A 219,915-nucleotide genomic window follows, 5' to 3' on the forward strand; every position below is an offset into this window, starting at 1 on the left:
AACAAGGACAGCGGATGATTGTTCCATAGTGTGTGTGGCTGACAAAAAATATGTGATGCTAATAATTTTTTAAAAAATGCACTTCCTGTACTATCTAGCACAGCAGCTACAGAATGTTAAATGTTAAGGGAAGGCTGTGGTTATGGATAAAATGTGATTTTGGTATGGTACAAAAATTAGGTTTTGTAGAATTATAGTTCTTCTTGTCTGGCAGTCGATAAGTGCTAATTGTATTGACGAAAACTAAACTCACTACGACAGAAATTGTTCATCAACAACTTTTTTTCTGTGACAAAGTTATCATGTTTAAAATATATCTTGATAATAAAAACGACAAAATCTATGTTTCATTTTTTTTTCACGAGACAAGATAAAATTGTCAGTGGACTATCGGACATTAGAATGTGAAGAGATCAGAACAGAACTGCCAACAGCGACGTTGCGTGAAGTTATTTTCTAACTCCATATGAGTGATACAAGACTGGAGTCCCAACTGGCTAGCCGCTTATTAGCTGCTGAACTGCAGTAGAGCAAGCACTCACTGGTCACCCACCGCCGGTCTTCACTTCTGTTCCTATAGGACTCCACTCAGATCTCAACTGTCCACAGAAGGTTTATAGTTTGATGCTCCCACAGACGAGCCTCCTCATTCTCGTTCTCATTTTAAATTCTCCCTTTTCGCTATCTTGTGCCTCAGTTAATCCATGGCTGACACTGCAACAAGTCACAAACAGAGGGATGTGTGTGCGTTTTGTGTGTGTCACTGTGTGCGGCCTGATTGACAGCTCAGGAGTGATGAAAGCAGGGTGTGTGTGTGTGTGTCACATGACTTGGTCAGTGCTTCAGCAAGGTGCATGGGCTTTAGAGCAAAAAAAAAAATAGTGCATGGAGCCTGGCAAGACCCAAACCCTAATTATGTTTTTCAAAACATAGCAAAACCCGTCCCTAGACTGAGGTCGGGCTTTGGATGAATTCTGCTGAAAAACTGCAAGTTTCTGAGTTTGTAGAAATTATTTGTATTTGTATAAAAAAATACATCTAATTTAAACTTTCATACAACCTGTCACCTTGATTCTAATTTCTGGGAACAGTATTAGCCTAACTGAATTGGTTTGAAAACAATAAACATTTTAACTCCAAGTAATTAATACAGTCTGTCAAACATGTCATTAAATTTGTTGACCAAAACTAAACTAAAATTATAAAGGATAAAAATGAATAAATTGTAACTAAAACTAATAAGCATTTCCATCTAAAGACTAAGACTACATCTAAGATAGCCAAAATGAACACTGTTGGGAATTCCCTGCTCCGTGTGCAACCTTCAGACCCCCACTGGAGCTGCAGCAGGTGTTCCAACCCCGGAAAGAACCCAGCGCCCTGCTTGTGCTTGGTCCTTTAACAGTCGATTTGTCTGATATTTATAGTTTTTTAATGCCAGCAGGGGGATCAGAAGAAAGACATAAATCTTTCAGATCTGCTAAAGAGGCCACCAGAATCTGACTGTAAACCAAAGGAAAACACTGACCTGATGCCAGAATCATCACTCAAGCCTCGAGAGAGAGAGAGAACATTTGACCTGACAGCACGTCATGCTTTCACTCTGCTGGTGCATGTTAAAGATTTAGAATGCCGTAAGGACATCAACCATCCACCAAGTTACACTTAGGACCTCGACTTGGGGACTCTCTCAGATGGCTTTCCCGTGTGCTGCAGGGACCTGTTTTGGTGAAAAGGTGGGTCACGCTAACTGAAAGTGCGCCGAGTAAAAACAGCTCTTGTTGATACAGCCATCCGAGCCAACTGGATAACATATTAGGCAGCGGCTCGGCTAGCTGGGGCTTCACTGGGGACCTGCTCTGCACATGGCCTTGCAGAAACCACAGCACAATAACAACAGAAGCTAACACTAATAGATATCACACTGGCTCAGTGGAAGTGATTTACCTGAATAAAGCATTAACGTATTCATTATCCAGTCAGATCAGTTTAAGCTGATCAGCACTGTGCTGCTGGCTCCGTGCTGCTGGCTCCAGGCTGCAGGCTGGTGTTTAGTTGCAGCTGCTGGGTTATGACATAATGTAGCCATGAAAAGGTGTATGAATGTATGCTCACCTGTGTTTTTCTTAAATACAAGAGGACTATTCTATGGGAACGTCTGGCCAGACATATTCGGGTCAAAGGTTAGATTTCGGCTGGTTTCTATATCAGTCCCCTGTTGACTTCTCACTCACCTGCCCCTCCATCTGGCTATCTATCTTTCTCAAACTCTCCTCTTCCACCCATCCTTCTCTCATTCACATTTAGGGTTTGTTCACGTGAGTTACAATACTAACATGTTGTCATTTAACCTCCTAACTGCTGTTGATTTGTGTTTTTTTTTTGTCTAGGTAATGAGATGTGGACCTTTGAGATTGCTGCCCGTTCTCCCTTCGAACTCGTCAAATAGCAACGCTCTGTCAGTGGTTTCGGCATACAAGCGTGACACCAAAAGCCGTAACACGGCTGGACGGGTTCAGATGAGAAAACGCTTAGATAGAACCATAGGCGTTGTTATTACACTCTGGTGGACTGCCGGACAGCACAGGGCACATCCAGAATGATGAACAGTGAGGCCAGCCAATACAACGACCTCTGTGGGAATTTTTTTTGTTCTTTGTTTTTGTCCTTTTTGTCCGTGTGTTTTCACCGTATGACAGTCTTTCTTTTCCAACAGCTGATTTTAGTGCAATGCATCATGGATCTCTAAGAAAGGATATGTTACGACTAGTGTTTGTGTGTGTGTATGAGCAGCATCACTTAAAAATGCCACTGAACGTAATAATGCTGGGAGTAACCACATAATGTCAGAAGCCTGTATACACTGATAAGGTGGGCAAGTGGTGCGGGAGTCCAGAGTTTGCTTCTTGTGTTGATATGTGTGTTTTTTTCTACACCTTACCATGTGCCTCTTTTGTCTGAATCTAATCGTCTGTGACTTTGTTTTCTAATCCTAAAATTGTGGCAGTTGCGTTCATTGCTACGTACTGTTGTGTAAACATAAGTACGTCATCCCACTATGTGCATTTGTTGACATCACGATAATGGCATCCACAGAGTGTAAACAGCAGACACAGAAGGATACCTAAAACATCATACGTAGAGTGGAATGGTCACTGACAGAGTGACACCATGTGGCGAGCTAGGATGAGAACATGTTAGAGATTCCTTCCATCATCTCTTACTGTCCTAGGTGAAGGGAATTTTGTTTTGGTGCTCACAGCACTGAAAAATGAAATGTAAGAAATTCAACAGCAATATGTCTTTTCGGAAACAATGTCCTCTTGATTATGCTAAGACCAACCTGGACATCAACAAAAGCAAATGGTTAGATTTATATAATAACATATCATGGTTTGGCTCTGCTTTCACACAGGAAGTGAACAGGGTGGACAGCTCCTGGGAGAAAATCCAGGGTTTGTTGGACGCATCCACTATGCCTCTCACCACTCTCTCTTCAGCCCCTTATATTATGCTGTTACCATAAACTATACACAAAGATGGACTATGCATCCCCACTTATCACCGCTATGCTTAAATGAGGCCAAAATATCCCAGAGATGATCCCCCCGATGCTATCTCGAGTCAGAGCCTGCATAGTTGCAAAGTCTCTGATGGTGGGGTTCCCGCCAAAACATCACTTCAACCAAGCAGCGCTATTGAACACAGGTGCACAGACATAAATAAGGACATAAGTTAACATTAGATATAAACTCTCAGGCATAAATAAGGACATAAGTTAACATTAGATATAAACTCTCAGACATAAATAAGGACATAAATAGACATAAGACATAGACATAAACCTATAGACATAAATAAATCAGAAGTCGACTTCACTGATAAAGTGGCTATATTTGACGACTTAAATAAATAAATAGAGACACACTCTCTGGAAAGACTAAATACTGTACATTACTTTTGAAGACCCACATGATTAGTCAATATGAAAACAGTTGATTTTAGATGAGCTCTTTCTATTAGGTTGGTTAAATTCGTTATTTTGTGTGGCTGTGGGTATTTGACAAACTGATCAACTGCAAAAAGAAAAACTTGAAAAAACCTTCTCAGTGCTGCACTGATCACTGTTTTTTATTTTGATTTTCTAATTTTTAACGTGAAAGTTTATCAGTGAGTGAGTGATGATGTTACACCATTGCCCGGAGTGTTGATGTATCACTGCTGGCTGTTGCTCTTTTGAAATGATTAGGTGCTGACAGAGCCATGACAAGTTAACGCCAGTTAATGCAGAATCTCTTGTTTATGTTTGTAAATCATGAACAATTTTTCTCAATGGAAAGAGAATTTTTATTTACTTTCATTTCACAAAGAAGACACCACAAATCATAAAGACAATAAGGTCCATAAAATAGCTTTGAAAAGAGGAAAAGACTGCTGGCTGCTAGGCTGATTTATGCAGTGTAAAACATCCTGTATTGAGTTAAATGGAATGAGAAGCAGCTTGATCAATGCGTACCATTAGACCTTCAGACAAAGCAGTTTCCTTCTGCTGTGTGACTGTGTCTCAGTGTATTATTATTTATTTTGACATGTATTGATGTTAATTTCCAGACCTGGAACATCAGCTTTGAACAAAAGTCTGTGACTGAGTGAATGCTGCCACTTCCTGTTTCAAATTAAAAGCAATAGTTTCAAAATAAAATCCTTCTAGTGTTTCATACATTGTCCAGCCATGGGTTTAACCTAGTCCTGTTACATTAATTATAGATGAAATGACTTTGTGTTAAGTGAAAGAAGTTGCTTGCAGTGATAAATCAACAGAGAATTCCCTCGATCTCTGCAGCTCCCCTCAGCTCAACACAGCTTTTTGGCTCTTTGTTTTTGGCATTTTCACCACATTTTTAGTGACTTGGTTAGCATCTGGAGTGATGGATGAGTCAGGTCACATTCTACTGATGGTAGGGATATTGTTTTGTTTGATTTAATTCCAAATATTCCGGAAAGGATGCTTTTTTAAAAAATCTGAAGTTAGGGAATACGAATGTAGATTGATGGTCTTCATGTTATGCTGTCATCTTATCATGATGGTTATTCCATTATTGTTATTGTTCCATTTTTTCCTTATTAAGGGGTTTTGGTTTTGGGACTTTTCCTTATCTGTAGGCTAATTAGAGTCTAAGAACAAAGGGTGTCGTTTTAATTTGTAGATGTTCATGGAAGTGATCCTTTCCAATGCTGTTCCTGTGGACCAGGTGGGATAATGACACTGATGTGTTATTACTGGAGATATCATTATATGTGTTATGCTCTTTTGGATTCATGAATGAAAGATTAATGTCTTTGAGTTAACCCTTGCATTATGTTCACTTTTTTGAAGCTTGGGCCAAATTGACCCGGGACATAATTGGGGGTTTAAAAGTGTCATTTGTTTATTGTGATAAAGTTATGGTTTGTGTAACAAATATACAGTAATGAAAACTTTGGTGGCATACATCTAGAGGAAATTAAAATGAAACTATGGTTCACTTCAATAATGAAAGATTTTTTTGTGTGTGATTTCATTTAATTTTCATCAGGTTCAAGTTGACCAAAACAACAACCTAATAATATGACAGTGAGCAAAAGATACCCACTATTGTTGCAGTTAAAATAATTATTATTAATAGAAAGTTTAAAACAAAACAAAACAAAATGCAGTAACACAATGAGACTATTTGCTTTACTTGTATGTGTGGTGTATATGCATCACTACTGATGAACCCCATCACAGCTTTATATTTTCACACGTGGCAGAAACCCTGATGCCACCTTGTGATCCTGAAACATCCCATGTTCCCTCAGCATAGCCTCTTTAAAATGCTCTATTTACCACACAATCTGTTTTGTCTGCCCCTGCCTGTGGCCTAATAGGCCTGTTGCAGGCTGTCTCGCACCAGCTGTGTTGTGTGTTGGGAAGTGAGGGGTGAAACAAGAGTGTACACTTAGCACGCATACCTTTGCTTCAACACTTGCTATCTGAAGGGGCAACCGGTTTATCTAGATATTGCTTCTCTCAACTCCTTCTCCCTATCTCCCCCTCATCGGCATCCACTCAGGGTGTCAGGCTGCCATTATTTGAGCATAGCGTTAGTTCCAGCAGGCCATGGTGTCAAGCGCTGCTACAGTTGATATCAGCTGATATCATGCAAGCCTCATCAGCTAATGACCAGCTGATTCGCCTCTAAGCATCTGATTTGCTTAAATCACTTGTGCCGCCTTATTTAAGCTGCTCTAGCCTGCCTGCTCTTCCCTTTCCCTCTGCATGCCGCTTTTGCACCCTCTTGTCCCCGCCTCCTCCTTTATGCCATTCTGACTTGATCTATGACATTGTGTCATTGATGACTGCTCTGTGGGGTTTTTGTTCTTTTCTTTTTGCTGCTGCTGCTGCTCTCCCTACCTCAGGAATGTGTACTGTTTCTGTTTAACGCTTTCCACATAAGCACATGGAAGGGCAGGAGGTCCCCAGAACACAGCCATACCACCAAATAATAATAACTGCAATAAGCTAAATCTAAAAGTTGCTAAGAAGTGTTTTTCTTGACTAAGTGGTCCTGACTGAGCTGCTGTCATAATGTCCGTCAGCTGATGTGGTGGTTTGGCTCTTCTCTTCGCTTTTACATGGACGTTGGTGCAGGTCTCAAGGCTCGCTTGACTGTATGAAATGCATGTCATGAGGTGAGCTCCTAAACCCCACATGTCATAAAAGAGCAAAAGTAAGTAAATGTATATATTATATAAATTTATTTACATACAGTATAAACCAACTTAATATCAAATAAGAAAGTTAAAAGACCTGCTCCTGCTCTCAAAACACATTTTGACAACTCTTGCTTCAGCAACCTGTCTTGTATTGTGACCCCTTTAAAGGGTATCTTAAGTATTTTTTAACCTGGAACCTATTTTCCCTGTTTTTGTGTGTCTAATGGAGACAACATTTTTTTTAAAAAATGGTAAAGAAACAGGCTGCAATGTAAACACTCAAGGTAGACCTTTTTGTAAAATCCTTTTAGTTTAACCAGAAACAACCTACAAACTACCAGAATCCACTTAAATAAAGTCATTTTGGTGTGCACAGAGCCAGCATCTTTTCCATATCTAACTGGTGAATTAAGGGTTAGTTTTCAACCAAACCAGAGATGGTGATATTTGGAACAGTGGGAAGACAAACCGAGACTGCTTTGTGAGTTTTGTTTTGTTTATGTTAACGTAATGCAGTGTGTTTTATGATGTTAAAATTACTATTCATTTAAATGCAGTCTCACAGTTGTCAAATACCAACAATTTGTCAGAAATTTCTGCATTAGATATCGATGGCGAAAGCCACCTTTTGCTGTGTTTTGATATGCTGCTGGACAGTGTCAGGTTGAAACACTAAAGATAACGATGTAATGTAAGGAGCACAAAGATCACTATAGGCTGGTGGGGGAGGGGTGGTGGATGGATCCAACAAACACTGGACTTTCACCCCAGCGTATGATTACAGCTTGAATATAGAGCCAAACCATGATGCTTTTTCCTAAACCAAGCCACATGCATCAGTTGCCTAAATCTAACCACCCATTCCTTTGTAGCCTTATCCTAAACATGTGATTGCTGACATCCCAACATTGGTTGTGGCACCCCTGAATGTCACCCGTAGATGCAGGTCTACATATTACTCAGAACATAACATGTAGTGTTGGAAGTTTTGGTTTGGCACTACTGATTTTCAGGGCTGTTTCTGATTTACCTGTTTAACAAAAAGGTTTATCTCTTTAGATATATTTTCCATAATGTTGTCAGACACTTAGAATAATCTGAGCCTGTCCAGTAAAAACAAACACTTTTAGTGGACATAAACTAATGGAACCCAAATCCCACAATACTGGACTTAGACATATAAACATGACAAAATACCAAAGTTCCCCTTAAATAATTTTCATAGTCTCTCTACAGTTTGCTCCATAAAAGCCTTTGAACTGTTTCTGCACATACTTAGGATGTCAAAACTGTGCTTTTTGTTACATATCAACTCTGTGATAACAGGTGAGAATGCTTGTTCTTGTTCACCTCAGCAGCACAATCAAAGCCAAACAGACACTGATTCTATCTGCAGAAAAAAGCATGCTTGAACTCAGCCGAGCAGGAACAAACAGGACCTATTCTCTGAGCCACTCAAGTCTCTGTGCCACGGCATGTCTGACACGCAGAAAAAGCAGTCAACAGTGGGTTAGGATTGTAGGCCTGTGATGGAGACGATAAAGCATATATCATTTTAGGATCATGTTACAAACATCCACAGCAGAGCCTCTCAGCTGCTGACATTACTCTGTAAAGTTATTAAAGATATATCCAAGAAATACTCAGAAGATGTAGCTTTCAGAACAATGCCTTGTTTTGTGTGCAAGTTGTTGTTGAACTCAAATATTTGTTAGACATGAATTGTTAGCAAACAACTTGTTTGTGCCCCGTCAGGCCCGTAAAACCAGGACCCAGCTGCTAATTTGTTGTGAAGCTTTGTGCTGTTGTTTTTCCTAATCGCTCTACACTTGGGGCGCCAACTGCTCATTATTACTTTTAACACCCACCAGATATTTCATTTGGAGCGGATCTGCTGATAGGTCAAAAGATCACATAGCCTTCAGCTAGGGAGATCAGCTGACTCACTAGATTGGTGTAAGGGGGTCTAAGTTGTTTCCAGATGGTCTGCGTCACTGGATGTGTTTCTGGATGAGATGGTGTCTTGGAGAAAAGAAGCTGAGACTTAAGACTAAACAGTGTTAGGGCCGAGTCCGTCTCCTGACTGAGATACATGTGGATTCCTTAAATTTTACAAGATAACATCCTGATGTTGAGTGCAGCAGAAGGGCTTTACTGCCCACAAACATCCCACTGCTTAGAATGCTTCGTTGTTGGATCATGTGACAACATTTGCAACTCTCTCCAACAGCAGAATCAGTGGCCTGCATCCAGCATTTTTTGTAACTTTCTGAAATAAACAGATCTCTTTTTCCTTTTCCACACATCGACTTCAGTCACTTTCACATGTACAACTGAATACAGCGCCATGAATGCATTTAATGGAGATTTTTAGAAAGACTTTGCTTATTGTGCAAGTTTGTTTCAAGCTAGTCTGACTCACTATATGGCTATAAGCCTGCCATTGGCTGTTTTTTTTGGCAAGCAAACCCCTCTCCTCTGTGTGTTACCATCTTTCAAATCCCCTTTGCTATAGGAAACAACAACAACCTCAGAGCTAACAACCTGCACGCTGTTAACAGGACATTTTGATGAAGATTTGGATCTTGCAATAAGACATGCCTGATTGACATTTTTGATGATTAATTATAAAGATCTACAAAGACTTGTGAAAGCACCTTCAGAAAAGCCCAGATTCAGTCTCCTCTCATACCTGGTGCTCAGTTTTCTGACACAGCTAGTCATATTTGATTTTCCACCTCTTTCTAAATGTCTCCAGTCTGATCCCAGACCATCCACACTCCCCAGCGGATCAGCAAACTTTCTGTTGCTGCTGTCAGTGGAGCTGCTCTCTTCCTAATGAGTCTACCGCCCTATTATCCTAACCCTTACCCGAACCCTAACCAATCCTGCTCCTCTTGATTAAACCTAACCGATCCAACCAATGAAGGGGTGATTACTTTTCTATCTTATTCTATCCAAGGATTCGCAAATTTGCCTTCCGCTTAGTAGGCTACGTGTGAACGCAGCAGCAATGCTAACACCCAACTCTGAGCCACTAAACATCCTTAGCAAACTCACACATATACCAAAACAGCTGGATTCTTTTGTTAAACATACTGATAACCTTCATGTAACTTTAGCCATGTGATGCTTACAGTAAGCTCTGCCAATATGTTGATTCCAGACCTTTTTCATGTGCTGACACAGTGCTGTGGAGATAGGTCTGGCTATGCAAGACTAGTTTCAAGCACACTGAACCTTTTAAGTGCTTTCCTAAACTGAATAGTTGGTTTTAACTGTTAGATTGCAGATGGTTTAGTTTTGATCAATCTGAAAATCTTCAAATGGAGGAGTTTGATCAGAGCAATAAACAGGAAGGGCATTCACTGACCTAGAAGATAAGTTCATGAGACAAATTCTAGGAACATAAACATTGGTGAGAAAATTTATCAGATCTCATACAAGTTTCTACCAGTCTCAAACTCGTACATTCCTGGAGAGACTGTTAATGGGCAGGTGGGTATTTTCTGACCAACCTCCCTGGACTTTTTTTTGTTAAAAATAATTCATCTCAACATAGCTGACATTCCATCTCTATCCACTGATCAAAGCTTATCTCCACTGAGTGACAAGGAACTGTTCTGCAGCCATGTAGGCCCCACCTGCCCCACTGTCAACTTTCTTTGGAATGTCTGACACAATAATAGAGCTCGGGTGAGTGCCACAGATCATGTGGGTAATCTATAATCTCCATGTCAACACTGCAGCACAGAGTCTTCGTTACACTTGGGGTCATTCCACTGTATTGGTTGAAACTTCAGGAGTACATGGAAATGTTGACAAACTCAAGCAAACACGTCCAAGAGTTACAGCTTTTACACTGGCAGGAAGTTCTTTGTATGAATGAAAATGCTGCTGCTGTTCATACTTGGCACAGAAAGCTGAAGAACCCAAAACAGAAGGAAGGCTGCTGCTAGTGATTAAACACAGATAGCATTAAAGTCAAACTCAACTTTGAATACTCCTCACATTTTGTGTATGGACATATATGTTGTATGTTGTCATTTTTAAAAGAGTGCAAACAAATCATTTTTGACATATTTGTGGAAATGTAAGCTTTAAGTCACAAAAAATATACCAAAGATGATTTTGTTTGCTTAAAAAAGTATGTGGTGGTCAGCTTCCAACTTCATTCAACATCTTAAGTTGCATGAAGAACACTAAGTTTAGGCTTAAATTAACATTCAGAAGCTAATACTTTGTTAGCTATACAACTACGCAACTTTTTAAAGAACTTGTTTTGACAAAAAAAAAAAAATGCTAATATAAGAAAACTTTTTTTCTTATTTTTTTTATTTCATAAATGATTACTCTGTTGTTAAAACGGCATAACACTTGGTAAACAGTACATTATGACTTGTTTAAGACTCAAAACTCAAAGTCTACATATCATGCTCTAGGTCTTCTTCTGCATCTACTATTTACATTCCAGAATGCTGCTGCCGTGGTGTCAACACAAGCAAACGGTGGGCTTACGCTGCACATGGTTATGTTTAGACAACAACAGCACATGGCGACCAACGCCAGACGTCAACAAACACACATGTTGGCACGGATAGTTAGGATTAGGAGAAGGAGGCACATGTTAGGGTTTGGTAAAAAGTCAAGAAAAGATCTGCACACTGTACTAAAAGCTCTCAATAATTTTTAATTTTGCAATATTTTGATCGCCGAAAACAATCACATTCAAACAAGAAGCAAACCCCAGACTCAAACATGAAAGTTTGGGGTTTGTTAGACCCATCCACAACCCCTTCCGTCCGCCCTTTAGGCACCCTTGTTTTCATGCAGAGTAAGTATCATAGGTTTTACCTAATGTCAGCTCCAAAGCTGGAATTAAGGTGATTTTACAAGCTTTTTTAATGCATCATAGGCAAACATTTTCCAGAAATTCCCTAGAAACCCTGTAGAACTGAAAAAGTCTTTGAAGTTTTTGTTGTACCATTTCAATAACCTAAGACAGATTAACATAGCATTGAAGACATTCCTTCTAAACAGTTATGTCTGGAATTTAATTAGACTGTTCATAAGCAATTTGGGTATCCCCCACCACCAACCCTACTAAATTCTTTCCAACAATAAAGCAGATACTGCGCAGGGCAGCTATCAAGTACTGTATGTAGCAAGAAACCAAAGCATGACTTTTAAGAGTGTCTTGCCAATGTGTGTGGAGCGTGGGTGGAGGGTGGGGGTTTGGCAGCAGCCTGTGTGGGCACTTTCCTGCTGTTTTATGCAACCATCCAAAAAAACAAAGGATTTCTTGGAAACAGGGGATCTGGCATCAGTTGGGTCTGTGTGCCTCAGGGATTTTAATTCTTGATGGCACACAAATACAAAACGTGAGCCAAGCTCTTCATATTCTGTGCCACTGCATTGTAATGCTGGGCTGTAGCAATGAATGACTTAGGATGAGATCATGCTGCTCCTTAAGGATGTCAGAAAGCTTGAGGTCACATCTTGGAGGGGGTGGAATTGTTTCTGAGTGATATCCTCCCCTGTGATACCATGACTAAGGAATTGCACCTCTCCTCCAATGCTCTGGTCTCATTGTATGAATTGGATTTAACTCAATGACTGTCAAAGCAAAGTAGGAGGAACTGAATCTGGTTGGTCCAAACTGTCAACTGTGTTTTTCAATCAGAAAATGTATTAATGTCTCAGTACCAAAGGGTTGCTGGGTGTGTGGTGCATGCAAACATGCAGAACCTTCAAGGTTACAGCATATGAGGGTCTTTGAGAGGTACACTGCACAGGCCCCCGGACACCTCCTGCCCAATTCACTGGCTCACAGCAGGCCTCTTTATAGCAGCCTCCTACCAATATGGGCAGTTATTGAGCAGCACTAGGTAAAGGTTGCTACTGCATCACCTGTGAGTCAACAAACACACTGGATGACATAAAGTATTTCTGAGCCTTTTTCATGCACCTGAGGCCTGTTCATACTAGGTATTAGGCAATGTTTATGTTTAAAGATTTTTCAATATTTGTACACAATAGTGTACACACACTGAAAATTTGTAACCTTCTGAGGGCTTTTCGGGGGCAGTCTACCTATTGATGGACCTCAAAATCTAAAAACCATGGCAACAACAAGCATATCCCAGTTAGTCTTCCTTGAAAACAGTTTCTGTTGTGTTTCGTGCTAGGCTACTTGCGGCAGATTTCTCCATATGGTTATGTTTTCTGTATTTGCAGCACTGTTTGCATTTGAGTGTGTTTTTGTACTGCAGTACGTTTCTGCATTAAGTTGTGCTTTCAGTATTGGTAGCTCGCTTTTGAATTTGATTATGTTTTCAGAATTTGCAGCACACTTCTGTATTTGATTGTTTTCATTATTAGCAGTGCAATTCTGCATTATGTGTATTTTCTGTAGTTTCAACACATTTCTGCATTTGGTTGTGCTTTCATTATAAGCTGCGCATTTTTGTATTTGATTATGTTTCAGTATCTGTAGTGTGGTTCTGCAGCCCGTTCTCACTCTGAACTCGTTAAATACATCCACGCGTTTGGACGGCATCAGATGAGAAGAACTTGGACAGAACTAGTGGCATAGCTGGCGGATGGCCAGATGACAACAGTTGCATCCACATGTAACTCGCACATGTCGGCAAACAGATGTGGTCATGTGTGCATGAAAGCTGAAGGACAGCATCAGGTAATAACACTGCTGATAGCGACGTAGGGTCCCACAAACAACAAACTTTAGTCTGGAAGTCCAGAGTTTATTTCCTGTGTGGATGTGCGTGGTTTTTTTTTTTTTCACTCTTTATCATGTGCCTATTTTGCCCAAACCTGACCATGTGTGACTTTGTTATCTGATCCTAATCATCATGGCAGTCTGTGCTGATTACCATGTGCTGTTGTGTAAACATAAGAACCATGCTGTGTCATCCCACCATATGCTACAATGAAAACAGGTCCAATCTGTTGACAGACAGTAGTCAAGAGGTTCCAGGTGAGTAATGCTGTCCTGCACACTTGATCTGTTCCCCCCAAGTGTTGGAAAAATTACCTACAAAAAAGGCCTCTACTTGGTAAATATGACTGTGTGTACAAAAATTTCAGGAAGTAAAAGTAGTAGTTTTTAGTATGATCTTTTCCTCACGACATGTGGTAGATATGTATATAGACTGACACATATTTGAACTAAAATATTTTTTTAAATGAGCTCTTTTAAGCATGTTAAATGTCACAGCGCTGGGCCACAGCTGCCATTGAGAAAATATAATGTATTTTTTTCTTAAACTTTGGCAGCTATTGGAAATTCTCCCAACAAGGGAAGGCTGATCAGAATATGTTTGGACTCATGTGGATTTGCATTGTATTACCCCTGTATACAGCTGAACAAAAATTGTTGCAAAGGGAAAGTTGAGAGGGGTGTGTTGTGCTGGTCTTGGTCTGAACTCTGCATTTCTAAAATCCTGGCTACTTTTCACCCAAGAAGTGACAGTGCACTCTCAACACGTTCTCATCACAAGTTCCTAAAAAACTACTACTAACTGTTATCCAGCAGCTTGATTTTTCTTTTTCTTTTTTTTTCACTTTATTTAAACAGGGACTGCAATGTAACATAATCATGCGGAGGAACACAGATAATAAAACCAGTGTTCGGCTATTTATAAATGTTTTTGATAGCAGAATTGCTGTTTTTTTAATAAATCAGTGTGACTTTCATTGTACACCTACCATACATCGACAGATGTGTGCAGCGTTACCAACGTCTAAACCCCGGAGGTAGAGCTTTTCGAGCCGCTCTTGAACGCATCATATTTTAGATTAGTGCTGTGCGCTGCAGAGCAGAGGACGTCCACATGGACCTGCCTCCTAACACAGACAGCAGTGTATGTCTTGTCTCCTCAGTGTGCTGTGTGCTTGGGAGGGAGGACCGCTGTGAGACAGGATGGAGGACAGCTGCTGTGGACTCTCTGCACCAGCTGCTTCACTGACTATGTTTTCTGGAAGTTCTGCGCATCTTTTGACAAAAACTGGACAGTCGGGGGACTGACAGACAAACCTCCGGGTGGTTTCATGCACATTTACGTCTGAAACGTGTGAAAGTTTACAGCATGAAGAGAGTGCTGTACAACTCCACCAGCAGCTGATCGGGAGCTGGATTCGGTTTGACGTGGATTGAACGCCAGAATTGATTATTTTTCCACAAACCGCGGATTGTCAGTGGGCTGTATGGTTGAAGAAACGGACTGAACACGATGCGAACCCGATTTCCAAGCGCTGCTGTTCCCCCTGAACATGTTCCCGCTCGCACACACCGACCCACCGACCGACGCTAACCGCACCTGGAGCTCTGAGTCCGCCTTAAACATGTTCATCCTGTGGGTTCCGCTGAGTTTGTTCCTCAGTTTCATCATATCTCAGACGTGGAGCGTTCAGATGTCGTGGGAAAACTGGAACGCAGAATTGCGCAACCGGGGGAATGAGTTCGATAAAACAAGCTCTCCACCGCACATCGTTTTCATCCTGGTGGATGATCAGGGCTTCCGGGATGTCGGGTACCACGGCTCCGAGATCAAGACCCCGACTCTGGACCGGCTGGCTGCGCAGGGAGTCAAACTGGAGAATTACTATGTGCAGCCGCTGTGCAGCCCGTCCAGGAGCCAGCTCATGACCGGCAGGTAGGGCCCCACCTCCAGAACTCTGCTCCTTCTACAGCAACTGGAGAGTTCACTGGAGAAATATGTGATAAATAAAGTCCAGGCAGTCAATTTTGAAAAAACTTCCATGTATTGGAAAAAAGTTTTTATGCTTGCATGAGGTGGTATTAGGCGATTTGATAAAGCCATATTTCACAAAAATGCAATGGAAATCTTTTTTGGCATTTTAGGTCACATGATGCTATGGCCATGTGCTTGTCAGTAGGAACTTGCTACCTTGGGCATGATGCAGCAGGTGCTAAAAGAGGTGTTATAGCATCACATAACTCAGCAAAAATTGAGCGGATCATCCTGAGGTTTTGAATCCACATTTCCTCAGTGAAATCGTGGACTATTACCTCCCAGAAATACTCAATACGTGGCCACGTATAAGGGATTTGCCTTTCCATTATCGCTCACATAATATGCCGCTACGTCACCTTGGATTGGAAATAATGACGGCTAGTGCGGTGGCTGCAATAGAAATAAAGCTGCTAAGGTTTTGAACATCCATCACCATGCTTCCTTTGATGTCATCGCGAGAGGAAAGTTGCAAAATGTTGCGAGAGAAGGCACAAAACATCACTCAAGGGAAACGATTTACAATTTATGTTTTATCGACATTTCTAAAATATTGCATAAGTTTTGCGTAAATCTGTAATTTAAACCCACTTACTTTTATAACAAAATGAACAGAGAGCATGAGGTACAAGTCAGTGGCACAAAGATAAGGTCAACTGGTCATCAACAGGTGCAGTTGATTCACCAAAAGTATTTACTTAGCAGTAAAACTACGTATTAGAAATAAGTCATTTGATAATCAAATAATTAGATAATAGAATAACATCAGCAGGGATAAGCAGCCATAGAAATAGTGAATGGATGTTTCCTTAGAGTTTTTTCTTATTTCATTAGCACATTTGGTGCCCTAGGTGAGCCTCCTCCCAGGGGGGGCGAAGTTTCAGTACTGCAACCTCACTGCTGCCTGCCACTAAATCCTACACACTCGACCTTTAACTTCTAATTACAAGAGGCTTCAGGGCTCAAAATTTATGCTCATCAGGGGCAAGTAAACTTTGTGTTCTGGTAAGTGTATTGCCTTCTCCTATCGGGCAGTTGATATCCAAATATGATGTCTATTGTAACGCTACCTGAAGAGATTTCGGCCATTTTTTTCTCCCTATTATAATTTTTTTTTGGGGTGGGGGGGTTTCCTTAGTCGATGTGAGGGTCCACGGACAGAGGGATGATGTGTGTTGTAAAGCCCTCTGACTCAAATTGTGTGATTTGTGATAATGGGGTTTATAAATAAATTGACTTGAATATAAACTGTGTGCTTCTGGGAAATAATCTAAGCCAAGGAATTAAAGTTCCCAACTTAATTTTCGCCACTCACCAGTTTGTAACCTGTGGACTTCTCTCTTGGTGACTGCTGCCCTGGCCGCTGTCCTGTGCAACTGCTTTATGATGCAGCTGCATTGTTGGAATATGCACCGCCATTTTCTATAACTTCAGACCTCTGTCCCTTTGACTCGCATACATAAACCCATCAGCAGTGGACGGCTCCAGGTGCAGCTAGGCTTAAACGTTTGAGTAAATTACCCTGTCACATTCATTCAAGGTAGAGCAGCCAACCATTCCATGGTCTGCAGCATAGATCACCCTCCGAGGGGGAAATGTTTACTGGGGATGGTTTCAACGCAGCTTCTGCTGTGTTCTTGTTCATAGCACAAACCTCTGTCTAGACTGAAGGTCTCACAATCAATTTCCAGGGACTGATCTGAAACCCCTAGGTACCATTCTGGCTCTTGCCACCCAAATCATAAGAATTGGTGTCCCCTCTAACATCCACCTGTCACAGTTAGGCCATCGACTAGGCTTAGACAGTATCGAGGTATTATGGTATATCAGGGTATTTAGACAGCAAGGTAGAGTTTATAGCAAAATTATAAATATGGGCACTCCTCCTTCTATAAAACTTGTTGTATGCCGTACACAGCATGTACCACCAGAGCTCAGTCTTCGCTCTCTAATGGTGGAACAGGCAGCTGAACTGAAAGACATAGTGACACCTAGTGGTGGTGGGAGAAGTTACAGGACTGTAACCAGTCGGCGGCTGGCAGGCAGAGAGAGACCCATGGGAAATAATAATTTTTTTTTACCACAAACTTGGTTAATATATTGTAACCAAACCAGAGCTGGTGATTGTTGGAACAGTGGACTTACTAATTAGATTACTAGCAAGAGTGAGTTTGGGTGAGTTTTATATTGTTTCTGTTGAGTTTGTATGAAGTGTGTTTTATGATGTGTTAATGCAACAATTTAGCCTCCTCAGTCTTTTGTGACCGAGGGACTGTTGAATTCAAAAGGTGTACAGTTGTATATCTCTGTTTAAACAGGAAAATAGGGGTGAAAATATTACTTTTCTTAACAATTTCTTGGTTTCTATAGCGGGCTAGTGTTGCATGCTCAGACTGCCAGATACCGTATACCTCGGTGAAATTTCAGAAAGGTATGAAAAATTAGATACCACCCCGGCCTTCCCTTGATCCTCATCATAAAACCACAGCATTTTGTGGGATTCACTTTTAGGCCTGTCAAATCATAAAAGCCTTGGAGGATGGCTGGGCCATTAATGGGCCATTAATTACCATAGCAACGGGGCAGCTGTGGCTCAGAGGTAGAGTGGGTCGTCCTCTGATCGGAAGGTCAGCGGTTCGATCCCCAGCTCCTCTGGACAACATGTCGAAGTATCCTTGGGCAAGATACTGAACCCCAAATTGCTCCTGATGCTGCGTCATCAGAGTGTGAGTGTGTGTGAATGATTACTGAATAGCAGGTGGCACCTTGTATGGTAGCCTCGGCCACCAGTGTGTGTATGTGTGTGTGAATGGGTGAATGTGACATGTAGTGTTAAAGCGCTTTGAGTGGTCAATAAGACTAGAAAAGTGCTATACAAGTACAGTCCATTTACCATTTACCATTTACTTACACACACACACACACACACAGTGTGCCATCCTGGTGTGTGCGTAACCTTTCCAATACAAAGATGCCATTTAGTGATGCCTGGTACACTTGTCCACTAGTAATTAATGGTTAACTGACTCTTTATATTGCCATCATTGGCCCTTGTGGCCCTTAATTGGCCCTTGCAGCCAATTAAAGATGCTAGTAAGTAATTAATGGCCATTAATTGGCCCTTGTGCCTTGTGGCCCTGTCTGTAAGTGTGGCCACCCTGTCCTCACATAAATTAGGTGCCCCTCAGTGGCAGGCACCCTTCAAAATCTCTGCCGAAATTTTCTAGTTTTAAATACTGTTCCACAGCAGTACATTGCTGAGCTTCTGTAGCATCATACCTACCTGCTTCTCCAAACTGGGTCTTGCCGACCACCATCTACTGTAGTAATAAACTATGGATAAGTACAGACCGCCTTCAAAAAAATCCCTTTAACAAGGCAATTGAATTGTTGGCTGGCTTAGTAGTTTGCTTACAGTATGTTTTACATCAGCAGTTTCCCTCTAAGTACATGCAGCTCTGCAGGGTTTCTCCTCCACTACCTCCACCATCTGTTCCACTCCTTAGCAAAAAGGAGAAGGCTTACTGGACACCACTGTTTCTTGGCAGGGGTCCAAGAAAATAATGAGAAAAGTGCAGCCACTTCCATGTTTTCTGCTCTCTGTGAGCTGCTCCAATCTCTGACTGCAGCAACACTTGGCTAACATGTGGACATATCACTGTAGATACATGTTTCAAGGCTTGTATTCCTGAACGCATGGTTGCAGAGGAGTGTGTGTGTGGTTGAGTTTGAGTGAAGGAACACAATGCGTCCGTGTGTTAACATTAAAACATCAGCTGTCTGTGTCAGCTGGACTCTCATTCTGAAGTTCTGAGAACAAAGTTACTACTCAAAGTCTTTTTTGGCACACTTGCAAAGACTTGTCAAGGCAAATATCAGACTGAGTAAAGAATTGGATCCAAAGCATAAGTACTTCATAAGACCCGGATTAAGTTTTTACAGGCTGTTTAAAAAAGTTACCATGGCAACTACCTGTATCTGAACCCAGCTGTGCTCACCAAATAGAATCAGATTCTATATGATGATTTTATTTCTTGTTCTGTTCTTGCTGAAAATCTTTGCTGTGGAGCACTCCTTCTGTGGTTTTCTCAACTGTCCCCCAGATGGACAGATTGACTTGCTTCATAAATTACTGAATATACCCAAGGGACTGCACAGTCCAAATAAACATTCTGAGACCAAATGATATGACTCGCACATTATCATTTCAGCTGTATCGCATGAAAACTACAGTTTCCACAGAGGGAAACATATTGAAACCCAAGAAAACCTGTGTTCCCTGTGAATGGGCCAGCATAAAGTTTTTTAGTCTGACACTACTCAGCTCTTGTATGACAGATCAAACACTGGATACTATAGTGGCTACATAGTGTTTACAACAGGTTTAAATATAAACCCATAGTCACGACTGGGGGTCGATAGATATGTTTTCTTTCAGGGCTTCCACTCATACATGTCTTTACACCTTTGACCAGGACGATAATTGTTCAACTCTTAGTCATTACACTCTTATTTTCACAGACTGAGGCCAGTCCATTTAGCTATAGATTGCACTCTTCACGATCAATATATTTGAAAGTGGGAGAGTAGAGAAAAGGTGGTAGCACAAACAAGTACACCAAATAAAAGAGATTTTCAAATATGACATCAGATCTTTAACCACGAATCACAAATTTGAAAATAACTTTACAGCAATCTGTTAATCCAGTAAGGAGGAGGGACAGCCTTGCTTTGTTAAAAGAATCCATATATTCTGTGCACCTTTTACATTGTTTTTCCCATTCAGCGTCACAGGGTTTTGATCTGTACATTCTGGAAGAAATCTAAGAGTGTAGTGGGAACTGGTTTGGGACATATAACCCTTTTTTTTAATGAAGAATCTGTTTCACTTTTGGAGTAAAGTCATGTAAATGCTTTTGAAACTCATGTACAGTATAAACCAGATATCTGACATTCTGCAAATTTTCAACTAAATGCTTATCGGATGTAAATGTGCCAATGCAGGAGCATGTTTACTAAAGACAGGGTTCATTATTTGAGACATGCAACATTTAAAGTTAAATAATAACTAGTACACAATTGCTTTTTTAAATCTTTACTGATAATAGTAACAATATATATTAAATTATATATTATATAGTATAATATAGTAGCACAATATTGGATTTTTTTGCTGATAGCTGATATGCTGATATAAAAACAACTCATTTGGCCAATAACCAATGTTGATATATTCATTATGAGATATGTGATATGATATGTGATATTTGATATTGTGTGATTTTGAATACATGTAAAATCCAATTATTGCGCAAAATAATAAAAACACAATTTAGGTTTGATGTTTTGTAAATGTTAACTTTGCCAATAATTTTAAAAATATATACTTGTTTTTTTTTTTTTTTTTTTTTTTAAAGCAAGCATCTGATAATAGCGATGACAGACCGATACGGGAGTTTTGAGACCGATACCAATACCGATTTTATAGTGGAAAAATTCGCTGATTACCAATATGGTGAACTTTTGAACTGGAATGAAAATAGATCATTTCTATGTGAATTATGCACTGATATTGCACCAATATGACTTTGCAAAAGTACTCAGAAGTCTGCTTTCTTAAACAACTTTTATTTAAAAATTTACTTATTGAACATTACGCACAAACAAAAATGAAGAATAAATAAAAAATAGAATAAACATCTGTACTGTTCAGTATCAGTCAATTGCTTCCTATTTCATTACTGCCAGTCACTAAGGGGCAGGTTGTAAAACAAGAAGCAGCTTCTCAGCATTTACACCTGCCAGGGAGCTCCTCTTGTCCTCATAAATTTTCCCAGTTGTGCTAAAAACCCTCTCAGTGGGGACAGAGGAAGGTGGAGGAGTATTCTGTCTGAGCTATAGTGAAACTATACAGTGGAACATTCCCCAAAATGTCAGGAAGCACCACCGCTACAGAGCAGTCCCTAAGTAGGCCTAACGGCTTTTTTGTGATCTGCCGCTTACAGTGGTGTTCCATGGTTACTGAGAGCAGTGTGCATTAGAATACATTTCGGTATATTTCCTCCTTGTTCCTTGATGATCAAAATAAGCTGCTAAATGTGTCTCTTGTTGCTCTTTAAATATAATACCACCGAGAGCGTCCGAAAAAACGCTAAATAGCGATAACGTCGCCACATTAGTAGTCCTCTCCTCCCATCACCCTGGGACCTTAAAACTAGTTTTTAACATTGTGTAGATGACTTCTGGGGGTTCACTTGCTGTGACTCCACATCGTGAGAAGCAGCAGCAGAACATAGTGTACCGTAAGCAGTCCTTAGTAAGTTGATGAGATTTTGGTCAGAAGTAAACCATTTAAGAAAATAGGCCCATGTGAAAAATGGCTGGAATTCCTTTGGTTTCTGAAAACTTGCTACAATATGATATCTGTGAACTGCTTAGACAGAGCTGGCTGATTAATAGAAGCTGTTGTGTACAGCTGCTGTTGGAACCATAGCATAGCACTTTAACTTTCCAGTAACAGGGTCTTGAGAAAAGATTTCCACTCTGTCTGCCCCCTGGGAAACTCTCAGCATCAGAAAAATTTCAACCTGGCTGTTTTTCTCTGAGCTGCACTGATGAGATTAGAGGCTTAAGTCAGAGTAGTTCTTCAAGTCCAGAGTTGTTTATGCTCTTCAACCCCATCACGCTTCCACTGATCTTTACTGATCAGGAGAGGTGGATAGCCAGAGGCGAGGGCAGAGGGCAGCCCCTAATATTGAAAAAATGTAAAATATGCTGGAGGAATGTACATGATATTGGGAACCAATATTTCTGAAGCCTTTCCACTTATTCGAGGACCCCTGTAATTAAGTGAACTTGGTTCTGAAGTGTCAAACATGAACGTTCCAAGCTTGAAAGCCATGTCAACATACATGTCCAGACAAATCCAGCATGTGGACTTTCAGCACGTTCCATCCATCATAAATACACCATTAAGCTCTTCAGATGAATCTCTAACCCTTTGCACTGATTGTCTTGACTTTTGGTCAGTTACACTGTAAGTAAGATCGGGGGCTGTAGTTGACTGAAATTCTATCTACCTGACATCAACATGCATCTTGAGTGATCTGATCACAACTGGACAGCGCTAAATACAGATGTAAACAGCCCCCATTTTCGATCCGATCCCTAAAACCACTTGCTGAGTTGTTCTGGGATGCTTTCGAACACGTCTTTTGTGGTGTTAACGCTAATGCCACCTGCATGTGTCTCTGACAAGATCCACATAATCAGTGCAGGACATGGTGGTTGTTTTGGTGACTGTGTGCTAAAGCTCTGCCACTTACCTATTTCATGTTGTGTTGAATGACCATCCCTCGTTCTGCCTCATGGAAAGAGACTTGTTGATTTCTGCAATACAGCAATACCTCCAACTGTATCAACACAAGTGATGACATGAGTAGCAAGCAGCTACAGAACAGCTAGCAAGAGTGTGGACATGATAACTGTGCACTGAGCAATAACGAAATCTGACTACAAGTGGTCAGCTGGAGACACATAAGTATGGATGGTGTAAACAGTAATGTGTCTCGGCTGTGCCTTTGTGTTCAGATCACCGAAACACATGCTAAAAATAGGTCTAAACAGACTCTAAATCACTACAGTCCACTACAGCGTTGTGTGTCCATCAAACTGCGAATTGTAACACGTTTCCAGCTGAGCTGTGTGCATGAGTCTCTCATCTCTAAGCATTGAACAGTACTGATGAGAAAAATCTGACATAGTGGACACAATAGAATTTAACTCTGGGATTGACAATGTCATATACAACATAACATTACTCATGTTAAATCCAGCATGTGGATTTAACAAATGTGCTGTTCTGCACATCACGGCTTTGGCTGCTTGCATCACTGAGAACTCCTCACACCCCCTTCACCACTCATCTCAGCTGCTTCCTTCAGAAAGCCATTTCAGAGAACCTCCAAATTTACAAGAACCCTTTCATTCCCATTGCAGTATGTATTTTAAGCAAGGCTAAACAGATGATACTTCTCAATATAGCTTTGGCTGTGAATGTTTTCTCATGCATGTTTGAGTCCCTAACCAGGGGTAATTTTCTGTCACAATGTGATAGACAATAAAGTTTTTTGAATCTTAAATCTGTAATTAATAATAATTTTATTAATTCTGTAATACTACATGTGAGAGAGAGGTACTGCTTTAAACCCAAAAGCCATCCTGCCATGTCAACGAGACCTCCGGTGTGATCGCATCCCTTTCAGAAGCTTCGTAATCCTAACTAAACTGCAGTTGGAAGGACACACTCCACACAGCACTTACAGTGCTCTTACATTATACTATTGTTTATCCGCTCAAAGCCACTCTTTTCACTCTGCTCTTCATCTGCTACAACTCCATGTCCTTATTCACATACTTCTCATCTGTCCACACATATCTCAAACTTGTCTAGGCCTCTCACTCACCCATTTCTTGTTGTTTCAGTGAGATCCACTGTTTCATTTCCTTACTCATCTGTTCTAGAACACTGGGTCAAGAGTCACAAAGATGACCTGAGCAAGTGAATATTTGATGTGAGGAATAAGGAAGGATTCTAAAGATGTCGGGGTTAGGATATGTTGAAAAGGAAGTCCTTGAAAGAAATAACCCTCATTTGCAGTCAGAGTCTTGAAAATAGAGAAAGTAAGACCAAGGCAGGAGCTTAACTGAAGAGATATTTAGAGATAGCAGAAAAATAAATAGAGAGCGTGCTCAAAGGAAGAGCTAAGACGAACTTCTGCGGGGCTGACTTTGATTAAAGGCAGAGCGCCGAGTTGAGGCTGCTTATTTAAACCATATGTGAGGAGGACGTGGAGCGAGAATAGAAGACGAGGCTTGGACAGCAGGTCAGCTCGGGAACCTCCAACACCTCAGTGGCTGCAGCAGTGGCCAATGCACTTGTCTTGTGGGACTTGAGCGATTGCCGGCATTGGGTGATTTAAATTTAATGGCCTGTGTGATTTGTTGGCCTCATGGCTCGGCGCTTGTGTAAATAAACCAAAGAGATAGCCTGATTATAGCAGCGTTACAAACGCTAACTTTTCTTTTTACTCAAAGAATGCAGCAGCACCTTTTGGCATGATAAGATTGGGAATGGAGCCGCTCTCTGCTAGAAATAGGCTGTTTCCTGCCCGTAAGAGGCTTGAATCCATGCTGGATAAAAACGCAGAGATGCATGCCCTGCTTTGTTATAAAGAACACATAAATCCATCATATTGAACATGTGGAAGGACTGCTGAGCAGGGGGGAGATCTCCAGAGGGCAGTCGTTACTGCTGTCATTATTTTAAGGCCTCATAAATACTAAAGACCTAGAACTGTCCTTCAGGTGCCCCAAAACCTCCAAAGTTAAGACCATGTTCCCCTGTGAACTCCCCACGTATGTCAAAGAGAAACAACCCAGGGATACTTTGAAAGTCTTTGCACTCCACTTTATACCTTTCCTCATCAAGACCTCGACCTGGTTTGGCTGATTTGTGGATGAATCGCAGGCTGCACTTAGCATGACATTCTTATTACACGGCTGTAACCTTTTGGTATGGAAACGCCAAACCTGCAGGAGCTGCAAACACAGGGGTTGGGGCTCTTAAGGGGTTGAATCTTAAACACACACATACATGTCTTAATAAATTTGCACATGAATGTGGTCTCCATTCTTTTTACTTTCTGGCTCATATCATCCATTCTTTTCACTTTATGTTCAGCAGAGTCTTTTTTCTCAGTCCCATTGCTGTCTTGGCAATGATGCAAATGTGCTTGACAAATAAAAATAAACGAAGTGAAGGGCAGGAGTAGAAAAACAGTCCTTGCATAAATGGAATGAATACAAATAGAGATTGGAGATAATGGAGCATGTTACTTCCAATAGTCATTTTCTAGACATTTATGGGCTAGTAACAAGACCCAAGTTCAATGTGTACTATACTTGTGGAAAGTCCGGAGGGATTATGGAGCACAAGGTTTTACAAGTACTCACTCTTTATTGAGTTAATTATATATTATGTGGATTTTTTTTTCTCAACAAAACAGTGGAGTAAACAAGTTCTTTATGTCTTTTTTCTATAAAAACACATTCCCATGCCAGGCTTGGTTGACTTTGTGTTGTTGTCATACCCACAAACACATGCCCTTCTTTTCTTCCTGTCATTCCCATCCTTTTCTTAGATCATTACATTCAAATCTTGTCGCCTAATGACAGACCAACAATGCCTCCTCTATCCCCCAGTGTGCTCATCTGTAGTTGGGTTTCAGAGCCCCCCCTGCCCAGACCACCAAGTGACAAGAAATTCTTCCCATTGCCATATGAAACCTACACTTGCTCCCAAAAGGCCCAGTGTGGTCTCATTTTGAATTCACCAACCTAACCTCAAAGACTTGAGATGAATAGAGGTATCAAATTCAGAATTGTGCCATATTATTATCCTGCATAAAATATTTTAAAGGTCCTGGGAACAAGCATTGAAACTGTGGGAATTATTGTGGCCGAGTTGTAAACATTGTCAACAGTGTGCTAACTTCATAACCAAAAGATTTGGAGGCATCCAGCCCAGATGGCATTTTGTTGTAACAAAGTACAGCGCATAACAGACTGTAACGTACTGCCCACAGAACACACTGCTCTGTCACCAGGTTTGTCTCAGCCAGCTGCAGCTGTAGGTGAAACACAGCAGTGAAGAGGGCAGGTCAATAGTCAGGGTTTCCCCAAAGACACAGTTTAGTGGGGGTTGTGAGGATTAAGCTGTGAGACACTGGCACACAGAGACACACATAACACAGTTCATTGCTACCTACCAACACTTAACATATGTAGTGTCAGCACATCAGCTGCAGATTAACTTATTGTGCTAAATGCAGCTACGGCCTGCCATTATTTCCTGTGACCATTAAGTGTGGTTATGGCTACTCATTACATCCAAAGTCTATCAATTTATCACACAAGTGCACAGCCATTGTTAGTGATAGCTCATTTATCATCAGCATCATCAGCATCATCAAGGGATGCACCAATAGTAACATTATGGGTAGATACCAGTGTTTTAGTTGTTTCTTTTCTTTTTGTTGTTTTTTATTCCCTTCTTTTTGTGCTAGGGAAACAAAATAATATTCATTATCAAAAAAATAATGAACCTTTTTAAAGTCATTCAGTCCTTCATTACACTACCTTTGAATGAGCATAAATTCATTTACACAAAAACTTCAATTAAAGTTTTTCACATTTTTTAAAAAAATAAACAGCTTCAAAAGCCTGTTTACCAAATATATCATAATTCATTCTCTAATATCTATTTGATATTGCTGTGATAATGTAACAAACTTCTCCTATAAACAGCTGCATGTATTGAAGTTTCGCACCAAAACTAAATTTTACAAGATTATATTTGAATGCATGATAAGAATGTTGTAATTTACCTTTGACCAATATTAATTTTTACTGAATAGATTTCAATGTTTAGATGGCGATAATAAAGCCAGGGGGGCTGCAGTGAATTCTTACTGGTATGAAAAAAATGTGAAGAACTACATTTCTATTGCAGATGATTTAGGCTGATAAAAGCATTATTATCTTATTTCTGGTGACAGCTCGACTGCACATCCTTAAGGGTGAAGATGTGAAGAGGCATCTAGTCATGTCAGTCCTGGGTGTCTTGCTCTTACTAAAAGCAGGCATAGGAGAGTAATCAAATCAAATACTAATTAAAGAGTAATTAAGTCAAGATAAATCAACATACTAAGTTAATAATTAATTCCATTGTATTTGATCTTCTATCTGCATCCTTTGCAACAGCAAGCATTTTATGAAGAACATCTCCGTTTTTTACAAAAGCCAAGATGGGTCCAGATCTTGGACCGCAAACAAGGACTAGAAATCTCTCAATTCCTGGTGCTTTTCTGTCAGATTATCTGTACTGACGCTGCTGAGTAGTGACGCTATACATATGCCCAGAATGTCTGAGAATGAAGGCCATACTGCTGAAGCATACACATGATATCTGCTAATGCACTGGCCAGAACAATATATTGGTTGGACTACTTTTATTCTGGGAATGTAAGCATGTTTTAACTCTTTTTTCCCATTTAACAGAATATAGCTTCACTGCTCAAGGCATCATTGTTAAATAAATGATAATTAAAAGATAGAAATGGTTCTATTAGATCTAAGAGTATCAAATCAGTGCTGCCTAAAAATCTTACAAAGCATTTAGATCTCATTCATTTTAGTTGATACACAAAAAGCATTGATTTTCAATACCGTACAGTACTACATCAGTTTAATTTTGTTAAGGAAGCATTAGTTTATAAACTGCCCTCATTTGAGTAGAATTAAATAAACCTCAGAGAAAATACTTTACATATCACTTTTATAACAGCATTGTTTTTTATTTGCCTCTGTCAGGTTTATAAAGGGAGCTTTCACGTCACTCTGGAAATTAGTGACATTTGCAATCATTGAGCAACTGATAATGGAGTGCTGTGGGAATGGGAGAGTCTTGAAACTGAAATGGGAGGAGAATGTTTGTTTTAAGTTTGACTTCATCAGTAATTCTACTAAAAGCCTGCAGATATAGTGTTATGTAGTCATTTTGTGCTATTAACAAGGGGGAATTAGACCAGAATTTCCCCAAATTTTAGGCCGACTTGATCCTTCCTTTCCTGCCAGAAGCATTTGTGAGTTTACAGTTACAGTGAAAGGCGTTGGAAAGGACTTAATATTAAAATTCCTCAATACATGTTCTTTACTCATCAATAATAATAATAATAAATTTATTTATATAGCACCTTTAAAAACACAGTTTTTAGTGCTTTGACAAACAAGGCAAAACCAAGGCTGTAAGCCCCAGAAATTGAAACAATTTAAGTAATGCAATAATGCTGAGAAAGGGCAGACAAGAGTGAGGGCAAAATTAAGTAGGTAAGTAAGTAGGTGTGGTAGGTAATGTCTTGTCTTCATATGGTCTGTGAGGAGTCCTTTGTTGGGTGGGTCGTGGTGCTGGAGGTGGTCTAGCTTAGTTTTACAAACTTACATTGGCAGCATTTGCAGTGTTTACATTATTTTAAAGAAATGTCTAACAGTAGCATGTGAACAAAATTTAAATAAACTCATGCCGCAGGGCCTATTATGTAATATGGACCAATTTGTGAGGTAATTGTACTACTCTTAACAGTTTGAGCAAAGAATATGGAGCAGGGACAATCAACTTGCTTTGCATGGAACCACTTTTGCAAAATGAAATTTTGACATTTCTAGTACTTAAAAATGTTTCCAGGATTTTTCGGCCATTTTTGGGACCTTAGGATGTTTCTAAGATTTTGGGACATTTTTAGGATTTTTTGATATTTCTAAAATGTTAAGACGTTTTTAGGATTTTAGGATGTTTCCAGGATTTTGGTACAGTTCAAGGATTTTAGGGCATTTTGAGAATTTTAAGACGTTACAAATATAATAGGACATTTCTAGGATATCTATAATGTTTCCAGAATTTAACAATGTTTCTAGGATTTTTTGACATTTCTAGGATTTTAGGACATTTTTAAGATTTTAGAATATTTCTAGGATTTTAGGACATTGTTCAGATTTCAAGATGTTTCATGGATATTTGTTGGATTTTAGGATGTTTCTGGGATATGGGGATCCTCCACTGGCGCCTTTTTGATAAACAAGCTCTATTTTGATCCCAGTGTGAAAAACTTGATTTTTGTTGTGAATTTAAAAATGATTTGAGGGTCACATGGCAACCTTTTAGGGACCAGATTTGGCCTACGGTTGGGGAGTTGAGTATCATTGATACAGAGGAAGGCTTTTCTGGCATAGTCAGCCATAATGTTATGGACGACTGAATCATCACAGCTTGGTACTTCACAGCAGATTCATCTATTGTGCAATAGTGAGTTGCATATTTCTTTGATACTTTAATGTCTCTAATGTGCTGATATGTTTTTGTGTTGTTTTTTTTTGTAGGTATCAGATCCACACAGGCCTTCAACACTCCATCATCCGAGCTACTCAGCCCAACTGCCTGCCCTTGGAAAATGTCACTCTGCCCCAGAAGCTCAAACAAGCAGGCTACTCCACTCACATGGTGGGCAAGTGGCACCTGGGCTTCTACAAGCGTGGCTGCCTGCCCACGCAGCGTGGCTTTGACACTTTCTTTGGCTCCCTGCTGGGAAGCGGGGACTACTATAGTCATTATAAATGTGAGGGGCCCGGTATGTGTGGCTATGATTTGTATGAAGGGGAGGAGGCCGCTTGGGAACAGGACCGCGGCCTGTACTCAACTGTGATGTTTACTCGAAAGGCTATCAGCATCTTAGCCAATCACAACCCTCGCAGACAGCCCTTGTTTCTCTACTTGGCCTATCAGGCAGTTCATTCCCCACTGCAGGTTCCTGCACGATACCTCGAGCGCTACAAGGCCATTCCAAACTTGCATCGTCGTAAATATGCTGCCATGGTGTCCTGCCTGGACGAAGCTATCCACAACCTCACGGTAGCACTAAAACGCTACGGGTATTATGACAACACAGTTATAGTGTACTCCTCAGATAACGGAGGCCAGCCGTTAGCAGGTGGAAGCAACTGGCCCTTGAGGGGGAGTAAAGCCACCTACTGGGAAGGAGGAATTCGGGCAGTAGGCTTTGTTCACAGTCCCTTGTTGGTAAACAAAGGGACGAAATGTCGGACTTTGGTCCACATCACTGACTGGTTCCCTACGCTGGTGACCCTGGGTGAAGGGACTTTGGATGAAGATCTAAATCTGGACGGGTACGACGTCTGGGAGGCTATCAGTGAAGGCCGTCCATCTCCTCGCCAGGACATCCTTCACAACATTGACCCAATCTACATCAAAGCCAAGAACGGTTCATGGAAGGCCGGGTATGGCCTATGGAACACGGCCATCCGGGCTGCGCTCCGGGTGGGCCACTGGAAGCTCCTGACAGGTGTCCCCGGCTACAGCGACTGGGTGCCCCCGCAGACCTTCTCCAATCAGCGGCTAACCAATCGCTGGCATAATGAGCGTGTCCGTTGGGACCGGGGTAAGTCCATCTGGCTGTTCAACATCACAGCCGACCCTTACGAGAGAGTGGACTTGTCCCAGCGCTACCCACACATAGTGAAGAAGATGTTAATACGGTTAGCGCAGTACAACAGGACTGCAGTGCCAGTACGCTACCCAGCTAAAGACCTGCGCTCGAACCCTCAGTACAATGGGGGCGTGTGGGGACCCTGGTACAAAGACGAGAGGAAGGAGCAGGAGGAGGATGAGAGATACAATAACTTGTTCACCAACCATCTTGGAAAAAGAAGGTGGAATAAGAAATCAAAGAACAGAAAGTTGAAAAGGAAGGTAGAGGAGTAGCTTCCCACATTTGTGAAAGACTTGAGTTGCCTTTTCTCAGGGATTGACACTTCCTGTTTCAGGATTGTCCTCTTCAGCCATTCTAACTTGACTCCACTACATACTGTAATGTTTGAAAAGCCTCAAGAGAATAAGAAAAAGATGCTCTCATTCAAACACTACTGTCATGCCCAGACACAATGAAGACCTCATGTTAATGTTAGGGGCATTTAAAGAATGTTTCTTTCTCTAGATTATGTTGCATGCGTGAACTGTTGTCACCTTTGGAGTGTTCTGTAGATAAATGTTTCACTTAAGAGTAGAAAATAAATCTTCTTAGACAGTTGCCATAAATTTTGGTGACAGAGAAATAAAGTAAGACAAAGTTCTATGATGTTATTGATTGCAATGATACAGTATTGTGGAAACGGACGTAGGACTAATGTGATGTGTGAGTTGACGTATGTTGGTTTTATAAGCACAGTCTGTCTAACATAATAGATTTTGTTTCCCCTTTAGATGATGTCTGGTCTGGCACCAGGCCAACCCGAATGTAAGACAAACTAACAAAATAAAAGCTCCAGACATAAAGCTCTTTGTCTCCAGCAATCTTTCAGGGTCTGTATGGTTTGCATTTTATTACAGCCACATTTCCTTTATTGTGATTACAATAAATACTCTAGTAAGTGGAAAGGTTTAACGTCGCTTCCATATTAAGAAGCTGACATGCGGCCGCTAAGTACATTTATTCATGGAAAATACAGTAAAGTGGGATCTGACTGGTGATAAAGATCTAATTGCTTTCTTACAGTCCTCGAAACTGGCTGCCTCATCACTCATACTGTACTGTACAAGATGGGATCAAGGATAAAAAAGAAATGGAACTATTCAGATGAAGTGAACATAACTTACAAACTGTAAAACTCTGTCTCTGGTATGCGTCTGTTGCTTGGTACCAATTGTAAGTCCCCAGACTGCTGAGCTCAAAATGTTGATGTCTGACTGAAAGAAGTATTTCAGCGACATCAAGAGGGTTTTCACGCAATACTAGGTTTTCTCTGCAGTAGACAGACAAGGTACAAGGTACGAGGTAGATTTATTGGTCTTCTTTTTTAATCATAGAAAAATTAATTAAAATTAGTCCCTAAATCCTGCTACATGTTTTGGCCAAGACGCAAAAACTTTTGAAATTGGTGCTACATGACCAGAGAAAGAGGGCACCATTGAACAAGAAATAGCAAACCTACATCTACCAGAATACACTGCACTTCACTAGACCAATAAACAATCCCGCTAATGGGTGACATAATGTGAACTTGTCCAGTGGCCAGCTGGTAACAAACAATCTCATATCCGAGCTATGGATAAGCTGAAACATGTTTCTGAAAACATTTCAGGTGAGAAATAGGCAACTTAGTAACAGTGTCTTGTTTTATATTTGATCAGCACTGCTTTGCTTTACTGTTTGATCTCAGTTTTTACAGTCTCAATTTTTTATTGTGCAGGAAGCAGTTGGCGCCCTCTTCTGTCCACCATCTCTCCCTGTTCAGTTAAACAGGGCAATAATATGTATTTTTTAACTACCAGAATGCGCTATATTGTACAAGACCAATAAACGCTTCAGTTGGTGAGTGATGTAATCATGGCTCTATTATAAATCTGGATACAGCCGTAGAGGCGGGGCCTCGTTCATTCCTATGAGAGCTGCTCAATGGTGCATTCAGCAGAGAAAGCTCTTTTGCCGGGTTTAGAAATGTGGAAAATATCCGGGTCTACTGGCCCATAGAGCATGTGTAGTAGAGATTAACAGCAGCCGAATGCTGCCAAGCGCTGCAGAGTGCTGCCGAGCGGTTAACCCCCGCCAGTGGAGTGACCGACTTCCGAATTAGCGCCTCGGCTAGTTTGAAATGTAATCTTGCCGCTCTTTTAGACTTTCTAAATGTTAATGAACCGGATGCTTTACATTCAGACAGGGATAGAGGACATTTCTTTCCCCATGTTAGCAAATGGGGAAAAGTCTTTCTGGGCCAGTGTGCATCACGTGACCGACTCAAATGGTGTAATTCCACTTTCAGCCACTTTGTAATTTTTGCATCAACGCATGCTGCACTTCCTGGGGGCTTAGATGTAATGCCAACTTGTACATTTTGAGACAGCAAACAAAATGGCCGCCAGCTGGTAACAAACAGCCTGTCTTACAGCTAATGGAGCAAATGTGTTTTCTGAAAATCAGTAGAGAAGAGAAATATGCAACTCAGTAAAAGAATCTTGGTTTATATTATCAGCGCTACTTAGTTTTACTGTTTGATTAAATTTTTTCTGCCTCTGTTTCCACTGTGCACAGGGCACTAAAATGCATTTCTGTATATGAAAATGTGACATTACAGCCTGTAGTTGTAGCTATAGCAAAAGCGTGAGAGCCAGTGAAACTCCGCCAAATGACAAGTTTTGCGCCCTCTGGTAGAGTTTTGCTATGGGAGAACTGGGCACTGGTTAGATGAAAATAGGTTTACCACAGTTTATTTATACATACTACCCACATCGTTGTGATACAAAACTGGTTGAAACTTGGTGAAGTACCCTTTAAATTGTCAATGAGTGTAAGCTCCATTCTTTTCTGTTTGTATTTACTTCCCGAGCTTCTCTATTTGTCTTTTTAATGAGCTAACCACACAGCAAGAACAATACAAATGTGTAGCTCTGCTATGATCTGAGAGCTTGACATTATTTTGAGCACATGAAACAACAGGAGCTCCAGAGAGAGGGGCTTTCCCGTGGCTGATCTGCACATCCCTCCCATCCAAGCTCACTTGGATCCCCCTGCCTCTGCACTGCACTAGAGCCAAGCTATGACCTCAGCCCATTCAGGCTCTGACTCAACTTTCACAGCAGCATTTGTGTTAACAGTTTAAAAGCTTCTTTACGCTGATTTATGTCTACAGGCAAGATTGTTCCCATGGCACCCAAAATTTACCTGGTTAATTTCGTCTTCACTCGACCCTAAGGCACAAGGGATGTCCTCCATATTATGAGCGACAGCTGAGAATTATAGAAGATCAGATTCTTCTTTCGTTGCGTTGTGCTGAATTTCCTCTCCCATGGGCCATAGGAACAGTTAAACCCTGGATTCTCTGGGAATTCACATTTGCTTTCAGTTATGGGCATCCCTCTTGTGGGAAAAGGCGAGGGTATTTTTTCCCTTTAACTGAGCTGGAAGGCAATACATCAACCTCCCTGATCCTGCTGCCTCATATTAAGAGTGCCCATTAGTGCTCATTGGGAGTGATATGAGAAAATAAAGCTGATGGATGGCAGAGTAAGAACGCTTTGATCAAAGTGGAGTGCCGTAGTACCATTTTGCCGGATTGTGCTGGTTTTCTTTCAGCTGTGGCACCGTGTGAAATGTATAGTTTAGGTTCTCGCATGATCAAGGTGCAAATTAGCCAAATTATGTGCAGCCAACTGGAAAGAGCTAACCTCCTCAGTGCCAAGAGCTACAAGCGAAACACCAGCTCGTCCAGGGCTCCAAAGTTTCTCTACCAAAGTTGAATAATGAAAAACAAGACAAATATCAAGCAGCTGTTGTCCAAAGGAATCAGAATTAATACAGACCCCATGAAACATCTTGTGAACACCACCCAAAATGCCAAAACACATTTAACGCCTGCAGAGCATGCACCAAGAGGGAAACATACTGCAGGGCTGTGCTCTCCAGCTACTTGGCAAAAGTGTTACATTCCAATCGTAAGAGGTAGCAGAGTGGTTGTACAAGCTGCTCTCATGTTTGACAGTGACGTCAGAGGAAGTCCTGCCTGGGAAGTGGCCTAAAAAGTCTGTTAAATGTGCCAAAATGATAAAGATGATACTGTACATCCTCTTTCCTGTAGGAAGCATATACACTGTAAAATCTGAGAAGTACTTAGAAAAATTTAACCAATTGTCTTGAAAAATGTGAGATCATATAATTATTAGTCTTAAGTTATGTTTACTTTATATCTAATTGTTGGGTTTACTGAAAATTTAGTTTAATTTTCTTAATTTTGTGAAGTTGTAGCTTAAAAGTGGCAAGTGAATTAAACTTGTTCTTTAAAAAATCTGACCTAACTGAACAGTTTTGTTTACTCAGTGTCATTTAGGGAACTGACTGCCCTCGATAAAATAATCCAACTAATTCCATCAAACTATACATATGCTTATAACTACGGTTGAGCTATGAACTCAGATGAAAACAGTAGCATTTTTAAATTTTGACAGTTTTTATCCTTGATAATCCCAGACTGTTTTATTTTATTGTTTTTATTTATTGTTTCTGCTGGTTTTAGATTTAAGTGTCCTAATTTATTGTTTCTTTACGGAGACCTCAGTATTTAGTTCTCTTCCCTCTCATAAGCTTCATGTTTTAGAAAGACACAAAACCTTCTTGAATCTTGAATTTCTCTACCACCGTGGAAGAAAAGTCCTCATTTGGGTAGTCAAGTCAATTTTATTTATGAAGACCATTAACACAATTTGCCTCAGAGGGCTTTAAAGCATCCGACATCCCTCTGTCCTTCCACCCTCACAGCGGATAAGGAAAAGCTCCCAAAAAAACCTTAATGGGGCCAGCTGTGTTTAATCTAGTCTTGTGATTAGATCTGAAGCTCAATCCTGAGATTTTGTGAATAATTTTCAAATCAATAATACAGATACAAATAATTTAGTTGGTTTAACAGATACAGATACAGATACAGATAATGCTGTACTCGCTCATCCCCAGTTTGAACAATAATAAACAAAACAGTCTATATCTGTATTCTGCTGCTTGCAAAGTCACATTTGTATTATCTTAAAGATGTCAACATATCAAAGCTTGCAGGTGCAAAATCCTCTTTGTCATGACACAAAGGACATATCGGACATATCTTACATGCATCCAACATTATACTGAGTAAACACAACTGTTCAGCTGAGCCAAGACTAACTTTGTTTACATAGGTTGCTAACACTTAGAAAGACCAAGGCAATGTCACTTTTCACTTTCCTAGTTGAAACAACTTCACATAGTTAAGTCAATAATACTAACTTTGTATGAAAACTTGAAAATTAGACATAAAGTAAACATACGACTAAAAGCTATATTTAGTTTTATTCTTATCCTCCATTATTATTTTATTATTCTATATTAGGGGGTTTTTTTAAAGTAAGATCAACTTGTCAGATTTTATAGAGCAGTTTAGAGAGTTCAAATGGACATGGTGCGAGCTGTGCTCAGTGGAATCTACACACTGATACCCCTCCATGAGTTGTAGCTGCTCTGACATTTATTGGAGTCCATGAGAAGATTTTAAGTGTTGGACGGAAGACCGAACCATGAATTCGCATGATGGACACTCTTGCCTGGTAGACTCTCTCTCGGCACAAAGGATTCCTGTAGTGAGCAACTTCACCCATGCAGAACTGTAACTTCTCTTGGCCTTCAGCAGAGGTCCACTCCCACTTTATCTAGTTTATGGCCCAATTTTCCTCGGAACCACTGCCCTATTACTTTTATATTTCTTCTTCTTCCTTTCATTAATCTTGTTGGTTAATTTGCTCTTCTCCTCTTCCTTTCAGCCACTCATTTTTCCTTTTGTTTGATCCCTGTCATTATTCTTGTGATGTTCTTTAGTTCCTCTCTTCATCCTCTGTCTGTCTGCTTTGCTCAGCCAATGTTCTGCAGAGGTTTTGCTCAAGTTCAGACCTGTGGATTGTTTCGTTGGCAAGCCAACTGTGTTGTAAGAAAGGCCTGGATCTTACACATAAACACAGTGTAGTCCATCTCTCAGTGGTATTTAGCCCCCAGGCCTATTGTCCTTTTGCCACCTCCTCTACCTCCGAAAACTCTTCAGTCTCCCGTCACTCTTTCCTAATTTCTCCTGCAAAGCAAGACAAGACAATACTCCCCTTCACTCCCACTCAGAGTCAGTCTGCTGCAGAGGATAACCTGTACTGCACTCCAGCCTAAACGTGCTGCTATGCCACTTGTCAACACATCCAAATCCAACAAGTTCAAATCAGGAGTGTGAACTTTCTCCAAAGCCACTTTCCCACTGTACAAAAAACCTGCCAACAGCTGATAACATCTGGCTTTTTATTTTAATGGGAAAGGCAACAATTGGCATTCACAACTGGGTTACATGACTCTGCAGTAGGGTATTTATTGGCTTTGATCGGCTTTGATGGACACACAACACCCGGTTAAACTTGTTAATTTAAGTCCCTTAAGCAGAGAGCTGCAATGACATGCAGCCACTCAATAGAATCTGTTTCTGTCCATGCAGCGCTCCAACATCGACCCAAATTAGTCTGCACAATGTTTGAAATGGAGACTGAATAAGTAGGAGATAAAGAGAAGTAACCACTGTAAAGTTTTCACAGACCTCCATCCATGCTGCTTTTGACTGTTTACAAACCTGTTTCCTGTGATGTTAAATGTGACACACCTAAAAAAGACTTCCCCACACACACAGAAAGGTTTTCTCATCTGCTGCACAGCCATGTACACAGCTCTGCTCTAGTGGCAATGGGAAACATATTTAGCGTTTGTCACCTGCATTTAAAAAAAACCTGTGTACATGCACTAGTTTTGGTGGAAAAGGGGTACAAGTTGCAACACTTCAATGTGTCACTGTTAAAGTAATTTGAACTCGTCAGTATAATTATAAAATAGAAGCTGCTGAAGACAGATGGCAGCCTTTTTCTACAGCTGTGATACTATCAGTGCCTCAAAATAAAAAACATATATTGGCCATAAGTCATAATGCTTGTATTTAACATATAATATATCAAAAAGCAATCTGCAGATTGCAGATAAATGCAACATATATGAGGTTACATGTGTACATTGGGTCAGTCAGTCCATTTATGATGATGACCACAGAGGTATAATGAAAGACATAGTGTAAACCGTGTGCTAACAGATTAAAGTTTTTTTTTTTTTTTTCATTTTAGTGCAGCAGAACATGCACAACATCCTGATAATGAGACAATGGGCCCCTGGGCCCAGATATGCAGAAGGCCCCAGAACCTCTCCTTTATGGGAGCAAGACTCCCAGGGCGCTATTTAGACGATCTGTAGCACATGGTCTAAAGCGCATGGAGCAAATGTGTTTAAGGTGTGCCAAAGTAATGGTAAATGGACTGTACTTGTATAGCGCTTTTCTACTCTTATTGACCACTCAAAGTGCTTTCATACTATATTGTCACATTCACCCATTCACACACACATTCACACACTGGTGGCAGAGGCTACTGTACAAGGTGCCAGTAATCATTTACACATCAGGAGCGATTTGGGGTTCAGTATCTTGCCCAAGGATGCTTTGACATGTTTCCCGGAGGAGCCAGGAATCGAACCTCTGACCTTCTGATTAGAGGACGACCCGCTCTACCTCTGAGCCACAGCTGCCCTAGACCCAGCCAGCCCAGTCCATTTTGCCCCAAAGTCCATTTTGCTTGTTAAACGGCGGGTAATGTGGGTGCCAGGTGCAGCACATGGCGTAGAGTGGTTGTATTTAGACTCTGAATTAGTCATGGGTGTGTCTTGGGAAGAACATGAATGAACCAATCTGTGCATCAGCTCCCATTCCCTTTAAAAGCCAGGTGCGCCAGGAATTGGCTGATTGCGATCTCAATGAAGGATTTGGCACATTACAGATGTGAGAGGTGTTCTGTTGAAGAAACCGATCTGCTTGTGCGCAAGGTGAAGGCACGCGAGCAGATAATTTGCAGAAACAGTAGGTATCCACAAAAGCAGCAGAGGTAAAGCAGGCATGAAAAGACATGGCGGTGCAGGTTCAATCATTTTTCTGGGAACCTCCAGAATGGCCTTACAATGCAGTGTACAGTGATGTAAGGAGAGTTAAACAAAGCTCACCACTCAGCATAAAAATCAAGCAGAAACTGGAGGAGCCAGCTGATCTCTCAGTACATGTGTTGCTGCTGGCAGATTTGGGTTAACTGGCATCAAAACGAAGTTCAGCCTCACGAACTTACTACGTCCTGTAGTGTGCCTTCATCTATGTCCAAGAGACATCCATGACACATATCAATGTTGTGCAACACACAACATGCCACAAAAAATGCTTCGACTTTGAGGGCTGTTTCGTGATATTCCACCTGACTTATCTAAACATCTGAGCCGCATGCAGGCACATCTTACGATCTGAATAATCCGCCTTTTAAATAGCTCATAGCAGACTGCGCTGCTGACTTCAGACCAGCTTTTATTTGGTCAGTGGGGCATTCGCTCTCTGTTGTGTCAAAATAACAATCCACCAACAGTGCGCCCGACCACACCTCACCTCAAGACTGACATGCCCAGGGGCACACAGATGGGCGCTTTTGGTATTTAAAGGACATGGGCACCAGGTGTGAAAATGACAACTGTGCCAGTCTGACACTTGCAATGACACTTGCGCCATGCACCGCCTTGTGCCGAGCATAAGATAGAGCCCACAGACTTTGTGATGGTTTTGCATCTCTTTGTAGTCCTGATGCATCTTTTTGTGGTTTTGTGTCTATTTGTAGTCATTTTGTGTTTCACCCTGTGGTTGTTCAGTGTCTCTTTGTAGTCATTTTTTGTCTGTTTTTTTGGTCATTTGTTAGTCAAGTCAAGTCAAGTCAGTTTTATTTATAGAGCCCATTATCACAAAACAGGTCTAAGGGCAGAGGGCTTTACAGTGTACGAAATACAAAAATGGCAAAAAAGGAAAGAGATAGAGAGAGGGGGAGAGAGGCACGGCAATAATAGAAACAGATGCATGTCATATTACAATAACGGTAGTTGTGGAATTATTAATTGCACTCTATGATGATGTTGAGGGTGATGATAACAGTCTCATGCATATGTTGATAGGGAGGTGTCCAAAGGCAAGATCACAACATCGCCGCAACCAGGACCAGACCACAATCAGGGCGAGCGGGGGGTACAGTATCAGTACAGCCACAGCACAAGCACAACCAAAGGCAGGGTCACAGCATCAGCACAGCTATCACCACGGTCAGGCACAGTCAAGGTTACGGCCAGGATCCAGGAAAACTAGGAAACAAGGAGCAGGAATGCTCCCGAGAGGCAACAGGATTAGCGTAGTGCAATTCAACAGACCCAGGCTCTGTAATCGCGAGCCCCAGGTAGTGACAGTACCACATGGCTATCACAGATCTAAGGCTAAGCTAAACTACTGAGGCTAAGCTAAGCTTGCAAATGGCAATGCAGTTAACAGACATGCATGATTTTCCGATGGTGGCATTGAGAGAAGGAAAAGGAGCTCAGCGTATCAGAGGAAGTCCCCCGGTAGGTTAAACCTATGTCAGCCTAACTATGGGTTGTTCCAGGCAGCCTGAGCCAGCCCTAATTATAAGTTTTATCAAAGAGGAAGGTCTTAAGTCTACCCTTAAAAGTTGAAACGGTGTCTGCCTCCCTGACCGAAACTGGAAGATGGTTCCATAGGAGAGGAGCGTGGTAGCTGAAGGTTCTGGTTCCTATCCTACTTTTGGAAACTTTGGGAACCACAAGTAACCCTGCATTTTCAGAGCGCAGTGATCTTGAGGGATGGTAAGGAACTATGAGCTGTGACAGATAGGATGGAGCCTGACCATTTAGAGCTTTGTAAGTAAGGAGGAGGGTTTTAAATTCAATCCTGGATTTCACAGGGAGCCAGTGCAAAGAAGCTAAAACAGGAGAAATATGATCCCTTTTCTTTCTTCCCGTTAAAACACGAGCAGCAGCATTCTGCACCAGTTGGAGAGACCTAAGAGATTTGTTGGGGCAACCAAATAATAGGGAGTTACAGTAATCCAGCCTAGAGGTGACAAATGCATGTACTAATTTTTCAGCATCTGTTTGGGAGAGGATATGTCTAATTTTTGCAATGTTACGCAAGTGAAAGAAAGCCGTCCTTGATGTTTTTATATGGGAGACAAAAGATAAATCTTGATCAAATAAAACTCCGAGGTTCCATACAGTTGTGCTAGAAGCCAAGGTAATGCCATCTCGAGAAATTAAATTGTTGGAAAAGGAGCTTCTGAGGTGTTTGGGCCAAGAACAATAACTTCAGTTATGTCTGAATACAACATCAGGAAATTATGGCTCATCCAGGCTTTTACATCCTTAAGACATGTTTGAAGTCTAGATAGCTGATCAGTTTCGTTTGGTTTCATCGATGGATATAATTGCGTATCGTCAGCATAACAATGGAAATTTATATAGAGTGTTTTCTAATTATGTTGCCTAGAGGAAGCATATATGAAGTAAAAAGGATTGGTCCAAGCATCGAACCTTGTGGCACTCCAAAGCAGACCTTAGTATGTGCGGAGGGTTGATCATTGATGTGAACAAAATGGGAACGATCTGATAAGTATGACTTAAACCAGGCTAGTGCTGTTCCCTTAAGGCCAATTAAGTTTTCCAGTCTGTGCAGTAAGATTTGATGGTCAATGGTGTCAAATGCGGCACTGAGATCTAATAGGATTAAAACAGAGACCAGACCCGTGTCAGAAGCGATAAATAAGTTGTAATTTTTACTAGTGCCGTCTCTGTACTATGATGAACTCTGAAGCCTGACTGAAAGTCCTCGAATAAACTGTTGTCTTGGAGAAAGTCACAGAGTTGATGAGCAACCACTCTCAAGGATTTTAGAAATAAAGGGGAGATTAGATATCGGTCTATAGTCTAAAATCTCAGGATCGAGAGTGGGCTTCTTTAGAAGAGGTTTAATGACAGCTACTTTAAAAGACTGAGGTACACAACTAAAAACACATTCAGAAAACCCATTGACCCATTGGGAACCAGAGGTGCTGAAATTCTGACTCATTTCAAGGTTTTAGGACTTATTTCTGGGGCACTCTGCTAGTTTGCTCAGATTTACATAGACAGGGGAGATGGGGGGGACAACATGCAGCAAAGGGTCACTAAGGTCAGAAGTGAACTCACAGGGCTGCCAAGGCCTACATGAGGCGTATGGTGAACTATTGGGGCACCCACAACAAAAAAACCTATGCTACTCTTAAAACGCTGTCCTCCAGTTTAACTGATGTCAGCTTGTCACAAACACCATATTAGATTCACAGCCTTCATTACTGAAAGATAGAACTCTGTTCCTTCATTACCCCAGGCATTCCAGACTCGAGACACTTACGCTGCCACCATTGTTTGGGTTTCTGTAACTTGTCTCTTGACTGAAGGAATGCCTGCGCAGGTAGTCAGAGGTGCTCTGACAACTGGATAGTGTTTTCAAGTCAAGTCAATTTTATTTATAAAACCCATTATCACAAAACACAGTTTGCCTTTACAGCACATGACATCCCTCTGCCCTTAGACCCTCACATCATCTAATCTTTTCCCCCACTTTATTCCTTTCTGAATATGCAGTCGTATTTACATTTTGCTAATTAATCTTTAAACTCTCTCCTTGGTCATTTCCAGAACCCTCGCCTGCCTCCATTCATCTCAACAAGTTGTTGGCCTGTGTGGTCATCAGACCCTCCCTGTCTGATGCCAGTTGTGACTGTCACATTTTCCACTAAAAGACCATTGAGACTTAAGCTCTCTGTTTGTTAAGCAGTTGCTAATTTTGGGTTTACACTTTTTCTACCTTAACTGCCATCCCAAGAACTTCAGTGTCCTCCTTTGGAATTTTTTTGGGGGGCACATCTGGGTGATGTCGGCAGCAAGAGCATGTTCTTATCCCAAGTCATCATATGTTGCCCTTTTGCAGTGGACTTCTGCATCTACATATTATGCTCTGGGTATCCTTCTGTGTCTGCTCTTTACATGCCAGGATGCTGCGACCGTGATGTAAACACAAGCACAGCATGTGGTTATGTTTAGGCAACAAAAGCACATGGCAACCAATGGCGGCACAACAACAAACGCAGATGCTGGACTGGTTAGGATTGGACAAACGAAGTAGGGTGTTGAAAAAAACATTACATTCAGACAGAGAGCAAACACCACACTCCTGCTTGAAAGTCAGGATTCTGTTGGATCCATCCAGCGCCCCTCCTGTCCGCCCTATAGGGCCCTCCGTGCTCCTTATATTAAGTAGTTACCGGCAGCATTTTAACCTGACACCGTCCAGCAGCATATCATGTAAAAGTGACAGGTTCCGTCCAGCTGTGTTCTCAAATGACACCGCCTGTCTGCATATTATGGTGCTGCGGCAGTTGCTGTGCTGACTAGCATAACATCGCAAGTGGTTCTGTCCAATCATGCAGCATATCATACAGCCATGACAGCCGTTGGGATCTTACGCCAAAAGCATGGCAAAAGCGGCGGTATTTGATTAGTTCGCTATGAGAACAGGCTGGGCCTTCAGACCTCCCTGTCTGTTCCCAGTGATGCCTCTCACATTTCCCAGTAAAAGACATTTGGGATCTCCCCTCTCTGTCTGTCATCTGTTAGGCAATTGTTGATTCTGGGCTTTTTTGTCATATTTTTCACCCCTGATGAATTTGTATTTGGTGACCCGCACTATAGCTGGAGCCACTGCAATGTTTCATACACCATCTGACATCTTTTCAGTGATGCCACCATCGAAATTATAGTCAGAACTGCAGAGATAAGACCCAAGATGAAATCAACTGAAAAAATTGTTGACAAGGAAAAACGTACTCGTCTGCCAGGTCTGCAGGGCAACAGGGGTAAGTAAGGAACAAACTGCTTACTCCTTCCCCTCCCCGCCCTCAGTGTGTCTGCCCTGGGGATACAGGGAGGCCTGCGTGTCAGATCCAGTTGAAGTTGACGTACCACAGCTGGACCTTCACCTCCTCTTCAGTCTGGTGTAAACCGTGGGTCACGTCACAAGAGCGTGATTGATTGATACGTAAACTGAGGTGCCCTTGCAACACGCTCTACAATTAAAGAAACACACAGAGAGGAGCACACAGCTCCAGGCAGACGTGCAGGAAAAAGAACAATATACAGTAGACTCAGACATGCAGTTCAATGGCAGTTATAATCAGGTTTATTTATGCAGTATACTTATCTAAAATCTGAGTTTTTCAAGAGCTTAACAAGGCATGCCAAAAGGTTTACGCATAAAGCTGTAGAATACAGAGAAAAATATATTAGGACAAAAACTAAAAAGATCCAATCCACACATGTTTTTTTTTTTTTTTTTTTTTTCATTTATTGCAAGACAAACAATACAAACAAAGACCAAGACACATGACAACACAGGGTAGATGACATATAAGCTGGAGGTTTTTACAGTTAAACAAAACAAAAAAATTGGGGGGGGGCTGTTTTCTGTGTGTATGAGATATGTGTGTAGGTGTGTGTGTGTTTGTATGTGTGAGTGTGTCTGTACATGTAAAATTTTCTTTGTGAGAAGGACACTGAGTATTCAGAGTTGTTATAGAAGGACAGGCAAAAGATGTAGGAAGATCAAGAAAAGAAGGTTGTTGCTGTTAGAATGTTTTTGTAGATATTGGAAATGGCTGGCTACCAGGGTGGTGCTGGTGGTGCCCTGACCCAAGCACCACCACCCCCCACCAAACCAGAACAGATGACCCAGGCAGGGCCCCCGGCACATAGTAATAGTGATTATGATGGAAAAATGATATTACTAATCATAATAACAACTATAATAATAATAGTAATAATAATAGTAATAATAATAATTATTATTATTATTATTATAATTTTGTGTTATCAAAAAGCAGTTGAGTATATAAAAAAAGAAGAAAGTTGAAAAGAGGAAAAGGGAGAAAAGAGAGAGAAGAATATTCAAAGAGTGATTGTGTCCGAGGTTTATGTGTACTGCATTTAAAGGATGAATGGATTTTAAATAATTAAAAGTTGTAACTGAAGAAAGAGAAAGAAAAGTAAATAAATAAATAAACAGAAGATGATAGTAACAGTAATAATGATAAGAATAATATTGTAAATTACTTTAGTAACAGTAATGTAATAACATATAATATAACAGAAAATAACGATGATAATGATAATAACAACAACAACAGAAATAATTACCCGGCTAGTGATTACCGGTGTTGATAAGCATGTGTCTAATGCTTAATGGTTGTCAGGCAACAAAGGGGAGAAAAGAAAGAGATGAAAAAAATAAATTAAAAGTGGGAATAAAGTTGTCAAAATACTAAAGTGTTTGTTTTGACAATAGTTTGTTGTAGGTCCTGTCTGTAAAAAGGTGATGAATGTTTGCCAGATAGGGTTGTGATTATTGTCAGAGGAGTTTGTATTTTCTGAGGAGATGTAGTCAGTGATCAGGTTTTTCCAGTGTGTGATGTGTATGGAGCTCTGTGATTTCCAGTTCATGAGGATCGTTTTCCTGGCGATAGTTAGCGCCATGAGAAGTAAACGGCTGTGTGTGTTTTCCAGTTTTAATGAAGATTTTTTAATTTCTTTAGAGACTTTAAGAGTTAGGTCTCCTAACAAACACAGGGTGGGGGAGAGTGGGATGTGGCGGTTAATGATTTGGTATAAAATGTCTAATGTTTTTCTAGAAGTGTTGGACAGGCGTGCAGTGCCAGGTTGTATGAATGTAACTATCTATAGTTAGATGAGTTCTATGGATGTTTTTGTACTGTATAAGTTGCAAGTTGGCGTTATTTGTCATGAAGTAAATGTTTTGGCAGATTTGGGACCAGAAGTCGGCATCGGGAGCAATAGAGAGATCTGTTTCCCATTTTTTTGAGGGTATGGAGAATGTTTGCTGGCCTGTAATATCAATTTGTAAATTTTTGAAAGAAGTTTTTTTGCGGAGGAGATGTTTATGTGTAGAAGCTGAAGGGGGAAGGTCTAAGTTTATATTCTTGATTTTCAGTTTAGAATGAATTAATTTGAAACCTGCAAATACTGTAGAAACTGATGGCTCCCGATGCCAAAATTCTGGACCAGGACAGGAAGTAGAACCAGTGTGTTATTGTGAATGATGTGTTTAAGGTGAATGATCAGGAAGTCAGGATTGTGCCAGATCGGGGTGAAGAGAGAGTGTGCCAAAGTGGAATTAGTGGAATTGTTGTAGAATTTCCACCAGGCTGTCAGAGTAGATGATATTGTTGGGCTTTGGAAACAGGGGTGTTTTTAACAGTATGACTAAGAAATGGCAAATCTGAGATATGGGTGTCTTTACTGATTGCCTGTTCTATGTCTAACCATGTGTTATCTGAGTGAGTGGGATGGGTCCATTTATAGATGTATTGAAGTTGATTTGCCAGTGAATAATGGTGGAAATTTGGTGCATTAATATTTTTGTTTCCTGAAGTGTGGCCAGTTTGATTCTTGGGGGTTTATTTTTCCAGTAATATTTGTTGATGGATGAATGGAGAGAGTTAAACCAGGTGAGAGGTGGATGACTGGGGACCTTTGAGAGGAGGTAATTGATTCTGGGGAGGACTGTCATCTTAACTGTTGCTATTCTGCCTAAAATGGATAGTGGGAGGTTCATCCATTGTTGAAGATCATTGTTTATGGTTTTGAGGAGTGGAGTGAAGTTAGGATTGATCAACTCTGACAACCTGGAATAAATGTGGATGCCTAAATAAGTGATGTGACTTGTACAGAAGGGGATTGGTGTTGTAAGGGCTGTCACATCCACACTGTTCATGTTTAGTTGGAGTATGGAAGATTTGTTCCAGTTTATTGAGTAGTCTGAGATATGGGAATATGAGTTGATGACTTTAATTACCTCTTGAAGTGATGGTTGTGGATTCTGAATAAGGAGCAATATGTCAACTGCATAGAGACTGATTTTATGGTGCATGTTGGGGGTTTGGATTCCAGTTATGAGTATGTTCTGGCGGACACGAACACAGGACTCCCACATGAAAGTCAGGGGTTTGTTGGATCCATCCACTGCCCCAACGCCAGTAGGCACCTTTCAGTTCCACACAATACACAACTACGGCGTTACCTAGAACGTGGCCTAACAGAACCAGTCATGATGTCATTTTACACTGTCGGACGGCCAGACGCCAAAGGGTATGATCCCAACGCCGAAAGGCATCTGATGATACGCAGCTGGATGGTGCCAGGTTAAAACGCTGCTGGTAAAGACATAATATGAAAAGCCCAATGTTTTTTGCTACACCTTACCATGTGCCTCCTTCACCTAACCTTAACCATTCTTTACCTTATTATTTTGATGCCTACACATAACACGTGCAGCTCCATCCCACCATATGCTTTTGTTGACATCACAGCAGTGGCATCCCAGAATGTAAAGAGCAGACAAAGAGGGATACCTAGGGTGCAATATAGATCCAGAAATCAACTGCAAAGCAGTAACATGTGATGACTTGGGATGAGAACATGTTGGTTATACATGTCTTGTAGGGTTGCCTGTATGTAGCCTGAAAGATAAAACCCAGTTCATTAAAAAGAGCACAAAGCACTTGCTACAGCAATTATATTTATAACTTTCACTAAATTACAATGAATGGACATGATGGCCAAGTTGCAAATAAAAAAATGTGGCAACCCATATTATGTCACAGAGACATTCACCAGACTGCGGCTCCTTTAAGAAGCAGAGTTCAGAGTAAAAAGAAGGGGGGTTCTGGGAAATGGAGTTTGGAATTATTGTGGTTACATGGGTTAGCTTTGCCAATAGGTGAGCTAGTCCTAAATTTGACTGTAGTTGTGTGAAGTGAGAGTAAAGGATTCAACTTGATTCAGACCGTTTGTCTTTCCTGGGCTCTCATAAGAAAAACATAATGTTCCAACGACAAAATAATGCTCATTTTGGCTCAGACTAAGGGGAGGATGAGATGGGAAATGTAAAAAAGAAAAAAAGGCAGCAGAATAGAAGAAAGAAAGTAAAAATGAAGTAAGGGGAAATGAGGAGGGGGCATGACATGGCAGCCCTCCAGAGATCCTGACTGTAAGTACAGGCAGGGGAAGGGAAAAGAAATAGCCTCCTCCTGATTCCTCCCGCATGGCGTCACAGCAGACCACTCAGCTGTTCACTGTCCTGGCAGAGACCCAGTCCTCCACATCTCCTCCTTCTTTCCTCTGCCAATAATGGAGAAAAAAGACTGGATCTGTTTCAGCTGTGAGACTTTAAAGCTCTCCACCTGTCACATGCCAGGCTGTGTGAGGGAAATCACAGGCAATGGAAGGTTGGACAGCACTGGACTGCACTTTAAGGATGTCATGACTTCAGCCTCAGGATCACCTTTCCATTGATTCCAGCAGGAGGAATGTAGGAGGTGTGTCAGTGAGTGTGGAACACCGAGGCTGCTGCACTGAGCAGTGTGTGTCATATGACTCACAATATGATGCAATGTGACTAATTTTAAATGCTATGCATAGTAATTAGTTGTTGAGTTGATCAAACAGAGTTTTTTTCTTTTTTTAGTGTAACATTTTTACCAAACTTGAGTAAGGAAAAAGTTGACGTATATTTCTTCAAACTTTTGCGTGTTTCATATGTATCACATCAACAATTCAAAAGTGACCTGGTATATGAGCTGACTTTGTCAAGGTGGAGGAGATGGAGGATGGCTTTATACCAAGATAAGACGGATGCCAAGATGCATACCATCGTTTGAAACCAAGTAACAACAAAATCAGCTGGGATAGTGATTCTCAACTTTTGCCCCCCGCTAAATCTGGCCACAGATAGAGTGCCAGGTGGTAAGCCAATCATTTTCTAATTCATAATAAAAAATTTGGTGATTCACACTGTGAATTGTTTTTGTACTTGTATTGTTTTTGTATACACAAGGTGCCAGAGTGCAAAAAAGCAGCATCAAAATATTAAATATTTATCAATGAAGTACCAGTGGAGAATCTTTCCCAATCCTAGCTAAGACCCTAAAAATCATATAGCCCTTTCCTTGGCCATCATCATCCAATAGAGATGTAATTCATAGGCTGAGCTGGTCTTAATTTACCATGAACATTGTTACATTTTATTATATAATCAAACTAATGGAATGACAGGGGATGTTGTTTCTAATTTTTGGTGGATATGGGGGATTTGTCACCAAATGGTGATATAAGCCTTTCCAGTGATGGTAATAAAATGCAGTGAATGCTTTTTCATCTGGAAAATGTTTTGTTCTGGGAAATTTTGGGATTTTTTTTCAGCATGAACATGAACACCTTTTGATTTATAGAATGACTGAGTCAACTGCTGAGATCTGGGAAAAGCAGCGTCACCACGGCAACATGAGAACTCTAGATAATCTAACTAAACTGTTGGCTTTTCATAGTACAATTAGTAAAACCGTTTTAAAATAGTATAAAAATAAAACCTGAGTCAAGTGATCCAGAATTGTTCTTTAACCCTTTGAAACCTGGGGCCACATCACTTTCTTGTGCTGTTTTTAGACGCCTTTCACAAGTATTTAAACCACTGAACCCTGAACAAATTGGTGTGATTTATTTATTTATTTAAACATGAGAACATGGCAACAAGCACTTTGGTAAGAAATTTTCCACACATTACAAAAAAAGTAGATTTAGAAAAAAGAAAGGGGAAAATTATATTTATAATTATCATTTAATCCGTACAAGTAGGTGCTTTTCCTGCTAAACTCTAGGCTTCCCACACCTGCAACTTGCATTCTTAAAGAGTAGCTCGCTCCCCAAGTTTTGTTTCACCTTTTCAGCCAGAAGTTCGCCTTCTCTGCCTCTTCAGATATTTCCCTGGTGACCTTGTACAGTCTGGCACCCTGTGGCCCCAGGTCCTGGAGCAGATATGTTGATGAGTCTCCCACAAAACCTCTAGCACCAACCTCAGAGCCTCTCGCTCCATCCACTTTCCCTGCACTCTGCGACCAGGTCAGCATATTTTTCTCTTTTCTTTTGGTGGGCTGCCTGCAGCCCCTCTTCCCATGGCTCTGTGAGTCCCACTAGCACTGCTCATTTTCAGGCTGTGTCCACAGGACCATGTCTGGCAGCAGAAAATGGAGCTGTCTTCCCAGGTCAACCCTCCAAGTCCCACTTAAGCCTGGTTCCAGGACCTCTGATGCTTGTCTCCTGTTGGTATTGGGTGTAGATTCCCCCTGCCTGAGAAACTGGATCCCCTATTGGCTCCCTGCTGGACTCTTCTTGTTAGTCTCTTGCCTTATTTTCTCCACCATCTCTGCCAGCTTCCTGAACACTTGGTCATGCCACCATCTGACCTGACCCTGTGTCAGTGCGATGTTACACCCTGCCAGAATGTGCTGGAAGGCAGTGATGGTCCAGTAGAGGTCACAGGTTTGCTGTGTTCCAAACCATTGCTGGAGATTGTTTAAACTGGGTCGGGTCTGTGGCAGTTTCCTGAAGTCTGCCCAATAGACTGCTAGACTCACAACTCCCTCCTGCATCGTCCAATACTACCCCTTGGTGTTGCAGTCTGCTCATCACCTTCTGGATTTCTTCATCAGCCCTCCATTCCCTTCCAGTCGGCCTGTGGGCATGCATGTCCTTCACTGCCTTGTCAGAGGAGTCCCTTAAATCCATCACCGTCATAATTAATTAATTAATTTTTAACCCTTTCAAACCTAGACCTTGTGCTGCTTTCAGACACATTTCACAAGTTTTTAAACCTTTGAACCCTGAGCACACTGGTGTGATTTCTTTCAAAAACATGGGGAAAAAGGCAATGAGCAACTTGGCAAGAAATGTTCCACAAAATGTGAGAAATGATTGAAAAAAGCTAGAGAAAAATGTCTGGGGTAAAAGAAAAAAATCTAGTGAACAAACCATATTTGTAGCTAATTATCATAATAACATATTTAAAACTGTGCTACATAATAATTATATTATTATTATTTTTTTTAAAATTACAGGTAATTTCCTTTTTTTCTTTTTTTCTGACTAATTTTAAGGTAATTTTCTTGTGCATTTTTAATTAATTTCGTACTTATTTTTGTGTCATTTCTTCTGTTTATTTCCTTCTTCCCATGTTTTTTGAAAGAAATCAAGACAATTTGCTCAGGTTTCAAAGGGTTAGAATTATGTTACAGAATTATTCTAATTTTTAAGCTTCTTTTCTGACTCTTGTTTGCCTTGTTGATTTTTTTTTTTCTTTTTCCTTTTTTTAAATTTCAGGTAATTTTCTTGTACTTTTTACTAATTTCTTGCTATTTTGCAGGGTAATTTCTTCTTTTGTCCACGGTTTCACAGGGTTAATATAATTTCAAATAATGTTAATAATCTACAGATAACCATATCTGTAAAATAACTTTTTCTTCTGCTTATATCATACATGGGGCAAAAAAGAGCATTCGAGGGAAGGACTGAATAGAAATAAAGCGCATCAGAGCAGCAGCAGCTTTATCACAAAGGTATTTTTCTTTAGACACTAATATTAGGTTTCAGAGTGCGTAAACAAAACATGCTGTTACAATAAAAACTATCAAGATTGCTTTTGTTATGGGCCTTTAAAAGCCCATATGTGTCCAAACTCTAGCTGTGTGTTATATAACTCAGTGTGTGAGAAGAGTTTTACTGCAGCAGTAAAAACTGCCTCTCCTCCCAGGTCTCCACACTGACCTCTTCTCCTGCCTCTCCCTCGTCCAGATGGGAAGCTTGGATCATCTCAGCTCCACATGCTGTCTGCAGCTCGTGCCAACTCTGAGAGAGGAAAAATGTCATGCTGTATGTGACCATATAAACTCTGATTCTGCTGTGTATTTAATGAAACTAAATAATGGGAGGTGTCCTGTGAGCTGGAGGGGGGCTGAAGGAGGTGACGTTTATGTTGCCAAAGTGTCCTTCATCCTGCCATTATTCTTTTGGATGGATATAATGCGGTAAATATGTCTTTAAAATGTCTCATGTCCCCGTTTAAGGGTATCTGGGGGGAGTTTTTCCTTAGTCAATGTGGGGGTCTAAGGAGAGTGGGATGTCGTATGCTGTAAAGCCCTCTGGGGCAAATTGTGATTTGTGATTATGGGCTTTATAAATAAGATTGACTTCACTTGATTTAAGCCATTTGTTTGGACTACTGTCCTTGTCCCAGTATACAAGCACCGGGGGAGAATCCATTTGGAGATATGCCCCCTTTCAGCTTGGTGCTGTTGGACCTTCTTCCGGTTGACCTATTACGTCACATATCAAACAAGTTATCAAGCAACAAACAAGTTGCATGTCAAATAGTGAAAACATGGATACATTTAAGCTGTCCAACTTCCAGGTGAATGGGAGTGCGGGGAATATGAAGCATGTGCAGAACACCTAGGCCAGTTCAGGTCCGGTTAAGGGGTATACAAGTAAATAAAATCAACCTCCAATCGCATTATCTATCTGTGTTCGTCCAACTTCAAAACATTTGACTTAGTACAGTTTTATGGGACTAAAATGTTTGCATGTATTTTACAAGGGCAATTTTAGTTGGACTAACACAATAATTTGTCTTTTTTACAGCATCATGCCACTATATTGAATATTGCATAGAAAATCTTTGAAAATAAATTATTTTCTTAAAGAGACATGAATATTTCAAGCTTTTCCAGTGCAAAATAAATGAATAAATAAATAAAAAATGTAAAAAATGAAATATAAATCTGCTAATTTCTTATAATATATCCAGGACATTTATTTGTTTATTGGGTTGTTGTTTTTGTTGTGTTTTGCTTGTTTTGCAACTTTTTTTATGTTTTCAAAATATAATCATGTGAATAATAATAATAATAATAATAATGCATTTTATTTATAGGCGCCTTTCTTGGCACTCAAGGTCACCTTACATCATCAACACAAAAGCAGACACAATACATATATAATACATATATTTGATCGTCATATGCCTACCCACACCAAATTCCCCAGGGCAGCTGTTTAGGACCTCTCTTATACACTATATTTACAAATGATCTACCTTATGTGTTGAATAAAGCAGGCATCGATCCATGTATATGCAGAGAAAAAGCCAAGATCTCAACAAAAGCCTTCAGGAAAAATTCATGCTGGTTTCTGAATGGATTTTGGAAAATAGGCTTAAGTTGAATATCTCAATAACAAAGACTATGATATTGGGTTCAAGTCACGCTCTGAAGACAGATCAACAGCTGTGCATCCCTTTGCAAGGAGAACTCATTGAGCTGGTTAAAGTGGCCAAACTCTTGTGTGTAACTATTGATGAAAAACTCAAATTAATAATATAGTTGCAAAAATGAGCAGAGGCATTTCTATCATCAGAAAGAGTGCTTATTTTCTAACAGATAATACAATAAAACAAGTTATACAGTCTTTGGTCTTATCCCATCTAGATTACTGTCCAGCTGTTTGGTTTAATTCTTTGAAAAAAGACCTTGATAACATCCAGCTCACCCAGAACAGAGCAGCTCGACTGGCTCTGCACTGCTCAATGAGGCACAGTTTGAAGGGGATGCATGCAAGACTGTCATGGTTAAAGGCTGAAGAGAGACTCAAACCTACTATTCTCCCAGCTAACATGCACAAATAACAGACATAGTTATGACACAAGACAAACTTTCTTTGGGCATTTTACCTTACCACTGCCAAAATCCAATGCTTTAAAGAGAACTCTCATGTACAGGGCAATGATGAACTGGAATAAACTACCTCTGTACTTGATCCAGATCACCAATAACATGAGTTTTAAAAAGAAATTGAGGAATGCAGTAATTAGGAAAGAATTAATTTCCTTCTACATGTAACATTTTGTATGTGTGTGACTGATGATTAATTGACTAAAGCAGAAAATGTCAAGGTAGATTGCTTTAAGTAAACTATTTTAAACTATCTTTGTACTCATACACTATGAATTATTTTAGCTCCTGATAGTTGTGATTACATTTCTTATCCATGTTTTTTATTACTAATGTATATTTGATTGATCTTGTATGTCTTGTCTTGCTTGTGTGGACCCCAGGAAGAATAGTTTCTGCTAAGGTAAATAAATAAATAAATAAATAAATACTTGTGAAAAGCATCTAAAAGCAGCACAAGAGAAGTGATGTCACTCCAGGTTTTAAAGGGTTAACAGTGTTCAATTTCCAGGTTCAGGTGACACTGTGCTGACTGACACTGGATGGCATCACATCACTGCTGCTCAGTCAGAGTGTAAGATCAAGATTTCGTCCTTCCCCTGATATGTTTGTCTCTACTCAATAAGGTCGACATGATTTACTTTTTTTTAATTCTACACCAGTTTACTCTCTCCTTTCTTATCTGCCAGCCACAACAAAACTGCACCCTCACCTGCACTGGAAAAGCAGCGCCTCCTGCTGCTGCTGCTGGGCTCCACAAAGCTGTTTTCTTACTCAGTCTGATGGCACACAGAATGCATGGCACTGACTTCTACTGTTCTTGGCAACTGTTTCATTGATTTAAAATTGATGGCAGTTAATCCTTTGAAATCTGAGCCCATTGGCTTAATCTCTTTCAAAAATGTGTGAGGAGGGCAGTGAGCAACTTCATAAGAAATTACCCAAAATCAGCAAGGTATTAGTAAAAAGTTACAAGAAAAATACCTGAAAGGCAACTGGCTTTTAAAACTGGTAAAAATGTAAATGTAATGAACACATAGTAAAAAAAAGTTACCCTCTCGCCCTATACATATATATATATATATATATATATATATATATATAGACACACACTATACACTGTATATAAAACGGAGGCCCTTCTGTGCGGAGTTTGCATGTTCTCCCCGTGTCTGCGTGGGTTCTCTCCGGGGTCTCCGGCTTCCTCCCACAGTCCAAAGACATGCAGCTCAGGTTGATTGGTGACTCTAAATTGCCCTTAGGTGTGACTGTGAGCATGAATGGTTGTTTGTCTATATGTGTCGGCCGTGCGATAGTCTGGCGACCTGTCCAGGGTGTACCCCGCCTTCCGCCCGATGACAGCTGGCATTGGCTCCAGCCCCCGCGACCCTAACGAGGACAAGTGGTTACAGAAAATGACTGACTGACTGTATGTAAAATCCTGCCCAGAAGAGGGCAGCAATCCTGAGCCATGAAGAAGGAAATACCAAGGCCTGAATGTGGAAGGCAAGGCAGTGTTGGTACCAGTGGTTGGCAGCGCACTTGGGGCAGTAACCCCCAAACTGAAATAGTGACTCCAGCATATACCAGGAACAACATCTGAGATCTCAGTCCACAATGAAATTGTACATGTGCGCTGTACAAAATCGCTGCTGAGAAGTTTCTGCAAGCTTTAATGAGCACGGTGTCAGGAGTTTATTGGAAACCCTGTTTAATTTCATTTTTTAAATTTATTTTTGAGAGTGAGACTGGAGGACTGATTTGTTGTTGATGTGCCTGTTTGGGGATTAAAAGTACACTGGAACGGCCACGAAGGCTCCGACTCAGAAAGTCGAGGAAAAAAATCTAGCCTGACTTCACCGAGAATCACTCATCTGACGTCACACAACAATGGCAGCATCCACTGAAAAGCCACACGTGAAGACTATATACTACTATATATATAGCCAAATATCAGCTATATATATACTAGTGGTATATAGCTATATATAGTACTAGTAGAAGGCAATTTGTTTGAGAATACAAATACAACTTAAAATTATATATATAAAGGCGTTTTACCTTACACGTTGTTTCCTCTCATCTTCTTCATTTAAATATGCCAGAAGGCTGACGTTATCACCGTTTAATTTTCTTGCCCCTTTTCACTGCCATTTTTATGATACCTTTGGTACTTCCGACAAGGTACGTCTGGAATGCTCTGAATGCCTATATGCAGTGTTTCATGTGTGTTTGTCTCAGCCGGAACAAGTATTTCATTACAAGTAGAAAATAAATTTAGGTTTCTGACATTTTAGTGAGAAATCATTTATTGTGGCTGTTGTTCTTGGAAGATGAACATTGAATGTAAGATTTAATGCATTTAAATTCATATTATGATGAATTACAAATGTTTTTCAGTGTTGTATTTAGGTAATAGTTAATTAATGTTATACATTTGTTGAATTGTACAGCTTATTCTAATCCAGATATGTTACATACTGTGTCATGTTATTTTGTCTTAAGTGTCTTAGTCATATTATTAATGTAATTATTTCTATTCTGTATTATTCATGTTTTTGCATGTTGCATTTGTACAATGTTTAACCCCTTAAAACCTGACCAAATTTTCAACAACATGGGGAGAAGGTCATGAGCAGCAAAAGAAAGATATTACCCAAAAATAAGCAAGAACATAGAAAAACATTACAAGAAAACTGCCTGAAAAAAATAAAATAAAATAAGACAGAAAAAACAAACAAAAAAAGTAAATGATGTAGAAAAAATGCTTAAAATTGTGTAATAATTCTATTACACAATTCAAACATAATTTTAAATATGTAATAATAATAATAATTATAAATAAAGTTTTTCCACAGCTTTTTAAAAATTACTTCCTAAATTTACTTTTGGGAAGGAATCGCACCAACTGGCTCATGGTTCACAGGTTTAAATGAATGAACCAAAAATACAAGCAAAGTCCTTGTAAGTGAAAACCTACTTGACAATAAATTCTGATTCTGACTCAGAAAGCAGAAGTGAAGGAGCCGAGAAAATCTGTTGTGTCACGAGAGGGCAGAGAATCCATGCCTGGACACCCTTCTTGCTGTCTCATCATCATGGTAATAGTGCTCATAATGCAGACAGATATACATATCTTAGTTAGTTTTGCTTCTGACAGCATGCAGCTTGTCAGTCCTCATTGAAATACCACAATGATCAGAGCAGAGGACTGCTTACAGCTGCTGAGAGGATCATCTCCGTCTCTAACTGAGAACCAATGGTGGTCACTCAAACACACACACACACACACACACACACACACACACACACACACACACACACACACACACACACACAAACACAAACACACAGTCCATGGCCCTCTCCTGACAGGAAGCATGGTGTGCTTCACAACACCACCTCCTCACTGCTGGATTACATCAGATTATAGGCTAAAAGGAATTATTAGAAATCCAATTAACACTAGGTGTGCAGAGTGAACCTGATCAGGATCTGATGGCATTCTTAAAGTGCCTCTATAATGGAAAATTTTGAATCTCTCAAGGGTTTCTCAAGGGCCTACACACACACACACACACACACACACACACACACACACACACACACACACAACATATATATATATATATATATAGGCCTCCCTGGTTCAGCCACGGATCTATTACAAATCTGGATTCAGCCATGGGAGCAGGGCCTCGTTCATTCCTATGAGAGCTGCTCAATGGCGCATGAAGCCATGGATCTATTACAAATTGGGCCCCCAGGAAGAGCGCCACCCTCTGAAGCAAAATTTACATAGTGGCTGAAAGTGGAACTACAGCATCACATGATGCACACTGGCCCAGAAAGACTTTTCCCCATTTCCTTAACACTGGGAAAGAGATCTCCTTAAATCAATGGATAATTTTTTTTGAGACATGTCGACTTTTCAGAACGCATTTTTTAATAGCCTTTATTAAAAACATTAAATCCTTAAGATGTAAAATACGCAATTTTTTGTGGGCACAACACACATTGATTCTGTTAATTTAATTTCTCCGGTCGTGATTACGATACGATTCCCTGATAAGTTGTATGTGTATGTGTGTGTGTGTTACACCTTTAAGAATGACGTTACAGCCGATCCTTGGTGTAGCACATTAAATTTTATTCCTGTAGGAACAATAACCAAAAACACATCAATATCAGTCCTTGGCGTCTGTGTTGTTTCTGCATGACTCTATGGCCTGACGTCTTACTCGGCTTGTGACTGACTTATTTCAGAACACGCATTAAAGTTACAATTTAACTTACAAAAAAAAATTACAATTACAGTCAAATGTTCATGTAATGATTCATCATGTAAACATCTTTTTAACTAAGAGCACCTATCTCTAATGAACTTTGTTTTAACTCCATTCATCCTCAAAATGAACTGTTTTACCCTTGTAACTTCACTTCTAGCTATTTATTAATCATTACTATTTATTCTTGTCTTTGTAACCTCCTTGTTCACGAAAAACAACAATTATTTAAATACAGAAATCACGTTTCTCATATAAACTCTCATTTCTAACTGTCAAAACAAAACCCATGTTCAATGTGTCATTTACGCTCTTATTCTGAAACTCACAGGAAACTGCCTACTGCACGACGGTCAGAGCCGCCATGTGCGCGAGCTTCATTATGGCTAACACCGGCGCCATCGGCCGTTGCTCATTCACACACAAAATAAAGCTTTTCTTATCAACTGTTTTTACATCGTCCATTAGCACGAATTAAGTTCACCGTTGCACCGTTCGCACTTTAGAAGACAGTTTCACAGTTTGTTTTCAACATCCCTGGCATTGCCCGCCATATTGGACTACTATTCATTCATTCTACAAGCTAACTCGTCTTCATTCAAAGTTATGTTCAAACTCACTACATGTCACCGTCACAGTCTAAGGCTTTTACACGTTATATTGTCATCATATTTCATTCTGGTTTATGATTTCTGAACCTCTTACCTGTAGGAACAATAACCAAAAACACATCAATATCAGTCCTTGGCGTCTGTGCTGTTTCTGCATGACTCTACGGCCTGACGTCATACGGTGCGTACCCACCAAACGCAATTAAAAATGATCGCGCCTCAAGATTACATACAAAGTCAATGCAAAGACGCGATTTGACGCCTCATTTTGCCGGGCGACGCAATGGACGCAAAATTCGCGTCGCGTCCAACGCCTCGCGTCCAACGCCCGAGTTGAAATAATTGAACTTTTGCGGCATCGTCGCGTGAAGACGCGCCGCGACAGCCTATCAGCGTTGAGATCGTCATCGACGTGCTGACGTATGGACGTCCTGGTGTTCCCTCGCAAAATCTAATCAAACCGCCAGAAACAATGGAGGAGCAGCTTATCGTCGCCGTCACCGCTCACCCAGAGCTGTACGACAGTTCCTGTCCCTTGTTGCAGGAGACGGTGGAACTCGCCGAGCTCACGCCGCCTCCGTAGGGTAGCATGCACCCAGAACTGACGTCGGCGCCTAGCCCGCAGACGACGCTGGGAACTTCTCCAGAGCAGGTGCAGTGCAGCAATCGTGGTTATCTCATGGTCAACGAGAGAATGAAATGGCGGAAAAAATGTTGTTGTTTGGGCGGGCTCGACGCGCGGCGCGATTTCGTCGCGCGTCGAGTCCCATTTTGGGGTTTTTGTACGAGCATCAAAACTGGAGCGTCCAGCGCGACGCGATTTAATTTGAGGCGCGATGAAATAATTTTCATCGCGTTTGGTGGGTACGCACTGTTACTTGGCTTGAGGGCTGGCGCCAGCCATAGACACCTCGTGCGCACAGCGCCCTCTGCTGACTCAATATTTCAACCATGTAAACATAACCAGAACTGCTATTAAATGAATGAAATCACACAGGAAATCCCATTACAATCCCTTTCTAACGTTTTAAACTCCTTAGCTGTTTTAATGAGTTTAAATTTTAAATGGGGGCAAGATATTTGAATCAAAATATTTGAATCAAGTCTTTAAATCAAGTCTTTAGTGTGAATGTCTCTGAAAACACTTTCTGAAAACACACAGTGCCACGTGTGTGTGTGTGTGTGTGTGTAGAGAGAGAGAGATAAATATACCATAATCTGATTTTCACGTAAATATTAAAACCGACAGCACCGCTGTCATTATACCACCGATTAGCTGCTGTTGCTAATAAGCTTAGCTACTAAGAGAGGAATGCTCGTGAATGAGCGCTGTTCGCTTCGAGCACTCGACTCGGGTAACTTGTGTGAGCGAGCCAGTGAGTGGGAGTCAATGCTCTGGTAGACTCAGCCGTGTTGGCTGCCATTAATCACTTCTATGCGTGCTCTATGGGCCAGTAGATCTGGGTATTTACACTTTTCTAAACCCGGAAAAAGAGTTTTTCTCTGCTTCATGTGCCACTGAGCAGTTCTCATAGGAATGAATGAGGCCCACACAACTGTACCCAGATTTATTATAGATCAATGAGTAGCGCATGAAGCAGAGAAAGCTCTTTTTCTGGGTTTAGAAAAGTGTAAACTACCCAGATCTACTGGCCCATAGAGCATGCGTAGAAGTGATTAACGACAGCCGAACGCGGCCGAGTGCACCCGAACACTGACTCCGACTCACTGGCTCACTCAGACAGATGACCAGAGTGCTTGAAGTGAACAGCACCGGAGCACGAGCAACGAGCATTCCTCTCGCAGTAGCTTAGCTTATTAGCAACAGCAGCTAATCGCCGGTAAAACGACAGTGGTGCTGTCGGTTTTATTATTTACATGATTATCAGATAATAGTATATCTATCTCTCTTTACACACACACACACACACACACACACACACACACACATATACATACAACTCATCAGGGAATCATATCTTAATCTTGACCAGAGAAATCAAATTAACAGAATCAGAATGTGTTGTGCCCATAAAAAGGTAATTAAAGGTGGTGCCTGTAATATTGCCCCGTGTTTTATTACATAGCTCAACTTGATGGAAGTTTATGTTCTATTTATTATCATAGTATTTGTTAACTCCAATATGTGCAGACAATGTGTACCTAAATGATATTACTGCCTCTAGTGGAAACCTAACCCCTTTCAAACCTGAGCAAGTTGGTTTGATTACTTTCAAAAACATGGATAGAAGGCATTAGCACCTTAAGAAGATATAGCCCAAAAAATTGGAAACAAATTAAAGAAAATTGCCTGAAAATGAGAAAAAAGAGAGAAAGAAGAAAAAAAGAAAAGAAATGTATAAAACACACAAGAAAATGAGCCAACAGATGTATGCATACTTTTTTTTCTGTAACAGTTATCACATTTTCAAAATATTTTCTTGCTTTCTTAGTTTATTAGTCAACCTCATTTTCAGGTAATTTTCATGTTCCCTTTTACAAATATCTTGAAATTTGCTAGACATTTCTTGTCAAGTTGCTCATTGCTCTTCCCCTGTGTTTTCAAGAAGTCAAACAAATTTGCTCAGGTTTCAAAGGGTTAAGTGACAGAACAAAATTAAAAAAAAAAAAATACAAACCTCAGTGAATCTGCTATAGTATGTATGATATACATAAACACCACAAAATGAAATGAAGCACTCAAACAGGGCGGAGACCTTGCTATTGTAGAGGAATTTAAATACCTTGATGCTATTTTAGACACCACTGTATCTTTTAAAAATCATGTGAAAAAAAGTTTCAAATGCAGTTAAATTCAATCTGAGTAACTCAAACTGGTCTCTCACTGGTGCAACAATGATCAAACCAATAGGATGACTATTGAAAAGTATTTGACAGAAAACCTTCCTCTTATCATCAATGCAACGTCCTTGAAAAAATAAATTTGCATGGTCCATGTTTAAAATTTTGCATGGACTTGCACTTTTGCCCTCTGTATGAATTGTTGTATTGTTTTGTTTTGTTTTTATACTGATGTTTATTAATATCCTTCTACCTTAAAATTAATGATTTCATGGTAATAATTTCAAGAAAACAATAAAGACTAACGTGTCTTTGTTAATTAGACACGTTTTACTTCATGATATGGATAAATAAAAGCACAAATGGCAGTGTGTGTTAGGCGCTTGTGTTAAAGGGTTAGGAGGTTGGTTAAATGCTTTACACGGTCTTATTTCCATTGCAGAGAGATGGTAGTAGATCAACCCTGCTACCTCTAGATGGAGCCCCTGTGTAACGTTTTCAACAAGGAAACGTTGAGACACAATTCAGCTTAATCAAGATGGACACTGCATACCAAAAACAAAACGGAAGTTATGTTATTATACCTCCAAAATAATGTATGAAATGAACGTTTGCTACATTAAACATAACGTGCTATGAAATTCAGCGACCAGGTTAATAACGTGATTACACATAAAAATTCATAAAATGCAAATATTTAGAGATACATTGTGCTGTATGAGTTCAAGGCACCCTTTCAAAAGATAAAACAAAAAAGAGGATCTCACAGTTTTACTACACTTTCATCCCTCTTGATTATGATCTACATAATAAAATATTTTTCTTTTGTCTTTTGTAATGCTTTTAAATATTTTCCACCCCGACAGGTGTGGGAGGGGGGTAAGAAATATGTAATGCATGCATTTTCTTGAATACTTTTTAACTTTAAATTAAAGATCTATTTCTGTGTTAAAGATTAACTTCTGTGTACAATGTTTGCAATAGCAGTTTGTAATAATAGTTGTAATAATACTTGAAGACCTAAGACTCATGATGATACAACTACAGTAAAGAACTACAAACATGTATATTCCACCCAGTGGTGTAATGTAAGTTCTCAAGTACTGTACTTTAATACACATTTGAGGTACTTGTACTCTATTTGAATCTGTTGTTTTCATTTCACTTTCTATTTCTACCCCAACACATGCGAAAGTGAAATATTTTACTTTTATTTTACTATTGCATTTATCTGAAAGCTTTAGTTACTTAAAAAGCATAAGAAAAGTTTAGAAAATATGATGTTTTGTTATGTGTCAAGCCACCCAACATTTAAGACATGTTCTAATCAAATTTTATGTTATTTTTAATTTTTAGATTTTTCTGGATTAGATATTTTTATTTTTAATACTTTGAGCATATGTTCCTTACTCACATAACATTTTCAATGCAAGAACTTTACTTGTATTTTTTACACATGTCAAAGAAAAAAAAAGCACAGGGGTATGTAATATATAACATTAATAATAGCTGCATTCCACTTGGTGGCCCAGGTATGCATTTTGGTTCACAGGAACAGCTTAGTGGAACATTTAATAGAACTGAGCCATTGTTAGTGTTATCATGTTTCAACTGCACTCACTCTAAGACATGTGAAGATGTCTGCTGTGAAAACGGTCTATTGTGTCAACAATATTCTCGACACTTTAAAGCTTTTACACCTGGACTGACATCAGTTTTCTGGTGCATTCAGATGCCTTTTCACTAGCATTTAAGCCTCTGACACCTGTGGAAATTTATTTGATTTATTTCCAAAGCCAGCATGTATGTATATATATATATATATATGTATATACTTTTTTGTATCAATTCCTTTTTGTTTTCTCTTCTTTTAATCCTTTTCAGGCAATTTTAATTTTCTTATAACTTTGTGCCCAAAATCTAACTTTTTGGGCACATTGCTTGTTCAGTTGCTCGTCGCCCTCTTCCCATGTTTTTGAAAGAAATTAAACCAAAGTGTTCAGGTTTCAAAGGGTTAAAATAAGTGTTAATGAGGATTTTATGTTGAAAGTACCCCACCGGATGAGTGATGTTGTATATGAAGCGCGTCTTGAGTGCGGTCAACTGATCCAAGTGGGAGTGTTGAGACAAACACAACAGCAGGTCGCGACGTCCCTGTCAACTCCAGGAGGAGCCAGAATCTGCGGACAAGAGCGGGAGGAGCGGGACCGAGCCTCACCGCCTTCACGAGACATTACTGAATCATTCCGACGGTTGCGCTGATTTTCTCCACCGAAAGGCTTCAAGTGTTAGTGTGGGAGCCGGAGGAGAAAGGGATTTGTGGAGAGCATTATAGCGACTGAGGCTTTCAGTTTCCCAAGTTGGTGCGAACTCACCTTGACATGGCTTCAACGACCTGCACCAGGTTCACTGATGAATACCAGCTATACGAGGAGCTGGGGAAGTAAGTTCCCTTAATTTCACTAATGTTTTATTCCAAAGTTAAAGTGAAGCACAGTTGCCTTGTGTTTTGACTCTCGATGTTTAGTTCACCGAAACCTCCGCGGGAGACCTCCGCCTACCTGCTCCTACCGTGATTATGTTTAGTTAGCGCGTGCTCGCAGGGCGTCGCGCGAACTCCAATTCAAATTTCTTTTGATTTTGGTTATGAACACAGCGGAAGTGTGACAAATTAATAGGGCTGCGTATTGAACCACGAGGCGTTAATAATTTCTACTCTCTCATGTTAATCTCAACTTTTTTGAATCGGTGGTCCCTGCCCGTATACGCCCAGCAGCATGTGTTTTGGAGGAAGAATGACTTATTAATGGCTGGCGTACCAATCAAAAAAGTTGAATTTTACCAAGGAAACACTGCTGAGTGCCTTGAAACGCATGCCGAATAGAAAAGTGCCACATCGCATTTTGTCTCTAATCTTAAACCATGCTCCACCAGGCACGCATCTCTGGCGACGTGCCAGGCAAGTCAAAACATGCAGAAATTTGGATGGAATTTGGTGTTGGTGTCCTTAGCAGCGCGGGTGAGCCCTCTCAGGAAACCTGTCATCTGGTGTCTGTCTCTCAGTCCGCTGTGGTGAAACAAAATCTCTTTTAACAAGACTATAATGGCAGCCTAATTTATAAATCTAATGTTCTAAGAAATTGAATGTGTTATTCAGTAATTTGCACAAGTTTCTGTCCTGTTCCTAAATGCTAAGGCTTGAAATTCCTCAGTGGTGCCTGTGGTACCACTCACACAATTGCTCTGCCAGCTATTTTGTTTCTCCTACAATAACATGGTTTGTGCAAAACACAGCTAAAACATCTCAAATACCTCGGCTATATGTCCACAGGTAAACATGCTTTATAGTAAGTCTGGGGAAAGTGCGGTTCTCCTTTTTGACCTGCCTTCTCAAGTGAATGTAGACCTAAAAATAAATGACAGGGACTACTCTTAACTGACACAGTAACCTATCAACATTAATAATTTAACACATTTACAGCCTTATATATACATATATACATATAGAGGTAGTTATCAAGTACTAACATGTCATATACTAGACTTCTTGTGAGGAATGAGGCATGTATTTGTGTTGCTAAATTTACTGGCACTGGTCCAGCTCAGGTATCCATGGTCAAACATAACTTGTAGGTACTAATACTTTGCCATATATGGATAGGTATTTCCTTGAGGTACACTTAGAGTCTTGAACTAACTATGGAGGATGCATAATCATAAAAATACATACTAACAATGCATATATGTTTGTTTGTGTGTGTATATATATGTGTGTATAGGGCTGGGCAATAAAACGATTACAATACGGGATCACGATAAAAAGTGCGTTGATGATGATGATAAATCGTGGTCATTTTTACTCGATATGGATAGACATAGATAGATTCAAACAGCTTGCCCGTCGTGCTGTGTCATACAGCAGAATTTGTCAGACATCTGTCAGTCAGCAGCGGGGGGAGGGTACGCGTCACAGTACACGCCTATTTTTTACCTGCACGTTTAGTTTGTGCCAAGGTGAGGAGAAATTCAAAACAGCGTGTAATAGGCTCCCTGCCAGGCCAAGCATTGCTTCTTTTTATTTTCTTTTGTTTAAACTCTTTCCCCGTCAATTGGTCTTTTCATTGCAGTGTAGGGGACAATGTTTCGGATGTTGTGCAACAAAACAACATTTCCACGTCCAAAAACAAACAAACAAGATCATGTAAGGTCCCAGGGTGACGGGAGAAGAGGACTACTAATGTTCAGATTATATATCTATTTAGTGGTTTTTTGGATGCAGGAGAAAAACAGGAGAAACAGGAGCAAAAAATAGCAACTTATTTAGATCATCAGGTAACAAGGAGGAAATATATTATTTTTGGCATTATTTCTGTACAATTCAAACTGAAAGGAAAATAGGAGGGGAAAAAAAACAGAAAAATTTAAAAATGGAATTGATTTTGCTCGTGAAAATGACTTTCTCTTACAAAAATGCAGTATTCCAAGCTTTTTTACTGACATGTCGTTTTTGTGATGAAAAACAAATTGTGCTGATGTTGTGTTGATAAAAAAGGAGTGGAAGAAGCATTTGATACATTCTTCATTCACATATCTTCTTATTTATAAAATGAACATGTTTCTATGGTAACAGTTTCCCTAGAGCAAACAAAAAAATCCCCCAAAAGTCCTCTGATATAATAAATTCTCCAAGGCTGGGCTGTATGATTATTTCATTCCTCAAAAAATTGTATTATATATTTATTTCTGAAAGAGTCATCTTTCCATTAACTATACGAGCTTCTCCTTTAGAGGATTTCAGGAGCTGGGGCTTTTATGAATCTAACATGATGTCAGAGACTGTATTTTATGAAGAGTACACACAACATCCCACCAGAGATTTTTATGGACCTGCTAATGGGGGGGGGGGGGGGGCGATATGGCAAATATATCATATCATGATTTTTTTTAAGGCGGGATCACCATCACGATTTTATCAAGATTCTTTTTCATTTTGGATCTTAAGACTATTGTGCATGTTAGTGAACAATACAGTTGAGCTAATTTCCCAATTTCAAAAATATGGCCCTAAAATAAAAAAGAATAAGAGAACATTTAGGCCAAAGTACCTTTTTTTAACAGATTTTAATCTTTGTGTGCAATTTTGTTTTCCACTGTTTAGATGGGAACCAAAATCTTTTGTCAGGTAAAATATTATCAATTTTAGTCTATCTCTCTTTAACCGCGATGCGCTGCGGACCATCAGCTGTTTGATAATGAAACGCTGCTTGGTTGTAAAAAAAATTGCTGTATTCTACAGTCAGTTGTTCACTGCATTACATGATTGTTCAACACTTCTTCTGTCGCAGTGTTTTGGTGTGAGATTTGCTTTGGTGTCTTGAGAGCATGAGACTGATGGTGAAAATGTGTGTCACATGCCAGGAACGTGAGAGTTGGCAACCTTGAAATATGTTAAAATGCAGAACAATTGATTTAAAAGTTAGATGCAGTCACACAGCAGAGGGTAGCTGCTTTCTCTGGAGCTCTACCGCTTATCATTAACACATCCTCCTTCTGCAGCTCCGCTTGGACCTGGGGGTGAATGTCCCGTGTGACCAGCGAAGACTGGTCCAGAGCTGAGCGCAATCTGTGGTCCAGCCAAAAAGTTTTTATGCGTCGCATGTATGAGCATAGAACTACAACAGATAGAATGTGCACTGTAGCACAGTACAACGATCTCTCCATGATGGCGGATTGTGGACACATTCTAATTCTTCATGATCTAATGTCATCATATCTCACACCCCTCCCAGCTATGACCTCTAGGCCCTGCTGGGTCAAAGCCACTTGCTCTGTGCTTCCTGCTCTGACAATGACCAAAAACTGCATTAGGTGTTTTTGACTTGCAGGCTGTTCCTCAGTACTTCATCAAGTAGTATACAGGTGCATCTAAAAAAAGAACAACAAAGAAAAAGGTCAATATTTTCCATCAGGAAAGTGAACATTTAATATATTCTAGACTAATTACATGTAAACTGAAATTATTCTAGCATTTTTCCATTTTAATTTTGATAACTATGGCCTATAGCAAAAAAAATGTAAAAAACCCCCAACATATTTCAAAATATTAGAATATTTAATTCCATGTTTGAGTGAATCATTACTAGGGGTGTAAATCACTGGTTCATCACAATATGATATTATATCGATACTTTTGACAACGATATGATATGTGCCGATATTACAAAGTTTACCGCGATACGATTTCGATAGATTTGATTTAGGGGCCTGAGATTGATATGAGCCGATATTATATGCTCATTTAAAAAAGTGGCTTACAGGAGAGGCCTCCACCCCTTTCTTTGTTTTTGGCCAGAAAAGATAATAACAACATATACATAATTGGAAATAATTACAACTAGTTCGTTCTGTTGACAAACACTTAATGGAAAAAATGTTTTCATTTTAATTCAAACCATGAGCTTTTTTCCTAAAACTTCAGAGCTGTCTGAGTATAAAACTCAATAATAATTATCAAGGGTCATAGACAAAACAACTGTCTTTTGTAGGTCACATTTCCCCCACATATACAAAATGCTAATGTCTGTAGCATAAGCCTATGGCATTTTACATTGCAGAAATTAGCTTAGCGGCTAGCCTACTTTTCCTCTACTCATTACTTAACCAACTTACTATTATTCAAACTTTATCTTAATCACTGCTGGTTTAAGTACCTGCATCTCCCGACAGAATAGTACGGATGACTTTCAGTCTACATGCACATTTGTTTCAGTCAACATTGTTGAGCAGAGCAGCTAATGTGATGTTAGCAAGATGTCAGTGAAATGGCCTGGCAGGTATGTCGTGTTTCCTTGGTACGGCTTTTGTTTACATATGACGTGAGTTGTGTGTTGACTCACAGTTTCTCCGAGAACATTTCCACACTGATGATTTATTCCCAAGTAAATAATAGTAATATATCATCATCATCTTTCTCTCGGCTGCTCGCCATCATCTGCCGGACGATGTTTGACGTGACACAGACTTTCAAAATAAGGGCGCGCCTGCAAGAGGATGATATGAAATGTTGTTTACACTTTGCATCGATGTTACGTGATTGTTGCTCATTCAGTCGATATATTAATGCAGATCGGTGGATCGTTACACCCCTAATTATTACTCAAACAGAATAACTACTGCATATCTCTGTATACACAACCACAGTCACTGGGAAGACAGCTGACTTGACAGTTGTCCAGGATACAATCATCGACACCCTTCACTAGGAGGGTAAGTCACAGAAGGTCATTGCTGAAAAAAGGCTGGCTGTTTACAGAGTGCTGTATCGAAGCATATTAATGGCAAATGAATGGAAGGGAAAAGTGTGGTAGGAAAATTTGCACAAGCAACAGGGATGACTGCAGCCTTGAGAGGAAAAGTTGATCCGAGAACTTGGGGGAGCTTCATAAGAGGTAGACTGAGGCAGGTGTTGGTGCATCAAGAGCCACCACACACAGTTGTCTTCGGGAAAGGGGCTATAACTGTCGCATTCCAAATATCAAGTCACTTCAGAGCCAGAGATGACGTCAAAGGTGTCTTACCTGGGCTAAAGAGAAGAACTGGACTGTAGCTCAGTGCACCAAAGTCTTCTTTTCAGATAAAAGTAAAGTCCAAGATGTTTGATGTCCAGCATGGAGTTCCTGCAGTCGGTGATGATTTGGGGTGCCATGTCTCTGCTGATGTTGGTTCACTGTGTTTTTCCAAGTCCAAAGTCAATGTAGTGTGTACCAGGAGATTTTAGCGCACTTCATGCTGCCATCTGCAGACAGGCTTTATGGAGATGCTGATTTCCTTTTTCACCTAGACTTAGCATCTGCCCACAGTGCCAAAACTTCTTCCAAATGGTTTGCTGACCACAATATTTATTACTGTGCTTGATTGGCAGCCAACTGACCGAACCTGAACCCCATACAGACCAGCTGAAGGCTGCTATCAAAGCAACCTGGGCTTCGATAACACCTCAGCAGTGCCACAGGTTGATCTCCTCCATTTCACGCTGCATTGATGCAGAAATTTGTAGTAAAGGAGCCCCAACCCAGTATTGAGTGTATAAATCAGGGGTATTCAACTAAAATTCAAAGGGGTCCAGTTGCTAAAATTTCCTCCCAGCAAAGGTCTGAACCTCATACCTAAAATCAGAATCACGATTAATTGTACATTTTTACCTCGATTAAGATTAATGAATGATTATTTTGCGTTTGCTTTTTTTTTAGGTTTGTTTATTGCCCTCATAGTTCACTGACACAGTTTCATTTGACCATGGTGTGTTGGAGTATAATAAACATGATTTATTATTATTTATTAGACTTTCCAGAATTATATTTTTAAAAAATGTCAATTTTAAACAAACTTCAGGTAAATTTAAGCACATTGTGCTGATAATAGGCCAACCTCTCCTGACTGCAGGATTCTGACTTCAACTTCTGTGAAGCTTCTGTGCTATTAATCATTTTACTCAGGAATTAAAAACTTTTGAGTAGGCCTACTTCTCCTATAGCTGCCAACAGCCTGCCAACATTCCCAGTGGGAGAAAGGATACAAAATTAGGTCATCTGTTTGTGGCCCCAGGCCCCCAAAACATACATCTGCCCCTGGTGATAATAATGAGAGCTGAACTGATTGAGACACGGAGCGATGCGTCCTGGTGTTTCTAAATAAGTGGAGTGGGCTGTTGCACATGTCCGCGCTGAAGTGGGCTGTTGGACATTTGCGCACACTGGAGCGGACTGTCGGACATGTCCACCTCTACCCTTGCTGTGTTCGGGCATGAGATTTTCCTCGGTGTCATGAAAGCATGAGACAGAGCCCAAAAGTCTGAGACGCATGGCAGATGTGTGGGAGTTGGCAGCCCCGGTGGGGAAAGGGTCAACAGAATTTTTAAATGATCGGAATACCCAACATGTGTAAGATTATGTCAGTTAGAGGTTCTGAATGTTGGTTTTGATTATTTTTAGATTAATTTGCCAGCACTACTCCTTAAAAAATATTGTTCTCATTCTTACATTTCATTCATTACAACTTGGCCACGGGTCCGGATAGGACGAAGTTTTGGTCTGGATCCGGACCGCGGTCTGCCAGTTGGTGATGCCTGGTATAAATTAACATACTTTTCAGAAGTCGGACATTTTCTTACTGTAAATCCTTTTTTGAATGATCTAGGAAATAGTAATTTCCTAGATCTAATAATTTTAGATACTTGGTGTCTGATTTTTTATGAGCTACAAACCATAATCATCAAAATTAATACAAAGAAGGCTTGAAATATGTCAGTTTACATGTAATGAATACATGATTTATGAAAGTTTACCTTTTTGAATAAAATTACGAAGAAAAAACTTTTTCATAATCTCCTGAGGTGAACCGCTTCTGGGACACTCCTGCGACTCTCTGAGGTGTGCCCGATGGAATCGCGAGCATTATCTAGAATGTCTGTGATCGGCTCCAGAGATCATGCCGTGGCCTTAATGCGCCATTGTCGGGCTCAGTGGAATTGCCGTCACTCCCTATACAACAACTTCTCCTCTCATTTGTTGGTCTGACCAGCTCTGACAGGATTAACTGATCAATTACCCACACCACAACTCAAAAACTGTTGCTGAGGATAAGAAGAACTCTTGGAGAGCTCCGCCTGCACTGGTTTCACAGATCTGCAAAGACCTCAGAAATTAGACAGGGGACACAGAATGGTACAAAGGGACACACATATTTAAAAAGGATTAAAAAAGATGAGAGTTTGCTGTAATATTATTCTGGTGGAGAAAATAAGGTAGTTCATTTAAGTCTGTACTTGTATGTTATGGTGAATCTTTTCATATAGTGACTGATGTCTAACTCTCCTCGTAGGGGTGCTTTCTCTGTGGTGAGACGCTGCATGAAGATTTCCACGGGGCAGGAGTACGCTGCCAAAATAATTAATACCAAGAAGTTGTCTGCCAGGGGTGAGTACATTTCCTGTGAAGTGGCTTTAATGTTGAGCTGCCAAACAATATGTTGCTGTGTTTACTCCGTCAGGGCTGTAACAGCAGCCTCATCTGGGACAGATTCTGTGTTTCAAACTGTTCCTTTTTGGCAATGACACCCCTAAAACAGACTTCCTCATTCTTTTGACTGTATGCTTTCTCACGCTGTAACCATTTTTCACCTTGCTGTGTCTGTAGTAGCTGCTGGTGGTATATGGTAGCAGCTATGCTAACCACATCTGTCTTCTGCAGCTTTATATTCACTTTTGCTTTCACACTTTCTTTTGCTTTTCACTTTTGTAACTCCACTCATCAAAGTGACACAACATGAAGGAGGCCAGCAGCTCCTTTTGTGACTCATTCTCTGATATTAACCACAACCTCTCATTTCTGATGAGCTGTACATGACTCACAGTACTGTCTTTCACATTTAAACAGAGGCCAGTGAAGGCAGCATGGTGGCAGGATTGAGAAAAAACTCTTTTCTTGTTCTCTCCTCCCAATGACCTTTTCTGAAATGAAGTGCATGTCCAGGATGCAGAGGCAGAAATTCTCTTCCTTTCCTCTCCTCGCCTTTTTTATTCTCCATGTCATTATCTATGCAGTATGGGCAAGAACCCTGCTGTCTGGATGCTGCACTGCTGATTGATCCCCAGGCAGGACCCTAATGGGCTGGTGGGAAAGTATAAAACACACAGATGCACACACAAAAAGGATATGAAAAGGTACACTATGATGGTGAGCGAGTGCACAGCGGCAGCAGATGGAGCATCTCATTGTACAATTACAATGAGATGCTTTTCATTGGGAAAGAAGGGGTTTTCCTCACAGCTGCATGAAGGAAAGCCAAGTGGGGGAGAAATATTACATATAAACAGAGAACATAACTTTTTCATTCCAGCGATAGTCAGGAATATAGGCATTATGTTTTTGGGTTGTCTGTCAGTCCCATTCTTGTAAATGCGATATCTCAAGAGTGCCTTAACGGGATTTCTTCAAATTTGACAAGAATGTCTCTTGGACTTATACTTAGACTCAGAAATGTAGCAATTAGAGTTTGGTAGTCATAGATGTAAGGTCAAGGTCACTGCAACCTTGGATTTGTCTAATCTCACAAGCTCAATATCTCAAAAACACTTTGAGGAAATGTCTTCAAATTTGAAAAAAATGTCTTATTTTAGTTGAGGATGAACTGATTTCAGTTTGGTGGCCAAAAGTCACTGGGACCCTGTGTGTTGCATTCTCAGGAGCACAATATCTCAAGAATGCCTTGAGGGAATTTCTTCAAATTTGGGAAAAAATGTTTCTTGGACTCAAAAATTAAGTAATTACATTTTGGTGGTCACAATTTTACATTTGGTCATATGTCTAAGGTCAAGGTCAATGCAACCTTGGATATGTCCTACTCTCATGAATATTATATCTCAAGACCACTTCGAGGGAGTTTCTTCAAATTTGTCACAAATGGGTCACTTTGGGTCAAGGATGATCTGATTAGAATTTGGTGTTTATAGGTCAAGGTCACAGGGACACCCTGTATGTGGCATTCTCAGGAGTGCAATACCTTAACAACGCATTGAGGATATTTCTTCAAATTTGGCACAAATATCCACCTGGCCTTAAGAAAGGAAATAATTTGAATTTGATGGTTATAGAGTTAAGGTCAAGGTCACTGCAACCTTGGATTTGTCTTATTCTCATGAACACTATATCTCAACAACACTCTGAGGGAGTTTCTTCAAATTTGGCACAAATGTCCACTTTGGGTCAAGGATGAACTGATTAGAATTTAGTGGTCATAGGTCAAGGTCGAGGTCACTGGGACCCTCCTCATCACATTCTCTGGCATACGTTATCTCATAAAAAGCCTTAAAGGAATTTCTACAAATTCGCCACAACTGTCCACTGGGACTTAAGGAAGAATTGATTAGAATTTGATGGTAGAAGGTCAAGGTCACTCTGACCTTACAAAATATGTTTCATAGCCATAAATCACGAATGCCTATGCTAATTATGACAAAATTTCACATAAATGTCAAATCAGATAAAAAAGATGAAGTCATGACATTTTATATCCAAAAGGTCACTGGTCAGCTTCACTTTGACATCATAATGCTGTGCATATACTCTTTTCTGGCCATTGTGTGTAAAGTTCATGTTTTCACAGACATGTATATGAACTGCATGTGCATGTGTCTGATGTGTGGAAGCATACAATGGTGAGGTGGTATTTCCAGTTTCTTCATGGTTCAGATCTCCAATCATTCATAGCCAATTTTGTAAAAAATTGGAAGCTTGAATGAGGGCACTTGTGGTTCCCGGTCTAATTATTGGTGCTGTGGTGCAAGAGGTGAGTGGAGAGCATGAGTGATGAAAGGGAGGAGAGCAGTAAGAGGAGGGCAAATGTTTGTAGAAAGGGAGTCCATGATTGATTCCATGCTTAGATTGCCTTGGCCAAATGCCTTTGTTGAGCCCGAGCTGCTCTCACCTGAAGAGGAAAATGAGAGTGAAATGGAAAGAGCAGAGGAGACGAAGCTGGTGTGAGTGTGTGTGAGTGTGTGAGTGTGTGAGTGTGTGAGTGTGTGAGTGTGTGAGTGGCTAGGAGAATGGTCGTCAACATTGTTGCTCTGGTGTTTGTACCAGAGGGTTCATGTTATTGGGTACCTATTTTTTTTAATTTATTGAATTTTGAGAGGGAGGGAAGGAGAATCTGTTGAAATCTCATATTTAGATCTTAGGTCATGACCAGAGTAAAAAATTCCTTTTGAGAATATATAGAGCTAACACCATGTCCCAACAGCAAAGCACCATTGTACGCTATTCTCACTAGAAATATCACGAACAACGTAGCCAACAGCAAAAAAGGTTGTTATTTAAGATCGTCATTTACGAGAAACCTTTGGCTCCCTGGTGATCTCCCTCCAGCCAGCTGAAACCTCATTTAGGTTTTTGTGTTGAAATGAGGAGATATCATATAGATAATGCTTCATTTTAGCTTCAAGATTCAGTGTTGCTTCACTGTCATAAGGAATGTAAATGGAAACACACCAGACATCAACTCACATTCAGAAGTCACTGGCATCACAGGTTTGCTGATCACTGGGTCGAGGACAAAACAAACTGAGGCCCAACTCCTTATTACTGCTGCTTTCAAGGAGCCTTTAGACACAACAACAGATCCTGTTAAAGCCATTGTTGAAGCAACTGGAAATTACACTGGCATTTAAGGTAGGGGTCGACAGATTATCGGTCTGGCCGATTATTGGGGCAGAAATTTGTATTTTGCCAATTATCATTATCAACCTTTTATGTTAATGTTTGCAGATAAAATTGATCAATTGAAGAGTGCAAAGAAAGTGTCAGCATGGGAATTTTTTTTTACTTTGTCAAACCCCAGGGAGCCATTTTTATTAATTATTTTTATTTAGATTTTCACTTGACTTAAAGTAAAACAAAAAGTTTTGCTTTTTTATATCTATTTAAATTAATTTATTATATCTGTTTAAAGTAAAATAAAATTGCGTTATTTATAGCGCAGTTGCGGCAGAAAGGTGCAGCTGACTGTCAGACGCATTAAAAGTGCAAATACCGTCTTTCAACCATCAATCTGATCAGCTGTGAATGAATCAGCAGATCAATTATCCACCCCATGAGTGACATTCAGCTGCGAAGGAGATAAAAAAAGAACTCTGTCTACTGTACTGCGTTCACGGACCCGCAAAAATATATTATTACAGTGACAACATACAATGCGTGTACAGTTACAACCCTGCTCAATAATGAACTCGTTGGGTTAGGGCTGTTGTAAAAAACCATTTGAGTTAAGTCTGAGATGAGTACAAATCTCAGCAGTTTGGAGATTGAGTCTAAGTTGGCTTTGACCACAGTGAGCTGAATGTTTGTTTTAGACTGTACAACAAATAACAAGACGTGAAGATATGATTGTGGGCTCTGGGAAACTGTGATGGGATGAAGCACTTATTTGAGCAAATGATCCACAATTAAATGATAATGAGAATAATCATTTGTTGCAGGCATAATGAGCTTTGATATAATGTCAGTACAGAGTGATGGTCAGGTAAAGTAATGGTCTGTGGGTTTAGAAAATGAAGAGATGTGATGCAATCTGCCTAAAGTTACACACTAGCTAAAATTGTAACTATGACTCTGAGAACATGATAAAAAATAGATTGATATGAAATTTTTTTTTTTCACCATTTGTTTTAAACTATTAAAGTAACATATCATTCCAAACATTTGTGCATCAAACTACACACCTTAAATGTGGATGCTTGGTTGTTTCATGGCCAGGACACAGTATGCAAAGTAAGCCTTATTCCCACTTTCAAATGACATACTAGCGTTAAATAAACGGGGAAGTGACAGCTGACTCCTAGCAGCCTCTCCGGACTGCTGCACCACTGAAGACTGAATAGGCACTGAAACTCTGAAAAAATAAACAAACCTTATAAAACGGACATTTTGCTGAGACTGGACTTCAGAAACATTCTGTGACTACTCAAACAGAGCTCCTAAATTAGCCTAAAAAATCATTAATGAGTCCTAGCTTAGCTTGATTTAGGAAAGTTGTGAGAGGAACCTCTTAGTGAGGAAGGGACAAAAACTTTGACCTTGGTGAGAAGGTGTGGTAGGCCCTGTTGCTAGGTATATGTGTAAATGGGTGAATGTGACATGTGTGAAAGTGGTCGGACAACTAGAAAAGTGCTTTACCAGTGCAGTCCATTTACCATTTGATTGGAAAACATTTCCTCAACCTTTTTGGGTTACTGCCATTTTGTCCTCTGCTCAAGAACCTCTTCCCTACTCCTAACAGTTTTTCACCTTTGGGGCTATGGTGCTTTGAGAATAACTTTTATCTTCAACAGGATCTAGTCTTAACTTTAAGGTGAAATTCTTACAAAATGTAATAATTTAAAGAATTTTCTTAGAACTTTGTCAGTAGCAGAGACTTTTTGTACAAGGAAGCTTTGTGAATATGGTCCTACAGCCCTGTGATGATTCAGTAGTTTTATAATTGTAAGAAATGATGGTCAGAACTATAAAATAAGAACAGAATCAGGTTTGAAGTCACTACTTCTTTCTATATTTTTACTACTTTACATTATTGTTATTACTGTCATGACCTGCTCTGTGGCCACTACCTTCAATCTGATAACCACACAGCCACAACCCAGCTCACCGCTGAGTATAATGACAAACCACAATATGGTCGCTAGTGAAATACAAAATTCAGGCAAATCATGGGTCACAGACAGATAAAATACAATATTTACCACATGATTTATTTAATGTAAAATATATTCCACATTGCAGCCTCGGAGTGAGAGATATGGCAAAAAAAAATGTATCACTATTTTTTTTAAGACAGAATCACGATCACGATTTTATCACAATTCTTTTTTCATTTTGGATGTTAAGACTATTGTGTATGTAGAAAACATAGCCCTAAAATTAAAAAAAAAAGAATAACAGAACATTTGGGTCAAATAAACTTTTTGAACAGATTTTATGTGCAATTTTGTTTTCCATTGTTTTGATGGGAACCAAATCTTTTGTCCGGTAAAATAATATCAATGTTGAATTTTTGGGGGGGACAAACTCTTCGGTGTTTTCATTTTCATCCATGACCTCCTACTTGTGAAATAAAGAGGGAGGGGAAAGAAAGCCAAGACTCGATGGTTTGCTATGATTTGTTTATCTGTGTATCCATAGGGAAGACATAAAACGGACTAGCAAATACTGTGCTTCGGCTGAGGAAAAAACAAGACTAGGTTAAAACCTAGTGTATGGCTGGACCGTGTACAGTGGTTCCCAACCTTTTGCCTTCAGGAACGTTTTTACTATCACTGAGTACACTGAAGACATATTTTAGGGATATGTCATGTGAAATTAAGAGAAAGGTTGAAAATAAGGTAATGTGCCTTAATAAGCCCCCCAAAATCACTACTTCTGCCCCCCAAATCACTATTTCTGTCCCTTGTAATAATAATGAGAGCTCAGCGCTAGCGGCTGGATGAGACATGGATCGATGAGCTCTAAATCATTCCATCCAAAGTCTGACTAAACCTGAAACTAACACAAAATTGTCTTTAGAAGTCTAAAGAAGTCCCTTTCCAACCCTGAATATCTGACTTGTCCATTCAGACACTTTGGTGCTGTGAGGAGAAGCTCCGCTTTGTCTGTCTCTCTCCAACCGTGCTGCGCTGCGGACCATCAGCTGTTTTATGCGGGATAATGAAATGATGCTCAGTTGTCAAATAATCAGCTGTATTCTACAGTCAGTCCTTCACTGCATTACATGATTGTTCAACACTTCTGCTGTTGCAGTGATTTGTCTGTCAAGTCAATTTTATTTATAAAGAAAAAATTATCACAAAACACAGTTTACCTCAGAGGGCTTTACAGCATACAACATCCCTCTGTCCTTAGACCCTCACATTGCCTAAGGAAAAATACCCCCCAAAAAAACCCTGTATTGGGGGAAAAAATTGAAGAAACCTCAGGAAGAGAGGGGAGAGATCCCTCCTCCAGGATGGACAGAGACATGCAATAGATGTCGTAAATAACAATTCAATTACAATGATGACAAAAAAGAAAGAGAAAAAGAGAGGGGAAGAGAGAGGGAGAAAGGGGGAGAGATGCACAGCAATAACGGTACCAATAGCATGTCATATTACAAAAGTGATAGGTGTAAAATTACTAAGTGCACTCTATGATAGCATGTGATGTTACGTGCAAATTTTGTGTGTATTGTTAAGAGTCCCATGTGTATATTGATAGTGGAGGCATGACGCATAATAACGGCAGTAGAAGGTTGCGTCAAGCAGGATCATGGCATCGGTGCAACCAGAACCTGCAACACAGAACCTGCAACACAGGCGCAGGACCACAGCAATGGCAAAACCAAGACCACGATCAAGGCAAGCTGGAGGGACAGGACTTGAGCAGCCACAGCAAGAGCACGACCAAAGGCAGGATCACAGCATCAGCACAGCCATCACCACGATCAGGCGCAGCCAAGATTGCAGCCAGGGTCCAGGAAAACTAGGAAAAAAGGGAGCACAAATGCTCCAGAGAGGCAATGGAGTTAGCATAATGCAATAAACAGACATAAGTGTTTGCAGATGGAGGGCTGGTCTAAACAACCTGAGCCAGCCGTAATTATACGTTTTATCAAAGAGGAAGGTCTTAAGACTACCCTTAAAAGTGGAAACTTTGTCTGCCTCCCAGACAGAAACTGGGTGATGGTTCCGTAAAAGAGGAGTGTGGTAACTGAAGACTCTGGCTCCCATCTTACTGTTGGAGACTTTGGGAACCACAAGTAACCCTGCGTTTTCAGAGCGCAGTGATCTTGAGGGTTGGTAGATAAGATAGAACCTGACCATTTAGAGCTTTTTAAGGAGAAGGATTTTAAATTCAATTTTAGATTTTACATTGAGTCAATGCAGAGAAGCTATAACAGGAGAAATATTATCCCTTTTTTTGGTTCCCGTTAGAACACATGCAGCAGCATTCTGCACTAGTTGGAGACACTTCAAATTTGTTTGAGCAACCGGATAATAGGGAGTTACAGTAATCCTAGCAAGCCTAGAAATAACAAATGCGTGTACTAATTTTTTGGCGTCTGTTTGAGACGGGATATGTCTAGTTTTTGCAATGTTACGCAATTGAAAGAAAGCAGTCCATGAAGTTTGTTTTATATAGGAGGCAAAAGATAGATCTTGATCATATATAATTCAGAGGCTCCTTGCAGTTGTGCTAGAGGCCAAGGTTTTGCCATCTAAAGAAATTCTATCCTGAGAAAAGGAATTTCTGAGGTGTTTGGGCCAAAAACAATAACTTCATTTTTGTCTGAATTTAACATCAAGAAATTGCGACTCATCCAGGCTTTTTTATCCTTAAGACATGCTTGTAGTCCAGATAACTTATCAGTTTCATCTGCTATCATAGATAGATACAGTTACCTATCATCAGCATAACAATGGAAATTTAGTTTGAAAGTTTGGATGTGTCGCATGTATGAGCATAGAACTACAACCGATAACATGTGCACTGTTGCAGGATACTACTAACCTTCTATGATTGCAGATCATGGACACATTCTAATTCTTCACTATCTAATATTGTAGTATTACACACCCCTCCCTATTGCAGCCTCAAATCATGAAACCACCATAATGTGTCTTTATGGGTTTGACATGGCAGCAGTGGTGTTCAGAGGAGATGACAGACAGGCACATTGTGGCTCCAGGCAGAAAGACAGGCATATGCACTGTTTGACCGGCTGACAGATATTGCTGCAGGCAGGCTGAGCTGAAGGTCACGTTCACTGAGGGAAACCCCAGACTCACTGCCAACTTTGCTGGTGTGTGATGAAAAAAACCTCTACAGGAAGCGCCATCTAATTGGAGAGGCTTTGTGTGGCTGTAAAACCTGGCTTCACACCAAAGGCAGTGCTCTCTAGTGCAGTGCACTTCCAAGAAACAGCTACAGTATGACATCAGGAAGACTTTCTGACAGAATCTATTTATTCATTGTTTATACAACCATGAGGGTCCACTGAGAAACAAGATCCCTTTTTCATGGAGTCCTGGTTATTCCTGACAAAAGTACACACGGTCATAATTACGTCCTCATCTGTGTGTGGGCACCTGTAGTGCAAGTTCATCTGCTTTTACAGTGAGAGCACAAAGTTGCCGGATATCTTAGCATTGGAATTGATCTGTATTTTCACATTTATGTCTTCAGGTTTTATAAAGGAGCTCTTGAATTATTGTGTCCTTTGAGAATGTTTTGAAGTCTACTGTCAGAATATTTTATAGGAAACGCACAGTACAAGGTCAGCCCTCCCCCCGGAGGAATCGGGAAGTGGGATGTTGATATGTAGATTGGACACAGATTGGTTTGAGAGCAGCATTATGTCAGTCAGTCATTTTCTGTAACCGCTTGTCCTCGTAAAGGGGGCTAGAGCCAATCCCAGCTGTCATCGGGTGGAAGGCGGGGTACACCCTGGACAGGTTGCCAGACTATCACAGGGCTGACACATATAGACAAACAACCATACACGCTCACAATCACACCTAAGGGAAAATTTAGAGTCACCAATCAACCTAACCCGCATGTCTTTGGACTGTGGGAGGAAGCCGGAGAACCCGGAGAGAACCCACGCAGACACAGGGAGAACATGCAAACTCCGCACAGAAGTGCCCCCGCTCGCGGACCGAACCCTGTTCCAACTGGGTTTTGAACCAGGGACCCTCTTGCTGTGAGGCAACAGTGCTAACCACAACCCCAGCATTATGTCAATTCAAGTAAATTTTATTTATGAAGCCCATTTTCACTAGTGTCTGTTAAGGGTAAAACTTTCTTAAGTAACCTAGTTGGGATGGGATCTAACAGGCATATTGATGGCTTGGATGCGGAAATCAAATTAGAGACTTGGTGAAGGTCAATGGGGGAAAAAACGGCTCAAATAAATTCCAGGCATTGTTGCCTTATCCAAGCTACCTGTGTCCGAGGTAAGGTCAGTTAAGGGCAAGAGGTGATGGATTTTATCTCGAATAGAGCTCTATAGAGCTTAGACTCTGAATCAGCCTAGCCAAGGTGTTGACTCTTTAAAGAAAAAATATAAATTTTTCCCATTACCCCAACCTTGAAGTGCTATTTGTCATTCTAGATTGTTTGGTAGTACTATTATTAAGAGGGAAAATGTGTATTTTGGGTGAACTATCCCTTCAACTGCAGACTCCACTCTTTACTGTAAAACATGCCAGATTCTCAAGAAAAAAAGTAGTGTTCAATAGTTCCTTATGTGTCATTTAGTTAACGATTACATGTTTGAAGGCAAGGTAGCTTTATTTGTATAGCACATTTCATACAACAGGGCAATTCAAAGTGCATTACAGAGCAATAAAATATAAAATCAATAAAGGATACAGATGTACAATAAAGAGTAAAGAGATAAAATATAAAAGGTAAAAGGAATTACTAAATAATTTTTAAAAAATTAAAATAAAAATCACTCTTAAAAATAGCAAAAGTAAAGACGAGGTGCAAAGACAAAAAGATAATTTAAAATGATTTAAAATCAAGTTTGGGGAAGTTGGAGTAAGCCGCCTTTGTATTTCCTCATCTCTGTGCCAGAGGACTTTCAAACTGCAGTAAAAAGTGGTATAGAGTCAATTTAACAATCAAAACACCATCTTCACTTCCTGCTGACAAACGTGCGCATGACGCTTAAAAAAAACGGCGAGTCATCGTTTCTCTAGATGTGCTACAGCTGAGACGCACCTGAGAAGCGCTGCTCAGGCGGGCGGTGTGCATGCCCTCGTTTGATAACATGGTTGCTGAAACAAAAACAACACGCTCAGGGCTGCTCACGCTCTCATGACGCGCACTGTGTGAAACAGGCCTATGGACTATTTTGATGCAGAAAGAATTTACTAGTTATAATTATTTCTGTTAGAGAAAAGTTATAGTGTTATTCAAATTGCACCAATTTTACTTTAAGATGTTTTGTTGGACTGCTAGATTTGAGGTTTGTTACTGTAACAAAGAGTAACTGTTTTGTTACTCCACCTAAAAGTGACTTGAAGTTTACATTGTTTTATTTATTTTGCTGTTGGATTGCTAAATATAGATTCCACTACATTCCTTTTACTTGAATAGAACAAGCCCTTGCATTGATTTTATTTTGGAGAGACTTTATATCAGACTGTAAAACACAGATTACCAGTTATGACTGGGCTATTTTTAGTTGGGGAATAATGCCCTGCAGTGTATGCTCTGTCATGAATGAAGATGATTGAATAAAATATTTAGTTTTAAAATGTTATTTTCGGTAAATTCGTTGTTATATTAATCAAGTAATAAAAAAAAATAGATTAATAAAAATAAGATAGATACATGAATGATTAATCGAAAAAATAATCAATAGATTAATCGATAAAAAAATAATCGTTAGGTGCAGCCCTAATGAAAATTATAAGATGGACTGAGTGGCAAAGTACTAGTTCTGTATCTAAAGCCTGAGGGTTAAGGCAAAGTTTAGGTTAATAAACAGCTTTTTAGGTTACCATTTGGCTAGCTTATTCAAAAAGTTCTGATTACTTCATACATTATTATTTACACCACCTGTTGACACATATTAGCAGCTCTGCAAAACCAAGCAGGCGAGCTACTCATTTGTGCCTTTAAGTGTCCAAATATTCAAAATAATGAAACAACACTCAGCCCTAACCACTGTCAAATTGCACTTGTATTTGCTGTAAACCACTGAGCTGTGAATAAAGTTATTGTCACCGTCTTTTTAATATCTAACTTAAAAAAAGATCATGGCTAAAGTTTGAAGTGAACTAGTAATATATTTTGTAACAAGTTTATGCGTGTTACTTATCCTAAACCCATCCCTCCAAAATAAAAGCCCTGATAGTAAGACAAGCACATGACAAGCATGTAACTAAAACATGATCCAGATGTAGTGAGCTGGAAGCCTGTCTTCACTGAGAGCACAGGCCTGTATGAAGGGAAAACTAGGGCAGTGGTTAAACGCAGACCTAGTGATGCTTGGACTCAGCCGAGTGGAAATTATCACTTGACAAACCCACCAGGCTGTGGAAAAGTCAGCTATGGTTCAGGAGCCAGCCATTCTGTTGTTCTGCTTCTGGAAACTACCCGAGGCCCCATTCGCTCACCGTGAACTCTTCATTCCCATGGAAACAAAAGAGATGGCATGCTAAATATAGTCTGTGGGGTAATATAGGCGTTGAAGTATATTACAGTCTTTGTGCTGTTAATTATGCAAGTGCATGAAGCTGTCAGTGTTGTGTGAATCACTTGGCTCAGACACCTTTAGCTGAACAATAAACAATAATATAATTTACTGATTTTGAAATAGGCCAAATAGGTCAAAACATGGAAAGAAGGCAATGACCAGCGAAAGACGAATGACCGAAAAATGTGCAAGAAATTTGTTAAAAGCACAAGAAAATGGCCTGAAAATTTATAAAAAGGAAAAAAAGAAAATGACCTGGAATATGTCCTTAAAATTATAATAATTATGTAATACAATTTTAAATATGTAATTGCTAGTTTTCCCTAGCTATTTTCATTTTTCTTTTGCATATAGTTTTCTCTAGCTTTTTTCTCTTTTTTTGCATATGCAAACAATTTTCCCTAGCTTTTTTCTTTTTTCCATATGCATTTTCCCTAGCTTTTTTCTTTTTTCTATATACGGTTTTCCCGTTTTTGTCTTTTTTCTTATTTCTATATACAGCCTTCCATAGCTTTTTAAAAATAATTTTCTAAACTTATTTCTTGCAATTTGTAGAACATTTCTTACCAAGTTGCCCATTGCCTTTTTCCCATGTTTTTGAAAGATATTACACCAATGTACTCAGGTTTCAAAGGTTAAAATACATGTGAAAGGCATTTGAAGGCAGCAAAAGGAAAGTGATGTATCTCCAGGTTTCAAAGGTTTCACAGTGATGACCCCTGTAAATTCATCCTAATTAATGTTCACACACGCACACACACACACGCGAACACACACACACACACACACACACACACACACATATATACAGACTAGCTACCTAAATCTTTCCTTCCTCACTCCCCTGTACACGCATGCATGCACGCACACTCGTGGGAGTATCTAAATAAAGAGCTCCATTAGAGCACACGCTGCTGCTTGGTGTATATGCAGTGCCAGCGGTTGGCTTTTCAGCTAATGTCAGGAGCTCAGCATGCTATTTACACAGTCTCCTGCTAAGACCAGACATGAAAGAGATGGATCAAGGAAAATATATAGTGTGTGTTATAAAGGGAAAAAGAGAGCTGTACAATTCAAATGGTATTTGAGAGTCTTGTCATTGTATCCATGGCTCACCCCTCAGGTTCTGGCTGACCCATATGGCCTCTGACTTGGATGACCAGCGAGCTGTTCATTCAGCCCTGTTAATAAAAGCTTAAGTGATGACTCAGAAAGCTCTGAGAGAATGTCCTTGTGTCTCCATCACCATTTAAATAGTCTGTCTCTCTTGCCTAAAGTGTGTCTTCTGACCCTAATTGCTTCCATCACAGAGTATAAACTGATTGCACTTAATATTTTACACCATTTTAGCATCATTCATTCATTAAGAAATCCCACCATGCTATTGTCTGCTGTGAATGTAGATCACTCAGTTGTAATACATCAGATTTTGTGGGTTTGTGTTTCCAAACACTGTGTGTGTGGTGGGCAGTGGAGATTGTAACATCAATAGTTTCACATTTTGGGAAATACCTTTACTTGCTGTCTTGCCAAGAGTTAGCTGAAGAGGCCAAAACTACTCTCATAGTCAGAAAAGCTGTAACCCTGTTTTCAGTCTTTATGTTGGGGTGGCTGTGGCTCAGGAGGTACAGTGGAGCGTCTGTTAATCTGAAGGTTGGATGTTTGATCCGACGCTACTCCAGTCTGCATGTTGGAGTATTCATGGGCAAGACAGTAAACCCCAAATTGCTCTGAGTGTGTGTGAATGTTTAAAAACACTGAGCAGTATGAGGCACCTTGTACGGCAGCCTCAGACATCAGTGTGTGAATGTGTGTATGAATGGGTGAAAGTGCTTTGACTGGTCTAAAGACAAGAAAAGCGCCATACAAGTGCAGGACCATATGAAGCTAAACTAATCAGCTATGGGCTATAGCTTCATATTGACGATTTATCACTCTGTATCCCCTCTTTAAATGTCGAAGTTTTTGTGGGTCTGTAAACATAGTACAGGTGGAACTCCCCATGAGTAATCATTTTTCCTGTTTGATTCGCTGGTTGGAGAATTCATCAGTTGATCAGGTCAGAGCTGATCAGATCAGTGGATGAGAGGAGAAGCTACAGCAGAGATGGCTGAATGCAAACTTTTAGACCCATCCCAGTTGCCGGTTAAGTTTTATTTTAAACCTTGTGGCGGGTCACCACAAATAAATTAATGTGTGGGAAACCCTGCGTGTTCATCAAGTTCTGTTAAGAACTGAAATATAAATGATAAAATCAAGTGTTAAAGTTCTCTGGGTCTGCTTGCCATTCTTTTGAATATATTTTGGACTACATTCAGTATAATTCATCAAGTAGAACTCATTCCATTAAATTTTAGTCTCAATAAATGGTTCACCTCTCCTTAATGTTTCATTAAGATAAGTCTTAGTTGTCCTTCCCAGGGTAAAATTGTTTGAAAATGTCAGTCCCTTCAAGCAGTCACACAAAAATGACATATTACTCACAGTTTGCAACAAATTGAACTTTATACATTCATCTGTAACGCCTTGTCTAGTGTACTGTATAGTGTGTAAGAGTGTCAAAAAGCCCCAGTGTACCCCTTTGCTTTGTCTTGACTGTGATCATTTAAAAAAAAACAACGTTCAATCAACGTTCAATCACCAGTCAATGTTGAGAACAAGCCACCAACAGAATTACACATTTAGTGCTTTTCCACAGTGCATCCAACAGTCCTTTCTTGGTATGGACCAAATATTGTAACTATGCTTGGGCGGTATTTAATATTTAATACCCTCATACCTGCCTGAAATTTCAGCAGGGTATGCAGTATATGATGATATAATTGTGTGGTGCTAACCTTTCGGCTTTTCAGACTAGTAGATACACTACAGAAACCCACAAAATGTTAAGAAAAGTAATATTCTCAAATCTGTTTTCCTTAAACAGAGAAATACAACTGTACACCTTTTGAATTCAACTTTCTCTCTGTCACAGAAGACTGATGAGGCTTAATCCCCTTGTTAACTCATCATACACACTTCATTCCAACAGAAAACAAAATAAAACTCTCCTAAACTGTCTTGGTTACTTTTGTTTGTAATCTGGTTTGTAAGTCCACTGTTCCAACAATCACCAGCTCCTGTTTGGTCCAAATACATCCATCCTTCACCAAGTTAGATGTAAAAAACATGCTGTTATTCCCCAGTGTCTCTCTCTGATTGCCGGCCGTTTTTACAGTCCCGTAACAGTCCTGTAACTTCTCCCTCCACCACAAGGTGTGGCTATGTCTTTTAGCTTAGCTAGTGTCAGTAGAGCACAGAGAATTAGCTCTGGTGGTGCCAGCTGTGCACTACAGACAATGAGTTTAATGGAAAGAGGAGCACCTGTATTTATGATTGTTTTGAAAAACATACCTGTAGGATTTCTAAATACCCTGGTATACTGTGATACTATGTCACCGCCCAAGCCTAATCGTAACCAACAAAAATTGAAATCCTAATTTTAGAAATTGAAGGCAAATTTTTATTCAGGTAAAGTTGTAGTGTTTATATTGGAAAAAGTTATTCTGGTATCATTACAGAAACTATCGTACTGGCACTGGTTTTGAAAAATTTGAAACCCAGCCTCTTACCATGACTGCATAGATGTCAGCAGTTAAGTTCACTGAAAATTCAAATGCTGCTAAAAACCTCTTTGTTTTTGAGAGAGAGTTTCAGCAAGGGAAACAGATCGAGTTTTTGTTTTATGTCCTTTTAAACTCTGATTGATTCAGCTGAGACAAATGTCTCTGTACTGTCATTTATTTTCTACTTTGAACTGCATTTTGAGTCCATATTCAACCTATTCAACAAACGAAACGGTGGGAAAGTTTTGGAGTTGAAATCAAACAGCGAAAACAACAGTTACGCAGTGATAGAAGCGTGCGTATATTTGTAATAATTCAGCCCAGACTCCCTCTTCTTTTAACTGATGCACAGCTGCTCACGGCAGGCTAAAAATATCACATTAGAACGACGCGAGGGAGCATGAAAAACAGAAATCAGGCTGCCATGTTATAGAGCAACTGTCAGCGGGAGTGGAGGACTCCCTGGTCCTCTGCAAAAGGTATTTTCATCTCTGCCTGCCTAATTTCCCCATCAATCACCTGGCAGGAGAGGGGGTGATCATTTCACTCTTTCTGTTTTTTTGTAGCAGTAATTATTATATAGTAATTATTGTTCATTCCACTTCTGCTCCAGTGGTCAAGCTGAAGAGGTGATTAATAAGTGAAGAATGAATGATGGGGGGGTCAACAGCGTGAAATATGTATGATAAGATAGACACATGATGTAGAATTGCATCCATCAAAAAACTGCCTTGAGGAAATGGGACCTCTTCATAATTTAACTATTCAATCAGTTAGTGACATTTTGCCACGTGTTAGTCTCTGTATTGTTGATGTATGTTGGGGTTGGATCCTTAAGAGTTGTTTTTGGCTGCTCAGTTAGCAGCAGCAGAAGGAGGGTATTGACTACGTGATGATGAAATGCACTGGCGGCTGCTAGGCTTATTGTCTGCTATCAGCCACTCAATCAGAGTCCACAGGAGGCACCTCATCAATACTGATAAGCTGCATTGTCTCTTCTCTTGTGGAGTATAAACTGAGGATGGATTTCTGTGGATTAGTGTCTGAGTCCCTGTGTAGTCCAGCCTTTGTGTGGTGAATCAACCTGGAGAAGAAAAGGAAGAAAAGGGCCAATTTGTTCTTTGTATGGGCTTTCTTTCAGATAAAATCAGCTTTACAACAAGTATATGTTTGAAGGTTGATCTGATATTATATTGAAAAATGGAAAGCATGTGTTAAATAGGGCTAGGGAAAAAAACTTAAAAAACCTATTTTTTAAAATTGTCTTTTTTAAAAAAAACAAAAAAAACAAACCCATTTTTAATAGTAAAAAAAAGAAAAGAAAATTAATATGAGGCGGTCAGTGTTTAGACTGTTGCACCACAAAAACATCAGTGTGTGGGAAACACTGTACTAGCTTAATGAGCAAGTGAGCTAAATGTAGCAAAGTTTACTTTAAGAATTAAAAGGCTTTTATTCATTCTATTGCACAAATACACTCTAGTAAGGAAGCAAGGAAGTTGAGGTAAAACAAACATCTTTTTATTTCCTCATCTCTGTGACAGAGAGAGACTTTAAACTACGGTATAAAGTGGTACAGAGTCAACAAACGCGAGCGGCACGCATAAAAAAATGGTGAGCCACCGTTTCTCTAGATGTGCTGTAGCTGACACGTATCTCAGACGCGCCAGACGAGCGCAATGTGTGTGATGGTGCGACTCGTTGATGCACGTTATGTGAATTGACGTATTCGTGTAAACTATTACGTCGACCCTAGCCCTAATGCCTTTACGTGTTTGCATGGATGTGTCTACAGACTGAATCATACAAGGGTGGCGGGGTGGGTGGGGTTGATGCTGTACAGTTTAGTTAATTTAGTTTTTTTTTTTTTTTAAATTTAATTATGCGCAAGACAAACAAAACACAAAAGAGACCACATCACTCCATATTTACAAAACAAACATGAGCAAACAAACATACAAAAACAAAAAAACAAACAAACAAAAATCCAACACAAAAAAAACATCCCGTACAATTTAGTGTTTTTTTTCTTTTTCATCTCTGATCATGATTTTTGATTTAACTTTATTATTGTGTCATGCATAAACAATATGCCCAGCCCAAAGGGGCTTACAAGACACCATCTTGTAAGCCCCTCTGATCCATTTGTGACTTTATACACATATTTTTGTACCTCTAAATGTCTCTTAAGTTATTGTTTCCTCTTTTTGGTATGTTCGTTTGATTTGTGGTTTCTGTCTATATTTTGTTATGTTTTCCCTCTTTTCTCCTTTTTTTAAAAAAGAAAAAAAAAATGAATTCAATTTATTTTATGTTTTTTTAAAATTATTATTACTATTCTATAGGTACATTTGTCTATCTTTTTTCCTTTCAAAGCATTTTCTTAAAAATTACTGCTATTATTTTTGTTTTCTTTCAAATGCACAAATGGACAGTAATGTATCTTTGGAACTGGAATTGTACTATAATGTGAGCATCAGTTAATCACAACTAGTGCACTAGAACAAACAGTAATGACAATGGAAGTTCATTGATTTACAATATACACAGAGGGCATCGTATGTAGTTTCATTGTTATATATTTTTTAAAGTAATACATGCTTGTATTTGAAGATTAATGTTAACAGCTAGGGTAAGATTAGACTGATCTATCAACTGAAATCTACACACACACACACACACACACAGATACACATATGTATATATGTATATATGTATATATACATATCTTTCATATACATATACAGACACACACACACACACACACACACACACACACACACACACACACACGAGTGATGTGGATATGACATATATGGTTATGCTAACATATTTTAGACTTACCTTACCATGGTAAAGGAGCAGGTTGGTGTTTATTGCTTTAATATATATATACGTGTATTTTATTTGTCTTTGTCTTTCTACTGACTTACTCTTGCTGACTGCTATCAAGCACCATGTTACCTTTAACAAAGCTGACATTTAACTCACTGAGCTGTAAACTAAACCCCACAAGCATTTTCTCCCTTTTAACTCCTTAATGTTAGATGAAATTATTAATGAGCAGGACATTTTATGTTAACAGGCTGTTAGTGGCTAATGATATGTGTACAGTATATACAGTACAGTGTCCTAACTTTAGCTTACCCTGTTAGCATGTCTGTTATTGCTTCGGAAATCTACTAATTTAGCAGTAGATAATCCAATATCATGCTTTAATGCACATGTTTATTTAGCTAAGATGTGCTGATAATATAAAAAATGATTCTTTAGACATCTTACCCTGTTAAAGCCCATCACAAATGGCCTTCTCTGCTGCAACTCCACTGCGCCGCTAGCAGTTATTGCTAATTTGGGGAACTATTGAGATGCTCCACGTTCCACCATTGCTGTGAAAAAACGGTCCATTGGAGCAAACGGAGATGACGTGACTCCCTCTAAAGGGCTCTGATCAAAACAAATCATTGCAAAAAAAAAACAAAAAACAAAAGTAATCTCTGTCAGGGGGGCGTCCCCTGGCAGGGGTGTCCTTCCATGGCACTTTTCAGGTAGTCAAGCTCTATTTAATGCTTTTTATGCACTCTGGAACCCTATTTACTTTCTAAAACAAATCTGTCCCTTTGTTAATTAATTAAAATTTTATAAATAAAATAAATGTAGATTAGAAAATAAGTCGGTGGGCCACCTGGCACCCTATTACAGGCCAGATTTTAAACATGGGCTGCAAGTTTAGTATCACTGATGTATACAAGTAATGCTGAAATATGCCATGTAGTGCTGAAACAGATAAGTGACTGACCAAACATATTTGTCAAAAGCTTTAATAATTATATTTATCATATATCAAAAAAAAAAAAAGTCAGCCCTGTGATAGTCTGGCAAGCTGTTCTGGGTGATTCCCTCCTCTGACCCAATGTCAGCTGGGATAGGCTCCAGCCCCCTCCCAGCCCCTGTGCCTGGATAACTGGTTTCAGATAATGGATCAATAATTTATTAAAAAATGACAAACATTCTTGTCAGAAAAAGTGCTTTACAGTTTGCCTCTCATTAGCCCATTCATACACCAGCTGTGGCAGAGCTGCCGTTTAAGACACATTAAGGTGGGTTGAGGAAGGAATTGGAGCTCTTAGATATCATATTTATAATCCTTGCAATGAATATATATGTATTAAATAGTGGATCACTTTGCCTGTGAGGAAGAGTTGGTGCCCAATGTAAAGGAGTTCAAGTATCATAGGATGTTGCTCATGGGTGATTGTACTTTATGTATATATACATTAGTGGCTCTGTTGTTTAGTCTGTTTGCCTTTTGTGTTATTTGTCATAGCTACAGTAAGTAAGCCTGAGGCCCCTCGCAGCTTGTCTTTGATTGGTGACATCAACTCAGGTGCTGCCTCTTCCAATCTCTTTGAAACACAGCGATAAACTGGAGTATTCCCTCTGGGCTTTATTCTGAATCCTCATTTAGCCAAGTAGGGCAGCCACTTGAGGGACATGCTGCCTGCTTTAATTAGGGCTCCTTTGTCCGTCAGACAGAGGCCAGGTGCTCCGATCTAGAGACAGCATCTTCCAGCGGTGCTCTTCTCAGCCTTAAGAAACCATTCTGCTGACTCTGTGAGAGCACAAGGTCTGTCCCTCTGAAGCTTTGTGGCTCTTTGGAAATGCAGCCCTTTCCCTCATTCTCTGTCCATTTGTCTGTCCTCTGCACCTCTGTGAATGGGAAGAGGGAGCCATTATTGTTGTTATTGTTATTGTTATTGTGTTCATCATTTGTTCTCTGTAGAGAATGTGTCGATGACCTGTGGGAGATGTGGTCCCAGAACTCTTCACATGCTCTCCAAAACACCCTTCCTGATTTTTGTCATGTATTAATGTGATGCCTCAGTCCACAAGAGTGGAGATGATGGGAGTTTCCTCCTGCTGCAGGATTCTACCATGAAATACAAAAAATATCTTCTTTTTAATAGGTCAATCCTCCCAGTTCCTTGAGCAGGAAAAGACATTAAGACGTATATACAGTATGGTTTGCTTGTGCCAAATATGTAAGTCTGTTTACATCCACAGCTACATTGTGTGAATGACCACGTATTTTTCTACATTTGGAACTAAAATCATCACCTTAGTATTATGAGGTTCTCTCTGCGTTCTGAGTGGTGTTGAGCTAGAGATAGAGAAAAAATAAAAAATGCATATAACCTAACCCTTTGAAACCAGAGCAAAATTGGCTTGATTTTTTTTAAAAACATGGGAAGAAGGGAATGTGCAATAAAAGAAGAAATGAACCAGAAATTAGGAAAACGTGTGTGAGAAGTACAAGAAAATGCCCTGAAAGTAAAAGTAATTGGTAGGGCCCGACCGATATGGATTTTTGGGGGCCGATGTCAATTCCGATATTAGGGAATAAAAAATTGTGATAACCGATATATCGGCTGATTACATTTTTACATTTTTCAATTTTAAAAAAGGCAAAAATATGGCGTGTACACTTATGGCCACTTCATTAGACTAAACCTATTACTTTTAAAATGTTGTTGACTTTAAGAAAGCTGATAATTCTTCTTTATGGTTATTATTGAGGTGGTAGTGGGTGTTGGTGTGGGAAGCATCATATTGAGGTGTCTGATATTTTGTCAACCCCTGCCTGTTAGACTGTCTCCTAAATTTACCCTGGTCTCATTAATATTATTATTATTATAGGGGCTAAGAGCGTTTATTCTAATACACAGGGCGCTACCAATAACACAGAGCGATAGATACAGTAGGATTAGGCGAATCACAGTGCAGCTTGCTTCAGATGACGTATGGTAATGTAAGCGGATATACAGAGTCGCACGGTCTTCTGATTGGACGAAAAGACCAAAACAAACCTCTGACCTCTCTTAAAAGGAACCATGGTAAACCAATATGGCGTTTAGCATCGATGCTAATATACTTTTAACACCGAAATATGAATAAAATATGGCCGAGAGACACCCAATATGGGATCTATCATCACGGATTTATTGAACAAGGTCCCGTAAAAACACCAGATTTCCAGGGCTGAATAGAGAAGCTTCTGAAAGAGCTACAATGCAGCGGAGACATCCCTGTGAACGGCACAGCCGGCAGCTTTACACTGCCAAAGAAAGTAAACAGTCTCAGAGTTAGGACACTTTACATAAAGCGGAACACATTTTAGTCACCGGCAACTACGTTGGGCTCAGAGGGTTAAGAAGCTAGGTTATCCTAACTTTAGCCACTTCACTCTGCTGTGGGGTGACTGTGGAGCGTGACATGAAAGGGGTCGGAGCATCCTCTACTGGATACGTAACACAATGACATAATTTCTTAAAAAAACCCACCATATTCCCTGCATTTTATTAGTGAAAAATAAGTGTTAACATCAGCATCAATCGAGCCGATTGACGATTATTCCCTAATGGCTGTAATCAGCCGATTAAATCGGCCAGCCGATGAATCGGTCATGCCCGAGTAATTAGTAAAATATTATTTTAATAATTATTATATTAATGTTGTAACATAATTTAAATATGTAATCATGATCATTATAAATAGTTTTTTTCTTGGCTGTTTTCTGTGTGTCCCTTGACATATGGACATATGGATGTTTGATTAAATGGACTTAATGTGCAAAATATGTGGTCCAAAAAATGAATATTAAGATTTTTAAAAATAAAATAGGTGCCTCCAGCATTCACACCTAATACTGTCCAAAGAGTTTTTCTCTCTGGGAACCCTCAGAGTTGTTGTTAAAGTGCTGCTGTGGGGTTTCTCCTGTAGTAATTAATGGCACTATAACAATAACACTAATGCAGTTTGCTGAAGCTGCCTCATGTCTCAGAGGGACATTATTAGGACTGTATTAGTAATACAGTTTTCCTAATGCTTGGACAGTCCACTCATATTGTGCACCAACATCAGAGGGGAAAATCTACCACAACCATGACAAAGGCGTTGATCCCTCTTGGGACACTCTTGGCAAAGCTCTTTTGTCTCATCTCTCTGCGTCCTTGCCTTCCCTCCCCTCGGTATGTTTTCTCTTTCTGTTCAGTGGATGAAGTCAGGGATTGCATCATTCACTGGTGCTGATTTAAGTCATGTTTTTAAGGATGGCCACAGCAAGTGGTTTTTTTTATTTCTGGCTCAAAAAGAGGCTTAGGTTATGCATCAGGGCAGACAGTGTAGATCTGTTATTCTGGACAAAGTGGAACGTAAATCAACTAGGCATTCCTCTGAGGTTTATATCTAGGAGAAATTCAGTATGGGATGATGGTGTTAACACACAGGTCTGACTTCTCATTAAAACCTTGAAGTCCAGCAAAGCACCAGAGCTTGACTCTAACCATGGGAGGTGCTGCTGGAGAATCATCAGTCAGTACGTTTCCATTCACAGTTAAGTGGAGCTACGGTTAGAGCTCAGTTAGTCCATCTAATTGGACTACTGTCCTTGTCCCAGTATGCAAACGCCGGGGGAAAATCGTTTTATTGACAGCTGAATGTCCGACTCCACCTCGGCAGGGGGAGATATGCCCCCTTTCAGCTAGTTGCTATTGGACGTTCTTCTGGTTGACCTATTACATCACATACCAAACAAGTTAACAAACAACAAACAGGTTGCATTTAGAACGGTGACAACAACTTTTTGGCACTGTACATTTCATACATACTCTAGCCTTTACTTTTTACCTTTGTCTTATTCTGTTTTTGTCCCTTCCTCTTCTTCTTTAGTCTTTCTCGGCTTTCTGCTGTTTGACTTCCAGCTCATGGCATGCAGCATGTGTGGAACGCCTAGGCCAGTTCAGGTCCAGTTGAGGGGTTCATATGAAAGAGTAAATTGACCTCAAACTGCACTATGTATTTGTGTTAGTCTGACTTCAAAAAATTCAGCTTAGTATGATTTTAGTTGGACTAAAGTGTTAACATTTATTTTAAAAGTCCAGTTTAGGACAGGTTAACACAATGACTTTTCTAACATCACGTAAACAAACTGTGTGAAATTAAAATTTTCATGTCCTCAGTTTTTGAAGGTTAACATTCAGGTTGATAATTGGTGAAGTGATGTGTTTTTTTTCTCAGCATGATCTAGTTATCACAGCCCTTTTAAGACTGTTTATTTCCAAATATTAAAGAGAGGAAGGAAAAAGATCTTCGATCTTCGTTCCTACCCTCACCTATGGTCACGAGCTTTGGGTAGTGACCGAAAGAACAAGATCGCGGGTACAAGCGGCCGAAATGAGCTTCCTCCATAGGGTGGCTGGGCTCTCCCTTAGAGATAGGGTAAGAAGCTCGGTCATCCGGGAGGAGCTCGGAGTAGAGCCGCTGCTCCTCCGCGTTGAGAAGAGCCAGATGAGGTGGCTCGGGCATCTAATTAGGATGCCTCCAGGACGCCTCCCTGGTGAGGTGTTCAGGGCACGTCCCACCGGTAGGAGACCCCGGGGAAGACCCAGGACACGCTGGAGAGACTATGTCTCACAGCTGGCCTGGGAACGCCTCGGGGTCCCCCGGGAAGAGCTGGATGAAGTGGCCGGGGAGAGGGAAGTCTGGGCTTCCCTGCTTAGGCTGCTGCCCCTGCGACCTGACCCCGGATAAGCGGAAGAAAAATGGATGGATGGATGGATGGAAGGAAAAAGAGTAGGTTGAAAGCAAGTTTGATGAGTGGTGAACACTCAGGATAAACAGTCAGAGAATAGATCAGGTGGATTAAATGTCCTCTGAAAAGTCTGTGATCCAATTAGAGAGGGGTCAAAATCTGTTTCTGTCCTCGGCACTCAGGTGCTATGATTCGATCTAAACAAGGTCTCCTTTGACAGGAGTGAATTTAAAGTGCTCATTGAGCACAATGTGGAGAGAGGAAAGAAACATTAAAAAGTGAAAAAGAATCACATGGGCAGAGGTTAATGATGTTTTTTTGTGTGTGAGTGCATGGTTTTATTGAGTGTGATATACTAAAGAGGTGATGGGTTAAAAGGGACAAAGAAGTAGAGGAAAGAGATAGGTTAGAGTTTGAAATTGCACAGAGCAGAGAAAAGCAGTGTTGTCAGCCATGGAAAAATGATCATGAAAGTGTGGGTGGGCGTTAATGGAAGTTAAATTCTGCTCACTGTGTTGTACAGCAGGGACTCTTTACAAAGGAGAGTATGTCTGGTCCAGTAAAAGTACTTATTACATAGTTATTTTATAGTACATTAATTATCATAATGGTTTTAACCATTTTTACCCACCTGAGCACCTTGTCTCTAGGGATGACACAACTACCACTTTGTTTCACTCTTCTAACTTGGTGAATTTAGGATTTAGTGGTTAGCACTGCACACTTATCCTCTTTATATTCAGCTGTTAGTTCTGACCAAGCAATTTGATTGGTAGAGAGGCATTCCATGAGTGTTGATATGCAGTACAACATTACTGGGACTTTTAACTATGCAAGTATTACTCTGCTTTGCAGGTGTTCTATACCACTGATAAGGCAGACATAAACAGTTGGCAGTTATCTGACGTTACCATAGATTATGTCAATGTTTGAAGAGTGAGGAAATCCCCTCTGACCAATAGTGTCGCTCAAAAAATAGCTGAGCAAAACTCCACAGGATGCAAAAGTCACAACTGATAGTAAACCAGATGTTACAGATGTTTCTTTGGTGCTCGACCTGTGGCCTTGTGCCATGACTGAATCACAGCTGTGATAATATACCGCACAACACTCCCTCTTGTGTGATATTGCTTAGATATACGGCATGAAGGTATGAAATGTAAGATACCGCCTTAAGCCTATTTTAGACTAAATATCTCATCAAATATTAATGTATGACCATGACACTTTGAACAGTCATTCGTGGATCACAAGAGATTAATCCAGCTGACTTTGATGATTTTTTTTATCTATCTCATCAAGTCATGTTTACAGTGTGTCCAACACTTGGTTATTGGTGACTTTTGGTTTATGAACATAAAGAGTGCTGCAGAGATGATGTATTTATAAGCCATCATAAAAGTTACTGTTACCCCTGTTGCCTTTTCAAAAAGCCTCTGGGATTTTTCTGTTAAATTTTGGATTCTTGCAGAAAATAAGCTCTGTGAAAAACAAATGTTTGTGATTCTTACACATTTGGTCAGAGAGAAAAAAAACACAACAGAATTAATAGTTAAAAATGAGGCTATAGACGTACTAAACTACGGTCACATGACCGGCGTTGCCATCACAACAAGGCTGTAATGGCTAGAATGGGGTTGATTTCAAGTTTTGCCAGTCCGGTCTGGTGCACAACCATAAACCGGTTTAAACGCAAACTCTCTCAGTTTAACCCAATAAGGCTTTATTGGCATGGCCATTGATTCTCAGTATCAGACTTACATTTTATAAGGTCGTATGATCAGAAACACAAATAGTTTCTATGACACAAACAATAAGAATGTTAACATTGTAGTGCAAAAATGACAATCATGTCAACATTTACTAATGCAAAGAGCAGGAACAGGAAGATGAACATAACTGATGAATATCCGCAACGATATGAAAATGATAATAGTACACACTGTGTGTGTGGGTGTTGTAATATGATGTGCTTTGTAACAGTGTATAGGTGTGTCTGTGTGTGGTGGAGGTTCTTCAAAAACATACTCAGGTGCTAGACTGCAGTATGTGCTTTCCCAACAGGATGAGTATTTTCTTCATATGGGTAATGTCTGGGGCTGTACCTGACTCAGAATTTTGTCAGTGTAATGAGATTGGGCTGTTCAAAATGAATATTCAGTGATTTGTCTTGTTTTCTTTACTAACTTTTAAAGTTTGAACAGTCTCTGCAGGACTTTCAGTGTACCAGTGGCATTCATGTAATGTAGTAAACAAGCTAATGGCACTAACCAAGGATCACAAATGTGTACCATTTTTTGCCAACACTAGATATCAACAAAAGCCAGAGAGTGTATCGTATGAACCTGCTGTGAACTATAAATTCACCAATTATTCACCTTATGGTGCAGTCTCTCTACCTCTCTGTACTGCTGCCTGTATGTCAGCCGCTGCAAAGAGCAGTGTGAAAGTCAAGAGCACACTCCGCAGAAAATCTTGGGACTAAAACATCCTCTGTATACTGCACAGAAAAAAATGACGGCTCGACTTAAAGCCATCTCAGTCGACTGAGGGTCTTCAACTGGTGACTCGAGCCTCCGACTTTAAAGGGGCAACCTTAGAAATGTTAAAGTGAAGATGTTTGTATTGGAATTGGGGAAAATATTTTCTTCACCGAAAAAAAACAAATGTTATCTATTTTTTCAAAAGGATATTGAAATGCAGTTTAACACTATAGAACATAAAAAACAGTTGGTCACCTTGTGTTTATACATGAAATTGCAGTGATGAATATACAGGTTGGTTCATATGTAAAATATTCACTGATCATCCTGTGAGGTCACATACACAATCCATCTTTCCTAGTACCACGCTATCAGTCCATAAATATAATATAAAAGTTATTCTTTCCATCTCTTGAATAGTAGTAACAACATGTATCCAGTCAGTCTTTGATGGAGGTTCAGCCTGTAACCATTTTCATGTTACAGCTTTCTTGCTGGCAGCTAACAATGTCTTTAGAAGGTATTTCTCTGGCCAAAAGATGAGCTGCAATAATTTTGTGCATTTTGTTGGTAAGTGATGCTCTGTGTTCACTTTGTTTCTTGCACAGCTGGCATAACTAGTCCTCTCTTAGGAAATCCATAATTTTTTATATCCGCCTCCATGGTCAGGTTGTGCTAGGGCTGGGTGATAAATCGATTTTATTGATTAATTTGAATTTGTGGTTCAGGAATATTTTTAAAAATACAAATCTCAGTTTTCTCCTCCGCTGCTCCCTTTGGCCTTCCGTAGTCACAGTGGCCTGCGCTCTCCCCCCAAGGCTTACCACACAGAGACACACAAGACAACATGACAGCAAGTACCAATGACAATGAAGGGTACGTTCCCAAAAAAGGCAACTTTGTTTAAAAGGCTGTTGCAACTAAAGGCAGCAGCATGACCACTTTGTTTCAACATCTCAAACAGTGGCAGCAGATGAGCGGGAGGAATGTGTCTCATTCCGAGTTGTACGAGACCGCATTAGCCCACAAACAGCCGGTAAAAAGCAGCCCACATTAGTGGAAGCATTTTCCCGCTGCGTGCTGTATGACAGGACAGCGACCCGCTGCAAATTTGCAGTGTTTGCCTACAATGTTAATGAGACGTGAGACCCCCCACTAGGCCTAAACGCCAGTGAGGTTTGCATAGGACGATGAAGTACACTGTATTTTTTTTCCCCTTAGAGGGTACAAGCAAACTTTCAGCCCTCACGGTTTTCCTGGAAACACCTGTTTTTCCCCTGCCCTCCCCCGGTGTCCTCCTGGCATCACATCTCTCCCGATTTAGAGCCTTCGACCATGTGCATATTGCTAAAGATACATAAATGAATTCATGTAAATATGTTTTGTGAAATAACTGCACCCTTCAGTGCAAATGTAAAAAAGTCCCGCTCCCCTTAAACCACACAGTGCACACAAACAAGTTTGCTGCTTGCATTTTAACACCGAAAGGAAAATTTAGTTAAGTTTATTAACAGAAGGGAAATTCAGTTTGCCTCTAATTTTTATTGCTAAAATCAAAGCAAAACTTGTTTTGAGTAATTTCTTTGTCATTTGTAATTTGTTTTAAAGAAGAAGAAAAAAAAAAAAGATTGACATCTCAAATTGAGTTTTGATGTGAAAAAATCAGATTTTATTTTTAGGCCATGTCACCCAGCCCAAGGTTGTGCTTAGTCAGTCTGTGCTTTGTCAGGCAGTATCAGATGTTATCAGTGGATGCATCCTCAAACTATGCGCTGACAAACTAGCCCCGGTGTTCACAATATTCAACTTATCCCAGTCTGTCATACCCACATGCTTCAAAAAGTCCACCATCATTCCTTTGGCCAGGAAAGCTTTATCAGCTGGTGACTACCGCCCAGTAGCAAACCTCTGTGCAAAGTGCTTTGAATGGCTGGTTGCAGATTACATCTGCTCCTCACTAACTAGCACACTGGACCCAGTACAGCTTTTGTCCCATCCCAAGATCTACAGGGTCACAGGACTTCTGTTAACAGGTTGGGGTAGGTCTGATCTGGATATTATTGCCGTGACCAGGTAGGTTCCTGTGCTGATCTTCATGGCTGTGGACAGATGTGGGTTTGCTAGAGCAGGACTCTGCTGCCTGGTGTGGAAACAGCACTGACCAGGACCACAAAGAGTGGTTTGTTTAGCTGAACTTACTATAGGCACTGGTACTGCTTTAACCTGCCTAAAGGATGTTTACCCCAGGCAGAAGAATGCCAGTAGTACTGGATAACCGCCTTTTCACCCTGCTGAGGTCGAGGAGAAGGTTCCACATCTACCAGCAGCACTAAGAGGCTCAGGAAGAACTTGTACCCTCAGGCCAGTTTATGTTAAGTGTTGGCTCTAGAACATTCTTGGCTTTTTTTCTCAGTCTAATACATATTGTAGGAGGACTGTGCTCAGAGAGCAGCGAAAATCTCCCCAAGCACATGGTCAGTTTGCTCGCTTGTGCTATACTGGGCACAGAAAGAGCAAGCTCACGCATTCATTCCACTTTCATTCAGAGATTCTACTGACAGTCCTGCTGTGGGAGCACATGACCTTACAGTGAAAACCAAAACATAAACACCATTTAAGTACATGTGGCAATTAGAGGGATGGGCTGCATGTTGCTGTGTCTATGGGAGATTATTGTTACTAACATTGATTGACTTGATACAGTCTGATGGTCCAATGTGTCCAAAATTAACTTTTTGACTCACGAGCCAATTTTGCTGGTATAAAAAATCTCCCTGCTAAGCATATATTTTACCTGCCAAAATCACATATACATTTGTTTCAGTAAATGTGTGTGTGTGTGTGTGTGTGTGTGCGCGTGCGTGCGTGCGTGCGTGCCTGCGTGCGTGCGTGCGTGCGTGCGTGCCTGCGTGCGTGCGTGCGTGTAGTAGACACAGAGAAAGCACAGAAGCACAGAGCAGCAGAGCCTGAATAAGACTCTCAGCACAGTTAAAAACATGACTAATTTGGCACAAACATGTATGTTGGTATGGCGGGTAAAGGATTTACTCGCATGCATTAATTTCAGATCCTGCAGAGAGTTTTTACCGTGACTCAAATCGTGGCCACCACATATGGTTATCAAGATAATTAAAACTTGAATGATACTTACTAACCTACAGGGAATTTTACAGCGATTATTGTGAAAACCGGTAATTGTTACATCTGTAGTTCAGTTTACAGAAAATGACAGAAACTAGAGATACAAAGAGCGACATACTATGTCACCCAAGCAGTTCATTTAATGATATACCTATATCATTGGTCATGTTGTTGTGCAAAATACATAGTTTCTTTGCATTAGATTTCCTTCAGATTTGATCTGGTTATGATCACAGCAGCTGCAGTGAGCGATAACAGAGGTTGTGACACAGCGCTGTCGACATTAAACGCCTCCACTTGAGGGTGACTCACTTCTATTAATTGACTCAATGAGCTGCAGTAGGAGAAAAAATATGCATGTGTGTGTCCATGTTCTCTGGTGTCATGTTATTGCGTGAGTGATTTTGGTTTTGTGTGTCAGAGGATTTTTTTCACAGCTCTGATTGTCTTTTCTCTTTTCTAAGTTTGAGTCCAAGTTGCTGTTCATCAAATAGAAATTGGTGCCACATATAAACACCCTGTTAAACAAATGAAACAAAGAAAAGCTATTACAGAGGCACTTGCAGGCAGTGAATTAAACCCATTAAAACCTACTCGTCACTGACAGTACACAAGTATGACAAGTTCTGTTCTGAAATGAAAATTCCACCTGCTTTACAAAGTCTGGAACAACCAAATTAAAGCAAAAAGCTTCTTGAATAAAATTCCTGCTATTCAAGCACATCCATTGCTAAAAATATGTGATTTACAATATTTGATGTTGTTCCATGTAATTGGCTTGCTATTATCACTTAAATGATGGTAGTAGTCGCCCACCTACTTCCTCTCACATTAGACAAACCTTGATATGAAATCACTCTTTTCCCTTCTTTTCTAATAATAATATATAGGATTGGCCCACATACCATTTTTTGGGAATTTAGCCAGACATTTCTCCGTTCTTGGCTGGGATGGAGGGCACAGTGCTGCAACACGTGTCTTTTGGTTTAGATAAACACACCTATTTTTAAGGAATTTGTCTCTACTGCTTTTTCTGTTTTTTGCTCTCCAAACCTTATGGAGAAGAAAAAACCTTTTCCACAAGGTTTGCTGTGTTTATGCATGTTTGTAATCCTGAAGGGTTGGGTTGAAAGAGGTCCTATTTATGCACCTTTTGATGATCACCTTCAGCTCTGCCTTTTGCAAATTTTCCATTTCATCTTTTGGGGGATATCACTGTCAGCATGGCTCTGCCATTTGTGGTCAACATTGAAGTTTGAAGGCAAAAACAATCTAAGGGTGTGGAGTTAGAAAGAAGTTTGCTTAGCAGACCTCTGTAGCTCTTAATGCCTTCTGCTTTAAGATACATTGGCTCCAACTTTTGGGCGTTTTAGTGGGTCTATGAACAGTGCACGCGGAACTCCTAGTGAATTATTTTTCTTCAGCAACACTTTGTAGAATTTGATTAGTGGGATTGATGACTAATCAGTCACTGGGATCAGAGCTGATAAGATCAATAGACGACAGGAACAGCTGCTGCAGAAGAAAGGGATTGCAAACTTGTAGACCCAGTGCAATTAACCCTGAAAAAAATGATCTCCCTCTGGCAGCAACATGAATGATGAACTAAATAATGCACATATTTCAAATAACTTATGCAGTGTTCAATTTTTTAAAATTTTTTTGGATCTTGGATCTTAATTTGGATCAGTATGTTTTTGTACATTTTGTAAAATCTGATTAAAAAAAAAAACATTTTAAAATTTTTTTTATGACACAATTTAAGTACTTTAATCAATTATTCCCTTGTTTATTTACTTGCATAATCTTTTAGGTTAGTCTGAACAGATTATAGGGATATGAAGCATTTAAACATAATCCAAAAACTGACATCATGATAAGTTTAAAATACCAATGTGGGCACTGGCAGACCATTTCTATTGCAGAGTTCAATGACTTCAAAACTTTCACTTTGACTGTGCCTAGCATACTGCTGTTCTATCTGTGCTCGGAGTACACTCTGCATTCCAAGAAACAAATCCAAAAAACATGGATTAAAGAAGTATATTTCTTTAGATAAAAACATGTTGTGAAGTTTGGAAAAGATCACATCTACTTTTTTTTTCTTCTTTTAGTTTTTAAATAAACTTTTGACTTTTGGGCTTTTGGGAGCAGGGATGTCACAATCACATGTTTATTAGGGCCCGAGCACCAAACAGTGCGAGAACCCTCTTGGAATGCAAGGAATTATTATTATTTTTCTCTCCAATGAATCGTATTTTTGGAGGCCTGAACGTGCTCAAAAACTCATGAAAGTTGGTATACTTGTCCGGCCTGGCAAAAAAATTTCATATTTTTGTGGTTTTGCAAATGGGCGTGGCAAAATGGCTCCACAGCGCCCATTAATGTGTAGCCCCAATGGGTGGTTTCATCTACAATTACCAAAATTTGGCACATGTATGTATCATGCCCAGAAGCACAAAAAAGCTACTTGGACCCACCCCTCAAACCCAACATGAAGTCGGGCATTTTGAATTTTGTGCTGAATGTTGTGCTGAATTTTGGCGATTTCGGGCCTTGTACTTTTGCGATCTTTTCCTACAGGATTCATCCAATAGACTTCAGAATTGTTGTGTCCATTCTCAACCCCTTGGTGAAAAGTTATTACAGGTCAGCACAAAACTTTTATGGTTTTCCTGTTATGTGGTGTAAAATTTTGATGTCTTGCCATACAACAGGAAATTGTTGTGACTTTGATTTACATTGTCCGATTTGCCTGAAACTTCATAGGTATGATAAGGGTCCCAACCTGAACACATCTGTATAACAATATTCACTAGTCATGATAGCACCACCTAGTGGCCACAGGAAATAACTTCTTTTTAAACTTTTATCAACTTGGCCTACACAATTAATGGGATCCATTTGAAATTCTGTTTGTATGATCTTAAGACCTTCCCGAAAGTTATCAATGGTCTGTGCAAAACTTTCAAGGTTTTCCCTTTTTTTCTGGCGTACAATTTTAATGTTTCGCAAGAAAACAGGACATTGTTGTTACTTTGGTGTACATTGTCCGATTTGCCTGAAACCTCATAGGTTTTACTAGGGTCCCACCCTGAACACATCTGTATGACAATATTTACTAGTCATAATAGCGCCACCTACTGGCAACAGGAAGTAAGCCTTGTGGGACAATTATCATTGGATTTACATGATATTTAGATGATTTGGTCAACAAATGATGTACACAAAGACGACATGGAATTTGTCTCTCCACAGCTGTCACCTAGTGGCCGCTGGAAGTACTACACCATGTGAAATAGCTCACTCTAGGGTCCAAACTCTTTGTGTATTATCCATCTTTCACAGAAATGAATGAGTGCATTAGCTGGAGTCCCACCAGAACCCTTACATATGTGGGGGTATGAGGGCCCATTCATTGCTGCTTGCAGCTTTAATTTTTAAAAATCTTTTTTGTGGATTAATACATTATGCTGGCATTTTGCTCGGAGGGCTCTTTTTGCACTTGCAGTGGGGTGTCGAGCTGTGCACTGCTTTCCTCTCCTCCTCTCTCCTGTGAGCAGGGCGCAGGAACACCCTGCAATATAGTTGAAGGGAAAACTGATATGAAACAAGTGCTCATAAATTTGGGAAATAACATAAATAAATAGTCTCATACTGCGTTTTTGTTAATGTTTTTTTTTTTTTTTTTTTTTGTGGGTGGGATGCAGCCGCTACTCTTTCACAAGTTTATCAGAGGGGACAGATAGAGACAGCTAGGTGGAAGAGAGTTGACGAAGGTTGCGCTCGGTGTTGCTTTGTATTGAATTAGAAACACCTGTGTGACAGCTGACATAAAACAAAGCATTGTCTATAAGGTAAATATAACCAATCCCGATCAGCCACAATGCCTTAATCGGACCCGAGTCTGACATTTGAGATAGGACCAGGACATTCCTACTTGGGAATGTTTGAATCACACAAGTGGAATCTAATATACAAAGAGTATAACAGTAATATTGACAGCCTAATCTTGATTTGCAACTGTGCAGAAATACTGTGTGAAACTGAATTTAAACTGAATGAATGGACATGCAAAAGCAATTGCACAGCCTTGAAGTGTTTTAGAATTCAGTTACCAACACTATGAATGAAGATTGGAACTAAGCCCTACCAGATGGCTGTATAGTATTTTATTTTATTGCCCAGCCCTGGCTGTCATCATGGGTGACATTATGATATAAAATGATAACATGTTGAGCCTCTGCATGCAGGATGTTTTAGGGCAAATTGGGTGAAAGCAGGACTCAGTCCAAATCCTACAGTGGATTTGTGTTTTGTGTGCTTGCGTGTGTAATTCAGGGTTTATAATCCCAGTCTCGTGCAGCCGTCACTGCATCGCAGCCAGAGACTCACACACCTCCTCTGTGCTCCCGGCCACTCTGGATTATGTCCTCTCCTGCCGTTGTTTTCTCTCACAGTCATACATCTGTCAAAAAGCCCTCCAGGGCAAGAGTGGCTTTGGACAAATGACAGCTGGGAGTTGGGAGGAGGAAGTGGTCAACTCTCTCTGAGTGTTTAGATCACATTTCAAACCATCATGTGCCATCATTAAAGGTCCTTTACAGGCCTTCATATTTTTCCATTCATGTAGAGCGGATAAGATGGATGGACATAATCATTGCTCTGGCCAGGTCCCAGATATATTTTTCACATGAGGAATAGAATTTCAGCTGAATGTAAATGCAAGAATAAAGATAAATCTGGAGGTTCTTGTGAGTGCCAGATTGAGTGTGCAGAGCGCAGAGTGCACTGAGTAAACATAACAGCACGGTCCCAGTTCAGCTGCATGCCCTCCCTGCACATATGCTCCTGACTAATCATTTCTCCTGCCCACAGTCACAGAAAATACAAGACATTTCTGGGATTTTCCACCACACAGATGTCTGTGACACACATACACACTTTCCCTAACGCTGATAGTGTGATCACTTTCCTCTTTAATCCCCTAGACTGAATCAGATTAGAGTGCTCTAATGTCAATTTGGCATCAGACCATGTTTCCTACTCTGTATGTGTGCTCAAACATGAAAACACACGAAGGACAGTGCCTTAAATCAGTCTCTTGATTCTATGTGCCTCAATAATCAAGTTAGATGTAAAAAAAAAAACCATGCTGTTATTCCACATGCTCTTTCTCTGCATGCTGGCTGCCGTCTGTTTACAGACCTGTAACTTCTCCTTCCACCACTTGATGTCACTGTGTCTTTCAGCTCTGCTGCCTGTTCTACCAGAGACTGAACTCTGGTGGTGCGTGCTGTGCACTGCATACAATACATAGAAAGAGGAGAGCCTGTATTTATGACAGCACTGAAAAACATACCTTCAGGATTTCTACATACCCTGGTAAACCGTGCTACCATGATACTGCTCAAGCCTTTCTTTTACAACCTCCCTTAAAAAACCTGAACTATCCTTTAACTTACTGGTTTGTTGAAAGCTAGTGCAAATATTGCAAGGATTTATTTAATATCCCCACAAATCCCTACAAGAGTTGTTTTTTTGCATTATGTAAGAAAATTGTACAATAAACATAGCTTAGGACCTTGAATGCTCAGTGGTGACTTGAAGGCCTCGGACAATTAGGGCAGGTTGGACAGAGGTTAACTTTAATGGAAATTTGTAACAGAGTCCCCATTCTATGCAGAAGCAGATAGCACAAGCCAACAAGCTGACTCATTAAACAAACTTTTTCCCCGCAGCCTGTGACTCACACAGCACCTCTGTAGCCGATGAGAGAGATGGTGGAAAAATGTGGCAGGTCATACTCGACTGAGGACGCTCAGTTTGGGGTGAGAGATTTAGTGTGACCCTCTGAACCTGCTGCCCTCAAGCCTCATTTATTAAAGTTGGAGTAGAAAAGTTATAGATCTGCATGCAATGAGCAACTATGTGACTTTGTTGCATTAAACTCCCCATGAATCACCAGACTCATTTACAGATACAAAAGACCCCTCACATGCTACATACATTATTGTAAACCCTTTGAAACCTTTACTTATGCTGCTTCCAGACAGCTTTAACAAGTATTTAAACCTTTGAACCCAGAGCACATTGGTGTGATTTCTTTCAACAAAAAAAAAGAAAAAAGGGAGAAAAAAAGGAAAAAGAAAAAAGAAAAAAGTTATTTAAAAAAAAAATGCCGGGGAAAATGTCTAATGAAAAAAGCTAGGAAATAAAAACTGCCTATAACATATTATAATTATATTTAAAATTATGTTACAGAATTATTCAATTTTTTTACGAACTAACTTATTTCTTTCTCTTTTTTGTTCCTTTTTTCCCTTTTCCCCATGTATTTAAAAAAAAAAATCAAGCCACTTTCATGGGTTTCAGAGGGTTAACTTTAACTAAACCAAATGTTTTATTTGGCTATCCCACCAGGGGCTCATCTAAGAAAAAAATGATGAGGCAGGGAGCAGGTGACAAATGCTGTGGCAGGGATAAAGACATATTGGTTTGAATTGTGGGAAAAAGAGAGTGCTCACAGAGAAAATGAACCCCAGGGAGAGGGGCAGCCATGACATGACAAAAGAGCTGCAAGTAGTAAAGGAGCATGTGAAAGACATCGTCACTGGTGGTGACTAAGAGCCATTCAAGGCCATGTAGGCGTGTTATGGAGCCATAAAGGAAAGGCAAACTCCTTATACGGGGGATTGGCCACGCATGAGGTAGCCAGTAACAAACGCATAGCCATAGCATCATGTAACCTAGAAAAGCCAAAAAAGCATTTCCATTACAGTTTTGCCGAATATTGTCAAATTGCCCGAAATACGACTTCATGTGAGCATTGAAATTTTATTTTGATTTGAGTATTTCAGAATTGATGTCTTTCCATTAGACGTATTTTGTATTCACAGTTTCAATTTGCACAATTTGAGGGTTAATAGAAACCCACCTAGTGCCAATGATGGTAACAGAGCTAACAGTGGTAACATAACAATGCTCAGAGGGTTTTATGTCTCAAAATGAAGAACACAAACAGAAAGACAGCATTAAAAAGGCACAGAACAGAATGGCTTTGGATAAGAAACATGGCTAAGAAACATGGCTGAGCACAGCTGACTAAAATGAGGAAATGCCATCATAGAGGGCTGTTTGGACCAGAAGCTGATCAAAGCTCACAGAAACATTGCTACAGAAATCACCCCGCCCCAGACGGACCCGGGAGTCCACGGCAAAACCATGAAGCTGTGGACAGGACCCCTCCATCCAGCCGAGACAGGGCGACCCCCACAACGATGCCACAGCCAGAGCTCTAAAAAACTGTGGATGTGGATATGACATATATGGTTATGCTGACATATTTTAGACTTACCATGGTAAAGGAGCAGGTTGCTCTTTATTGCTTATATATATATAAATGTGTATTTTATTTATCTTTGTCTTTCTACTGACTTACTTACTGCAATTAATTAATTTAATTAATATCTAATAAACTCAGAAACATAGATAGCACATCAAGCAGTTGGTATTTGTCCTTCTTTTGTGGTGTCCTCTCAGATAGTCTCCATCATACTGTGCTGTGCTGCATGGGGACAATCCAGGCGTGTAGAGAAATACATGCTGATGACGCAGATGAGGAAAATGTTGTTGAGTAATGCCAGCAGAAGTAGTCTTAAACTCATCATCGATTACAACTACAAAAAATATGTGAAGTTATCATTTTCAAAGACTGCATTAGAACATTTTACCCAAACAAAGAGCAAACCATTGGGAAGCCCTGTGTATGGTGTAATAAAAATAAGGAACAGGGAAAGGCTTGCAGAAGACAGGGAGCTGACACTCAAGATGAGGGTGCTTACTTAGTGCAGAGAGTCTCCAGGCTCCATTGAATCCAGTGTAACTCTTAAGCTGAAAGAGAGAGGGAGAAAAGGACAGGAGAGAGGGTTTGTCTCAAATATGCACTCTTAATCCATATCAATACTTATGTATCATAAAATAACGCTCTGCTTTCAAGCACCATGTTATCTTTAACAAAGCTGACATGTAACTCACTCTGAGTTGTAAAATACAACACAAGACTTTTCTCACCTTTAATTTCCCAATCCTAGATGAAACTATTCAAGAGCAGGACATTTTAAAATTAACAGGCTGTTAGTGGCTAACGATATGTGTGCAGTATATAGAGTACAGTGTCCTAACGTTAGCTTACTATGTTAGCATATCTGTTATTGCTTCGTAAATCTACTAATTTCGCGGCAGATAATCCAATTTCATGCTTTAATGCACATATTTATTTAGCTAAGATATGCTGATCTCTGAAAAACGATTCTTTAGACGTCTTACCCTGTTAAAGCCCATCATAAATGGCCTTCTCTGCTGCAACTCCACTGCGCCACTAGCAATTATTGCTACTTCCAGGAAATATTGAGATGCTCCACGTTCCACTATTGCTGTGAAAAAACGGTCCATTGGAGCAAACAGAGATGGCGCAACTCTCTCTTGAAGGGCTCTGGTCTGAGCCAACATTGGAAGGATATGAACTTAATGTCACTGTTTCCCCCTCCAGCATTCTGCCAAATCACAGATGGAAGTATGTTTGGCTTACTTTTTCCAAAGTGCTTGTTAAACATCCTCTTTACAGTCCTCAGTCCTTAACTGCTACTGTGTGTCCTCATAGTCATGATCCTGGATCAGATTCGCATGTTTTTACCAGCTTCTGCTAAATGTCAAATTGTTTAAACACTGCAGAATGCCAGTGGAACTGGCTGTTTCTCAGTGATGTCGAATCCATAATCACAACAGTTAATCATTTAATAAGTATTAAATGGGTAATGTTAAAAAGAGATTGGAACATTCCACTGGAGAACAAAATCACCAATGTCCACAAGTATTTTGCTGGAATACATGTGATGCATCTCTGACCTCTGAGTTTCCATCATTGGCTGGTCCAGAGAGGATGTGAGACGTGGGAGGATTCCACAATCTGGCACAGCTGCTGCACACACTGATGGCTCTAGAGCTCCAGAAGTATTATTATAAGACAATGCAAATTAGAATTATTTTTAATTCACAAAAACTACATTAACAGTACCATTGAAGTGCATACATGATTCATTAAATTTCATCAGTTTAGCAGTGAGAATGGTTTCTTCTCACTGCTGTATAACAGAAACATCGTTGTCATCAAATGCTCAACATGTTGCTGTAGAGCTTAACAGTCATATTGCATTGCAGTTGAAATTGAAAGACACTTTGGGACGCTCTGATGCCCCAGTGGGTCAGACCCATGTAACTGCTTTGTCTCTGCTTTGATTTTAGCTGCATGTCATTTCCCTCCCATATCCCACATCTCCTGTCTGTATTGATATTGATACCTATCTAAATATGGGGGGAAAATGGGAAAAAAAAATAAGACATAGAATTTAATCTGTCTTCAAATAAAGTTTGTTTGCAGTGAGCTCCTGTCATGGCTAGATTATGGTTAAATTGGGAACTTCATTGTGAATTAAAGCTGCACAAATATTTTTTTATGTCAGCAGTGGATCAGATGACTGCATTATATGGAACTTGTTGCCGATAGTGACAAAGCTAAAGCAAATTATCACCTACTCAGTGCAGTGTCTCTCAGCTGGTTGTTCTTAGGTCAGTTATTTGTCTGATGTTTTTCCAGCAGTTTTTTCGGCTCCAGAAGTGGGTGTTTTGTAGCGACCTGTTGCTGTATTTCCAGCCGCATTTTAGACACAAAAACAATACGTTTTTTGCCAAAACACTGCTTTTTTCCTATGGGGATAGTTAGACAAAAAGAGGTTCTTTGGAGAGACATCTGTGTGGATCCATTATTTCTGGATCTTGATGCATCCCAGAGACTAATCGAATAAAGTGTCTGATTTCAGTGATGAAGTTAATGTGCCACTGACATAGATTACATGATATCAGGTAGAGAACTAAGAAGACACCACAGGTTCATTTTGGAGGCACTGATTCATTAGAAGCAGCTCATACATTTGACTTTGCAAACCTTCCACAATTTAACAAGATCAAATTTTCCCAGTGACCGCTCTGACTGAGCCTAGAGGCTTCATCGCCCTGCTCTGGAAATCATAAGTATCATCATGCCTTCTAGTCGGTATGGAAATATACACTATTTCTTGGTGCATTAGAAAACAGAGGAAGAATATATGAAATGAAATGGTGCATGTAATTGCTACTACTTGCCTTTTGTTGTGCTAGCACTGTGTATATTTTTGTATATATATGGATTTTTTTTGTTCAAGGTTTATGCACAGGGGTCTGTTTTGATTCTGTTGTAGTCTTTCATAAAGACTTGGGCATATATCAACTAGTCTAGAGTGGTATGTAATATTTTACCTTGTCATAAAGACCTCTGGGATTTCTAAATACCCTTGGCATACTGTAATACTGTGATACTGCCCAAGCCTAAAATCAACCCATGTCACACTGTCGAGAGGACAGGATTGAAGAAAAATGATACAAAATGCAACACATTCACATTCACATTCGCACTTTAAAGGATGCTCCTATAATATGTAGCATTCTGCTACCTGTTGGATATATTGGAGGTGACATTATTCTCTGTTTTTAGATGATATCCATGAGGTGATGAACAGAGAGAGAAGGAGATAACATAAAAAAAGGCGATGAAAGCTCAAAATGATGAAAGCAGAAAAAAAGCATCAACATGGAGTGAGGAGATGAAAGTGGGAGATGTGAGAGTGTATGGGTGGCGGTAAATAAAGGTCGCCGGCGGGGGATGTTCTCCGAGCCATATGTGCCTGGGGTTTGACTGACAGGTCATGTGCTGCCATGTGTTTGCCCTGCACACCCAGTACACTTCACACTGAGAGAAGCAAAGCTAATACAGCTCTGTTAGTATACAAAAACTGGTTCTTTCCAGTTTGTGGTTACCCTAATTTCTTAAAGCATGGATCATTAAAAGATTTAAAGTCTTATCCCCAGTTATTCTGGTGTGCATGCATGCATACATTTTTTTTCTGTTTTGTAAGAGCTCCTGAAGCAATACATTGAATGTGGCGTCATGCCCAGATGTGTGTGTTTTTGGGGCCGTTATTTCTACTGCTGTTGTTGAAGCAGGGTCAGACTTGCAGAGAATCAAAGATAATTCAGGAATGTGTGTTATTCATGGATGTATTGGCATAAGTTCAATACAGATCTTTTGGAGAGATTGCTATAGTGTAAAAACATCTTTCAGTAGCTGTACTTCAATGGGAAAAAATAAGTGCCATACATTCCTGACAGGCTTATTGCGTTTCTATGGAAACCAATAATGAGTTTATGGTGACATGTGCATGATGTTCTTGTTCATACATCAGATGCAGCTGTCTATGATTGCAACGAAGAATTATCTTCATTATCGAGTCATCTGCTTGTACCGTTTGGTCTGAAAAGCAAGTATTGAAAAAGGTCACAACACAATTCAAGAAAGTTTAGTCTGACCATCCATCCAAAATCGGACATATTCCATTCACAAAAAGCGATTAATTGTTGATTAAAATAGCTGATGATTATTCTGCAGCTTAATGGTCACAGTGATGGTGACATTGAGTTAATTGATGCACCGCACTGTTTCACTGTGGCTTTTTCAGCCTCACCCTGATTGTCGCTGCTGTCTGGTGTTCCAAGTGTTCAGACCAAAAATAGACCTGCTTTATAGAGTCACAGTGCTGTGTGGGCATGCTGCTACAGGTACAAGTGATAAGATGAATCAAGAACTGTGAAGTTCAATTTGAGTAACACATCCATGGGTTTGAGATGACTCAAAATACTTCAGAGTTTTGTGGCAGGATTTTACAGCTGTGGATTATCATCACGGCATTAGCCTTTTTTCCCCTCAGTCACTGTGAATGTCGGTCAAATTAAAATTAATATGATGTACAATGTATATGGAAGAAGTTGTTCTACCTTGAATGTGGGCTTGTAAAGTAGGGTTGGATGCTGGGAAATGAGTACCTGGTCAATGTTAATGCTTCTCAAACTTCTAAAACAACAAACCAAACTTGCTGCATGGAATGAATTTTCCTTCTCTAACACACACTCTACATCTTTGGCAAAATCATGTTATTGTGATTATGATCAGATGCTCTCCTAACCGCTCATACATATTACAGCTGGTATTGAGGAGGTAGGCTCGGGCAGTACATAATATTTGAGACCTTCCTGAAGTTGGGCTGAGGTGGACTGCTTTATGATGGTATAAGTGTGTACACCTTCTGCATCCATCTTTCTCTCAGTCACACAAGACTGACAAGGCTTAACTGCCTCATAAACCCATCATGAAACACACTTTATTCAAACTCAATAGAAACAAAATGAAACTCACCTTGGTTACTCTTGCAAGTAAACTTGTTCACTGTTCCAACAATCACCAGCTCTGGTTTGGTCCAAATTAATCAATCCATAACCAAGTTAGATGTAAAAAACAGGCTGTTATTCCCCATAGTCTATCTCTGCCTGCTGGTCGCCGGCTGTTTACAGTCCTGGAACTTCTCCTCCACCACTAGGTGTCACTGTGTCTTTCAGCTCAGCTGCCTGTTCCACCAGTCAAGACCGGAGACTGAGCTCTGGTGAGTTTAATAGAAAGAGGAGCACTTGTGTTTATGATGGTATTGAAAAACATACTTTCGGGATTTCTAGATAGTTTATTGAACTGCAGTTCTGCCAACATGTATTTTAACACTAGAACCGTAAACAGGAAAAATTTACTGCTGTTAATGCTGTTAATGTTGATGTTAATGTTCATGTAACTTTGGATTCAGTAAATAATTCAGTTCCCCTGTCTATGACTTTTCCTGAAAGGATTTTACACAGGACCCTCTATTATAAAAAGTCAGGAAGCCAGATGTTAAAAAAAAAACATGAAATGACAATGAATTAATGTTTGCAGCTTGTTTATTAAATAGACATCCAGTGTTGCTATAGCAACAGCTTCTTAATCATGACTGCGTGTAATGAAGCAGCAGCATAAGTCATGTCAACCTTCACCACGGAGAAGAGAAAGCGATAAATGGATGTCAATCAGGCCTTAGACTTTTTCAATGCAAGTTTATGATTATATTGTTGCCATTTTGTTGGTAGCATAATGAGACTACAGCTATCAGCTTTCAGTAAACAATCCTCTGTGGTAAAATGATAAATATATCAACCTTGAAACCTACAGGCATCCTACAAGGTCTTGTGCCCTTTTGAAAATCAATGCATTCTTATAGCAGGCATTCACTCTGTGGTTTTAGACATACATCGACACCTGCTGGTTCTAATGTGTAAAGAATATGAAAGAATAAACTACAAAGTTTTAATAAATCTTATGTTATTTTCTGCAGTTTTGCATTTGAAACCAAACCTCATTCATGGCAGTTAAACCCGCAAATAATCCATAGAATTATATAGTCTCTCTGTCTGTGTAAATGCATCCTCACATGTAGTCATCTTATCTTTTCGTAAGTTATCAAGTTTTGGAAGCATAGTCAATACATTTAAAGTCAGTAATATTCTTTTCAGTTGTTTTATTTGTGCAGCATTTGAAATGGTTTAGTTTTGGCTTAGTTTTTTAAAAGACCTCTGTGGATAATGTGTCCGTGCTGTTCCCATTACTTGCTTGACACTTGTCACTGCAAAGCTAAGTTCTACTCTGTGGTGTTAGGAAAGGAACCCGAGTTCTCCTCTTATCCGTTTTATCTCAGAGCCAGGACACTCCAGCCTCAGATTAGAGGAAGGACCAGGGATAGAAGGGTTGGTCCTTAAGCCTGAAAGGAAGGAGAAAGGGATTTTCCAAACCCTCTCAATTTTTACACAAAATCCATGACTGGGTACGTATCTATTTCTTGGGGGAAGAAAGGTCAGCCCAGTGCTGCTTTAACTTGATGGGAAACCATAAAGCTCAATATCTAAATGACACCGCAGGCTGAGCCAGCTCCATAGTCTCAGCCATCACCTGATGAGATTTATGTTCAGGGACAAACCTGACAACAATCGTCCTGCTGCCAACGCTGTGTGTTCAGAAGGCTCACATTTTATGTTTTGCATCTGCTAAGGCACAGCCATAGATAATGGACATATCTACAGTGAAGTCATGGAGTGTTATTTGGACTCCTGTTTTAAAGCCTCGAGTCTCGAGAGGCTGTGGAGGAGCCAGGGCTGGATCTGACTCACAGACGGTAGTGATGACTGGCAAAGAGCCTGTCAATCAAGTTTCCCTACCCTTAAATCTGTGAAACTTTGGGCCTTTATTAAATGTAAACAGGCAAGGTATAAAAAACTCTACCCCCTGTACAGCTGGCATGAATGTAGAAATTAGTTCTTAGAGACCATAAACAATGTAAATTTCTGCTGTAAAGTTTGGGCGTTTGAGCATGAGGGTCTGTGGGGATTGACTCACTCTTGGAGCCAGCCTCAACTGATGAACTACAGTTTTTGGCACTAATGCATTGGATTTATTTTTGAGCCTTAGAGGTTGCAACGTGGGCAATTATTTCTAGAGCTGTAACAATAAGATGATTAATCAATCGTTGCCAGGTAAATAATCGGCCATTGCGCATTTTAAAAATCAGTAATTCTTTGAGCCTTGTTTCAGCTTCTCAAATGTAAAAAAAAACTTTCTTAGTAGAGCAAAACAAGAAATCTCATGACATGACTTTTGACTCTGACAGTATTGCCGTTCTATAGACCAAATAATTAATTTCTTAGTGGAGAAAATAATGTGGATATTAATCATTCTCAAGGTATACCAAAGAGAGTTTTGCACCACACCAAAAGTTCTTTCATCAGTGGCTCAGAAAATACATGTACTGTAACAGCCCGATTTTAAATCATCAACCAGCTTAATGAAAATCAGTGCTCTAAACAATGTAGACAAAATGTATTAAATGTGTCCAAATTGGTATGCAAAATCAGTATTTGGAATACTTTCAAATTAGGCACGTTTTTTCATGTGAGAGGCGTTTTGCTCTTGATGGTAAAAGCTGAAGCAGCAGGGAGAGAGGATGGACCACCGGTCTGTGTGGATTCATGAGAGGAAACATAGTGTAGGCTGTGTACTTTATATGAACAGATTTCTCCTCTGTTGTTGTTGTTATTTAGCACATGTTCATGTGGAATGTGATTGTTTGTCGTTACGGAAGTTTTTATTCCCAAACATGAAGATGTTTCAAACCTTGGTGCTCTGGAAAAAAACAAAACAAAATAAAAAACACCCAACCAGTGGCGTTCAGCACAGTGTTCATGCTCAGTGCCTTGTCTCGTTTTTGCATTTGTAGTGTGGCGTAAATGTGTGGCGCTCCCATTGAAAACCATTGATGAAGTACGCCAGTCTCAGAAAAACTGCTTTGGTGGACATAGCTCCCTAAGCTGTACTGCAGACTATATTTCCTTTTAATTTCCCCCTTTCCCTTGTTGCTGTATTATTTAGAGAACATTTATATCATAATTAAAGTTAGTGATTTAATGTTAAGTTTTAACAAGGAAAACTGAGATATAGATGAAGGCAAAGAAATCTCTATCATGACATCCCAGGACACATTTGAAACATTGCAGTATGAGCTGACTGCTCCCAACTGCCGGGGTGTTGGTGTCCATGTAAATACACTCAAGATGCTTTTCTGAGGCCAGTGTGTGTTGCAGACTCAGCCTGGTGGGTTGTCATGCAGACAGATGTGGTTGGCAGTCAGGCAGAACAGATAGAGATATCTGTTCTGTACAGACAGAGATATCTGTACCACAGACAGACGGACAGGAAACACAGACAGCTTTGTATCGCTCTGCTGGTTTTTAGCTGGCCCCGCCTCTCCATCTTCACTCCCCTGAGAGCAGAAAGCAGAGAAGTGTAACGAGAGTGCAGCTCTGAATGGGGGGTTGTTGAGTTGCAACAAAGTGGAAAGATTTTCTATAAATATTTAGGAAGTGTGCTGTAAACAGTTAGAGATGGATAGATAGGATGTGTTTGGCCTTGAAGGTCAGCACGCTTCCTCCCATCCATCTCTTTTATTTATTGATTTTTATTTTTTATTTTTTTGGCATTTTTGCCTTTAGGAAAGGCAAAAATGGAGGAAATATACTGGCATTTATTCCCATGCGCACTGCTCCCAGTAACCGCGGAACACCACTGCAAGCGGTCGACATGCCACCATCTTTCCCCTTTCTGTCCTCCTGTGCCAGGCGTGTGTGTGAAGGTGACAGGCGGACAAGAGGACACGCTGTAGTGAGTTTCCAGCTTGGTTATGTTGAAAGAATTAACTGATATCTGATGTTTGATTCCTTCCAACTCCCAACAAGCAGAGCAACATGTAAATATTCAGATCACAACAAAGACGTTACTTAGGGACTGTTTTGTAGCTGTGGTGCTTCCTGGCATTTTGGGGAATGTTCCACTCTATAGTTCCACTATAACTCTGTCCCTACTGAGAGGGTTTTTAGCACAATAGGGAACATTTATGAGAACAAGAGGAGTGCCCTGGCAGGTGTAAATGCTGAGAAGCTGCTTCTTGATTTCCAAGCTGCCCCTGACTGGCAGTATTAAAATAGTCAGCAATTGTACTGAACAGTACTGATGTTTATTTAGCTATATATTTTATAGTATTTATTGTTTATTTAAATGGTCAGCAAATCCCATACAGTACTGATGTGTATCTTATTTTTATATTTTTCATTTGAATTGTCAGTGAAGACTGATGCTGAACACATACAGTACTGATTGTGTTATATTTATTTCTTCTTCTTTTTTTTGTTTGTGTGTAATTTCCAATGAGTAAATTGTTAAACAAATGTTGTTTGTTCAATTAATCAGCGTTCTAAGTACTATTGCATAGTCATATCAATGCAAAATCAGTGTGAATTTTTCCACCATAAAATCAGTATCGGTATTGGTATCAGTATTCGTATCGGTCCCATAAATCCCAAATTGGTCAGGCATTAGTTTTAATTTAATGGATAACAGCACAGAGCACAACCTTCTTCCACTATCTTCCACTTAGCTGTCTCTGCCTCTTTCCTCTTCTGAGCTCCTAAGTATGTGTGATCAGGAGCTGCGCCCCGCCAGCCGCAAAACACCACAAACCATAAATATATGCAACATGACACTGTTTAATGACGTATTTACCAAAGTTATGAACAGTTGTTTAATTTCAGTTTAGTGTGAGAGCCTCACATTTTGTCTTCAGCTATAGCGCATGTTATTACTCCACCCTGCTCGAAGGAGAGAGGAATACAGGAGAGCAGTGCATAACGACATACAACCACATTCACATACAACTGAAGCTGCACAAGCAAAAAGCCAACATGGCTTATGCATTAACGAAGCAGAATCTGCAAAAGAAAAATGTGAAGACAACAAAAATAAATACTCAAGCGACAGTTTACAGTTCATTCAGACACATACTGCATGAGGCAACAAACAATGGAGAGTGCTCTTCTAAAGGGACAGAGCATTCACTCGAGACAACGACGAGCCAAAAAGATTGAAGAGAGGGTTTTTCATTTCATACTTTATTTTGTAAAATAAATAAGTAAATAAAAAAATAATAGGTTAATGCATTGCAGGGCTATTAATTTATTCATATTGTCAACCATACATACATTGCGTTGATTGTAGTAACTTTAGGGGCCTATTCAAAGTGTGCAGCTTTATTTATTAAAGTATCTGTTACAAAAATCATAAAAATGCATAGTATATGAAAGTATATCTCAAAATATCAAAAAACATTATAGTCCAGTATGTCGTCCAGAAAATCACAAAAATATCATACTATAGCATGTTGTCCAAAAAATTAATATAAAAATGTCATAGTTAAGTATGTTGCTCAAAATATAAAAATGTCATACTATCTTATGTCAGTCAAAATATAATAAAAAACCTCATAGTATAGTATGTCATCCAAAAAATCATAAAAATGCCACATAATTGTACGTCGCCCAAAATATCTGAAATACTTTATTTTATAGTATACCGTTAAAAAAACAAAAAAACAAATTTAAAACATGACAGTATAGTACAGTGGTTGGCAACGTCTGGCCTGTGTGCCAGCAATAATATCTGGCACGCCAGATTATTTTGATAATCTAAGTTTTAGTTTTCATTTTTTTACAATATTGGACTGACAGTCCCACAAATAGGCTGTAATGTCCAAGTAGAGAATCCACCCCAGTCTGAAGAATGCTGATTATACTTTTATCCATGTTGAAGTTGAATGACAGAGACAGACATGGCGGGCTGCACTGTAGTGAACAGTGCCTGATGCTGAAATAGCGACACGCAATATGTGGTATGAAAAAAATAGCAGCAGTTCAGTAAGTCATTCAATCGTTATTTTACTTATGTGACTGTGGGCCACGGTGCCACACGTGTGAACAGGAGCAAAGGAAATTTAGTTTAATTTGAATGAAAAATACGGACACCAAAATCAGCGCAAAAAAAAGCAGAATCTGCTGAAAATGACACAGTGATGCAACTATCTGACAAATAGTTCATTACTGTTAAAATACAAACTACATGGACATTGATAACAACTCAATGCTCAGCATTCGACAGCGCGTCTATGCAGCGAGTAGCGGACGTCGCAGAAAGGGGCACCTGTTTCATGGAGGCAATGATACCATCCATTGACTTGCCGTCTAATATTATATTCTTTGCACGTAGCGACAGCTGCACTGCAGATAAGACACACCGGCTTTGCATCCATGAAACCAGGTAGGATGAACACATACTTGTCTCTCCATTCTTCAATAAATGCCATATTTTCACGTCAGCTTTCCCCTTTTTAGACTTTTTGATAGTGACATTTTCTCTTGCCAACTAGCAGGTTAAATGTTTAGCTAACTTCACTCTGCACACAATGTAATATCGTACCTCCAGCACGCAAACAATTAAAAAAAATAAATAAATGCTATGTTGTACATAAGGAATGGGGTCACCGATACCAAGAAGTAATTCTGAGAGTAAAAGTATATCAGATAATTATTAGATAAATTAGGCTCTGCTACATGGTCAGTCCAAGTGGTGATGTTTTGTGTGTAAAAAAGGAGCAGTCATTTTCAAAATTAAAATGATAGGCTGCTACATATATATCATCATCAATATGAAAAGGGGAAATAAAACCAAGCTCATTAAGAGCATTCCATGACTCAATTCTATCTATGAAATTCAAATTAATTTCATAATAAGTCTATCAATGTCCTCTATTATTTCCTGAGTTATTTTTATCCATTCTCTGTATATCCCACAGATGTGTGAAATATAAGGCAGTCTGTCGCAAATTCAGTTGCATTTTTTTAATTTATTCAATCAATTTCTTAAATAAGCCTTTGATTACCTTCTGGCTCACCATCTTATTGCTTAGAAAAAAAATGGCCTGAGGCCAAACTTACTTGCTGACCTCTGGTATAGTATGTTGTCCAAAAAATTCTAAAAACATCAGTATAAAATGTTGTTCAAAAAGTCCTAAAAACGTCACAATAATTGCAGACAGGAAGGTTCCACAGCAGCTGAATTTCTGACTCAGCGCTCCTTAACTTTCATGATATGGAAGTTTGAGTTTGGAGATATTAAAATCTTTGTGCTGTGGCACTGGAATAGTTCATATAAGAGCTCAGAACACAACTGTGATACTTCTTAACCAAAAGCACAGCTTTTCTGACCTGGTCTTGTGGAGTCTGTGGGAAGGCCATGCTGACTTTGCACTTGAGTCATCTCAAAGTGTTTGCCAGAAAGAACTCCAGAGAGACGGAGAGGCCCTCAACCGGGGGGGAGGATGTACAAACAAAAGGAAAGCCGTGCAGGATGCTGTGTCCTGAAAGATATTTCAGGAAGCAGTGACTTCTTCAGATATGAAACAATCATCTTTATGATCTGTAGCACTTTTCAAAATAAAGTTCCAATATGTACTCATTAAAACTAAAAATGAGGATTTATTAAACAATACAGTAAAGGAAGAGATATAGTTGAAATCGTATTGTAATTGCTCTCAGGTTGTAAATGAACACTTATAAATATAGACATTATTTCAATACACCCCATAATATCCACACCATAGCCCACAGTAGATACCACCTAATGCAGGTTTGATTAATGGTCTAGGCTTGATTTGCTGCAGGCTGAAACAATGAATGAATGAGTGTAGTGCATATGAATGTGCAGTGTGTTACATTGCAACAAAAAATAAATTTTAGTTCAATACATGCATCAGACCTGCAGTATGTGGATTCAAAGTATTCAAAATATCTTCGCTCAGTCTCAAAAACGAAAGCGAAATACACTTACTCCTTGAGCGTATAGCTCACTTGAGAGGGGTTGAAAAAAGTTTTCTCTGTGTGTCCTCATGTCACACAGGTGTGTCTGTTTCAAATGATGACCCACTCGCTGTTATTGCATTATTAAAAACCCAAACTGCAATAGATTGTAGTTCTTAAACTCTTTTAAACCTGGAGTGACATCACTTTTTATGTGAGCAAATTAGAATTTCTTTCAAAAACATTGGAAAAAGGCACGGAGCTCCTTGGTGAGAAAAGTTTCAAACTAGCATGTTTGGTCTGATTTTAAGGTGACACGCACATCTTAATTTGCACTGATGATGATTTCATTATAATGTCTTTATACCAAGCTTTTTAGGACAAGGATTTTGCCACGTTATTATATCAATTTATTATTGTTTATCAATGATAGTGTGACTTTATGATCCATGGATGCATTGCTGCTTGTTTTTAATTGTGTTTTGTAAGGTGTCCAGCTTTGAAGTGCTTTGAAAGGTACCTATGAATGAAATGTATTATTGTTAAATTAGGAGACTTAGAGAATAAAAAAAATTAGTGAAAAATAGCTAATTTCTTGCAAATCTTTGGTTTATTTATTCTCTTGTTGGTCATTGCCTTCTTCGCATGTGGTTGCTCAGGTTTCAAAGGGTTAACTAAACACACACAAAAAAACAGCTCCTACACATAAAATGATACAGGTAAAAACTAAAATGCTGTCATGGTTTTGATTATGTCCAATCACAGTTAAAGCACGAAGGCCACATGGAGCCATATGAGTCCAGTTCAAGTCTGACTGAGGTGTTTACATAGTTCGACCAATTAAATTATCTAGGTGTGTTAGCCCAGTTACTAAAAATTCAGTTTAGTCAGATATCAGTCAGACTAACATGTTTACATGTATTTTAAAAGTCCAGTCGGACTTATGCAATAATTTGACTTTTTCTAACTTCATGTAAATGTACTGAGTGTTGTCAGCACTCCTCTTCCTTCATCAACACATTGATGCACTTGATCAAGTGTCAACTCCTCTGTGTGTTTCTGTGGCAAATGTAGTCAGAGAGCAGTGTGTGGTTTGAGGGACAATTTGCCCATTTTTCATTTCAAGTCAGATATGCATATGTATAATTTAATTTGACACAGTGAATGTATACATCAAGACTAAATACAAATAATTTGCTTAAAACACTTTCGGGCATCAGAGCAAACAGGCCTTCACTTCCTAACACAGCAACATGTGGCCCATCAGAGGGTCGCTGAGTGTGAAGCTCTGAGCTCCTCTGCGCAGGGCTGACTGAGATGAGCTGTGAACTACCAGTAGGTGAGAGACAGCTGAAGAGCTGTTAAAACAGTTTGACACTTCACCTCAGTCAGCCAGCCCCAGAAACTGCTGCATAGCACGGCTGCAGCCTGTGCATCTGCACTCCACACCGAAAGAAAGAAAACACCATCACGCTACACAGCATAGAGCGCACAACTCTACTTATCAACTTAGAACTCAACAAGTGACTGACAGACTGTGAAGTTATAGATTTTCTCCAGTTTGTTCACCCAGTTGGTATGAAGGATCACTTAAAAATTTTAGGCCCAGCAGAATGAAGGTTTTTTTTTTTTTTTTCTTTCAATACACCTGATGTGCTGCTGCTTGTCTCTGCCTCTAAAAATCTAACTGTGGCGGCGGATGAATTAGTTATGGTGGGCGGCATCCATCTTATTCTGTTGAATGCAAGATATCAAAAATGCTGCCAGGGAATTTATCAAAATTTGACTTAGACTTTACAATGAACTGATTAAAATTGGGTGATCAAAGGCCAAGGTCATGGTCACCTCAAAAAATAGTTTTTGGCAATAACTCAAGAATTTATATGCTTAAATTTCACATAAATGACATTTTATATCCAAGCGGTCAAAGGTCAACTGTAATATGATAATGTTCTGTAAAAAAACTTTTCTGCCTAGGCAGAGGCATACAACTGCATGAGGGTATTTCTGTTTTTTTTCATATATTCAGTCGTTTGTAGCAGCACTGCCTAACATGCCTGGTACACTGTGATACTGCCCAAACCTGATGAGAAACAGACCTTTCAGTCTTTCCTATTTTATCTAACTAATTTAAGACATTAGATATTCTTTAGAGGTTGTATAGAGGTTTGTAAGATCATTTTTATTCTCATTCCACACCCCCACTTAGTTTGACTTTTCTACCTTGTAGCTCATTCATTGTAGCTCTTCAGCCTCAGCATACGCTAAATAAAGTGACAATCATGCTTTCTCCTAATTCACTCACATATTCAGTAGTGCTTCCCAACACATAGAAACACACTGATGTGTAAAGTTGGCACAGTTCCCTTTTAATGCAGGAAATATGAAGTCAAAATAGTCAACATTGGCCAGTATGTACACACAGGAAGTTTCTTACCCAAGGACATGCAAGGAGGAAAACAAAACATTTGTGCAGTTACTGAAGTCAACTTCAGACTTCAGTTTTCATTTCTAAATGAAAAGTCAGTTGGACTAATTTTACTAATAAATTGTCTAAATACCAAAACAAGAGTTCATAATATTACTACAGTATGTAAACAGCACATATGTGGCAATGAAATCTGAAAATTAAAAAATAATAATAATAATAATAAATAAATAAATAATTGCACTAAAGCAAAAATGTCTGGTAGCAACTTTATTAGAGATACAGCACATAATGATGTTATATCACACCAAGTCAATTTAAGATTATCTGCATCAGCATGAAATATTTATACTCAGAGGGCACCTTGTTCTGTGTGCGGAGGCTTGGGTGGGCGATATATATTGAATACACTCGATGTATCACTTCTCGTTCCATGTGCGATGTATTAACATGACTTTATCGCCAACATCAAGTATAAATTGTAAAATTGTCATTTTATAAGCTCCCAACATTTTGGCTCTCTTGTTCTCTCCTGCAGCTCTCTCTCTCACAGACACACAAACAGAAAGCAGAGCTAACATCCAACTGTTGACCAGAAACTTCAAGTCCACAGCATCAAAACATCAATACTGCTGTCCTGAGACAGCAGTGTTGATATATAGCCATAAATTATTGTGATAATATTTTAAAGCCATATTTCCCAGCCCCAGATGGATGGAGGTTAACCAGTTAACTCTCATCACGGCTAGGTTTGGTGGTGTTCGGTACATTTCAGGGAATGACAAATACCTATGATAACACTAGAAACTTTGACATTGTATTTGAACACAAAGTGTTTGTTGACAAAGAGTAACATTATAAAGAGTAAATTCACCAACTTGGCTAAATCTAAAGTTAGCTGTGTGAGTATGTTAACTGGCCATCAGACACAGTGAACAGGGGCTTCACTTCATATCACAACATCTGGTGTGAAAGGCGATCACCAAGGCCTTCTCTGAAATACATGCAAATACAAACGTACATCTGGCACAAAACGGACTTCCTCTTTGATATTTAAGCCACACAAACAGTGCCACTGCAACTGTTGTTGTCTAGATGATGTAACCCTGCGCTGGGCTTTGCCTCTGCATGCTCTGTGCCCTACCTCATGAAAAGCAAATTTTTTATCATGTGAAGGCAGCTTAACAGCTGGAGTGGCCCACTTCCTGTTTACACTACATCAGCTTCATCACATGGACAGTGCACGCCATCAGCACATATGTTGTAACTGCAGTCTGGCTCAAAGTATTCATGGTACTCTGTCTGAAATTAAAAAAAAACAAAACAGCAAAGTTCCAGGATATATTTTATTGTATTCACTATGAAACCCATGCATTTCAGAAATCCTGATCAAAATGTGTCCATTCATCACTACTCCTCCTCTGTTCAGCTCACACATACTGCCATAGTTTCTGTACTCAGTCATTCATTTAGTCATTACTCATCCAGTTCATCAGAAGTGAGACTTGAGTGTAAGGAGAGACTGAGTGTGTGTGACATGTCAGAGACTGTCAGAGAAGTGGGATTATGATGGATGTCGCACTGACTGCTCATGGCGGTGTCTGAATGTCTGGCTGCTGCTGACGCAGGCGGCACGCTGACAGCAGTTTCCCATGGCGGTGCCACCTGCCTGCCCACACGCCGACTGTCATGTCACCTCCTGACACAGCCTGAGGTGCCAGGTGGAAGGTATGCCTGTTGTGCAAAAATGGTCTCTTGTCAAACAGAATCTTTGTAAATGACATTGTAATTAAATTTGTTTGTGTTTTTTCCTTCAGTACAGTTAATTATTCGCATTCAAACAATGATAAATCTATCACTTCATTATTTTTAGGTGTTGTTGCTGTGTTCATCTGCAGCTCAGCCACTTTTGTCACTCTTCTCTGATTCTTTCATTCTTTCACCTTTTTAAATTTCCCTCTGCACCTCTCAGTCTAAGCACACATGTTGTGAATGTTCTTCACACCTGCTCTTTGCTCTGGCCTCTGGCAGCATCAGTCCGTCCATCCAAATTTTTCTTTGTGTGCTGTGTATATTTTTAACCTCTTAAATATCAGGCACACATGTTTTTTTTTTTTCTTTTTTTTTTGCTCTAGTGACAAAGTCTACACAAAGTGCTCTTAGGTAACTTACGTCTAACAGGCAGGCACACACGGTAGGAAAATGTGAAAGAAAGCCGTGGTTTTAGACGTTATGTTTTTGCATTGTCCATCTGTCCATCCCAGAAGGGGAGACATTTGATAAGATATTAACTTGGTGACACTAATCTTGAAACTGTGCTGAGTGTAGAGATCTTCTGACGATGTGCATGAAGCATCCATGTTTTTGTAGCGTTTGTGAAGCACTGTCAGCTGTCATGGCTATATGTGACTCTGGACAGACATGGGTGTAAGTTGTAACTGCAACTTGACTGGTTCACACACAACTGCAAGCTAATTCTTTTCTCAGATAATGAGTTTACATGTTTTATAACATGACTCAGCGGAGTCATGAGCACAGCGGCTGTGTGACCCCTGTGCTCATAGTTTGGTGTGTGGGTTGTACTTGTTTGTGTGCTCTCTGAGCGGATGCTAAGTCCAGGCCCTGGCTGGAATATCTTCTGTGGCTTAAAGTGGGCCAGAGAGATTGAACTACAACTGAGCTGTAGTTGCTGTGTGTGTGAGGAAGTGTGTGTGAGGTTTTTGCTGTACAGCAGGATTTGGCTGGGGAAGCCCAGACTGAGATGGTGGAGCAGAATATGATCTGAATTGTAAGCAGGACAGAGACAGCATGAGGACAGACAGGAGCTCTGGTGGACAGTAACTAGTGTCACTGCAGCACATCTCAGTAACATTTCTGCCAGAGTTGAGAGCTGGAGGTAAAGCTGGCATGTCATTTAAACAGTTTTAGCTTGAAATCTGCATTATTCCGCCAGGCTTCCTACTAGGGATGTCAGCTTTGGTTATTTTGCATCCCGACAGCCTGGAACTGATGGACCAGTAACTAATTCTTAAGCCAAAAATCCAAACATGACATGAAAAAGAAGGGTGCTAGGGCTTGCCCGGGGCAAAAAACTAAGTATCCTGGCAAGTAGAATGCCTCATGCAGTTGTCTGATTGGACTAATGAAATATAAGTAATAACAATAATCATAATAACAATAATTATTATAATTATATCTTCTCATTATTAATTCAATTTAACATTTTACATTAGTTAAAAACAATCACTAACATACCCTATACATATATAACACAACAAAATTAGAAGTGATGTCTAATCCTGTGTTATAAAATATAAACAAAAAATATCGAGATATATCATGTATTGGGATATAGCCTTAAAATGTTTCCATTTTGAAACATTTATTTTTGTTGTTAGCTGTCCACCAGCCGTTATTGATGCCTGGGTTGAGACTGACCAATCAGAGGCTGTGTGTCTGACTGTGACTGTCTATGATCTGTGGCTGTTGGTCAGGTAAAGGACAAGTAGTGACTGGGATGTGCTGGTATGTGGTACCCCTCTCCTTGGTCTTGTAGCACTAAGGGTTGCAGTGGATCTCTCTTAAGCCATTAAAAGCGTGTGTGTGTGTGTGTGTGTGTGTGTGTGTGTGTGTGTGTGTGTGTGTGTGTGTGTGTGTGCGTGCGTGCAAATTAGCTTATAGACCCACATCTATAACTGGTCGAAAATATTCTCATTAGTTATCCTGTTAACAGTTAACTATTCCCATCCATACAGTCTTCACATGATACCATCATGAGTTATGTTGGAGGCAAAGACATTTGTAAAGCACAAACTGTTCCAACAATCACCAGCTCCAGTTTGGTCAATATACAAACCACAATTCCAATGAAGTTGGGACATTGTGTAAAACATAAATAAAAACAGAATACAATGATTTTCGAATCCTTTTCAACCTATATTCAATTGAATACACTATAGGGACAAGATATTTAATGTCCATGTTGATAAACGTTATTGTTTTCTTGCAAATATCCACTCATTTTGAATTTGATGCCTGCAACATGTTCCAAAGAAGCCGGGGCAGAGGCAACAAAAGACTGGGAAAGTTGAGGAATACTCAAAAAACACCTGTTTGGAACATTCCACCCCTGAACAGGTTATTTGGAAACAGGTGAGTGTCATGATTGGGTCTAAGAGGAGCTTCCCCGAAAGGCTCAGTCGTTCACAAGCAAGGATAGGGTGAGGTTCACCACTTTGTGAACAACTGCGTGAGCAAAATAGTCTAACAGTTTAAGAACAACGTTTCTCACCGTACAATTGCAAGAAATTTAGGGATTTCATAATCTGCCGTCCATAGTACCATCAAAAGATTCAGAGAATCTCGAGAAATCTCTGCACGTAAGCGGCAAGACCGAAAACCAGCATTGAATGCCCATGACCTTCGATCCCTCAGGCAGCAATAAAAGCTGACATTGTTCTGTAAAGGATATTACCACGTGGGCTCAGAAACCACCAATCTACCATGCAAAGCAAAAGCCATATATCATATAACACCCAGAAATGCCGCCGGCTTCTCTGGGCCCAAGCTCATCTGAGATGGACTGAGGTAAAGTGGAAAAGTTTGCTGTGGTCTGATGAGTCCACATTTCAAATTGTCTTTGGAAATCATGGACATCGTGTCCTCCAGACCTATCTCCCATTGAAAATGTGTGGCGCATTATGTAGCGCAAAATACGACAACGGAGACCCCGGACTGTTGAGCAACTGAAGTCGTACATCAAGCAAGAATGGGAAAGAATTCCACCCACAAAGCTTTAACAATTAGTGTCCTCAGTTCCCAAACACTTAGAGTGGTCTTAAAAGGAAAGGTGATGTAACACAGTGGTAAACATGCCCCTGTCCCAGCTTTTTTGGAATGTGTTGCAGGCATCCAATTCAAAATGATTGAATATTTGCATAAAAACGATAAAGTTTATCAGTTGAACATTAAATATCTTGTCTTTGTAGTGCATTCAATTAAATAAAGGTTGAAAAGGATTTGCAAATATTGTTTTTATTTACGTGTTACACAACGTCCCAACTTCATTGGAATTGGGGTTTGGAAATCCTTAATTCACCAAGTAATATGTTAAAAACATGCCACGGACTCTCTGCCCGCTGGTCACTGGCTGTTTAAAGTCCTGTAACTTCTCCTCCACCACTAGGTGTCACTTTGTCTTTCAGCTCAGCTGCCTGTTCCACCAGTAGAGATCAGAGACTGAGCTCTGGTGGTGCGTGCTGCGCACGACATACAATAGAGAAAAGCATGCCTGTATTTATGACAGTGTTAAAAAAACAGACCTTCTGGTACCCTTAATACCCTTATTTACAGTAATCCCTTGATACCGCCCAGGTCTAACGTGTGAGGAACACTGATCAGCGTAGCACTGACTCATTGTGCCTCCAGCTTAATGCAGGACACGCGTGTGTCACAGACATTCTCCATGTTCTGAACATACAGTTGAGGCATCTTCTAAGTGTGTTCTCTCCTGTTGACCTCAGCTTGTCTCCCTCTCTCCCACTCTCCATCAGTGCGACACACACAGCACACACATGAAGGTACTTGTTCGCATGAAGGATGTTTCAGAGCTGCAGCTAATTGCATTGTGACAAGGCCACCAGAGTATCCAGTGCAACTGCAGCTCCGGCAGAGAATAAAGCCATGCTGATTATGCTTGCTAATGATCATTGTCAGCTTGAGCATCAGATTAGAACTGCGATACAGACTCACTACCCCTGAGTGGGATTGCACAATGAGAATTGGCACATTGTCAGTGAAACGCCTGTTTGCATCCCTCGAGTTATTATTTTATTCATGAGCTGCTCAGGTTCGTCTAAGCATGTGTGTTAGGGTTCCCTGTCAATCTCATGGGAACAATGATCAGCAGAGCACTTGCTGTATCTGATGAGTACAGGTCTAGTTTTGCCACTCAAGGATAACAATAGATACTGTTTATAGAAATGTGCTTTTTGGGTTCACCACCACCAAGAGCCATTATTATATTGCCAAGTCTTTGTTCTTTATTTTCCTGTAAGAAAGTCATTTTTATCTTTCCCTGCTCATGTCCCAGCACTGCTGCTCAGAGGTGGACATTAAGGAACCTGTAGGTGTGGATTACAGGCTCTTTGCTGCTTCTTTTAAACTTGATCAAATGTGAACATATTTTTTCTGTTTTGTTCTGAAATCCCGGGCAGAAAGCTGGATCAACCATCCGTTTGTTCAATACACATGATGCATTGCTCTTTGGTTGCCCCTAAAACCCTGTGTTGCACAAATGGACCATTTAAATGACACTCCCACATCGTTACAAAACTCTGCAACTAAATGCAACAACAGCTGATTGGGTGTGAACTCAGCCTCAGCAGCTGTAAGATCATTTGTTAATCTTTTCTGGAGTATAGAGGCCACTTTTGTAAAAGCCCTGCCACCCTTATCCAAAGTTCTTGCCAGTCATCATACAAAGCTCGATAAGGAACCTGAAGAATGTTGAACTGTTTTGACAACAGGGGCCGGTTGCGCCAACAGGACTTTTGCCTGGTCTTAATCTAAATCGGTCGTAACTTGGCATATTGGATCCAACCTCATGGTTGTGCTAAGAGTCAGTTGAGTCAGTTGCAGGCATAAAGTCAAAATCTTACCTGTTTTTGTATATCAACAGCCTGATACACAGAACAAGAGCCACAAAAGTTAAACGCCAATGTATGTTTTCCTACTCTCCTCCTCTCCTAAGTCTCCTTTTAAATCTAGCTAACATACAAACACAAACACGTGTTGTTCACCGAAGACGTCCATTATCAGGCAAGACCGCTCAGTAGCTGGTCTGCTGCAGCGTGTTTAAGAAGCAGCAACATTTAAAATTAACAGCAAATGTCACCTTGGTCTGTTAAGATTCTCGTGTGTTCCTTTGTTTTTTTCAACACCACAGTTAACAGCAAATTGTCCATCTGTCAGTTGTAAGCCTGTTTACTTTTTCAGTCCTTTCATGTTATCAGTGGAGTGCCACAAGAGTGCCACATAGACATCTCTCCTGTACAATTCTATTAATCTTTGTATCTTAATGTCTGTAAAAAAATTTTTTTTTGTTCTCTGATCCTCCAATAATAATAATAATAATAATAATAATAATAATAATAATGATAACAATAATAATAACGCAATACCGCAAATTACAAATGATTAGCTGCACAATAGCAAGACAGCGGGAAAATATTAATGTATCTTAGCAACACATGCCTTACTCGACAACAGCTGTAGTCACTGGGCATACACGTGAACCCGCATCGCTAAGATTGGGCATAGTTAAGACTAGGCTTAAGTTTGGTTGGCGCAAGTTCTAAAAACGGGTCTTAACCATAGACTGTATCCAAAGATGGACAACATGACAGTCCCACAAAGTGTAACCTTTCAGTCTAGATTGCCCCCTGGTGTCTGACTACAGATTAGGTATTAAATCCCACCCCTCCATGTTCGTGAATGGGAAATAGGCCAAACTAAAAACTCAAAATACATGCAAAATATTTTTTTCCCAAAGATGGTTTCTGTCATAAAGAAGTGATAGCTTGCTTGGATTAGATTAAAAGAAAGGTGATACACAGCTGTGTGTCGTCTGCATTAAAATGGTATGAAGTATTGTTACTAACACCAGATCATATTTAATTGTACAGTCCGATTATCAGAGTAGTAACATTACTTGTTCGTTGAATGCTTCATTATTGAAGCGCTTACACTTGCAGTGCCGACAGATGATGTGGCTAAAAGCCTTACGTGTAAACATGTAATAATATATGTAACAGGGTCATTTATACAGCAATAATATGTGTAAAGAAGCCAGATGTACAGTTGTAATATTAAGTATTATAATTACACAAAATTTGTTTCTGTTGTTATTACCTGACATGCTTAGACCTCCATAGTCATTATGTTTAATACTCAGTTTCTGTTCCCCTACGTTCACCTTTGGGGGTACCCCTCCTATAGAGGGGTGTCTCCCACCTTAACTCTCCCCTTTTGCTGTTGTACTCCACGGGAGAGGTAAGCATCATTGCTCTTGCTGTAACGTTGGTGTTTTAGCGCTGTTAAGCTATGTTTATAAGTTCATTTTTCAGCCTAAACTTGTTGTACAATATTCTAACATATTCCTGTGTCGCTTTATTTGTGTAGGGGCTCGAGCTGTAGTAACTTAATTGACAGAGGATTTTGTTTTTTACCTCTTGCTGTCAGGTATGTTTTCTGTGTTTTACTGCACTACATTGAATATGGCAGGCCCTTTGCTGCTGTACTTCATGGGAGAGGGGCTCAAGCTGTGGTAACGTAATTGACAGAGAATTTTGTGTTTTACCTCTTGCTGTCAGAAATCAACGGAGACCGCCTCCAAAGATATCCATGGTTTGGGCTTTTTTCATCACAACACAACGCAGACAACACTAGAGTCCACCGGTTACATATAGAACCAGAGACTGAGCCTTGGGGTACTCTAAACATCACTGGGTGAAAAGAAGAGCAATATTTAAATGTCCAGTTAGAGATGTTATGGACCACAGGTGTTAAAAACACACTTGAATCTAGCAGTAAAAACACTCAGCACTTGCCGGAACCCTTTTTCACATTCTGTTTTCACCCTATCCTTATCTTGTTTTTTCTGCATTCCTGTTGACTCTTTGCTGTGTGTGCTGGCATCACCTGAGAAGGATTGGCTCAGTGTGCTGGAGTGAACATTTAAAGGTGAGAGCCAGGAACTGAGAGGGAGATGTTGCCAGGGGGAATTAGGAAAGAACAAGAATTAGAATGTGTGTGCAAGGTGGTGTGTGTGGTGTGGTGCACCAAGAGTATTTTCTCTTCCCCTGTTTTTCTTCTTTTTCTGTATCACTTTCACTCTGTCTGTCTCCTGGCACCAAACTCCATTACTCACCTATTACTTTAATAACATCAGGTGAAAATGGTGTGTTCAAAGGTCTTAGTGTTCAAAGGTCAGGAGCTTGATAGAAGGGGCCTTTTTATAAATGAGGTAATGTTAGAATAGCCTAATAATTTGTTTGTTCTGGAATGAGTAATGTATGTGTGGGCACATTTAGGGATTATTTTTTGAGTAATTGAACCTGCAGGAACTGGAAGTGGACCCAGATGTGCTGCTTCACAGCCCTTTGGAGGCAGCTCATTTGATCAGTTGACTGCATTGAAAATAGCTGCTGTCCTCGTTTTCGTTGTCCTGATGGCGATGTTGTGGAGCTCATGTGGGTTTTATAAATGGGCCAGCTCCAGTGTGAATCACACCAAGGACTTGGATTGATGATTGACAAACATCAGGGGGGTTTGAAAGGAGCATCAAGCGACGTCTTTGCTTTTTGTGCTGTGGTGAATTGGAGTGGTGTGGGGGTAGAAACTGAGGTTGAGCCTATAGCTTAGTTTTTGCCTGATGTTTGAGGACAGAATATTGGTAAAGAAATGTGTACCTGTGTGCAAATGAGAATTGAATGCTTAACAACTGCCTTCAGGTTGTATTTACATGGTCTGTCTACAACCTGAAATACTGAAGGCAAAGGGAATAGGCTGATCAGTTCATAAAATCTGAGCCATTACAACTAATAATTTAGTTAGTTTGCAGTACAAGAGGAACTACATTAAGTGAAGAAAAAGAACAAGACAAGGCTGAGTCGAATAAGTACTTAAACTGAAACAAATCCAAGTTTCAGCCTCAGAACTCTTGAAAATGAGTCCTTAATAAGTTGGTATCATTAGGCCTCATGCAAAAAACAACATATGAGCAAATGTTCTCTTATTTTTTGCTCATATGCACAATTAATTCTTATTTTGTTAGAACCCATTGATTTTTGGGATTCACCAATGTTTTCTTTTTCTCCTCTCAGGTAAGAGAGTGGTTGACAGTGCTCTTACCGAGAACAGAGAAAAACATCTCACAGTCCAGAGATTGTTGCCCAGCACAAGGAAAATAATTTTACATTTGAGGAACTTTTTAAAAATGCATGGATATCGTTTAATCAAATTTAGATAATGCTTCAGAGTAATTAAAAGGACTGGTTTAATACATATGCAGGCTGAAGAAATACTACCATACTTTGTGCATTGATCCCAATTACTGTTATTTCAGTCACCGTGAGTCTCTGCTGACCAGTAACTAAGTACTGTACTGAAAAACAATTCTTAGGAACATTTACATTACTAGAATATTTTAATCTCATGCCACTTTCCACTTCTACTTCACTACACTTCAGAGGGAAATATTTCACTTTTTGCTCCACTACTATTATTAGACAACTAATTAGTCAATTTATTATAAAATTAATTGGCAACTGTTTTTATAATCCTTTAAGTTATTATTCATGCAAAAACATTTCAGAGTTCTAACTTCTCTTAGGCTGTATTCACACCTGTGGCCCGTTTGCTTTGTTCTGATTCAGAAGCTAAATTGATACAATTGTTGCATATTTCATTTGGGTCGTTTGTGTTCACAAGACAACAGTCTGTAGTGGTACAAAGTTGGAAACAAACGCCACGTGCTTTCTCTCATTGGTCAGAAATCCCGAAAGGAAAAGTGCTGGTAAAAAACAGAAATCATGGAGCACCAACAGTGTGTGTAGCTAATTTGTTTTTGCACATTTCTGTGGTTACTATACAAATGTTACACAACTAAGGAAAATATCCAAATATCTGCCGTGTTACTCACCACTTCCACCCACCAATTCAGCACAGTTGGATTCAGTATCAGCAGAAGTGCTAGTGCTGGGTGAAGTAGCAGTATCAGAAGAGCCAGTGCTATATGATGTAACATCACTGGAGTCGATGATATCCACCGGTTCGACAGCTGGTTTAGTCCCTAAAATATTATCCAGCTCGTCAAACCAGGGGAATTTGTCCTTCTCATCCCTGGAGCTCCCACTTCTGGTAAGCTGGTCTCGCACCTTGATATACTGCTGTCGCTGTTTGTTAGCTTTAGCGCAACACTGCTCAACAGAGCGTTTGAAGCCCCTCTCACTCATTCACTGACTCACAAGTTTGTAAACGTCTGTGTTCTTGTGAGTAGTGTCCAGCATTTGGCAAATCTGCTCATCTGCCCAGATTTCGATGAGGCATCTAACCTCCTCACTACTCCAGGTCAACCCACGGCTCATTTCAGCCAAACTCCAGGTTTTTTCTTCTTCTTCTTCTTCTTCTTCTTCTTCTTCTTCTTCTTCTTCTTCTTCTTCTTCTTCTTCTTCTTCTTCTTCTGTTTTGGTTGACGGTTGGCAGCCAAGTGCATCACTGTGCCCTTCTATTGGAGGCTGGACCACAGTTATGAGTCAGTTGTGTTGGTTGCTGTGTCGGTTTTGTTCTCACTGCAAACGAACCGCTCCAGGTGTCGAATGGAAGCGAGCCGAGACCACCTCTTCTAGGCTATCTCGGGCTGCCTGTTTTGTTCTGCTACCGAGTGCGATTGCTGCGTTCACATATGACGAACTGATCTTAGGAGAAAAGGCTCCCTGTTCCGGAACAAACAGACAGGTGTGAATACGCCCTTATATACTGTATGTATGAGGACTTGCAACTTTTCCTTTAAAATATATTATTTATTTTGATTTGTGGAATTTATTTAAAAGTTTTACTTTACTTCAGTTCATTTCCCTGAAATCACATTTACTTTAAGTTTATTTCATAGTAAACCTGTGGTATTTCACCACTACAGAAGTCTTCTTTCAGCCTTTTTTGGTGTCTCCAGTCAGCCATGTGCCACACTGTCAAACATTTCACTGAAAATTTACAATAATTCACTGTAAGCGGCTTCGCCAGCAAAGTACTGTATTTGTTACAGTTTCCTTACTGTATTTTAGAATAACAGTATATTACTGATTATAATAATAATCAGAATCATAATAATCATAATAATCATAACCATAGTGAATAAATATGATACCATATTCATTATTCATTTTCAAATATTTATTCACATAAAAACATGTCACCAGTGCAACAGTCAGTCAGTGAGTGACTCAGTGAGTAAGTTGGTGAATAATGTGTGTGTCAGTGAGCTTTTTGTTGAGTGTGGAGATGTGGATTCACTGACATTGCCTTCTTTTTGACCATCCTGCCACTCGTCTTGCTTTGCAATGGGATGACTTGTTTTTATGCCCCTCTCAGGATTGATGTCAATTCAGATTCTGGAAAAAGTACAACAAAATATTCTTCTTTTAGGTGACATTACTCTATGAAAAAGACATAAGTCAAAAGTCTTGAATAGCTCTTTTTGTCAATGTGGAAAAAAGTTACTTCCTACCTACCACATTATACAGGTAAAATTTATTCCAGCAAAAGCAAGTGTTTTAATATTAATGTAGGCTCCTGAAACAAAATACCCAAGTGCTAATTTAAGCTAACTAGTATATTGCAAAAAATTCCGCTCTTTTTGCCAGTGTGGAGAACAAAACACAGTAGGTTACTCTCAATATCATATTGTCAGTGTATTATTCAGTATAGTTGAATTATCTCTCAGTAAAAGAAAGTGTTGTTTTAATTTTAATGTGAACTAAGGCAAAATGTTGACATGCACTTATTAGCCAATGTTAGCTTAAGTTAGCTACAGTTCGATCATTGAAAATATGAAGTGTTTCAACAGCTTTGTACACTTTTATAAATGGCAGATAATTCAAATCGAAAAAAGCCTCACATATATATATTTAATATTTATAATGCTATTTCCTAGCAGAATAAAAATGCTGAAAATGACTTTCGTTGCTCAATGAGGGTTGCTGCTTTATCAAACATCAGTGATGAAAGGCTGTGCAGGCTGTAGTGTGGTTGTGTAGCAGCAGAGACTTGCTGGCAGATGTGCTCCATAGTTGAAATCCCCATAAATAAAATGCAAGCTGGAAACTCTTCTAATGAAAAGAAATATCTCCTCAGGTAGAAATCCGTTGTTGTGCGACTCCCTTAGCCATAAGATGCGCCCGAAACTTCAGACTTCAGTAAATCAGTAAATTACTAAATTTCAGTTCCATCCTTTTTTCTTTCACCTTCCCATGATGCTTAGCTGTTGACCGTATTTTTACAGTACATTACTGTAAACAATGGCAGCCTCTTAAGCTGCGGTAGTTCCAGAGTTTTTTCTCCCAGATTGCACTGCGGTTTACAGTATAATACTGTATGACATTATTACAGTAAAATACTGCTCAGATTTTACTGTAAATTTACATCAAGTTTTACAGTGCAGATTTTTTGCACATGGCACAAAACCTGCCTTTATATAGTGTATAGGGGGTGTTACCTTTGCTAACAGGTGACTTATGACCAAGTGGATTCATTATTTAGCACACCTGGTCAGTGCAGCAACTTAGTTCATTCTGCTTGAATGAAACTTAGAGGTTAAAATGCATTTAAATTTGAAGTATTGAACCGCTGACATAATTCAGGCTTATCCCTTTGACATAGAAAATGACATGGCTGCTAACAAACGGAGAAATAAAATATGTTCCTGAGAACATTTGAACACTTGTACCTTGTACCTTCTACCTTGTACATCCAGGTTTCGGTGTGAACGCAAACAAGTGAGCCCCCTGCAGCTTAGCCTGAGTTGAGATCTGTCCCGCAGCACAGAGCAGGTGATCATTTCAGATGCACAACAAAATTTAATAGGCTAATTTAGGACACTGGACACAGATTATTATACTAATAACTGTGGGAGATTTTTTTTTTTTACTTTACAAACTATTAAGTGTCAAAACCACTGTAAACAGTGGGATGAACACCGGGCACTCTCTTACCTAACACTGAAGCTCCATGGTGCATGGTGTCTCTCTCACCTAATGCACTGAAACTGTCAGGGTCAAGATCCCATCTCTCCCTCGTCCTCCCTCATCTGTGAGGCACATCATCTCTCCCCATGTGACAGTGAAGCTGTAAAATGCGGTCTCTCCCTAAGTCACTTGACGGTGTAGCCCTTGGCGACTAAAGGTCCCATTATTCGCTGTTGATTAATGGTGAACCTCAAGAACCCAGAAAATGTTATTCGGGACAGGCCAACTTATATATGACAACTCATTTGGTTTATAACCATTGCCATATTGGCAACAATATTTTATTTGGATATTGAAAATCCACTTTCCCCCCCTAATGTTAGTGATAATCAAATCTTTTCTGCAGTGGAATTGACATCATATTATGCAGACTGTTATGTTGATGGCCCACTAGCAGAAGGTGACAGGAAACATCATCAGAAATCAGCATGTTGATCGATTTCATTTCAAACCCGATATCTGCTGATATCGCTGATATGCCGATGTTATTGTGCACCCCTGCATATTACTTGTTCTACAACTAATGGGACACTTCTTACAGCAAAAAATAAATTGAATTCTCTGTCAAAGTAGCTTCAAATTCTACAAACACACACAGCTGACTGGCAATGAGGACAGCGAAGCAAGGGAAGGAAATGAAAGGTAGCGTGGTGAAGAAATGACCAGCTTCCTGTGGTCTCAGTGAGGCTGGAGATGGTTAGTGAGCGCCACTCATGCTGTAAATCCTGTTATGTCACAGATTAGCAGCATGCCATGCAGCGGAGGGAGAGAATGCTGTGGAGAAAGGCAGAGAAGTTCACCCAGTGACCAGCAGGATTACAGCCCCTGTAAAAGCACATCCCATTGGTCCGATTAGGATTAGCGACGTGGTTAGGGAGGCTGTATTGGAGATGGGGGGATCACATCTGGTTGGAACCAAGGTGGGATTACAAAGGGGGTTGAAGACTGTCCTATTGGTGCTTGTTGAGATTAAACTCATTGCTTATTGGAGAACTAAACATTACATTTAGAATGCAGCGTTTTGATTGGTTTGTAGAGTCCACTTTAGGATTTGTCAGGTCAGTTGCAGATTATGCACTAATATGAACATGTAATTCCTTTTACAGTTTACTGAGCATGACAATCTTATTGTAATTCAGAAATAACAGATGATATTTCACAGTGGAGAACTTTGCAAAGGCATCAGGAGCAACAAATATTTTAATAGATACACTTTCAAACAGGAAAAACCAAAAGGAAACATAAGCAGTGAAGGGATGATTATTTGTGGAAGTAACCTCTTTCTCTTCCCAACTCCTCATGTACACATCAAAACACTGTCTTTCTGCCTCTTCCTTCCCTCCCTTCTCTTTCTTTTTCAGTCTGTTTTAGCCATCATTTGCACAGCTCCCCCTGGTTGATATATGGCAGCACTACACACCTGTCTGAAACTCAATGGGCTCTGACATACTGTGTTATAATGACAAATTTTAGCACATTTTTTACAGGGAGGGAATACAGAGTAAACTAAAGAAGCAAAGGCAAGCAACAAAATCAATTAGATGAAACATTGGATAGATAATTTTCTATTCCAACAAACACTAACAGAAACTCAAGAACATGTGCATAATTTCTAAAACAAAATACAAGCACACAATAAATATCAACCGACACCACAGCAACACTTTGTCTGTGATACTCTGGCAGGACTATTGGACAGAACAGAACACAGAGGCTGCTGATGGCTGAAACAAGTTACACTGCCCACTCTTAATCAAGTCCAGCTAGAAATTAAATAGAGTTAAATAGAAGATATTTTTTTTTTCCATTTGATTCAGTGCAGAGTATTTTGAAGATCATTCCAATAGCATGAAGCAGTTGATTGTAGGGGTGTGCTATGTCATATTGTTCGTAATATAAATAAATGCCTGTTACGACTTCAGTCATTTGACCCGGATGTGAACCTTTCCCATTACACTGAAAAGCCAAATGTTAGCCAGTTTAGCATTTTTTTTGTGCAGTGGAAATGAGGCTTAAGTTTCACTTTTAACATTCTTGACATTCTTTTGCTTCATCTGTGGTAAGATTGCGCTCTGCACTTTGAGAGTGCGGTAAATGAATAATGGTAGGCTTGGGCGGTTTCACAGTTTGACGTATACCATGGTATTTCAAAATCCTGAAGTTATGTTTTTCAATAATGACTTAAATGAAGGTACTCCTCTTTCTGTTAAACTGATTGTATGCAGTGCACAGCACGCACCACCAGAGCTCAGTGTCTGGTCTCTGCTGGTGGAACAAGCAGCTGAAATCATGATGAATCTGTCAGCCCTAGAAAACTATCAGACTTTGGATAGTCATTTTTTCCATTAATATAGGTATGCTGGTCTCGTGCACCATGAGATCCTTTAAGCTGCTGGCTAACTAGTTATGATTTCGTCCACCTTTAGGACTTATTTTCCAGGTTGGTTTGAAACTTAGCATGACAGTGCAGTTATGACCTTGAAAGTGCCAGAAAATGTTCATAAGTAGACCTTGAGTTGAGATGGTTTAGTAAAACTGCTGTTCTAAAGGTGAAGAGAGAACTTTATAGCTAAGGGTGTTGCTGCCGTTAATTCAGAGCAATTAAAAAATCCAGTGTGGCACTGAGCACTTCAGCAAAGTATCAGAAGGATATTAACTCAAGCAGAAGGGACAGCATTGATGTCATAAACATAATGGGGGAAGCAACGCTTATGGTCTTGTAGCTGGTATTTTATGTTTTGAAGTAATTAAACCTGGAGAATCTGTTAATTTGCTGCATTGTTCTTTTCTAATTTCACTGATTTGGATTTTTGCCCATATGTGCCCATATGTGTGACAAAATGTTGCAGGTATTGACACTCCAGACTGAAAGTTAACCTTTTGTCTAATCCTCCCCTCCCACCCCGGCTGGCTTAGAATGATCTGTAATGTCTAAATTACAGAATTAAAAAAAAAAAAAAAAATCGATAAATAAACTGTATTCTTAATGCTGAGCTCTGACCTGCTGTTCCTTTGTCACTATCTTATCTTTGTTTGACCCTTTGAAACCTGGAAAGACATCACTTTTCCTCTTGCTGCCTTTGAGGCGCCTTTCACAAGTATTTAAACCTCTGAGCCCTGAGCAAATTGGTGTGATGTCTTTCAAATATATTAGGGCCAAATACAATACGAAATGTTCCGCAAATTGCAAGAAATTACTAGGTTTAAATGCTTATCATGTAAAGGGAAAATGCCTAGGTAAAAAAGAAAAACGCTAGGGACTAACTATGCTTATTGCTTATTGCCTTCTTCCCATGTTTTGAAAAAAGCTAAAATGATAAAAAGAAATAATAACAGCTACATATTAAAAATATGTCACAGAATTATCTTAATTTTTTAAACACCCTTTTCAGTCATTTCTGTGGGCTTTTTGTTGTTGTTGTTGTTGTTGTTTTGTTTTTTTTTTTAAACTAATTATCAGGTAATTTTCTTGTATTTTTTACAACTTGTTCTTTTTGGGTCATTCTTCTGTCATTGCTTACTGCCTCCTCCCCATGCTTTTGAAAGAAACCAAGCCAGTTTTTTTAGGTTTCAAAGGGTTAATTGAATATATGCTGCTTTGTAGATATGTCTCTGACTTAATGCTCTGAACACTTTTAACATAAAGCAGAAACTTATGTTCTCTGACACATCTATGACTTTATATAAAAGAGTCTAAAAGCTGTGGAGGAACAGGAAATTGTCTTATATTGCAGCCTCACAAAGGTTTGACCTGCTAACACATTCTGTATAGGCCGTAATCACTGGAGACGTGTCAGGGTTTCTCTTCAATTCATCTCTTGGCTACAGTATGCAGTTCTGACTGTTCTACTGCACATTTGTTCCCAGGGACACAGTGGAGGAAGACGTGAGCGCTGTGTATTATGTGGGATCTCTTTAGAGAGGTTTGATAAGACAGATGTGACTGATGTGTGTTCTCTTTGTCCCCACAGATCACCAGAAGTTGGAGCGAGAGGCCAGGATCTGCCGCCTGCTTAAGCATCCCAACATCGGTAACTACTCCCATTACATTTCCTCTGACTCTCTGTCTTCCATCCCGTAATGTCACAACAAGAGTGATGTTAAGTATTCATGAGTGTGTTTCAAAACATACAAAGGTTAGCCCTGAAGATGTTTTTGTATGTGTAGAACATGCATTACTTTTTTATGCTTTATGCTGGATTCACATGTTCCTCTAAGTGCTCTTGACAACAAACTTTATCTGCAAAACAGGTCAGAGTAGGTTTTCCTCAGTCCATTTCTTTTTCTGTATAACAGCCATTTGATCATCAACCATATTTAGAAAAACACACACACACACACACACACACACACACACAAACAAACACACGTCTCCCTCTCCTTGTCATGGGGGCCACAGAGGCCAGCAAACTGTAATTAGCATCTCCATGGGGGACTTTGCCACATAGTGAAAACTGGCATTTATTTGTAGTTTGGGAAGGGGAGGGGGGCAGACGAATGGAAGATAGATGGACTCTTGGCTTAGCCACTGTATTGTCCCGGTGTCAGATATGGACTAAGTGACATGTCACAAAGGAGGGCTTAGCTAAGAGAGGGTTATTTTCCAGAGGAAAATCAGCAGGAACCATTTGCAGCTTTACTTCACTGGAACATGGTAATTTCATTTTTGACAGCAGCCTTAATAAGAGGTTAGTTAAAACCCACCACAAAAGAGCTCTTTAAATAGATATTAGCAGTGTGTGACAGGCAGTCCACCTACTGGATATGGCCATTTTCTGCCATTTTCTGTGTCTGCCATCAGCTGGCAGACACATCCAGGTGATGTTGGGTTTTGAAGCCAACACTGATACTTGAGAGTGATAAAGGTTAGTGATAAAGACATGTTTCATTTGAGATATTTAATCGTTGAACATTCATCTTAATCGTCAGAGATTACAGTAATGATGATTAAGATTTTTTTTTGTCCAGTTTTTAGTCTGGGAAAACATACATTTCTTAACTTTTATTTTGAACTATTAACATTTGAAGACACAGTAAAGACTGAGAAAACCTTTCCCTTTCTAAAACTGGAGATTTGAACGTCTGCTGTTGAGACGAGCTTATAAAATGGGCAGTGCATCACGCTCTCATGTTCAAAATGAATGTAGCTCAGCCAGCAGCAGATCTCTCTCTCTTCCTGCAATCAGCTTAACCCTTTGAAACCTGGATTGTCAACACTTCTCTTGTGCTGCATTTCGATACCATTTACAAGTATTAAGCAAAGCAAGTATGATGTCAATTAAATGTATATAAATACATAATGAAGCAATTTGGTTGGGTGTCTTTCAAAAACATTGGAAAAAAGGCTTTCAGCAACTTAAAAAGAATGTCACACAATGTACAGGAAATTAGTAGTAGTTTTTCTTCTTCTCCCTCTGCTTCGTCTACTTTCAGGGATTTTTGTTGTTGTTTGTTCAGGGGTGTATGTTTTTTATGGTTTGGGTTTTGTTTGTTTTGTTTTTGCTCATTTTCAGGTCATTTTCTTGTACTTTTTACTAATTTCTTGCTACTTTTTCAGTCATTTCTTAACTTGTTCATGACTTGCCAGGTTTCAAAGTGTTATTTTAAAGTGGCATTTCCTGAAATAGAATTAAATGTCAGTGTTCTAAATGAATGGATGTATTTTTCTATGCAATCCTGAGCAAAAAACTAAACATGACAGATAGAATACTATGTTTCACTTTTGTACCTTTTGAGGGATACACCACTCCTAATAAAACTGTTACAGTTAAATTAATTTGGAGTCACTTTGGCCCTGAAAATGTTTAAAAAAAAAAAACAGAAAATGAACACTATCAATTAGAAATTGCAATGCAAATAGTATTATCGAAATAAGCAACTTTGCCAAATTTACATATCCACAATGTAAAAAAGCTTTTAATAAGAAGCTCTATGAGTGAATATGGAGTGATTCCAGCACTGAATCTGTCACTGGTCATCCTCATTAGCGACCGGCTCACACACGAACACGTACTTCCCCTCCCTACGAGCCCGGCTGCCTCCTGTCAGAGAGGACTGTCTAGTAGCAGGAAGCCCCACTCTCATTGTTATTCCATTCACACAGCGTCCAGCCCCGGGAAAGCCCTCATCTCTTTGAGGTCGTTGTGGTGATAGATCTATCAGATGTCAATCAGGAAACGAGCCAGCGGAGACGTCAGAGAATCCCTACAGGGGGATCTTTCCCTTTGTTAATCCTTTCATCCATCTTCTCATGCTCTGGCCTGTTTGTATTGAACCTTTCTTGAGCACTGAAATTGTAACAAGCTGTTTCAGAAGCAGCAGACTTCACATTCACAGTCTCACACCTCCACGGCACAATCACTCTCTCCCTATTAAATCACCAAGAAGTCTTTTTGATTCAGGGAAATGCTGAATCTAGCAGCTGATATATTCTGTGCTGATGTGATAAGAAACCAAACTCAAATTGTGTGTGTTATCAGAAAATAGAGGTGAAATCAGTGGTAGCTTTCCATTGTGCCTGTTAAAGCTGCATTATGGAGGCTCCAAATAGTAATTGATTATCTTTACTGACCTGACTCGTCTGGCATTGGGTTTCAGTAGCATTTTATTAAAGATTAAACCAGTATCCAATCCAGACATCACATCTAAATCCTTCCAAATCCCTCAACAAATTCAGCATGTGCTAGTGAGAACAGGTAGACTTCAGAGAGGAGCTCCTTTCAGCTGAATGTTACAGGAGGCAAGATGTGGAGCACAAGATTTAACATGTTGATTAAATCGTTTTGTTTCTTATTTTCCATGAGTTCCAAATACTGGAGATCCTGATTCAGGATTATTTATCTGAAAAATGATTCATATTTTTCACAGGTTTTAGCTGGAGATTCTGATGGGATATGACTGCTTCAGTTGAAATGATCTTGTTGAACTGCTGGTACATAGAGTTACTATGGGATGTTAAAGTGCAGTCAGAATGTGGTGCTTCCTTCTTCGGTCAGCCACAGAATCTGGCTTGCAGAGAGCACTTTTTCTCTACAACAAGTTTTGTTGTTAGGAACATAGTTAATGTTCAGCAGCTACAGCTGATATTATTATTGTGTCTGTCATGTCGGCTGGCAGGAAATGTACTTATAATAATATGATAATCGTTAATATTATAATCATTAATAACTTTTTAAAAAATATTTATTTATTTATTAAACATTTTCAGTTTGTTTGTTTTCCACCTTTTTTTTTTTGTTGCTAAATTTCAGATAATTTTGGGGTAACATAACTTAATGTACAGTTCATGTTCATTTTGTACAGAAGTTGTTCCTTCTGTTCAGCAATACAAAATGCTCCAAATGTCTCCATTCATGAATACAGATGATGGTTAAACAGCAGGTTTTAACACCAGAGTGTCTCACTACTTCACATCCCTGACGTGTGTGATCATTCACTGTAATTTGCTTTGCATCGAAAATGGACCAAAAATGTGTGTGATTATGTCAAAGAGTTCTTTATCCAGAGAAGGCTGCATTCGGCTGTGTTGATATTTCACAGTGAGCTTCTGCTGCTGTGTGGCAGGCTGGAGGACTTTTTTAACATAATGTAGTGACTCTCTCTCCTCTCCCCCCTCTCTCCTGTCCCCCCTGTCTCCTCTCACAGTGCGCCTCCATGACAGCATATCAGAGGAGGGATTCCACTATCTGGTCTTTGACTTGTAAGTTCAGAAGTTTTATTTGGCATATCACATTTCTGCACATTTTGAATACAAATAGTACACTTCATTACATGCTGGACATAAAGGAACGTGCGCGCACACACACACACACACACACACACACACGCACACACACACACACACACACACATTTGATTCCATCATATAGGATCTTTTAGGCCTACACAGCATTCACCTTCAAATCTCTCCTTTTTATGATTGTTTTAATTTATGTAAAAAGTATCTAAAATGAAATCTATACTACTACTACTACTACTACTACTAATAATAATAATAATAATAATAATAATAATAATAATAATAATAAAAATAGCTGGTAGGTATAACTCAGGGTTTCTGCAGGTAACAAAAATACTTTCCGTCTGTCTCGCGCTATCCCTTTGGCCTGGGAGCCTGAGGGTCCTGCCCAGTATCTTAGCTGTTCCTAGGACAGCACACTTCAGGACTGAGAACTCAGATATTGTTCCTGGTATCTGCTTGAGCCACTGTCTCAGTTTGGGGGTTACTGCCCTGAGTGCACAACCACTGGTACCACCACTGCCTTCGCCTTCCACGCCTGCTCTAGCTCTCCTTTCAGCCCTTGGTATTTCTCGTGTTCCTTCTTCCTGATGTTGCAAGCGTTTGAGATTGCTACATCTATCACTACTACTGCCTTCTCTGCTGTTTAATCGACCACTACCATGTCTGGTTGGTTAGCCATTACCAGTTTGTCAGTCTGGAAGTCCCACAGGATTTTGGCCCTGTCATTATAATGGATAATGATGGGGCCAAGACATGAGTAGATATAAAAATGTATATATATTTTAACATGTGAAGAAAACTGTATTTGTAATCATAATTTCATTTTGTGCTCATTGCCTTTGTACCATGTTTTTTTAATATTCTATATTAGAATATTCAACAGCATTATTATAATTTTTCTATTTGCAACTTTATTTATGTTTTCCAAATATAACCATATGACATGTGAATGCATGTATATATTTGATTGTCATTTATAGAGTTATTTTCATTTTTCAAGCACTTATTCATTTCATTTTCTTAATTTTTTCTGACACAATTATGTTTCCATGCTAATTTTCAGATCATGTTCTTACATTTTTGGGTAATTTCGTTCATTTTGTGCTCATTGCCTTTTTACCATGTTTTTTAATGAAAATCAATTACAATTTGCCCAAGTTTCAAAGGGTTAAGCAATTGCACTACTTTAGGTATCATTAGTGCAAGCACACAAAAGATTACCATGAACCTGTAGTGTTTTACTGCTGTAAAATCTTTTAATGCCTTAAATTTTTTCCTTATTAAAGGAAACCTTCTAAGGGATTCCGTGTAACACACTTATAAGTTAGTCCCTTATCTTAAGAGACATTAAGCCTCAAAAGTCATTTTTAAAGAGAAAATGTAAAGGTGTTTTGTTTACCCATCTCCTGGGCTTCTTCTGTCACTTCCTTCTGTCCTTAAAATCTCTTGCTCCTTCCCGTCACCCTCCATAACTGACCATGTCCTTCATCACTCCTCCTCCTCACTCCTGTGTGTCCTCAGCTGCTGTTTGCAGTCTGACCTGGCAGGCAGGAAGGAAACTGCCTCCACTGTATTTTAAATGCTTTGTTTCATCTGACTAAAGGCAATAAAAATGAACAGAGGGTGTTATTTTCTTGGACAAAAGACAACACATAAAAAAGAATTCCTTCATTTTTCTGAAAGAGAAAACCTTCAGGCAAGATGAGGACGCAGATCAGCACTGCAGCGGGGTGATGCAGTGACCATGAATGGAGGAGGGAGCTAACATATTCTGTTTCCCTGGGTTTCCAGATCTTGATTTTGAACCTCATGTGATAAAGTGAACGCTTTGTCACCAACTGGGAGAGCATGTTGGATCAGAAAAACCCACAACATGAATGAGTCACTTCCTGGCTGCTGAATGGAGGCCAACCATAACTTTGAGGCTCGCTTGAGGCAGACCTCTTTTACAACTGTATTTGTCACGACGGCAAAGTCATTAAAAGTTGCATGAAACTTTAATGTGGAAAGCCCCAAGGACTCACTGTGGTAATGTTTTCCACAAGTCACGGTGGAAGAGGTTTGGCCTTCAAATATCACTCAAGTCATTCTCCATGTTTTGAGCAAAATGACCCACTGGCCCACTTTCAGAGTGTTTCTACATTTTACAGGAGGAGTCCACTGATGTCCCACATTTAAAATATAAGAGTAGAAAAGAACAACATATTATGAGATATCTTGGCCTTCCTGATCAGTGCCCATATTTTGTAGACTTTCTCATTAAAACTTGAGAAAACCTACTGATGACATCATTAGGTATATTCTCTAAGACATGACATGACAAGACAACCCAAGAGGCACAGAAAACATTATTCAAACTTTTTCACAAACTGAGCCGATCTAACCAACACTGTCCTCCCTCAAAAATCAACACCAAGCAGCAACCTCCAGAGCTGAAAAACTGGGCCAACGCAAAGGTGCCCAAAGCTGTAGCTACTCTCATGGCAACATGAGGCTCTAAAACAGAGTCAATCCCCACAGACCGTCATGTTAAAATAACCAACTTAACAGCAGAAATAAACATGCTAACAGCCTGGAAGAAGAAATGTTTTTGCCTTTTAGGTTATTTTCCCCTTGTTGACGACAGTTAATTTTATATAACTCATATAAAATGGATGTCCTGGCATTTTACCATATGTGACATTTCAGGAAGGTATGAAATATAACATACCGCCCAAGCCTAGTGACTGGGAACGGTGTGATGATGGGAATGTGACTGCTGCGTCACTGCTGTATGCCATTCAGAGGCAGCGCTGCCATGTTCAGGTGCCACAATGGGGCCATCTTGCTGAGGTCAGTATGTGTAGACAGTTAAATCATTTCACAACCAGAAACCATGGATAACCAGCACCATCGGACACATGGACAATATTAAAGCAGCAGCCAAAGATGTAAGATGAAACATAAAAGGACTAAATGACGGAGCACAAGTTAAAGGAGCTGATGGGATCACATTTCACTGGGGTTGTACCTCTTATGATTCCATGTGACAAATAAATGACTGATGGATTAATTAAGCAATATCACACGAGAGGGAATGATGTTATGCTCGTATATCATCACGGCTGGGATTCGGTCGTAGAAGATTATCACAGCTGTTACAATATACAGCACAACACACGACCTGGAGTGTGATGTTTCTTTTATACAACAGTTTTACAAGCATCTTTTATTGGTTAATAGTAACAAGTGACAACAGATTGTGATTTATTTGTTTAATTAATGATTTTTTTGGCTCCGTCGACACAAATAGTTCCGCAACCGCTGGATGTGACAGCTGTTGCCTAGTAACACATAAACATTTTACTGCAAACTACTTGTTAATCTGTGTTAGCTCGGTCTTCATGTTCTGCACAGAGAAGATGCTTAGTATTATGGACATTTATCTCTGTGTTTTCAGTGAAATCAGAGTTTGTTGACAGACACTTTGGCGGCCTGCGTGATTCAGACGAGTTAGTTTGATCACACAGTTAGTCGCTGCAGTGTCCACTCAATGCCGTGATGTCCGTTACCTCGAGTCCTGTATCAGACAGCGTGTGTGTGTGTCGGTGTCTCTCAGGCTGCGGTTAGTGTCAGACGAGTGTGTCCCTGTCTCACAGCACATCCTTGTCACAGCTGGTTTACTCCCAATGAGCAAACGTTTAGCAATCTCGTCACAACTGCTCCCTCCTGGGCTTCCTCATAACTTTTAGTAACTCCAATGCTGCGTGAACAGCGCCAACTAGCTGTGTGAACCTGTGCTTACACCATGTTTATCAACATATCCCTCTTTTAAAACATATCCCACTTTCACTCTTCCACTAATTAATGGATTTTGAACGGCCATGAAGCAGAGTGATACATGCAGAGTTAAAAACTAACAGTCCCAGTGATGTTGTACTATATCAGCACTCATGGAATTCCTCTCAACCAATCAAATTGCTTGGTTAGAACTTACTGTTGTATAAGGTGTAATAGTTATCTGTTACTGTTATTACTGCACCTCCATCCTGTGGTGTCTGTTCCAGTCTGCATTGCTCATGAGGAGAGACTCTTTGACTTTTTGTCATAACCTCATGGAAAGACATGGAAATGTCTTCCAGCTGAACAAACAATGATCAAATAGCGTGTGACCATATCTGCTGCAAGATATTATTGTAGTGATTTCACCATGTAGGCACAAAAACACAGCATCATTCTTTTGACCCAGTGGGTCTGAAAAAGAGTCTCTTCTGGATGAGATTTGTTTCTGCGCAACATTATCGAGCCTGTTTTTCCTCCCCAGACACAGAATTGAACATCTGTGATTTTACACTTCACTTCTTTTCCAGACAAATATGTGTTTTCCAACTTTCCACTTCTTATTCTGTTTTCTGTCTTTCACCTCATTTCTCTCTACAGAGTTACCGGTGGTGAGTTGTTTGAGGACATAGTTGCCAGGGAGTACTACAGCGAAGCCGATGCCAGGTCAGTCTCTGTTTCTGACCTCTGTTTTATTCGCATTTCTCAATTTACTGTGTGAATGTAATGTGAAATCCATTTAGTCTGTTTTGGTGTCAAAGGCATAGTCAAGCAGATGCACACTATAGAACGCCTAACAAAATGATATCCATGCAAATCATGAAATTACATCTTCTACCTATAAGTGTATGTGAATTGATGGACACACACACACACACTCAAAGCACAGTGTTTCCTGTTGTGCCAGCCTTGATGTGCCTTTTATAGCCAAAAGCTCTCTGTCTATATCTCTTGTTCTACCTTTGTCATTTGATTGTAAATCTGCATTTCACAGTTTCACCTTCTGGCTTGTCTGTTAAAAATCCACTCAAAAGAGAACCATGTCTGAGCGTTTCCATTAAAGGCCCATTCAACATTTAGATTTTAATAATGTCAGAACTCTTCAGCTATTAGTCTGATTACTGTAAGCCTTTGGGGGGCAAGCACATATTCAAGCCAAGACTTCCTCTTCCATGCACCAGTCATTGTGGCTCATCTCTGTAAACTCATATCTGCATATCAATTTAGATATAAAGATATTATAATGAATCATTTTGTCAGATGATAGCCAGTGGGTTCTGGGATTGTTTTCTTAATTTAATTAAATAGAATTTCTTACAAAAGGTCACTGTTCTAAGAAATTTGTCACAAGGAGCAACTCTTTGTAAATACGGCCCCAGAACTTATCCAATACCAAAATCTCGTTCTGTTGCCTACAGACTTGGCATAGATCTACCATCTGCTTATAGAGATTACAATTTTGATACAATTTTGGATCAAACTTTTTAGCCTGTTCTCATTCCCAGGTTTTCAAATTTAGATGCTTTGCAGGCACCTCTTTGTCTTGTAATGGCACATGAGGCTTATAGCGTGTCTTTGTGATGCACAGCTGAAACAACAAAAACTGTCAACAAAACTGCTTGCTTTGGTTTAGAAAAAAAGATGTTTTATGGATAAAATAAGTACGTTAGTTACATAACATTATGTGGTGTAAATACACTACTTGAGTGACGTCAGTGCCCGACATTGTATGTTAATTGCATTAAAATAAATAAATGCATTGTTATTAATAATAACAATAATGATAATAAACTATTAATCGAGCCCTTGGGGTTGTAGCTCAAAGTGCTTTACAGTAAAACAAATGCAACACACACACACACACACACACACACACACAGAAAGACAACAAAATTAGACTAATAAGACAAGCGGTAATAAAAAAAGATATAAAAGTCAAAGTAAAAGTAGTGGTAGTTGTAGTATGGATGGTAAAAATAATACAGTTGATATAAAATAATTTCAAGAATTATATCATTTAAAAGCCAGACAGAATAGATAGTTTTTCAGCTGTTGTTTAAAAATGTTCACAGAGTGTGCTTGTCTTCTAGCTTTTGGAAGGGTATTCCATAATTTTGGAGCAATATAAACAAAAGCTGCTCTCCATATTTTCTTGTGCATATAATTTTGCGTATTTGTCAGCGTGTCAGCTGCAAAAGATCATAGAGCTTGTGAAGGATTTTAGAATGACAAAGAGTATGCAACGTAGGCCGGCCCTGAACTTTTGAGAGCTTTAAAAAAAAAAGACAACTCAAAATCTGTTCTAAAAGATGCTGGGAGCCAGTGGAGTGTAGCCAAAACGAAGGTAATTCTCCCTCTTCCTTGTTTTTGTTAAAATTTTAGCAGCACAATTCTGAAAAAAGTTGAAATTTCTCAGTTGACTGTTTGGGAGAGCCAGTAAAAAGAGCATCGCAATAATCGAATGCATTTGAAATAAAAGTATGGCAAAGGTTTTCAGCATCTCGTTAGGATTGAAACGACCCTACTTCGCAATGTTTCTTTAGTGAAAAAAAGCTGTTTTGGTCAAAACTTAAATCATGAGGTTTCATTAAAATGACAATTACCAATTGCCCACACAGGACACAAACTGTGGTCTCCTGGATGAAAGTCTTGTTTTGTCAGTTGCTCTGAGTGGGTTTCAATCAAAGAGGATCTGGATTCTGTTTTGTGGTGGATTTTAGCAAAATGTAAAAATGATTTTATGATATCTGAAACAACATGCTGGTGTCCTTTGTATTTTTCTCCACTTGTCTCCTTAAATTGCTCAAAGAAACAGTTCAACAGTGTGCTCTTTCCAACAGTGACTTGTAGATCAGTATCAGCGTTGTGTCTGTGTTCAAGGCACTGATGTGGTTAGCCTTGCTTGGCACAAAGACTGGAATTGGTGGGAAACAGCTTGCCTGGGTCTGTCCAAAGTTCAACTCTAAAGCTCCCTGATGAACACTTTATCATGTTTACATTTCTGTTCTTGTAGATTAAAGAAGTTTAATAAAAACACTTGTGTTTAGCGACTAAATCTGGCAACCTGCTTCTTAGCTGGAGATGCTACATAGTGTTAGGTGGATGGATCAACTGTTAAATAGTTTCAGCACCCAAATTGCCAGGCTAGCTGTACCCCCTGCTTGCAGTCTTTATGCTTAGCTAGGCTAACTGCATCCTGGATCCAGCTCTGTACTTAACACACAGACAGATGTCAATCTTGGAGAGTCACTCTTGAAAAGAAAGCAAACATTCATATTTCTTGTTGTCTGAATAACTCCTTTCAAAATGTTCCTCTGTGGCTCAGGCGTTGTTATTTCCTGTGTTTGGTGTGTTCTGTCAGCCTGTTGTTGTACCTGTGTTTCCTGACGTTTGCTTGTTCTCCCTCTTCCTCTCCTTTTTGCTTCTGGCTCGGTCTCTCTCTCCTCCACAGTCACTGCATACAGCAGATTCTAGAAAGTGTAAATCATTGCCACATAAATGGCATAGTGCACAGGGACCTTAAGGTTAGTAAGTGACCACAGTAACAGCTAAAGGCAAAGGCCTGCCCACCTGCGGTCCTTGGCCTCACTCCTCCACTGCCTGATCAGTCGACTAATTAACCTTTCACTGAGTGCCGCCTCCTCCAGAACCACACCCCCTCCTCCACCAGTCCCCCTCACACACCACCACCTGACAAAAGGTTTTAAACCCACCTGCTGCAGGACATTGTGGGCAGGTTGGCTGGAGAGGAGGCGGTAGGTGGTGAAGAATTGGGGGAGACGGTAGATCCCATCATGGCCTGCCCCTCCTGTATGCCAGAGCACAGAGTGCATGTAGCATCTGTCCAAACCCATGCTCTGACACAGCCACTGAGAGGAGGGGACCTGACGGAGCAGGAGGAAGAGGGGAGGAAGATTTAGATACCTCTATGAAAGTATGTCAATTTGCAATCCAAATTATGACACCAGAGTCGTGTTAGTAGCACAGTTTAGTGTTTTATTATAAAAACTCTGATCTGTGTTTCAGCCTAAAGCACCTCCACTGTCACTCAGCAGCGTTACATCAACCTCATATACTGCAGTTTTTACTATGAATCAATAACTTAGAAGAAAGAGGATGTGAATTTGATTACACAAGGGCAGTCTGAGTGAAACATTTGTTTGTTTGTTTGTTTTCAATCAATGTTGCAACTATGATTTAGGTTCTTTTTATTAATGGTATTAGGTACCAGATGTTTATATCAAACATAATCACAAACCTACAGACCCCATCAGGTGTTATGAAGATTTGAAAAATCAATTTCAATTAAATTTTATTTATGAAGCCCATAATCACAATTTGCCTCAAATGGCTTTACAGCATACAACATCCCTCTATCCTTGGACCCTCACAGCGGATAAGGAAAAACTCTCCCCAAAAAAAGCTTTAACAGGGAAAAGAAAATCGGGAGAAACCTCAGGAATAGAGAGTGAGGAGGGATCCCTCTTCCAGGATAGACAGACGTGCAATAGATGTTGTAAAGAATAATTTTTTTTTTAGTAGATTACAAACAAATTTGTACACATGAAGTTATAAATAATGTTCTCAATATCTGAAATTGTGCATAAATTAATAGTTTGTATACATTTTGCGCACAAATGAAAGAAACAGAACTTTAAACATTTTGTTAGCCTTTTTCTCATGGATGCCAAAGATAAATAAAATATAGAGTTTTGTGGTCATAGGTCAAAGGTCACTGTGACCTTGTCTGTCTTATTCTTGTCAACCTGATATATCAAGAACACTTTGAGGGAATTTCTTCAAATTTGGCACAAATGTTCACTTGGACTCAAGTTTGAAGTGAGTACATTTTAGTGGTCAAAGGTCAAGGTCACAGTGACCTCTCATCTGTCTCATTCTTGTGAAAGCAATATCTCCATCACCTGTCGTGGAGGAGGTGGACATTCTTCCGTCAATAAATGGATCCCCCCTCAGTGCTTGTATAATGGGACAAGCACAGCAGTCCAATTAAATGGTCTAATCGAGCTATAACTATAGCTCCACTAAAGTGTGCATCGAAACAAACTGGCTTACAGTTACTAACTATACTTTTGTTGATTTTTTTAAGCGTTAAGAAATCATTACTAATGTGAGAAGAATAACAGGTTTTGGAATTTAAAGGTTGCATTCTTTCAATTTAGGATTTTTATTAAAACAAAACAAAAAAGAAACATTGAGCCTTAGTCGAGTTCCGACTTCAGACAGGTCTTCTTATTTTACTGTGCTGTCCAGTGACTTAACTCTGGATGTGACACTGATAGCATCAAAATAGTTTCAAGATTTCAGATTCAGTAAAATCCAGTTTGTAGTTTTGACAGATTAAAGGAGGAACAAACACTGTGAATCATTAACAAAGTGAATGTACAGCTTCCTTCAGCTCCTACGTCTCCCTCCTACGTCCGTCAGGGTCCAGCCCAGTCGGCCAGGGGCTAACACCACTTCTTGTTTGAGACTCGGGAGAGACTTGACCGTGTTGTCCCAGTAGTAGATAATGACAAAATGAAATGTCTTTTCTGGGTCTGTTACAGCAAACATCCATTGGTGAGCGTGGCAAAAAAATAACAGTAATAAATAAAAATAATCCGTTTTAAAAAAGAACAAATGATAAATTGTCAGTTTTGCTAAATTTCCCATCCATTTTGGCTGTTTGGTGGTTTGATTGCCACATTGCTGCACAGAGTCCCTGCTGACACTGCCAGCGACTCCCCGAGTGTCAAAGCGAGCTCTCAGCCACTGACAGTAAGTGGTAGCTTGTCACTAACCCATGGCCCCCTGGTGTTTGCATGCAGTCATTGCATTCAGCAGATCCTAGAGGCTGTGCTTCACTGCCACCAGATGGGCGTGGTCCACCGCGACCTCAAGGTAAGTCCACTCGCCAGTAAGACCATAGAAATGCACACTCTGTTCTTTTCTTTTTTGTCTTTTGGTCTTACACTCCAATAAGTCCTACCTGTCCTCTAAGTCTGTCTCTCCGGTTTCTACAACATCAGAGAATTTTTGCACAAATATTCAACAACCACATTTTACTAGCATTGTTTAGTCCATGTTTGATAGATATAGAGAGAATACAGCACAACAATTGAACACTCTTACTGTAGTGATTGTTGTTGACTTGCTTATGATGGGATGATGTATGAGTGAGATGGAGCTATCTGACTAATCAGTGTAGTTTTTCTCATAGAAAGCAGAGCCTTGCAAGCTCCGTTCTTCTCACCTTGTTTGTGTATGAGCAGACTTAAATCATATTCACAGTGCCATGAAATATTATTAGAGGTTATGCAACTCTGCTGCTCCAATGTTCATGAAATCAACTGATAATATTTTGCTGTTGCGTAGATGAAACATTTTATATTTCAGAATTGTATCTCAAAAACTGATTTTTTGACAGCACTCTGCCATGATGTTATGGAAAGAGAGCATTTTTAAGCATCACTTTTTCTCACTTAAAAATGACCCTAAAATATATTTTTTTTAAACAAACAACAATAACAACAACAGGAAAACTAAAAAATAAAACCAAGTAGTAAGGGTCCAGAGGGTTAAATTTAGTTGATCAGAGAGAGGATAAACAAGGGAAATCTTATCACTTTCTGCGGTACTCTAGGCTAGACAAACATAGACTTGGTTGGTGTTTTATATATGTTTTATACCTTGCATGGACAGTTATCACAACCTAAGTGGTTGTGCAAGTCCTGGTGTACTGTCAATACTCAGGTAGCTTAGTCACAATATTGCTGTGTTAAAGGTTGTAAATTTAAGCCTTGTGTAAATACTTCTGCGTACTTCGGCATAGTGCTGTCAGACAAATTATTTCAGGCCTTTTTAAAGGGTTAATGGTTTCTCGTCTGGAAAGTTGTGCTGATGGACCCTTTATTTTTCCTTTTGCACTTCAAAATGCCTGGCCTTTACCCCATGCTGAACAGCAACTTTAATGTTATTTACTGATACTTCCTGTCACACATCCCGTGTACATGCTGTGAAATCAGTGTTGGGTGCAACCACAGAAGTAGAATAAAAGTAGAGTAGGCATTCCCATTCAAGTCAACATAGTAGGATGGTCAGAAAGACATCTTCAAATTTGATTCAAACATCCACTTTGAGTCCAGAGCAACCTGATTGGTGGTCAAAGGCCTATGTGACCTTGTTTCATTCTTGTGAACATGGTATCATTAGAAGGCCTTGAGGGAGTTTCCTCATATTTGGCACAAATGTCCATGAGGACTCAAGAATGAACTGAATTTGATGATCAAAGGTCTCCAGCATCATTTCTCAGGAACAGCAGGGCAGACGTGGTCAGATATTGAATTGGTGATGCTATTTTTGTTTCCCACCTTGACAATGCTGATTGTGTAGATCGTCTGTGCTGCGAGGGGGAAGATGTCTGATGAATCAAACTGTAATTGCAATGTGACTGGTTCCACGTGGCATTAATTCTAGTTTATCTCATTTGTCACACAAGTCCTGAGCGATGGCCAGCTCCAGTTGGTCAGGGTCCAGTGTGTAGTCATCATGTCGCTGTGTGTCTCTGCCCTGTTGTTTGAAGTTCACTTGGTGTTTCAGGAGCTCATGGTGGGGATGTTTGATTTTGAATGGATTTGCAAAATATTTCCCCGATTCACTGTCTAATTTAAAGCTATTATGTCCAGGTGGAATAACTTTTTTAAATATTCTGGTCATTTCAAGCAACTCTATTCCATTATTTATCATTTATTTACATTGCTAGTATAGGGGTTTTATCAAGTTCCTGCATCATTTAGTGCAGGTAGTTATACTGCTGTATTTATTTTTTTTTTTGCTGAAATGCTATTTAAGGCTTAGTAAGCATTCTATCCACAGTGTTTTTCCTCTCTGGTTCTGCCTGCTCTCACTGCGGTTTGCTCCCAGAGCTCTGATTTGCTAATCAAATGAAGCAGGTGTGTCTGAGGTTTACTTTGTAGGCAGCAATAATAAGTTCAGATTTTGCATTTGCTGACTTCCCTCTTTGTACGCTCTGATTGGCTGTTGCCAGGCAGTTGCCACAGCTCACTGCAGAAACACAAAGACAAAACAAATACAAGCAAAACAAATAAGCAAGCTGCACAGCAGAGGAGCTATCGAAAACACTGTTTGCCATGTTGTGCATGTATTCCTGTGATTTCATTTCTCAAAATAATGACACAAGCACACACAAACATCAGCCCGGGAAAGCATTGCATTGCTGTTTTCTTGTAAAGCTTTATAGTTTTTGTGAGACCTAGGGATCATTGTGTCACTGTACCTCACCTATTCAGCATAGCTGTCCGTTAACATTGTTGGACTCATGATGGACAGTAAAAAACTGATGCAGCAGGTACAGATATATATTTCTTTTTTATGCCTCTTCGCTGGCGACAGCTGTGGCCAGAGGCATTATGTTTTCGGGTTGTCCATCCATTCATATGAATATTCCACTTTTGTGAACATAATATTTCAAAAAGAACATTGAGGAAATTTCTCTATTTTTTTTTTTTTTTTTTTTACAAAAGTCCAATCAATGATAGACTAATTAAAATTTAATGGCCAAGGGTCAAAGGTCAAGGTCACCCTGACCTTGCATATGTCACATTTTAATTGGAAGCCATATCTCAAGAATCAGAATGCAGTTTTTTTCAAATTTGGCACAAACATCTCTTTGGACTTAAAGATGAACAGGTTAGAATTTGGTGGTCACAGGCCACTGTGACCTCACAGAAGGTGATTTTGGTCATAGCTAAGGAATTCATACCCTAATTACGACAAATTTTCACACACATGTCCAAAATCTTTTTTATCCAAAGGTCAAAGGTCAACTTCACTGTCACAACATAATTCTACATGAATATTTTTCTGTCCATTGCTCAACGTCATATCTCAGGACCAGAAGGGGAGACGTGATCAGATACTGAATCGGTGACACTGATCTGTGAACTGCGCTGATTGCAGAGATCTTCTGTGCTGCCATGGTGAAGTTGTCCATGAAGCATCTATGTTATCACATACGGATGTAAACTGTAACTGCAACTTGACTGGTGCATGGAGGCACACAACTGCAAGGCATTAAATCTGATTTTTACTTATAAAAATCCCATGCATTCTTTGTCGAAATATATATTACAACAATGCAACTCTGACTGTTTACACAGAGATAGAATACATTACAACTTTATTGTCCTCCAGAGTAGAAAATTGTCTTTGGATCACAGAAACAGAAAAGCAGCCTCCAGCCTGCAGCAGAGATGAGTAGCTACACAACTTTCCAACTCCAAAACTTTTTACTTTCCAAACTTGTCGGCTCAGCCCCAGCTCTTGAGGCAATATATTCTTCACACCGCTCTCCCGCAACCACAAAAGGATTTATACACTTTATTCATACACAGTAGTACTCCCCTAGACCTCTAAAACACACTTTGATGCGTAAAATGTGTGCAGTTCCCCTTAAAGGTCCACTTACTGGCTTTTTTCAGAGCGTTTAATCAGAGGAGACCCAATCATATACACAAAACAACGTCTCATTCTGAACTTCAACCAGCACTTACAACATCAAAGATCAGGAGTGAGGAACCCTTTTACACTGAGTCAAATATCTTATTAATGAGGAGGAGGATAGACATCGGAAAAAAACAGTTCTTCTGGGTCTACTTGGCCTTAGACTGTACCTGATTTGTAAGTCTCTTTGGACAAAAGAAAAACACCAAATGAATAAATGAATTATTGATGAAGGGACTGCAACATTCATACAGAGATAGTTGAACTTGATAGAAAGACTGGAACAGCATAATAAATACTGACTGTCACTCGGCGACTTTCCAGTAACTCTCAAATTGTGCAAATAGAAATTGCGAAAATAAAACAAGGAACAATGGAAAAATGTCAATTTTGAAAAAGTTTTTGCTGCAATGGAAACACTTTTTTGGCTTTTCTAGGTAACTTGATGCTATGGCTATGTGCTTGTCAGTAGGAACTGGCTCCCTCATGATGCAGCAGGAGCTACAAGAGCTGTTATTGCATCACATAACTCTTCAAAAGTTGAGCGGTTCATCTGGGAAGTTTTTAATCCACAATTCCTCTGTGAAATCGTGGACTATCACCTCCCAGAAATCCCTCATACGTGGCTGCTCCCATGTATAAGGGGCTTGCCTTTCCATTATCTCTCCATAACACGCCTACGTGGCCTTGGATTGGAAATAATGCCGGCTAGTGAGGTGGCTGCAATAGAAATAAAGCTGCTAATGTTTTGAACATCCATCACCATGCTTCTTGGAATGTTATCACCAGAGGAGAGCAATACATCACTCAGTACAAATAGCCATCTCACAATTGTGATTTATCAACATTTCGGAAATATCCCTCAAGTTTTGTGCAAATCTGTAATGGAAACCTGCCTGAATAGACTGAATTGGGAAATATTGTGAACTATATGTTATAGCCTTCACTATCACCGGATCTCGACTAAGCTCAATACCTCTGGGAGAGTTATGTGTTCAGCAGCTAGAACAACATCTTACTCACACACTCAGCTGCAGTTCCATCTGTCCATCCTTACATTCATCTGCTCCATTCTTGTAAACACGATATCTCCTGAACACCTTGAAGGATTTTTTACAGATTTGATACAAACATCCACTTAGACTCAACAATGAACTGATTAGGTTTTGGTGTTCAGAGATCAAGATTGTGGGTATCCACCTTCAAACTGTGCTGATAGAGATCTTCTGTGCTGCCAGGGGGAAGATGTGTGTGAAGCATCCATTTTTTCACAGATATGGATGTAAACTGTAAGAGAAACTTGACTTGTGAACGCAGACATTCATGGCATGGCAGTGATTCAAGTAAAGTTAAATAAGAAACTGTTTCATGTAATGAGTCAGTCAACTTGAACTTGGTAAATTGGGCAGATTCGTAGGTCTGAGCCGAGACATAACTAGCAGTATTGGACAGAATATAATTACAGCTCTTACACATCAGCAGCAAGGTGGGAGCAAATATTCTGATCAACCTGATATTAACTGCACCCAGTCTTGTGTGAGTGTGAATATACAGTACAATATGTGGAATGACAGCCTTAGTAATCTGACTTGTTGGTGATCTTGGCCACACTCTGCACATTGCCATCAGTGAAATGCATTCTGGGTAATACTGTATTTGACAATCTGTCAGTTTGACTGTGTTTGCATGAGTTGGGCTGTTGTAACCTTATCTCCACACCACTGTGGGTAGTAATTAAAGGCTGTCGAACTGCTTTAAAGGTTTAGTGATCTATAAAAGAAAAAAGACAATGACGCATGGAAAGGACCACCTTCCTCCATATGGTACCATCTGTGTGATATCAGGCAGATTATAAAGCAGTTTATGATATCTTGTTTAAAAGCTGGCTGTTCATCTGGCCAACTTGTCAGAGTCTTCTCACCAATGTCACTGTGTTTCTATCTTGAGACATTGATTTGCAGAGTCATATGTTAGGAAATAAAAATTATGACCGAAACAAGAAAAAGACCCAAGTTGAGGGTAAGAAAAGGGTGGGTAGAGGTGTTTGCAATGGGATAGGGTAAACAGATAGTGGGGAGCATATGCAATGACTGCATGATGCTGATGGATGCATTTACCCAAAGTCTTTTCTCTCCTTTTTTTCCCTCCGTCCTTCTTTCCTTCACTCCTTTGTAACTGTACGTCTCAGAGTTCACACATGCTCTACTTAATGCTCAAGCATCGTTGAAATATGAACATTAACTGATGCATTCAATTAATGGTTATACTGCAATTAATTACAAACATGCTCTTCAAAAAGTGTGGGGTAAAAGACCATGGTGCATGGTTTAGTCCAGATTTATCCAGTTTACTACATGAGCGCATTGTTTCTTTGGCCAAAGCAAAGCTTATAGTCTTAATTCAGATTTCTTGCTTTTCAACTGCAATGGGTGCATAGTTTCATAATATAAGAGCACCTTAAGGTAATTTTGTAAATTTTGACACAAACATCCACTTGAACTCAACAGTGACCTGATTAGAATATAGCGGTCAAAGATCAAGAACGCTGTGACCTTGCACTGGTCTCATTCTTGTGAACACAAAATCTGAAGAAGGCATTGAATGAGTTTTCTCATATTAGGCACAAACGTCTACTTGGACTCAAGAATGAAAACATTAGAATCTGGTGGTCGAAGGCCAAAGTTCAAGGTGACCTCACAAAACATGTTCTTGGCCATAACTCAGGATTCATTTGCTTAGTATGACAACATTTTACACAAATGGAGAACAAATTATGAAGCAATGATATTTTATATTTAATGGGTCAAACATCAACTTCACTGTGACATCATTCTGCAAAAACGCTTTTCTTACCATTATTCAACGTCATAACTCACGAACAGAAGGTGACTTCACAGAGCATGTTTTTGGCCCCTAACTAAAGAATTTGTGTGCTAATTATGAAACATAATATAATGTAATATGACACATCTTATAAGATAAAATGATATGTCCAAAAGGTCAAAGGTCAGCTTCACTTTGACATAATGTTCTGCAAAAACAAAAATATTGCCCTTATTGAACATCATAACTCAAAAACAGAGGGGGAAACATTTGGTCAGATAGTGAATGTGTGATGAATCTATGCGAGATGTGTTTTAAAGATTTTAACTGCAAATAGTTTTAAAATAAAAGCCTTGTCACTTTGGATCAACAGTATCCTCTTCTCTTATTGTTATGACATTACAGTGCAGTCGTTCTGAATCATTTCCATTTTGGTTCCATTGGGGAAATTGCTTTGAAAATGTCAGCAGATCCATTAGTCCTTCTCTGTGAACCTTTCCTGAATCTCCTCCTGCTGGGGCTTTGCATGAGTCACTGTCCACCTCTCTCACCTGGTCCGTCTCCACCAGCCACGCTCGCACGCCCAATTTGACTGCAGCCTGCCAACATCTTCTTGACTGACATCCAGCTGTGCTGCTGTGCTGAGATAGGCCGTGGTTCCTGACTGACTCATGTTGAGTCTCAGTATGTTCAGGATCAGGCGTGACTGTGAGTGTAGAGGCTGGACTCTGACTTTGACATGCCTCCCTACAGTAGATATTCCTTCTTGTGACTCAGCTAAAACTCCTAACAGCTAAATGTTCCAACTCACTGTATGACATCAGTCCTCAGTGTTATTACTCGGTGAACTATAATAGCCCTATCTGCTGCTTAAAAGCCTGTGAGCTGACCTCACTCATGTTTATTTGCATTTTAAAAATATGTCAGTGGGTACTGACAGTTTCAATCTGTGTCTCTTCACTCCAAGCCAGAAAATCTGCTCCTAGCCAGCAAGTTGAAGGGGGCAGCGGTTAAACTGGCAGATTTTGGCCTGGCTATTGAAGTGCAGGGAGACCAGCAGGCATGGTTTGGTGAGTACTTTCTATATGGCTTTTTCATTTGGGATTCTGTGGTCATTTGGGCTTCATACTTTCAGGGCTTTTAATTAATACATTTTAATGAAATATGTTTTTTTTATCATTTTGGCTATAGAAGGTAGGATATAGTAGAAAGATTTTTTTTAAACAAAGTTGATAAAAATTAGCAGCTAATACTATGAAGATCCCATCTGTTGCTGCTGATGGCATCATACAATTATTGGAGTGCATTTTTTGAATTTGCATCAGAGTGTCCTTGTGGTTCCCAACAAGGCCCATCTATCCAGTACAACAGCTCGATCAAGGATGTTAAGGGTTAGCCATGTCTCTGTGAAAAATAAACTCAGTGAAAGCAGAAAATAATATTAAGGCTGTCTGGCGGCGGATGAGATATGTAAAAGGTTGTGTGACAGTGAGGTGAAGCTGCGAAATATCTCTCAATACAGCATCCTCTAGGTAGGCCTTTTTTAGAATGGCTAAAATATATTTTTATATCATCCTCTGTGGGGGGCACGCCTCATCTGTTTCTGCAAACAGGCAGCACCCCGACTGCCAGCTGCTGAATGTTATACATTATCTTTACATATGAATCCTTTACAGCCCACTTCAAAAATTCCAAACTATTACTTTAATATTCTGAAAGACAACAATAATTTATTGGATATTGACAACCTCTTCAAGAGGGCAATAAAGGAATAAAAGAGGGAGGCTGTGTCTGCACGGTCCAACAAGTGCATCACCAGTAAAAACTGAAAAAAAAAATCCTGTTTTTGATGCAAAGAAGCAAATGACATGCAGCTCCTCTCAGTCTCAATTTGACGTGATAAACCTCATGTAAGGGCACGTTAATCAGAGGAAATGGTAAATGGACTGAACCTATATAGCTTTTTTTCTAGTCTTCCAACCACTCAGAGGGCTTTCACCTTACAAGTCGCATTCACCTATTTACGCATTGGTGGCGGAGGCTACCGTTCAAGGTGCCAGCTGCTACTCAGTAACCATTCACACGCACTCACACACGGAGCATCCATTACTTTAACGTGAACTGGAGGAGCTGGGGATCTAACAATTAATGGACAACCTGCTCCACCTCTGAGCCATGGCTGCATGTAAACAGGAAGATTAGTTGCAAATTATTTTCATTAGCCATGTAATATGTAGGAATATTGCTTATACTGAAATAAGGGCAAAAAGTGGACTTATTTATGCATGGAAATGCACTCAGTAATGCACTCAGGTAATACACTGATAATGTAAAACCAATTAACTAATTTCATGGATCTTGCATGATGCAAGCATGATAATTACCATTCTAAGATTTTTGCAACTGGTTTTACATCTTACTTAATATGGGGTTAAAGCAGTTAATGAACTCTGAACAGGAACTGTCATCAGTGTGCTTCATATTCACACAGAAATCGTACCATTTTCATACACAAATAGAAACACACTTGTAGACATGTTTATTAATAAATAGATATGATCTGTACTACATCCTAAAGAAAATAGGACTTATCATATCCAGTCTTCTGTAATAAAACACTCTGTGTCCTCTGCAGGATTTAGCTGCTGCAGATTCATAATCAGACATTTCTAAATTATGGATTTTCTTTCAGAAGATAGTGTAACATTTGTGCACTTTTTCTCAGAAAGGTTTTACTGAGCTGATTGAAGAAAATGGAACAAGGGAGATATTTGTCCTAGTTTTGTATTTCCTTAAATCAAACGGATATCTTTCACTGTGCCATTTTACAATCTCAGCCCTGTCTGCCTTCCGATCTAAAGGGAGTAGGTCTGCCACTGCTCTCGGCTCCTCATTCAGCTTTGGATTCAATATATTTGAGGCCTAGTTCTTCTCCCTATTCCCTGTGGAAGATAGAAATAATTGGTGTATTCCCCCAGCTCCAGCCTCCATCTGGAACCAGTTCACTGAGTATTCTGACTTTAGTCGTACAACGTCTCATAACGACTGCTAATACTGTGAGGTCTTTTTAAAAGTGGGCTGCATGTTGCTGGTCACGAGCCAAACGAAAGCCCCACAAAAGATGTTTTCCTTTGAGCTTGTTAACCTCGGCTCAGAAACTTGTGAAGCTGTGAAATGTTTTGCACTCAGGAGAGGGTGCTAACTATGTGTTTGTGTGTGTGTGTGTGCGTGTGTGTGTGTGTTTTAGGTTTTGCCGGTACACCAGGTTACCTGTCTCCAGAGGTTCTGAGGAAAGACCCGTACGGGAAGCCCGTGGACATGTGGGCCTGTGGTAAGACACTGGACTAAATGGACTGATGAGTTGTTTGATTGGGGGAAGCCTTGTGGAGCAGCTGCTTGTTATTAGTTGCACACAAGCATCATGGCTTGACACAGCCAATCAGAGTCCTTCCCTGGGGGTTCGCAAAACGAGCTGCCACTACTTTAACACAACGAAGTACACCACGGCTCAGCCGCTGCTACTGATGCAAGCACGTTTTCTTCTTTGCAGCTGCAGAGCAAAGTAGGAAAAGTGCAAATATACAGTGCATCTATAAATATAAAATATTAATGATGTTTTTAAAAAACTGTTTAACATGAAGGATAATAGGTATGAGAAGTGTTATATATAGTATATTGTACATAGCTATGTATGTACAATAAGTGTATGTATATGGTTAAAGGTACACATGGTTATCCATAATATTACACATACAAGTAATTGGCTTCATGCAATAAGCTATAAGACCAAATGTACTCTTTTTTTTTTTCAAAACTACAATTCTTATTAATTAGTACCAATTCTTTATAAGAGTTCACCAATGTTTTTATGCCTCCAAGCCGGCAATAGCTGAGGCAGGGGCATCCATACATAAGTGCTTCTGTCTGGGGCTTTCTTTTGAGCGCGATATTTCAAGCACGACTCGAGGGAATCTTTTTTTTTCTTGGGCTTTTTGCCTTTTGTTAGATAGGATAGCTTAAGGATGAAAGGGGGAGATGACAGAGGGGATGACATGCAGCAAAAGGCCAAGGTTGGAATTGAACCCATGGCCATTTCGGTGAGGACTTAGCCTCTGTGCACAGGGTGCCTGCTTTACCAACTGAGCTACTGGGGGCCTCACCTTGAGCAAATTTCTGTCAATTTAACACAAACATTCACATTGATTCATCAGTGAGCAGATTAGATTTTGGTGGTTATATGTCAAAGGTCAAGGTCCCTGTGACCTCATCAGTCTCATTCTTATGAAGTGATATCTCAAGAAAACCTTGAGGAAATTCCTTCACGTTTGGCACAATTGTTTGACTGGACTTAATGAAGAACTGATTCGATTTTGGTGGTTAAAGGTCAAGGTCACTGTGACTTTCCATCCGTCTCATACCTGTGAAAAACATTTTAAGATCAACTTGAGGGGATTTCTTCAAATTTGACTTGGACTCAAAAATTAGCTGATTAGAATTTGGAGTTCAAAGGTCAAGGTCACTGCGACCCTGCATGCATCTCATTTTCATGAATCTGAAGATGGCCTTGCAGAAGTTTCCTCAAATTTGGCACAAACTTCCACTTGGACTTAACTGATTGGAATCTGGTGATCAAAGTCCTTGTGATCTCATAAAACATGTTTTTGGCCCTAACTCAAGAACAGGGGGTCCTTTAAATTGTACTGGTTTGTAGATATGTTCTGTGCTGCCAGGGGGAATATTTCATACTATAGTTTGTGGAGCATTTATGCTTTTCACAGACATGGATGGAAACCGTAACTGCAACTTGACTGGTGGGTGGGGGCATGGCTGGAGTTCTAGTCTTATTATTGCTCTTTTCATCGAGACAAAATTTGCCCTGTACTTTTACGAAGATAAGAAAAAAAACGCCTTATTTTCACAGTCCATGAATTTATGTCCAATGCAAGGAAATAAAGGTTTTAGAAAAAAAATGTTGAGGAAAAATTTTAAAAAAGCATGTATATCATATATCAAATTTAGATTATTATATGTTTTGAAGTAATTCTAATGATTGAATTATTAAATTTGTGGGCTAAGAATATGTAATTGGTCTATCAATTCTCAGAAAGCCTTGTTTCCCACACAATTATTAATTTTTAACAGCCTGTTCATTAGGAGTGCTGTTGATTTATATATATTATTCAGTTATTCAGTGCACCACACTATCAGAGTGCAGAACATAATCTGAGCATTGACTGAGCAGTAAAACATCAGGTGCACTGAAAGTGAAATTTACTTGCTGGGTCTAAAAGTTTGCATTCTTTTGCTGAAGCTGCTCCTCCATCAATCTGATCTGATCAGCTCTGACCAGATCAACAGATTAAGTATCCACCCTGCAAGCTAGAAACTGCTGCTGAAGAGGGAAAGATTTCATGCAAAACTCTGTGCTGCATTCACAGACCTGCAAAAACTCGGAATATAGAGAGGGGACAAAAAAAAAGATACATACTGTTCTTAGACATTTCAGGTGTTTCGCCAGAGTTGGTTTTGGATTCTCCTGGAACACAGATACTGATGCTCTGGAAATTCACATTTACTTTTTTTAAAGGTAATTTAAGGAGGGGCGTTAGAGGGGGTTACTTTGGATAAAGTGGGACTCATCATTCAGGATTCCCTGGTGAGAACAAATTTAGGTGGTCAAGAACATTTGGTAGAGTTAACTTTTTTTTTCTTTTTTTTTTGCCTTAACAGAAAAAAATTAAGAGAAAAAAATAGAAAATTTAAGAAGTATATCGCTGCATGAGGCCCAACTGTTGCCCTATATGTCTCATTATGGTCCATAAATAGGAGAGTTTTAATGATTATAATCCACTGAGAGACTAATCCAGAGAGACAGCCCCTCATCCAAAATACCCATTGAGGCGGATTTTGATTTTTTCCCTTAAAAAATACACAGTTCACAATGCACAGTTCACCTTTGCTATAGTAACCCAACAGTGAAATAAATAAATCTTTTTAAATATTGACACCTGAAAAAATTGCATCAAGAAAAGACAATAATGGCTTTTCTGGTTTTTCTGGTATTTTATTGCCGCAGGGTATTTTGTCAAGGTTTAGGTGGGACACGATTACTGCACAGAAGTACATGTAGTTTGTAAAGTATCATTTCCAACACATCAGTAACTCCCTCTTACATCATAAATTGCTGTTTTTACATTAATCCTTCAAGTTGGATTCATCAAATGATAGTCAGCAAAATGTACTTTTAATGTAGGTAAAATTCAGTTCAATTCAAGGAGGCTTTATTGGCATGACCAAAGTGAAACAGTATTTCCAAAGCTCATTATAACAGTTGTTTTTAACAGGGAGCAGCACAGAGCATATGAATAACAGAACAACAAGATCCAAGAACAACATATGAATAAGCATCAGCAACAGAAAACAAAAACAAATCCTAACAATAATAATGACAAAAATACAAATAATAAAATAATAAAAGAAATAATAATATGAATGTTAATAAAAATAAATAGATAATAGATAGTAGATAATTAAAAATCAGTTTGAAGTTGAATGTTGTGTCATTAATTCCTTTCTGCCTCAGACTGTGTGTATACATGTAGTACTCTGTAGTTTATGGACCACAGAGGAGTTCATAAGGCTTCAATCTGTTGCATTAATCATTGCAGACGCTCATTACACACTTCTGATGGGCCAGGCCACCTGGACTGGAGAAGTAAAACACACACACACACACACAGTCTAAAACACACATGCTTCTTTCAACACACCTTTGCCGACTCACTGATTCCACAGAGACAATAGCGACTGTTGTGTTTGTGGTCAGACCGTCTCGTCGTCAGATAGAAGCTCTTTCATCTTTCCTGGAAACCAACCAGCCAATCAAAATCCACCTTCTATGGTAACATCAGCAAACACAAACACTCGCGTGCTTCTGTTACCACACTGTTCTTAATTTAGACATTATATATACAGTATATGTGCTCTTCAGTATTCACCTTAGTGTGGTAACCCGGAGAGCTCAACACACTGCAAATTGAGAAACCGTCTTTATTTACCCTTTAAAACCTGGTTTGACATCTGTTTTCTTGTGATGTATCCGAACACCTCTCACAAGCAATTTAAAAATTTTAAACCTGAGCAAACTGGTTTGATTTCTGTCAAAAACACTGTTTAAAAAATGAATCAGCAATTTAGTATGAATGAACTGCAAACTGAAAGAATCAATAATTATTATAATTATATATTGAAAAAATATGTTAAAGTGGGTCATTTCTTTGTTTGTTACTTTTTCAAAGAAAATTTTGCTAACTTTTGTGTAATTTTCTTGTAACATTTTACAAATTTCTTGATAATTTTGGGGTTGTTTCTTTTTAAGTTGTTAATTGCCTTATTTACATGTCTTTGAAAGAAATCAAGCCAATTTGCTCAAGTTTCAAAGGGTTAAATTGACAACACGTGCAGCATTTAGTAAGAAGTGCTCCAAAAACAGCAAAAGCAGCTCTGTTTGCTGCACACATCTTTATTTGGTTAACAAATCAAATTACATTTGGACTTTGCATGAATGCACTGCGAATAGAGAAAAAACAACCAAATACAGAAACATTGGTTATGTTTTTGTGTGTTTCGGTATTTAGTTGTTTTTTACATTTTGATTTTACTAATTGATGAATTGATGATCTATTTGCTTTAGCTTTTTGTAGTTCAACTTGTTTTCTTAATTTCCAGGGCTATAAGCCCTCAAGGCCACCGTACCTTTAAAAGTAAGTTTGTGTGTGTGTGTGTGTGTGTGTGTGTATAGGTGTGATTCTCTACATCCTCCTGGTGGGATATCCTCCATTCTGGGATGAGGACCAGCACAGACTCTACCAGCAAATTAAAGCTGGGGCTTACGATGTGAGTTTCTCTCTCTCTCTCTCTCTCTCTCTCTCTCTCTCTCTCTCTCTATCTATCTATCTATCTATCTATCTATCTATCTATCTATCTATCTATCTATCTATCTATCTGTCTCTCTCCCTGTCTCTATCTTTCTCTTTCAGTTCAATTCAATAGCCCTATATGGCATGACATGTTGTCAAAGCACAAGTACAATTAAAGACACTGTGAGGGTCTAATGAGACAGAGGGATGACATATGCTGTAAAGCCCTCTCAGGCAAATTGTGAATTGTGACAATGGGCTTTATGAAATTTAATTTAATTGAAATTTTATTGATGTATTCCATATTAAATATATTTTATCCTGCTGCAGTTCATTTTGTTTGCTATACAATACATTACAATTATAAAAACAAAACAACAAAGAATCCCATCAGCCTATTTACTATGGGAAACACTGTTGTGTTATAATTGAATGCAGATTTAATTAATGAAAATGATTTGAACATTAGGAAGCAGCTGCTCATTTAAATCCATGTGTCCTTGCAGCCAGGACAGATTGGACATGTGCTCCTTCATCACACTCTCCCACCATACTGGGCATTCATTTCAAATGTTCCACTTCAGAGCCAATATATTAACTTACCTTTGGTGCTGATATCAAACCTATTTTTTTGATACCGAAATGGTACCCCGTCAAGTTTTTGATCCTTATATGTTCTATGAGTGGGATCCTGTTTTGTTTTGTTTCTCATGGATGTACGTATGTATCCATACTTCACATGTAAGAGGACATACATTCAGACATGAGCATTCAGATTACGCGACACACATATCTCCATGAACAGCTGTGCTGGCTGTAAGGCATCAAGAAAACAACATTGCACCAACACAAGGAAGGAGAGGAGACTGCAAGGTAGCAAACATGGATGTAAAGTTTTGGATTTATCAATATTTTTTGAAAAGTCACAAATTTAGGTCAAGAAAAAGCTGATCAAATAAGAAGTGAGCAAACCTAAAATTCTGTCTAAGTATCCAGTACCAATTTAAAGTATTATTCACTTTGAAAACTCATGGAGATTCATGACCCAAGCTCTAGTCCCCTGCATCTACAAATCAAATGTGGGAAATTCATTGCACTGACCTTTATAAGGGACGGAAAACACCTCAACGTACTTGACAGGGATTAACATTCATGGAAGTTTGATTTGATTTGATTTATTTTGATAATGTAAAAAAGAAAATGGAGAAGTGATCATACAAACAAGCACACAGATAACAAAAGACAATGAAAAATATGAAGATAACGAAATGGTCAAAGGCATGATAACGATTACATATTTGAAAAGGAGTGAGAGGAAGTACAAATTTATTTAATCCCACCCCTTCTTGGTAAGTCACTGAATTTTGATAAGCAGATTCCTTATTCATGTAAACCTATAAATATAATAATAATTAAAATGAATAATTAAATAATTAAATTTAAATATTTACATTAAAAAAAGAGAAAGATAAACTAGGAGAATATAAATGTTAAATAACCAAATTAATTAATAGTAACCCCTGTTTACTCAACAAGAAACATCTTATAACTTCATAATGTACACTAAACTTCTAAATATGAAGCATATGAAGACATAGTCCAGGTAATCAACACAATGTTCAATCAACACAATGTCACTTTACAAAAAGGGTCAGAGCAGACTATACCTGCTGAGGAGACTCAGGTCCTTTGGAGTGCAGGGAGCACTCCTGAGGACCTTCTTTGACTCTGTAGTGGCATCAGCCATCTACTATGGAGTGGTCTGCTGGAGCAGCAGTATCACGACTGCTGAGAGAGGAAGAGACTTGACAAACTTATCAAGAAGGCCAGCTCTGTCCTGGGGTGCCCCCTAGACTCAGTGCAGGTGGTGGGAGAAAGGAGGATGATGGCTAAGCTGTCATCCATGCTGGAGAAACGACTCCCACCAGTCATGACACCCTGACTGCTCTGGAAAGCTCCTTCAGTGACAGACTGCTTCACCCCAAGTGTGTGAAGGAGTGTTACCGCAGGTCCTTCCTCCCTGCTGCAGTCAGACTGTACAACCAGCACTGCTCCCAGTAGACCACACACAACAATAACTGACTCCACTTGTACAGCTTAATACCACAAGTGCAATTTCACTTTCACCCATGCAACTGTGAACATTCTTTATTTAACTGTTGAGTTTCTCTGCATTGTAAATACTGTATATATTGTTTGTTTATGTCGTCCTCTGTGCTTATTTCCTTCATCTTCATCCTGCACGTTTTTGTACTTTTTTATTTATTAATATAGTTTATTTTGCACAGTTATCTTGCTATTTTGCTATCCCTTTGCTGCTGCAATGTTGGAAATTTCCCCACTGTGGGACTAATAAGGATTATCTTATCTTATCTTATCTTATCTTATTAGATGCATACTAACACTGTGAATAGTTGAAATGGTCTCTGTGATGTCCTTCCTGGAACAGTTCCCCTCTCCTGAGTGGGACACAGTGACTCCAGAAGCCAAAGACCTGATCAACAAGATGCTGACCATTAACCCAGCCAAAAGAGTGACCGCCACAGATGCACTCAAACACCCCTGGATCTGCGTAAGTGTCACACACCCACTTACACACACACTGTCATACCATCACAGTATTCAATATTTCTTTAACAAAGACACGCCTTCTAACAGCCCTGTTCCTCTGTGTTGACAGCAACGCTCCACTGTGGCGTCCATGATGCACAGACAGGAGACTGTGGAGTGCCTCAAGAAATTCAACGCCAGGAGGAAACTCAAGGTGAGTGACAACAGGAGCTTTTATACAGAATGGCTAAAATCCCTCAGAAGACCAGCACATTCTCATTCCAAGGTTGTCAAATATCCAAACTTCGTCAAGCACCTGTGTGTGTGATATCAACCCCAAAAGCAGCCTTTAGTGTTTTAATCAGAGGCACTTTGCCTTCCATTAACTCCAGTATAAACCCATCTTCAGCAATCCTTAGTGCTGAGAATAACTGTGCCATAACGTCCATGAGGGTGAGGAAGTACATGGATTAAACAAAACAGGACTTTCACCCGGAAGGCTAGTTTCTCTCCCATGTGAAACCAAAAGTCAATATTGCTTTAACCCTTTGAAACCTGAGCAAATTGGCTTGATTTCTTTCAAAAACATGGGAAGAGGGCAATGAGCAATGAAAGAAGAGATGACTCAAAAATTTGCAAAACATTAGTAACAGATGCATGAAAATGCAAAATTAGTTAAAAAAAGAAAGAAAAGAAAAGAATAGAAGAAACAACATTAAAAGAAAGTAAAAATCAAACAAAAAAATAAATGACCTAAAAAAGGACTTGAGTATTTTCAAAAAAAATGTAAAATATTTTTAAATATGTTATAAATAGTTTTTCCACAGATGTTTCCACAGACATTTTCCCTTTTATAAAAAAATTATTTCTTTCTTAGTTGCTCATTGCCCTGTTTCCATGTTTTTGAAAGAAATCACACCAGTTAAGAAAAGTGATGTTTTTCCAGGTTTTAAAGGGTGAAGCCGATAAAAGCTTTGGATATGAGCCCAGTTGTTGGCAGAGGTCTAACAGTCTGTAATGTAAACAGGAGTTTGCTCCTCTCCGTGTCCACGTCTCTCTCCCCAGGGTGCTATCCTGACTACAATGCTGGCCACTCGCAACTTCTCAGGTAGGACTGAATCAGCTGTATTGAAGACTGACGGCCTTCTGGTCCTGTTTGAAGTGTTTCTAAAGACAGTGCCACATGCTGTTAGTTTTCTCCTTAACTCTGTCTCTGTTAGTTTTTGGCATATTGTTTAAAGTGCTGCTCTTTTAAAAGCAGCCTTTTTCAGTTTTGCTGTGCTTTTAGCTCAATAAGCTCCAGCAGTACGCCCTTTCCACTGTCGCTCAGCAGAGACTGAATGGCCTCACAGATCGATGTAGTCCCGTCTTCAGGTCCCTCTAAAGGGCAAACTGTTAAAATTGCATCTAGCATTATTGATGTTGTTTTCATGACAAATGACAGGATTACATTTGATTTATTGACATCAGTTTTTGTGCAGAGTTATGACAGTGACCTCAGTGTTTACTTGTGTTTCTCTTCCTCCCCATCTTGTGTGGTAACTCATGGAAGGTAAGAGCTGTTGGTGCAGTCTGCTCGTCCTCACAGTGTCACAATGTCACTGCATTGTGAGCTTTGGCACTGACGCATGTCTAATAAAGCACCAGTGCAGGGCTCCCAGCCGACACAGTGCATCCACTCATGGCCATATTGGAGGAAAAGAAAAGTTTTATTTGTATTTTGATAATTCAAAAAAAAAAAAAATTCCAAAATGAATTGCTTAAAAAGCCTGCAGGTGGTCAGAAGGTGGTGTTGTATTGCATACTCAGTATGGTTTGTGCTATTTGGCCTCTTGCCACAGTATCCCAGTGATGAGTTTTAGGACTATCTATACATTTAATGAATTTAGGCTAGAGATTTACATATTTCAGTAGGCCGAATCATAATGTTTATTTACAGTACCTTCCAGATAGATGTGTCACATACATATAATAAACCAGCGCTGAGGAAACTTTACTGTCATTAATTACTTTTATGCCACCAGAATAAAATACCCACCTAAAAATAATCAATATCTGTGTAGGTGTGCACTATATTTACAATATTTTCACTGTTTTTCCTTGCTGTAAGACAGCCCTTACCAATATAAATATAAAATTAATCAGAATTTGATGCCTGTGACATATGTGTCCAGCCATGGAAAAACCATCCAGCCAATGAATGTAGGCACTCCTCAAATTAATTTTGTGAGAAATCCAGCCTCAAAGTTTCTGAAAGACTCTCACCTACCTGGGGAGCCAGGTAACAGTGGCTGCTCATGTGCATCACATTTACATAAATCCAACCCCCTACCGGTCTAGCTATCAGTCACATCTGTTAGCCCACAGGGACAGTCAATACTTAATTCACGTACCCATGGGTGTGTTATTCACACATTATTCAAGCACATTATCAGGTCGGTGTGTTATTCAAATAGCAGGTGCTCACCGCTTCGATGTGCGTATCATTGCATTTTAAAACGACAGTACTGAGCTAGCTAGCTAGATAACTTGTACATTGATGAAACTCACAGTAGATTATTAAAAGAGAGCTTCTAGCATGAAAAACAGTTTGTAACAAAAGTGTAGGCTTCTTGGTCGATGTAGTCATCTCAGAAGTAACTACTGTATGCCTGTTCGCCTCATGGTGTCCATTTATTCTCATGTCCTGCCAGTCTCTTTCGGCCACTAAAGAATCCATCCATGTGTTGTACATAAGTTTTGGAGAAAGTTTGCAGCTATATGACTGTATCCTGAGGAGAGAATTCTCCTTTCTTCTCACCACACCCCCAACTAGGAACTGGCTTTTCCCGTTAAACAACCCGAATTGAAATACAAAGTTTATGGTTTGAAGGCCCAATACTGCCCAATAATGTTATTTGAAGCATGGAGTGCCTTCTTTGTGATTTCATTTTGCATATTCTGCAAAAAAATGAAAATCACTGATTAAAAAAAAACAAAAAAAACATTTTTCTTTGTTTACAGGACTTATGCCGGGCCGACTTGTTGCTGGTTTTGTGATGGCGGGTCACATATTTCAAAATATTTGGGACAGGAGCATGTTTACCACTGTGTGACATCTTTGAACAGTCAGCATTAGGGACCTGAGGACGCTAATTGTTTTCTTTTACATTCTTGACTGATATACGACTTCAGTAACAGTCCGGGGTCTGATCTGCAGGAGGTCAGTCTAGTAGCTGCACCTTTTTATTACAAAGCCACACTGTTGGAACACGTGCAAAATGTGTCCCATTGTCTTGTTGGAATAACCAGGGACGTCTTTTTCAGGACCCTGAAAAAGACGTTGTCTAGATGGCAGCATATATTGTTCCAAAACCTGTATGTACCATTCAGCATTCATGGTGCCTTCACTGTATTACCCATAATGCCATGGGCACTAACATACCATACCATCACAGATGCTTTGAACATTGAGCTGATAACAATCTGGATAGTCCTTTTCCTCTTCAGCCTGGAGGGCACGACATCCATGATTTCCAAAAACTGAAATGTGGACTCATCAGATCACAGCACACTTGTGTCAGTTCATCTCAGATGAGCTCGGGCCAGAGGAGCAATGTGTTGCAGGCATCAAAATTAAATGTGTGTATGTGTCCGAAAACAAACAGTGAAGTTTATCAGTTTTAACATCAAATATCTTTGAACTATACTCAATATAAATTAGGCCAAAATGCCAACTTTTTTGGGACTGGGTTGTATATATGTGAATTTAGCTACTTGTAGTTATGACATACAAAAACACCTGATTAATGGATTTTACAGTAAACTGCCCTTCGTTCCTCAAAAAATGTTCCTCCAATATAGCTGCTAAAGGACATTTGATGCAGAGCCTCTATCAGTTATTAAACATGCATACTGTAGAGTTTAACAAATTACTCCTGCCAATAATGTCCCCTCACTGTCTCAGATGATGCATGAACCTCTCCATGCTGCTCTCCCTGCCACTGTCAATCATATGTTTGTGTCTCAGACTGTCTGTGCATGCTAACTGAGGAGCAGGTGGCCTTTACTGGCCACCACAACCAAAGAAACACACATGATTTTTGCTCACTCTTTACACTTCATGGGTGTTTTTGTAGTATGTTTGAGGTACAACATGCAGGTGTTTTTAATAAAAGTGGGCAGAGAAAGGGAAGAAGAAGCTAAACATCTCAGAACCCTGCACACTGCTGCTCTGAATGCTTGGCGCTGCTCACAGTGTCTCCTACAGTCTCATCACATGGCTGTAATTGCATGGCCCAAGCTAATGATTCACTAAGTTTTCATCTCTTGACTTCATTTCCATTTTTCCCCTCTGTTTCCGATTGTAGCAGAGCTCACTTTGAGGTAGCTAGTAATTGGCCAGCTCTGAATAGTCTCTGTGTGTGTGTGTGTGTGCGTGTGTGCGTGTGTGCATGTGTGCGTGGGTGGGTGGGTGTGTGCGTGCATGTTTGTGTGTGTGTGTGTGTGCATGCATGTGTAATTTAATTCCAGCTGGCCACTGATGTCTTGCATTGTTATATTTTTCTCAACAGCAGCCAAGAGCCTGCTGAACAAAAAGCCGGATGGTGTCAAAGTAAGTTCAGCTCTCTTCTCTGTTGTCATGTCTTGTACAGAAAGCTTATCCTTGTTTTTCATCCTACAGTGCTGCATATTATACCGCACCTAAGCAGGTCTCAGCTCAGGTCTTAATGTGGAAAACTGTAGCTTTGTGGTCCATGACCTCCAGCAGCACCACTGCTGTGGTAAAAATAGGAGCTCAAGTTGCCTCAGTGAATTATATTGCTCAAGTGGGTGTAACACATACAGTATTTCAGTAATTATCCCCCTCTGGATTGTCAATCTGTGAGAGAGAAGGAGGAACATCTGTTGTCTGATCTGAGGAAACTGTTGGAACTAATAACTGATGATTAAATGATTGGAGGGCAGGAGATAGAATTCATCTCATCATCTGTCAGATGATGAAAATCCCCCATTGATACCATTGATAGTAGGAAGTAAAGTGTGTGTGTGTGTGTGTGCGTGCGTGCGTGCGTGCGTGCGTGCGTGCGTGCGTGTGCCTCCTGTTTCTACTGTCTGCCTCTAAAATTGTCATTTAATTTCACCCTTGTTGATGAGTCAGACTCTTTGGGCTCTATCTTATGCTCGGCGCAAGGCACAGCGCAAGTGTCGTGGCAAGTGTCAGACCAACGTAGTTGACAGTTTCACTCCCAGCACCCATGTTCTTTAAATATCAAATGTACTTGTGTCAATCTTGGCGCCCCTGGGCGTGTCAGTCTTAAAGTGAGGTGTGGTCGGGCGCACAGTTGGCGGATTGTTACTTTGAAGCAACAGAAAGTGAATGCGTTATTGAGCAAATAAAAGCTGGTGGAACATCACAATATGGCCCTCAGTCAGAGCATTTTTTGTGGCATGTTGTGTGTTGCACAACATTGATATGCATCATGAATGTCTCTTGGACATAAATGAAGGCACACTGCAGGACATAGTAAGTTCATGAGGCTGAACTGTGTGTTGTTGCCAGTTAACCCAAATATGCTGAGCAGCGAGCTTTGTTAACCCCTCGTCACATCACTGTACACTTTTCTGCATTGTAAGGCCGTAATGACTAGACCTGCACTGCCGCATCCTCCCATACCTGCTTTACCTCAGAGCGATTTCTTCAGCAGAACACCTCTCACATCTGTCATTCACCATAACCGTCATTTAGATCGCAATCCGCCAATTCCTGGAGCACCTGGCTTTTAAAGGGAATAGGAGGTTGACAAGCAGATTGGTTCATTTGTGTTCTGTCCAAAACACACCCATGATTAATTCAGTGTCTAAATACAACCCCTCTGTGCCATGTGCCACACCTGGTGCCAAGATTATCCACTCATCACCCTTCACAATTCTTTTTTTTTTTTTTTTAGCAATTTCTGAGACATTTCTTGCCAAGTGGCTGATTGCTTTTTCATGTTTTTGAATAAAAACCAATTTGCTTGTGATTAAAAGGTTTAAATGCTTGTGAAAAGCACCAGTGCGATGTCAGTGCAGGTTTGAAAGGGTCAAAGCTCTTCTGATTAACATGCTTGCAAACAGCCCACTTTGGCCCATCCAGCACTCATGAAACAACAGCATTGATGTGAAGTCATGTTTGTCTCCATGTGATGAATGAAGTCCAATGTTCACTCAGTGAGGTTGATGACAGCAGTGAGACTCAAGTGTTCAGTCAGTTTGCCATTAAACCAAATCACAGAGCCAAAAAAAAGGTTCAAAAGCTCAAATCTGCCATCCTCTGAATCTTGCTGCCTCACCTGAAGTACTTCTCTTTGGAAGGCTCATCTGCATTTTAGAGATATTTCCCTTTTAAACACCTCCCTTTTAATCAGGCCTGCCTAGGTGAGGAATGTCCTCCTTTTTCTTCTGATGAGCTGCTGTTGGTGTACTTCTCCTTTCAGTCACTATAATTACGTGTTCTTATGCTTACCATCCACATCACCTTATCTTCCAACAAACTACTCACAAGTTTTCTCCGGAGGGTTCTCTCACAGCACCTCTGATGAGCAACATGTCATCACCTTAACGTGGCTTCTAATCACTACTGTTTGGTTTCTACCACCGCTTTGTAATGTTATTAGAGAGAGCTGATGTGATACATGTTGTCACTTTGTTCACAGTATTAAGACAAATGAGGTGACACATAAATCTTGGTTGCTATGGGTGCATTATGTGGATATTTTCTTGTATGAAAGGCTGGAAACACATATCGGAAAGTGTGTGTGCCCATGTGTCTGAGTTTCAGCTTCATTTTCTCTCTCATTGTGTTGTGGCTGCTCAATGCAGAAAAGGAAGGCGGACGGTGTGGAACATTTGCGGGTAGGCCTGAGCTTGCTGCTGCTTGTTAAGCAGACTGACACCTGCGAGTAGTTAGCTGTAGAAAAACCCTGTATTCAAAGTCACCATAATGCTGCTGCCTGAAGCTGGGGAGGCACTGCATGACTGAACACACAGTAAAGATTGATTTTATTTGTTTCAGATATGCCGTATATTCAAATTGGATAACCTTTGGACCCCCAAAAAATAACTAAATAAATCCAATAAATTAAGCTGAAGACCTTCCTGGTGTGAGGTCCATATCTTCTGAGGAAAGTGGGTGGGGCTGTTCCAAATACCTCCTATGGGGTGTCGAAGCTTCATTGAAAAATATTTGCAGTGAAGCTAAGGTCACGTTTAGAGAACGGCACTACTAAAAAAGGAAAAGTCTTTCCTTTGCTTTTTCAAAAAAAATTCTGCATTCATATAATAACAATGTAACTTTGTAATGACTCATCATAGAACACCACCAGTCGCATGCGTGAAGTGTGGTCGTAACGTCACTGTTTTCACAGGATCTGCACATTGCCAGTTTACACTGCAACAGAAGAGGTTGTGTTTTCAAAATTTTATACTCTGGAACATTTCCTGCAAGAACTGTTGCTGTGTAATCAGCCCCTAAGTCTGAGAATCCTGACTCAGGATTTCCACCTCTTGCATGTGTGTTGTGTTACGGCTCCGCTGCGGATTTGCCCCATGCTCTGTCATCCATCAATTCCCACCGGTTGCGTTTTGAGTTCGGCACGGCACAGCACTGCCGGGTCAGTTGAAGTGGCGATACCAAGGAGTTCCTGTGGTAATTACAGAATCACGTGCATTATATCAGTACAGATGAAAAAGCTTTAACTCCATTCACTCCATGGAAGTATTATAGTGAAGTCGATTCACTCCCATAACTCCCAATAAGTTGTTCCACACCATTTCCTTTCTTTGGTTGTCCTTAGAAAAGGATGTGTGGTATCATAAATAATTTTGTGGTTTTCCATCTCCATAATTAGCTTCTCTTCGTCCATGTTGTCGGTAGTGACATCAGAAAACCCCTGACTTGATGAATACATTTTGACATATTGTTGATGTAGTTAAGTAATATACAAACACGGAGTGTTTTAATCTGAAAATTATGTGTAATTTAGTATCGCTGTCTGATTTCCTGTCTGCTCTGTTAAATTCGGCTGAATTTATGCGAAGTGCTCCGACATCTGGCAAAAATGGGAGCCTTGTGTATCTATTCTGCAAGCCTCCAGACTGTCGGAGCTGAGACGGAGTCGACCCGCAATGCAGCAGAGTCAGTGAAAATTAACACATAGACCAGAGTGTTATCTATTTGCTGCCGTGAGTGGAGCTGGACCGCACACAGATCTGATGGAAATTAGGGGTGAATGAAACCGGTTCAAGAACCAGTGCTTATTTAGTGGAAAAGTAATAACAGAGTGTATGCTTATACTGACTTGAATGGCACTATATTGTTAAAACCAGAGTGAGACATCCAGAAGAAGCAACCTGTACAAATACCAAAAATTGTGGCTTGAGTCATGTTGTGCATCCCCAGCATAGAGGAAATTCTTGGAGAAGTTGTTGTTTATAGTTTTATTTATTTATATGATCAGGATTTTTTTTCTACGCAAAACAAATAGAATAACTTACACTACATACACAAACATAGCTATACAAATTTACAACAGACAAACACATGTATTCATATATAATATACATACACACAATTTTCCAGACCAGTTGCCAGAGGAAAATGTTGGCAATGTGCATTTCTGCTAACAACAAATACGTTACATTTGTACGTGTCATACATTATATATATGTATCAATGTTTCTAAAGTGACTGGTTTAGACTTTGTCATCAGGAGGTGGAAGGCATGCTGGTGTGACGCCTGCCAAGCTGCAGACCACAGTTCAACACCAACAAACAACAAAAGCTGTTGTTTTTTAGCAGCCAGTTGCTGTGTTTCCTGCTGGGATTGTGCTACCAAAATTGAGTATTTCAGGCCAATTGATGATTTGTCCTAACCATAAACAAGGGATTTGTGTGCCCAAACCTAAACACATTTCAACCATTGTTGTTGAAACAAATGGTGTCAGCGTATCCCCTACATAAGAACATAAAAAGGTAACTTCTGTGGTTTGCAGAAAAGCACAATGCCAACGTTTTTTCTGGTGATTAGGTTGATTTTTCTCTTTCCACATAGTATCAGATGGATGATATCAAAATCTGACCCTATTCCCAGCATTGTAGATTTAGTGGTAAAACAACTGTAGCTGTGGTCTTTTTATAGTTATACAGGTAAAACAGTACTCTAGCTTTAGAATCAGACTTTGTGGCTTCTTGTCAAATCTGATTGGCAACAGTCCAACGTGTTGTCCTGAAGACACAGATTCATTTCCTTTTTCCTGCTTTGTGTGGTCTCTTACTGGAAGCATGTTTCTCAGTGATTATATTTACATGCTAACCTGTTCTGATGCTGGCTCATCATGGGATATGCTGTTTACATAGAACAAAGAGTAACCTGATTATTCCTCTTCCTGAGTACAAGATTCTGACACTGCCAAGCTTTTCTGTACACAGTCCAGGTTTCAGAAACCAGTTTAGAGTTTACATAATGTTCTCAGTCACTACATGGTGTTCTAGATAGTAGGCCACACAATACACCCACACAATTCAACTAATGTCACTGTCGGAATTCATCAGAATCTTAACTGAATTTCTTCCAAATAAAACAGGCAGTTATAAACTATTTGATTCTTCGGTTCTCAGCACCAGTTTGGTCTTTTGTCCAGAGGATGGAGGAACAAAGGAGTCGAGTCCCCACAGCTTACTGCCACATCCTGACAAAATGACTTTCAGTGGGCTGTTAAGGCATGAACATAGACAGTGACTTTAATTACCATACACCACTTTGAAACACCTGATATACACTCTAAAAGTAACACATTTGGCATTTTTTGAATGAGTTTTGACATATAAATGATGACTAATCATTTTAGAAAGTAATCTGCATCCACATTGTTAATTAAAGGGGCACTTTGGTATTCTTTTAACGTGGTCCCTGTTTGGTAGCACAGTCTATGTATACCACATCTATAGTGCATTATGACAGCATTCGCAGTTAATTATAATGCATTCATAATTGAAACGAGTCCACTGTTGAGAAAGACTGCAGGTCTGGGGGCCATCATGCATTATAAATTTGCATCCAGTAAAACTGCATGTTTTACCACAGACAGGCTCAGATTGTTATTAGAAGCACAGTTTTTTTGGAAGGGTTGACCATGTCAGTGGCAAAAGTGAGCACTACTGTAAATTGACAATGCACAGTTGCTTGTAGATTGTAGTTGTAGATTAATTTTGCAGCCTGTTTTGCAGCGATCTCTCTCTCCAGTTTCGAAAATTCTACTGATTAGTCACATAGACACAACAACAGGGGAAAATAGGATCCAGGTTGAAAAATACAAAAGTTTCCTTCAGATTTATTGGTATAAATTACTGGAAGTCAATATTATAATCTATAGCTTACTGATATTTATAATGTAGTTTTATTATCTTAAAGAGGAGCATTAAGGAATGAATTGTAATACTACAACTAGAAAGTGCATTTCCTGCGAACATGCGTGTGGATGCTAATAGCTAAAAATTAGTTTGAGGGCATGTTTGAAATTGCAGAAATATATTGCTGAAAATGCAGAGACATATTACAAATTGATGGAAATATCTGAAAAAACTGTCAGAAATATATTGCTGAACTGCTCTAAAGTGAAGAAGCTACAAGTTGAACTGCAAGAGTGACATAGGAAGAAGTTGATGTCAACTGAAAAGATTAAAATAATGAGTGTTTAATATTTTAGGCATAAAATGTAGAAAATAAAATGAGAGGCATAAATTTCCTTGAAGAGCATTACATTTTGACATTAAAATGGTTTCTATAGCTTAAAGTAGGCAGAGGTAGTAGTTGACCAGAAAGTACAGGACAAATAGTACTAATAAGGGGCCCACAAGTGGATCATTAATTTCTAACTGGCAACTTTAATTGGCCACAAGGGCCAAAAAAGGGCCCCCGCCACCTGAGGGGACACAAGGTCCAATGATGGCAATATATATGGTCGGTTAACCATTAATTACTAGTGGACAAGTGGACGAGGCATCACTAAGTGGTATCTTTGCAAAGGAAAAGCCACACACACCAGGATGGCTTTTTGTGTGTGTGTAAGTGCGTGTTGCCATGGTAATTAATGGCCCAGGTGCACCCCTCCTCTCCCCTCTCTCCTTTCAGGTCAGCTCAAAGGAGGCAGATGAATTTGATAGAAATGTCCCTGTCAAACTCATCCATTTTACAGCCATACTTTAAGCAAATATGTCAAAATATTACAACAGGAAGGGAAAGGAGGTCGTATCGATGCAGAAATACCAAATTTGCTTGAAAAAATATCTGCTACATATCCCAAATCCTTGCATAAGAAAAAGCTTGCAGCAGCAAATTTCAATTTAAATGGAGTCTCTAGCTGAAAGTATGCGGAAGCAGTAGCCCTTCAAAGTGGAGTGGATTAAAGAGAATTAAAAAAATTTCCTCATTCATTTACATGGGAAATTTTTTTTAAAAAAAAGCTTAATATTTTAAAAAGTATAAAGAGTAGAAATGAGAAAAGTCATAGCAATAATGTCCTGAACAAGCTGAGTGTTCTGATAGTTGAATGGTTTAAATAGCACAAAGTATGCAGAACTAGTTAGCCGGCGAAAAACGCACGGAAGGTGAAATAAGAATAAAGATTTGTATAACAATAGTGTGGGTTCACAAGCATCCACTATACAAGCCATGGACTGTATATAAAGATGGACAACATGTCAGTGTAGCTTTTCAGTCTGGATCACCCCCTGGTGTCTGACTGCAGTTTAGGTCATAGAGTCCACCCCTCCATGTTAGTGAATGGAACACAGGCCAACTAAAAACTCAAAGTACACGCCAAATACATTTTTCCCAAAGATGGGATATTTTAGCCTCATTTAAGCATAGCTGGGGTAAGTTGGGGCACATCGTCCATATTTACATACAGTCTATGGTGCGAGCATAGAAGCATCAATATCTTGGTGCATACTTTATCCTCTCAAGTGTCTTATCCAGGTCTCATAGATAGGAGAGTAGCTTATCAGAGGTACAGTAATCAAGATATGGCTACCAGAAAACACAATTATCATTACACAATTATTTATCATTCTTCATCAGGGTTATTGGGTCATTAGTTTCACTCCACACCGTCTGTCTCTATTCATTTAGATCTTTATGCAGACTGGATTTTGATAAGAATAATCTTATTAACTTATTTCTTTATAAAAGGTGGTTCTGTTTTAAAGTGTTGGGGTTTTAATGAGCCTGTTCTAAATAAAGACTAATGCTAGATGGTTCAGCACTGGGATGGTCACAAACAGTGTTTGATGTACACAGTGATAGACGTATTCACTGACACGAGCTGATCTTGACAGGAATCTCTGAACACAACGTTCCACTTTTCCTTCCACAGCAGAGAAGAGCGACTGTTTGGACACTAAGTCTTGTCACTTCTGCCCTGTCCCGTCTGTCTACCTGTCTGTCCACTCTGTCTCTCCAGATCAACAACAAGGCCAATGTGGTCACCAGCCCCAAAGAGCCTGTCCCCACTCCTTCTCTGGTACACTGTGCCCCTGCCTTGCTGCCTGCATGTTTGCATGACTGTCTGTCTCTTTATGTCTGTCCGTCTGTCCTCCAGTGGCATCTGTCCTGATCACACAGCTCTGCTGAACTTCACTTATTTCCCACTGTACTGTCAATGGTGATTGTTTTTTCCATAAAGCTTAAGAAGCACAGATGTCTTCAGTGGGTGTGTAACATGAGCCGTCCACACGGACCTCTGGATTGCTTTGTTGCATTTCCACATTGCTGTACATGGGCTACATTTCTTTGTTGTTGATGATGGCTGTAATGGCAACTCTGGGGCCATTGCGTGTCAACTGTGGCTAGTGTGCTGTTGCCACAGGTTTCAAGCCATTGTTGTCAACCAAATTGGTGAAAACACTGGTTTGCTATTTGGTTGATTTTTAGGTTTGTGGAGCTGGAGAGACCACTTTCCCCTAAAGTATGTCTTATCATTGTAAATACGCTTTTATTTATTCATTTATTTATTTTGGAAACCTCCATTTTCTTTATTGTTGTAACACTGAGTGTCCTGGATAAATCATGTGTATAATGCTGCATTCCTGACAAGTTGTGCGTTTTCTGGCTGTTAGGTATCCCAAATAGCTCTGAAAATTACAGTTACCACGAGCCAAAAATAACATTGCAATTTAATTTAATTTTTGCAAATCAAATCGAAACAGCAGTCCAGTTCATAACATGCATGAATGTTTGCAAATGGAGAGAGAGAGAGAGAGAGTAGGAGAGAAGGGGCTCAATATATCAGAGGAAGGCCCCTGGCAGAACAAGCCTCTATCAGCCTGACTAGGGGCTGGTCCAAGGCAAGCCAGAGCCAGCCCTGACTATAATCTTCTTCAAAGAGGAAAGGCTTAAGTCTGCTTTTAAGCCTGGCACGCACTGTGTGATTTTGGGCTGTCCCAGATGACAAATGACAAACGTCACTTCTGAGAAGTGACAAATGTGTTTGTGTTACTAAATTTGCTGGCACTGGTCCATCTCAGGTATCTATGGTCAACTTACAGGCACTAAGGGTTCACTATGCATGGGTAGCTCTTTACCTGAGGTAGACATAGAGTCTCAAAACAACTATGGAGGATGCATAATCCTAAAAATGCATACTAACAGTTCCCACTTTTTCTTTTTATCTTTTTTTTTTTACGTATCATTATACTTTGTGCTTTTATAACACTTCCCACAAACACACTATAATAACTTGCAAATAAAAACATCATGCATAATAACAGAGACTCCAAATAGGATATTGTAACTGTCAACCATCAATAGAATCATCCCCGAGTAATACAGATATGAGTAAATGATCATTGTTGACAATAATGTGTAGGTGCTAGCTCTGTCACTTGGAATCATCAGGTTTGTCCCATCCTCTCTTAAGGTGCAGTTGGATTTCTCTTCCTCTGCTAAGTTCCGAGGAACAGAGACCCATTTTAATTTGAAAACCCAGAACTCCCTCTTTCACCTGTACCTTCCCACACTCGAGATGAGGGAATGGGAATTGTTCCTTCAGATTCTAAGTATATGGAGCAGCAACCTCCCAAAATAGTCAAAGCATAAGATTAGCGATAAATCAGACATCATCATGTAATATATGTATATATGTATAATTGATGAATGTTGCTTAGTCCACATCATCAAAAGAATTGTCAGAAGACAGGGATGAGGATTCAGAACGATCCTGCTCAGGTGGGGGGTGTATGTTGATGTTTCTAACCGGATTTTGAATTATGGTCATGTATGTTAGAGAAGAAACAGATTTCAAAATTAGTGCACAGAGAATAGGAAGACAGCAACATACTACTACAGCAACTATTAAAACAATACCTAATATGGGAGCCATAATACTCAAAACCATGCGACTGTAGGGTTTCCATTAAAGAATTTAGTAACTGCATCCCATATCTGTGAATTACTGTAACCTGCTGTAGCTCGTGTGTCACTATTACTCCTTACAATTCCTTCCTGTATCTCCTGTAAATTTCTAATTGCAACAGTCAGACCATTTACCTAGACCCTCTGACTCTAAGGGGACATATGTACAACATCCCTCACCTACAACTGCACAAACTCCACCTTGAGAGGCAGTCACAGCATCTAAAGCAATCCTGTTGTCAATAGCATATCTCCGAAGTAAAGATAATTCATTACCAATAGCATGGAAACCCATAGGAGTAGCATTAGCGATTAAAGCTACATCGTGTCTTGTCAACGCTATAAGATAATGATTAGCATACTGTAATTCTGTGTTCCAAAAAATAGTTTTAAAAGCTAATTGAGAATGGGTGTAAAGCTGATAATCATGTGGCAGTGCATAATTACAAGAAGCCAAATCCACTGGGTCAGTATTTTTAAGATGTTTGTATCCCATAACTTCAGAGGAGCTCTCTCTTTTGTCATAACTGGGCAAAATTTAAACAGGTTTAACTATGTAGGTAATGTCATTTAAAAAACATAACCCACATCGCCCCTTAAATAGTGGAGGTAAATAATTTCAGACATTTATTCCACAACACCTTTAAAAACCTGGTATTATAGCAGTACCTAATTTTGCTAATTGGGCTTAGTTTCCTAAAGAATCAATAGTGTGACGGCATTGAGTTGGCTCCAGGAATCCTAAATTTTGACCTTTTTGTGTCTCTAGTGGCAAATCATTTAAACACACATCAAACAACTGAATTAAGTGCAGCTGAAGACAAAATATTATCAGTAGCTAGTTCGGCCGGTACTTGAAAAATATGTTTCCTATAACAACTTGGGCAGCCCATTATACATGAGTAGTGTTCTGGAACCTTGAGTGGGGTAGCAAAAATTCTATGGGTTTCATGACCATTTTCCTTGCTAATAGTAATATTAGAATAAATTACATATTGAATAATTTTATGCAAAATACCACCTATTTTAGATACCATGGCCTTAGTTTTCCCAATATGAATATTGTTAGACCGATTTACAGGTCTAATAAAGAATGCAGATTTTTCAGGTGCTACTAAATCAGGATGAGTTTTAATTACATACTGATAGGCCATTACACATAATGAAGGTAATCCTTTTGGACCTTCAAGTGGTATAGCCACCTTTGGAAATAATTCCTGAGTTGTTTGTGGGACTAATGAGCAGGCATAACAAGATTTTTTGGTCAGTCTACGTACCTTTGTCATAAGTGAATTATACCATAAATAAGAAATAAAAGGATGATTAGCGTCTAAAGATAAATCAAATTCTTTGTAAACCAAGTCATCATCATTTTCTTTTATTGTCAATTTTGGATCATATCTATTTGTCAATTGAGAAGGCCATTTAATTGTCTGGGGAGGCTCTTCCCGTTCTGTTTGGTTCCCCACAGGTTCAGTTTTAGGATTAAACTGAACAATCGTCGGAATCCAGTATGGGGAACAAACCCCTTGCCAATTTGGTGGGATGAAGGTGTATACTTTGTTGCCACAAAGCCAAATAACATGCTTTAAAGCAGAGAAAGGGTAGTTGGAAAGGATAAACAAATCATACAAGCAACCACGAGTATAACCCATGTAATGCTGTATAACTCCTGTTATGGCATGCACACACACTACAGGTCGCTTCTGTTGGGCAGCTTTAACCGGCTGAAAATCTTTATAAGCATCTGAATCTAAATGCACAAAAAATTACAAAATTCGACAGACTCTTTCAGATACAGCGCCTAGTACTGTAATTTGAGTTGTTAAAATTTCATTTTCTGTAGATTTATAATTTACTCGCACATTTCCAGATTGAGGTTCTATCTCAACGTAAGTAATGTTGTGAGTATAATAGAATTTAGTTGCATTAGGGGTTAATGGATAATACAAACACTGCATCTCGAGATCACGGGAACATGTTCTAGCATACCAACTTCTAAAAAGAGACCAGATTTCTTCCTTGAACTTCGTACTATGGGATTAGTTTGGCTGCTTGATTGTTGTTTGTATGTCAGTGTTAGCATTCATTACTTTGAACATGGTTGATGCCAGAACTATTACCCTTGTTACTGTTATTGTCAGAAAAAAAAAAACATCCAATTATCATACAACAGTTGATAATACTAAAGGTGATTATGGGATTAATGAGGTAAGAGTGTGCCAAAAGATAATTGTTATCCTATTCCTTTTTAGCTTTCTTAATTGCTATCTTTATCTCATGAGTACTAGTGATTAGGTTGCAGGGATCAGTGTTGTCAGTGGTAACGGTGCAGCTTTGAGTTGGCCGGAATGTATCCATTGTGGTTGACCCGTAACCTTCACTGCAGTTCTTGTTACCAACAGAACTTGCGTTGGAGGACTATAACGTGGTTCTCCACCAGTAGGTTTCAGACTACGGACCAAAACGTAGTCTCCTGGTTGGAAGGCGTGTGTGAACTTCTCACCTGGGGAAGGAAGAAAATCTATAACCTGCTGAGAATATTTTAAAACAAAAGAAAAAGCAGGTGTTGAACATAATATTGTTGTGCTACCTGAAGATGTGTCAAATTTGAAACCAATTTCTTGTCCATTTGGACACCCAAAGGAAAACGGTGGGCCATTAGAACCTCATGCGGGGACAACCCAGTAGTTGTATTAAGTATTGCCCCAATTGACATTAATGTTAAAGGCAATGCCTCTATGGAGTTCATTTGTCTAGATTGATGGATTTTTAATAATTTATCTTTTATTGTCCTGTTTGTTCATTCTACTTGTCCACAGCTCTGAGGGTGATAAGGAATATGAAAATCCCATTTAATTCCGAGCGCCAACGCTAATTGCTTCGTTTCCCGAGATGTAAATGGCGCTCCATTATTGCAGTCAATACTAATAGGAATATCAAATCTGGGAAATCACTTTGTTTGAAAAGTCCTACAGCATCTAACTCTCTTATTTTTTTCAGCTCATTTTTTCTCTTAAGATCATGCCTTAAGTTTTGAATCATATAAAATTCCTGTGCATCGGCACCAGAAATACTAGATATAACATCTGGCGTATGTTTATTAAAATTTAAGGATACATTTTTTTGTTGCTCATAACGTTTACTCACTCTATTGAAAGTTTTAATCACAGTATCGGAAATTGTGTTTTCATCAACATCTTGTCCTTGTTACATGCTAAGCATTCTATAGTATACCTTATTTGTTCCACAAAAACACGATTCTTATTATTTCCATATTTTTGATTGATAAAGTCAAAAGCTTTCGTGCATCTGTTCATCCATCTGTTAAAATCTACCCATAGGCTCATTTTCATTTTTTTCCCCCCATTAAATGACATCAAATGCTCTAACTTTGCCTTTTCGCTGACAAAAATGCCTCTTAAACCTAGAGGTGCAGGTAATTCATCCACTCCACAGGCCGCATTCCTGCCTTGTGGTGATTCCTTCTCCCTTGTTGCTGGAGCTGCAATGCCTGCTGACCCCCCCAATTTCAAGGAGGAGTTGCTTTCCTCACTCCGTAACGAGATGGTAGCTATTTTCAAAATCGAACTCCTGGCAGCCCTAACTGAAAACTTAATTTTCATCAAGCCGGAACTTCAGTCAGTAAAATTAAAACTAACTGTCAGCATTACAAACATCCACTCCAAGGTGAGCGCCCTGAAGAGTGCCGTCAGTGAAATAGAAACTTAACTCTTAACTTGCAGTGACAACATCGTTACGTTCCAGGCTAAAGTGGAGTACTTGTCTGCTGAGATGCTACGGGTTCAGAGCAAATGCGATGATCTTGAGGCCAGATCATGTCGCAACAACATAAGGATCATGGGTGTACCTAAAGACAGCTTTTCCACAGCTGATCTCGTCTCAGCTCATCGCACACTCCAGACAAAGCCGAAACCCGGTGAGAGCCCCTGCTCTATAATTGCCTGACTGCAATGTCACATGGACCGTGTGGATATTTTGTGGCGAGCCAGAGCCCAACAACGGACAAAGATTAATGACATGGTCATCTCTGTCTTCCCCGACTACATTCCAAAGATGGCCCATGCCCGTACCGCCTTTAACGATGCGGTTCGGCCTGCTCTACCCAGTGCGCTTGCGTGTTGTTGGACACAATGGTGTTAAGAAGGAGTTTAAATCACCTGAGGACGCCAGAGCGTTCATCAAGACACTGAGCAAGTAAGAGAACTGATAAATCATGGTGCCAGTTTGGTATCTCTGAGATTCACGTTCACAATTACTCGCTTTTTACACAACATACCAAGTTCTTTATATGATGTTATAGTTACATAAGTGGGTTATAAGTTATAAGTGCCTTTTTCTTTTCCATTATTTAGTCTGCAGGAGCCTGTCCTGAGGTTAACTTACCAATATTAGGATAGAAGCCATTAGCTTTTCTATTAGGGATTTGACTCATTGTGGAGTTAGCACTGGGTTCTTCATCATTTGGGGATGGCGTCGTTGTAAGTGTTGTGGTTGGGGTGGGAGGTGGGATTGTGCGAGTGTGTGATTATTGTTCTCTGTTTTTGTTTGTTTGTTTGTTTCCTTTCCTTGGTACTTCTTATTAATTTTGTTTTCTTACTGAGTGCTTAATAGATGTCCACTAATACTTGCAGTTCAGGAACTTCTCTTACTGGCTCGCCTGTGAGGTTTGTGAGCTGGAACATTAAAGGTATGGGGAGCCCCATTAAAAGATCAAGGATATTTGCTTATTTGAAACGACTTAAAGTGGACATAGTTTTTCTGCAGGAAACCCATATGCGCACCAAAGCCCAGGTCAGGCTTCCATGGGTTTCTGAGGTGTTTCACTCCAATTTCAACTCTAAAGCCAGAGTTGCTATTTTAATTGGCAAGTCAGCCCACTTCTTACCTTCCAAATCTATATCTCATAAAAAATGGCAGATATTTAATAATTGCTGGTTCAATGTTTTCTGTTCCTGTATTATTAGTTAATATTTACGCCCCGAACTTTGACAACCCACAATTCATGAATAAACTTTTTGAATCTCTTCCTTCATTGCATAATCACCTCCTTATATCCGTGGGAGACATGAATTGTGTTGTTGATCCTAGTTTAGACCGCTCTACTTTTGAGGACATTTTCTGATTATATGTCCAAGAATGGTTGCATTGATCCCTGGAGATTCAATAACCCCGGTGTTAAGGAATATTCCTTTTTTTTGCAGATGCATTAGTCTTCTTCTCTTTCTTTATTCTTCTTCATTGATTCCAAAATTATTTCTAAAGTAAAAACACTTAAATATCATCCTATTGTGATCTCCGACCATGCCCCTATTCTTTGGATATTCAGCTTTCCCCACAAACCCGGTACTCCTCGCTATGACGGTTTACTTGCTTTTGTCAGACAATAAATTCAGAACATGGAAGCTATGTGGCAGTTTCAATTGATGATTTTATTCAATCACTCAGAATGAGACTGAACCTGTCTCTTCTTCACTGCTGTGGGAATCACTAAAAGCATACCTAGAGGGCCAAATTATCTCCTACAGCCACACTTCAAGAGCTTTCAACGGAGATTGACAAAATGTACCAACAACTTGCCACTTGCCCCTCTTCCATTCTATTCAAGGGTCGTGTCGAATTACAGACTGAATTTGACCTAATAACAACCACTGATGCAGAGCGCCTTCTGTTACGCTCACGTTCCACATATTATGAGTATGGCGATAAGGCGAGTCGCCTCCTGGCAAATCATTTGCGTAGCCAGGCAGCCTCCTGTGTGATTCCTCAGATAAAAGATTCATCAGGCACGTTACAAACAGACCCCAATAGACTTCCAACATGAGTGCCTTCTTATATAGTCTCAATTTTTCCATTGTAACCTCAGATGTTGCTTAAGAACTTCACCATTAACTTTAGAGGAAATCACCCTTGCAATAAAAGACATGCAAATTAATAAAGCTACTGGTCCTGATTGGTTTACAGTGTAATTTTTTAAAAGATTCCAATCCAAACTGGCCCCATTATTGCATTCTGTATTTTTTGCTGAATGGCTCTCTCCCTTCCACTTTAAGACAAGCTGCCATAAGTCTGCTTTTAAAAAAAAGACAAAGATCAAAATTTCTGCAGCTCTTACAGACCCTCCCTTTGATATATGTAGATGCTAAGATTCTTGCTATGGCATTGGCTTGTCGCTTGGAAAGTATGCTCCCAACTGTAATTTCAGCAGATCAAACTGGATTCATAAAGGGGCGGCAGCTATTTTATAATATCCGTACTCATTTGAACATTATCTATTCCAAAAATAGCACAACAACCCCAGAAGTAGTGATCTCAGTTGATACTGGAAAAGCTTTTGACAGGGTTGAATGGGACTGCCTGTTTGCCGTACTAAGTAAATTTGGGCTGGGTAGTGTGTTTATTTCATGGATTCGCATTCTTTATACATCCCTACAAGCTAGTATCTTCACCAATGGCATTTATTCCACTTATTTTAATTTATTCCGTGGCACCCGACAGGGATGTCCCTTATCTCACTTACTCTTTGCATTAACTACAGAGCCTTTATCGATATACCTGAGGTCCTCCCAAACTTTCACTGGGATTAGGAATGGAATGTATGCTATCCCTTTACGTGGATGATTTATTACTGTATGTTTCTGACCCCAGTCGCTCTATACCAGCAATTCTGTCTTTCCTTCAGAATTTTGGCTCATTTTCAGGTTACAAAATTACTATTTCCAAAAGTGAATGCAATCCTGTTAATGCTTCGGCAACACAACTAAGTCAGACAGTTATCCCATTCAAGTTGAGCCCCCCTGGCTTTAAGTATTTAGGAGTCAATGTAAATGTACACTGCCCTCCCTTTTCTCTGCCAGTTTTTCCCTGTTAATGTCTCAAATTAAGTCTGACCTTCAAAGATGGAGGAGTTTACCGTTATCGCTTATAGGATGTGATAATATAATACAGTGAAAATTAACATTGTGCCCAACTTCCTGTGCTTATTTTCTATAAGAGAATCTTCTCTATTTCTAGCAAAACGTTTTTTTGAGACTGTTAGGATGTCAGGATATTTCTAGCCTTTTATGGTGTGGAAAAGCACCCAGAATGAGCCAGAAGTCGATTTTTCAGAGATCTAAACTCAATGCAGGACTCTCTCTCCCAAACTTCCAAATGTATTACTCAGCATCACACATTCAGAAAATTTCATTTTGGTGTAAATTGGAAGTATGTTCATATGGCTCATCCTCTTCAATGGCTCTGACTACCTCTTCTATTCCTACCAAACCCTCTGTCTTTACAGATAACCCAGTGGTGAGTTCCACTCTTAAAATCTCGTACCAATTTAGAAGGCATTTTAGGGTTATTTCCACTTCAACTTTAGCTCCCATACTGAGAAATAATTTATTTTAACCTGTAATATCTGACCCCACTTTTCTGTATGCCATGACAAAGGCCTGAAAACTTTTAAGGTTCTTTAGAGATGGCACCTTCTATCTTTGCAGATCTGTCAAGTGAATTTCAGCTCCCGCCCTCTCATCTATTTCGTCATTTCCAAATTACTGCGACACTGCGCCAAATCCTTGTTCTCAACTTTTCCCTATTCACCCCCGAATCGATTGTGGGACGAGTTTTTCTGCTCTAACCCCCTTCAAAGGTCTCTCATCTCAAGAATTTATAATTAACTTCTATCCTGTGGCAGTTCAACTACCACAAAAGTCAAGGCTGCCTGGGAGGGTGAACTGGGGTTGACCTTATACGTATGAATCCTGGTGGGATGTTGCACTCAACAAGATTCATACAAGTTCAGCATGTGCTGGTCTTACCCTCATAGAGTTCAAGGTACTGTACCGGATTAATTTGTGTTGTGACAAATGTCATGCCTCTTCCTGCAATTTAACCCACATGTTCTACTTTGGCCATTGTTTTTTTTTTCCTTTTGGTAGAAGTACTTTGATATCATCTTAGAAGTAGTTTTGCTAACTGTGAAAATCTTTCCACACATCCCCACATTTGGGTGCCCAGAAGATTACTAGATTAATAGGTACAATTCGAACCAATTTGATATTTTTGCCTTAACTTAACGAAATTTTTTGTCCTCCACTGGAAATTCATTAAATTATGTCATTCCTAAAACTAGAAAAAAAAAACGGACTCCAATAAGTTTTACAGAAAGTGGCAGCCTTTCTTAACTTTCTTTGAATCTCTCCCATTTTTTTGCCTAGTGACCACCCTACCACCCCTTCTTTTTCACTTCTCTTATTATTCTTAGAAAAAAGCAAGCAAATATGTGTATTTCCCCAAATCTTGATTTATTACTTTGAGTTTTTAGGTTTGCAACTTTTGGCTTGTTGTCATAAAAAATATTTTCTGGCACAGTTGCAAACTCCTGATAACGCTGATAATTAAACTGGGAGAGGTCTACAGCTATCCAAACCATAGAGGAGCCGATCACCTAACACTGGGTTCTGCTTCTGGATAGAAAACAGTCACATGTACTCTATGCACACCTCTCTGCAAAAGAGGTGTGCATAGATCCAAACAAATCCAACAATGGCAAAATGATCCTGATGTGAGCAGGGACCATGTGCTCTGTCAGAAAACGTGACCATCACTGTGACAGAGCTCACTTGCATATTGCACTTAAAGGATTTTAGTCAAAGTTAATCATGTTACACATGTCAGCTGGGACACAGTGAGACAGCATCAATGTACAGCAAACAGTTTGGCAAGAGCATGTACGGTATGTGTGAGCAGGAAATCCATTCTGACAACTGACTGCTGTTTTCTCTCCGGTGTTGAACATTTCTTAAATGTAGGGATACTCAACTTGCCTTTAGCATGTTTCTAGGATTATAAAACCTTTGTAGGATTTCAAGACATCTCTTGGATTTTTGGAAGTTTTTAGGATTTTGCTCTATTTTGATGCTGTATTATAAACTCTGGCCTCTTATGTATACTACAAGTATAGAAACAATCCCAGTGTGAAACATTTTTTTTTTTTTTTGTGAATTAAAAAAATGGTAGGACGCCACCTGGCACCCAATCAGGGGCAAGATTTAAGTTAAATATCACTGCTTCAATGTCTTTAGAGTAACATGGGTCTGTTTTATGTCTATAAAGTTGCGTTTTTGTGTTTTGTGTGTTTTGGTTAAATGCCTGCCTCATTCTACCTGTCAACTTCTCCTGGATGTTTAAGCTGTGGACAGAAAAGTTTGTATTCTCCAGCTCTATCTGTCTCCGAAGACAAATCCCAGTCTTTTAATGGGTTGTTGTCTGTGTAGAATGTTATTTATTGTCGAGCTGTCGTCGTGTTGGGTCAAACTTGATCACATGTAGTGAAAGACTTGATACTTGATGTTCTGGGAACTGTCACCACTTCCATTGCCGTAACACTCCATGTGTTTTTAACAGTGCTGCTGTAGTGACTCTGTTTTTAGTGCTGACTTGCTTCACCTTACATAGCAAATATGTCATGTTCCCTACTTCCTTCACCACTTTGTTTTTTCTTTTCCTTTCTTGCAAAGTACTTTTCTGTCAAGCTTTCTTCCTAACTCACTTTCCTTCTGCACAAACCTCTCTTCCTTCTGTTGGCCCTCCCAAATCAGGAGCCTCAAACCACTGTTATCCACAACCCAGCTGATGGAAACAAGGTATACAGCTGATCTCCTGCTGTAGTTTGCTGCTAATGTGTGCCTTGCAGAGTAGAGCCTCAACGTTGCTTCTGATGATGTTTCTGTGCTCTCGGATGTTACTGACACTTGACATGCTGAGATAAAACAAGGGTCTATGGTACATCAGTGAAACAGTGCATGCTGTTATCAACTGCTTGTGATTCTTTGACTTAACATTGTCATCAATGTGTACAATTTTGTGTATTACTTACTATTCTGATTATTTATGTGCTTGTTGTCATGTAAGATCTGGACATAAAAACCAGTTTGTGTTATCTTACATGCCGGCATTTAAACCTTTGGACAGCATGTAGTGACATTTCCATTGTGAAGTGTCGGAGCTGTGACTCAGGGTTATGCATGCTGATGGAACCAAATAAAGACCATGCAATGCCATGGATATCAAACTGTTCCATATCTGAACAGAATATGTTGCAGTCCATCTACCATGTCTGTGCAGATGTATGGATCTATATTATCATGTGATATGACAGTGTGGCAATCTATGCATGCTTGTGTCCTTTGCTTTGTGCAGTGACATGATGGTGATGTAGCTCATAGTGCAGCATACAGTGTGTGTTCTTGTGTGTAGTAAGAGTGTTGTTCAGTGTCACACCTGAGGACAGTGCGCAGCTGTTTGCTTAGATCATTTGTGCCCATGTGATATTCTGTTTTTACGTGTTTGTGTCATCATATGGAAGCAATGATAGGGTCATTGTACAAGTCATGTATCATGCAACATGGGCTCTTCCTTATTTATCAAAGGTTTTAAACTGAAGAATGTGAATGTTTTATGGGTTGCTGCAGTATCCATATAAAGGATGACTCAATTTAGTTTTTGTCATTATTCCTGCAGGCAATCGTAAGAACTTAAAAAATATAATATATATATATATATATATATATATATATATATATATATATATATATATATATATATATAATATTTAGAATATTTACATCTCAAAAGGAACTCAAGATGGTTTAAGAAACATTAGCAGTCAGACAACTAAACAGAGTGTAAACAAACCCCCAGCTTAGCCAAACTCAGATGATGGCAAAAAGTACTATTATTACCAAACTGTCTGTTCCATAGTAAAAAAAAAACTGACTTCCTGCTTCAATGTCACCTATTTGACTTACTGTGTTGAAAAGAAATATATTGGCTGTGTTAATATCATTGTCAGACATAGGCTTATCAAAAATATATTAGTATTGGCATATATGTATACACAAATGATACTGTACAAGGATTGACCAACTATTAGCAGTGTTCAGCATTTTTCAATTATAAGAATGGTTCTTTCTTTACTGTTACCAATAAAATAAATTAATTGAAAAATGTTCTATGTTGGTTAGAGCTGGCCAATGAGGAGAAAATAAAAAATCAGTTTATTGTTAGAACACAAGTGCAGATTTGTAGGTCTGTGCTTGGGACAGAGTTACACACACACAGTGACAGGACTGTTAGAATCACACAGCTAGCATTACCTAATGGTTCTTAACAGGTTTAGCAACAGAGACAAGCTGTCTGCAAATTTGTGCATCCTAGGATGGCGTAGGGATGATCCGCCCTACTCTCCCTGTAAGTGGCTAGTACTCGTTGGTTGTAGAGATTAGGTTTAGGCAAGAGGGTGGGATGCTTTGGGTTAGGGTTAAGGTGAACTGTCATGGTAAGCCACTCAGTGGCAAAGTAAGGACATTCCTTCACCATCCTAGGATTCGCAAAAGTTGCAAGTCATTTCGGTGTAGGCGTGAAATCAACAGTTGGGGTTTGGATGTTTACCACTGCTGCATAGCTCCAGCCCAAACTGCAAAATGTGATGACTAGGAATGAGATCATGTTGTCCTTCACTGCCGTGTCCAACAGCAGCTGATGGTATATATTGCACAATAATAGACATGTACCCGCCAGCGAGAGAGATTTGACAATACCATCTCTACCAGGGGAGTTATTTTTGGCCAGGCTATCTTTCATATCCAGCTGCCGAGCAAGGTAACATGACTTGGGCAGACGTTAAGTTTTAAATACAGAAACCTGGAACACTTGAAGTGATTGCTCTCAGAAACTTTAAACTATTTCATCATTGTGTTTACAGAACAGTTACTGTATCATGATGTATACTGTTGCCAGGAAGGAATTCCAGCAGAATCACCATCCAACAATGAGACTGTGTCAAAAGTGTAATCCCAAATTAGCATGTTGAGGTAGACAACGATAGACAGTTCAACTCAGTCTATTGTCCTTAGCTTGTTAGTGTTTTTTCATCAGGCTGCTTAAACTCTTGTGCCTCTTTTTTATCGTTTGACAGGAGTCCAGTGAGAGTGCCAACACTACCATCGAGGACGAAGACGTGAGAGGTAAGGACATTCAGACTGACCAATACAGACAAGAAACTCATTAAAACTCTGTCCTCTAAATTTTTTAACAAGTACTGCCATCTGAAGTTTTTTTAGCTCTCAGTTTAAGGTCAGCTCTCTTCTTACTATTTGGGTTTACTGGCTTAAATAATAATAATAATAATAATAATAATAATAATAATAATAATAATAATAATAATAATAATAATAATAATAATAATAATAATAACAATAATAATAATAACAATAATAATAATAATAACTTTATTTATTTAGCAATTTAAAAAACACTTCACAGAAAGCAAAACCAGAATAAAAGACCCAAACACTAAGGAATCCCACAACACATGCAGATAAAAAAACAACAACAGGATATATTAACATATATATCCATACATATAAACATATACACACACACACACAAACACATACATACATACATACATACATATATATATACATAAATACAACAACAACAATAATAATAAAATCCATCTGGCGTTGTTAATCCAACTTTAACAATAACCATCATAAGGACCCAGGCAACATAATAACCCAAACAACATGAACTGAGACCTGGAGGACTGTAAATGATGTGACAGATAAAAGAAGTGAGAATAATAAGAGAGAAATATAAGAGTAAAAACAGATCAGGGCAGTAAAATGAGGCAGTACAAGGTAAAATTAAAAAAAATACAACCATACTGACAATAAACACGAGACAAATGAGAGAATGAAGCATAGAATGAATATGAAAAAGTGATAAGAATGGTTAAATATAAATAAATAAAATAACAAATTAAATCTATAAATAGGGAAAAATACCAGGCTGGGATATAAATCTTGAGGCTATGACAGGAACTGATAATATTAGGGAGATGAACAAAGGACAAGAAACAGGGTAGAAGGGTGAAAGGGCAGGAGGAGGAGGGGAAAAGAGGGAAAGAGATGACATCAAATAAAGGCAAGTCTATAGAACTGAGTTTTAAGAAGTGATTTAAAAGATGTGACTGATGTGCACGCCTTGTCTCCTGGGGCAGGTCGTTACAAAGTCGAGGGGCTCTGATTGAAAATGCTCGATCACCTTTAGGTTTTAGTATGGACTTTGGAATGACCACGAGGTCTTTACCCAAGGATCTGAGGCTGCGAGCTGGCTCATAGGGGGTTTATGATTCAGTTATATAACTTGGAGCCAGACCCATAAGTGCAAATCAGTGAAATCTTAAAATCAATTCTAAAACTAATTAAAGCTGCAAGCAGAACGGGCCCTCACATCCACACGCAACTTGGGGTAACTGGCGTGACTCCAACTGCCCCGATCTTTAATTGTAGTGAAAGTCAGAAAATACATGCAAAAAGTTTGACCATTGAGTGAGATATTTCACACGGTGTAGTACTTCCTAAAACCACTAGGTGGTGCTGGAGACAACACAAAATCTAAGTCATCCTGGTCTACATCATGTGTAGACCAAACTATGTAAATTGGATGTAAATCAAATGATGATATTGTTACACGGCATACTGCCTATTGCCAGTAGGTGGTGCATTGAGTATCACATGTTGTGTTCATGGCTGCAACCTGACCACACCTGTAAAATTTAGGGCCAATCGGTTATTGCAAACTGAAGTTACAGAAGCTTTGTGTTTGGTGGCGAATACTTCATTGCCATAGCAACGGCGTTCATTGAAAACATATGATCTTCACAAGGAGGCATCATGAAGGTCTTACAGAATCTTTTGTTACCAAGTTTGAGTTGAATGTGGTCAACCTGTAAGGGGATGCAACTAAACTGTTTCTAGTAGAAAAAAAAACATGACCCCCTGTGTCCAATAGGTGGCGCTATGATGATGACTCATCTTAACTCATGATAACTGATGATAACTCAATTGAGCCATGCAGCTTTGTTCGGGCTGAGACACTTAGCAAGCATTACAAGTATTGGGCAGATGAGATAATGTTTGGCTGAGTTACAATAACTTCCTGTTTCATGGCAAACCACCAACCAAGTTGGAAACCAAGCCACGCCCACATGGTGTGGAAAAGAATCAAAAACTGAATAACTTTTGATGTCCCATGATTTTTCATTTCGGTGAAAGTCGGAACAAGCAAGCAGAGAGTTTCAATCCTTCAGTTAGATATTACATTGGGGGTAATATTTCCTGTGGCCACTAGGTGGTGCTGGAGACCACACAAAATGTATGTCATCTTGGTCTACATCATGTGTAGACCAAACCATGTAAATGTAATGTAAACAAAAGTATAGTTGTATTAAGTGGCTTTCTTGCTTTTGCCAGTTGGTGACGCTGTGATTATCATACTTAATTGACTTGTTGATGTGATAAGGGCTGCAGCCTGACCACAACTGTGAACTCTGGGGCCAATTGGTCGATGCAAAGTGAAGTTACAACAACTTCCTCTTTGGCGGCAACCACTGGGTCTACATGGCAACAGCGTTCATGGTAAACCTATACTTCAGAGGGAGGCTTCATTAAGGTCTTAAAGGTTTTGTCACCAGTTTGGAAGTCAATCGGATATAATATGTAGGAGCAGTCCATCAAAGAAGACAGCATGTAATTTCCATGACTTTTCATGTTGCCAGTAGGGGGCGCTACAAATAATGGTAACAGTTGTCATGTAGATGTGTTCAGGGCAAGACTATCATCAAACATGTGAAGTTTGGTGCAGATTGGACCATGTCCCTGAGTTATAAATTATGGATTGGAAAATTGTGACCCCTGAAAATGGCAAAAAATACACCAAAATTGCACAATCAATTCAAAATGGCTGACTTCCTGTTGGGTTTAGGGTATGGGTCCAAGAGGCTTTTTTGTAGGTCTTGGGCTGTTACAAGTTTCAAGTTTGTTCTCAAGTTTTGTAGCTCTAGGTGAAATGTACCACATTTCACAGTGCTGTGGCTGCACTGATACTGTACCCCCCGCTCGCCCTGATCGTGGTCTGGTCCTGGTTGCGCTGATGCTATGATCTTGCCTTTTGGACACCTCCCTATCAATATACGCATGAAACTCTTATCATCACCTTCAATATCGTCATAGAGTGCATTTGATAATTTCACACCTATCGTTATTGTAATATGACATGCATCTGTTTCTATTATTGCTGTGCCTCTCTCCCCCTCTCCTCCCCTCTCTCTTTCTCTTTCCTTTTTGCCATGATTATATTTCATTTGTTATTTACGACATCTATTGCACGTCTGTCTGTCCTGGAAAAGGGATCCCTCATCATCCTCTACCGCTCTTCCTGAGGTTTCTTCCTTTTTTTTTTCCCTGTTACAGGGGTTCTTTTTTCGGGAGTTTTTCCTTGGGTGATGTGATGTTCTAAGGGCAGAGGGATGTCGTTTTGTGATAATGGGCTCTATAAATAAAACTGACTTGACTTAACTTTTCTGTTTGCATTCCTACCACCAGTTGGAGCGCTGAAAGATTGTACTGTAAGCCAGTGGTTGATGTAGACACATCGCTTACACTTTGATGATTCAAAATCTCGTATTTCCACTGTTGCATATATGCTCAGTAAGCCTGGATTTCACTGCCCATCAATTTTTCCAAGTTTGTTTTCCATTATTTTCTTTAAGAGCTGTTGTTTGTGTTTTGAGGGATCTGTTGTTTGCACTGTTAATGGACTTTAAAAAATTGTACTTAATAGTCTCAAAAACAGCCTGGTCAAGTCAAATCAATTTTATTCATAAACCCCATTATCACAAATCACAGTTTGCCTCAGGGGGCTTTACAGGCTACAACATCCCTCTATCCTTAAGACCCTCACATTGGCTAAGGAAAAACTCCCCCAAAAAACCCTTTAACAGAGGAAAAAATGGTAGAGCAACTGAGGAGGGATCCCTCTTCCAGGATGGACAGATGTGCAATGGTTGTTGTAAAAAACAATTAAACTAGAGTAGATAACAAAATGATATATAGGAAAGAGAGAGAGAAGATAAGTAGAGGGAGGGAAAGAGAGGGAGAGAAGGGGAAAGATGCTCAATAATGGTAACAATAACATAACATACTGTATAACAATAGTGATAGACATAAAACTAATAAATTTAATTGATGATAGCCAAATAATAATAGCAGTTGAAGATGGCATCGAGCAGGATCACGGCATTAGTGCAACAAAGGCCCACGACACAGGCCTAGCAGGCCACCAACATTAGTGGACATTGATATTTACTTAAATTCAGGTTTTGACGTCTGGCAGATGGGGACATTGAAGCTGCTGCTGATGCTGAATGTGAGTTCAGTTCAGAATGTGAGAAGTTATGAAAGTATATCTAGCTGTACACACACAGTGTTAGGGCTAACTGTTAGCATTGCTGGGCTTTTTATCAAAGAGTTTAATGACAGATGTCAGTGTTGGATATTAGCTGCTGCAGATGTGTAGCTCCTGCTTTACCAGCAAATGTTGAACGGTTCACTGTGAGGATAGCAACTCTGGACATCGCTGTAACAGAAAGTTAACAGACTGACCACCGCCACTTTCAGTTTTTGTTCAGTTTACCAAAACGCATGTAAATACCAAGTCTAAACAGGCTTGCAGAGAGATGAAAAGCAAAGAGAGCAGGGGAAGGAGCTTTATGCTGGAGTTTGGTGACATGGATATTTGAGATATTTGTTTTAGTAGCCCAATGAGTGGACTGATTTGTAATTCTGAGTCTTTCTGTCATGTTTTATGGCTGGTCACCACAGTAGTGACCTTTTAGACAAAAGAGATTTAAATCATTCCACATTCAGTTAACCCCTTGAGACCTGGAGTGACATCACTTTGTATGTTTTGCTTTCAGACACCTTTTACAAGTATTTAAACCTTTGATCTGTGAGAAAATTGGTATGACTTATGTTAAAAACATGGGGAAAAGGCAATGAGCAACTTGGCAAGAAATGTTTCACATATTGCAAGAAATTAGGAGTTATAGAAAATTATTTTTTTAAAAGCTAGAGAAAAAAGGAAAACTGAATTTCTTATGATCATAGTTACATATTTAAAATATTGTTACAGAATTACTATAATTGCTTTTTCCAAGTCATTGTGTTCTTTGTTTTACTTGGTTTTGGTTTTTTTTATTGTAAAAATTATTTTCAGGTAATTTTCTTGTAATTTTGACTAATTTCTTGCATTTTTGGGACAGTTATTTTTTCATTGCTCATGGCCTTCTTTGCATTTTTTTGACAGAAATGAAGCCAATCTGCTCAGGTTTCAAAGGGTTAAAGGGTTTATCCTTTTTCCATCAAAGCTTTTTCTGAGGCCCCTGACATTCGCATCTTTCCCTGCAGTGTGTGTGTGTGTGTGTGTGTGTGTGTGTGTGTGTGTGTGTGTGTGTGTGTGTGTGAGTGAGTGAGTGAGTGAGTGAGTGAGTGAGTGAGTGAGTGAGTGAGTGCGTGCGTGCGTGCGTGCGTGCGTGCGTGCGTGCGTGCGTGCGTGCGTCTGCCAGCATATGTGCTACCATGTTTCCAGTACACACACAGGCCCGTTGACAGACATGGCGCTGCCCTTTATAATGGCCTCCATTGTTATTCATGGGTGATGGGATGGTAATCTTGTTCAGCGAAGCTCGACATTCGCTTCACTCAATGATCCTGAATGATTATGATAGTGTTCAGAGCATGTCTTCAGTTTTTTTTCCAAGGAAGACATTATTCCCTCATTATGTCTTTGTGGTCTTTCTGATGTTATTCTTTTATATGCAGCTATTTCTCTGTCTGCCTTTTGTGCCCCCAGTCAGAGCCTCAGCCGACAAAGAGGTTAGGAAACTTTATGAAATGAGAAGAGGATTTTAATCTTGACATCTTTTATGATTCTGGCAGTGAGCCCTTTGAGGAGAAATTATCTGTGGCAGAAAGAAAGAAAATAAAGGTGCAGGAACTGCAATGAGGGCAAATAGTAGAACTTATTTCTTGAATGTGACTGGTTTGCACTGATGTGAATGATGGATGGGTGATGAGTTCCTATTAGAGTGTGTTGTTTCTTCCACACTAAATGCTTGAAGTGGCCAGTATTTTTTTTGTGCAGTGACTTGGTTTGAAGGTGGAGGTCATAATGTACATATAAGGTCTTTTCATTCAAAAGGTACGATAAAGCTTTTGTCATTGTTTTCTGGGCTACTTGGGGCAAATTAATTCCAGAACACAAGCTGAGACAGCATCCGTCTTAATGGCACTTCTAGCCCTTAAGCTTTTATGGCGCAGACACACCAAAGAAACATCAGAGAACTACCTGCAAAGAAAGCCACCTACTGTGTCGCCTCATGTTGCTGTGTCTACTCCAAAAAGTTGCACATGATTACATCAAATCAACCCAACTAGCACAAACATTGTGTGTCTGCATGAGGAAATAACTCTCCATACCTGCAGATGGCAGTTGTCTATAGGGAAAGGGAAACAGGGAGACCATCACAATGCTAGTTAGCCAGTTAGCACATTAATAACACAATGTAATGATAAAAGAACAAAGCATGTTTAGCAACACAAACCATCAGGAAACATTTCTGCTAAAGCGCTCAATGGCCAAAGAAATCTTCTATATCCACCTCACTCTCTCTTAATATTAGCTGCTTGTTTGCTTTCCTCACTTCCATTACTCTTCAGTTGCGCTGAGCTGAACTGCCAATCAGAGATGGATGAGGATCATCCAGGGCCAGCTGACTGATGACCGAGCGTTGCCTTGGTGTGTCAGGGCCTTGAGTTGTTTGACTCTCCATCAGAAAAGCAAACTTTAATGCTGTCGGCAGTTTGGAAACCAACACCTGCTGCTGCTTGAAAGGAGGTTGATGAGTTTGTGCGATGGTAAACCAGTTTAAAAGAGGCCAAAAAGAAATGAAAGATAACTGATTTACTGAAGAGCCAAACAGAGCTAAAAAGACGTTTAAATGTCTGACATTGGGTGGACACAAACATGAGTCAAAATCTGTTTGTCTTTCCCCAGGGTTCAATAAAAATCAATTAATAATATTTTAATGGCAGGGGTGAGTAAAGGGTAACATTGCCACTCAGAGCACCTGTAAAGTTTTGAATCTTGAAATACAAACCAGTTAGTATACACATAGAGACACAGAGATGAAAGTGATGCTGACCTTTAGTTTGACTCACCAGAACTGTTTGTTGAATAGTTATCTTTGATGCTCCTGCATCTTCACCTTTGACCTGAGGGAAGAAATTACATCTTCACATCCCTGAATATTTTCACCTGCTCTGTCCAAACTTATTTGTTTACAGCTGCTGGAAGACTTCAGGGCTTTGAACAAACTGTCATTTCCTGCATGCTTTTCATACACTCTCCATTTCATCTTTTCCTTTTCTCCATTTCATCTTTTCCTATCATTCCTGCTTTGGTCACTTTACCAATCTACATTTCCTTCCATCCATTCATCATGCTCTTCCTCTGTGCCCTGTTTCATCTCAGCACACTCTCCCTCCTCAAGACCCCTAATCTATCACCTCAAACACTTAGACCACACCACCTCTTACAGCCCTCCCCCCCCCTCCCCCTGCCCCTCCTCTTCCTCTTCTTCCTCCTCCTGCTGGTACTCTCCTAGTGCTTGGCCCAGTAAGGAGGAGTGCTGCCAGTACATCCTGTGGGCACTGGTGGCTGCCTACCTGCTCCTCTTCATCACATCTTCCTTTCTGTTCATTTTCTCTGACCATCCCACCACATGCCACTGTGGCCCCCGTCACACCCCCATGCAGGGGCTCGACCCCCTGCCCAGCCTGGACCCCACCGACTCCCAGTGTAAGTCCATTTCCCAGTGCTTGGGGAAAAACCGCAAGCTTCCCCTCCTTTCCTTGGCTGCTATTCAGTTTAGAAAGAGGTAAAATAGTACATTTCCCTAAAAAATTAGAAAAAGTAATAGAAAATATGTGAGGATTTGCAGTCATTAAAATGAAGAACACTTGTAAACTTTATTTTACTGGAAATTTCTGGATTTTTCTTGATCTTTCTGCTTTAGATAGATGGTAGAAATCTTACAAATGCTTTAAATATTTGAATTGTTGATACTGTAATTGTTCACTTATCTGCTTAATTTCTGTAATTTGACGTTTATGTGTGTTTGTGTGTGTGTGTGTGCGTGCGTGCGTGCGTGCGTGCGTGCGTGTGTACATGTAGTAGGTCCACTGTTCCAAAAATCACCAGCTTCACTTTTGTCCGATAAACCCTAACTCTCCAAGTTAGATGGAAAAATCATGTTATTCCCCACAGTCCCCACCTGTGGCTTCTCCCTCCAACACTAGGTGTCTCTGTGTCTTTTGGCTTAGCTGCATGTTCTACCAGTGCTTGCTGTGTACTACATACTAAGTTTAATTGAGAGAGGTATACAATGATGCTGTGAGTACGCTCAAGTCCACTTACAGCATTATCTTTCTGTCAGCTTACATTTGCCTTCCCTTAATCAAAGGAGACCTAATGGCTTTAGCCAGCATTCATTTCATAATGACACTAATGTGTATGTTATGTAGAAGGTTAAGTGCTGATAAGTTAAGTGCTGATGATTCATGCAGTGAAAAGTTCCTCATATCGGAGGAGCTATTAATGAGTTGCTCTTTGTAAGTCAAACCAGAAGGACCAGCCACTGTAGGTCAGCCTGAGATTATGTGATTTAGATATACAGCCAGTCACCCAAAAGAGTCTTTGCTCTTTCTCGGGATGGAGCAAGTTAAAGGAAGCTTTAAGGAGCGTTAGTTTCAGAGTTAGAGGATGGTTCGAGGGCTCAGGAGATATATGACAGCCTGATACCCACTGCAGGACCTAGTCAGTACATTTACATGATGTAAGATAAAGCCAAAATATTGTGTTAGTCAGACTAAAACTAGACTTTAAAAATACACGTTAACATGTTAGTTGGACTGAAATCATACTAAGTAAAATTTCCTGAAGCCAAACTAACCCACCGAGAAAATGTGGTTGGATGGTTTTGGTTTACTCTTTTATGTATACGCCTCATCTGTACCTGAAATGGCCAAGGCGTTCTGCACATGCTCCATAGTCCCTGCACTAGGCTTTGACCCAGAGGTCAAACAGCATAAATTCGTAGAAGAAAGGGTGAGAAAAATAAAAGAAGAAGAGGAGGAGAAAACAAAACAAGACAAATAAGTCAACAAGAAGTAGTGGAGTACATACAGAATGTACAGCACAGAAAAGCAGTCCATGTATATATATGTGTGTGTGTGTATATACTGTTTATTTCCATCTACTGTGGTGGAGTTGGACATACCAACATACCAACTGTAACCTATTTTCCTGTGTATGGATAACCAGGTTATAGACCGTGTCGGTGTCAGTGATCAGACAGATAACATCATGTTTACATATTTTGTTTGCTTAAGGCAGAGAGCAAGAGTATGGGCATTTTTTAATTCTGTTATTACCTTTTTGCTTGAATTTTTGCAAATTTGTGGGGTCTTCTTTCATTGCTCATTGCCCTCTTCCCATGTTTCAGGAAAAAATTAAGTCTTCAAAGGGTTAAATTATAGTGCGTTCAGAGCAGTTTTGGCTCACTTATATGTTTTGTGACAATGAGAATTACATCATAGTTCTCATCCATTGTTGTGGAGTTTTTACAGTGCCAGAGAAACATGAAAGACCCAGGACAGCAAAGACATGGTCACCTTAGTTCAGCTCCTAACCTAATGTGGTTCAGCCCATAACATTCATTTTTAAAGATGTCCTATGCTCTGAAAAGTTGTTGCGGCTCTGAAATAAAAACTACTTGTATTGCATTAAAAAAAAACTGTGGATTTAATGAATCAGAGAGGAACCACACCTCATCCACAGTCTGAGTTCAGAGCTGCTGTCTCATAGTACCACTCACAGGTCAGAAGATGTCATTACACCTTAACCTCTGAACAGGATTTAGGATGAGGAATCACAACCTTTTTGGTTTGTGACCCCTTAAGATCAGCCATCATCTGGCCCCTCGGAACAGGTAGTCAATTCAAGTCAAGTCAATTTTATTTCTAAAGCCTATTATCACAAATCACAGTTTTCCTCAGAGTGCTTTACATCCCTTTGTCTTAGACCCTCAAAATGACTCAGGAAAAACTCACCCAAAAAAACCCTGTAACAGGAGGAAAAATGGTAGAAACCTCAGGAAAAGCAACTGAGGAGGGATCCCTCTTCAAGGACGGATAGATGTGTAATAGATGTCGTAAAAAACAATTAAATTACAGTAGATGAAAAAATGATATATAGGAAAGGGACATATAGAGAGAGAAAGAGAGGGGAAAAGAGAGGGAGAGAGGAGAAATGCACTGCAATAATAATGGTAACAATAACATAGCATGCAACAGTAGCAATAGACATAAAATTAATAAATGCAATTTATGATAGCATTAAATGTTACATGCAAATATTGTAAGTGGTGATAACAGTCACGTGTATATTAATAGTGAAGGCATTACTAATAATAATGGCAGAAGATGGTGTCGAGCAGGATTACAGCATCAGTGCAGCCAAGGCCCACGACACAGGCATAACATAACATAACATAACATAAAATTATTTAATTATTTTACAGAAGAGAACAAAAGCACTGGCTCTAACACAGGCCCTGTATAAACATCTGCAAAATCCTCACAATCCTACAGAATATTTTAGTTTAGAACTAAACGAGCTTAGTTCATGATTTTAGTGTCTGTCTGTGTGCTATTACTGAGCAGCTTATTGAGGCGTGGATTGTTGAGGAGCTTGGTGTGTGTGTGTGTATGTGTACGTGGGTGCGTGTGTCAGTTACAGTCAGTGGTTCAGTTACATGTGTGTGTATGTTTTTATCCATTAGAGTGTTCGGTGCCAACCTTCTAATTTCTTTCCGTGCTCTAATAAGAGATCCCAGAGGATAAGACTATTTATGATATAGCTGACAGAAGCTCAAAGGATATTATTTCCACTCCACAGATACAGTGTGACACTATTCTATAGGCAGAGGCTCTGCTCTCCATACTGCTCCTCATATTTCACAACACTGATAAACATCAGTAGAAACCAGTTTTGCCCTGCTTTCTAAAACCATTGAATGAGCCTGGAACAAATTATCAGGAAATGTTGTATTTCTTTTCTTGCACTTAGTGGCCTTGTCTTCCTTGGATTTGTTCACATTATGTCAACTAATGGGGAGTTGTGCAGTACAATACACCAAGAGCAGAAATAAACAAAATCTCACAAAGTGGTGAAAAAAACAAATGTATTAGTACTTCAATTGTGCTTAAAAGTCAGTTAAATTACTATAATAATTACTGCAGTTTATTATGTACACCAGGCAAACTTATAAACAGTACAAGCAGTTAAGTACCTTTGGAGGTGACAAAACAATTAACCCTTTAAAACCTGAATAAATTAGTTTGATTTCTTTCAAAAACACGTGAAGAAGAAGGCAAAGAGCAATGGAATTTGTAAGAAAAAGTAAAACAAAACTACCTAAAAGTTTGTTTAAAAAAAGAAAGGAAAAAGTGTTATAAACAAGTGCTTTAAGAATTATAAAACTTTTTAAAACAAATTTATATATTAAAATTATGAATATAGTTTTTCCCTACCTTTTTTTTCAATTTGCCTTAGACATTTTCCCTATCTTTTTAAACACAATATTCTAAATCTACTAATTTCTTGCAGCTTGTGGAACATTTCCCCATGTTTTTGAAAGAAACTGCACCGATTATCTCAGGGCTTGAAGATTTAAATACTTGTGAAACACATTTGAAACCAGCACAAGAAAAGTAATATTGCTCCTGGTTTCAAAGGGTTAATTGTAGGTTTTGGTGGTTTAACCCTGCTCCCTCCCACCTACATGACATCTACAAATTAAGATGGAGAAAACAAAAGGGGCTCTTGATGTGTGTGAATGTGGGACTAATGTAAATCAGTTTAGACAGAGCGTTTCAAAAAAGCTTGTAAAAGGTCTATTTTGGGCCCCTTCAGCAAACTGATAGTGTCCATGTTAACCTGATCAGGACAAAGTTCCTATTTGCAAACTGAAGTCCACATCAGTATTTCAGCTGTGTCAGGCTTTTTTATCACAGCAGCCAATCAGAAGAAGGTATTCTGCTTGGTCCGGGTCTTCCTGCAGCTGTATAAGCCCATTTGAGGCTGCAGCTGTCAGTTTTAGTCTTAACCTAAAAGCAAAGCCTACGAGGGAGCATGTTTCACCTTCCTGCAGTTAGCTTTTTGCTTTTCTTGTTACTGGAGGGAGTCAATGCACAGCCCAAACAGCAGACTGTGAGTATTCAGTTAGCTGGGAACAACAGTGGACTTGAAGCTGTTGAAGGTAAAAATGGATTCTCATGTCAGTAGCAGGTGTTCTTAAATCAAGCCACAACAACAGCACTTATTCTTTCCATTCATTGTCTCCTAGCTTACCTACTTAGCATGAAAGGTAATGTTCATGTTCTATGTTGAGCCACGCTAAGTCTTTCCTTCATTCTATGTGAAACTTTGTGTGTTTTGACAAAAATGTGAACCTCAGCCCATGAATGTTGTGATTTTGGGTTGATGTTCCCCTCATGTTCCATATTGGTCCATTTGAATAGCTTCTGTTCATATTTTTTAGGGGTGGTGTACTGCATCTCATCTAACATTCCTGTGTGTCTCTTTGTCTTTGTCTCTCAGCTCGAAAGCAGGAGATCATCAAAGTCACTGAGCAGCTGATTGAGGCCATCAACAATGGCGACTTTGAAGCCTACACGTTAGTTCAACTACCTAAATTTACTTGCACCTCAAATATTTGCCATACTTTCAAGTGTTTTATTGTAGGCAACTGGATGTACTTGAGTTTCTAGAAGAAATTTTACCTCTCATCTGCCCTACTTCTTGAGTTCTAACCAGATTGGTTGGGAGTCGCAGGCTTTAAAACCTGTGTGGATTCTAACACTGGATTTTCACTACAAGTCTTGATGCCCAATTCTGATGCATTGTGTATATCAAATTTTTTGACCACCTGCTTACATCTACTTTCGAAAGTGACTCAAATCCGATATCTGCATTTATACCTGCCCAAACTTTACTTACGTTTAAAACAAGGCATAAACAAAAGCTGAAATGTCCTTATGAACATGTTTGTTTCAGTATGAACCCCTTTATATTCGCTTTAACAGTGTCTTTGACCACTGGCTTGAGCACTTGTCCTCCTTTGTTGTATTCTCCACTTTCTGGGCACATGTAATTATGTCATAAAGGGATACTTCAACAAAAACTTAAAATTCAGTCATCTACTGACCCTGATGCAGATGGAAATTTAGGTGAAGTTTTATAGTTCACAAAACAATGCCAGTGGTTCATGAGGAAGAGGCGTCGGACTCATCTCCCAAACAATTGAAGGAAATGGTGACCAGGATTCAAACTTTTAAAAAATTTGAAAAGTGTTCTTAAGCCCGAATGTGCCAAGTTGTTTAAAAAAAATCTTGGTTTCATGTTTTTAGTGTCAACAACTCACCAGGCCGCCACGTGGATCATTAGGGTTAGATAGGTCCATAGATGGATCTGGGGTTAGAACTCACACCGTGACCAATTTAACCCTAATAACCCACATGATGGCCATGTGGGTCAATGACTCACATGTGACCTGTGATTCTCTAAGGGTCCACACCCACACAGACTGTAAGATCTGAGGAAGCAGCTTGGATGAGAGGAGGAACATTTTCAAGAAACTCTACGATTTAGAACCTAGAATTACCATGACCCGCATGACTGAGAATCTTCACCAACTTATCTGCCATGCTTGTACCTGTGAAACCAAATCTTCCCTTGACTCTAACATGGCTCCTTGGTGTGCTTTTTCAGGAAGATTTGTGATCCAGGTCTCACATCCTTTGAACCTGAAGCTTTGGGCAACTTGGTGGAGGGCACCGATTTCCACCGCTTCTACTTTGAAAATGGTAAACAATTAGTTTTTCAGAGGGTAAAGTACACTCTCAGATTTTTTGAGTGTTGAGTAGCACCTTCAGAACCCCCAAATGTACCCCTGATGCATTGCTGCAATTCTAGGTTGATTCTGAGTTAACTGACTTTGTTTTTAGTTGCACCTCTAAAGCAATGCTCTCAAGAGTTGTCTCATGAAGTCTTGTAGGGTTTTAAGTTGTAGGACTCTCCTAAGTCTCCTGCTCCATCCTCCACGCTGTTCTTATTTGCAGCTCTGTCCAAGGGGAAGCAGCCCATCCACACCATCCTGCTAAACCCCCACGTCCACCTGATTGGGGACGAGGCCGCCTGCATCGCCTACATTCGTCTCACTCAGTACATTGACAGCAATGGCATGCCTCGCACCATGCAGTCAGAGGAGACTCGCATCTGGCACCGCCGTGACAGCAAGTGGCAGAACATCCACTTCCACCGCTCCGGCTCGCCCACCGTGCCCACTAAGTAAGGCCACCTCCTACCCTGCCAGTCTCTGTCCTTCACAAGACTTACTGAAAAGTGTAAAACATGGTAACACTTTCTATAAAGCCCATGTCTATAATGCATTATAAAACATTATACTTGTAATGCATTGTAATGCCTCTATAATGCTGTATAATCATAGTTATAAGCACTCGTGGTTATCTATAATGAATATAATGAACATATTTATAATGTGTTATAGTGTGCATACAGTTATAAGCATTTATGAATATGCACGTAATTATCAATGACACTCATGTATATTGTACTTTCTTACGTCATGAATCAGACGGGCAAGAATGACATATTTGTGGTTTCTTCCTAACCAGTGGTCTCATTCAATGAGTTTGTCCCTGTAAGGAATGTTACAAAGCATTCTGAATATTTATAAATGCTTAGAACTATATGCACACGATAACACATTTTAAGTATGTTCACAATTAATTCTAAACATCTGCATCATGATGAGTTTTGATAATTTTAATAAAACATTATAGATTACAATGAGTGCTTAAAACTATGATTATACAGCACTACAGAGGCATTATAAAGCATTATAAGTATGTTCATAATGTGTTATAATGCATTATAGACATGGGCTTGAAAGTGTTACCTAAAACATATGTTACACTAAAAAAAAACATACAAGCTGAAGTCAGATGTTATAATTCAGATGTTGTTGTTATTTCGTGGAAAGGCTTTTTAACCAGTAATGAATCCACATGTGATTTGTGTTTCAGTTGAGAGGACCATCTTTGACTACAAACACCCTCCTGCCTACAACAGACCCCACCTACTAAGTGTCCATCAGATCCCTCAGCCAGCCCCTGCCCACAATAGCCAGAGCTCCACCCTCTAAGTGTGTTGTTTACATATTGTCGCTGCTGGACTAAAGATTTAAAAAAACAAAAAAAAACAAGGGGGAAACTTCAAGTCTTGACAATATCGTTTTGTAGTGAGAGTGCGTTCTGTTCATTATGGGAGTTTTTTAGATCAGTGCGTTTTAAGTAAAAGTGATTTTCAGAGGAGCTGAATGTTCCAGGTGATTCATTTTTAATGGGTGATGAAATATGTGAAACTTCCAGTCATCATGTAGTGACAGTTTTTCATTTGAATATTGCACATATTGAGGACTCATGAGCTGATGTTTTTTTGCCTTTTGGCACAATGACCAATATATCACATATCTGCTTTTTACTCATGTATCTTTCAGAACTGCCATCCATTAATGGTCAGGCACAGGCTTGCTTTTGTTCTGCTCATGTAAAAGTTTTGGTAATTGATGTAACTCGCTCTATCTTTGCTTAATCTTTAGCAGTATTCATATGAACTGAGTTGGCTAATTTTACAAATCTGTTTTCTGGTTGGAACCATGTTTACTAGGAATTTTATCTATGTGTTTAAAAGGGAAAATGAACTGAACTGTGTTCTATTTTGTCTGTTCGGACCTCCACCATCACAGGGCAGCGCATGAAACCGGTCTCCTATCATAGAATGTAAACTATAGAGATACATATAATTTTTAAAGGCCATTCTCTGACTCTTTCAAGTCAAATCATATTTTCATACAGTAAGGAACTAATTATGTGAATTTTATCAGCTATTTTGTTGTGCTTACTTTTTATATTGTGATGTTGATGCCTGTCCCTTCACTTATCATTATTAGTACTTTCCTGTAAGCCCTTTACATTTTGATGGAGTCCCTCTTTTATTCAGTCCAATTGGTGTATGCCTGTTTTACGACACCATGTTTTACACTGGACCAAGTAGAATTATGATGTTGACGCTGACAGGAAAGCCGAATTCAGCTGAAACCTTTGCTTCTGCATCCAAGTTACCATTTCATCTTTGCCATGAGAGAATTTGGATTTTAGACAGATTAACAAAGCTCTAATTCTAGTTTTTAGCTACTGTACAATGTTATTTAAGTGTCACTGTTAAATGAAAGGGAAAGGGGATTGTTGCCATCACCTGCAGCAGGATCATATCTTAAGGTTCAATTTTTAAAACACTTTAGATTAGGTTGCTGTGAAATGTCAGCAGGGGAAAATGAACGGGAAATTAATTTTCAAAATGAAACCACAGGTGAAGGTGGAGAGATAAAGTTACTAGGTCTTCACTGATGATTTCGATTTTCTTGACGATATTGAGTTTTTTTGCCTAGAAAACTGTTTACATTCTTTAGTTTAATCACATTGGTCCCACAAACACCACACATTGTTTTTATCTTTCTAAGATGCATTGAAATTCCTGATGGGATTCTGGTATAACATGTTACCACAACGAGACAAGCCTGATGTATGTTTTAGTAATATCAAATAAAAATGTGTGATTTATGCCAAATGACAACTGGTTCAGATTCTCATTTTGTTTTGTGTGTCTACACATCAGAGGTGTGGATTTGAGTCACGTGACTTGGACACAAGTCACACTCAAGTCACAAATTTTTGTGACTTGTAATTTTTGACTTTTAAATACCTTCCCCCCAAGCCCAGAGATTTAAAAAAAAGTGTTTTTTAAAAGTATGCCATCATACTACAGTTTTTGAACAAGTATAGTATGCCGTCTAAAAATTGATAAAATTGTCATTGTATAGTAAGTCATCCAGAAACTGATTGAAAATATCATGGTATAGTATGTCATCCAAATACTGATTAAAAAAAGTCATAGCATAGAATGTCATCCAAAAATGTATGACATCATAGGATAGTATGTCATTTAAAAATTAAAACGTCATAGTATAATATGACGTTCACACATTAATAACGTCATATTACAGTATGTCATCCAAACATTGATAAACAATGATAGACTGAATTTGATAAAAATGTCACAGTATAGTATGACATTCAAAAATTGATAAAAATGTCATGGTATACTATGTCATCCAAAAACTGATAAAAATTTCATAGTATAGTATGTTGCTCAAAAATTAGTAAAAACATCCTAGTATATCAGTCAGTCATTTTCTGTAACCACTTGTCCTCATAAGGGTCGTGGGGGGGCTGGAGCCAATGCCAGCTGTCATCGGGCAGAAGGCGGGGTACACCCTGGACAGGTCGCCAGACTATCGCAGGGCTGACACATATAGACAACTATACACGCTCACAGTCACACCTAAGGGCAATTTAGAGTCACCAATCAACCTGAGCTGCATGTTTGCTGCTTGACCGTGGGAGGAAGCCGGAGACCCCAGAGAGAACCCACGCAGACACGGGGAGAACATGCAAACTCCGCACAGAAGGGCCCCCATCCTAGTATATTATGTTGTCAAAAAATTGATTAAACCTTGTAGGTATAGTATGTCCTCTAAAACTTGATAGAAAAGTTATACTATATTATTTTATAAAAATGTCATAATATAGTATGTCGTCCAAAAATTGATGAAATCATCATTGTATAATATGCCATCCATAAATTGACTGAAACGTCATTAAAATTAATTTTAAAAAATTGATAAAAATGTCATAGTGTAATATGACGTTCATGAATTGATAAAAATGTCATTGTATATTATGTCATCCAAATATACTATAATGTTTGTAAAAGTTTTTGAACAACTTACTATGCTGTATTGTAGCTATATTTTTTTAATCAATTTTTTAACAACATACTATGACATTTTTTTTAACAATTTTTGGACGACACACTATGCTCTGGCATTTTGGTCAATTCTTTGGACAATATACTATTCTATGGCGTTTTCTTATATAATATATATATATATATATATATATATACATATATAAATTTTTGGACAACATACTTTATTATGACTTTTTTCAAAATTTGTTTTTGGACGTCATACTATACTATGAGGTTTTCTTCAATTTTTGGATGATGAACTTTACTGTTACATTTTTATCAATTTTTGGACGACATTCTGTACTATGTCGTTTTTATCAGTTTTAATCCATTTTTGGATGACATGCTTCATACTATGAAATTTTGATCCATTTTCAGATGGCATACTATACTATGACATTTTTTTCAGTTTTGAACTTCTACTACGCTATTATGTTTTTGGCAATTCTTGAACGTCATACTATACTATGATGTTTTCTATCAATTTTTGAATGATATAATGATTCTATAATATATTTTTCTCAATGTTTGGCTAACAAAAGATATTGTGAATTCTTTTTTATCAGTTTTTGGATGACACACTATACCATGTGCGATTACAGAGCCTGGGTCTGTTGACCTGCACTACGCTAATCCTGTTGCCTCTCGGGAGCGTTCCTGCTCCCTTGTTTCCTAGTTTCCCTGGATCCTGGCCGTAACCTTGACTGTGCCTGACCGTGGTGATAGCTGTGCTGATGCTGTGACCCTGCCTTTGGTTGTGCTCGTGCTGTGGCTGTACTGATACTGTGCCCCTCGCTCGCCCTGATTGTGGTCTGGTCCAGGTTGCGCCGATGCTGTGATCTTGCCTTTGGACAACTCCCTTTCAACATATGCATGAGACTGTTATCATCTCTCTCAACATCATCATAGAGTGCAATTACTAATTTCACACCTACCATTATTGTAATATGACATGCATCTGTTTCTATTATTGCTGTGCCTCTCTCTAAATATAAAACTGACTTGACTTGACTTGACCATCAGGTTTTTATCAATTTTTGGATGACATACTATACTATAGTGTTTTTATGCCACTTTGGACAATTTACTATGCTATGATGTTTTTATGTATTTTCATGGTATTTTAGATGACATACCATACTATGACTTTCTTTTTTTGCCTTTTTGCACGACATGCTATACTTTGACGTTTTTATGTGTTTTTGGACAACATACTTTAAGATGATGTTTTTATCCCATATGGGCTCCACTACACTGTGGCATTTTTATATATTTTCATGCCATTTTGGATACCATACTATTTTATCATGCTTTCATTCCATTTTGGATGACCTAGTATACTATGGTGTTTTTATGTATTTTCATGGCATTTTGGACAACATACTATACAATTATGATTTTATGTATATTCATGGCATTTTGGACAACATACAATACTGACATTTTAAGACATTTATATTTTTGATAAATTACTTTTTAATTAGTTTTTTTTATGCCATTTTGCACGACATACTCGACATATTTATGTTTTTGGCATTATATAGTTTCGCATTTTTTCATGACCTATTATAATATTATTATTATTTTTGTGACATTTTTAGCCTACCATACTGTGACATTTTTATCATGAAAAACTACATTATGGCTTTTTAGGAATGTTTATGCATTCTTTATTATTTACATAAAATAAAAAATCATCATCGTATGACTTTCTTCTTAACTTTTTTGGCATACTATACTATGATGATGATGATGATGATGATGATGATATATCTTAAAACAATCTATATTATGATATATCAAACAATGACATTTTTCATGACATACTATACTTTGACTTTTTATGCCTCTTATAGCATCATATACTCTGACAATTTCCATGATACATTATACTGTGACATTTTTTTATGATAAACAATTCCATTGCTTTTTAAAACTTTTTGTCATGCTATACCACAACATTTTTCACAACATACCTTGTCTTTATATGGTATACTATGGTATGAATTTTTCCATGACATTATATTCTATAAATTTTTATGGCTATTGTTGGTATGACATAATGTACTATTAAATTTTTAATGACATACTAAAGCATGACTTTAAATAACTTTTTTGGCATACTTTACTATGACATTTATCCTGACATTATATACTATGACTTTTTATGACTCTAATGGCATCATATACTCTATGGGGCCCTCATGCAGACCTTGGCATTACACGGCCTGTGGGCCGGATGCGGCCCACCTGATAGTTCTGCCCAGCCTGGGAGGAAACCCCAAAAATTGTGCGTGTGAAACCTATAAACTTAATAAATAAATAAAATTAAATAATGTAATTAGCTTTTATTTCTTGTCTGTTGTAAGTTTGTTCCTTCCTGTGTCACAAGTAGCATCAGCTGCTTTGACATCTGGCTGAGATGCATCAGTTTGTGTGAGCGTACCAGAGTTTCGTTTTGTTTGTGCATCACAGACGCAATTTTGAGACGCCTGCTTCTCGAAATTTCGAGATGTCTGCTTCTCAAAATGAGCATTAAAAAAAGCATAAGGTCGACCACGAATGTAGAGTGTTTAATGAGTCATGGACTGCTACGTATATTCAGGGATGTTGGTTGTAAAGCAGCGTGCTTAATTAACAACAAACATGTTGCCATATTAAAAGAATATAACTTGAGACAAAACGTGGGAAAATAAGGAAATACGTCGAAAGTAGCAATGAAAAAGCAGCAGGACCCGAACAGTCTGCTGTCCTTACACATCCGACGTGGACACTTTCCCAAGTGACAAGAAACTTGGACTCACAGGCTTGCAGTCTAATGCACTGCTTGCACAGTACTTCAAATCAGTGACATTACTGACATTTCACTCATCTTTTTAAAGAGGAGAGCTTCCCACATGAGAGGACTAGCTCATAGGATGCTCTCACATTATTTTATTGCGCTTTGTTATGTTCGCCCCCATTTTTCGTTTTCTTCCTTTTTTCTTTTACACTGACAACACAAAGTGACAAACAAATTTATGTTCCAAACAAATGATAAAATAAGTAACATGCATGTGTGTTTTAGGTCAGGGGATGGTGCACTAGTGGATTTTTTCCCCCATCAGGTTAAGTCTTGCTTTTATGGTTCTCCAGTGTATCTTGGTATCTTTTGGTATGCTGAGAGATTTTTTTTTGGTTTATTTTTTTAATGGATATGTTTTTACTCTTGACAGTCAGTCCTGTACAGTAGCTTAAAGACTCTTGCATATAGTTGTCTTAATAAGTTGCTGAGTGATAACATAATGAGAGATTTTAACCATAATATGTGCTGAGTAATAAATGCCCAGTATGTATTCTATTATTTAATCTAGTGATAAAATTAGAGGTTATAGCATGACAAAATGTATTTGGCAGAAAGTTATAAAAAGTCCCACACAAGAAGCCCAAACAATGCTATGAATTTATTCCAATGCATTATATGCTATAACTCTTTATGCATGACTCTTTTAGCATGACATTTTTTTGGACATCATTTACTATGACATTTTTCATGATATTATCATATATCATGATGTTCATTTATGACATTTTGTTCTCTGACTTTTTGGCTTATGTTTTATGACATTGTTCACAGTATAACATATTATGAAATTCTTTGTGAAATACAATATTATACTTCAGTGTAGAGACTTGGGACTTTCTTGGGACTTGCAAAACAATACCTTGACCCCACCTCTGGTATTTACATTGTTGTGAAAAAACTCCAGCCTGTGTGTCCCCGCAAGGGCCAATGTTAGGCTCTCTGTTGTTTACTCTTGACATAAAGTATATCCACTTTCCAAACCAGCAATGTAGTGTACAATTCTATTCTGATGATTGCATGCCTTTGGCTCTACCACAGATCCTACCATTTGTGGGTAACAGTCGATGATGTTCCATCTTCTCTGGCTTCTTTTGAAATGAAATAGATACAATATATCATAATGAATGCTTAGGACTTTGGTTAGATGTTGGACACATCGCTCAAATACTAAAAAAACCT

The 219,915-nt window shown here is 39.4% G+C and overlaps 2 protein-coding genes across 11 annotated transcripts; both read left to right on the forward strand.

The window, feature by feature from the left end:
- The first annotated feature begins 14,611 nt into the window (after positions 1-14,611).
- arsj (arylsulfatase family, member J) lies at positions 14,612-31,463 on the forward strand. Its single transcript, XM_042512424.1, has 2 exons — positions 14,612-15,413; positions 29,508-31,463. Exons 1-2 carry the CDS (start codon positions 15,031-15,033, stop codon positions 30,904-30,906), a joined length of 1,782 nt encoding a protein of 593 aa, XP_042368358.1. The 5' UTR covers positions 14,612-15,030; the 3' UTR covers positions 30,907-31,463.
- A 31,681-nt stretch (positions 31,464-63,144) lies between these two features.
- Positions 63,145-214,652, forward strand: camk2d1 (calcium/calmodulin-dependent protein kinase (CaM kinase) II delta 1). Of its 10 annotated transcripts, none has more exons than XM_042511942.1 (20): positions 63,145-63,461; positions 70,898-70,992; positions 141,066-141,125; positions 144,739-144,793; positions 149,255-149,320; positions 152,106-152,178; positions 161,967-162,069; positions 164,247-164,330; positions 168,801-168,895; positions 171,368-171,490; positions 171,599-171,682; positions 172,534-172,576; positions 176,022-176,062; positions 183,952-184,011; positions 195,509-195,553; positions 197,887-197,935; positions 210,540-210,615; positions 211,710-211,804; positions 212,060-212,288; positions 213,047-214,652. In XM_042511942.1, the coding sequence occupies exons 1-20, from the start codon at positions 63,400-63,402 to the stop codon at positions 213,048-213,050; spliced, it is 1,542 nt and encodes a 513-aa protein (XP_042367876.1). In that variant the 5' UTR covers positions 63,145-63,399; the 3' UTR covers positions 213,051-214,652. The 10 variants fall into 10 exon arrangements, with proteins under 10 accessions (XP_042367876.1, XP_042367878.1, XP_042367877.1 ...); XM_042511944.1 differs by having other exon boundaries at positions 176,025-176,062; XM_042511943.1 differs by lacking the exon at positions 152,106-152,178 and adding an exon at positions 154,483-154,555.
- The last annotated feature ends 5,263 nt before the right edge of the window (positions 214,653-219,915 follow it).

Source organism: Plectropomus leopardus, chromosome 23, assembly GCF_008729295.1.
Source record: "Plectropomus leopardus isolate mb chromosome 23, YSFRI_Pleo_2.0, whole genome shotgun sequence".
Classification (NCBI taxonomy): Eukaryota; Metazoa; Chordata; class Actinopteri; order Perciformes; family Serranidae; genus Plectropomus; species Plectropomus leopardus.

What these genes read in the sequence shown, in the direction of transcription:
- arsj (XM_042512424.1), top strand. Translation starts at nt 15,031, where the DNA reads ATGTTCCCGCTCGCACACACCGACCCACCGACCGACGCTAACCGCACC. An exon ending in AGCCAGCTCATGACCGGCAG is followed by an intron (nt 15,414 to 29,507) that starts GTAGGGCCCCAC and finishes TTTTTTTTGTAG; the next exon opens with GTATCAGATCCACACAGGCC.
- camk2d1 (XM_042511942.1), top strand. Translation starts at nt 63,400, where the DNA reads ATGGCTTCAACGACCTGCACCAGGTTCACTGATGAATACCAGCTATAC. An exon ending in CAAGAAGTTGTCTGCCAGGG is followed by an intron (nt 70,993 to 141,065) that starts GTGAGTACATTT and finishes TTGTCCCCACAG; the next exon opens with ATCACCAGAAGTTGGAGCGA. An exon ending in ACGCCAGGAGGAAACTCAAG is followed by an intron (nt 171,683 to 172,533) that starts GTGAGTGACAAC and finishes CTCTCTCCCCAG; the next exon opens with GGTGCTATCCTGACTACAAT.